We start from the raw sequence: 238196 nt of genomic DNA, 5'->3' as shown, positions 1-238196 counted from the left end.
ACTTTGACTTTTCAACTTGTCTGCGTATGTGCAGCATATCTAACACTCCAGGTGCTGAAGGACAGGTACCTCTGCCCTTTACAGAGTTGCAGTCCAGCAGTGACATGGTGTGTCCATGCAGGAAGGTGACTGAGAGGCCAGGTAAGTGCAGCAAAGCATTTTTATTTTATTTGTTGTCACTGAGAGGCCTCACAGACTTTCAGAACATTTTTAATGAAGTCCTTCAAAAGAATGGCAGATAGTTCTAAGTTTTCTTATACCAACTATACTGAGCACAGTGGATTTTTCTTGTTTATGTTTTCTACAATGAAGGTATCTAAATGAAATTGATAAATGGGCTTCATTGTCGTCTAAATATGAGACATTTGATATTTTCACAACATTTGACATACTTGTCCAATATCTCCTTGAAACATAATCCATTTACTTTTCATGAACTCACACTCTTTTGGCCTTTCTCCTAGTTTTTATTGTTACATAACAAATTACCCCCCAAGACATATCATCCTAAAATAACAAATATTACTTCTCAGTTGCTGTGGGCCAGGTATCTGGGTGTGGCCTACCTGGGTAAGCTCTGGTTTAGGGTTTCTGCTAGCACTGCAGTCATCAGAAAGCTTGACTGAAGCCAGAGGATCCACTTCCAGGATCATCCATGTTACTGTGGGCAGGAGAACTCAGTTCCTCAGCATGTGAGCATCTCCGTAGGACTCGCTGTGTTGCATCCTCATGACAGGGCGGCTGGCTTCCCCCTCAGAGCAGGCGATTCAAGAAAGCAAAGTGGAAGCTGCAGTGTCTTTCATGACTCGTCCTCAGACGTCACACAGCGCACTCCACACTATGTACGCTTTATACAAGTCAGTCATTTTCCACGTGGTATTCAGTACGAATAACGCAGGAGGAGTGTTGGGGGTCCCATCTTGGAGGCTGACCTCCACCATCTGACTCATCCTTCCTCTTCCATGAAAGGTAGCCTATATTTACAGCTACATAATTTTCTCAGCCTGCTTCCCCTTGGTAGAATTTGAGGGGGTCCAAGCGAAGAACTGGCTCCTTGAAAAAGACCCTGATGCTGGGAAAGATTGAAGGCAGGAGGAGAAGGGGACAATAGAGGATATGATTGGATGGCATCACCAACTCAATGGACCTGAGTTTGAGCAAGCTCCAGGAGTTGATGACAGACAGGAAACCTGGCGTGCTGCAGTCCATGGGGTCTCAAAGAGTCGGATACAACTGAGTGACTGAACTGAACTGAAAGGCCCCTTTCCCTTTTGTAGTGTATCCCTTTCAGTCCTGATTATTGTGAACACTTTATGTCTCCTAGGAATCTCACTGCAGTCACTCTATTAAGCAAAGGCCCCACCCACATATTTCTCTGAGATATATTCTATACTATGGGTTTCTGCTGAGACTGTTGGACAAATGCCCTCTAGCTTCTTAGAAACCTTACTGTTTGAACCAGAACTCTTTCTGTTTGAACCAGAGGCACCAGTTTAGATCTCTAAAGATTCAGGTCTCAGAAGATTGTAGCCACCAGCGTGGTTGTGCGCTGTCGTTTCCACAATCTATGGGCTGCCCTGACTAGCCGCCTCCACATGGGAGGAGCCCCTAGGATATGAAAACCAAGAGGTGGGGTCACTGGAGGCCAAGCTGGAGCCTGCTCCCACACTTCTGCGTCTCACCAGTTTTTCATGATCAGTTTCTTCTGTGCTCAGCACTAGGCCCTTGTCTAATACCACAGTTTCTCCTGAAGTGATCTCATCCAAGCTCCTGGCTTTAATTTCCATCTCTATTCCAAATACATTGATACAATACTAAATTTATAGTTCTAGCCCCACCCATCCAACCACCTCTGCACCTCCAGCTGGATATTTCACAAGCACTTTTCAGTCAACATATCTAACATGAAATTCACAATCCCTCCAAATTCTTACAGGGTTCCTCTCTTTAATAGATGTCACCAATGTTGAATTTCTTATGCCAGAAATCTGGGATAATCTTTGCTCCCAGCTGCCCTTAAGCTGACACATCTGATCCACCTTTAGCCCTTGAGTTTTACCTTCTGCCCATTCCTAGGGTACAGTTGTCACTGCTCTCCCCTTGGCTCCAATAAAAGCCTCTTTTCTCTTCCATCTGTGTCCTCTTCTGTGTCCCTTTAACCCATTCTCCACGTGCTAAGCAGAGTGGTCTTATAAAGGTGTAAATCTGTGTCACTTCCCCTACTCCAAGCTCTCTGGGTTTAGGTTGAGAATCCTTAATACAACCCAAGAGACTTTGCCTAATCTGATTCCACCTGCCTCTCCCTGGGTCATCTCACACCATACTGCCTTCTCTGCCCAGCTATACCAGCTTCTTGCAGGGTCCTGAGTTCCGAGCTTCTCACACCCCCTCCCCGACTTACTGACCTGTGTGTTTATTTCATACCTCAGCTTGATTTTCTTCCAGAGGCCTTCCATGATCCTAACAAGTTAGGGTTGGCCCTCCAGCCACAAGCCCTCATAGCACCTGCTTCTCTTGTGTAGACTTTCTCATAGCTGTCATAGTTTGAGTCATCATGTGTCGAATGCCTGTAAGTTCCATGAGGGCAGAACTTTTCCTTGCTTACTCTTGTACCCCTAACACCTAGCATAATATGGGAATTCAATAATAAGTATTTGTTATAAAAATACTTATTGAATTAATGCCGTTTTTCCTTCCAAGGGTGAATACCCATTTCTTCGCATACATCACTTACTGTTTGTAATCTCTTGAAAACTGGGAAAATATCCAACCTACAAGAACTGTGTGTCAATTAAGAGTAGATGAAGTCTAGTAAATCAATAAGCTCATTCTCCATATAAATTGGTGGCACTCTGTCCACATCAGAGCCGAAAAACCAACCACTTAAAAGAACTCAATCTATTATCTGAAAGGCAGCTCTTTTCCTTTCCAAGGTCAGGAGATACTGCAGTTAAGGAATTCCATTATTATAGGGTTCCCAACTTCCCTCCCCTTCCCTCAACAGGGTGGAGCTTCCAAACCTGCATAGAGCTATGAAATGATGCTCAGCCTTGTTCATGGCTGGGGGACGGCAGAGGGGAATCTCCTAGACACCTGAGCATAGACCCAGCACTGCCACCCAAAACACTGCCTCCAAGGAATGGGTGAGCAGTTATCCATAAGCCTGCTGAAGGGTCACACCATGGGAAAAAGAGCCCTGTCATGGAACCCAAAGGACATGCTAAAGCTGCCAGAGTCTGCAGGAACTTCCGGAAGAGGGGCCCAGCAGGCCTGTTCAAATCCTGGATTTGCTTAGTGCTGCTCCAGTCATAGGTGGCAGGGGATGCCACATTAAGAACTGTAGCAGTTACAGAAGGGCCAATTAACTAATTTGGGCACCAAATTCCCTAGGTTATCATATTTCTCAAACTATAGAGTTGGCATAGGGATTCTTTTCAAGAGAAGGTTTTATTGTCCTAAATCACGTAATATGCTGATTGTAAGAAGTCCAGTATCGCTGTGTCATAGATTTAATTTGTTTGCTCACAACGTTGGGGCATCTTCGACCATGTATTCTTCCAAATCCCTACCAGTTCACTGAGCCTTACAGACAGGTTAGAAGAAATAGCCTACAGAATTCTACTCCTGGCCCCCAACACAGCCATGCAGCCTATAGTTAAGAACGCCCCCTGTTAGCTGGCATGGGAAGCCGACACCAGCAGTTCTTATTGAAATAGTCACTGTTGGCTACCATCATCTCTTGCTGTGGAAGGTGACACCCGCCCCCTCCCATTTCGAAACAAGAAATCCAATCCCAGGCCTTCCTTAGGACTAACCTCCACAAGCAAGACCTGGCCAATCAAAAAACTGCCCTCCTTCTGACTGCGGTCATTGGGCCAGAGTAGGCCAATCAGTGTCCTCAACTTTCCCCGTGAACGTTCCGCTTTTGCGGAGGTTGCTTCTTTGCAAGGCGGTTGAGGGATTGTTGCTGGGCTTTGGGGCTGCCATGAATTGGCATACCACAGAGGCGAGACGGAATTCTGACAATGTTTGAGCTCCTGGTTCCAGCTGTGAGTTGAGCATGATAGGGCCATGAAATGCAGAGAGAGGAGGAGGTCCTCAAAGCCGGGCCCGTGTCTTTGCCTCCCGCCCAAGGCTCACCTCTTCCTGAACCGTGCTGTCATGTGAGTCCCAGTATATTTTGTTTTCTGCTTAGTCTTTTGAGTTGGGTTTTTTCTCCGTGAATTGGAAAAGGTCTTGGTTTATAATCACTCCCCGATCCTGGGCACAGATGAACATCCTCTGTAGTTTCCAAAGGCACTCACTCTCCATTCTCCTGTGCGCCCCCTTCCTTACAAAGAGGGCCTTTTTTTTTTTTTTTTAAGCACCCCCACCCCCCACCCCCAGGGAACTGAACATTTGCTGGAGTTCTTCCATAACGGACTAATTTCCTTTTCTAGAATAGCGTGTGTTTGGACTGGGCACATATTTAAACAGTGTTGTTCAAACTCTTTCTCCAGTGGACCACCTTGAATGTTGAACGTGGTCCCCTGGAGAAGGAAATGGCAAACCGCTTCAGTATTCTTGCCTTGAGAATCCCATGAACAGTATGAAAAGGCAAAAAGTATGACACTGAAATATGAACTCCCCATGTTGGTAGGTGCCCAACATGGTACTAGAGAAGAGTGGAGAAATAACTCCAGAAAGATTGAAGAGAGAGAGTCAAAGTGAAAACAACACCCAGTTGTGGATGTGATTGGTGATGGAAGTAAAGTCTGATACTGTAAAGAGCAATATTGCGTAGGAACTTGGAATGTTAGGTCCTTGAATCAAGGTAAATTAGAAGTGGTCAACAGGAGATGGCAAGAGTGAACATTGATATTTTAGGAATCAGTGAACTAAAATGGACTGGAATGCTGCTGCTAAGTTGCTTCAGTCGAGTCTGACTCCGTGCAACCCCATAGACGGCAGCCCACCAGGCTCCTCTGTCCCTGGGATTCTCCAGGCAAGAATACTGGACTGGGTTGCCATTTCCTTCTCCAGGACTGGAATAGTCAAATAATTCATATGACCGTTATATCTACTACTGTGGGCAAGAAACCTTTAGAACAAATGAGTAGCCCTCATAGTCAACAAAAGAGTCCAAAATGCAGTACTTGGATGCAATCTCAAAAACGACAGAATGATCTCTGTTCGTTTTCAAGGCAAACGATTCAATATCATGGTAATCCAAGTCTATGCCCCAACCAGTAATGCTGAAGAAGCTGAAGTTGAATGGTTCTATGAAGACCTACAAGATCTAGAACTAACACCCAAAAAAAGATGTCCTTTTCATCATAGGGGACTGGAATGCAAAAGGAGGAAGTCAAGAGATACCTGGAGTAACAGGCAAATTTGGCCCTGGAGTACAAAACAAAGCAGGTCAACAGCTTTGCCAAAAGAATGCACTGGTCATAGCAAACACCCTCTTCTGACAACACAAGAGAATACTCTATTACATGGACATCACCAGATGGTCAACATCGAAATCAGATTGATTATATTCTTTGCAGCCAAAGATGGAGAAGCTCTATACAGTCAGCAAAAACAAGACCAGGAGCTGACTGTGGCTCAGGTGATGAACTCCTTATTGCCAAATTCAGACTTAAATTGAAGAAAGCAGGGAAAACCACTAGACCATTCAGGTATGACATAAATCAAATCCCTTACAATTATACAGTGAAAGTGACAAATAGATTCAAGGGATTAGATCTGATAGAGTGCCTGAAGAACTATGGACGGAGGTTCGTGACATTGTACGGGAGGCAGTGATCAAGACCATCCCCAAGAAAAAGAAATGCAAAAAGGCAAAATGGCTGTCTGAGGAGGCCTTACAAATAGCTGAGAAAAGAAGAGAAGCAACAGGCAAAGGAGAAAAGGAAAGATATACTCATTTGAATGCAGAGTTCCAAAGAATAGCAAGGAGAGATAAGAAAGCCTTCCTCAGTGATCAGTGCAAAGAAATAGAGGAAAACAGTAGAATGGGAAAGACTAGAGATCTCTTTAAGAAAATTAGAGATACCAAGGGGACATTTCATGCAAAGATGGGCACAATAAAGGACAGATAAAGATGGGCACAATAAATGGTATGGACCTAACAGAAGCAGAAGATAATAATAAGAGGTGGCAAGAATACACAGAAGAACTATACAAAAATGATCTTCATGACCCAGATAACCACAATGGTGTGATCACTCACCTGGAGTCAGACATCCTGGAATGCGAAGTCAAGTGGGCCTTAGAAAGCATCACTACCAGCAAAGCTAGTGGAGGTGATGGAACGCCAGTTGAGCTATTTCAAATCCTAAAGGACGATGCTGTTAAAGTGTTGCACTCAATATGCCAGCAAATTTGGAAAACTCAGCAGTGGCCACAGGACTGGAAAAGGTCAGATTTCATTCCAATCCTAAAGAAAGGCAATGCCAAAAAATGTTCAAACTACTGCATAATTGCAGTCCTCTGCACTCATCCCTAAAAAAGTAATGCTTAAAATTCTCCAAGTCAGGCTTCAACAGTACGTGAACCGTGAACTTCCAGATGTTCAAGCTGGATTTAGAAAAGGCAGAGGAGCCAGAGATCAAATTGCCAACATCCGTTGGATCATAGAAAAAGCACGAGAGTTCCAGAAAACTATCTATTTCTGCTTTATTGACTATACCAAAGCCTTTGACAGGAGGGGAAATGGGGCTCACAGAAGAACCTTAAACCAAGGTGACCTCCTGCCTCCTTTTTCAACCATAGGCCCCATGGTCTGTTGACTCACAAGCACACCACTTCCCAGTGCTGACTCCTCCAGGCCACCTGGAACTCTCTTCCTTTGGCCCAAGGGCTTCTTCTGCGATATGTCTCTTGGGACTGGTTACCTGATCTTTTGGGCACAAAGTAGCTGTTTGCTGTTGAAAATCTAACCAGAAATGGAGTCAACCAGACCACAGCACCCCTAAATTCTGCAGATTCATACAATGTTACCCAACTCCACACACAGGGAAGATACTTCTGTTACTGAACTCAAGTGCAACCATGACCAAGGCAAAATCTAGCTCACCCCAAGAAATCACATAAAACAGAGTGACCTGGGCAAGTGTCTTGCAGCCAACAAGGGGTTGATTTGCAGTAATTTTCAATGTTTATTTTTAACAGATCTGGTTGAAGCATGCAAGTAATTAAAACATTCTTCATTACTAATATGTGGTATTTTAATCCTGGCAAATATTCTAGATATATTTTTCTCCAGTCCTCCAGGGGAGCCATATTACAGATCTAAAAGTAAAATACTTTCTTACCAATACATATTTTTAGTTTGTGTTATGAGAATTGAGTTGCCATGTGCTGTTCACCATCTCTAGGATCTGGTGTCCTGAATAGCTAATAGGGCTCTGAAATGCTGCCCAGTTTTGAAGAAGAATTACTTGTGTTGCTGGGGCAATTGCAACACCCACACTTAAGTTGTCATCATGCAACTTCTTCAGGGTTTTTTGCTTCTAGGTATGTTTATCACTGGGATAATGATGGATGTAATCCATCACCCTCGTTAACTAAGTTATTCAAAGAAGGTCATTCTCACCAGTTAATTGCTACTATTTGTTGAACATTTACTGTGTGTAAGTCTCTCTATATTTTCTAAACTCATGTAATTCTCTCAGTGCTTTAAAAAGTGGGGACTTTTATATCCCCAGTGTACATGTGAGGAATTGGTGGTGTTGGGAGGTAAAGCATCTGGCCCAGGTCACCCAAGTCACTTGACCAGGAAGTGGCAAAGCTTGGATTTGAGACTCGTTCACTTGAATCCAGATACCAAACTCTTAAAAATCACAGTTGATTTACAATGTGTTAATTTCTGCTGTACAGCAAAGTGATTCAGTTATATATATATATTCATATTCTTTTCCATTGTAGTTTATCACAGGCTGTTGAATATAGTGCTGTGTCCTCTAAGAGTAAGACCTTGTTTATCCATTCTATAGATAATAGTTGACATTTGCTAATCCCAACCTCACAGGCCATCCCTTCTCCACCCTTTTTCTCCTTGTCAACCACAAGTTTGTTCTCTATGTCTGCGAGTCAGTTTCACAGATAAGTTCATTGTCATATTTTAAATTGCATAAATATTTGATATTATTTGCCTTGCTCTTTCTGACTTCACTCAGTATGGTAATCTCTAGTTGGATCCATGTTGCTGCACATGGTGTGATTTGGGGTTTTTTCATGATTGAGTGGTATTCCATTGTGTATATATGTGTACTACATCTTCTTTATCCATTCTTCTGTTGATGGACAAGTTGCTTCCATGTCTTGGCTGTTGTGACTAGTGCTGCTGTGAACATAGGGGTGCATGTGTCTTTTTTAATTATAGTTTTGTCTGGATATATGCCCAGGAGTGGGATTGCTGGGTCATATGATAATTCTATTTTTAGTTTTTTGAGGAGCCTCCATACTGTTTTCCATAGTGGCTGCACCAATTTACATTCCCACCAACAGTGTAGGAGGGTTCTGTTTTCTCCACACCCTCTCCAGCATTTGTTATTTGTAAGCTTTTTAATGATGGCCATTCTGACTGGTGTGAGGTGGCACCTCACTGTAGTTTTGATTTGTGTTTCTCTAATGATTAGCAATGTTAAGCATTTTTTCATGTGCCTGTTGACCATCTGTATGTCTTCTTGGGAGAAATGTCTATTTAGTTGTTCCGCCTATTCTTCAGATGGGTTGCTTGGCTTTTTGTTGTTGTTGCTGCTGTGGAGTTATATGAGCTGTTCGTGTATTTTGGAAATTAAGTGCTTGTTGGTCCTATTGTTTGTGGATATTTTCTCCCATTCTGTAAATTGTGCTTTTATTTCTTTGCTGTGTCAAAGTTTATAAATTTCATTAGGTCCCATTTGTTTGGTTTTGCTTTTATTTCTATTGTCTTGGGAGACTGACCTAAGAAAATCTTGATACAATTTATGTAAGAGAATATTTTGCCTATATTCTCTTCTAGGATATTTTATGGTGTCATGTCTTATGTTTAAGCCTTTAAACCATTTACAGTTTGTTTTTGTCAGACACCAAACTCTTGATGACCATGTCTGAGGTGGCTGTATCATTTTAACATTACACTATACAAGGCCAAACATCGCCTAAACTCCTTTTGCAATTAAAATAAATGGTTGTATTTATTTGCAGCAAAAAAAAGTTACTGTGCATAGTGACTTTTGCTGCACAAACCCTTAATAAGTCATAAGCAAAGCATTATTTTACAGATGAATGTGCTATGTGGTGGGGCTGGGGTGTGTGTGTGTGTGTGGGTGGGGGGGTGTGTGTGTGTGGGCAGGTTAATCTATTGAATCTCATTTATTTAGTAAAGAGTATGGCATGTTAGAGCCCTAATAATCCACAAGGCATCCTCCAAGAATAAATGACTTGCTCTTGCATCTAATTACCAGCATTGGTCACACTGTACATAACCTAATCTCCTCTCCTCATTGGTATCTGAGAGCAGAGCCTATGTATTACTCGCTGTTGATTGATATCTTGGACACAGAGCACAGGCCTAATAAATATCTGTCAGAATAATGAAAACACAAAGTCCAAGTTTTAGACATGAGACAGGAGGGAAAGGGGCAGGACGCACATTCTAATCAATATTTTTTTTACTGAAGTACAGCTGATTTACAGTGTTGTTAATTTCTATTGTACAGTAAAGTGACTCAGTTATACACATATATATGTTCGTTTTAACATTCTTTTCCAGTATGGTTTATCCCAGGATATTGAATATACTTCCCTGTGCTGTATAATAGGACCTTGTTGTTTATCCATCCTATATGTAATAATTGGCATCTACTGACCCCAGACTCCCAGTCCATCCTTCTCGCACCCTGTCTTCCCTTTGACAGCTGCCAAGTCTGTTCTCTGTGTCCATGATTGTTCCATAGATATGTTCATTTGTGTCATAATTTAGATTCCACAAAGAAATGACACCATATGTTGTTTGTCTTTCCGACCTCACTTAGTATGATGACCTCTTGGTCCATCCGTGTTGCTGCAAAAGGCACTCTTTCATTCATTTTTATGGCTGACTAATATTCATCCCATTGTGTACTTCCCAGCTGGCTCAGTGGTAAAGAATCTGCCTGCCGATGCAGGAGATGTGGGTCTGATCTTTGGGTTGTTAAGATTCCCTGGAGTAGGAAATGGCAACCTACTCCAGTATTCTTGCCTAGAAAACTCCATGGACAGAAAAGCCTAGTGGGCTGCAGTCCATGGGGTCACAAAAGAGTTGGGCATGACTGAGCAACTGCGCGCGCATACGCACAATATTCTGTTGTCTGTATCTTCTTTATCCATTCATCTATCAGTGGACCTTTAGGTTTTTCCATGTCTTGGCTGTTGTGAATAGTGCTGCTGTGGACATAGGAGTGTGTGTATCTTTTTGAATTATAGTTTTGTCTGGATATATGCCCAGGAGTGGGATTGCTAGATGGTATGGTAATGTTATTTGTAGTTTTCTGAGGAACCTCCAGACTATTTTCCACAGTGGCTTCACCAACTTATATTTCCACCAACAGTATAGGGTTTTCTCCACACCCTCTCCAGCATTTGTTATTTGTAGATTTTTAATGATGGCCATTCTGACTGGTGTAAGGTGGTACCTTTTTGTGGTTTTGATTTGCATTTCTCTAATATCAATGTTGAGCATCTTTTCATGTGTCTCTTGGCCATCTGTATGTCTTCTTTGGAGAAATATTTCCTTAGTTCTTCTGCCCATTTTTTGATTGGGTTCTTTTTCTGTTGTTGAGTTGTATGAGCTGTTGGTATATTTTAAAATTAAGCCTTTGTCTCATTGTTTGGAAATATTTTCTCCCAGTCCATACATTATTTTGTTTATGGTTTCCTTTGCTATGCAAAAGCTTGTAAGGTTAATTAGGTCCATTTGTTTATTTTTATTGCTGTTGTTGTCTTGGGATACTGACAACCTAAGCAAACCTAAGCACAATTTATGTCAGAATATTTTGCCCATAATCTCTTCTAGAAGTTTTATGGATGGACACACATTATAGATGATGAAAAAGAGACACAGCTGTTGGCGTGCAGTGAAGATTGGCTGGAGAGGACTTCTGGCAGTTTGTGGTTAAGAATCTGCTCTTCTACTTTAGGGACACAGGTTCAATCCCTGGTCAGGGAACTGAGATCCCACATGTCTTGCAGTTCAGTAAAACAAATAAAAAACAGACAGGCTGAAACCAGGGCAGCTTTGAGAATACTCCGGTCATTGATCTTTAGCTAATTATGTTGTTTTTGTTCAGTCGCTCAGTCGTGTTCAATTCTTTGCGACCCCTTGGACTGCAGCATCCCAGGGTTCTCTGTCTATCACTATCTCCTGGAGTTTACTCAGACTCATGTCCATTGAGTCAGTGATGCCATTCAACCATCTCATCCTCTGTCGTCCCCTTCTCCTCCTGCCTTCAGTCTTTCCCAGCATCAGGGTCTTTTCCAATGAGTCGATTCTTTGCATCAGGTGGCCAAAGTATTGGAGCCTCAGCTTCAGTACTTCCAATGAATATTCAGGACTGATTTCCTTTAGGATTGACTGGTTTGACCTCCTTGCAGTCCAATGGACTCTCAAGAGTCTTCTCCAGCACCACAGTTCAAAACCATCAATTCTTTGGCACTCAGCTTTCTTTATGGTTCAAACTCTCACATCCATACATGACTACTGGAAAAAAACATAGCTTTGACTAGATGGACCTTTGTTGGCAAAGTAATGTCTCTGCTTTTTATTTGCTGTCTAGGTTGATCATAGCTTTTCTTCCAAGGAGCAAGCATTTTTTCATTTCATGGCTGCAGTCACCATCTGCAGTGATTTTGGAGCCCAAGAAAATAAAGTCTGTCACTGTTTCCATTGCTTCCCCATCTATTTGCCATGAAGTGATGGGACCAGATGCCATGATCTTAATTTTTTTAATGTTGAGTTTTAAGCCAGCTTTTTCACTCTCCTCTTTGCCCCTTCATCAAGAGGCTCTTTAGTTCCTCTTTACTTTCTGCCATAAGGGTGGTATCATCTGCATATCTGAGCCGATTATACTTTCAGTGTAATACTAAAATCCACTCCCCCTTACTCCGTGACAGTTCCAAGGCCAACCATAAAAGGCCAAAAAGTGGGCAGTGGCCCAATACCTGGGAAATCCCCACCCTTCCCTGAAATAGCACGAATATGCCTCCCACTCCTTAGCCTATTAAATTACTTAATGCATAAAAACTTACAACATCCACGCCCCAGCCTGCTCTCACTTTGAGACGTCTGCCTTCTGCAGATGGAACGTGTATCTCTCTAAGGAAACTTGCTTTCCCTTTACTGAGGCTCACTCTTGAATTCTTTCTTGCACAAAGTCAAGAACCGTCTCTTGGCAGTCTGACCTAAGGATTCCTGCAGGTCCCAGAATGTGACATTTTCCTCTGCTGCAACAGAGAACTTGAATATCTCTGCAACAGATATCTCTGCAAGAAAGGTGAACTTTCCCCAAAGCCCCTCAGGACAGAAGTTTCTCTATGCACTGGGGTGACTTTAGACCTTTGGCCCAAGTGGAAAAGAGTTCTTTGGTGACAGGTGGTCTTGGCCCCCTTCAGTGCGCAAGGGACTCACACACTTGTTAGCACTTCCTAAGGCAGGATCCATCTCTAGTTTGCAGCGTGACCTCCAGCAAATCTGTCCCTCACCTGTAAGATGGAGATAAAACGTTCCCTGCTCACCTCACAGGGCTTCCTGGGTGGTGCTAGTGGCAAAGAACCTGCTTGCCAGTGCAGGAGACATTAAGAGACACACTTTTGATCTCTCGGTTGGGAAGAGCCCCTGGAGGAGGGCGTGGCAACCCACTTCAGTTACTGTTTCCTGTAGAATCCCATGGACAGAGGAGCCTGGCGGACTATGGTCCATAGGGTCACAAAGGGTCGAACGTGGCTGAAGCGACTTAGCACAGCTATCTCACAGGGATCCTTCAGTGGATGAAATGTCATGGAGGCCCTTTTGTAACCTGTAAAGCACTATGCACATAGATCCTTAACTAATAGCGGTCCTTCTGGGAGAGGCAGAAGAGTTTGGAGAGGGAGCTGGTGGTATACAGGAGTAGATATGAGACATGACAGTTGAGTTTGCGTCATTCGAATAGAATGCTCAGTAAATGATTAGCGATGTGGGACTGGAGCTTCAGTGAGAAGAACTGTCTGATCAGGTGAGGATGGTAGTGGTGAAACTATCTCATTGATTCACTGCTACAAAATCGGTGCTCATTTGCTAACTATGGTTTTAAGTACCTCAGTTCACTGATGTTTTGCGTTCTGAACTGAAAATAAAGAGGGGATTTTTTAAAAGTTGCAGAGTAGATGGCACCATGCTAGAGAAAAAATGATAACCTAGGCCTCTCTGCTTTAAATTTCTACTTGTTTAAATGTTCACAGTGGTGTTGAAGATGCATGGCTCAGATTGGGGCTCGAACCCAGAGTATTCTAATGGCACTCCTTTCGGATGGTACTCGAACACAGCCACTCTTCAGCTGGGACTCGACCCCACAATCTCCCAACAGAAACTATATATCTGGTCACAGAATTTAATGAAGCTCAGGTTCTTTATCCCAGAGCACAGAAGGAATTCACCAAGAAGGAAGAGTAGTTTTATTAACAACAACAAAAACTATCCTAAGCAGTCCCTAGTAGTGTGTCTTGGTTTTAAAGGTGAAAAGGTCATTCTTAATTCTGTGTGCAGAATACTTCTTTTTAGTTTTAAAGGTAGCTGTCTGAATAATCCACCCATGGATTTTTCTTAGAAGTTAAAACTCTGCAGATCTGGCCAAAGAACCCTTTTACCAGTGTATCCCCAATTCTGTATATGTAAGTGTTGTATAGAAAATTGGCCAGTAGCTTATTTTCTCTCCATAATGTTGCCTTCTACTTCACATTTGTTCTGCTAGTTGTTTCTCACTAAATTGTGCATCGTGGTGATCTACTGATATTAGAATATATTCCTTTCGATGCACGATACTGGATGCTTGGGGCTGGTGCACTGGGATGACCCAGAGGGATGGTATGGGGAGGGAGGAGGGAGGAGGGTTCAGGATGGGGAACACTTGTATACCTGTGGCAGATTCATTTTGATATATGGCAAAACCAATACAATAAAGTTAAATAAAATTAAAAAAATAAAAAGAATATATTCCTTATTGGCTGACGGAGGAGGCATGCTGGTATATGAAATGGTGACTATATGTTCCAGTTTGTCCAGGACAGTTCTGATTTTATGCTTGTTGTCCTGTCTTAACTTTTAATTGTTCTCTTTTTTTTTCCACTCTCATATGTGTCCCATTTTGTATTTGAATTGTATAGTCACTCTATGTAAGATGCTTAAGTTATAATAGAAAGGATGACATATTTTCCCATAATAATTGTGTTGTAAGTTGTGAAGTGGTTTTGAGGGGAAAATATCATTTTGAATGTGTATCTAGTAGGACATCCTAAATTCTGAGTATGCAGCAATATTCTGCCAGCACTGAAATAATTTTATGAGTGCATGTTATTGGCCGTCATTTTATGTAATGAGCCCCAGAACACATTTACTGGTGGAAGAGAAGGTGATCCGACATCGGATGGTGTAAAAGCGGACGCCGGTACTCTGTTTCACTGAATGCTGCTAACTAAAAAAAGAAAAGTCACAATGTAAAATATATTTGAAGGAATTCCTCTACTGTGCATTCAAAATAAAGCAAACAAAAATTGGTCAAGCCATGTAGCAAGCCATAATACATTTGAATAAATTCCTATGCCAGTAGCCATTGTGCATATAGAAAAATTAATATCTCAGCCCAATATTGGTACAAATTATGCAGCATAATGATACATTTGAAAGAATTCCAATATCAACTTTGTCATTGCTGTAACATAAATTTTTGCACAATACTACAGTATTCAAGCAAAAGGAAAAGCATTTCAATTAACTCAAATGGAACTTGATATTTCAGTAAACATAGCAACCTGAGTCCAAAAGTATTTGTAAAATGCACTTTAAGTGTTTTACTCTTCATTTTCACAGAACGTTAAAAGCCATCTGGGCTGCCTGAGCGTAGGTAATTCTCTTTATAATTGACCATCACTGTGTTAGTAAGTTGAGTCAGTAATCGCCTCAGACAGTGCATTGTCATTCTCACTGTTACGGTAGTTAAGCCTAGTGATCCCATCGCTGCGTCAAATTTGCAAAAGCCCGGGCCAGCCTGATAGGAACGGGTGTTCAGGTGGGCTGCCTGCCTGGGGCTCCCCAGGTGTTCTGTGTGCACACCAGAACTTTCCCAACTCTGCTGCAGTCCGTCTGCTCTCCCACTTCCCTGCTCCTCTCCCGGGGTCGTCAGCGCGACTCACCCAGCCCTGAGGGTGGAGTCTGTGAGCTGGGTGGTCTAACTCCTGGAGTGCCTTTCTGCTTCCCACTCTGGGCACACGTGCTGAGCAGCAACGTGGCTTCAAAGGAGAAGACTCAGAGTGTGAGCTTGGTAGCCCTCAGCCTCGATCTCACCATGGTAATATGGGGCCACTAGATGCGTGACGCTTTGTGAGATGATGATATTATGGAACATGTCTTATTTATGACCACGGTAAGGTAGTTGCACCTAACTCTCTTTAACAGCTGCTTCGTGTTCCGCACTGTAAACCCACCCCTGTTAATTTAGCCATTTCCTTATGGATGCTTGGTCATGACTGTTTCTAATTTGCCACTTTATCAAACAGCGCAGCCATCAGTTCTCTTGTACACATCTCCTTGGATACACTAGCAAGTGGGTCTCTACAGTAGATCCCTAAAAGCAGGATTGGAACTTTAACAGTTCCAATTTTAATAGTTCCAACTTTAATAGTTCCAATGTCTGCTGTATCAGACATGCATTTAGCTTCTCATTTGTTAAAAATGAATTCAGAGCAGCTTAAAGTTACAGGGGTTTGTTTTTCTCACTTAACAGAGAGTCACATAACAGAGGTCTGGGATGGTAATGTCAGGGACTGGGCCCCTGGTAGAAGTTGTCCATAAAAATTATATGGAGTTGATGATACCTGGAGGGGATGCAGATCTTTGGCCACTATTTTTTCTTTGATTATAACTGGAGTGGTCCAACTTCTAGATTTTTGGACATGTAATCATTTTTATTTTAATATAATATTGCCTAGTTTGTCTAGGTTCCCAGATGTTTATATTAATAGACTTGAATGTCTTTTTTTAATCTCTACTTATGGATGCTTTTTTTCTTCTAGTACTGATAAAGTGCTTTCTTTCCTTTTTCCCTTTATATATTTTATTAGTCTTTTTTAGAGAACTGCTTTATCAATTTTATTTAAGTTGTCTTCATTCTGTATTTCTTCTATATTAATTTCATCTTTTACTTTTGAGGTTTTTTTCCCCTAGCTTCTAAGTTAAAAGTTTAACTCATTTATTTTTACTTTTTCTTCTTTTGGAATGAATGCACTTAAAGGTTTGATTTTTTTGAGCAGAAGTTTTTTCCTTTCCTGATAACATAAAAATATTTCAGAAATAGATTGTAAAGTTTTCATGTGTAAGGACTTCGGGGGGATATCTTTATTTTGTGACTTTGTGAAACAGTGAATCTGGACTTCCTACTTTTGCATTCCAGTCCCATATAATGAAAAGGACATCTTTTTGGGGTGTTAGTTCTAAAAGGTCTTGTAGGTCTTCATAGAACCATTCAACTTCAGCTTCTTCAGCATTACTGGTTGGGGCATAGACTTGGATTACTGTGATATTGAATAGTTTGCCTTGGAAACAAACAGAGATCATTCTGTCATTTTTGAGATTGCATCCAATTACTGCATTTCGGACTCTTTTGTTGACCATGATAGCTACTCCATTTCTTCTAAGGGATTCCTGCCCACAGTAGTAGATATAATGGTCATCTGAGTTAAATTCACCCATTCCAGTCCATTTTAGTTCACTGATTCCTAGAATGTTGACATTTACTCTTACCATCTCCTGTTTGACCACTTCCAATTTGCCTTGATGTCATGGACCTGACATTCCAGGTTCCTATGCAATATTGCTCTTTATAGCATCGGACCTTGCTTCTATCACCAGTCACATCCACAACTGGGTATTGTTTTTGTTTTGGCTCCATCCCTTCATTCTTTCTGGAGTTATTTCTCCACTGATCTCCAGTAGCATATTGGGCCCCTACTGACCGGGGGAGTTCCTCTTTCAGTATCCTCTCATTTTGCCTTTTCAGACTGTTCATGGGGTTCTCAAGGCAAGAATACTGAAGTGGTTTGACATTCCCTTCTCCAGTGGACCACGTTCTGTCAGACCTCTCCACCATGACCCGCCCATCTTGGGTGGCCCCACGGGCATGGCTTAGTTTCATTGAGTTAGACAAGGCTGTGGTCCTAGTGTGATTAGATTGACTAGTTTTCTGTGATTATCATTTCAGTATGTCTGCCCTCTGATGCCCTCTTGCAACACCTACCGTTTTACTTGGGTTTCTCTTACCTTGGACGTGGGGTATCTCTTCACGGCTGCTCCTGCAAAGCGCAGCTGCTGCTGCTTACCTTGGATGAGGGATATCTCCTCACCACCGTCCTTCCTGACCTTGAATGTGGAATAGCTCCTCTAGGCCTTCCTGTGCCCTCCTCCTTTTCATTATAGGGGACTGGAATGCAAAAGTAGGAAGTCAAGAAACACCTGGAGTAACAGGCAAATATGGCCTTGGAATACAGAATGAAGCAGGGCAAAGGCTAATAGAGTTTTGCCAAGAGAACTCACTGGTCATAGCAAACACCCTCTTCCAACAACACAAGAGAATACTCTACACATGGACATCACCAGATGGTCAACACCGAAATCAGATTGATTATATTCTTTGCAGCCAAAGATGGAGAAGCTCTATACAGTCAACAAAAACAAGACCAGGAGCTGACTGTGGCTCAGATCATGAACTCCTTATTGCCAAATTCAGACTTAAATTGAAGAAAGTAGGGAAAACCACTAGACCATTCAGGTATGACCTAAATCAAATCCCTTATGATTATACAGTGGAAGTGAGAAATAGATTTAAGGAACTAGATCTGATAGATAGAGTGCCTGATGAACTATGGACTGAGGTTCGTGACATTGTACAGGAGATAGGGATCAAGACCATCCCCATGGAAAAGAAATGCAAAAAAGCAAATTGGCTGTCTGAGGAGGCCTTACAGATAGCTGTGAAAAGAAGAGAAGCGAAAAGCAAAGAAGAAAAGAAAAGATATAAGCATCTGAATGCAAAGTTCCAAAGAATAGCAAGAAGAGATAAGAAAGCCTTCCTCAGCAATCAATGCAAAGAAATAGAGGAAAACAACAGAATGGGAAAGACTAGAGATCTGTTCAAGAAAATTAGAGATACCAAGGGAACATTTCATGCAAAGATGGGCTCGATAAAGGACAGAAATGGTATGGACCTAATAGAAGCAGAAGATATTAAGAAGAGGTGGCAGGAATACACAGAAGAACTGTACAAAAAAGATCTTCATGACCAAGATAATCACGATGGTGTGATCACTCACCTAGAGCCAGACATCCTGGAATGTGAAGTCAAATGGGCCTTAGAAGGCATCACTATGAACAAAGCTAGTGGAGGTGATGGAATTCCAGTTGAGCTATTTCAAATCCTGAAAGATGATGCTGTGAAAGTGCTGCACTCAATATGCCAGCAAATTTGGAAAACTCAGCAGTGGCCACAGGACTGGAAAAGGTCAGTTTTCATTCCAATCCCAAAGAAAGGCAATGCCAAAGAATGCTCAAACTACCACACAATTGCACTCATCTCACACGCTAGTAAAGTAATGCTCAAAATTCTCCAAGCCAGGCTTCAGCAATACGTGAACTGTGAACATCCAGATGTTCAAGCTGGTTTTAGAAAAGACAGAAGAACCAGAGATCAAATTGCCAACATCCACTGGATTATCAAAAAAGCAAGAGAGTTCCAGAAAAACATCTATTTCTGCTTTATTGACTATGCCAAAGCCTTTGACTGTGTGGATCACAATAAACTGTGGAAAATTCTGAAAGAGATGGGAATACCAGACCACCTGACCTGCCTCTTGAGAAACCTATATGCAGGTCAGGAAGCAACAGTTAGAACTGGACATGGAACAACAGACTGGTTCCAAATAGGAAAAGGAGTACGTCAAGGCTGTCTGTATATTGTCACCCTGCTTATTTAACTTATATGCAGAGTACCTCATGGGAAATGCTGGACTGGAAGAAACACAAACTGGAATCAAGATTGCCGGGAGAAATATCAATAAACTTAGATATGCAAATGAAACCACCCTTATAGCAGAAAGTGAAGAGGAACTAAAAAGCCTCTTGAGGAAAGTGAAAGAGGAGAGTGAAAAAGTTGGCTTAAAGCTCAACATTCAGAAAATGAAGATCATGGCATCTGGTCCCATCACTTCATGGGAAATAGATGGGGAAACAGTGTCAGACTTTATTTTTGGGGGCTCCAAAATCACTGCAGATGGTGATTGCAGCCATGAAATTAAAAGACGCTTACTCCTTGGAAGGAAATTTATGACCAACCTAGATAGCATATTGAAAAGCAGAGACATTACTTTGCCAACAAAGGTCCGTCTCGTCAAGGCTATGGTTTTTCCATTGGTCATGTATGGATGTGAGAGTGGACTGTGAAGAAAGCTGAGCACTGAAGAATTGATGCTTTTGAACTGTGGTGTTGGAGAAGACTCTTGAGAGTCCCTTGGACTGCAAGGAGATCCAACCAGTCCATTCTGAAGGAGATCAGCCCTGGGATTTCTTTGGAAGGACTGATGCTAAAGCTGAAACTCCAGTACTTTGGCCACCTCATGTGAAGAGTTGACTCATTGGCAAAGACTCTGATGCTGGGCGGGATTGGGGGCAGGAGGAGAAGGGGACGACAGAGGATGAGATGGCTGGATGGCATCACTGACTCGATGGACTTGAGTCTGAGTGAACTCCAGGAGTTGGTGATGGACAGGGAGGCCTGGCGTGCTGCGATTCATGAGGTTGAAAAGAGTTAGACACGACTGAGCGACTGAACTGAACTGAATTTGGACTTGTACTGAAGCAATTAAAATAGTTCATCCTTCCCTGACCCACCACCCACTATGGCTTGGTGTCCAGTCAAACATTTGTGAATATGCAATGCTTGGGTGAAGCAAGTATCCTCTGTGTCCAAAGTTCTAGTGTTTGTAGGAGCGTATCTGTGCACTTGATCAAACTTGTGACTTACACTATTCAGAGTCTCTGAGCTTTTTTCACTTCCTTTAATAAGAGATTTCTGAGAGAGGAGTCTGTCCCTCACTGTAATTAGAAATTTGTTTTCTTTCCCAGTCTACTTTATGTTCTTCAGAGCTATGCCATGAGAAGCACAAAAGTGTGTCTCGGTAGCACTTTGGGGCAATGTTCTTGTTAGCAATATAAAATGTTGCCCTTAGTGGCACCTACCTTGCATTATAATTTGTCTGATTTAACAGTCCTGCGCCAGCTTAATTTTTATTCATATTTGCCAGGTACATCTTTGTATATAGCTTTTATCTTCTTTCCTTCCTTTTATTTTTTTAAGTTAAATTTTAAAATAGGAAACATGAAAAAGTAATGTAATGGCATCTTCTCACTACCCAGAATTATTAACTGCTAATAATAACTATTTCTTTTAGTGTCAGTCTCCCTCTGGCGCTCTCATTCACTATGATTCCCGGCCCCACCCAAACCTTTCTTTCTGCTGCCTTTATTTTCCATGGTTATATATTGTTCAGTTTGGGTGGTCCGCTATGGACCAGAAAGATTGAACATGCCTGGATCTGCTTTTGGTAGAGAAACCCTGCTTTTTTTTTTTTTTTTTTTTTTTTAAGTAATTTATTTAGTGTACTGTTTAGGTGCCAGTTCTTTTTTTTATTTAAGTATAATTGATTTCTAATATTGTGTTAATTTCTTGTATACAGCAAAGTGACTCAGTAATATATATACACATATATATACTCTTTTCCATTATGGTTTGTCATAGAATATTGAGTGTAGTTCGCTATGCTATACAGTAAGACACTGTTGTTTATCCACTCTATATATAGTTGTTCGCCTCTGCTGATCCCAAGCTACCATTCCTTCTTTCCCTACTCCACCTCTCCCTCGGCAACCTCATATTTGTTCTTTTTATCTGTGAGTGTGTCTTTGTTTCCTAGACATGTTGATTTACATTGTATTTTAGATTCCACTTATAAGTGGTATCGTGTGGTATTTGTCTTTGTCTGACTTAGTATGATAATCTCTAGGTCCGCCCATGTTACTGCAAATGACATCATTTCATTCTTTTTGATGGCTGAGTAGTATTTCATTGTACATATGCATCACATCCTCTTTATCCATTTATCTATTGATGGACATTTTGGTCATTTCCCAGTCATAGCTATTGTAAATAGTGCAGCTCTGAACATAGAGGTGCATGTATCTTGTTGAATTGTAGCTTTGTCTGGATAGATGCACAAGAATGGGATTTCTATATCAAATAGAAACTCTATTTTTAGTTTTGTGAGGAACCTCTGTACTGTTTTCAGTAGTGGCTGCACCGCTTACATTCGCACCAACAGTGTGGGAGGGTTCCCTTTTCTCCCTGCTCTCTAGCATTTATATGTTTGTACACTTGTTCGTAATGGACATCTTGACTGCTGTGAGGTGATGCTTCATTATAGTTTTGATTGGCATTACTCTGATAACTCGTGTTGTTGAACATCTTTCCACACGGTTTTTGGCCATCTGTATGTCTTCTTTGGAGAAATGTTCATTTAGGTCTTCTGCCCCTTTTTCGATTTTTTGAGTTGTTTTTGTGTTGTTGAGTTGTATGAGTTGGTTCTATAATTTGAAAATTAAGCCCTTGTGGATTGCATCATTTGCAAGTCTCTTCTCCCATTCTGTAGGTTTTTTGTTTTTGTTTTTTTAATTTTTTAATGGAAGAATAGCTGATTTACAATGCTGCGCCAGTCTTGGCTATACGGAAAAGTAACTCAGTTATATACATATAGACATTCTTTTTTAAACATCCTTTTCCATTATGGTTTACACAGGATATCAAATAGTTTCCCATGCTATACAGTAAGACTTTGTTGTTTATCCATCCTGTGTAGAATAATTTACATCTGCAGATCCCAAACTCCCAGGCCTTCCCTCCCCCTCCCTCCTCCCTCTTGGCACCACAATCTGTTCTTTATGTCTGTGAGTCTGTTTCTGCTTTGTAGATAGATTCATCTGTGCTATTAATATATTAGACTCCACATATAAGTGACTTTCCATTTCACGTAGGGAAATGTTGAAGATTCTTGTCACACAGATTCATGGAAACAGAAGTACTTAGGATAAAGCCATCTCCTTCAGAAGTACATGCTAAAATAAAGAGTCAGAAATCTGGAGTGTTCCTTCAATCTTGTTGAAAGCAAAGAATTGGGAACCACCAGCATTGTGGGAGGATTTGTATCCTGTTAAGAGGCTTTCACTTTCCAAACGCTGTATTTTGAAATAGTATCTTGAGTTCTGCTCTATGGTAAGACTGAACGTGGAGAAAAGACCTCTTTTCCTCAGGCTGGTGAATCTTTGGAAAGAGTGCAAATAGGAAGGTGAGGATATGAAAATTGATCCACTGAAACTATTTGAGTCTGTGACTCCTTCGAAAGCTCTGGTAGACTGCTTGGGGGTAAGGCTGGCCCAATTTAAAAACCACTGGCCTTGGTAGGATAAGTGTAGATTTTACTTGTATAATATAGCATATAAATTATTAGATTATGTTACTTTCTTAATAGAGTAGCGGGTCCTCAAATGTATTCCACAGTAACTAGTCCTGTAAGATACCTCTTGGGAAAAGGGTTCTGAGATCAAACTTGGGAAATGTGACATTCCACCCTCCTCTTCACTGTGTGCATTAGAATAGGCAGGTTTTACAGCAGAGGAATTCACATTCTGCAACCTAAATTTCCCATATTCACATCTAACCAGCCTCCTCCATTTAGTTTTCCACATAATAACTAATGTTCACCATTTCCCTTATTCAGTAGAATAAAGACAGTTGTGCACACAGGCAGTCGTGGCCATCTTTCACAGCGTTCCTGTCACTCTACTGCTTGATCTGAATTGGCTGTGCTCTTTATGTGCCTGTGAAAGCACAGTCTCAGCTACGTATTTATACTCAGGTTATGTGGTTTCCAGGCAGACTCGGGGAAGAGCAGCGATGTCCTCTGTGCCCGTCTCTTTCTCTCTGTGTGTTCTCATGGAGAGAATTCCACCACCACCCAGAACCCTAGGTAATTGTGGGGAGACTGTGGTGCCAAAACAGATACTCTCTAATGACGTGTTGAAGTCATGTGTTGAAGCACCTAGAAGGAGTAGCCAGCTTTAGGGCTGAGGGTGTTTCCTAGCACCGTTTGGAGTATAGTCCCCTCATTGCCTGCTCTGTCCTGCCAGGGGGTGGCCGAGTATGGATTCTACAACACTGCAGCTGAAAAAATGCTGAGCTTCTGCCTTCTGTGCAGCAAATTCTTAAATTTTTTTGGTACAGTAACTGAAAATGCATTTCAGGCAGAAAGGGGATCTTGGTCTGAACTGTATGACTTTAAAAGGGGGTGAGGTAGGAAGGCTTAGGTCTTTGTTCTACCCCTCACTAAAAACAGGTAATGACATCAGCACCTGAGCTCACAGAGGTAATGATGGATCCCAAAGGGACTTGCAGGCAGGGTTGCAATAATTAGGCTCCACTGGCTTCCTGCCCAACAGGTAACGAGGCACTGACTGTTGTCATTGTTGCTCAGTTGCCAAGTCCTGTCTTGACTCTGTGACCCATGGACTGCAGCACGCCAGGCTTCCCTGGAGTTTGCCCCAGTTCATGTCCACTGAATCGGTGATGCCATCTAACCATCTCATCCTCTGTCACCCTCTTCTGCTTCTGCCTTCAGTCTTTTCCAGCATCAGTCTTTTCCAGTGAGTTGGCTCTTCACATCAGGTGGCCAAAGTGTTGAAGCTTCAGCATCAGTCCTTCCAATGAATATTCAGGGTTGATTTCCTTTAGGATTGATTGGTTTGATCACCTTACTGTCCAAGGGACTCTTAAGCACCTTCTCCAGCAGCATAGTTCAAAAACATGAATTCTTCAGCACTCTCCCTTCCTTATGGTCCAACTCTCAAATATCTATGTATGACTCCTGGAAAGACCAGAGCTTTGACTACATGGAACTTTGTCAGCTACAGTGTCAGAATTCCCTCCCTGCAGCGCTCAGCTCAGTGCCTTTTCCACTTAACCTTTCTTGAAAGGTGCTTTGAATGTTTTTCCAGCAGGAATATTCATCCCTCAGTTGCTGACTGCCAAGTAAAATAGCAACTCCAACTCAAGGAATAACTAAGTAATAAAAGCCCCATCTTGGTCAGGCTGCTATTAATGTTAGGTGTACTCCTGGCTTAATGGGAGATAAAATGCATTTTTTTTTAGAAGTACATGGAGAGGTTCCATGAGACCAGGATGACAGCTTTATTCCCCTTAATTTTATAAAGGCATGGTCCCTCCCAACTTTAGTGCTTGGTGTGTGGAAGTATTTGATAAACTTGTGTGGAATGAAGGGAAGGGTCTTTCGATCACACAGAGTGTGGCTGGCTTCAATGGACTCTTCCGCTGATACAGGCACGCTAAGCTCAGGACCATAAGGGGAGTGGGTTTCTAGGACCCAGTTCCATCCAAGTAAAGCCCCTAGGCCGACTGTTAGTTTGTTCCTCCCAGCATTTTTTTTTTCCCCATAGGTAAACCTCTTTTCTCCTAAGTCAGTTCTCAGTTCGTTCTGTGTTGCGCCTCTACTGACCACCCCCGCCCCCAGCCCACTACTGTCCTCACCTTGAAAAAGCCTTCCTAAAGCATCACATGTACAAATCAGTAAATAGCATCCCAGGATGTAGACGAGTATCACCTTGTCCTCAGTGGCTCTGCCCCTTCGGGGGTGGCTGCACCTGAGATTTTCTGTTGTTCCCTAAAGCTTAGCTCACTGCTCCAGGAAACGGGGTCACCCAGGGAGCCCACCCTGTCTCACTCCATGTGAGCAGTGAGTGAGCCCGCGGCCCGTGGCTGTGCAGACCAGGGAGTGGACAGGCCGGGGGGTGGTGTAAGAAGCTGGCCAGTCCTTCACGGGGCTCTGCTCTTTGACAGGCTTGTAAGTCAGAAAGCCCCCAGCTTGCCACCCTTGACCCCACTCACCCAGCAAGTCCCTGTCCTAATGAACGGCCCACCCCACCCTTCATGTGTGGCTGCAGGCGGGTCCAGCTGCCAGAGGGATTTCAAGTGTTCTGAGCTGGGGCAGGACTGGGTCTCCTCTCCAGGCCTGGTGAAGTCCGAGGCCTTCAGTGTGAGATCATTTGCCTTTAGTTCAGATCCTTTTCAGAATCTAATGAGTTAGTTCCTTACAGACCCTGCTCATCTTCCGTAGAAGTCAGTTACCTGGGTCTTTAGAGGCCAGAGAAGGAATCCTGCTCACTCTACAGCTTGTGCACAGAAGGTCACTGATCGAGTTTCACTGCCTTTGTTCATGGGGGCTTGGAACGTGAGAGGCCTTCCTGGTGGCTCAGAGGTTAAAGCATCTGCCTGCAATGTGGGAGACCTGGGTTCGATTCCTGGGTCGGGAAGATATCCCCTGGAGAAGGAAATGGCAACCCACTCCAGTATTCTTGCCTGGAGAATCCCATGGACAGAGGAGCCTGGTGGGCTGCAGTCCACGGGGTCACAAGGAGTCGGACATGACTGAGCGACTTCACTTTCACTTTCACTTTAGAGACTGTAAGTTAAGAAAGTGTCCAAGATGAAAGTTAGCAGGAAATCATCCCAACTCATGCCACTTGGGTCTCCACATATGTCATCTCGGTGATAGGCTGGAGTGACGACCTCACATGTGAGCACGTTCCCAGGGTCAGAACAGAGCACACGCTCCTCCATGCAAACACACGCACACACGACACCCTTACACATGGACCCAGCTTCTATGAGTAAACTTGCTGTTGCTGACTCTCTCACCGTCATCCATTAGCCTAGGATTCGGGTCATGTGCTGAAGTCTCCCATTTATGTCCACATGTTTGTGGATACTCAGGGCTGGGTGTACAGGGCAGAGCTGAGGAGGTAGGTCCCTGACAGGGTGCATAACTTTCGTGATTCTGTTTCGTCACTGGTCGTTGTGCGGCAGTCATTGTTGATGTGCAGGTGTCGTCAAGATGACCTGAGAAGAACATGGGTAAGGAGTCTCCATGCTATGTCCTGGAGAAGTTGCTACTGGCATTTTCTTGGAGAATGTTCTTTGTGGAGCAGCCCTCTGGCATACCTGGCTATCCCTCCTTACATGTTGTCATGCTCAGTCATGCCTGACTCTTTGCAACCTCATGGACTGTTGCCCACCAAGATCCTTCTGTCTTTGGGTTTTGTCAGGCAAGAATACTGGAGTGGGTTGCCAATTCCTCCTCCAGGGGATCTTCCCAACCCAGGAATCCAACCTGTATTTCGTATGTCTCCTGCACTGCAGGTGGATGCTTTACCACTGAGCCATCATGGAAACCCCCGTACAAGTCTCTAGCACAATTCAAAGCATCCTACTCTGGAGAAGGGAGGTGGGGAGAGGGATTCCACTTCAGTTGAGGACCACTGGACAAGCCCAGGCTTGAGAGGGCGAGAAGGGCTCCTTAAACAGTAATGGTCATTGCTTATTTTCACTCTTTCCTGGGCGTGCTCAGGAGGACAGTTCAGCTCAGGGAAGGTGCAGATGCTTGAGCTCTTAGTATAAGTAATTGATGGAGCCAAGAGAAGAGGGGTCAGGGCTCAGGCTTTCTGAAGGGGGAGCCTTGCCCTCCGCCCTGGCCCAGGCCTGACCTCACAGTGGCTGCAGGCTGTGACCCACCTGCGGTTGCACTTCTCCTGGTACAGCTGCAGCTGGTTCTCGTTGACGTTGAATTCTCTGACCATGGCATCACGGGTGGCGCTGCGCAGGTTCTGGTGGGTGTCGTACAGAAAGAGCTGGTTGTTCAGTTCTTCTTGCCGCCTCCGAAGCTGGCGGCAGGAGGAATACAGCTCCTCTTCGCTCTCCTGGAGAACAGACAGGATGACAGCCATGGAGGGGTGTGCCGCCTGAAGGGGAGACTGCAGGGAGCACGGGGCAGACCTGATCATCTGTGGGGATCTTCCCAGAAGAGCCAGGATCTGTTTTAAGCAAAGATGAGCTCTCAATCATTTACTCCATGGGAAGCAGCAGTCTAGAAAGCTATGGCTGCCAGTTAAGGGGAGCTTTGTCGTGAAACACTGAAACAGCAGCTGCATTGCCAGGTGATCCTGTTTCTTAATCCAATCTGGTTTTCCATGGGTCTATGTCGCCTTCCGGTTCTCATCCAAATACAGAGGTCCTGTGCTCACAGTAGACACAGCAGTGAGGGAGAGGGCGGCCTGGATGGAAAGCAGACTGCTGGTGGCCTGGGGTGGAATGAGTGGAGACAGATGAGCAGGAGTGGCTCTTTGGGGTCATGGAAATGTTCCAGAATTGGTAATAGTGATGGTTACTCAACTCCAAAGGGGCTAAAAAACAGTGAATCATACAAGTGGGTGAAATGTATGGTATAAGAATCGTCTCAAATAAATCTGTTACCCACTTCCCCCCGCTCCTGCCAGAAGACCCAGGGAAACATGGGTTACACCCCTAGGGATGGGCATGTGACTCCAGCTGGTAATGCTGACTTCCTCCCCTGGCACCACCACCTCCAGGCACAAGACCCAGGTCAGGTTAGTGGGCGGTGTCCATGGGAGTTGTTTGGTGCTCTTGGTAAAGAGAAAGTTTCTTTTCTGGTGGATCGGTGGAGAGAGTGATGAGTGTCTTCAGTCGCTAGTGGTCCTTCTGCCATCGTGTGGAGAAAGAGGGAAACAGAGCCACTGGGAGAGCGCCTGGATCCAGCCGTGACCGAAACAAGCCCTGCCCTAAACCGGCCATTGTCTGAGCCGAAACAGCACCCCCGTTATGCTGAAAACCTTACAGGGTGAGGACTGTGGATTTTAGCACGGGAGGATGAGTGTGTGTTACCTCTGATGTTTGTAGAAGATCTCTATTGTGCAAAGGACGGCTCCTTGGGAGGTCAGTCTAGTGGCTGTTACCACTGATGCAGTGATTCCAGTGAGAGACCCCAGTGCTACAAAAACATCCATTGGTAATCACAAATGTGCTTCTTTGGTCCTTTATTTTTACAAAAACTGGGCTCAGACCATACCTTGGTCCAAATTTTTTTCCCAGCTTAATGACCTAACAAACCATTGTGGACATCCCCCATGACCACAGGTAGAACTTGACTTTGGAGCTGGGGAGAGCCATGGTGAATGTTATTCTGTTCCCTGGCCAAGGTGCAAAGGAGTAAAAATGATTGTCTTTGCACAAGGAGTGAAGGTAAATGGACAGTCCTTGCTAACTGATTCAATGTATTGAGTGAGGCATTGGGAAGAATCAGTGATAACTTTGCCTAAATGTTTATTCTTCCTCAAGACCAGTTTCCCTTCCTGTTAATGCTAAAGCAAAACAAGAGCCATGTTGAAATCTTAACTCTCAGCTACAAATGGTCTCCTTTTACCTTCTGTCCACCAGGTAGAAAACACCTTCTGTTGCTTTCATATACGTAATGACTGTGATCAGCTTAAGGTAAGAAATTCATCTTCTCTGCTAATGCTTCTATAATTGCCTTTATTTCTGAAACCCACAGCATTTATAACTGTTACATAATTTAGTACTTAGCAGTCCATATTATGTATGATTTAACAAACATCCAGGAAAGTACATAAAACATATATATAGTTTAGTGATTAACTATAAAGCAAACAGCTATGGGGCCACCAGCAAGTCAAGAAACAGAGCGTCATCTGGCTTTCTTTGGAGTCTGAGTTAATTACTAACATATTAGTTTGTTTTTCTATTCCAAGTAGATGGTTATTTCTATTTCATAATATCTTACTAATTATTCCCACCCTGCTTCTGTGTTACATTTCTTCTTCCTTACTGTGGTCATTCTTTTAGCAAAAAATGGCCATAGTAAGGTAGTGGTGGTGGTGGTCTAGTTGCTAAGTTGTGTCCAACTTGCAACCCCATGGACTGTAGCCCGCCAGGCTCCTCTGTCCATGGGATTCTCCAGGCAAGAATACTAGAGGGGGTTGCCATTTCCTTCTCCAGGGGATCTTCCCGACCCAGGAATTGAACCCAAGTCTTCTGCACTGCAGGCAAATTCTTTACCAACTGAGTTACAAAGGGAAGCCCATGTAGTAAGGAAGCTAGCACCTTAAATACCATATCTAGCTAAAGAGAAAAGAAGACGTCAGGGGAAATGCCACTCTGAGATGTTATTGGGAAGAGTACAGTAATCAAGGGTATTTTTTTTTAATTTAAGTATAGTTGATTAAGAGTATGGTTTTTAATGCAGTTTTAAGTCCATGCCTTCTCCACTGATAAGAGCTTCTGGAGATTTACACATCCCTCTCTTCCTGGTATAGAGATTTCCCTCACTCTTGATTGCTAACTATTAGGATGTTAATTATCTAGACCTACAGCTGTGTGTCTAAGGCATTTGAAGGCATCCCTTATTCTCAGGTGGCGCTAGTGGTAAAGAGCTCACCTGCCAGTGCGGAAGATGCAAGAGACGAGGGTTCGATCCCTGGGCTGAGAAGATCCCCTGGAGGAGGACCTGGTAACCCACTCCATGGACAGAGCAGCCTGGTGGGTCGCAAAGGGTCAGACACAAGTGACTTATTCCTTAGGCTGCTACTGCTGTACCTGGAGGCTCTGCTGCTGTGTGTCAGGCCTCTGTAGGTAATCTGTCTTTTCTTCTTTTGTGATTTTTCTTTTTATCCTGCTATTCCTCCACTTCAGTAGAATATGCCTGTATGTGGGTCTCTATACTGCTCTGCTTAGAGCTGGGGAATGTTTGTGTCTTCAGCACTTGAAAATCATCAACCATGAATATTCAAGATATTTTACTATGGAGCTTCTCATTTTACCTTTTTTTTTTTTTTTTACCTTTTTCATATTTTTACCATGTCTTGACGTATTGGAGCAAATTGTTCAGTACAATCTTCACAGTTACTATTAATTCTTTCCCTAACCATACCTATTCTGGAATATGTTCTTGGTTAAATTTAAGAAAGAGTTGTTCTTTTGTGTGTAACCCTTGGGTTCCCTTTGAAATTTTTTTTAAATTTCAAAGTTATTTTCAGATTCACTGGAGTGCACTTTCTTGCTTTTTTGCTTGTTAGCTGTATTAGCATTATATTCCTTGAGGTTTAAATATTCATGTGCAAGCTCATTTAGAATGGGAAGTTGCTTTCCTCCCTCTGTTTATACATTGGCATCTGGTTTTCTTTTTTTACTTTTTATTTTGTATCGTGATATATCCAATTAACAAACAATATTGTGATAGTTTCAGCTGAACAGTGAAGGGACTCAGCCATACGTATATTTCTGTTTTGTAAGTTCCTTTGTATCATTTCTTTTTAGATCCCACATATAAGGGATGCCATACAATATTTCTCCTTCTCTGGCTTCACTTGGAGAGAGAGAGAGAGCGTGGCACTCTCTAGGTCTGTCCATGTTGCTGCAAATGGCATTACTTCAGTCTTTTTATGGCTGAGTAGTATCCCACTGTGTGCATGTGCCACATCTTCTTTATCCATTCCTCTGTTGATGGACTTTTAGGTTGCTTCCACATCTTGGCCATTGTAAACAGTGCTGCAGAGAACACGGGTGCGTGTATCCTTTCAGATCATGCTTTTCTCCAGATATATATGCAGGAGTGGGATTGTAGGGTCATGTGGTAGTTCTATTTTTAGTTTTTTAAGGAATCTCCATAATATTATCCATGGTAGCAGTCCCAATTTACATTCCCACCAACAGTGTAGGAGGGGTCCCTTCTCTCCACACCCTCTCCAGCATTTATTGTTCGTGGATTTTTTGATGATAGCCATTCTGGTGGGTGTGAGGTGATACCGTATTGTAGTTTTGATTTGCATTTCTCTAATAATTAGCGATGTTGAACATCTTTTCGTGTGTCTATTGGCCATCATTATGTCTGCTTTATAGAAATGTCCATTTAGGTCTTCTGCCCATTTTTTGAGCATGTTGTTTGTTTTGATGCTGTTAAGCATCATGAGCTGTTTGTAAATTTTGGAGACTAATCCCTTATTGGTCACATCATTTGTAAATACTTTTTCCCAATCCATAAGGTTGTCTTTTTGTTTATTGTTTCCTTTGCTCTGGCATCAGGTTGTCTGAATGCTCTAAATGGGGGACTCAAGGGCGGGGCCAGCACTGGTTCCATGTTGCACTGGGGCCTAGGTTCTCTGGATGCCAGTAACCCTGTCTGAGTCTCAGCCGCAGGGCTGTGTCCACTTTTACCCCATCGCCTCAAGCAAACAGCTGACCCCTGGCCTGAGTCCTGGCACCTGCCCGGTCTCTTTTCATAAGGGGTGTTTCAGAAGAGTGATGCCCACTAGCCCCAGGCCACCTATCTGTGTACAGGTCCATGTGCATTAGCACACAAAAATGAAATACAGAAATCACCTACATAAACACAAGCAATTATAAAAAGAACAGGAGGCTAAGGAAAGACAGAGTTACTGGAGATAAACACAGAAATGGCTGAATTGATACACCCAAATAATCGAGTAAATGCAAGAGCTAGGTTGTTTTCTGGGAAAAACAGAGTCATGCAATAAATAATCCATTGTCTAAACTAATCGAGGAAAGTATGAAAGGTCAGTTAGCCAAGTAAAACATAATAGGTATAGAACTACAGGTAAGAAGATGCAGAAAGAACCTATGGAATAGAAAACCAAGTGACAATGAAAAGAATAAATATGTGTATATTTGTTGTAAGGATCATATCTCCAGTATATATTAAGGTAGGTATGTATGTATTTGCTATTATAGAAAAGTAGCCCATAAGAGAAAAAAATTTATCCTGGAAGAAAATGAGAAAATTCTTATATTAGGCCCAGAAAGCTTCACAAATGGTGTTTTAACATATGTTGAATGTTGGTAGAAGTTGCCTCCAGTTCTATTCAGAATGTGCCATTGTCCTGGAAGGGAAGGCTTCCGAGTAATTTTTATAAAGCCAACACAACAAAACCTGACCCAAAACATCAGTGAATACCAGTGAGAGAGTCCTAAAGAAAACGTTAACACGCACAGTACAGAAACAGGTTAAACAATACAAGCCGACTGTATTTCACCAAGAGATTCTATTTTCCTTCTCTTAACATGACTGTGTCACACCTCTGCTCTCCCTAACCCTCCCCAAGGTCAGCCGAGGCCTTGCTTTGTCTCTTGTGTAGAAGAAACTACACAGGAAATCTTCTCATCTTGGCCCCTTAGCAGCGCCCACGGCTTCCCTCCTGCACTCACCCTTTCCCTGCTTCCCTTCTCCACTGCGTCGTCTCCATCAGCAGCACAAGCACATCTTCAGAAGCCCTCCCTTCACCCACCAGCTCCCCACCCACCCCTCTCGTCACCTTCACAGCCAGTGTCCTTGGATAAAAGTCATCTGTCCCCATCAATGTATCATCTACTCACGCTTAGATTCTACATTTCCAGTTTTATTAATTACATATGCACAGGATTTAAAGAGCCAGAAGTACTGCTAGAATTGTTACCAAACATCCCCTGCTGTCTCCTGCCCCTTGATTCCCTGCCCCTTGATCCCTGCTCTCCAAGGTCAGCAGTTGTTTCTTTTGATCATTAACTCCACAGTTCTAACAAAAACAAAACCAACATGCTTATACTGAAAGTTGTTGGGTTTTCAGTTTTTAGGGATTATCTCAGAGAGAAAGCATTGGTTGTTTCCTTACATCCTCTTTTTTATCTTCCTCCATGGAGATAAATTCATTTTTGGTTATATCAAGGTATGTTTACATTATAATTATTATTCCCACTTGGAACCCTTGAAGCTTCTTTAACCTCTTGTATTAGATGGATGTGTGTGTGCACATATATAATTTTAAATCCTTGAATTCTTGGAAAACAGCTTTCATAATAAGCTTTCTCTGGCCTGTGACAGAATCTTCATGGAATTCTCTACCTGGGGCTTGTTTCTGCTTGTTTTCGCCCCTACCGGTGCTTTTTACCTTTTAACTTTTTTATGTTGACATTTTAAACTTACAGAAAAGTTGCCATGACAGTTCAGCAGTTTCCGTACCCTGCACCACCCGGGTCCCCAGGGTTACCATCCTGTACAAACAACTCAGTACAACGGTCAAAACTAAGAAACCAGCATTGGAGCACACTAGTTACTAAAGCACAGAGTCTCTGTGGTTTTCACCCGCTCTCCCACCCTGTCCTTTTTCTGGTCCACCATCCAGTCCAGGCCCCACAGCACACGCCGTTGCGGTGGCTCCCAGTCCTCCCGTCTCTGACTTTTCCTCAGGGCCCCATCCACCTTCCACTGTCCATGACCTTGACCCTTTGGAAGACTGCTGGTCACTCGCTTTGTAGAACATGCTACATTTCAAGGGTTTGTCTGGGTGTTTTCATGATGTGTTTGAGGTTCTGCAGCTTTGGCCCAAATGGCACAGAAGTGAGGTACCTTCTCAGGAGGTATGTGATGTCACACATTACTGGTGGGGACACTGATCATTTTGGGTTAAGATGGTGTCTGCTGGGTTCATCCACTGTACAGCCTCATTTTTTTTTTCTTTCCAATTGTATTTCTTAGAGGAAGGTATTTTGAGACTATGCAAATAGCCTGCTTCTCCTCAAACTTTGACTAATTTTAGCATTTATTGGTAGATCTTGACAGTCATATTACAATAGTGATTTTCTATTTCCTTCTCTCTTGCATTTTCTTCAGTGTTTATTCTTAAATTTACTTTTGGAAGTATAGTTGATTTAAAAATGTGTTAATGTCTGCTGTACAGGAAAGTGACTCAGTTACACACATATACACATTCTTTTAAATGTCCTTTTCCAGTATGGTTTTATCCCAGGGTATTGAATATAGTTCCCTGTGCTCTGCATTAGGACCTTGCGTATCCATCCTGTGAGCAATAATTTGTGTCTACTAACCCTAGACTCCTAGTCCCTCCTTCCCCCACCCCACTTGGCAACCACAAGTCTGTTTTCTTATCTCTGAGTCTGTTCTGTTTCATAGATGTATTCATTTGTGTCATATTTTAGATTCCACATATAAGTGATTTCATATGGTATTTGTCTTTCTCTTTCTGACTTACTTTACTTACTGTGTATCCAAGTTGCTGCAAATGGCATTGTTTCATTCTTTTTTATGGCTGAGTAATATTCCATTGTATGTATGTACCACATCTTATTTATCCATCATCTGTTGGTCAGTTATTTCCACAGCTTGGCTATTGTAAATAGTGCTATTATGAACATACGGGTCCTTTTATCTTCTCAAATGATATTTTTGTCTGGGTCAAATTTCAACTCTATTAAGTTTCCTGGGGAACCTCCGTGCTGTGCAAAGTTTGTAAGTTTGATTTAGTTCATAGGTCCCATTTATTTATTTTTATTTTTGTTTTTATTTCTATTGCCTTGGAAGAATGACCTAAGGAAGCATTAGTGCAATTTATTTCAGAGAATGTTTTGCCTATGATCTCTTCCAGAAGTTTTATGGTATCATATCTTATGTTTAAATCTTTAAGCCATTTTGAGGTTATTTTTGTGCATGGTGAGAGAGTATGTTTCAACTTCATCAATTTGCATGCAACTGTCCAGCCTTCCCAGCACCACTTCCTGAAGTGACTGTCTTTTTCTCATTTCATATTTTTTCCTCCTTTGTGGAAGATTAGTTGACCATAGGTGTGTGGGTTCATTTCTGGGCTCTCTGTGCTGTTCTGTTGATCTATGTGTCTGGTTTTCTTCCAGCATCACACTGTTTTGATTACGATAGCTTTGTAGTATTGTCTGAAGCCTGGGAGGTTTATACGCCCTGCTTTTTTGTTCTTCCTCAGGATTATTTGGCAATTCTGGGTCTATTATGGTTCCATATAAATACTAGGATTATATATTCTCATTCTGTGAAAAGTGTCATGGGTTATTTGGCAAAGGTCGCATTAAATCTGTAGACTGATTTGGATAGTAGTGGTATTTTGAAAATATTAATCCTTCCAACCCAAGATCATGGAATATCTTTCCCTTTCTTTGAATTCTCTTTAATTTCCTTTACTAATGATTTCTCAGCACATAAGGCTTTCACCTCTTTGAGGTTTATTCATAGGCGGTTTTTTATGTGATTTTAAAAGGGATTGTTTATGTTTCTGTTATTTTGTTTTTAGTGTAAGGAAATTCAGCTCCTTTCTGTATCCTGCTACCTTGCTGAATTCGTGTATCAGTTCTAGTAGTTTTGTATGGAGTCTTTAGGGTTTTATAGAGAGAGTATTGTGTTCTCAGTGCATAATGCCAGTTTTAGCTCTTCCTTACCAATTTGCATTCTTTTTATTTCTTTCTCTTATGTGATTGTTGTGGATAGGGCTTCCAGTATTTGTTGAAGAGAAGTGGTAAGAGTGGGCATCATTGTCTTGGTCCAGATTTTAGCTCTTCATAAATAGCTTTTCTTATGTTGAGAGATGTTTTCTACATGCACTTTTGTAAGGGTTTTTATCATGAATGGATATTGAGTTTTATCAATGCTTTTTCTACATCTGTGGGATAATCATGTGGCTTTTGTCCTTTTGTTGATGTGGTGTATCACATTTATTGATTTGCGTTATACTGAAACATCCTTGTGACCCTGGGATGAATCCAGCTTGGTCTCGGTGTAGACCTTTTAATGTGTTTCTGGATTTGGTTTGCTGATGTTTGGTTGAGAGTTTGGGGGTCTCTATTCATCAAAGATATTGGCCTGTAATTTTCTTTTTTGGTAGCATTTTTATCTTTGGTTCTGGTATTAGGGTGATGGTGGCTTCATAGACTGTCTTTGGGAGTGTTCCTTCCTCTTCAGTCTTTAGGAAGAGTCTGAGAAGGATCGATACATAGGTTCATTATAAGCAGGCCTGCTTTTACATTTGTACCGGGCAGAGCAGCACTTCCAGTGTTTAAAACAGACAGGAAAAACACAAGGGAGTTAACACTGCCTTTCCCTGTCTCGGTCACTGCCTCCCCACTGACTCAATCTTCGTTTGACTTTCAGATGTTCCTTTCAGTCCATTTTTATACTTCTAGCTATCTATCCATATGTCTGTTATAAGCAACATACAATATTGTTTCGTTTGCAGCTTTTAAGATGTATATGAATGGCATCTCTAATGTGCACTTTCCTGCATCTCACTTTTCTCGTACTATAGTGTTTAGATGTGTCCATGTTGTGTATATGTGCTGAGCTCCATCAGTGTTTAGACGTGTCCATGTTGTGTATATGTGCTGAGCTCCATCAGTGTTTAGATGTGTCCATGTTGTGTATATGTGCTGAGCTCCATCAGTGTTTAGATGTGTCCATGTTGTGTATATGTGCTGAGCTCCATCAGTGTTTAGATTTGTCCATGTTGTGTATATGTGCTGAGCTCCATTCCATGTCATTTTTTATACTAATCCACGTCTCAAGCGGGGCTTCCCAGGTGGTGCACTCGTGGTAAAGGACCCACCTGCCAATGCAGGACATGAGGGTTTGATCCCTGGGTCAGGAAGATCCCTGGAGGGGGACATGGCAATCCACTCCAGTATTCTTGCCTAGAGAATCCCCATGGACAGAGGAGTCTGGGCTGGGGGGGGGGGGGGGGGGGGGGGGCCACAGAGTCTGTGTCACTATAGGGTCACACAGAGTTGGACGTGACTGAAGCAACTTAGCATGCATGCACACGTCTCTCAAATGTCCTGCATTTTCCTTTATGTATTCCTACTAATCTGTGGTGTTCCTTTTCTTCCCCTTTGCTATATTTGTGTTTTCAGCTCCCTTCACTCAAATTATACTTTGAGTGAGACCCATCCATGTTGTTACAGCTTGGTCAGTTGTAGCTGCTGTGTGTGCTCCATTGTGTAAAGACAGACAGTTAACACTTGTGCAGCATGTAGACAGCAAGACTCTCTTTCTGGTTTTGCCTAGTGTGAAACAGTACTGCACACTGTCTTGTACACATCCTAGGGGACTATCTCTAGGATCTGCCCTGGATTCAGCACTCTCAGGACGCTTAAGTCTCACAGTCCGCCCTCCGCACTCATGGCTTCACCACCTGCTGATCAGCCAGTGTGGACTGCAAACGTGGTACACGATCTGAGGTTGGTTAAATCCACAAATGCGGAACTCACGGATTACGGAGGGCCAACTGTACGCAGGAGTAGAATGCTTGCTCATAGGCTACGCACGTGGTAAACATCAGCAGAGTCAAATGTCTTTACAATGTAATTTGCTACCAAATTACACAATCACCAGTTGCTCTGTGTTCTTGCTAACAATGGATAATACTGTTAGGTTTTTCAGTTTTTGTCACTTCAGTAAAAGTTTTTGTGGTATCTTCTTGTCATCTTAATTTGCATTTTCTCTTACAAATAATGGATAGCATTTTTTCATTTGCCTACCTGTCATTTGGATGTGCTCTTGGGAGGTGCTTATTCATGGAATATGCCTCTTCCACTCATGGATTACCGTAGTGTCTAGGAGGGATGGAATCACATTTTCACCAAGATTCTTTGTCAGATAGGTTGTCACAAATATCTTCTCCCACCCTGTCCTGCCTTCCTATTCTCCTCACTGTATCTTTTGAGGAGCAGCAGTCGAGAGCTCTAGTGGAGTCTAGTTTAGCTGCCTCCCTTATCAGGTAGTGCCTTTGGTGTTCTGTTGAAACAACTTTTCCCTACTCTGAGGTTGTGAATTCCTTCTGGAACTGTTACTGTTTTATCTTTTACATTTTGATGTATAATCTAACTGGATTTAATTTTTATGTGTGGTATAAGGGTGAGGTCAGATTTCATGTCCATTGATGATGCTAAAGTAAATTCACCTGACTTAAAAAATTGGTAAAATCGGTCAGTGCTCACAGCCAGTGACCAACTGAGTCGGCACTGGACACAGTTTGCATTTACAGGGACAAGAATCATCTGAATTGCTCCTAGCAGAAAGTGCAGAATCAGAGGTTCTGGTACCCCAAACTTGTATTGTTGTTTAAATTCTACTTCTAACCAGTTATAACATTTTATTTGTTTCATTGTGAATTAAGGGGTTAAATAAATTTTTGGATATGTGTTCACTTTTATGTCTTTATGAGAGTTATGATTTTATTCATTTAAAAGAATGGTACTTTAGCAGTTGTAATTCCTTCTTTGCTTTTTACTTCTCTGTGATTATCTGCTAATGCAGGGGTCTGTCACGGACTGCTCAGGTTTGGGACCAGCGTGACTAGTCCAGGCATCTGCGTATGAGGATGGGGGTGGGGCAGCTCCAGGACATGTGGTGTGGCTCCTGCGCAGGACTTGATGACGGAAAATACAGTGACTGGCAGCTCTAGTGCCCTGTTACTTAGTTGAGAAATACAGGTATTTTTTTAATAGCATTGCCTGTCTAGCTCAAAATATTTTTCCAGTGACTGATGCATTGCTAGTGGTCACATGTTAATTTTAGAAACTTGGGCTTCTACATAGAGTGAATTTTTGCTAAGAGTAAGACCAGTAACCCAGAGAATAGAGTAAATGATAGAAAAACACATAATTTGAAAAGAATTGTACCTGTACCTATCTTGTGACAGAAGTAGTTCTTGTTTTCATATGAGGATGAAAAATTGAATGGTATTTAAAAAGAACAACAAAACAAATTCCTGGACAAATTGCTATATCCAATGAGACCAAATTTTATTAATATTTTTTAAAAATGTGATACAGCCATTTAATTTTCACGTTAACAACTGCCAGCATTTGTATGTACACACAAGCATACACTATTTATATAAAAAAATAAGCTTTAATAATAAACAAGCCTTTACAAATGCAGCTTTCTAAAGCCTATTGAGAAATAAGTATGGACATTTCTGAGATAGGATCACTGTGGAATCCGGCTCTTCAGGAAGAAAATATTTTGAGAATAAAAAGCCTGACACAAATCACTAACTAGTTTTCAAACTCCAGTTTAGTAATTCTGTGTACTTCTTAGTCTAATTATTACCTTTCTGTTGGCTTTTAGGGTTGTCTCCAAACTGTTAGATGTCCCCTAAGGTGAATGTTTATATCTATTCCTTCTGAAAATTAGAAGAACTGGAGCCCCTTTTCAGTTCAGTTCAGTCGTTCAGTCGTGTCCGACTCTTTGTGACCCCATGAACCGCAGCACGCCAGGCCTCCCTGTCCATCACCAACTCCCGGAGTTCACTCAGACTCACGTCCATCAAGGCAGTGATGCCATCCAGCCATCTCATCCTCTGTCGTCCCCTTCTCCTCCTGCCCCCAATCCCTCCCAGCATCAGAGTCTTTTCCAATGAGTGAACTCTTCGCAAGAGGTGGCCAAAGTACTGGAGTTTTAGCTTTAGCATCATTCCCTCCAAAGAAATCCCAGGGCTGATTTCCTTGAGAATGGACTGATTGGATCTCCTTGCAGTCCAAGGGACTCGCAAGAGTCTTCTCCAACACCACAGTTCAAAAGCATCAATTCGGCGCTCAGCTTTCCTCACAGTCCAACTCTCACATCCATACATGACCACTGGAAAAACCACAGCCTTGACTAGACAGACCTTTGTTGGCAAAGTAATGTCTCTGCTTTTGAATATGCTATCTAGGTTGGTCATAACTTTCCTTCCAAGGAGTAAGCGTCTTTTAATTTCATGGCTGCAGTCACCATCTGCAGTGATTTTGCAACCCCAAAAAATAAAGTCTGACACTGTTTCCACTGTTTCCCATCTATTTCCCATGAAGTAATGGGACCAGATGCCATGATCTTCGTTTTCTGAATGTTGAGCCAACTTTTTCACTCTCCTCTTTCACTTTCCTCAAGAGGCTTTTGAGTTCCTCTTCACTTTCTGCCATAAGGGTGGTGTCATCTGCATATCTGAGGTTATTGATATTTCTCTCAGCAATCTTGATTCCATCTTGTGCTTCTTCCAGCCCAGCATTTCTCATGATGTACTCTGCATGTAAGTTAAATAAGCAGGGTGACAATATACAGCCTTGATGTACTCCTTTTCCTATTTGGAACCAGTCTGTTGTTCCATGTCCAGTTCTAACTGTTGCTTCCTGACCTGCATATAGGTTTATCAAGAGGCAGGTCAGGTGGTCTGGTATTACCATCTCTTTCAGAATTTTCCAGTTTATTGTGATCCACACAGTCAAAGGCTTTGGCATAGTCAATAAAGCAGAAATAGATGTTTTTCTGGAACTCTCTTGCTTTTTTGATGATCCAGTGGACATTGGCAATTTGATCTCTGGTTCCTCTGACTTTTCTAAAACCAGCTTGAACATCTGGAAGTTCACGGTTCACGTATTGCTGAAGCCTGGCTTGGAGAATTTTGAGCATTACTTTACTAGCGTTTGAGATGAGTGCAATTGTGCGGTAGTTTGAGCATTCTTTGGCATTGTCTTTCTTTGGGATTGGAATGAAAACTGACCTTTTCCAGTCCTGTGGCCACCGCTGAGTTTTCCAAATTTGCTAAAAGGAGCCCCTTTTAGCCATCCTTATTTCCAAACACAACTATCCTTAGAGATCCTCAGTTAGCCGACTTAAAATTTTATGCCCAGAGACCTCATAAGTGAAGTCTAAAAGTTTTCATCTGAAATAGTTGCAAAGGATCTAAGTACTGGCATGCATAGATACTGCATCTTTGGGTAAAATGGCTACATCTCCCTTTAAATTTAGCCAAGAAGTTCTAAATACAGTTGGTGCTAGACACTATCATCCTTTCAAAAAAGTACACAAAGAATACAAATTTTAATGGTAGGAAATGCCACACTTTTCTTTTTTACTCCCTGAATTTGTATTTTGATTCTATTTCTCCCTCAAAATTTTAGCCTAATTATTCTTGGCTTACATATTGTTTAGTTGACTGTCTGTAACAAAATTCCATACCATCCTACCATCATAATAAGGCTCTACATATTTTAAATTTCTTAAGGACTGAGTTTGTTTAATAGATAGAGGACAATTTTAATAAACTACTAAACACGTAAAATTTCATTAACAGTGTATCACTTAATGAGTTGAAGTCTTCTCCTCCCAATTATTTCATCTCTGTATGTTACTATTATTTTTGTTAGAATGGCCACAGTACAGCATCAGTTCTTTTCTCCCTTTTCAATTTTATGTATGGAAATGCTGATGACCCTACTTCAGACAGACAGATGGAAAGAGAAGGAGTTAGTGATAGCAGGGTAAAGCCATCTCCTTCGGAATTACATGCTAAAATAAATACTCAGAAATTTTGATGTTCCTTCAATTTTGTTGTAAGCAAGGAATTAGGGACCAACCAGCATTGCAGGAGGATCTGTATCCTGTTACTATGCTTTCATTTCCAAACACTGTGTTTGGAAATTGTATCTTGAGTCCTGCTCTACAGTAAGATGCATATGGGAAATGATCTGCTTTCATCTGTAATGGGAAAAAAGGGCATTTTCTCTGGCTGGTGACTCTTTGAAGAGTGCAATAGAAAGGTAAGGATCTAAAAATGTATCCCCTGAAACTGTTTGAGTCTCTGACTCATTGGAAAATGCTGGTAGATGTAAGGCTGCTGTTGTTGAGTTGCTAAGTTGTGACCAGTTCTTTGCGACCCCCAAGGACTGCAGCACGCCAGGCTTCCCTGTCTTTCACTGTCTCACAGAGTTTGCTTAAGTCCATTGATTCAGTGATGCCATCCAACCATCTCATCCTCTGTCACCCCTCTACTCCTGCCCTCAATCTTTCCCAGCATCAGAGTCTTTTCCAATGAGTTGGTCTTCGAATCCAGTGGCCAAAGTATAGGAGCTTCAGCACCAGTCCTTCCAAAGAATATTCAGGGTTGATTTCCTTTTGGGTTGACTGGTTTGATCTTGCAGTCCAAGGGACTCTCAGGAGTTTTCTCTAGCACCACAGTTTGAAAGCATCAGTTCTTCAGCCCTCAGCCTTCTTAATGATCCAACTCTCACATCCATATATGACTACTGGAAAAACCATAGCTGTGACTATATGGACCTTTGTTGGCAAAGTGATATCTGCTTTTTAATATGCTGTCTAGGTTGTCACAACTTTGCTTCCAAGGAGCAAGCATCTTTTAATTTCATGGCTGCAGTCGCAATCTGCAGTGATTTTGGAGCCCCAAAAAATAAAATCTGTCACTGTTTCCACTTTGCCCCCATCTGTTTGCCAGAAGTGATGGGACCAAATGCCATGATCTTAGTTTTCTGAATGTTGAGTTTTAAGTTAGTTTTTTTTTTTTTTTCACTCTCCTCTTTCACCCTCATCAAGAGGCTCTTTAGTTCCTCTTCACTTTCTGCCATAAGAGTGGTATCATCTGCATACCTGAGGTTGTTGATATTTCTCCAGGCAGTCTTGATTCCAGCTTGTGTTTCACTTAGTCTGACATTTTGCGTGAGGTACTCTGCATATAAGTTAAATAAGCAGGCTGACCATCTACAGCCTGGCTGTACTCCTTTCCTAATTTTGAACCAGTCTGTTGTTTGTGTCTGGTTCTAACTGCTGCTTTTTGACCTACATACAGGTTTCTCAGGAGACAGGTGAGGTGGTCTGGTATTCCCATCTCTTTAAGAATTTTCCAGTTGTGATCCACACAGTCAAAGACTTTAGCATAGTCAATGAAGCAGAAGTAGATGTTCTTCTGGAATTCCCTTGGTTTTTCTGTGATCTAACAGATGCTGGCAATTCGATCTCTGGTTCCTCTGCCTTTTCTAAATCCAGCTTGTACATCTAGATATCCCAGTTTAAAAACTACTGGCTTCAGTGACTTAAGTTTAGATTTAACTATGCTTTCATAAAGCATAGAATTTATTAGATTATGTCACCTTCTTAATAGAGCCTCTTGTCCTTAAATGTACTCTGTTGTAACTAGTCCTGTAATTTGTTTCTTGGCAAATGGGTTCTGAGATCTGTCTGTGTCTTTTGGTTGGTGCATTTAATCCATTAACGTTTAAGATAATTATGGATATCAATAGACTGGGCAGATGAAAACGTGTGCAAGTACGCACTTCGACTTAGCACGTCACTCTATTTAACCCCCAAATTAAATGTAATTATTTTTTAGGTTAGTCATGTTTGGATTATGGCTTGCAATTGTAATTATCTTTTTTTTTTTTTTTTTAGTCTGGCTATTGATTGTGAAAACAGACATCTTTTACGATTGTAATTATGTAACTATTATTTGGAGAAGGCAATGGCACCCCACTGCAGTACTCTTGCCTGGAGAATCCCATGGATGGAGGAGCCTGGTAGGCGGCAGTCCATGGGGTCACACAGAGTCGGACACGACTGAGCGACTTCACTTTCACTTTTCACTTTCATGCATTGGAGAAGGAAATGGCAACCCACTCCAGTGTTCTTGCCTGGAGAATCCCAGGGACGGGGAAACCTGGTGGGCTGCTGTCTATGGGGTCGCACAGAGTCGGACATGACTCAAGTGACTTAGCAGCAGCAGCAACTATTATTTAATACCATTGCATCATGATTTTGAGCAGAACCTTACTAGCATGGGAAATGAGCAAAATTGTCCAGTAGTTTAAACATTCTTTGGCACTTCCTTTCTTTTAGATCGGAATGAAAACTGACTTTTTCCAATCCTATAGCCACTGCTGAGTTTTCCAAATTTGTTGACATACTGAGTGCAGCACTTTAACAGCATCATCTTTTAGGATTTGAAATAGCTCAGCTGGAATTCCATCACCTCCGCTAGCTTTGTTCATAGTGATGCTTCCTAAGGCCCACTCGACTTCACACTCCAGGATGTCCGGCTCTCAGTGAGTGACCATACCATTGTGATCATTTGGGTCATTAAAACCTTTTTGTACAATTCTGTGTATTCTTGCCACCTCATTTTAATCTCTTCTGCCTCTATTAGGTCCTTACTGTTTCTGTCCTTTATTGTGCCCATTCTTGCATGAAATTTTCCCTTGATATCTCCAATTTTCTTGAGGAGATCTCTTGTCTTTCCCATTCTATTGTTTTCCTCTGTTTCTTTGCATTGCTCATTGAATAAGGCTTTCTTATTGCTTCTTGATATTCTCTAGAATTCTGCATTCAGTTGGGTTTATCTTTTCCTTCCTCCTCTACTTTTCACTTCTTTTCTTTCCTCAGCTTTGCAAAGCTTCCTCAGACAACCACTTTGCCTTCTTGCATTTCTTTTTCGGGGGATGGTTTTGGTCAGTGCCTCCTATACAGTGTTACAAATCTCCACCCACTCTATCACACCTAAGCCCTTGAATCTATTCATCACCTCCATTGTATAATCATAAGGGATTTGATTTAGGTTATATCTGAATGGCCTAGTGGTTTTTCCTTGCTTTCTTCAATTTAAGCCTGAATCTTGCAGTAAGGAGCTGATGATCTGAGCCACAGTCAGCTCCAGGTCTTGTTTTTGCTGACTGTATAGAACTTCTCATACTGTTCATACTGTTCATGGGGTTTTCAAGGCAAAGGCAACAATACTGAAGTGGTTTGCCATTCCCTTCTCCAGTGGGCCACATTTTGTCAGAACTCTCCACCATGACCCATCCACCTTGGGTGGCCCGACACGGCATGGCTCACAGATTCATTGCATTAGACAAGGCTGTGGTTCATGGGATCAGTTTGGTTAGTTTTCTGTGGTTGTAGTTTTAAGTCTGTCTTCCCTCTCGTGGAGAAGGATAAGAGCCTTATGGAAGCTTCCTGATGGGAGAGACTGACTGAGGGGGAAACTGGGTCTTGTTCTGATGGGATGGGGCCATGCTCAGTTCAGTGCAGTTCAGTCTCTCAGTCGTGTCCGACTCTTTGCGACCCCATGAATCGCAGCACGCCAGGCCTCCCTGTCCATCACCAACTCCCAGAGTTCACTCAAACTCATGTCCATCGAGTCGGTGATGCCATCCAGCCATCTCATCCTCTGTCGTCCCTTTCTCTTCCTGCCCCCAATCCCTCCCAGCATCAGAGTCTTTTCCAATGAGTGAACTCTTCGCAAGAGGTGGCCAAAGTACTGGAGTTTCAGCTTTAGCATCATTCCCTCCAAAGAAATCCCAGGGCTGATCTCCTTCAGAATGGACTGGTTGGATCTCCTTGCAGTCCAAGGGATTCTCAAGAGTCTTCTCCAACACCACAGTTCAAAAGCATCAATTCTTCGGTGCTCAGCCTTCTTCACAGTCCAACTCTCACATCCATACATGACCACAGGAAAAACCATAGCCTTGACTAGACGGACCTTTGTTGGCAAAGTAATGTCTCTGCTTTTGAATATACTAACTAGGTTGGTCATAACTTTCCTTCCAAGGAGTAAGCGACTTTTAATTTCATGGCTGCAACCACCATCTGCAGTGATTTTGGAGCCCCCCAAAATAAAGTCTGACACTGTTTCCACTGTTTCCCCATCTATTTCCCATAAAGTGATGGGACCAGATGCCATGATCTTCGTTTTCTGAATGTTGAGCTTTAAGCCAACTTTTTCACTCTCCTCTTTCACTTTCATCAAGAGGCTTTATAGTTCCTCTTCACTTTCTGCCATAAGGGTGGTGTTATCTGTGTATCTGAGGTTATTGATATTTCTCCCAGCAATCTTAATTCCAGCTTGTGCTTCTTCCAGCCCAGGGTTTCTCATGATGTACTCTGCATGTAAGTTAAATAAGCAGGGTGACAATATACAGCCTTGACATACTCCTTTTCCTATTTGGAACCAGTCTCAGTAAATATTTAATCCAATTTTCTGTTGATGAGTGGGGCTGTGTTCCCTCCCTGCTATTTACCTGGGGCTAACTGGTGGCTCAGAAGGTAAAGCATCTGCCTGCAATACGGGAGATCCGGGTTCGATCCCTTGGTCGGGAAGATCCCCTGGAGAAGGAAATGGCAACCCACTCCAGTATTCTTGCCTGGAAAATCCCATGGATGGAGCCTGGTAGGCTACAGTCCATGGGGTCGCAAAGAGTCGGACACAACTGAGCCACTTCACTTCACTTCAAACTATGGTGGAGGTAATGAAGATAATGGCGACCTCCCTCAAAAGATCCCAGGCATGCACTGCTACACTCAGTGCCCCCAACCCTGCAGCAGGCCACCACCGACCCACGCCTCCACCGGAGACACCTGGACACCCACAGGCAGGTCTGAGACAGTCTCTTGTGGGGTCACTGCTCCTTTCTCCCGGGTCCTGGTGCACAGGGTTCTGTTTGCGCCCTCCAAGAGTCTATTTCCTAGTCCTGCGTAAATTCTGGCAGTTCTGTGGTGGGTTAATGGCAACCTCCTCCAAGAGGGCTTATGCCATACCCAAGACTGCTGCACCCAGAGCCCCTGCCCCGCAGCAGTCCACTACCGACTTGTACCTCCTCAGGAGACACCCAAACACAGTCTGTCTCAGTCTCTGTGGGGTCCCTGGGTCCTGCACACAGGTTTGTTTGAGCCCTCTGAGCACCTCTGGCAGAAATGGGGTTTGATTCTAAATGCAAATTTGCCTCTCCTACCGTCTTTCTGGGGCTTCTCCTTTGTTCTTGGACGTGGGGTATCACCTCACGGCCTCGCCAGTGCCACACAGCCACTGCTCGCCGCTCCAGCACGTGCAAGTTGGACCATAAAGAAAGCTGAGCACCTAAGAATTGATGCTTTTGTACTGTGGTGTTGTAAATACTCTTGAGAGCTCCTTGGACTGCAAGGAGATCAAAGCAGTCCATCCAAAAGGAAATCAGTCCTGAATATTCATTGGAAGGACTGATGCTGAAGCTGAAACTCCAATACTTTGGCTACCTGATGCAAAGAACTGACTCATCTGAAAAGACTGTGCTGCTGGGAAAGATTGAAGGTGAGAGGAGAAGGGGACGACAGAGGATGAGATGGTTGGATGGCATCACTGACTAAATGGACATGAGTTTGAGTAAACTTCAGGAGTTGGTGATGGACAGGGAGGCCTGGCATGCTGCAGTCCATGGGGTCACAAAGAGTCGGACACAACTGAGCAACTGAACTGATAAAGCTTCTCCATCTTGAGCTACAAAGACTAATAATCAACCTGATTTTGGTATTGACCATCTGGTGATGTCCGTGTATAGAGTCATCTCTTGTGTTGTGGGAAGAGAGTATTTGCTATAACCAGTGCATTCTCTTGGCAAAACTCCGTTAGCCTTTGCCCTGATTCATTTTTTTAAATTTAAATTTATTTATTTTAATTAGAGGCTAATTACTTTACCATATTGTATTGGTTTTGCCATACATCAACATGAATCCGCCATGGGTGTACACGTGTTCCCAATCCTGAACCCCCTTCCCACCTCCCTCCCCATACCATCCCTCTGGGTCATCCCAGTGCACCAGATCCGAGCATCCTGTATCCTGCATCGAACCTGGACTGGCGATTCGTTTCATCTTAGAGGAGAACATAGGAAAGACACTCTCCGACATAAATCACAGCAGGATCCTCTATGACCCACCTCCCAGAATATTGGAAATAAAAGCAAAAATAAACAAATGGGATCTAATTAAAATTAAAAGCTTCTGCACAACAAAAGAAACTACAAGCAAGGTGAAAAGACAGCCTTCAGAATGGGAGAAAATAACAGCAAATGAAGCAACTGACAAACAACTAATCTCAAAAATATACAAGCAACTCCTGCAGCTCAATTCCAGAAAAATAAACGACCTGATTCATTTTTTAGTCCAAGGCCAAACTTGCCTGTTACTGCAGGTATCTCTTGACGTCCTACTTTTTGAATTCCAATCCACTATAATGAAAAGGACATCATTTTTGGTGTTAGTTCTAGATGATCTTGTAGGTCCTTGAAGATCTTGTGGTTCTATGAAGAACTAGTCAATTTCAACTTCTTTAGCATTACTGGTTGGGGCATAGACTTGGATTACTGTGATGTTGAATGGCTTGCCTTGGAAACGAACCAATATAATTCTGTCATTTTTGAGATTGCACTCAAGTACTGCATTTTGGACTCTTGTGGACTATTTCTTCTCAGGGATTCTTGCCCATGGTAATAGATATAATGGTTGTCTGAATTAAATTTGCCCGTTCCAGTCCATTGTAGCTCACTGATTCCTAAGTCGATTTTGACTCTTGCCATCTCCTGCTTGACCACTTCCAGTTTACATTGATTCACGGACCTGACATTCCAGGTGTCTGTGCAGTATTGTCTTATTTTTCTTAATACATATATTTTCCTGAAGGAGAGTTGACTTACAGTGCTTCAGGTGCACAGCAAAGTGACTCAGGTATCCACACACACATGCATTAGTTTCAGACTGTTTCCCACTATAGGCTATTACCAAATATTGACTGCAGTTCCTGGTGCTATACAGTAAACCTTTGTTGCTTATCTGTTTTTTTTAGTTAGAAATCTAGCATTCTATTCATGCTAAGTCAAACAAGTGTAATCAAAATGTCATAAAATTTCTAGTTAGGCAAAAATCCATAAGTTTTCTAAAATATATGTATATATTATACATATCACTTTTCACTTTCATGCATTGGAGAAGGAAATGGCAACCCACTCCAGTGTTCTTGCCTGGAGAATCCCAGGGACGGGGGAGCCTGGTGGGCTGCCGTCTATGGGGTCGCACAGAGTCGGACACGACTGAAGCGACTTAGCAGCAGCAGCAGCAGATGTATACAAAAGTTTTTCTACTATGCTTGATAAAGGCTTGAGAAGGAACATCAAAAAAAAGAGATGGAGAAATTGGAGAACATAAGCTAAATGAAATGGGAGCACTGAATATGAAATAGAAAAAGTGAAAATAACCAGATAAAAGTAAAAGATACTCATATAGTCCAGTTGTTTTTAAACATGGCTGCTCATGAGAAACACATTTGGAGCTCTGGAGAAAAAAAAGCATTTGCTATTTTTCAAAAAATTCCAAGATAATTCTGATATGATCTGGATTTTAAAGTGATGACAGGATTTTCTATTAAATGTTAGTTTTGTTGATAATTCTATTTTTTTGTTGTTGGCAATCATGATACAATGCTATTAAGTGAATAATAGTTACATAATCACAATGGTAAAAGATGTTTACCAGTTTTCACAATTGATAGCCAGACAAAAAATAAATGATAATTACAATTGCAAGCCATCACGGGAACATGATTAACCTAACAATATAAAATGCTGCTGCTGCTGCTGCTAAGTCGCTTCAGTCGTGTCCAACTCTGCGTGACCCCATAGACGGCAGCCTACCAGGCTCCGCCATCCCTGAGATTCTCCAGGCAAGAACGCTGGAGCGGGTTGCCATTTCCTTCTCCAATGCATGAAAGTGAAAAGTGAAAGTGAAGTCGCTCGGTCGCGACCCCATGGGCTGCAGTATAAAATAATTACATACAATTTGGGGGGGAATCAAGCAGAGTAAAATGATAAGTGAAAGTACATATGTGCGTATGTTTTCATCCGCCCAGCCAGTCAAGGTCTTTTGGTTGGTGCATTTAACCTATTTACATTTAAGGTAATCATCAATACATATAATCCTATTAGGGCTTCCCTCATAGCTCAGTTGGTAGAGAATCTGCCTGCAATGCAGGAGACCTGGGTTTGATCCCTGAGTTGGGAAGATCCCCTGGAAAAGGGAAAGACTACCCACTCCAGTATTCTGGCCTAGAGAATTCCATGGACTGTATAGTCGATGGGGTTGCAAAGAGGTGGACATGACTGAGTGACTTTCACTTTCACTTTCATGATCCTATTACCATTTACTTAGTTGTTTTGGGTTTGTTTTCTGTAGGGCTTTTGCTTCGCTTGTGTTTCCTGCCTAGAGAAGTTCCCTTAGCATTTGTTGTAAAGCTGGTTTGGTGGTGCTGAATTCTCTTAGCTTTTGCTTGTCTGAAAAGCTTTTGATTTCTCCATCAAATCTGAATGAGAGTCTTGCTGAGTAAAGAAGTCTTGGTTGTAGGTGCTTCTCTTTCATGACTTTAAATATATGGTGCCATTCCCTTCTGGTTCATAGAGTTTCTGTTAAGAAGTCAGCTGATAACCTGATGAGACTTCCCTTGTATGTTGTTTGTTGTTTTTCCCTTGTTGCTTTTAATATTTTATCTGTCTTTAATTTTTGTCAGTTTGATTACTATGTGTCTCAGTGTATTCCTCCTTGGGTTTACCCTGCCTGGGACTCCATGTGCCTCCGGGACTTGGTTGACTATAGTCCTTTCACATGTTGGGGAAGTTTTCAGCTATTATCTCTTCAAATACTTTATCAGGTCCTTTCTCTCTCTTCTACTTTGGGACCCGTATATCACGAATGCTGGTGTGTTTAATGTTGTCCTAGAGGTCTCTTAATCTGTCTTCATTTCTTTTCATTTTTTTTTAATTAATTTTATTTTATTTTTAAACTTTACATAATTGTATTAGTTTTGCCAAATATCAAAATGAATCCACCAAAGGTATACATGTGTTCCCCATCCTGAACCCTCCTCCCTCCTCCCTCCCCATACCATCCCTCTGGGTCGTCCCAGTGCACTAGGACTATATTCTATATTCTGTTCTTTGGTAGGGATTTCTGCCATCCTGTCCTTCAGGTTATGTATCAGTTCTTCTGCCTCAGTTATCCTACTGATTCCTTCTAGGGTATTATTTATCTCTGTTTGTTTGTTCTTTAGTTCTTCTAAGTCTTTGGTAAACATTTCTTGCATCTTCTCCATTGTTTTCCCAAGATCCTAGGTCATATTTACTACCATTATTTTGAATTCTTTTTCTGGAAGGTTGCCTTTCTCCACTTCTTTTAGTTGATTTTCTGGGGTTTTATCTTGTCCCTTCATCTGAGACATAACTCTCTGCTTTTTCATGCTGATTCAGTCCAGTCCAGTTGCTCAGTCGTGTCCGACTCTTTGCAACCCCATGGACTGCAGCACGCCAGGCTTCCCTGTCCATCACCAACTCCCAGAGCTTACTTATGTCCATTGAGCCGGTGGTGCCATCCAACCATCTCATCCTCTGTCATCACCTACTCCTCCTGCCTTCAATCTTTCCCAGCATCAGGGTCTTTTCAAATGAGTCAGTTCTTTGCATCAGGTGGCCAAAATATTGGAGCTTCAGCTTTAGCATCAGTCCTTCCAATGAATATTCAGGACTGATTTCCTTTAGGATTGACTGGTTGGATCTCCTTGCAGTCCAAGGGACTCTGAAGGGTCTTCTCCATCACCACAGTTCAAAAGCATCAATTCTTTGGCACTCAGCTTTCTTTATAGTCCAACTCTCACATCCATACATGACCACTGGAAAAACCATAGCTTTGACTAGATGGACCTTTGTCAGCAAAGTAATGTCTCTGCTTTTTAATATGCTGTCTAGGTTTGTCATAGCTTTCCTTCCATGGAGTAAGCGTGTTTTAATTTCATGGCTGCAGTCACTGTCCACAGTGATTTTGGAGCCCCAAAAAATAAAATCTGTCACTATTTCCATTGTTTCCCAATCTATTTGCCATGAAGTGATGGCAAATACTGCCATCATGCTGATTAACTTTCTGTAATGTGATTTTTGTTCTAGCTGCTGTGGGATTGTGATTCTTCTTGCTTATTCTGTCTGCCCTCAGATGGAGGAGGCTAAGAGGCTTGTGTAAGCTTCCTAATGGGAGGGACTGGAGGTGGGAAAAACTGGGTCATGCTCTAGTGGGCAGGGCCTTGCTCAGTAAAGCTTTAATCCAGTTATATACTGATAGGTGGGGTTCCCTCCCTGTTGTTTGGCCTGAGGTGACCCAGCCCTGGGGTCTGCTGGGTCTATTGTAGGGATAATGGCACCTCCAAGGGGAACCTTCCAGGACTGCTGCTGCCAGCGCCCCTGTCCCTGTGGTGAACCCCTGCTGACCCACGCCTCCACAGGAGGCCCTCCTACACTGGCATGTGGTTTGGGGTCGGTCTCCTGTGGGGTCACTGCTCCTTTCCTCTGGGTCTCGGTGCATGCAACATTTTGTTTGTGGCCTCCAAGACTGGAGTCTCTCTTTCCCCCAGTCCTGTGGAAGTCCTGCAGTCACATCCCACTGGACTTCATGGTCTGATTCCCTGGGGATTCCTAGTCCCTTTGTCGAATCCCCAGGCTGGGGAGCCTGACATGGGGCTCAGGACCTTCACAACAGTGGGAGAACTTCTTTGGTATTACTGTCCTTCAGTCTGTGGGTCACCCCCCCCCCCAGCGGGATGTGATCGGGATTTGATCTTATTGTGATTGTGCCCCTGCTACTGTCTCGATGCAGCTTCTTCTTTGTCTTCGGAGGTGGGTATCTGTTTTTGGTGGGTTCCAGCATTCTCCTTTCAATGGTTGTTCAATAGCTAGTTGCGATTTTGGTGCTTTCCACAATTGTTCTTTATAGCATTGGACATTATTTTCACCACCACACGTATCCACAACTGGACATTGTTTTCGCTTTGGCCCAGTGGCTTCATTCTTTCTGGAGCTATTAGTAATTGCCCACTGCTTTCCCGGTGGCTGAGACAGTAAAAAAAAAAAAAAAAAAATGCAACTGCAATGCAGGAGACCTGGATTCCATCCCTGGGTTGGGAAGATCCCCTGGAGCAGGGAATGGCTACCCACTCCAGTATTCTTGCCTGGAGAACTCCATGGACAGAGGAGCCTGGTGGGCTATCTATGGGGTCACAAGGAGCTGGGCACGACTGAGTGATGACCACTTTGACTTTCATACTTCCCCGGTAGCACCCTGGACACCTTCCAACCTGGGGGACACATCTTTCAGAGTCGTATCTTTTTGCCTTTTTATACTGTTCATAGGGTTATTGTGTCACGAATACTGGAGTGGTTTGCTGTTCCCTCCTCCAGTGGACCACCTTTTGTCAGAACTCTTCACTGTGACCCATCCATCTTGGCTGACCCTGCATGGCATGGCTCATAGCTTCACTGGGGTTACACAAGCCCCTTCACCGTGACAAGACTATGATCCAGGAAGGGACTTGGGATAGAGTTTGGTGTGTGGAAGTACTTGATAAACTTGTGTGGAATGGAAGGAGGGGGGTCTTCTGATCACACAGAGCTTGGCTGGCTTCAATGGACTCTTCTAATGATACAGGCACTTTAAGCCCAAGATAATAAGGGGAGGGCAGAATGCGTTCCTAGGACCCAGTTCCATCCAAGTAAAGCCACCAGGCTGACTGCCAGTTGGTTCCTCCCCAGGGCAGTCAATTTTTTCCCATAGTTAAACCTCTTCTCTCCTACATCAGTTCTCAATTCATTCTGACTATGTTGTGCCTCTGCTGACCACCCCCAACCTCACATTTTCGCTTTGAAAGAGCCTTACTAAAGCATCACACTGTAAATCACATCATCAGTCAGTAAATAGCATCCCAGGATGTAGACGAGTATCATCTTGTCCTCGGTGGCTCTGCCTCTTCGGGAGTGGCTGCACCTGAGATTTTCTGTCATTCCCTAAAGCTTAGCTCACTGCTCCAGGAAACTGGGACATCCAGGGAGCTCACCCTGTCTCACCCCGTGTGAGCAGTGAGTGAGCCCGCGGCCCCATGGCTGTGCAGACCAGGGAGTGGACAGGCCAGGGTGGGTAAGAAGCTAGCCAAGCCTTCACAGGGCTCTGCTCTCTGAGAGGCTTGTAAGTCAGAGAGCCCCCAGATTGCCACCCTTGACCCCACTCACCCAGCGAGTCCCTGTCCTAATGGACAGCCCCGCCCCACCCCTCATGTGCAGCTGCAGGCGGGTCCAGCTGCCAGAGGGAGTTCAGGTGCTCTGAGCTGGGGCAGGACTGGGTCTCCTCTCCAGGCCTGGTGAAGTCCGAGGCCTTCAGTGTGAGATCATTTACCTTTTAGTTCAGATCCTTTTCAGAATCTAATGAGTTAGTTCCTGACAGACCCAGCTCATCTTCTGTAGAAGTCAGTTACCTGGGTCTTTAGAGGCCAGAGAAGGAATCCTGCTCACTCTACAGCTCATGCACAGAAGGTCACTGATCGAGTTTCACTGCATTTATTCAGGGAGGTTTGGAACGTGAGAGGCCTTGTGTGAGCACATTTTGGGATCCTCTTTAGAGACTGTAAGTTAAGAAAGTGTCCAAGATGAAAAGGTTACCCCAATTCATGCTACTTGGGTCTCCACATATGTCATCTCGGTGACAGGCTGGAGGAGTGACGACCTCACATGTGAGCACGTTCCCAGGGTCTGAACAGAGCACACGCTCCTCCATGCAAGCTCACACGCATACACGACATGCTTACACATGGACCCAGCTTCTATGAGTAAACTTGCTGTTGCTGACTCTCTTCTCTTAACCTGAAATAAGACAGATTTCACTGTCATCCATTAGCCTAGGATTTGGGCCACAAGCTGAATCCCACATTTCCCTGTGCTCACAGTTGCAGAATATTCAGGGCTGGAGGGTACAGGACAGAGTCAGAGAAGTGGGTCCCTGGCAAGATGGGTAACTTCTGCAAATCTGTCTCCTCACTGTTCATGTCCTGGGGTCACTGCTACTGTGCAGGTGTCGCCAAGATGAAACGGGAATAACGTGGGGAAGGCATCTCCACGCCATCTCCCAGGGAGATCACTACTGACATTTTCTTGCAGATAGTTTTGGTGGAGCAGGACTCTGGCATACCTGGCCGTCTGTCCTTATGTGTCGGTAGCACAACTCAGAGCACCCCTTGTTGGAGGTGGGGAGATTCTGGTCAATAGGACCCCTGGACTAGTCCGTGCTTGGGAGGGTGAGAAGGGCTCCTTAAAGAGTAATGGTGATTGCTTATTTTCACTCTTAACATGGACGTGTCCTTCTCGTGAGGACAGTTCAGCCCAGGGAAGGTGCAGACTCCTCAGCCTGTGTGGGTGCTCAGTTGCTTCAGTGGTGTCTGACTCTTTGTGACCCTGTGGACTGTAGCCCATCAGGCTTCTCTGTCCTTGGGATTCTTGAGGCAAGAAGTGGGTTGCTGGGTCCTCCTCCAGGGGATCTTCCCAACCCAGGGGTCAAACCTGCATCTCATGTCTCCAGCACTGGCAGGCAGGTTCTTTACCACTAGTACCACCTAAGCTCTTACTGTAAATAATTGATGGAGCCAAGAGAAGAGGGGTCAGGGCTCAGGCTTTCTGAAGGGGGAGCCTTGCCCTCCGCCCTGGCCCAGGCCTGACCTCACAGTGGCTGCAGGCTGTGACCCACCTGCGGTTGCACTTCTCCTGGTACAGCTGCAGCTGGTTCTCATTGACGTTGAATTCTTTCACCAGGGCATTGCGGTTGGCGCTGCGCAGGTTCTGGTGGGTGTCGTACAGAAAGAGCTGGTTGTTCAGTTCTTCTTGCCGCCTCCGCAGCTGGTGGCAGGAGGAATACAGCTCCTCTTTGCTCTCCTGGAGAACAGACGGGACAACAGCCATGGGGGATGTGCCGCCTGGAGGGGAGACTGCAGGGAGCACGGGACAGACCCGATCGTCTTCGGGGATCTTCCCAGAAGAGCCAGGATCTGTTTTAAGCAAAGATGAGCTCTCAATCATTTACTCCATGGACAGCAGCAGTCTAGAAAGCTATGGCTGCCAGTTAAGGGGAGCTTTATTGTGAAACACTGAAACAGCAGCTGCATTGCCAGGTGATCCTGTTTCTTAATCCAATCTGGTTTTCCATGGGTCTATGTCGCCTTCTGGTTCTCATCCAAATACAGAGGTCCTGTGCTCACAGTAGACACAGCAGTGAGGGAGAGGGCGGCCTGGATGGAAAGCAGACTGCTGGTGGCCTGGGGTGGAATGAGTGGAGACAGATGAGCAGGAGTGGCTCTTTGGGGTGATGGAAATGTTCCAGAATTGGTAATAGTGATGGTTACTCAACTCCAAAGGGGCTAAAAAACAGTGAATCATACAAGTGGGTGAAATGTATGGTATAAGAATCGTCTCAAATAAATCTGTTACCCACTTCCCCCCGCTCCTGCCAGAAGACCCAGGGAAACATGGGTTACACCCCTAGGGATGGGCATGTGACTCCAGCTGGTAATGCTGACTTCCTCCCCTGGCACCACCACCTCCAGGCACAAGACCCAGGTCAGGTTAGTGGGCGGTGTCCATGGGAGTTGTTTGGTGCTCTTGGTAAAGAGAAAGTTTCTTTTCTGGTGGATCGGTGGAGAGAGTGATGAGTGTCTTCAGTCGCTAATGGTCCTTCTGCCATCGTGTGGAGAAAGAGGGAAACAGAGCCACTGGGAGAGCGCCTGGATCCAGCCGTGACCGAAACAAGCCCTGCCCTATACTGTGCCGTTATCTGAGCCAAAACAGCACCCCCGTTATGCTGAAAACCTTACAGGGTGAGGACTGTGGATTTTAGCACGGGAGGATGAGCGTGTGTTACCTCTGATGTTTGTAGAAGATCTCTATTGTGCAAAGGACGGCTCCTCGGGAGGTCAGTCTAGTGGCTGTTACCACTGATGCAGTGATTCCAGTGAGAGACTCCAGTGCTACAAAAACATCCATTGGTAATCACAAATGTGCTTCTTTGGTTCTTTATTTTTAACAAAAACTGGGCTCAGACTACTTTGGTCTGAAATTTTTTTCCCCAGCTTAACAACCTTATGCCCTGGGATAATGGGTTGAATGAACTCTGACTTTTGAGGGGGGGAAAGCTCTGGTAAAGGTTATTCTGACCACTGGCCAAGGTGCAGAGAAGTAAAACAATGACTATCTTTGCACAAGGAGTAGAGGTAAATGGACAGTCCTTGGTAACTGATTCCGTGTACTGAGTGAGTCACGGAGAAGAGTCAGTGGTTACCTGCCTTAAATGTTTGTTTTTCCGCAAGGAGACCAGCTTCCTTTTCTGTTAAGACTAAAGCAAACAAAACAAAAGTACGTAAAAGTCTTAACACTGTACCATGAATCACCTCTTTTCATCTTCTCTCCACCTGAAAGAAAACAACTTCTGTGGCTTTCACATGTATAATGACTGTTTGTGATCTGGTTGGGGTAAAAAATTCACTGTTTCCACTAATGCTTCGATATAATTGGAGGCCTGTCCTCCTGTCCTGAATCCCAAATCATTTATAGCTGTTATATAGTTCAGTCTGTAGTACTGCATATCTATATAGAAGAAACATTCAGATAAGTACATAAACATATATATAGTTTAGTGAATAACTATAAAGCAAGCAGCCATGGAATCATCAGCAAGTCTAGAAATAAAGCATTGTTCATGCTGCGTACCCCTCCCAATCAAGACTCCCTCTTCCCTTTTAGAATTTTGTGATAACTATTTCCTGGCTTTCTTTTGAGTCTGAATTGTTACCAAAAATTTTAGTTTTCTTTTCTATTCCAAGTCCATGATTATTTCTGTTTTGTTTATATATATATATATATATATATATATAACTAATTTTTCTTACCATTGCTTTTGTATTGCATTCTTTCTTGCTTACTATGATCATTCTTTAAATCTGTCTTTGGATGTTTGAAAATACTTCCATTCTTCCCTCTGCCTTAAAAAGCAGCTATTAGGATATAAAATACCTAGACCTACAGCTGTGTGTGCAAGGCATTTTGAAGGTATCCCTTACTCTTGAGGCTGCTCTCGCTGTACATAGAAGCACTTCTGTGGAGTGTCAGTCGCCTGTAGATAATCTGTCTTCTCTTCTTTTACAGTTTTCTCTTTATCCTGATATTCTCCCACTTCAGTAGAATATGCATGTATGTGGGTCTCTACACTGCTGTGTTTATAGTTGGAGGATGCTTGTCTCTGCAGTGCTAGAAAATTCTCAGCCATGATTTCTTGTTGTTCAGTAAGTCGTATATGACTCTTTGCAACCCCATGGACGGCAGCACACCAGACTTCCCTATCCTTCACTATCTCTCTGAGTTTGCTCAAACTCATGTCCATTGAGTTGATGATGCCATCCAACCATCTCGTCCTCTTTCACCCTCTTCTCCTCCTCCCTCAATCTTTCCCAACATCAGGGTCTTTTTCAGTGAGTTGGTTCTTTATATCAGGTGACCAAAGTATTGGAGCTCTAACTTCAGCATCAGTCCTTCCAATGAATACTGAGGGTTGATTTCCTTTAGGATTGACAGGTTTGATCTCCTTGCAGTCCAAGGGACTCTCAAGAGTCTTCTGCAACACCACAGTTCAAAAGCATCAATCCTTTGGCGTTCAGCCTTCTTTATGGTCCAACTTTCACATCTATACATGACTACTGGAAAAACTATAGCTTTGACTGTATGGACCTTTGTCAGCAAAGTGATGTCTGATTTTTAATATTCTGTCTATGTTTGTTGTAGCTTTTCTTCCAAGGAGCAAGCGTGTTTTAATTTCATGGCTGCAGTTACCGTCTGCAGTGATTTTGGAGCCCAAGAAAATAAAGTCTATCACTGTTTCCATTTTTTTCCCATCTGTTTGCCGTGAAGTGATGGAACCAGATGCCATGATCTTAGTTTTTTGAATGCTGAGTTTCAAGCCAGCTTTTTCACTCTTCTCTTTCACCTTCATCAAGAGGCTGTTTAATTCCTCTTTGCTTTCTGCCATTAGGGTGGTGTCATCTGCATATCTGAGGTTGCTGATATTTCTCCCACCAATCTTGATTCCAGCTTGTGCTTCTTCCAGCCTGGCATTTTGCATGATGTACTCTGCATATAAGTAAATCAGAAGGGTAACAATATACAAACTTGACATATTCCTTTCCCAATTTTGAACTAGTCTGTTGTTTCATGCCCGGTTCTAACTGTTTCTTTTTGACCTGCTTCTCATAAGGCAGGTCAGGTGGTCTGGTATTCCCATCTCTTTAAGAATTTTCCAGTTGTTGTGATCCACACAGTCAAAGACTTTAGCATAGTCAATTAAGCAGAAGTAGATGTTTTTCTGAAATTCCCTTGCTTTTTCTATGAACCAGCAGATGTTGCAATTTGATCTCTGGTTCCTCTGCCTGTTCTAAATCCAGCTTGTATATCTGGAAGTTCTCAGTTCATGTACTGTTGAAGCCTAGCTTGAAGGATTTTGAGCATTACCTTGGTACCATGTGAAATACACACAATTGTGCGGTAGTTTGAACATTCTTTGGCATTGCCTTTCTTTGGGATTGGAATGAAAACTGACCTTTTTCAGTCCTGTGGCCACTGCTTTTTCCAACTTTGCTAGCATCTGAGTGCATCTGAGTGCATCACTTTAATAGCCTCATCTTTTAGGATTTGAAATAGCACAACTGGAATTCCATCACCTCCCCTAGCTTTGTTCGTACTGATGCTTCCTAAGGCCCACTTACTTTGCCTTCCAGGATGTCTGGCTCTAGGTGAGTGATCACGTTGTGGTTATCTGGGTCATGAAGACCTTTTCTGTGCAATTCTTCTGTGTACTCTTGCCACCTCCTCTTAGTATCTTCTGCTTCTGTAGGTCCATGCTGTTTCTGTCCTTTATTATGCCCAGCTTTGCATGGAATGTTCCCTTGGTATCTCTCATTTTCTTGAAGAGTTCTTTCCCATTCTATTGTTTTCCTCTATTTCTTTGCATTGTTCACTTAAGGCTTCTTATCTCTCCTTACATTGGAACATTATCTCCCTTATTTCTCCTTTCTTATCTCTCTTACATTGGAACTTCTCATTTTACTTTTACTTTTTTTTTTTTTACCATTTTAATATTTATTTTATCTTGCTATATTAAAGCAAATTCTCCAAACACAGTCTTCACATACGTTAATCCTTTCCTTAACTGTACCCATTCTGGAACTTCCCACTTACTAAGGTCTAAAAAAATTGTTTCAAGACTTTTCAACTCAGAGTTCCAGAGATTTCTCTCCTGGTCCTTTCATTCCTGCATCTTGATTGGGTTTAAGGAAGGTTGATCTTTTTAAAATGTGTGTATCCAATAGGACTCTCTTTTTTAAAACTTTTTTGTAATTTCAGTGTTATTTCATATGCACTGGAGTCAGTTCTCTTGTTCTTCTGCTTGCTAGATAGATTAGCATTATATTCCTTGAGGGTTAAAATTTCTGTGTGCAGCTCATCTGGAATGGAAGTGCCTTTCCACCTCTGTGTGTACAGCAGCATCTGGTTGTCTGGAAGCTCTCAATGGGGGACTCCCAAGGGCGAGGCCAGCAGTGTTACCGTGATGGACTGGGGCACTAAGTTCTCTGGATGCTACTAATCCTGTGTCCCGGCCACACAGCTGTGTCCACTTTCTCCCATCCTGTCAAGAAGCAACTGACCACTGGCCTGAATCCTAGGTACCTGCCAGGTGTCTTTTCTTGACGGGTGTTTCAGAAGAGTGACGCCCACGAGCCCAGGCAGCCTAGCTGTGTACAGTTCCATGTGCGTTAGCACACAAAAGTGAAATAACAGAAATCACCTAACCAAACACAAGCAATTATAAAAAGAACGGGAGGCTAAGGAAAGACTGAGTCACTGGAGATAAGTGATAAACACAGAAATGGCCGAATTGGTCAACCCAAATATCAAATAAATGCAAGAGTAGGTTGTTTTGTGGGAAAAGCACAAACACAGAATCAGGGAAGTAGATAATCCATTATCTAAACTAAACCAGGAAAGTGTGGAAGGTAAACTTGACAAATAAAACCTAACAGGTATAAACTAAAGATAAGGAGATGTGGCAGGAGTGTATGAAGTAGAAGACTGAGTGATGATGGAAAGAGTAAGTACCTGCGTGTAATTATTTTAAGGCTCTTATGTCATCAATATATATTTTAGATATGCACATACATAATAGCTATTATAGAAAAGTAGCCCATAAGAGATAATAAATTGTTTTATCCTAGAAGAAAATGAGAAAATGCTTAGGCCCCAGAAGCTTCACAAACGGTGTCTTTGTTGTGTGTTGTAGGTAAGTAGCAGTTGCCTCCAGTTCTATTCAGAATGTGCCATCGCCCTGGGAAAGAAGGCTTCCGAGTAATTTTTATAAAACCAGCACAAAACCTGACCCCCCAAATAAATCAAAGAATACCAGTGAGAAAGTCCTAAAAACACAATAACACATACGTTATAGAAACACGTGAAACTATGCAATCCTACTGTATTTCACTAAGAAATTCTTTTCTCCTTCTCTTAAGATGATTGTGTCACACCTCCACCCTCCCTGTGTGTGCACGCTAAGTCGCTCAGGCGTGTCCGACTCTGTGTGACCCCATGGACTGTGGCCCGCCAGGCTCCTCTGCCCACAGGAGTGTCCAGGCAGCAACACTGGAGTGGGTTGCCATGTCCTCCTCCAGGGGATCGTCCCCGCTCAGGGACCAAGCCCGCGTCTCTTAGGTCTCCTGGGCTGGCAGGCGGGTTCTTCACCACTAGCACCACCTGGGAAGCCCTAACCCTCCCCAGGGTCAGCCGATGGCCTTGCTTTGTCTCTTGTGTAGAAGAAATTACACGGGAAATCTGCCCATCTCGGCCCCTTATCAGCGCCCACGGCTTCCCTCCTGCACTCACCCTTTCTCTGCTTCCCTTCTCCACTACATCGTCTCCATCAGCAGCACAAGCACATCTTCAGAAGCGCTCCCTTCACCCACCCCAGCTCCTGACCCACCCCTCTCGTCACCTTCACAGCCAGTGTCCTCGAATAAGTCATATGTTCCTCATCAGTGTATCACGTACTCACGTTCTGCATTTTCAGTTTTTATCAATTGTATATACACAGAGTTTAAAGAGCTACTAAATACTCCTTGGAAGAAAAGTTATGACCAACCTAGATAGCATATTCAAAAGCAGAGACATTACTTTGCCAACAAAGGTCCGTCTAGTCAAGGCTATGGTTTTTCCTGTGGTCGTGTATGGATGTCAGAGTTGGACTGTGAAGAAGGCTGAGCGCTGAAGAATTGATGCTTTTGAACTGTGGTGTTGGAGAAGACTCTTGAGAGTCCCTTGGACTGCAAGGAGATCCAACCAGTCCATTCTGAAGATCAGCCCTGGGATTTCTTTGGAAGGAATGATGCTAAAGCTGAAACTCCAGTACTTTGGCCACCTCATGTGAAGAGTTGACTCATTGGAAAAGACTCTGATGCTGGGAGGGGTTGGGGGCAGGAGGAGAAGGGGACGACAGAGGATGAGATGGCTGGATGGCATCACTGACTCGATGGACGTGAGTCTGAGTGAACTCCGGGAGTTGGTGATGGACAGGGAGGCCTGGTGTGCCTCGATTCATGGGGTTGCAAAGAGTCAGACACGACTGAGTGACTGAACTGAACTGAACTGAAGAGCTACTAGCATTATTACCAAAAAAAAACCCGGCTGTCTCCTGGGCACCACGCCCTGCCCCTTGACCCCTGCTCCCCAAGGTCAGCAGTTGTTCCTTTTGATTATTAACTCCCACAGTTCTAACACAAAAGAAAAACCTGCATTTATACTATAAGTTCTTGGTTTTTTCGATGTTAGCAATTATCTTCAAAGAGGAAGATTTGACTATTTTCCCCACATACTCTCTTACCTTACTCCATGGAGGTAAATCCATTTAGGTTATATCAATTCATGTTTACATTGTGATTTTATTATTATTACCAACTTTGAACTTGTGAATCTTCTTTGACCCCTTGTTTTAGATTGAAATACAAAACAATCCCTGTGTTCTTAGAAAACACCTGTGGTGAGATGTTCGCTCTGGCCTGTGACAAAATCTTCGTGGAATTCGCCATCTTTGGTTTTTCTCTCTTTGTTCTCTAGCACCAATGCTTTTCCCTTTTCATTTTTTATGTTGACATTTTAAGCTTACAGAAAAGTTGCAGTAAGAGTTCGGCAAGTTCCATACCCTGGACCACCCAGAGTCCCCAGGGTTACCATCCTGCCCAACCACAGTCCAGCTGTCAAAGCTAAGATGGGGCATTGAAGCCATGCGAGTAACGTGCAGATTTTATTTGGTTTTCACTGGCTTGTCCACCGTGTCCTCCTCGTCCAAGACCCAGTCCAGGATCCCACACAACATGCAGCTGCTATGGCTTCCAGTTTCCTCCAATCCGTGGCTTTGCTTCAGTGCCACTGCCACCGCTCCCCACCCCCCACCCCCCCGCCACCCCGCCGTGTATGACCTGAACACTTTTGAAGACTGCTGGTCATTTGCTTTGTAGAACATCTTGCATTTCAAGGGTTTGTCTGATGATTTGTTTGAAGTTGGTGGCTCCTACAGTAAAGAATCCACCTGCAATGCAGGAGACCTGGGTTCGATCCCCTGGAGAAGGGAGTGGCTATCCACTCCTGTATTCTTGCCTGGAGAATCCCATGGACAGAGGAGCCTGGCAGGCAACAGTCCATGGGGTCACAAAGAGTCAGACGTGACTGAGCGACTAACACTTTCACGGAAACGAGGTACCTTCTCAGGTACGTGATGTCACGGTGGTGACACTGATCATTTTTGGTGTGATGATATCTGCTAGGTTCATCCACTGTAAAGCTCTTGATTTTCTTTGTACAATTATATTTCCTAGAAGAAGGTATTTTGAGACTGCAAATAGCCTGCCCTCCTCAAACTTTAACTAATTTTAGCATCATGTGTAGACCCTGACAGTGGGTGGTAATCTGTTTCCCTCACACCTGTGTTTATGCTTTCCAAGGTTTATTTTTTATTGTAGTTTATTCTTATGCAAGTGTAGTTGATTTATAATGTATCAATTTCTGCTATCCAGTAAAGTGGCTCAAATATACACACACATGTATATTCTTTTCAGCACGGTTTTATCCCACGATATTGAACATAGTCCCCTGTACTACACAGTAGGATCTGGTTGTCTGGCCATCCCATATGTAATAATGTGCATCTACTAACCCCTAATGTCAACACCATCCCTCCTCACCCTCCCTCCTGCTTGGCAACCACAAGTCTTTCTGTTTCATAGCTGTGTTCATTTGTATTGTTTTTGATTCCACATGTAAGTGATGTCATATGGTATCTGTCTTTCTCTTCAACTTATTTCACTTAGTATAATAATTTATAGTTGCATCCATGTTGCTATAAATGGCATTATTTATCATTTTAATGGATAAGTAATATTCCACTGTATACATGAACCAGTGAAGTTGCTCAGTCGTGTCCAACTTTTTGCGATCCCATGGACTGTAGCCTACCAGGCTCCTCCATCCATGGAATTTTCCAGGCAAGAGTACTGGAGTGGATTGCCATTTCCTTCTCCAGGGGATCTTCCTGACCCGGGAATTGAACCCAGGTTTCCCACATTGCAGCAGATGCTTTACTGTCTGAGCCACCAGGGAAGCCCTTGTGTACATGTACCACATCTAATTTATCCATCTTCTGTTGATGGACATTTAGGTTTTTCCAAGAGTCATGTCTGACTCTTTGCAACCCCATGGACTGCAACATGCCAGGCTTCCCTGTCCTTCACTATAACCCAGAGTTGGTTCAAACTCCTTGTCTATTGAGTCAGTGATTCCATCCAACCATCTCATCCTCTTTCAACTCCTCCTCCTCCTGTCATCAGTCTTTCCCAGCATCCAGGTCTTTTCCAATGAGCCAGCGCCAAAGTATTGGCACTTCAGCATCAGTCCTTCCAATGAATATTTAGGGTTGATTTCCTTTAGGACTGACTGGTTTGATCTCCTTGCTGTCCAAGGGACTCTCAAGAGTCTTCTCCAACACCAGAGTTTGAAAGCATCAACTTTGTGTCACTCAGCCTTTTTTATGGTCCAACTCTAACATCCATACATGACTACTGGAAAAGGCTCAGAGGTTAAAGCATCTGCCTGCAATGCAGGAGACCTGGGTTTGATCCCTGGGTCAGGAAGATCCCCTGGAGAAGGAAATGGCAGCCCACTCCAGTATTCTTGCCCGGAGAATCCCATGGACGGAGGAGCCTGGTGGGCTGCAGTCCACAGGATCGCAAACAGCTGGACACGACTTCACTTTCACTTCCACTTTTGACTGTATAGACCTTTGTCGGCAAAGTGATGTCTCTGCTTTTTAACATACTGTCTAGGTTTGTCATGACTTTTCTTCCAAGGATCAAGTGTCTTTTAATTTCATGGCTGCAGTCACTGTCCATAGTGATTTTGGAGCCCAAGAAAATGAAGTCTGTCACTATTTTCACTTTTTCTCCTTTTATTTGCCATGAAGTGATGGGACCAGATGCCATGATCTTAGTTTTCTGAATGCTGAGTTTTAAGCTAGCTTTTTCATGCTCTTCTTTCACCTTCATCGAGATGCTCTTTAGTTCCTCTTTGCTTTCTGCCATTAGGGTGATGTTTTCTGCATATCTGAGGTTATTGATATTTGTCCTGGAAATCTTGATTCCAGCTTGTGCTTCATCCAGCTCAGTATTTCCCATGATGTACTCCGCATATAAGTTAAATAAGCAAGGTGACAATATACAGCCTTGATGTGCTCCTTTCCCGATTTGTAACCGGTCCGTTGTTCCGTGTCGGGTTCTGACCGTTGCCTCTTGTCCTACGTGCAGGTCTCTCAGGAGGCAGGTCAGGTGGTCTGGTGTTCCCATTTCCAAGGCTGGGCTGTTGTAAATAGTGCTGCTGTGAACACAGGGCCACATGTATCTTTTCAATTTATAGTTTCGCCTGGGTATATGCCCAGGAGTAGGACTGCTGGATCAAATGGCAACTCTATTATAGTTTTTTGAGAAACGTCCATACTGCTGTCCATAATAGCAGCACCAGTTTACATTCCCAACAACGTTGTAAGAGGTTTCCCTTTACTCTACACCCTCTCCAGTGTTTTTTGTGGAATATGAAACAATGGCCTTACTGACTGCTGTGAGGTGTTGCCTCAGAGTCGCTTTGATTTGCATTTCTCTAAATAACTAGTGGTGTTGGGCATCTTTTTGTGTGCCTGTTGGCCGCCTATATATCTTCTTTGGAGAAATGTCTATTTAAGTCTTCAGCCTGTTTTTCTACTGAGTTGTTTATTTTTGTGTTGTTGTGTGAGCTGTTTGTGTATTGTGGAGATTAAGCCCTTGTGGGTCGCATCATTTTCAAATATTTCCTCCTGTTCCATAGACTGTCTTCTCGCTTTGTTTGTATTTTTCTTTTGCTGTGAAAAAGCTTGCAAATTTGATTAGGTCCCATTTGTTTATTTTTATTTCTATTGCCTTGGGAGACTGACCTAAGAAAACACTGGTATGATTTATATGACATAATGTTTTGCCTGTGATCTCTTCTAGGAGTTTGATGGTGTCCTATCATAGGTTTCTAAGTCTCTAAGCCATTTTGAGTTGATTTTTGTGCAATGTGAAAGGTTGTGTTCCAACTTCACCAATTTACATGTCCAGCTTTCCCAGCACCACTTCCTGAACTGACTTTTTCTCATTTTAAACTCTGCCTCCTTTGTGGAAGATGGATTGACTGTAGGTGTGTGGGTTTTCCTGAGCTTTCTGTTCTCTTCCGTTGATTCATTTGTCTGCTTTTCTGTCGTAGTGCACTGCTCTGATTACTGTGGGTTTGGAGTATCGTCTGAAGTCCGGTAGGGTTATCCCTCCCGCTTTGTTGTTCTTCCTCAGGATTACTCGGGCCATTCCGGGGCTGTGACGGTCCATATAAACAGAAGGCGTATTTGTTCTAGTTCTGTGAAAAAAGTCATGGGTAATTTGACGGGGATAGTATTAAATCTATAGATTGATGTGGGTATATTGTCATTTAAAAAATATTGTTACAATCCAAGAGCATGGGCTCTTTCCATTTTGGGAACCCTTTAATATCCTTCATTAACGTTTTGTGCTTCTCAGCATATTCGTCTTTCACCTCCTTGGTGAGATTTACTCCTAAGTTTGTGTTTTGTTTTGATGAGATTTTAAAAAGGATTGTTTGTTTACCTTCCCTTTATGATATTTCGTTTTTAGTATAAAGAAATGCAATTATTTTCTGTATGTTATTCTTATATTCTACTACCTTGCTGAATTCATTCATCAGTTCTAGTATTTTTTTTGTATGGGACCTTCAGCATTTTCTATCTACATGATGTTGTCTGCATATTATGACGATTTTACTCTTTTCCTACCAATTTGAATAACTTTTACTTCTTTTTTTTCTCTGATTACTGTGGGTAGGACTTCCAGTAGTGTGTTGACGAGAAGTGGTGAGAGTGGGCATCCATGTCTTGGACCAGATTTTAGCCAGAAGGCTTTCAGCTTCTCAAGGTTGAGTCTATTGCATATGGTTTTGTCATAAATAGCTTTTCTTGTGTCGAGATATGTTCCCTCTGTACCCACTATGGTAAGGGTTTTATTGTGAATGGATGAATTTTATCAAGTGCTTTTTCTGCATCTATGGAGAGAATCACGGGCTTTGGTTGATGTAGTTTATTACATTGGTTTACATATGTTGAACCGTCCTTGTGACCCTGGGATGAATCCAAATTGGTCATAGTGTATGACTTTTTTTGGCAGGAAAGTAGGGTTTATACAGGTGGGCATGAGTAAGGAGGGGACAGGCCCAAGGCTCTCATGAGTGAGTGCAGGGCCCACCATTTGTTCTGAGGGCATGATGAGGGATGGATTTGACCTCACTGCCGTCTGGGATGAGCCGCTTTTCTGCACAATGTTTTCAAATTCATCCACATTAAACTTAGTAAATCCCCAGTTCTTGGAGATGTGGCTCTTCTGGAGACCAGGGAACTTGAACTTGGCCCCCCGTGGAGGGCCTTAATCACAGGTACCTTGTTGCAGATGGTAGCTTGGTGCAGATGGACATGATGAACTGGGCAATGTGGACCCTGGCCAGTGTGCCCTGGGGCTTTCCAAAGGCACTGTGCACACCTGTCTGGAGTCTAGCCTGGGGACAGCATGCCAGTCATGCATGTCCACTGGAAAGGGCTGTCTCCAGGCCCCTTAGGGCAACTGGAGCAGGCCATCAGGCTGCATACCCTTCTGAGGCTGCCGTGTGTAGCCATCGCACACTGGGCCCCATGGAGAAAAGAGTACAGTCGGCTACACTGGCTGCCGTGGCTTATGGCCTTTGCTGTGTATGGTTGGCTTCAGTTTGCTAATACTTGGTTGAGATTGGTTGGATCTGTAGTCAACAAAATGACTATCCTGTAGTTTTCTCTTTTGGTGGAGTCTTTGGTTTTGGTATCAGGGCCATAGTGGCTTCATAGAATGTCTTTGGGAGTGTTCCTTCCTCTTCAGTCTTTAGGAGGAGTTGGAGAAGGATCGGTATAAGTTCTCTGTAGGCAGGCCTGCTTTTACATTTGTACCGGCCAGACCAACACTTCCAGTGTTTAAAAAAGAAACACACAACAGAGTTAGCACTGCCTTTCCCTGTCTTGGTCGCTGCCTCCCCATCGACTCAGTCTTTGTCTCGACTTTCAGATGTCCCTTTCAGTCGTTTTATACTTCCGCCTCTCTGTATGTCTGTTCCACGCAACGTGTAATATTGTTTGCGTTTTTTTAAATGTGTACAAATGGTGTCACTGAGTGCACTTTTCTGCATTTCACTTTTCTCACACTTTTCTCACACTTTTCTCACAGTGTGAGAAAGCATTTGAATGTATCCATGTTGTATGTATGTGCTGAGCTCCATTCTGCGTCACCTTCTTATACTAATCCATCTCTCAAATATCCTACATTTTCCTGTATATCCGCCTAGTAATTTGTGGTTTTCCTTTTTTTTTTTTTTTTTTCTTTGCTGTTTGTGTTGTTAGCTCCCTTCACTCAAATTATACTTGTGCGATCCATCCATGTTGCTTATAGCTCAGTCATTTGAGGTTGCTGTGTGTGCTCCATTGTGTAGACACAAGGTTAACACATACAGGAGAGGGACAGCAGGACCCTTCAGGTTTTGCCTGGTGTGAAACGGCACTACAGACAGTCTTGTACATGTCCTTAGGGGACACAGGGATGCGCTTCTAGCAGGCACACTGGTGTCTCGCAGTATCCGTAGGGGACTGTCTCCAGGATCTGCCCTGGATTCAGCACTCTCAGGACACTTAAGCCTCATAGTCCGCCCTCCGCACTCATGGATTCACCACCTGCTGATTCAGTGTGGACTGCAAACGTGGTACACGATCTGAGATTGGTTGAATCCACAAATGCGGAACTCACGGATTACGGAGGGCCAACTGTATGCAGGAGTAGAATGCTTGCTCATAGGCTGTGCACGCGGTAAACATCAGTAGAGAGTCAGATGTCTTTACAATGTAATTTGCTACCAAATTACACAATTACCAGTTGCTCTGCATTCTTTCTAAGAACTGATAGTACTGTTAAGATTTTCCAATTTTTGCCACTCCAGTGTGTTAGTGGTATCTTCTTGTGGTCTTAATTTGCATTTTCTCTTACAAATAATGAGTAAGCATCTTTTCATTTGCCTATCACCCATTTGGATGTACTTTTATGAGGTGGTTATTCATGAAATACCTTTTACCCTAAAGGATGATCTTACTGACTTGGAGGGGTGGAGTCACATTTTCAATGAGACTTTTTGTCAGATAAGTTTATTAGAAATTCTTCTTCCACCCTGTGGCTTGCTTTTTTATTATCCTCACTGTATCTTTTGAGGAGCAGCAGTCATGAAGGCTAGCAGAGTCTAGTTTCGCTGCCTTCGTTGCCAGGTGAAGCCTTTGGTATTTTGTTGAAACTTTTCCCTACTGTAAGGCTGTGATACTGTTTGATCTTTTACCTCTTGATCTGTAATCTAACTTTGGTTGATATTTGTGTGTGGTATAAGGTCAGGGTCAGATTTCATGCCTGTTAGTGATGTTAAAATAAATTTGCTCAACAGATTAAAAAAAAAAAAGAAAAAAAACTAGGAAAACTGGTCAGTACTCAGAAGCCTTTGGTATTTTGTTGAAACTTTTCCCTACTGTAAGGCTGTGATACTGTTTGATCTTTTACCTCTTGATCTGTAATCTAACTTTGGTTGATATTTGTGTGTGGTATAAGGTCAGGGTCAGATTTCATGCCTGTTAGTGATGTTAAAATAAATTTGCTCAACAGATTTAAAAAAAAAAAAAACTAGGAAAACTGGTGAGTACTCAGAGCCAGTGACCATCCTGTCTTCACTGGACACAATCTGGGTTTCTAGGGATAAGAATCATCTGAACTTCTCACAATGAAAGGTGCAGAATCAGATAATCAGGACCACCAGGTAGCCTAACTGCATGTTCTTCTTTGACTTGTCCTTTGAAACAGTTATGACAGTTTAATCATTCCACGGTTAATGAAGGGGTTAAATAAAATTAGACAGGTGTTCACTTAGCATCTTTATGAGAGTTATGATGTTATCCACTTTTAAAAAGTGACCTTTCAGCAGTTTTAATTCATCCTTTGTTCTTTTCTACTCTCCGCGTCTCTTCTACTGCAGGGCTTTGTCACAGACTCAGGTTTTGGGCCAGGGTGACTAGTCCAGTCATCAGAGGCTGAGGATCGGGGTGGGGCAGAGTGGCCTCCTGTGCACAGGACTTGATGACAAGAAAACACAATGACAGTTCTGGCGCGCCCTCGTGCTTAGTGGAGAAACAACAGGTGTTTTTACTAACATCATTGCATGACTAGCACAAAAAATTCTTCCAAAGACCAACAAACTGCAGAGTTGTCATGTATTAACTTTAGAAACTTGGGTTTCTACATGGAGTGAGGTTTTGCTTAAAGAAAGACTAGTAACCGAGGGGAAAAAGGAAGGACAGAAAAGCATTATTATTTTTTTTTTATGGTAACTGTGTCATCGCTGGCAGGCCTATATCCTAGTTTATAGAAGAACAAAAAATGAATAGTTTTTAACAACAAAAAATGATTCCAGACAGACTGCTAGTAATCTATTGAATGAGATAAAGTTTTATTTTTTTAAACTGTGATACAGCCATTTAATTCTCACATTAACAACAGCCAACATTTATGTGATACATTCACATGATTCTCTGTCTACACACAAGCACACACTATTTATATAAAAAATAAATTAAGCTTTAATAATAAACACACGTTTACAAGTGCAGCTTTTTAAAGCCTATTGAGAAATAAGTATGGACATTTCTGAGACAGGATCACCATGGAACTGGTTCTTCAGGAAGAAAATATTTTGAGAATGAAAAGCCTAACACAAAATCAGTGAGTAGTTTTCAAATGCCAGTTTTATAATTCTGCGTATTTCTTAATCTAATGATCAGCTTTCTGTTGGTAAGAATATAGCTTTGAGGGTTGTCTCCAAAAAGCTGGATATCGCCTATTTGGAAAGTTCACCTACACTTCTAGAAATTAAAAGAACTAGAGCCCCCTTTGTCCATCCTTCTTAAGTCCAAATAAAACTCACCCTTGGTGGCCCTGGATCAGTCTCCTTAAAATGTTATGCTCAGAGACCTCCTGACTTTGGAAAACTCGTGGGTCCCCTTACACATTTCTACACTGATGTCTAATGCTTTCATCCTGAATAGTTGCAAAGGTGTGTGCGGTACATGGTAGATACCGCATCTTCCGGTAAAATATTTCCATTTCCCTTTAAATTTAGCCAAAGGTTCTAAATACACTTGGTGATAGACACTACCATCCTTTCAAAAAATTCTACAAACAAGGGAATTTTTAATGGTAGGAAGTGCCACATTTTTTTTTTTTTTACTCATTGAATTTGTATCTTTATTCTACTTTATAAAATTGTAGCTTAATTCTTCTTGGCTTATATATTGTTTAGTTACATATCTGTAACAAAATTACACATCCTACCTACACTAATCATTTAAAAAGGCTCCACATATTTTAAATTTCTTCTGAACTCAGCTTGTTTAATAAACAGAGCACACATTTAATAAAGAACAAAACACAGTAAAATTCCACTGGCAACGTAATGCGTCAAAGAAGGCGTCTACTTTGGTCCTTTGCTCTCTATTACCTTTGGCAGAACGGCAGCGATACAGTGTCGATTCTGTTCTCCATTTTCAGTTTTACAAATGGAAATGCGAATGATCCTTTTTTCACACAGACAAATGAGAACAGAAGGAGTTAGTGGTAGCAGGGTAATCTCAGGATACTCAGAAATCTGGGTATTCCTTCAGTTTTGTTGAAAGCAAGGAACTGGAAACCACCAGCACTGGAGGAGGACCCGTATCCTGTTAAGAGGCTTGCACTTTCCAGACACTATACTCAACTGTATCTTGAGTCCTGCTCTAGAGTAAGACTGAATGTGGGGAGAAGACCTACTTCCTTCTGTAAGGGGAGAAAAGGGCATTTTCCCACACTGATGAATCTTTGGGTAGAGTGCAACAGGAAGTTGAGGATCTGAAAATTGATCCGCTGAAACAATGAGTCTGTGGCTCCTTGGAAAGCTCTGGTAGACTGCTAGGGGTAAGGCTGGCCCAGTTTAAAAACCACTGGCCTTGGCTTAAGTTCAGCTCTAACTACATCGTAAAGCATATAAAGTATTAGATCATGTCACTGTCTTTAATAAAGAAGCAGGTCCTCAAATGTGTTCCTATGTAACTAGTCCTGTAAGATGTTTCTTGGCAAAAGGGTTCTCAGATCAAACTTAGGAAATGTGATATTCTAACCCCTCTTCAGTGTGCATGTTAGAATAGCCAAGTTTACAGCAGAGAAATTAACTTTGTCCAACCTAAATTTCCCAAACTCCAATGATCTAACCAGCTTCATCTATTTCGTTTTCCATGTAGTAACTAATGTTCACCATTTCCCTTATTCAGTAGAATAAAGACAGTTGTGCACACAGGCAGTCGTGGCCATCTTTCACAGCGTTCCTGTCACTCTCCTGCTGGATCTGAATCGGCTGTGCTCTTTACCTGGCTGTGAGAGCACAGTCTCAGCTAGGTATTTATACTCAGGTTACGTGGCTTCCAGGCAGACTCAGGGAAGAGCAGCGATGTCATCTGTGCCCCTCTTTCTCTGTGCATCCTCATGGAGAGACTCCTAACACCAACACGACCAGACTCATGTGTTACCCTATCATGGGGAGAACGGTGGTACCAAGGCAAATACCCAGTGATGCTGAATCGACATCACTGTAGCACCTGAGAGGAGGAGCCAATCTTTCGGGGCGAGGGTTCTTCTCAGCACCGTGGAGAATGTCAGCACCCCCCTCAGCTGCTCTGCTCCACTGCACTCTGCGAGGATGTGGCTGGGTGTGGATTCTACAACACAGCAGCTGAACAGATGCTGAGCCTTCTGTCTTCTATGCTGCTACTTCATCATTCCTTTGACAAAGTAGCAGATAAATGCATTTTAAGCAGAAAGGGGACCCAGATCTTAGCTTTTGAGCTTTTAAATGGAGTAAAGTGGGAAAGTGTTATGTCCTTTACACACCCCAGGCGGCAAATAGGTAATGCCATCGACACCTGAGCTTGTAGGGAAAATGACGGAGCCAAAAGCAGCTTGAGCTGAGGCTCCACCGGCTGCCTGGCCAACAGCTAACAGGACACTGTGCACTGTGGCTGCCCTGCAGCACCCAGCTCAGTGCCTGTTTCATCTGAGCGTTCTTGAAAGGTGCTTTAAACATTTTTACCACCAGGAATACTCGTCCCTCGGTTGCCAATGCCAAATAAACTAGCAGCTTCGACTCGGGAATAACTAAGAGCCCCACCTTGGTCAGTCTGCTCTCGGGTGTGTTCTCCTGGCCTCATGGGAGGAAAATGCATTCCTTTAGAAGCACATGGTGAGGTGCCATGAGGCCAGGATAATGGCTGTTTTTTCCTTAACATTTTAAACACATGGTCTCCCCTGATTTTACTGCTTGCTGTGTGGAAGTCCTCAGTAAATTTGTGTGGAATGGAGGAGGGGGTCTTCTGATCGCACAGAGCAGGGCTGGCTTTAATGGACTCTTCCGCTGATACAGACACGCTAAGCTCAGGACCATAAGGGGAGTGGGTTTCTAGGACCCAGTTCCATCCAAGTAAAGCCCCTAGGCCGACTGTTAGTTTGTTCCTCCCAGCATTTTTTTTTCCCCATAGGTAAACCTCTTTTCTCCTAAGTCAGTTCTCAGTTCACTCTGTGTTGTGCCTCTGCTGACCACCCCCGCCCCCCACCTTCTGCGCTTTGAAAAAGCCTTCCTAAAGCATCACATGTACAAATCAGTAAATAGCATCCCAGGATGTAGACGAGTATCGCCTTGTCCTCGGTGGCTCTGCCCCTTCGGGGGTGGCTGCACCTGAGATTTTCTGTCATTCCCTAAAGCTTAGCTCACTGCTTCAGGAAACGGGGTCACCCAGGGAGCCCACCCTGTCTCACCCCGTGTGAGCAGTGAGTAAGCCCGCGGCCCTGCGGCTGTGCAGACCAGGGAGTGGACAGGCCGCGGGGGTAAGAAGCTGGCCAGTCCTTCACGGGGCTCTGGTCTCTGACAGGCTTGTAAGTCAGAAAGCCCCCAGCTTGCCACCCTTGACCCCACTCACCCAGCAAGTCCCTGTCCTAATGAATGGCCCACCCCACCCTTCATGTGCGGCTGCAGGCGGGTCCAGCCACCAGAAGGAGTTCAAGTGCTCTGAGCTGGGGCAGGACTGGGTCTCCTCTCCAGGCCTGGTGAAGTCCGAGGCCTTCAGTGTGAGATCATTTGCCTTTTAGTTCAGATCCTTTTCAGAATCTAATGAGTTAGTTCCTTACAGACCCAGCTCATCTTCTGTAGAAGTCAGTTACCTGGGTCTTTAGAGGCCAGAGAAGGAATCCTGCTCACTCTACAGCTCGTGCACAGAAGGTCACTGATCGAGTTTCACTACATTTATTCAGGGAGGTTTGGAACGTGAGAGGCCTCGTGTGAGCACATTTTGGGATCCTCTTTAGAGACTGTAAGTTAAGAAAGTGTCCAAGATGAAAAGGTTACCCCAACTCATGCTACTTGGGTCTCCACATATGTCATCTCGGTGACAGGCTGGAGGAGTGACGACCTCACACGTGAGCATGTTCCCAGGGTCTGAACAGAGCACACGCTCCTCCATGCAAGCTCACACGCATACACGACATGCTTACACATGGACCCAGCTTCTATGAGTAAAACTTGCTGTTGCTGACTCTCTTCTCTCTTAACCTGAAATAAAACAGATTTCACTGTCATCCATTAGTCTAGGACTCAAGGATACATGGCAGACTTGGGGAAATGGACCCCAGGCAAGAAACCTCTACAAATCTGTATCCTCACTGGTCTTTGTCCTGGGGTCACTGCTGCTGTGCAGGTGTCGTCAAGATGAAATGAGAATAACATGGAGAAGGCATCTCCATGCTGTGTCCACGGAGATCACTACTGACATTTTCTTGGAGATAGTTTTGGTGGAGCAAGACTCTGGCATACCTGGCCGTCTGTCCTTAAGTGTCTGCAGCACAACTCAGAGCCCCCCTTGTTGGAAGTTGGGGGGATTCTGCTTTAATTTAGGACCCTGGACAAGCCCAGGCTTGGGAGGACAAGAAGGGCTCCTTAAATGGTAGTGGTCATTGCTTATTTTCACTCTTTCCTGGGCGTGCTCAGGAGGACAGTTCAGCTCAGGGAAGGTGCAGATGCTTGAGCTCTTAGTATAAGTAACTCATGGAGCCAAGAGAAGAGGGGTCAGGGCTCAGGCTTTCTGAAGGGGGAGGCTTGCCCTCAGCCCTGGCCCAGGCCTGACCTCACAGTGGCTGCAGGCTGTGACCCACCTGCGGTTGCACTTCTCCTGGTACAGCTGCAGCTGGTTCTCGTTGACGTTGAATTCTCTGACCAGGGCATCGCGGGTGGCGCTGCGCAGGTTCTGGTGGGTGTCGTACAGAAAGAGCTGGTTGTTCAGTTCTTCTTGCCGCCTCCGCAGCTGGCGGCAGGAGGAATACAGCTCCTCTTCGCTCTCCTGGAGAACAGAGGGGACGACAGCCATGGGGAGACGTGCCGCCTGGAGGGGAGACTGCAGGGAGCACGGGGCAGACCCGATCGTCTGCGGGGTTCCCAGAAGAGCCAGGGCCTATCTTATTCAAAGCAAAAAATGGTGCTTTTAAAAGATCTCTAAGGGATGGCTACTCAGGAGGTCAGTCTAGTGCTGTTATACCGATGCAGTGGACCGAGTGAGAGACTCCAGTGCCTCCAAAGCGTGCGTGGATATACACAGGTGGGCTTCTGCTGACGCTGATTTCTACAAGTGGACTCTGACCATACACTGGTCTGAAATATTTTTCCCAGGTTAACGACCTAACAGACTGCTGTGGGCACCCCCCCGAGCAAACAGGCAGAACTCTAACTTTGGAGGTGGGGAGAGCGAGGGTGAAAGTTATCCTGACCACTGGCAGAGGTGCCGTGGAATGAAATGGCGATTGTCTTTGCACAAGGGGTGAAGATAAAGGGACAGTCCTTACTAACGGACGCAGCCAGTGAGTGAGGCACTGAGAAGGGCCAGTGCCGACTGTGCTTAAGTGTCTACTCTTCCTCAAAGACACCAGTTTTCCTTCCTGCTAATACTAAAGCGAAACAAAGCAAGAGCCATGTTGACGTCACAACACTCAGCTACAAATGGTCCCGTCACCTTCTCTCCACCTGACAGAAAACAACTTCTTTAGACTTCATATATGTAACGACTGTTTGTGATCTGTTTGTCTGAAATTCATCTTTCCTGCTAATGCTTATATAATTGGAGGCCTTCATCTCTGTTTCTGAATCCCAAAGGATTTATAGATGTTATATAATTTAGTCATTAGTAGTCCATATACATGTGATATAACAAACATCCAGGAAAGTAAATAAAGCATATATACAGTTTAGTGAGTAACTATAAAGCAAACAGCGGTGGAGCCACCAGCAAGTCAAAAAGTAGAGCGTTATCCACTCTGTGAACCCCTCCCAATCAGGACTCCCTCCTTCCCTCTTAAAATTTTGTATCAATTCTTTCCTGGCTTTCTTTGGAGTCTTGAGTTATTTCCAAAAAACTTAGTTTTTATATTCTAAAGTGAAAGTGAAGTCGCTCAGTCGTGTCTGACTCTTTGCGACCCCATGGACGGTAGCCCACCAGGCTCCTCTGTCCATGGGATTTTCCAGTCAAGAGTACTGGAGTGGGTTTTCTCCAGCGGATCTTCCCGACCCAGGGATGGAACCCAGGTCCCCCGCATTGCAGACACACGCTTTACCACCTGAGCCACCAGGCCAGTCCATTGTATTCTAAGGCGATGGTTATTCTGTTTTGCCGTACGTGTATCTTTGTCACCACTGTGTTTGCACTGCATTCCTTCTTCCTTACTATGGTCATTCTTTTAGCAAAGTTTATTAGTAGTAAATCAAGTCTTTTTTATCTGAAAATACCTTCATTTTCCCCCCACTCTTGAATGGTAGCTGCTGGATGTAGAATCCCCGACCCACAGCTGTGTCTACGGCCTTGCGAAGGCGCCCCCTCAGCGCTCAGGCCGCTGCCGCTGCACATGGAGACATGCTGCTCCATGCCAGTCCTCTGCAGGGATCTGTCTTTCCTCCTTTCCACACTGCTGTGTTTATATTGGAGGATGTTTTTCTCTTCAGTGCTAGAAAATTCTCCTCCCTGAATATTTCAAGTATTTTATGTTGGAGCCTCTCATTTTACCCTATTTTTTCCCCTTTTAATATATTTTTCTTGTTTTGCTGTATTAAAGCAAATTCCCCAAACACAATCTTTACATTTATTGTTTCCCTTAAAGGTACCCATTCTGGAATTTCCCACTTACTAAGCTTTAAAGATTCCCCCAACCCAGGATTTTTCAATTTGTATGTTCCAGGATTTCTTTTTTCCCCCAAACTTTAACCTTTTTATTTTGTATTGGGGTATAGCTGATTAACAATGTTGTGGTCGATTCAGGTGAACAGCGAAGGGACTCGGCCGTACATATATTAATACATGCATCCGTTCTCCCCCAAACCCCGCTCCCGTCCAGGCTGCCACACAACATTGAGCAGAGTTCCCTGTGCTGTATATACAACAGGCTCCAGAGATTTCTTAACTGGTCATTTCATTCCTACATGTTTTTGATTAAGTTTTTTAAATGTATGTATCCACTGGGTTCTCTTTTTAAGAAGTATTTGTTTTCAGTTATTTTCAGAGTCACTGGAGTCAGTTCCCTAGCTTCTGTGCTTGCTGGCTGTGTCAGCGTTATTTTCCTTGAGTGCTAAGACATTCCCCTGCAGGTTCGCCTGGAATGGCAAGCTCCTCCCTCCCTCAGGCTGCACACTGCCCTCTGCCCTCTGCCCTCTGCCCAGCCCGGAAAGCTTCTGTGTCTTAACGTGTGTTGTATGTAGGCAGCAGTTCCCTCCAGGTCTATTCAGAAGGTGCCATCGCCCTCAGAAAAAAGGCTTCCGAGGAATTTTTATGAAGCCAGCACAAGAAAACCTGACCCAAAACATCAGTGAGTACCAGTGAGAGAGCCCTAAAGAGAACGGTAACACGCACAGCACAGACGCTCGTTAGACAATCAAGCCTACTGTGTTTCATTATGAAATTCCTTCCTCCTTCTCTTAAGCAAGCAGACACGCCCTTTCTCTGCTTCCCTTCTCCACTGCGTCGTCTCCATCAGCAGCACAAGCACATCTTCAGAAGCTCTTGGTTCACCCACCAGCTCCCCACCCACCCCTCTCGTCACCTTCACAGCCAGTGTCCTCGAATAAGTCATATGTTCCTCATCAGTGTATCATGTACATCATGCATATCATGTTCTGCATTTTCAGTTTTTATTAATTATATATACACAAAGTTTAAAGAGCCACTAAGAGCTACTAGGATTATTACAAAAAAAAAACAAACCCAGCTGACTCCTGGGCCCCCCCGCCTGCCCCCTGATCCCTGCTCCCCAAGGTGAGCAGTTGTTTTTTGGTGATTAACCCCACAGTTCTAACAGAAACAAAAACAACGCACTTACACCGCAAGTTCTTGGTTCTCCAGGTTTTAGGGATTATCTTGGGAGAGGACGATTTAGCTATTTTCTGCACACATTCTCTTATCTTCCCCCATGGAGATAAATCCATTTAGGTTATACAAATTTATGTTTACATTGCAGTTTTATTATTATTCCCACTTTGAACCCTTCCATCTTCTTTTACCCCTTGTTTTAGATAGATTGTGTGTGTGTGTGAATTTAGAGTTTAAAAATCCTTGAAATCTTGGAGAACTCATGTTACTAATAAGCTTTCTCTGGCCTGTGACAGAATCTTCATGGAATTCTCTACCTGGGGGTTGTTTCTGCTTGTTTTCGCCCCTACCGGTGCTTTTACCTTTTAACTTTTTTCTGTTGACATGTAAACTTACAGAAAAGTTGCCATGACAGTTCAGCAGTTTCCGTACCCTGCACCACCCGGGTCCCCAGGGTTACCATCCTCTACAAACAACCTCAGTACAACGGTCAAAACTAAGAAACCAGCATTGGAGCACACTAGTTACTAAAGCAGAGAGTCTCTGTGGTTTTCACCCGCTCTCCCACCCTGTCCTTTTTCTGGTCCACCATCCAGTCCAGGCCCCACAGCACACGCCGTTGCGGTGGCTCCCAGTCCTCCCGTCTCTGACTTTTCCTCAGGGCCCCATCCACCTTCCACTGTCCATGACCTTGACCCTTTGGAAGACTGCTGGTCACTTGCTTTGTAGAACATGCTGCATTTCAAGGGTTTGTCTGGGTTTTTCTCGTGATTTGAGGTTCTGCAGCTTTGGCCCAAATGGCGCAGAAGTGAGGTGCCTTCTTGGGAGGTATGTGATGTCACATATTACTGGTGGTGACACTGATCATTTTTGGTTAACATGGTACCTGCTGGGTTTATCCACTGTACAGCCTGTTTTTTTTCCAATTAAATTTCTTAGTTCGAGGCACTTTATGTAAATAACCTGTTCCTCTCAAAGTTGAACTTTAGCATCCGTTGATAGATCTGGACAGTTGTGGTTCCATGGTGATTTTCTATTTCCCTCATCTTGCATGAATTTTTTTTCAGTGTTTATTTTTTTTTATTCTTAATGGAAGTATAGTTGATTTACAATGTTCATTTCTTCTGTATAGGAAGAGACTCACTTATATATGCATTCTTTTCCGTATTCTTTTCCAGTATGGTTTATCCCAGGATATTGAATTTAGTTCCCTTTGCTGTACAGTAGGACCTTGCTGTTTATCCATCCTGCATGAAATAATTTGCATCTACTACCCCAGACTCCGTCTGTCCCTCCTTTGCACCTTGGCAACCACGAGTCTGTTCTTCTTCTGTTTCTTAGGATCACTTGTGCCGTATTTTAGATTCCACATGTAAGTGATATCGTGTGGTGTTTGTCTCTTTCTGATTGACTTCACTCAGTATGCTAATCTCCACATCTATCCATGTTGCTACAAATGGCATTATTTCATTTATTTTTATGGCTGAGTCATTGGAAGAACTGATGCTGAAGCTGAAACTCCAATACTTTGGCCACCTGATGCAAAAAACTGACTCGCTGGAAAAGACCCTGAGGCTGGGAAAGATTGAAGGCGGGAGGAGAAGGGGACAAGAGGATGAGATGGTTGGATGGCATCACAGACTCAATGGACCTGAGTTTGAGCAAGCACTGGGAGTTGGTGATGGACAGGGAGGCCTGGCGTGCTGCAGTCCATGGGTCACAAAGAGTCAGATACGACTGAGCAACTGGACTGAACTGAATATTCTGCTGCGTGTGCGTGTGTGTGTACTACATCTTCTTTATCCATCTGTCCATGGACATTTCATTCGCTTCCATGTCTTAACTATTGTAAATAGTGCTGCTATATGGTAAGGGTGAATGCATCTTTTTGAATTAGAGTTTTGTCTGGATACATGGCTAGGAGTGGGATTGCAGGATCACATGGTAACTATTTTTAAAGTTCTTGAGGAAGCTCCGTACTGTTCTCTATAGTTGCTGCACCAGTTTACACTCCCACCAGCGATATAGGAGGTTTCCTTTCCTTCACATCGTCTCCAGCATTTACTATTTGTAGACTTTCTGATGGAGAAGGCAATGGCACCCCACTCCTGTACTCTTGCCTGGAAAATCCCATGGACGGAGGAGCCTGGAAGGCTGCAGTTCATGGGGTCGCTAAGAGTCGGACATGACTGAGGGACTTTACTTTCACTTTTCACTTTTATGCCTTGGAGAAGGAAATGGCAACCCACTCCAGTGTTCTTGCCTGGAGAATCCCAGGGACGGGGGAACCTGGTGGGCTGCCGTCTATGGGGTCGCACAGAGTCGGACACGACTGAAGCGACTTAGCAGCAGCAGCCTTTCTGATGCTGGCCATTCTGACTGGTGTGATTTGCATCTTTGTGGTTTTGATTTGCATTTCTCTAGTGACATTGAGCATCTTTTCATGTGTCTTGGTCATCTGTATGTCTTCCCTGGAGAAATGTCTATTTAGATCTTCTGCCCATTTTTTGGTTGGGTGCTTGCTTTTATTTTTAGCTGCATGTCTCTCATTATTAAACATTCACATGTCCATGGTTATAATCCAGTATCATTATTTTGCTACTCAAATTGTTCCAGTTTTGGCCTTTGAGAGATTTAGACGTGTCTAAATCCTTTCTTGATCTCTTCTTAACTCACTGAAATTTCAGTATAATCCAGGCTCATATTCTATCTGTCCCAGCTTTCAGAGTAACCATTTGTCTTCAGAGCTCTGATTTCTTTTACTGGAGAATGACATTTAGAAAGGAAGATGTGGGTGCTTGGATGTGCTCGTTGCTACTGGGGTGTCAGTTGTTCTAGAGCTGGGGTATGTATGCACATACATATAGTTACTAATGCAAACATGTTCATTTCTCTTACCTGTGTATGTATTTTGAGTTTATACTGAAACTGGTGATTTCCATCAAACAAACATTAATTTTGGAAGGCTTGGTATATATTTCTGCTTATCAGGTTGGCTTATGTCTTCCAGTAAGATTTCATGCTTTTCCCCCATAGGCCCTATACTTTTCTTATTTAAATTCCTTCTGCCATGTGACAGTCTTTGTCAGTATCATGAGTGATGTTTCCCAGCTGTCCCTACCTCCCATCCCATTTTTCCAACTGTTATTTCTAGAATACAGTGACTTAATAAATTGGGGTCCTTTTTTAAAACTATATAGCCATAGTTTGTGAGCAGAAAATTTTATCTCTTTATCACACTTTATATTGTTTCTTTTAATTGGTCACATTTGTTGTATCTAAATATTATTTTGCTCTCTCTGTTGCTATCTGTGTTAGTGATAAACCATCCTTGCATTATCATCTTTGCATTCTTGTAATATATTGTTCTTCCAGTAAATAGCTGGAAACTACTAATTTTTTTAGAATTTTAGTCTGTATTCATACCTGGCATTGATCTATGGGTGGAGGAGGCGGTGTACTATTTCCAGTTTTGATACGAAAGTTCTACAACTTCAAGACAAGCTAACGGCAGCACTTCTGGTTTTCTGTTGCCTTCAGCAGATTAAAATTAGAATTGTCTTATTTAAACCCAGACTGAATACAGCTCTAACACCATCCACTACCTGATAGGTGCTTTATTACCCTTCAGGCGTTTTCTATAGGACTTTGTAGCCGAGGTTTCTACTGCTTCTTGACACAATTTTAGCCCATTCTTCAAGGCAGTCACCCATTTGCCCTAGGTTTTCAAACTTATTTATCTCACTCTTTGGGGCTCAGTCTCCTTTTCGATATTTACTCTTGTATGTTTTTGCCCTTACCTTGTTCCTTTTTATTAAGCAGGCAAAGGGTTTATTTAATCAATCTTTTCAATGAATCGGCATTTGTTTCATTCAGTTGACTTATCCTTACTCTTTTTTTATTTTAAATATTCAGTCTCTATGCAGTTTCAAGGCAAGGACTTTCCTAAACATCCTTACGGCATAAAATGTTTCACTACTTTTGGGTAATCTACTTGATTTACTTCATCTCAGAATTCCTTATTTTCAAATAGGGAATATTTTGACCCTCTTATTTCCATCTTATTACCTTTCCAACTTTATCAGGTTATAATTTATTCAGGTTTTGTGGCCAAGAACTCAGTCAAGTTTGAGAAACAGAAGAAAACACTGTACATTACCCACATGTAGAACCTACGTGTGTATCTCTTTAATCCAGCTTGTTAGTCATTAGTTTGATCATCTGTCCTTGGTGGTTTCTTTTATATACTAGACATCCAAATTCTGAAAGATGTTTTGAGTCAGGTGAACTTTTTATTGTATGAGCTTTCATTTTCTATGTTTAACACAGTAATGATGGTTTCTAATTAAACATCTATGACTTTTGCATCCTTTTTGTAAACATTCTGTCCTTATATATTGTCCCTCTTAATGCTTTTTAGCACTTTCTCCCTTAAATTCTACTTTGGCATTAAGTTTTTCCTCACAGTTTTTCCCAATAACTCTTCATTCCTGTTTGTTTGTTTGTTTGTTTTGGGGGGGACCTTTTTTCAGACTTACTTTTAAACATCACACTGCTCCATTTCTTTGCTTCTTCTCTAATAGAATCCAGGCCATTCACCTAATCAAAGATGTTATATCCATTCCATTTTAATTGTTATATTTTTCTTTAATTTCTATCATCGTTTTGCATAATTTTTACTCTCTTGGTCAAGTTTCTATTTTTTTTTTTCTCTCCTCTGCTTTTCAATTCTTATAATGGTTGCTTTCGGTTTCTTAACATTTCCTTTGTACATCACAATATCAGAATTAACTGTCCCCGGCAGGATGCTTTCTCTGCCTACTGACCTCACAGGCATAAATGTTAAAACCTTTTAGGATGCCTGTATTTTAATCCCTGGGTGTTGCTGGTACATTTGATTATTCTCGGTTCTAGACCATCAGGAAATCAGGCTCTCCCCCGAGCGGGACACACACTGTGTCTGAAGCCTCGCACGTCCACAGAGCCGTCTCTATTGCCCTGATGTGTCCAGAGTGTAGCACCCCTGCTCACCGTCCAGGAGTGTGCACCCGTTAGCACTTCTCCACGTGGTACGTGTGAATCCACACATCTGCTCCAGCTGAGCCTCAGCGGGAAGCACAGATCCTGGTCTTTCCAACAAGGCCACCCCACCCCTGTATCTTTGCTCCACGCAGTCCACCCAGGGATCCGTCCTGAAAGGTCCCGGGGTGGCCAGTTTTCTCAAGCACACCCTCCAGCTACGGTCATCTTGCCCATCGATGAGGACAGGGTGACTGTTCAAGGTTCCATGCTGTCTCATGCCCGTGCTTCCGAATCTCACACGTTTAGCTCACCTGAGTGAAAGAGGCCCTTTTCAATTAACAGCAGGATTGGAGATCATACAACTGAAAAGAAACTATTCCAGAGAACAAGTTGACATGGATCCAAAAATATATGGTCTTTTCCCCGCCCCGCCTCTTTGAGCTGTTATTCCATTACAAAGAGCTACCCTCAGGAAATAATTTTTAATCAATGATATATGAAGATCTTCATTATTTATAAAGTAAAAAAGAAAAGAACAGAACAATGTACCTGTCCATCAGTGGGAGAAAGGCTAAGTGAATTAAGGACTTCTACCCAATGAAGTAGGGGTTTAATGGCTTTGACAATCATAGTAACATGGAAAATTTATTAGCATCATTTGTGAAGTGGAAGAAGGGCACATATTCATACATATTATATGAATCCAACTATGAAAATATCATGTGCAAAAAAATGGCCAGGCAAAGGAAGGACACCAGAATGCCAACAGTAGTGATGTGCAGGTGGCTTGCGGCTTTCCCAACGTCCCCCTTTCTTCCTTTCCCTACTTGTCAAATTAAACATCAGAGGTAATAAAATGGTGTCAGAAATACTTTTTGTAAACCATGCATACAGCTAACAGAGTAACAGAATTGATAAGTGATTGTGACATTTAAATGGCTTCTTCAGAAAGGGCTCAATGTGCTTACTGACAGTTTTTGGGGGCTTTAAACTCTTTACCTCAGCCAATGTTTCATGAGTAAACTCCATCTCAGCTCTGCTGGATCAGTCATTTGCTCAGACAAAGCTTTTTTATCCTTGGGCACCCAGAACGCCCAGGTCTCCCAAACACACCCCTCGTCAGTGTGGGCAGAGACACCCAGTGGTGCCCATGAGTGCCTTACAACCAGGTGACACATGGAGTTAAAAGCTCGGGAACCCGCAGCAGTGATGAAACCCGCACCTTCTCAGACAGCTTTTCCCTGGGAACCCCACACAACGCCCCTTCTCCCCTCTGCTCCCCTCTCAGGGACCTCCACAACAGAAGCTTCCCTCACCAAGGGTCAAACCTGAATACACACATTTTCTTTTAAATATACTAATTTGACCTGCTGCCAGCGATCCCTAGCCTTTAAATTCTTTACAGTGCTTCCAGATTGTTTATGACAGCTTTGCAGAGCAGGGTGCACACAAATGCTCAACAAGGACCACCAGGAAAGGAAGGACTTGAAAACTGTCCTGTCCAAGCATTTCTATCACTTAGAATCATGAAAGGTGGTTTTTTTTTTGATCCATAGTTTAAGGCTCAAGTGAAAACTATAATTTTCATATAAACAGTACATTTACTTTGACAGAGTCTAAAACACTAACACTTAAAATTTGTTTCAAAACGGAAAACCTTCCATTATCCATCACTTTATCCTTTTCAGACAATTTCATCACCAGGAGCTTATTGTATACCAATGAACTGTCACTGAGGTTCTCTGGCCCCTCCCTACTGTGCTTTGTATTTGTCATCCTCTTCCGTCTTGATACTTCTTTTCTTTTTTTTTTAAATTTTATTTTATTTTTAAACTTTACATAATTTCATTAGTTTTGCCAAACATCAAAATGAATCCGCCACAGGTATACATATGTTCCCCATCCTGAACCCTCCTCCCTCCTCCCTCCCCATACCATCCCTCTGGGTCGTCCCAGTGCACTAGCCCCAAGCATCCAGTATCGTGTATCGAACCTGGACTGGCAACTCATTTCTTACATGATATTTTACATGTTTCAATGTCATTCTCCCAAATCTTCCCACCCTCTCCCTCTCCCACAGAGTCCATAAGACTGTTCTATACATCAGTGTCTCTTTTGCTGTCTCTTACACTGGATTATTGTTACCATCTTTCTAAATTCCATATATATGCGTTAGTATACTGTATTGGTGTTTTTCCTTCTGGCTTACTTCACTCTGTATGATAGGCTCCAGTTTCATCCACCTCATTAGAACTGATTCAAATGTATTCTTTTTAATGGCTGAGTAATACTCCATTGTGTATATGTACCACTGCTTTCTTATCCATTCACCTGCTGATGGACATCTAGGTTGCTTCCATGTGCTGGCTATTATAAACAGTGCTGCGATGAACACTGGGGTACACGTGTCTCTTTCCCTTCTGGTTTCCTCAGTGTGTATGCCCAGCAGTGGGATTGCTGGATCATAAGCCAGTTCTATTTCCAGTTTTTTAAGGAATCTCCACACTGTTCTCCATAGTGGCTGTACTAGTTTGCATTCCCACCAACAGTGTAAGAGGGTTCCCTTTTCTCCACACCCTCTCCAGCATTTATTATTTGTAGACTTTAAACGTAAGACCAGAAACTATAAAACTCCTAGAGGAGAACATAGGCAAAACACTCTCTGACATACATCACAGCAGGATCCTCTATGACCCACCTCCCAGAATATTGGAAATAAAAGCAAAAATAAACAAATGGGACCTAATTAACCTTAAAAGCTTCTGCACATCAAAGAAAACTATTAGCAAGGTGAAAAGACAGCCTTCAGAATGGGAGAAAATAATAGCAAATGAAGCAACTGACAAACAACTCATCTCAAAAATATACAAGCAACTCCTACAGCTCAACTCCAGAAAAATAAACGACCCAATCAAAAAATGGGCCAAAGAACTAAATAGACATTTCTCCAAAGAAGACATACAGATGGCTAACAAACACATGAAAAGATGCTCAACATCACTCATTGTCAGAGAAATGCAAATCAAAACCACTATGAGGTACCATTTCACACCAGTCAGAATGGCTGCGATCCAAACGTCTTGATACTTCTAAAATGCTTTGGAGTGGAAAACTCTCAAGGTTGTAAAAACGGAACGGAAGGCAAACAGGTATGCAGACAGCCTGGCTTTCTCTCTGAGGTTTCGCCGTGTGGGCGGCGGCTCTGGCTGTTCACAGGCACCCCACCCCTGCCATCCCCTCCCCACTGGACGTGCTCAGCTCCACAGGCACACCTGGGAGACCGCCGCAATAAAGCGAGTCACACACACTTTCCGGTTTCCCAGTACATACAAGAGTCACCTTCCCACCGTACTATATAGCCCATGAATTACGTCTTTAAAAAATATATACTTACCTTCATTGAAAAGACTACACTGCTAAAAAAAAAAAAAATGCTAACCATCATCTGAGCAAGGCACAGTATCAGTGGTTAACAGCCAAGGTCACTCACCACTGTAACAAGTACAACAGTAAAGGGGACTGTGAAGTAAGAGAATCATCAAAGCGTGACCCAGACACGGAGAGAGCAAACACCGCTGGAAAAATGGTGCCAACAGACCTGTCACAACCCTGCAATTTGTTTAAAAAAAACCAAAAGTGTGATAAAACGAGGCAGAAGCACTAACCAGGTTACCGGAGAACTGGGGTGGCCGCAGACTCACCTGGCCCATCCTGAGTTTTGTGGGAAGGGAATGGAAGGGTCCTGTGAGACTGTAGTGGCCACACGTGGGCCCTTGTGGGTTTCATTTTATAGGAGCGGCCGTCGGGAAAATTCCGAGGCTCCAGAATCACCATGCGTGTGTGTATGTGCTCAGTCACTCAGGCGTGTCCGACTCTTTGTGATCCCATGGACTGTAGCCCACCAGGCTCCTCTCACCATGAGATTCTCCAGGCCAGATTACTGGAGTGGGGTGCCATGCCCTCCTCCAGGGGATCGTCCCAACGCAAGGATCGAACCCACATCTCCTGCACTGCAGGCGTGTTCTTTACCACTGAGCTACCAGGGAAGCCCCCAGAATGACAACACACACCATCAAACCCAAAACCTGAACTACCCACTGCTCGGTGTTACGTTCTTAACCTTTTGTCCGACCAACCTTATCTCATCCTCTTTCATAGTTCAAATAGGCCAAGCCCTTTCCACCAAACCAACCCAAACCGGTTCATCAGCATAGAGACTGTATCTTCAAGGCCTCGACAAACCAAAAGAACCAAGAAGGCAGGCTCCACCAACCTCCCTATGGGAGGTTGACGCCTGTGAATTTCCTTCCGCAGGACAAGCCATAAAAAGATTCCATGGGACACTTGCAGAACTCTGGAAGGAAGTACCAGAGTACCAGGTGGAGGAAAGCACGTGGAAGGGCAAGTTTACCCAGAAGAGCATCGTCTTGTCCAGCTCTAGCTGAAATGAAAGCATGGAACTTCCAAAGAGCTTTCCTCTTTCCAACAACACAACCCTATTCACAGACCCGTCCAGCATCCTGCAAGAAGACAGGCTACTGGAAGGAAAACCGGAGGACCTCGGAGGAAATCTGTAGCTAAAAGGATCCCTCCTTTTACGGTGTGGCGCGTTTGGCTAGATGATTCTCAAATGTGTTCCAAGTCCTTCAGCCACACTCAGTGGTCGTCTCCACCTCCGCCCCCCCCCCCCCCCCCCCCCCCCCCCCCGCCGCAGACGTGGCTCTGCGAGCACCCACTGGTGTTTCTCCACTCACCAGGACTGGCCGCATCTCACAGAAAACCAGGAGGGACGCCAGCTCAATGTCTTCACTGTAGCCGTTCTTCAGAGGAACAGATCTAAATCCTGCAGGTCGGAAAAACAAACCAGTTCACGTCAGATCTCTGCTTTTCTTGCAGTACCCAGGGATCACGTGCCCAGTGCATGGACCAGAGAGGTCAGGGCCCCGTGCTGGGGGCTGACTTCCTTTCTGGAGCCCAGAGGTTCCCCCCTCCACCCCCCACCTGATGGTTGGGGAGTGGGGCTGCGAACACAGCCCTGACTGCCAGGTCCAGCTGGAGAAATGAAGTTAAAAATGCCTGCCCTCTAGAAATGCAGGTGACTTGGAAGAATTAAAGCCCACAGAGCACTGCACACTGAATTTAGACCCTCTACAGCTGTGGTTTCAGTCCCTTAAATATTCCTGAGCCCAAAAGACGCAAAGGAGTGATGAATCCCCACGTCCATCTTCTTCACTCAGCCCTGTACAAAGCTTGGGACGAGCAAGTGTTTTTAAAGATTTCCAGTGGGAAGAAATCTTTCCGTCCCTTGGCAGTTTTCCCTGTTGATCATCCTCCCCTAAAAGCCATTCCCTATTTGTAGTAAGGACCTGTGTCTGCCAGTCATTTAAATGTTTCTTTTTATTGAGGGAGAGGGTTAAGATGGGGCTGTATTTCCCCCACCCCTCCCCAGTGAGTAATGTTTAAGGCAACGCATCTTAAAGGTTGGTTGTTTGGCTTGTTTTGATAGAGTAGTAGAACCGAATAGACAGCAGAAATTAACATCTCATACCACCCACTCATACCTCGTATTACAGAAGGAACCATTGTTAACGGCTTTCCAAAATCATCTATGCAGTGTGTTTCCCTTAAAATCACAGAGAATAGTACCCCAACCAGCCATTCTGAATCTTACAGGTTCCCCTGAACACTCTATCTTAGGGATTCACTACGTAGCCCTAGTTTGACTTGAAAGCTTTTTCTTAAATGGAAACGTAGTTGACGTACAATGTAATATTAGTTTCCAGCGTACTGCACAGTGATTTGACATCTGCATGTGCTATGAAATTATCCCAGTAACTCCAGTAACCGTCTTCCCGAAGTAAGTACAGTATTACCACACTCCTTATGCTGTTACACAGGACATCCCTGTGGCTTATTAGTAAGTACAGATTTGTGCCTTGAGAGCTTTATATTTGCCTTCTATCTACTGATTTTCTGGGACAAGCGATGCATAAAGTGCCTTCTGCCAGTCAGGTTTTGGCTTGTTTGATGATTATCCTTCTATCGCTTAGAGAACCTTTTAGTCTGTTAGCTGATTTATCATCTTTAAATAATATCTACTGACTCTCTCTGTGCCACTTATGTTGAGGACACTGGCATGCTATAGCATCTCTCCCTTTCCCTTCTCCAATTGGGTAAACTGTATTATTATTTCTACATTGACATAGTATGTAATATTAGCATTCCATTTTGTAACCATGATCCTCCCACAAAGAGAGGCTTAGTTTTCCTTAGTTCCCTTAGTTTTTGGCAAAAGCCAAAAAAATACAGTAAGGAACGCCTGAACACCCACGACCTGAATCTCACATTAACCTTCCACTTAGGCTTATCCACCCACTAATCTAGCGGGTGATACTCACTTCCTGTTTCAAAGAAAGATGAAGGCATCTATACACTTCTTCTCTGTCAGCATGAATCTCATGAACAAGAACTCCGTATTTGTTCAGTGTCCTTTTTGTGACGTAAAACTTACACACAATGATTTTTTCTCAATGTCCAACGCTCACCACCTCCTTACTGATCTGACCTTTTTCCATTAGGTATTCTGGCTGGCTAAAACTGTCTTTTGAGATTTTCAGTACGAGCTCATGGAGACATATAATCCCTGGACTGTGCCTGTTTGAACATATCCATCCTTTGATTTTACACTTGAGTGGGCACAAAACTCTCAGGTCACACTCTTCTCGTTGCAGGACTCTGGGGGACCCTGCTCTCCTTGAATTCTGCTGTAGAGAAGTTTCCTGAGCTGTTTTCCCCTTGTTGGGAATTATGCTAAGATGTGAATCACCTCTGGATCTTGTTAAGATGCAGATGCTGACTCCAGAGGCCTGGGACGGGGCCAAGGTTCCACACCTCTACGGAGCTGGTCTCTGTGGAAGCTGTCGGTGTAGTGTTGATCGACTGCCAGGACGCACTGCGGCGCCGAGTACCCTGCCCATGCACCCAGAGCGGCCCCGCCCAGTGCCCAGCGCGGCCTCCCCGTTCGGGGCAGTGAGCTCCGCCCCTCCCGAGGGACGACTCCAGCTCCACAGACATCCTGCCACCGCCCAAGTCGCGTTGCTACCTGCAGCCCTTCACGTGGACGGGACTGAAAGGTGCTGGCCAGGTTCACTAGAAACTGATGCCACTTTTCTTCTGATTGACACAAGCAAGACCCGAGAGGAAAGGGAAACGGAGACACCGCTTGAGGCAGCATCAGTGTTTGGCTGGTCAGGAGTCGCAGCGGCCCCGAGGGTGGCCGGCAGAGTAAGAAGAACATGAGGTTTGAAGTCAAGGGGGGTCTGAATCCCAGGCTCTGGCCGGACAGGTGTGTGACCCTGAGCTAGTTAATTAACATCTCTTGGCCCCAGAGTGCTTATATTTAAAAAGCGGAGATGATAAAACTCCGTTCACAGGACTGCTGCGAGGATTAAGAGAGAAGAGTTTTGAGGCGCTGAGCACAATAAATGCTGTTTTCCCTCTTTGCTGAGCTCCAGCTGGCTTAAAGGCTTAAGTGCATCCCTGCTAACAACAGGCAGGGTTTATTTTCGAGTTCAGAAGGCCCCGAAGCCTTATGCACAAAGGCATTGTTATTCTGTGGCATGCCCTCCATGAATATGGATGTCCCAGGCAGGACGGGGAGAGAAGGTCTTCCTGGGAGCATCTCACAGCCAGTCACATTCTGTATCATCCTTGAGATGTTATTTGTGTTCTAAATGCCCCCAAGCTCAGTCACAGCGTTTTGGAGAGGAGTCCACACAGTTAAGGCGGCGGCTCTCTCTGAGTCCTGGAGGGGCTCCAGGGCTCCGTCAGGACCCCGTCTGGAGGGGACACGGCAGAGCCCCTGCACTGTGCGGGATGCGTCCGGCGGGTGCCGTGTCCAGAAGGGGAGGGCACAGCTACCACAAAGAAATCCGACACCACCTTATGCAAAGAAGTGACTCATTTGAAAAGACCCTGATGCTGGGAAAGATTGATGGCAGGAGGAGAAGGGGACGAGAGAGGATGGGATGGTTGGATGGCATCATCGACTCAATGGACATGAGTTTGAGTAAACTCCGGGAGTTGGTGATGGACAGGGAGGCCTGGCATGCTGCAGTCCCTGGGGTTGCAAAGAGTCAAACATGACCAAGCGACTGAACTGGAACTGGAATCCCCTACAATGTGGATTTTGTGTATGTGTGGCAGCTCTGCACTACATGTGTGATCTTAGTTCCCTGAACAGGGATCAAACCCATGCCCCCCTGCAGTGGAAGCATGGAATCCTCGCCACTGGACCACCAGGGAATGCCCCTTACAATGTTCTTGTCTATTTACCCTAATACTCTTATAATTTTTAATTTACAAACATTGTTGCCACATTATTTATTGCAAAAATATACATTATTGTTTATGGGGGAAAAAAAAAATCCGTTGTAAGCCTGACTGACTTGGCTGATGTGAAGGAGGTGAATTGCAGATTGAAGAAGGCCTGTGGCTAACTAGCTGAGTTTAATGTCATTTGCTGGGAAGTAGTGGTAAGTTAACCCAGAGGACTGGCAAACATCAGGCCTCTCAGACTTACGAACGAGTATGCACTGCTTTTCCCAGATTAGGGGAACGGTGTGGCATTTCTAGCCAGGCCAATGTGTCTCCAGGGGGGGCGTGTCCTCAGAGGGGCAGCCGAGGCCTCGCTCGGTCTTCTCCAAGTGCCAGCTGAGCAGCTGGCTCCACGTGCAGCTTCCTGGGCCCCGCCCCGGAGGGGCTGAGGGAGGACACCGTGGCACAGGCCCAGGAACCTGCATTTCCCCCCACCCCACACACTCACCTAGTTGTAGAAATGATCAAAGGCAGATACAGAGAAAGGTGCAGAAATTTAGGGAGTATCTGATATGTTTCCAAGTTGAAAAGAATTAAAAAAAAAAGACCCAAGGTTTTCAAGCAACATCAAGAGAAAAGACTATCTGTGTATACAAATTACTAAAAGGAGAGTGGTCTTTTTCTCTCGAAAAAATGATCCTTGAAAAACAGGGACCAGTGACCTCATAAAGAATCCAGAAGGATCTGTGGCTGTTTTTCTCAGAAATACAGGGCCCTTTTCCAGGCACGCAGGGGGTTGTGTTTTCCTCAGCATGGGAGACAATCAGAAGTGAATCAGCCCACCTCAGAGAAGAGGAAGGTGAGGCTCTGACAGCCCAGATGACTTGCCCAGGACGAGGAGGGGAGAAGGGACCTAAGACCGTGGCTCTGGGCCTCGTCCTCCCCTCCAAGCACCTAACCAGCCCCTGAGCCTGCCTGAGGAGAGGCCAACAGAGTGTAAGCTTCCAAAACGAAGTCCAATCACAGTGCCGAGTGGACCGCCAGCTAGTAATCCAACGTTGGATGCAGGAGTCCCCTGGAGCCCCCAGCCCCCAAGCTGCCTCCCTCCCCTGTCTCTGTCCTGCTCACAGGACTCCCACGAGGACCCACTGCTCAGCCTACCCACGATTGAATACAAACCAAGACAAAGGCACCATTCTTTCCAAAAGCCGGCAACGCAAACCAAAAGACGATGCCAAGAAAAACTGAACGCTGTAATTAAAACGGGCCTTACCTGACTTGATTCCTTTAATGGGGTACGTGGCATGGGCCAGAAAGTTGGGATCGCTGAACATATCTTCCTCATAAACCACAAAGCGCAGAAACGCAAGGTTGGGGTCATAAATCTCAAACGTCACCTTCTCCTGCGTTGGGGTCCAAACAGGGCTGAGGCCATTGTCATCTGGAAGAAGATCCAGGCTCTTTCAGGGGCCCCATTTGTCCTGCTCCCTCTCAGTTCACCATCTCTACACCCGTCAGCTTTGGATCTCCTTAGCAGCCGTGTAAATACACATCTAGGCCAGGATCTGATCCTTTTTTTTTTTTCGTGGCATCACAGACCTGACCCTCAGTAAGCAGAGGAGATGGGACCACCTCTCCTCAGAGTCTCCCATCTCAACTCCCTGGGACGTGGGAGGGATGGGAGGTGGACCACAGAACAGCAGATTTGTAAGGAAGAAAAGACGCGCTGGGGGCCACATCGCTCGTCTGATAGGGGAGGTGGGCCAGGCTCTGAACAGGTGGTGGGTTCTGGAGTCACTGGGGAGAGTCACTCAGGGAGCAGAGAAAAGAGGCAACCTTCACCGGCCAGTCTGTGAGCTGTTTATCCGGCTGCATTTTGCCAGGCGCCCGTGATCCCAAGCCTAGAAAGGCCCCAGTTCAGTTCTTCCCAGGCTTCAAATGGCAGAACAAGCCATTTCTCTGGGCCTCCCCACCCGCTGTGGGGTCAGATCACCCAAGTTTGGCTGCAGCCTTGGGGGCGGGTCAGCCGCATCCTCTCTGAGCCCTGGACTTAGGTGGGGGCTGATACATAGAGGGGACACCCCGGAGTGACGGGCATAGGGCGCTGCAGCCTCACCCAGGCCTCCTGAGGTGGGTGACGGGCTGAGAAACACCACAGTGGGTCCAGCTCTCAGGTCCCATGGCCCTCCGTTGCCCCTCCGAGCTGCCCACAGAGGGCAAGGGGGACGAAGGGAAAGACCTGGCCACCAGCGCGTTAGTGAAGCCCCGCTGACCAGCATCTCCAGCGTGCGGCTCCACTCGCCTGAAGTCTCAGTGAGGAGAGGACCCAGGCAACTTACTCACAACCGTCGTCTTAAACTTGTTGCTGTCGTACTCCGCTCCGCATATCTCCACCTCCACGAAGGGGCACGCGATGCTGCGGCCGGGCTTGGGGAGGTGACGGGCCCCCAGCACCTAGGGCCCCAAGAGGCAAGTGTCAGAATTCCGCCCACCCGCACTCCCTGGGCAGAGCTGGAGAGTGCTACATGGGTGGGCTCTCGTGTCCTCATCACTGGTGATGTGCTACACCCTCTGGGAGCGCACACCCCCACCGCTTCCCTGTTGTGGATGCGGGAAATAGTTTCCAAACAGGAGAAAACAGACTCTTAACAGAGACAACGCAATGTCTAAAAGTTGTGTCAGTTTTAAAATGCTTCCACCCCTCAAAGTGGCCATTGCAGGGATAAGCCCTCTCCTCAGTAAAGAGCAGAGCCGTGTGACCAGATGCTGACCCTGCTAACCCAGCAAGAGGTGGATCTGTAACTCGCCGAACCAACAACAAGGGGAGGTGACCACGATGGACCTGGGGAGACGCCCTCCTGCCTCTACGCCCCTGCAACGACCCTGGCGGGCACCACAGTAAAGACCCTCAGCTGCGTCTGGGGGCTGACGGTTTACACAAGGAGCCCAGGCAGAGGGTGGGGCCTTACCTTGACCGTCAGGGTCATCTGGATCTTCCTCTGGGACTCGGGTGGCATGGGGTCGTACTTCTCCGCCCTCATGCTCTCAGGCTGCAGGACGTAGCCCGTCCGCCCGTTGAGGGAGAACAGGGCATGGTTCATCTGCATGTACTTATCTGGGGAGGAGAGAGCTGCTGCTGAGAGCGGGGCAAGAAGGGGGCCGAGGGGCTGGGTAGGGGAGGACTTAGACCTTCTTCCAGAAGTAACGTGAGGCGCACCGACAGATGAATGGATAAGGAAGATGTGACACACTCATACAACGGAATACCACTCAGCCATAAGTCAGGAACAAAACTGGGTCATCTGTTGCGAGGCGGATGGACCCAGAGTCTGTCATCCAGAGTGAAGTAAGTCCAAAAGAGAAAAACGGGCATCACATATATGCATGTGGAATCTAGAAAAATGGCACTGAGGGCCCTAGGCCAGGAACAGAGACACAGATGCAGGGAAGGGACACGTGGACACTGGGAGGCCAGGGCTGATGCCCGCTCCCTGCCATCTATCAGACAGACAGCTAGTGGGAAGCTGCCGGGTAGCCCGGGGAGCTCTGCGCGGCGCTCTGCGCTGACCGGGAGGGCTGGGATGGGAGGCCCAAGAGGGAGGGAGGGATGTGCACGGAGCTAACTCACCTGACCGTACAGCAGAAACTAACACAACATTGCAAAGCAACTATACCCCAGTGGAAGATAAAAATAATGTGAGCTGGCTGTGAAAATAGGTATCTGACTTAAAACTATGGGTTTAAAAATTCATTAGAAACTCATGTTATTGGAAGAAAATTGGATTAAAAAAAAAAAAATTCACACTGGGGACAACTTTCCGAGTATGATACAAAGTCCAGAATGTACTCAAAGCTAAACATTTTTACACAGGACAAAATTTCCATAGAATCTGACATGCTTTAGAAAAATCTGTTTCACTCCACTGACAGGTAACTTTAACCTGTTAAGAAATCTGATACCTGTTTGCTGAGAATACCTACACCCCCTTAGAAAAATAAGAAGCACAAATATAGCCTGCAGAAAAGAAAATGCCTATGTTTCTTAAGGATATGAAAACCTGGTTCACTTCTCTGTTACTCAGAGAAGTTACCAATAAGGAAAGCTCCGACTACAGTGTGACACCAGTTTTCACTATCAAAGACTGAGGCACTTGCTGAAACTAAGTTGGTGAAGTGAAGCCAGAAAGAGTTTCACCCGTTTGCATTCCCGCCCAGTCTCCATGGAGTGCGGTCTGGCGGAGTATCTTGGCCCAGACACTCCTGGATACAGGGGTGCAGTGGTTTCGCTCGGGGCCAAGCTGGTCAAAGCTGTTGGATCCGCCCTGCACCACAGGTGCTCCCACGTGTGAAGGGAGGTTCACACAAGGTTACGGGGAGCAGCGCCGTCTGCAACAGCAATGAAGGGAGTCACCTCGGGCCACCGCAGCAGGGCGCCAGTTGAGGACATGATGGCTCCACTCAGTGGAGTGTGACGCAGGCACAAAGACGATATAAAGGAGGCAGCACCGATGAGCAGGCCTCCAAAGAGGCTGAAAGAACCACCACGGCGCCTCTGCGCCGTGCTGCCCTTTGCACGAAGAAGGTGGGCATGCTGGCTTTTTCCAGCAGAGGATTATCTCCAGAAGAGAGCCCCAGCAGAAAGCCGCCAGAGAGGGATGGCCCCAAACAGGAGGGGGCCGACATAGCCACTGGACACCTGGATGCAGCTGTGCCTGAAGCTCCACTCCTAGACTTTTAAATTACGGGAGCAAACGCATTTCCTTTTCTCCCTGAAACCAGACTGACCATGTCTGTCACTTACCATCGAGAAGCCTGCCAAACGCAAAGGTCTGGGTGCCCAGTGGTCCCTCCACCGCACCATTCAAGGGATGGGACCTCATGCTAGCATGCTGGCTGAACTCTGACGGCTCCTAAGAAAAACTACGTGCTCCAGCCACCGCATTGCACCAGTGGCCCCAGAAGAATGTGCCTGGAATGATGCCCCAGCATAGGTTTACTGGCCACAGTCGGCCCCCTTTACCTGGAGTCTGGAAATTGAGTGCCACCATCTGGGAGCCGCACAGCCAGAGGCGGAAGGGGTCATAGTTGGACGAGTCCACCCGCTGTCCTTTGGGGTACACGCGGGTCAGGCCCTTTTGATTGTATTTCAGGAGATCGCTGGGCTTCTGTCTGACGATACTGTCAGCCTTCGTCTCCACGAAGGAGCGGATTTCTCGGAAGTCAGGGTTTTCTGCACAAAGAAAGGGAGTCAACATTTATCCTGTGTCTTGCGAGTTTTTCTTAACGCCACCGGCAGGATGTGCAGGTCGTCAAAGGCAACCCGGAACCTCTCTTGGAGAAGTTCACGTGGCTGTGACGGTCCCGTCGTAACTGGTTCTGCAGCGGGCTCTGGCCCTCTGTGGAAGTCTCAGAGATGAAAAGGCAGCCCAGGGTTCCCATTGTCTCTTAGTCTAGGATTAATATAATCTGTTTTTTTTTGTTTAAAACTACCAGCAGCCTTGTGCAGGAAACCACCAAAGCGATACAGGATACAGTTATAGAAAGGTGTGGTGCAGGAAGGGGTCAGCAGGGAGGAGATCTGAGGAGTGGGAGACGCAGGCAGGGCCCTGGCTTCCTCAGCGAAGGTGTCGCAGGCGTGAGATGAGTGAACCCATGATGGAAGGAGAACCGCCCACCTGCAGGAAGCAGGGATAGAGAGAGGAGACGGGGTGCCTGTGGAGAGACAATGAATGGGAAGCAGCATAGAGGGAAACGCAAACAATTCTTGAACTGTTTGGATAAAGCTCTACTCTAGGTAGGACAGCTCCTAAACTCGCCAGGCCTGGCCGACTCTGGTTAAGAGCTCCAGCCTCTTGCCCTGGACATCAAGAGGTGCCCAGGGACCAGCCTCCCGATGACCATGAACACCAGGGCTTAGGACTGCCTCTCTCTCTGCCCTGGAATTACAAGCAACCACAGGAGCCACTTGAAAGGGAAAAGAAAATGTGACTAGGACCATTATTAGCGCAAAGAACCTGCTGCTTTGGAGAATGTGGTCAAAGATCCACTTTTGAATTCTCCTGCAGCAGGCCTCCAAAGATACCCAGGTCCTGACCTCTGGAACCTGTGACTATGTTCTTTCAAAAGGACTTGGCAGATGGCGGGCTTGAAGTGGGGAGATCACCTGGCCCTAAATGAAACCACAGTCTTTGCACTTGCGAGGTTGAGGGAGATGGGACTACAGAGAAGAGAAGGCAACGTGACCACAGCGGTGGGGACTGGAGTGACATGGCCAAAAGCCAAGGAATGCCAGCGGCCACCAGAAGCTGCCAGAGGCCAGGACCAGATCCTCCTCTGGAGGGAGCGGGGGCCCTGCTGACACCTTAACTTCAGCTCAGTGATACTGACTTAGTCCACGACTATGAGTGAATAAACATATGTTGTTTCTGCCACCAAATGTGTAGTAATTGGTTACGTCAGCAGAAAAAAAAAAAAACAATCCACCCTTTAAGAGGGTTTTTCCTCCTAAAGCTACCAGGAGGGCCTGCTTCACCAGCGTCCTGGCCCCGAGGACACTCTGACGGGGAGGTTCCCACTTGGCACACGGAGGATGAGCAGGAACCACCATCACCATGCTGTGTGACAGTGCCAGGCTCGGAAAGGAACCCGTGTTCACCGAGGCGGGGAGGCGGGGTGACGGCAGACGGTACCGAGGTTGTCCTTGGTCTTGCTGGTTGGCTTGCAGTAGACGACCAGGTCCGAGAGCTCGATGGCGATGGACTGGTTCTTCTCCCAGTACTTCATGTTGTTCTCCTGTGTGGAGCCAACCGTCTTTAGTTTCAGCTCTCAAGCTGGCCCCTGGGAAACCCCATTCTTCCAGCTCACCTGGCGGGCGCCCTCCTCCTCTTGAGTCTCCCCCCACCCCGTCTTTCTGCTTGGCCCTCGCACATGTGCAAATCGCAGTGGTGGAGAGTTTCCCTCCCCCGACCCCTGCCCCGCTCCCTTGCTTCCTCTGCCTGTGGAAATTCTCCACCACGCCACCTGGACCCAGGAGCGCCGTGGAGCTCAGTCTCCGACCACGGCTCTCGAGAATACCAGGGACAAGGGCTCTTCTTTATCACCACCTCTCTCCTTAACCCTCTTGCTCTCACCCGCTGCCCTATCCAGCCCACTAAAATCACTCTGTCACAGCTCATCCAAAATTCTAGTTGTCCCAGTTCGGGATCTCTGTAGACCATGGCAGCTTTGTGCTCACTCGCTGTCCCCTGAACCATGCACAGCTCTGTGCAAAGGGCTCTGGGGACCAGACCACACGCCGTGGACTTGGGAGCCATTCGCCCCTGGAGGACCCTACAGTCAAGTCCATCCCCGTGTCACAGACAGGCCACTCACTCCACTCCAAACCAGGCCTCCCTCTCAAGCTCTGCCAACCTCGAACTCATCCCCCCAGGGGCCACGGTGGGGACGGACCCCCTGGGAGGATTATCACGTACAGGTGACAACACTCAGCACAGGGGCGGGGGGTTGGGGCTGCCTGGCTCCAGGCATCACACACTGAGTGCTTGACGGATACTATCTAAGCCCACCCACCCCCGGGAGGAAGACTGTATCTCTGTTCTCCAAAGAACCCGCAGCACACAGACAGGTGAGCGGCTGATCCAGGCCCCGCAGCAGGTCCCCGCCAAGACCAGAGGCCTGCGCGGTGGCCTCAGCCGTGTCACCGCCCTCGGCGCTTCTGCACCCTCGGCCACCGGGTGCCGGAGACCTCACTGCAGCGCCCCCAGGCTCACAGGCCAGGTCCCCCTGAACCACAGCGCTGCCCGTCCTGGCCCCTCGCCCTCCTCCCTCCTCGGCAGGCCCGTGGGTCCCTCTTCCTCTGGACCCCCCCGCCTCACTCCTCCAGGACGCCTTCCTGGAGACCTCCATCCGGGACGAGGAAAGAGACACTGCGTCCCCTACACCTTCCAGAATGCCCACGGCCTCCCCCAGCCTTGCACCGTCCCTCATCCGACTGTCCCACGCTGGTACCTTTCAGCACGAGTGTCCAGACGCGTGTCCCCCCACCCCACCTGAGACAGGTCCCTGGGAAGCAGGACCTCCCGCTGGTGGCGAGTGCTCAGGTGACAGGTGGTGACAGGGGTGTCACAGCGGTTACCCGGCGGGGACTGGACTCGGGGGCGGGTCTGAGAGCTGGCTGAGTTGCTGGCTTTGCCCAATGGGCCGGCCGTCGAGCCCCTCTGCCTCCGTCTCCTCATCTGCACGGTGGGCTAACCCGAGTCCGTCCTCTGCCTCATCTCCTCATCTGCACGGTGGGCTAACCCGAGTCCGTCCCTGCTGCAGCTACCGTGCTAATTCAAGGGGGCGGCCTCTCCCCTCGCTGGGCACGAGAGAAACGAGGGTGCCACGGATGCCCCAGAGACGCCTCTCCAGGTCAAGGACAAGTGCGCCCACTTTTTAAACAAGCGGGGGAGGACACCCCGACTTCTGTGAGAATGCCTTCGCCGAGGACTGCTGACAAACGTCCCAAGGCCCCAGCGAACCCTAGCAGTGACCAGCAAACGAGCCTGTCACCTGAGCTCGGGCAGCAACCCGCTCACTGGGGCAGATCGGAACATGAAATTTGCCAGAGTTCATCTAAGCACGCCAGCTTCCTCCAGCCGTTCCCACATGCCCTGAATCCCCTAGGCACCAAACAAGCTGCAGCAGTAAGGCTCCAAGGGCTGGCACGGAGCAGGGAAGGTGTCAGTCAGTCCGCGGCCAGTGCTTCGGGGAGACTGAAGCCTTGGCTAAGCTCAAACCCCCGGTGTGCTCTCCTGATCCCTGTGTCAACGTCTTCTTGGTGCACAGTCTTCACCACACGCTGTTTGGGGAGACGAAACCCTGGCAACGACACAGCTCGCTTCTAATGATGATACGACTGCTTTAAAGTCCGGGTGGGGTGAGGCAAGCCACACCTGTGTCATAGGGCGGGGACCTCTGGCCTCACAGAACACAAAGCAACCAAAGATTATAGAGCATCACTTTTTTCTCAGCTTCAGCAGAAAGCAGATCAGTTCAAGATGAAACACCAGCTGCTGCTTCAGAACTGTGCAGCAGCTCCTTTCCAGACCCGCAGAGCTTTGCCCAGAGGCTGTCCCAGAGTCTGGCATCACAGCACACTTCCTTGGTCAGGCTCTGGAAACTAGACAGACCTCAGTGACTGGTCTTTTGCCATCGACCAAAGGAAGCCAGAGAGGATGTAAAATTACCGGGCCCCGGGCAGGTTCTCAGGGCCTCGGCGAGGAGCTCCCAGGAGTGCACTGAGGGCACAGTGCACGTTGGTTTCCCGGTGGCACCAGCCACTCCCACAGCTGGTTGTGCCCAGCACAGAACCTTGGTCACTTCTGCTGCCTCCTGTGTTTTGGTTTTGTTTTTTGAACATTCATGATCATATGAGAAGGCTCCTCTGTCCATGAAATTCTGGACTTCTCCAGGAAAGAATACTGGAGTGGGATGTCATTTCCTTCTCCAGGGGCTCTTCCTGACCCAGGGATCGAACCCGGGTCTCCTGCATCCCAGGCAGACGCTTTACTGACTGAGCCACCAGTAGAGGACTTAGAGCTGTAAAAGCTAATTTAAAAGGAATGTAGATCAAAGGCAAGAACGGCAGGCTTGAAGAGCTAGGCTTAGTTTCAAAACCCTTCCTGTGGTGGGGAATGAGGGGGACAACCTTCCAGCGAAGTCATGTTTTCCTCCAGAAGAAACGGAGAGAGCCAGGGGCTTCCCAGGTGGTAAAGAACCTGCCTGCCAATTCAGGAGACCTAGGGGACACGGGTTCGAGCCCCTCGTTGGGAAGATCCTCTGGTGGAAGGCGTGGCAACCCACTCCAGAATTCTTAGGCCTGGAGAATCCCCGTGGACAGAGAAGCCTGGCGGGCTACAATCCGTGGGGTCGCAAAGAGTCGGACACGGCCGAAGCAACTTAGCACGCAGGAAGCACCCGGCCAGAGGGTGTCACGGCCACGCCCTCTGCCCTCCCAGCCCCACACGTGAGTGCCTGAGAATCAGTCTGCAGGGAACGGTGGCTAAACGCTCTCACTAGGCTGCTTCTCTGTTCTCAGCCAGAGGGGCCCAGAACGTCACACACTAGAACATGCTCAGGAGGACCACGGCTGGCAAGCGGCGCCATCCAGAGCACGATGACAACCACTCAACCTACACTGAAGAACACATCTGGAAGGAGACGGCGGAGACTCTCTCTCAGACGAACCCCGGACAGCGGGCCCCACCCGGAGCCTCGGAGGCGCTGCGCTGGAGGCGCAAGCACATGGATGAGACGGCCACACGGAGGCGGGGCAGCCTCGCTGGCCACAGGCTCGCGGGCCATCCCGAGTGACTGATGTGACGGCGTGACAAGCCTTGCAGAGAATAAGGACCGTACGTAAGGCCTCGTGATGAGGATCTGGGATGGGAGGAAGATGGGAGGCATGCCAGGGAAGGTGCCCGTCTGAACAGCCCTCGACACAAAGTCTTGAAAAGAAGAGGACTTTACTCCGGGGTGTTGAGAAGATGAGTCCCGGGGCCTCTGGTGACCAGAGACTGGCCAACTGTGAAGTCGCCCCCAGTGCGGGGAAGAAAAGGTCAGGCCAAGTACACTGGAGGAGGGAGACTCGTCGCCTGTAAGCAGAGGTCAGAGGGGTCCAGGAGAACCTGAGGAAGTTCCCGGGTCAGTCCTTTGGGTCAGGATCTGCCTGAGAAGCAGCCAGGCACATGGGGAACCTTCCTAAAGCTTCTTCCCGGCTCTGTGGCCACAAGAAAGACCAGACAGCACCACGCTCCATCACCCAAGAGACGGCAACACCTCCAGGCCCTCCAGGCACGACAAGTGTGGTGGTGAAATGCCACCGCGACTTCAGGCCCTGCTGAGTGTCAGGCGTGGCCTGTGGTATCCACCACTGCCCCACCTCGTCCTCACCGCACCCTGGGACTTAGGTACCCGGCTCCCCGTTTTACTGACGAGGAAACCGAGGCCCAGAGGAGTGTGGTTACCTGCCCAGGGTCCAGCCACGCCAGGAGGCACACTCCAGTCGGCCTAGTTCTAACCCTCCTGTTCCTACTAGAACCTCACCCTTCTCAGAAAACCGCCAGCGGTTAGGACTCCGCTTCCAGTGCGGGCCGTGTGGGCTCGACCCCCTGCCCAGGATCGAAGATCCTACCTGCTGCGGGGGCGGCCCCCAGAGTAAAAACTGAAACAAAATAAAGACCTTTCAGGATAAATCCCCAAAAGCTCATGCCCATCTGGAGTGGAGGTTCCCCCACAAGAACAGAAACTTCTGGAAGGAAGGGGCTGGGTCTTATGAATTCCAGTACACCCAGGGCCCTTTCCAGTCCAGGGAGATGAGCTCAGTGAATGCACGGGAAGGATCCAGGCTGCTTTATCCCAAGTATTTAGATGGTATTTAGAGTATTAGAGAATAGTATTTAGAGCAAGATAACATTTAAAAGAGGACGGCAAAGCTTTATTGTTAAGATACACGGGGCCGAACAGGCCTCAAACATCAAGGGTCACCACGCACACGCTGAACCTTCAAAGGTTTCACACAAGACGCAGCCCCCACAGGAAGACCCAGCGCCCCCTTTCTCTCCGCTCCTGCTGTCTGAGCTCCCTCCCTGCCCCACCCCCCAAATTCTCTGTGGCTGCGGCCTGGACCCACCCGCACCTCGGCAGAGGACTGGAAGCCGGAGGACACCAGGCTCAGTGGAGCCCAGGTGCCCAGGCTTACCTTGGCGTCCATCTTCCAGGTGATCTCCCGGATGCTCTGGAACCACTCAAACAGCTCCTCCACGCTGTCCGTGGCAAACTCTACCGGAGGGTCGCCCTGCTTCTTGGGCTCCAAGATAAAGACGAAAGGCTTCTGGTTCTTCCCATGTGGGGCTTTTACTTTGGGAAAAGGATAACAAAAGTCCTGATCAGCCTGACAGAAGGCCAAGATGACCAGACTTCTAGGTCCCAGGCCACTTCTCTTAGGACCCCAAGCCGACCATCACTGTGGATGTCGGCGCTGACTGGAAAATCTACCTTGGATCAGGTAGCGGTCTGGGTTTTAATGCGTGTCTTAAATGTGAATGTGACCTTATCTGGAAATGGGGGTCTGGGCAGATGTACAGAAGGATCTCAGGAGATCATCCCTGCCTTCCAGGTGGACCCTAAACCTGAGAACCAGTATCCTCATCACAGGAAGGAGAGGAAAAGGGAGCCCGAGACACCAGGGAGTCAGCTGGCCATCGAAGATAGAGACAGAGACTGGAGTGATGGGCATAGGGCACGCATGGCCGGCAGGCCCAAGAAGCTAGGCATGGAATCAGTTCTCTCTGAGGAGAAAGTATGTTCTAGACAGAGAAAATGATGGCTACAAAAGGAAAAATTATCCACCAAATAATCCCCTCAGCTAAGATCCCTGGGCTCATCTGCCAGGCGGTGCTCTAAGCAGATCACATCCCACTGTATCTTATTAATCCTCGTCGCCCTTTCTGGGGTGCTACTCCCGTTCTGCCCGTTTCACAGGAGAGAAAACAGAGACTGGTTGAGGCGGAGTAGCCCACGGAAGGTCACAGAGCTGGCAGCGGCCAAAGCTGAGGCTCAACTCAGACCTGAGTCCCCTCCCCACTCACCACCCTGAGCCACAGGCCTGTGCTCTGAAAATGCAGCGCAGGGTGATACAAAGGGCAAGGGAAGGGAGGACAGGATGCCCTAGATCCAGTGGAGATGCTCAATCCTGTCCAGCTCTTTGCAACCCCGTGGACTGTAGCCCGCCAGGCTCCTCCGTCCATGGGATTCTCCAGGCAAGAATAGTGGAGTGGGTTGCCATTTCCTTCTCCAGGGGATCTTCCCGACCTAGGGATCGAACCCAGGTCTCCTGCATTGCAGGCAGATTCTTTACCATCTGAGCCACCAGGGAAGTCCTGGATCCAGCCCATCCCATAATCGCAGTGGAACCTCGGGCAGCTCCCGTGGTCACTACAGGGCTTTGTTTTCTCATCCGTCAACTGGAATGAGAGTCGTCCTCCCACTTGCTGAGCTGATGGACTGATGGGCTGCGGTGGGGTGGGGGTCGAGGTGGGAGGGGCAGAGGACACAGAAGCCAGCTCTGGAAACCTGGGCAGCCCCCGAGAAGCGAGCTGCTCCGGCTTCCTGCCCGAGAGCCTCTCCTCACTGCCCCCAGCCCTTCCATCTTACAAGACCCAGAGAAGCAAGCTGCTCCCGCTTCCTGCCCGAGAGCCTCTCCTCACTGCCGCCAGCCCTTCCATCTTACAAGGGCCCAGGAAGCCCTGTGCAGATCACACCCCTGCCACCACGGCCTGCCCCAAGCTCCGAGGGGGAGGCCAGGCTTCCTGATGCCCAGCTGAGCTGAAGGCAGCTGCAGCCTCGGGGGAGTTATGACAGACGCAGGGTCTCGCAGGGCCTGAGAGGCAGAGCTGGGCTAAGAACCAACACCCCCAACTTCACACTCCACTGCACGGATGTCTCGGCTCCTCCCAGAAAAGCCCGGGGAACCCAGGCGGGCCCCTGAAATAAGGATGACGGTGTTGGGAGTAACAGCAGCCCATGCCCGTCCAGCACCTGTTATGTACGCAGCAGGCTGTTTTCTCACTGTAGAGATGTGAATAGTATAGCAGTTTATGAGACGTAAGATGAAGTCATTGACCAGCCTGGCCCAGTACTCAGCTTCAGTACTCAAGCTGAGGCTAGAAAGCCCCACCCCTGCCTGGGGCAGTCCAAAGGCCAGGCTCTGGGGGTGGGGGGTCGGGGGGTGGGGAGGTGGGGGGTTGGGGGGGTCGACTTGGGTGGGAATCCAGGCTGAGACCACGGGTGCACATACCAACATTATAGATGTTGAGATTCAGGATTCCTCTGCAAAGGGACCCTAAGGGATTGTCTTCAATAATCTGTGAAGAAACAGGACATAACTCACGTTCGTCTTAACGGGAATAATAAAAAGATAACCAGTTTCCAAAGCACACCGTTTAGCAGAGACAATGCCTGTGGAGCTGTTTAAAATGCATTTCCCTACATCCGTGGGGAGAGAACCAAATAATGAAGCCTGTTGCTGACAGGGACCCAGCGGCGAGTAGGTGCCGGCAGGTTCAGCGTTTCATTTCCCACCTGTAAAAACACGCTTTGTGCTGTCTAGAGCAGGTTTCAAGGCGTTTCTGCAGATCCGGTTTCAAAAAAACACCCTAGACCCTTTCTTGTGATGTTATTATGAAATGGGACTGGCCTCCTTTTCCAGCCCAGCTCCAGAACCTTCTGTGGCTCCCTGTGTCCTACGGAACCCACACCTAAGCTCTGCAGTCTGGCCTCCGGGCTTTCTGCTCCACCAGCCAGCTCTTCCTTCCACTGCACATCTGAACCATCCCAGAGGCCAGAGGAGATGGGAGTATCTTGGTCTCTGAAAAGTTGGTAGAACTGTGTATCTGCCCACTGCATGGACTCATCCCCACCCTCCACCAGGCTAATGCTGACCGTGGGTAAAGGGCAACATGGGGCAGACACAGCTGGGAGGGCCACGTCTCTGCCTCAGGCCGAGCACAGTGAACTGTGTTTCCACCACCACACTTTGGCTCAGGCTGTATCTCCCACCTGGAATTCCCTCCTGCCAGTCTCTCGCTGTTGGACTCTAACTTGACTTTTAACGCTCAAAGGCCCCTTCCTCCATGCAGCCTTTCCAGACTGTCCCAACTCTCTTAGAAGAAAGTCTATGATTTCAGCCTCAGAGCAGTGCTGTCACCTTGAAAGCAGCTGCTCTTCAAGCTTTCTGAGCAAGAGGCAGTGAGCAGAAACCAGGTTTGCAATGTCACCAGAAGAGCCTCCCCTCACCCCCCACGTGCGCCAGCTTGCTTACTCACACGGAGCACGTTCTGAACGTCTGGCTGGCCAAGCTAAATGTGTTTCATCTGCAAGCTGGTTTAAGCAAAGGACAAATTCCCCGTCTGGCCATTTTCACTCTGGAGGGAATCCTCCTGCATACGCAAAGCCTTCCGGCCCAGCACAACCTGATTTAAACCTGACTATCTGGTCACAGTGACTTTCACCCACAACTCGGGGACAGTCCTGATTTCCCCATCCCTCTGCTGTCCCTGGTCTGGAGCTCAGGGCAACATATGCAAAAACGTGTCCACGGAGCTGGCTCGGCAGAGCCCTCAGAACAGGATCGATGGGTCCCTCCCTGCAACGAACGATGGAGACTCACCTGCTTATCCACCTCCTCCCCTTCTGTTGGTGAAATGTCCTCGACGTAATTGGACGGGAAGTACTGCTGGATTCTGGTCCCATAGTCTCCTTTCCACCTATGGAAACACAGAAGGCACTGTCAGGGGGCCTCGGCCGAGCGCTGTTAACCCTCATCACTGCTCGCTAGCTCCCTGCTGCTAGGGCGGGGGGAGGGGCCAGTGACTGGGCCAGGAATTCCTGACCCCCCCGCAGGGTCCTCTGCTGTTTCCCCCCGCAGTGACTGCTGGGGCTCGCCCTCCCCTGGCCGTGACCCTCGTGTTTGGCAGAGCCCCTGAGTCCACAGTTTCAGTGCTTTAAGTGGACATCAGATACCACACAAGACAAAAGCTTGGCTCCAGCGGAGGCCCAGGCCCTTCAGGGAGGGCTGTGAATGTAGAGATGGGGGTGGGAGTAAGGGAGGGTCTGCCGTCAGACGGCCTGGACTCGAGTCCCAGCTCCTCCACCAACCGCAGGGGTGTCCTGAGCCTCAGACCCTCCATCTGGGTGTGGGGGCAGTCCCCATGTCCCCCTCTAAGGATATCACTGGGGCCATAGGAGTTAACATCGTCTTGCGTTTACACATAAAGCACTCCACAGTGTTAGTTCTTGTCATTCAGCTAAAACTGTGCCCCCACCCCTGACCTTCCCACCTTGGTAGCAACACTAATAACATGAGACATTATCAACTTTGTACATGTCTTGATTCAAACAAACTGGCCGCACCTCCAAGATACCCCCAAGTCTGATGCCTGGGCTGGATCCTTCTCTGAGCCCTCCCGTGGCCCACTTCCTGCAGCCAGGGGGCTCCTTCCAGAATGCTCTTCTGACCCCACCACACTGAGGCCTTCAAAATCAAGCCAAAACTGTGTAGCCTGGCCATCGTAATGCTCTAACCCAGGGACCTCAACTCCTGCCTCTCTCTGACTTGAACCTGATATTCATTCCAGACCGTCTGTGGCCCACTCCCCACATGGCCCCGCCATGCCTGTCTACCTTCTCTGCCGTACCCGATGCCCTCTATAGAACCACCTAACAGTGTAAGACTCAGCCGGGGTCTTCCTCTTCCAAGGAGCCTTCCCTGACTGCCACCAGGCTGAGAGCTCTTCCTCTCTGCTCCTCGGCATCTTTCCCCACAGCTGTCAAAGCAGTCCACACCTTACATTAACTTACAGTTACCTATCAGTTTCCCTTCTACATGTGACCTTCCTCAGTCTTAATCAAATCTACACTCGGGGTGCTTAACACATTACTGACTGGAAACATATTAACTCCACAGGCATTAGTTTCTGCAAAAAGTCCCTGGTCAATAATGTGTTAACAAATGTTTGCTGACCTGAATAAGCAGAGAGGACTGACTGTCCCACGGCCTGGTGGAAACAGAACTGCCAGCTGTGAGCCCCTGTCACATACTCTTTTCAACCTTCATTTCTCCAGCCGCATCTCCAGCAAAGTCTGGCTGTATGGGCAATTGTATGGACCATGTGCCCAGAACTGGGTAGTTGACACCTGCGGCCCAGGTGTAATTATTAACTATACCTTCCCTTCACTCTCAAATGCATCCCGGTTTAAACAAAAACGATGTGGTCCTCTAATCTGGAAGGATGCAAAAATGTGGTTCGAGTCAGGCATCCCACTAGGTGGCGACACTGAGACCAGGGGGAGGGTAAGCAAGGAGGGTGCCTCAGGAAGGCCTACGGTTTACCCCAGTCCCTCGCCAACAGCACTCACTCCAGTCTCTCAACCCATCTTGAGACAAAACCCTCTGCGGATCCAGGTAAGCAGTGGGTTTGTTAAGAGGGTGTTCTCCAAATTCAAAACAAAACAAAACAAAACTGGTAAACCTCTGGATCTAGCACATGAGTGAGTAGAGTGTGGCCCCTTGAGTCAGAAGGCCTAGCTTCAAATCTCAGGCTGCTATGTGACCCTGGACAAGTTACTGCCTCTCTGTGCCTCACTGTCCTCACCTGTGAAATGCAGGGGAGAAAAGAAGCAACCTTACAGGGTCACTGTGTGGATCACATGAATGCTTTCAAATGAAGTCCTTAAGACGGAGCTCGGCACTGCTCCCTGTGAGTCACTATTCAGATCTCTAAGTCAGGTCCGGCTGTCTTCCAAGAGGAAGAAGCACCAGTTTTGTGAGGTGCCTGAGTCTGCAAGGGCTCGTGGTCATCAATCCTTACTAACAATCCTTACTGCTCTAAGATAGGAACCATCCCATGAAACCACCTGCTGAGGGAACCTATGGGTGGGCAGAGAATTCTTCTCCCTGGGTGAAAAAAAAGGGGAAGAGATAACTCAGCTGTCACACATCCAGGTGCCTTTGGCCTGGGTGCACCTCTTTAATTAAATGCACCTCTTTAATCCACGTCCGGGCCACTGCACAGGGCATGGGGCTACGCAATAGCACAAGAATTTGAATTTAAAATGCACAGGCTTGCATAATGGGAAGAGCCTGTGGTTTTCAGTCGCTGAACTTTGGAAAGCCTCATTCACTGCATCTATTGCCCACGGGATTCTCCAGGCATGAATACTGGAGTGGGTTGCCATGCCCTCCTCCACGGTATCTTCCCGATCCAGGGATTGGACCCACCACATCTCATGACTGTGTTGGAGGCAGGTTCTTTACCACTAGTGCCACCTAGGAAGCCCACATAAAGCAGAGATAATCGCAGTCAAAACCCTGCAGGGCTGGGACAAGAATTTGCTTAGATAATGTATGAAAGCAATTAGCATAGTGCTTGCCACACAGTAAGACCTCAATAAATAGCAGCTGCTATTACAATTAAAATAATATTTAATATAATATATATTAATAAATGACATTATCATAATTGCTATTGCTCTTTACCCACTTTTGCAAGGAGAGCATGTATCGGTCACCTTCCCAGAGAAAGCATGACAGGTCAAAGCCAGGCCAGAACAGGAGATAAAGGGGTCAGGGTTCAGCCAGCGCTTGAGCCTCACCACTAGAAAGGGACAGGTCGAAGGGCCAAGCTCCCCTTAGCCTTACCAGCCCCCAGGCTCCTTGGAGACGTTGTGGATGAGGGCACCGCGGCAAAAGCTCAGCTCGTCACTCTGCTTGGCCCTGTAGTCATACAGAGCTTTCACGGTTCTCTGAGGCTTTCAGGGAAAACAAGAAGGTAAAGGGTCAGGCCAGGCAAAAGAAGAGGGAGGTGGCTGCACTTTCTGGCACATTTGGTTCGTCTCAAAAGAGAGGGCGGCTTATTGTCCAGGGTTATGGCGCCATCTGGTGGCGAAGGGCTTGCATTGCCAGGGAGCCACAAGGGGAACTGGCCTAAATCAGAGCCTAGGTTTTTCCAGTAGTCACGTACAGATATCAGAGCTGGACCACCGAGAAGGCTGAGCACTGAAGAACTGATGCTTTCAAACTGTGATGCTGAAGACTCTTGAGAGTCCCTTAGACAGCAAGGACATCAAATCAGTCCATCCTAAAGGAAATCAACCCTGAATATTCACTGGAAGGACTGATGCTGAAGCTGAAGCTCCAACACGTTGGCCACCTGATGCAAAGAGCAGACTCTGTTGGAAAAGACCCTGATGCTGGGAAAGACCGAAGGCGGGAGGAGAAGGGGATGACAGGATGAGATGGTTGGATGGCATCACCGACTCAATGGACATGAGTTTGAGCAAACTCCGGGAAATGGTGAGGACAGGGAAGCCTGGGGTGCTGCAGTCCATGGGGTCGCAAAGAGTCGGACACGACTGAGCGACTGAACAACGAAGGGCGCCTCAGAGTGAGTCGGTATTTCCACGGGAAGGACACGCCTTTCAGCGAAACCACGCCCACCATCTCCGAAGTCCTCACAACTCGCTCAGCAGTTCAAGCTCAACACCGTTTCTGGCGGCCCCCGAGCCTCACCAGCATTTTCACTGGTGATGCCCTGACACGCCCTGGGATGCTGGCATTCTCCAAGTGCCCGAGGTGCTCTTCCATGAAATCATTAAGTGCGGCCTCTGCAGTGGCAGAAACAAGACAGAACTGAGGGCGGAACTCCTCCTCCGTGATTTGCTGCTGGGCGAGCACAAGTCCACCGCAAGATGAACACCCACACAGCAAGCAAACGCTGAACAGGAAAACCTCCAAGACTGCCAGCCTGCTTAGATCAGCAGCTTCCCCTCCTCCGACACAAGGAAATGGGAACGGGGCTTTTCACAAGGAATCCATAAAACTGCTCCTCAGGAGCACGGGGCTCTGGAGTCAGACACGTGGCTCAAGTCCTCAGTTTGCCCCTTCTGTACAAGAGCTATATAATCTTGAGGCTCTCTCAGCCTGTTTCCCCATCTGTGAAACAGGAATTAAAACACCACATACTTCACAGGCTCATTGAGACTATTGAGTGAGATAACACACGCAAGGATAAAAACGACGACAGCGAGCATTTCTTAAGTTCTTCCTACAGTCAGAGCCCTGTTTTAGGCCTTTTACCTACAGTATCTCCTCTAATCCTCATAATCCTAACAGGCAGGGAGTAGAGATGGTACCCCATTTTACAGATGAGGAAATAGAGGTCCAGAGAGATGAAGCATCCTTGGCCAAAGTCAACCAGCTGGCAAGTGGCTGAGCAGAGGAAGACTCCATTAATATGAGTTACCACCATAGTCTGTGATGCTTCCAGTGTGGGTTCTGTGAGCTTTGCCATGGGAACTCCAACCGGAGCTTTTGACCTGGACTCCTCAACCTGCAAACACAGCCAGCTCTCCTGCGCATCCTGCTTCAAGGGCAGACCGGACACAGAGACCAGAGTTGTCTCCTTCCCCATGAAACTCTACAGGTCACTGCCAGACTCCAAGGCCATGAGGAAGGTACAGCCAGTGGCAGAGAGGGTGGCACATAGTGCCGTCTACGAAGAGGAAGTCTCCAGCCTGACGGATGGCAGGAGAGGTCCTCATGCCACGCCCCTCATGGACTAGAGAAATGAGCCACCCATCGCATGAGCACACAGGCGTGTGGCACTGCAGAGTGGCCACAAGTGCGTGTCTGGGAGCAGCCAAATCCTCGCTCCACACTTACATCATCATTAAACTACTATGCACAGTTGTCTCATCTGTACAATGGGCACAAAAATGGTGCTTAATGCCTGGGGCTGTTAGAGGACTCTTGAGCCGTCAGGCACTTAGCTCAATGCTCGCTATGCGGTCATCAATATGTGTTACCTGTTATTACTGACCTCGTCACTCCAGTCCTAAGCACTCACCCAAAGGACATAAAGTGAAAGATACAAAACCTCACAGGTGAAGAAATTCATTTTAGCGTTAACGAGAAGAGCACCACCTAAAGAAAACCCAAATGGCCATTGATGGAGACACAGCTAAAGGGCCCAGTCACCTAGAATATTCTACAGCATAAAAAATATTCTCTAAGTTACAATTCCAGTCCAGGTTCAGTTCAGTTGCTCAGTCATGTCAGACTCTGCAACCCCATGGACTGCAACACGCTGCTAGGCTTCCCTGTCCAGGTACCCAGTCCAGGTACTGCATCGAAACTGCATGGCCTACCAGGTTCAACAAAAAATGGTCATGAAGTAGATCAGCAGTGAAGAAACTCACTCATGGCCGAGTGGCAGGTGAACAAAGACTAGAAATGGCAGGTGCTGGGGTGGGGACCGTAAAACACATCTCCCCGCGGACAAGGACCAGAGGGGATGGAACGCCACAGCTGCAGATGGCTACTGCGTCAGGATGCTGAGCCCAGGGCGGATTGTTTTCCCTGCTTTTAATGTGTTTCCCTTTTCAGTGTTACATCATTCTTCAATCACAAGAATAATAATTGTATTTTGAGGTACTCGCCATGGTCTGGCAGCTTGCACTCAAACTCCTCATACGATCGTGTTTTACTTGGCTCACTGACTATAGGGAGACTTCCTCCAGATACCTTGGCATAGTGACCAGGGTTTAACAATGGGGAGATTTCACATCAAACATCCAGATTACTGGCTTGTCTTGAGAAATGAGAAGACCCCGCCTGGGCTCTGAAATGGCAGCTGCTGACAGGGGTGGCCACTCTCGAGATGAGGCGTGTCCTCAGTTTACCATGATCTCCACCATCCCCGGACATCTGCCTGACGTGAGGCCGTGTCACTCTCATAACCAAAGCATCTGTCAGTTCTAATAAATGTTTTTTTTCCCCCTATTTGGCTAAGTCCCCTAATGCACTTCACACCCAGTTCCATGCACCCACAATTTTTCAAGACTTCAGTGCTTGCTGAAAGGGATTTCCACTGGCCAAGGATTATAAGTTTAAAAGAAAATCTCTGGATTTTTACAGAGCACACCAGCAGGGTGTCCCTTCCAAACTGAGAACTGTACACTAATCCCAGACGAGACGGCCCAGCCAAATGGAAAACTCGCCAGCACTGCTCCTCTGCAGGCTCCAGCTAAATTTAAGATGAAACCGGGAGCTTCAGGCTCACAGTCAAATCCAGCCCTACCTGCATGAAATGACTCAGCAGCCAGGGTGGGAATACGAGATAGCGTGCCCACGGCAGAGGGGTCGCTGAACCAAATGGAATTTATAAACACCACAGGCTCAGTCAGTGAGCAAGGAACATTTGAAAGACTTTTAATTAGAAGCTGTTGGACCCAAAGGTGGTTCATCAAACTTCAGAATTTTAGCAAGGCTCAGTCACATCTGGATGGAATTCTATTAACCTCTTCCCTGAAACTAGATGTCACATTGTCAGTCGTCATTTCTTCTCCCCTCCAAGAATTCTTTGGCCGAGTTTCCAAAACATTCCCTTGCCCTCTTTTAACTGGGGGTAGACCCTATGTCGATCTGTTTGTTTTTGTTTAATCGCTAAGTCGTGTCCAGCTCTTCTGCGACCCCATGGACTGTAGCCCAACCGGTTCCTCTGTCTATGGTATTGTCCAGGCAAGAATACTGGAGTGGGTTGCCATTTCCTTCTCCAGGGGATCTTCCTGACCCAGGGATTGAACCCGCATCTCCTGCATTGGCAGCCAATTTCTTTACCACTGAACTACCGGCAAGACCCGTGTCAGTCTAGTGACTAAGTAACAGTGTGAATCGGAAGTGTGTGCTGTACCATTGAAGGATTGATTTCACTGGGATCCACATACATCCTGCTGACATCGTAGAGGGAGTTTATATCTCTTTCCTGTAAAAGAAGAGAGAAAAATAAATGGAGTCATTCGAGCTCCCGGGACAGCCCTCACTTAGAATGAGGATTCTAGGCATCCTCATGGTTTCCTGCCCTCTAGCAGAAGAGCTGAAGCCTCAGTTTACTCACCTTATAGGTCGAGCCAGTAAGAAGCTATTAAGAAGTTCCCCAAAACTTGGAAATCTTACCCCAGGATCAGAGAGGCCCCAGCGCGGGCCTACCCCATGCCAGGCGCCATCCTCCTTTGTCAAAACACAAGCCCTGAGAGGCACCGGTGTCCTGGAGCAAGCTCACCACCCTTCCTGACCCACATTCAATGCCGGCAGCTTGAAACTGGCCACCGCGGGAGTACTCAGAGCACAGAGAGTGGCAAATGCCACAAAGCAGGGCGGTAGAGCTTCACCAGCGCACACTGGAGACCCCTCCTGCCCTTCCCAGGCCCCCACTGGGCTGCAGCCCCAGCCCACAGTGCAGTCCTGCACCCACCTGCCCCCACTGCCCCCCGGCTGCCTTCCCACACTCTGCAGGAGGCCCGCTCCCAGCTCTCTGGCCCCCATCTAATGCAGTGCCCACCCCACAGCGCCCCATCCTGTTCTAGCCTGCCCAGGGGCATCGTATTTACGTGGCTATGTGTCACCCACTCCCCCTTCTAGAACCTGAATGTGCCTAGGGCTGACGGTGCTCCACTGTGCTCTCCCACACGCGGTCCCTGACAGTGCATGATCTCCTTTCAATAACGTACTGAATCTACCTGATAGGAACTGGGACATGGTAATCAGATTGGCTCCCTTCACCGCTCAGAACCCCACAGCAGGGACTTCCCTGGTGGTCCAGATACCACTTCCACCGCAGGGGCTGCAGGTCTGATCCCTGGTCAGGGAACTAAGATCCTGCGTGCTGCATGGCATGGCCCCCCAAAAAATAGAAGAACCCTCCAATGGCTCCGAATAAAAGCCGCTGTGTGTGGCCCCACGCCATGCAGTTCCATCCTTATTTAGTTCTGCCCCAACCCTGGAGCACTCAGGTCCAGCCATACCAGCGTCTCCTCTTTGCCTCCATGCACGCTCTCACCTCAGGACCTTTGCACTGACTGCTCTTCCTTCCTCCTCACAGCTGCAGGCTGTCTCCTCCACTTCCCGTAGTGTCTGCCCACGTCTCCTAGTCAGCAAGCCCCTGCCGAGCACCCCTGAGAACTGCAGCCCCTTTCCCATCGTCTACCCACTTATCCGGCCGGCTCAGCGTGCTGTCCTCTGTAGCACCTATCCTCCTATCGGCTGGCACGTGCTCCGATGGTTCTTCACTTCCTGAGTCGCCTGTCTCACCTACACTGGCTGTAAGAGCACCGGGGCAGAGTCTGGGTCCTCTCTGCAGTTTTGGACCCAGAGCGTGTGGGCCGCACGTACGTGCTCCATAAAGGTCTGCTCCATGAACCAACGGGTGAATGTAACCTCCGACGGGCTATCCCGCCGCGCCCGGGTGGGCCCGCCACCCACCGTGTTGTAGCGCTCCAGGAGCTCGGGGGTCACGGGGTAGCGCAGCTTCATCTTCCGGTAGAGCGCGTGCTTCTCGTAGTAACTGACCAGCTCCACGAGGCTCTCGAAGTAGGCGGAGGTGCCCAGCACGAAGTGCCGGCCGTCTCGGTTGATGCGACAGTGCTTCACCTTGCCCCTGGCCCTGGGGGGAGAGCACGCGGGGCTGACATCCCGCAGCCGGGTGACAGCCACACAAGCCCACAAACAGCCAGTCACGCATCCCAGGGCACCAGACAGACAGACGTGCTGGGACTTCCCCGGTGCCCCAGTGGACAGGCTCCACACTTCCAACGCAAGGGGCACAGGTTTGATCCCTGGTCAGGCAACCAAGATCCCACATGCCATGCAGTGAGGTCAAAAGAGTATTTGAAGGGACTTCCCTGGACTTCAGTGGCTAAGACTCTGCACTCCCAATGCAGATACCCTGAGTTCAATCCCTGGTCAGGGAACTAGATCCCACATACTGCAACTAAGACTTGGCAAAGCTAAATAAATGAATAAATACTTTTTAAAGTATTTGAAAAAAAATTAATTAAAAAATAAATAAATAAAAATAAATAGGTAAGGCCCTGAAGGCAGCCCAGTGTCTGGAACATCACCTGGGAACTCAGTCTTTGGCACCCAGGACTCCACTACCATCACCAAGAACAGGCAGGGGAGCCTGCAGATGGGGAGATGGAGGGGCAGTTTGATGAATGGGGTCTGACCCTCCCTCATACTGCTTTCGGTGGAAACTGGAGGACTCAGGTGTCTTGGGGTAGACTTAACACAGAGAACCACGGCCCTGAGACGGCTGGTCCACACGGCCTGCCCACTGACAGTCAGCGGCAACGGCGGATGGGAGGAGACCGGAGCTGCATCACCACCCATCTGGGTTGCCAGCGCTGCTGGGGTGCAAACTCCAGCTCCACCACTAACAGGCTGCATGTTTTCAGCAGGTTGTTCCATCGCCCTGTGCCTCAGTTTCCTCCTCCAGAAAGTAGGGGTATGGGTCACGCTCACCCCATAGAGTTTGGGGAAGATTAAATGAACTCATGTAAAGCACATTACTCTCGGGAATGCAGAGCAGTGCCCGGCATGCTGAAAGCACACATCAGCGTCTGCTCTTGCTCTCACTGTTACTATTACCGTCCCCATCACAGCTGACACTCTGGACAGAGGACACCAGGCTCAGCGCCCACCTGCAGTTCCCGCTTTCTCCTCCCACATGCCCTGCCCAGGTGCCCCTGCAGAGTGAGAAGTGGCTGTAGCCCAGATACTTACCTGAAGGTGATGGCGTAGGAGTCGGTACCTTCCCGCTTCCGGATCAGGAAGGCCCCGTCCCGGGGGATCCGCATCAGCATGTCCTCCGCTTCTCCGCGGCTCAGCCCATCGTAGTACCACCTGCAGCACAGGCCCGGGGAAATGGCCAGGGGAGAGGCTGCTAAGACCAGCAGTGGAGGAGGACATGGTGGGTCCCCGGGAGGCCTGAAATACGACCCTGGAGCCCACCACGGAAATTACACAGCAGGCCTCCCTACCCGAAATCCCCTCTAGAGATGGCGACTTTGAAAACAATCACCCAGACACAGCTTGGGTGAAGCATTTGTGTAGGGAGTCTGCTTGGAGCACAAGAGAATAAATCAACTTAAATCTTTTACCCCCTCCCAGACCACTGACCTAAGCATCAGAGCATGACACAGCCACTGCAGTGCCTCAGAAAATCAGAGGCAGAAAACACACAGAGCGGGGTTTTAGAGGGGCTGGGAGTTAATTTTAAAAATGCAAAACAGCACATTTTAAGGCCATCCACTTGAATATAAACAAGAAAAGTAAAAATCCCCAAGTTGTCACAGCTATATGGCTTCCTCAGAAAGGTGCACTTGAGCAGGCTTCTACTTAAAAATTACTCTTTTCTTTTCAGAACTAGTTAACCTTTTACAAGGCCTAACCGATATTCTCTTTACAATTTTTTTTTTTTTTGCTTTCAGACTAACAGGAATGAGCTCTGACGAGTAGAACGGTAACACCAGGTCAGAATTAGTCTCTGAAAAATCAAAGCCCAAGACCTCGGGACTCTGAAGACAAAGCAGAAGAAAGGATGGGAGGGGCGGAGGGAGAGGTGGGAGGAACGGGCAGCAGGTTTCTGGACAGCGGCCATCCTGGGGAACTCAGCGAGACCCTGGTGGGCCCAGGTGAGGAGCCTCGTGCGAACGCAGGGCCCAGCCCACCCGCAAGGCTGGCATTTCCGACTCGCGCCCCCAGAGCACGGGCACACGTACGGCTTGGACTCGTGCGGGTTGGGGTTGGGCACGGGGTCGGTCAGCCGGAGCTCGAACTCGGCGCAGCGCAGGTGTGTCTCTCGGTAGTGCTGGATGAGGGCGTAGATGCTGGTGAACATGAGGTTGTCGGTCAGGTAGTACTTCATGGTCCCGCCCTCCATGGTGGAGCGGATCCGGCAGTGCTGCACGCGGCCCGACCGCCTGTGGGGAGAGGGACCCTGTCAAAGCCAGCCCAGCGGGCTCCTCCTGCACCCGGGGCAGCAGAGGACGCAGGGGCCAGAGCTGCCGCCGCGGCCCCCAGGGTGGACACCCTGTGTGGCCACACAGGCCTCCCTCTGCTCTTTGAACCCACCAGGGCTTCCACACAAGCTACTCCTTGAGCCTGGATTCCAGAACATTCCACCTACTTCCTCTGCCTGCTGTCCCCTTCACCTACATCACTGCTCCTCTGGAGCCAGACAGCCCGGGTTCCAATCCTGACTCTGCCACTGATGAGCTAAGCGACCCTGAACAAGTGACTTGTCCCCTCTGAGCCTCCCTAGTGGTCCAACAAGCATAATGGCAGTATCTACCTCACAGAGACGTCCTGAGGATGAAACAAGACCTCACACACACAGAGAACGTGCCTGGAGTGCTCCCGGTACATGGTAAGCATCTTGCCGGTGTTAGCTCTCACTGTTATTTGTATGCTGTTAATATTAGAACTTTTATCCTTCGGGTCTCAATTTAAATACCACTTCTTTCAGTGGTATTTAAAATCCACTGAATAAATCCCAAAATGCAGCTCTGCGGGGGGTATATCCCGAGCCACAAAGAGAGGAGAGGCTTCTGAAAACCAGGAAGTCTTCCCTGATTCCTCCCAACATCACACCAGATCCCGCTCTCACTGAAGTTCATAACGTCCTGCATTTTTTTCATTGCACTTGTCACAACTAGAATTATGTATTATTTGCGTGATTCCTTTTTCACTGTCCATCTCCATTCTCAGACCCTAATTTCCAAGAGGACAGGGACCGTGTCTGGCTGGTCACTGCTAAGTCACTGTGCCTAGCACTGAACAAGTACCCCCAAAATAAGTATCTTTTAATGAATTAACGTAGATGAGCTCACTACAGCCTCACCACAGTTCTGTAAGGTTACTTTACAATATTTGATATTGCACTGATGTTGATGACTACATTTCGGGGGCCTCACTCAACCCAAGTCTTGCCCCCCAAAACTCACTAAATGAAGTCTGGGTTTCTAGCCCACGCATGCTTGCTAAGCCACTTCAGTCGTGTCCGACTCTTTGTGACCCTATGCAGCCCGCCAGGTTCCTCTGTCCATGGAATTTCCCAGGCAAGAGTACTGGAGTGGGTAGCCATTCCCTTCTCCAGGGGATCTTCCTGACCCAGGGATCAAACCCGTGTCTTCTGTGGTTCCTGCACTGCAGGCAGATTCTTTACCATTGAGCCACCAGGGAAGCCTCAGTTTCTAGCTCAGCTCCACCCAAATCCAGCCTAAGCTGGTACCACTTGCCACATGGCCCCTCGATCCCACCAGCTGTGGGGAGAAGGTGGGCATGGCCCAGACAGAGAGGCATTACCAGAAGGACAAGGTGTAGTCGTTGGGGAAGGTCTCACTCTCCCGCACCAAGAAGGTCCCATCCTTGCCCCCTGTCTCGGCGCAGTATTCCTGTAGCAGCTTCTCGGCACTTGTCCTCTTCTCCACCTTCTTGTGGAACCACTTCTCCCCAAAATGCAGCTCTGTTGGGGGTATATCCTGGGCCACAAAGAGAGGAGAGGCTTCTGAAAACCAGGACCAGCATCACCAGACTGGTCCATCTGTGCACGCTGCTTCAGGGGACTGGGTAACACGCCAAGGATGGCCTCAGCTTGCCTTCACCCCAAGAGGTCTGGGAAGCCAGCCTCTACTGCCCTGCCCCCGCCAGCCACCTACTCCTGACAGCCCCATTTGAGGTGGCCTCCTGAGTCACGGCCCAGTACAGCCTCAACTCTATCGTACAGGAAGTCTGAAAGCTACAATACCCTGGGGGCTGCACTCAAGGAACAGCACTAAGGACGGTCAGCAGCCCAGGGACAGAGGGCAGGAAAGCCAGGAACTAAGTCAGTAAGTGGGGCTGAACAGAGCATCAAATGTTCTCATCCTCCCCAGGTAGCACAGGCCAATCAAGCCTTTCAGAGAGCAGGAAAGACTCTTACGCCTCATTGGCTAAGCACATGGGCCAGCCAACCAATCAGAGAAGAGCCAGGCAAGCCTTGGTACCCAAAGAGGCAGCTCCATGGATGGGCTGAGCATATCCAGGCCTGAACCGGATGAGAGGAGCAGTATAGGAGGTCTCCACCTACCAGGGGCAGCTCCTCTTCCACAGTCTGTTCAATGTCATCGCTGAAGGACAGCTTGGCATCAGCAACAGCACAGTAGTGCCGAGTCCATTTCTACAAAGTAAGATCAGCATTAGGTCTCCCCTCAAAATCTCTGCTCCATCAACTCTGAGGCCCAAGACTCCTGCCTGGCGTCACCCCAGGGACTTGTCTTTCCCACTTTTGTAGCCATTTATGGTGGTTTCACTGAACTAGAGCCCCTGTGAGATGTTTCCTTTAAAACACCTATTATCCTGGGGTTCTTTTAGCATTTTGAGGACTTCTTTATTCAGTATGTCTACAAGTAGACGACGCAGTATCATAGTCACTTAATTTGAAGCCTTTTATGAATGATGGGATTGTTTTCTCTGTGCGTGTCTTCATGACTGTCTTTTTCTATCTCATCTACCTTTTAAAATTTTCATGATTTCTCAGCCAGTCTGTCTAGAGACCCTTTCTTCAACATTTAAATATGACTTAATTCTTCATTTAACCATTTTTAAGGTTTATTTCTAGGCTATAAGAACAGATATGTAAAAAATACTCAAATATTTGCAGAAAAACAAATACTACATATATATATGAAATCTATAATAATCACTTTGCTACACACCTGAACCTAATACAACACTGAATATCGATTACATACTTCAATCAACCATTTGATCAATACCTACTCAAATGGACTGCCGTGTTAGGTTAAGGGATACGAGAAGTGGCATTAGCATTCAAAACGCCTCATTTTTATCAAAAAACAATGTTCCTTTGGGAATTCCCAGGCAGTCCAGTGGTTAGAACTCTGTGCTTCCACGCAGGGGACCTGGGTTCAACCCCTGGTGGGGGAACTGAGATTCTGCAAGCCGTGTGGCACAGCCAGTAATAATAATAATACTGTTCCCAGTGGAACTGTCTCAGGTTGGAGGATCCTAAGGAGGCAGGACAACTAACTGCAGTAGTGCATCCCTTGGACCAGAAAAAGGATCAGTGGACAGACTGGAATAAGGCCCGCAAGTCAGTCCGTAGTAATGTAGCTAGAGTCCCACTTCCTGGTTATGACAATTACGCTCTGGTTAGACAGGATGTTGTTATTTGGGGAAACTGGGTGAAGGATGTATGAGGAGTGTGTGTGTGTGTGTGTGTGTGTGTGTGTGTGTGTGTGTGTGTGTGTGTGTACTGGGTGAAGGATGTATGAGGAGTGTGTGTGTGTGTGTGTGTGTGTGTGTGTGTGTGTGTGTGTGCTGGGTGAAGGATGTATGAGGAGTGTGTGTGTGTGTATGTGTGTGTGTGTGCTGGGTGAAGGATGTATGAGGAGTGTGTGTGTGTGTGTGTGTGTGTGTGTGTGTGCTGGGTGAAGGATGTATGAGGAGTGTGTGTGTGTGTGTGTGTGTGTGTACTGGGTGAAGGATGTATGAGGAGTGTGTGTGTGTGTGTGTGTGTGTGTGTGTGTGTGTGTGTGTGTGTGTACTGGGTGAAGGATGTATGAGGAGTGTGTGTGTGTGTGTGTGTGTGTTCTGGGTGAAGGATGTATGAGGAGTGTGTGTGTGTGTATGTGTGTGTGTGTGTACTGAGTGAAGGATATATGAGGAGTGTGTGTGTATGTGTGTGTTCTGGGTGAAAGATGTATGAGGTGTGTGTGTGTGTGTGTGTGTGTGTGTGCGTGTGTGCGTGTTGGGGAAAGGGGTGTCAGTGTGTGTGTGTGTGTGTGTGTGTGTGTGTGTGTGTACATTTCTGCCTGAGAATCTATAGTATGTTACACTGAATATAAAATTATTTCAAAATAAAACATTCATAAGGCCAAAGAAAACACTGTTTCCTAAAACTGGCCAGTTCACGTAGAGCGAGCTGAGAGTGAGACAGGACTGGCCTCGCGCGGCCGGCGGCGGGCGCTGCGCTCGAGGCCCTGAGCGGGGGCGCGAGAGGCCGCACCTGGTCGATGGGGTCCCACATGTGCAGTTCGCCCTGCTGCTTGTGCTCGTCCTTCTTGTCCTCCATGTTGACGTCCACGTCACCGCGGGGGCCCAGCTTCTTATGCTGAGGGAAGAACACACAGAGCCCGTCTCCCTGAGCCCCAAAGTTAGGATGGTGGGGCCGGCACACCTCCACCCCGTCAGCGCAGCACCCACTGCACCGACCCGCCTCAGGGCCTTTGCACGCCGGTTCTCTGCCCGGCTTCTCTCTCACCGCCTTCAGCTCTGCGCTCGGCGTCACCGCCCCAGAGGTGCTTCCCTTGTCTACGTGACATGAAATTGCCCACATGCCCCTTTCCCACCCCTGTCACCTCAAGCCCCTGGATATAATCAACCCTCATACTCCTCAGCGAACCTTCATACCCTCCAGCCCTGTGTGTAGCTACGCATCTAACTGTCCTCTGTCTCCCCTGCTAGAATATAGGCCCCACGAGGGCAGGGACTTTGTTTTGTTCCCTGTTAAATTTCCTTAGCTAGTTTAGCAGATAGTGACGCGCCCACATTCTCCAGCACACAGAGGGAAAGGCAAGGCCACAGTGCATCCGTGGGCACAGGCTATGCAGGGCAGGGGCGGGCACACTGGGGAGGTAGGCTGAGAAGACCTGGGTGCAAACAGCCCTGCCGCTGCTTTATCAGCTGTGTGACCCAGGGCAGGTGGCCACGCTGCTCTGAAACCTTCGTGTCCATCGGCAAGACTAAGAGGGCAATCACGAAGACCTGGGTGAGTGCTGACCACCCACATCACACGCACACGCCTTGGGAAGCGGCGGCCTGGTGGAGGGGACTCTGGATGGGGAGTCAGACCCGGGCCCATCGCCTTCCTCACTGGGTGGCCTTGGCCGCATGACAATCTGTCTCAGTAAGTTCCCCTGTAAAATGGGGGTGACAGAGCCCTGCCGGGTCCCGTAAGGCAGTGGCCAAGCGAGACACATGCCGTGGCAGGGCGTAAACGCCCCACTTTAACAGCCCTGAGTGACGTCTTTGGCAGGAACCGTGCAACCTCCGCCGAGTCAACCTCTGCACCTGAGGCCCCCCCTGCTGAGGGGGCTGGGGGCCCAGATGACCCGTCCTGTGGGGCTGTCATGAAACTGAGTACCATCTATGAGTGTGAACCAGCCCAGTGTGCAGCACTCACTGACTGGGTCACAGACGCTATTTCCACCCCCTTTCCCTGAAATTGAGAGCGGTGAGCCACAAGGTATTGCGGGTGAGCCCACGACTCCTCCTTAAAGGGCTGTGTGCTACTTCCCACCGTGAAAAGAGAGCCCAGAAACCCCTGGAGACACGCGGAGAGCTGTCCTAATGGACACAGAGGGAAGTCACGGAGAGAGGCATCGAGGCCCCCCGAAGAATCACCGACCAAACCTGAGAAGCCATGGACGCTCCCTGGCCAAGCCCCCTCTGCCTCTCGTTCTACTGGAATGTTAGAAGCTTCCCTGGACGTCTCAGGGAAATCTACCCCAAAATCTCAGCCAATTCCTCCAAAGATGCTACTGCTCTGACCCGAGGGCACACCAGGGTCCTCCCCTCTGGATGGGCCTCAGCTGAAGCCCCCTCACTGCTCGGTTCTCCTCCGCTTAGAGGCTGGTCTCCCCACCAGACTGTGACCTCCTGACATGTAGGGAATGTCCCCAGTGCATTTTCGTGGCCCAGTGACAATCCAGGGAACACACCGCGTGCACCATTCACCCCGAACCTGAAGGGCCTTCCCCCTTCTCTGCCTGGCAAACCCCTGTCCGTCCTTCCCACGGACCTGCTGGCTGTCACTGAAATCCAGGTCGCTTCTTCCACTGATGCTTTCCTGCTGGTATCAGTGCCCCTGCAGGCAGGGTGGGCACGTGACCAAGTTCTCAGGCCAGGCCAGGAGAGGCCAGGCCTGTCCCACTGACATCCCACCTGCCTACCAGGCATCCCTCGCCGTGGACCCCTCGCGTTCCCCTTTCTGTGAGCCGGATCTCCATGTGCCTGCGACCCAGCATCGACCACTCAAGGACGGTGCCCTAAGGCAGGCTTGGCCAGTTCTGTGCTATGAACCTCACCTCTGAAGTCTGGGGAAGAGTACAGATCCTTTCCTCAGAACACTCATAATGCGTAAAATTATAAGAGAAAGCGTGATACTGAAACACAACTCTTAAGACAGTAAGTAAAAATCCTTGTAACATACTAATAGACGTGCCTCTTTATTAACACCTCATATAATATCTAGAGGCAGATCTAATAACCATCATAATTTCAACGTCGTGATGAGCACACATTACTTTGAGATGTTTGCAACAACTGCAAATGTGATGTGAAAATATCCATGATTTCTGCTGGTGACAAAGCCCCACGTGGCTCGTTGCCAACATTGATGATGGGAGGAAAGGCTAAGTTTTGCTTACATGTTAACAGAGAGGCAACATTTCTGCCCCAAGTTCACATGCCACCATGCCGTCCCCCCAAATTCTACCTGTGGACTCTTGGGGGCTCTGCAGGCCCTCACCTGAAAACCTCTTCCCTGGGAGAGCACAGAACAAGGGGAGAGGGTCCTGGGTCCCTGGACAACCTCGTGGAGCAGAGTCCACTCTCCTGCACACAGGGCTTGAACTGCCATGCTTTAAGCCACTGTCCATCTGGTCTCTTGACCCAAATGTCACCCCCTCCATGGTGCTCATGGCTGTCACTCATCCCCCTCCCACAGCACCCAGCTTGCCACCCCCAGTGCACACAGTCCTTTGGGGGCAGCTGTCCACCTCCAGTCCACCTCCCGAGCTATCCTGGGAGCTCCCAAGGGCAAGGATGGAGCCTGGGTCTCACTGGAACAGCCCCAGCACATCGCGAGGGCCTGACAGAGAGGAACGTGGTGAAGAGCTGCCAAGAAACGAGTGAGTGACACTGAGTGAACGCGTCCGGGGCTCTGCTGTGGGGCAGGGTAGTTCCACGCACTCCATACACACTCTCGCATTTGTACTCACGGCACACTGACAGTGTGAGTTCTATCATGAGGCCCCAGACAGCGAGGACACACAGGCGCTGGGAGGTTAAGCGACCTTGCCCGGGTCGGCTGCGGAGTCAGCGAGAATGGCGAGCCCGGGACCCCAGCCCCCTGTGCGCGTGACGTCCCGAGCCGCTACCTTGATGATGATCTTCCCGCGCAGCTGGCTGGGCGACGGCAGCTGGTCGGCACTGGCCTCCTTGGGTTTGGTCAGCAGCAGGTCTCCAAACACTTCCTTGAACACCCTGGCCATGTGGCGCTGCTGCTCCACACAGCAGTGCTCCTCGATGGACAGGATCACGGGGAAGCTGCGGGCGGGCAGGCGGCAGGGGTCAGCAAGGCGGCAGGGTGTCAGTGTGTGTGTGTGTGCTGGGGAAAGGGGTGTCGGTGTCAGTGTGTGTGTGTGTGTGTGTGTGTTAGGGAAAGGGGTGTCAGTGTGTGTATGTGTGTGTGTGTGTGTGTGTGCTGGGGAAAGGGGTGTCAGTGTGTGTGTGTGTGTGTGTGTGTGTTAGGGAAAGGGGTGTCAGTGTGTGTGTGTGTGTGTGTGTGTGTGTGCTGGGGAAAGGGGTGTCAGTGTGTGTGTGTGTGTGTGTGTGCTGGGGAAAGGGGTGTCAGTGTGTGTGTGTGTGTGTGTGCTGGGGAAAGGGGTGTCAGTGTGTGTGTGTGTGTGTGTGTGCTGGGGAAAGGGGTGTCAGTGTGTGTGTGTGTGTGTGTCTGTGTGTGTGTGTGTGTGTGTGTGTGTGTGTGCTGGGGAAAGGGGTGTCAGTGTGTGTCTGTGTGTGTGTGTGTGTGCTGGGGAAAGGGGTGTCAGTGTGTGTGTGTGTGTTAGGGAAAGGGGCGTCAGTGTGTGTATGTGTGTGTGTGTGTGCTGGGGAAAGGGGTGTCAGTGTGTGTCTGTGTGTGTGTGTGCTGGGGAAAGGGGTGTCAGTGTGTGTCTGTGTGTGTGTGTGTGTGTGCTGGGGAAAGGGGTGTCAGTGTGTGTGTGTGTGTTAGGGAAAGGGGCGTCAGTGTGTGTATGTGTGTGTGTGTGTGGTGGGGGAAAGGGGCGTAAGTGTGTGTGTGTGTGTGTGTGCTGAGGAAAGGGGTGTCAGTGTGTGTGTGTGTGTTAGGGAAAGGGGCGTCAGTGTGTGTATGTGTGTGTGTGTGTGTGTGGTGGGGGAAAGGGGCGTAAGTGTGTGTGTGTGTGTGTGTGTGTGTGTGCTGAGGAAAGGGGTGTCAGTGTGTGTGTGTGTGTTAGGGAAAGGGGCGTCAGTGTGTGTATGTGTGTGTGTGTGTGTGTGTGGTGGGGGAAAGGGGCGTAAGTGTGTGTGTGTGTGTGTGTGTGTGTGTGCTGAGGAAAGGGGTGTCAGTGTGTGTGTGTGTGTTAGGGAAAGGGGCGTCAGTGTGTGTATGTGTGTGTGTGTGTGGTGGAGGAAAGGGGCGTAAGAGTGTGTGTGTGTGTGTGTGTGTGTGCTGAGGAAAGGGGTGTCAGTGTGTGTGTGTGTGTTAGGGAAAGGGGCGTCAGTGTGTGTATGTGTGTGTGTGTGTGTGTGGTGGGGGAAAGGGGCGTAAGTGTGTGTGTGTGTGTGTGTGTGTGTGTGCTGAGGAAAGGGGTGTCAGTGTGTGTCTGTGTGCCTATGTGTGTGTTGGGGGAAAGGGGCATCAGTGTGTGTGTGGGCGCACCAGGGAAAGGGGTGTCAGTGTGCGCGCGTGTGTGTGTGTGTGTGTGTGTTGGGGGAAACGGGTGTCAGTGTGTGTCTGTGTGTGTTTGCGTGTCTGTGTGTGTGCATGTGTGTGTGTTTTGGGGGAAAGGGGTGTCAGTGTGTGTCTCTGTGTGTGTGTGTATCTGTGTGTGTGTGTGTGCTGGGGAAAGGGGTGTCAGTGTGTGTCTGTGCGTGTCTGTGCGTTGGGGAAAGGGGCGTCAGCGTGTATGTGTGGAGAGTATGGGGTGGGGGTGTGTCTGTGTCTGCTGGAGGGGTGTCTGTGGTGGGGTACTACTCAGGGTGTGTCTGTGTGTGTGTCTATGTGTGCTGCGGGTGTCTTATGTGGGGGGGTGTATCTGTGAGAATCTATGTGTACTGTGTGTATAAGTGTGTGCACTGGGGGGAAGGGAGTGTCTGTGTGTATCTGTTGGGAGACAGTGTCTGTTCCTGTGTGTGTCTCTGTGGGGTGCATCTGGGGTGGTGGTGAATGTGTGTGTCTGTGTGTGTATGTGTGTGTATGTCTGGTGTGGTGGGGAGTATGCATGCGTGTATGTGTGTCTGTGGTGGGGTATGCCTGGTGTGGTGGGGAGTGTGTGGGTGTGTGTGTCTGGGGGGTGGGGAGTATGCATGTGTGTATGTATGCAGTGGGGTGTGTCTGGGGTGGTGGGGAGAGTGTGTGTGTGTGTGTGTGTGTGTGTGTGTGTGTGTCTATATGGGGTGTGTCAGGGGGTGGAGAGTGTGTCTGTGTGTCTATGTGGGGTGTCTGGGGGTGGGGAGTATGTGTATATGTGTGTGTCTATGTGGGGCGTGTCTGGGAGGTGGGGACTGTATGTGTGTGCATATGAGTGTGTGTGTGTGTGAGTGTGTGTGTGTGTGTCTATGTGGGGTGTGCAGGGGGGTGGGGAGTATGTCTGTGTGTCTGTCCACCCAACCCCAGTGGCCTCCCTTTGAAGGTGAACCACCAGGAAATCAGCTGCCGACCTGGAGGTGACAAAGGCGTGGTCTTTGATGGCCTGCACAACGTCGTCGAACTTGATCTTGGTGGTCCGCGTCCAGCCGTGGTAGATGATGGGCTTGCCATCGGGCCCGTCCCAGCAGTCCACTGCAGGCAGAACCGGGAGTCCTGAGCTCCCGCCCATCCCCCTCAACCCCCAGTCCACAGCCGTGCCAGCCGTGCCAGCCATGCCCTGGCCCCCGCCCCAGTGCTGGCTCCATCACCTGGACACCGGGGCCAGACCTGGCCAGATCAGGGCCACCAGCCTGAGGACGCGCCTCACCTGCACACACATGTCACCTGCGTCATTACAGGAAGACTGTGTGGCCTAATTAAAGGTCCCTTTGTAATGCCACACATCCGTCCAAAAGACGTTCGTTCAAATTTTTTTAACAGATTCATCGTGCGTTTTATCTTCTGATTTGACTTGTCTAAACACTGCCTTGCTTTCTCTGCTAGAGGGAACATTACAGGGCAGTGAGAGATTTATTTTTCAAGATTCATGGTGAAATGTTCAGACAGAACTAGGTTACGTAGAAGGTGAACAGCCTCTATATTTTTAACCCACAGAGGAGACAGGAGCTGACAGTTTCAAACTAAATTTTTTTCACATTTGCTTTTTCCCTAACAGGGAAAAAGGCATAAATTAGGCAGCACTCTGTAGGAGGAACTGCCATTAAGGTTTGATACCGTGATGAATGTTTCTGATTAAAATGGAGCCGACATCGGTGCTCTGGGCCTTTCCTCAGCCTGGCACAGCCATGAGCCTCTGGTACTGAGTCAGGCTGGGGGGTCAGGAGGAAGCACCCGCTCCCAGCCACGTCCGGGAGCCTGGAGTCGCCTATGTGGGGCAGCTGCGGGCACCCAGGCACAGGCGCTCAGGGACCCCTGCTGAACCGCGCAGGGCGCCCACCTGTCTCTAACAACAGCCCCGAGGGACGGCAGGACAGGAAGGCCATCTTTGCGACGGGCCTCCCAGCCCCTCTGCTGTATCTGGACACCTTCCAGACAAGAAGACCACTGCCCAAGCTGCTGTGGCTCCGACCTGGCCAGGCCCAACGTCCCTCCTTGTCGTGGGGGACCCCATCTTCGGGGGAAAGCCCCCAGGCTGCTGGGGGCCGCCTCACTCACCCCAGATGCTGAGGGTACCTGGCTCCGCCCCCAGGCTGCCCCGCCCACCCCCACCATCAGGCCCCCACGTGAAGCGTCCGGCGGGCGGGTACTCACGCTCGATGCAGCGGCAGCCCATCCGCAGGCAGCGGATGTAGGCCTCCGTGGACGACTCGCTCCGCAGCTGGTCCCCCGTGAGGTACCTGCAGGAGAAGGGGCCCTGTAAGGGCAGGCCTGCACCTCGGGGCGCCCCTGGGGAACTTCTCAGCCTGACCCCCCAATGCCCTGAGTTCTTCCTGTCTATAAAGATCCCCCCTCACCACATCCCCCAGTTAGGATTTGGGCCAGACACAGGCAATCCTGTGGCTGACACAGTCAGGAGCCTCAGACTCAGGCTATGGTCGTGGGAGGTGAAGGGAACCATGCTGGAAACCCAAGGGTGGGGTGGAGAACATGTGTCCTTACGAGGAAAACGTGGTCGAAGGGAGTCAGGAGCGAGACTGACGGACAATGATAAACCCACGACCCCTGACGGCTGCCCCCAGGCTACACAAGGCAGAGGCGGGCCACCATTCACATCAGGGCCCCAGGCCGGGCTCAGGATAAATGGAACTTGCTACCCCGTGAACTGTGTCCACGAAAACTGATGCAGAAAGACCAATTTTTATCATTCTCCTCCTTACCACCCATGTCCCCCGCTTTAAGAGTCTGTGTTGCTCAGCTATCTTCTGGGTTTGGCAGGATTTGCCATTCTAAAACACATACTCAAGTCAAAGATAGGGACAAGAACTATGAAGTCCCTTTGCCCCTGAATAGGAAGGTGTCTTCCAAAATGCCTGGAGACAAACCTAAGGGCCTTCTCTCCAACTCCTGTCTGGACCGACACTCGGGAAAGTACCAGTCAACAGCCCAGGACCGAAGGCCTCCACCCTCTCACCTTGTACAGCAGACAGAGGATGAGAGCCTGAGTGGCACATCTGTTTCTCCCTTCCTGTCTGCCCTTTTTTTTTCAATCAGGGCAAGCTCCCAAAGATACACATTTGAGTGTGCTGTTCTCCAGCCTAAAAGCCATCAGTGGGGACTCCCACTGCCCTCCCTGCTGCTTCAAAGATTCCACTCAAGCTGACTCTTCCTGGCCTCGTCTCCTGCCACTCTCCCTCCAGGGTCTGTGCTCTAGTCTTACTAGACTCCGCTCAGTTCCTCCTACCCCCGGACATTTGCATGTGCTGTTCCTGTGTCTGAAGCCCTCTTCCTCCTCGCCTCGCCACCTGTTCTTCTCTCACCAACTCCCGCTCATTGCTAAGACTCAAAGGAGGCCCTTTCCCCCTCCAAACACAGAGGACAGGGGCTGATCCTGCCCCCAGCCCAATTGTTTCCTATTTTTTGGCCCCGCTGTGCAGCATGTGGGATCTTAGTTTCTCAACCAAGGATTGAACCCGTGCCCCATGCAGTGGACATGCAAGCCCAGGGCCTGGCGCAAGGTCAATCTCAGTAAATGTCAGTTCAGTGACTAATTCAACTGCCTTCCTAAGAGCTGGACCATAAAGAAGGCTGAGCACCAAAGAACTGATGCTTTCGAACTCTGGTGTTGCAGAAGACTCTTGAGAGTCTGATGGACAGCAAGAAGAACAAAGCAGTCCATCCTAAAGGAAATCAACCCTGAATATTCACTGGAAGGACTGATGCTGAAGGGGAAGCTCCAATACTTTGGCCACCTGACACAAAGAGCTGAGTCACTGGAAAAGACCCTGAGGCTGGGAAAGATTGAAGGCAGGAGGAGAAGGGGATGAGATGGTCGGATGGCATCACCGACTCAATGGACATGAGTCTGAGCAAAGTCAGGGAGATAGTGAAGGACAGGGGAGCCTAGCATGCTGCAGTCCTTGGGGTCATAGAGAGTCGGAAAGGACTTAGAGACCCAACAGCAACAACTACGAATGAGATGCCCAAACTGAAACTGGCTTTGTCGACTTGCTCCTTAGGGCCACAGGAAAAGGATTACTATGGCAATACCAACTAGGAGAGACAGAGGCATCTCCCCTCCCCTCCAGAAGCTTCCATATATCCCAGTCTGAGCAGCGAGGGCCTGCACTCTGCCCACTGCCCACACACTCTGCCAGAGCAGCGCCCCAGAGCGCCCTCCGTACCACCGTTCTCCTGCCCGACGTGCCGCAGGCTGGCGGGGAGACTCACGTGTTGTGAGACGAGGAGATCCAGTAATGAGACAAGGGGTTGTTCATGTCCTGCATGTCCACCACGTCGTACTTCTCGTCCCAGATGCTGTTCTCCCGGGAAAACAGGTACGTGAGGAACTAGGAGAGTCACAAACACAGGGAGGGATCAGCACACGGGTGGCGATGGGTTCTTACGGGCCTGTGTCAACTCGGGGAGACGGTACGTGAAGATTCAACACACGGCCCCCTGGCCTCAGTTACCCAAGTTGCTAAAGCAGAAAACTCGGATTGCAACAGGCTGTATGAACACACGCTTTGCTGACCTATACAGTTAATTTCCTTTGCAATATGTATCCTTAAGTACTGGAGGCTACAAGAGTACGTGCTGCCCATATACAAGTGTTTAGGGACAATAATACCATGAGCATTTGTGAACGCACCATCCGAGGTGAGGGACAGAACACTGCCAGTGTCATGATACCTAAAAGGCAGGAAATTTCATATGCCAGTTCCCGACCCCTTAAAAAAGAAAACAGAAGCCTGAGTGACACTCTACTTCCTGGGAACAACCCTGCATGGGACGAGGGGCGCTTCCCAGCTCCCCTCAGCCCCTGCTGCCTCACGCTGGGCCAAGTGCACCCATTTCCACATCTTGCAAGAGCCGCGTAAGCCTCAGAATTCTAGTGCTGTGCTTGTAACGGTTTAAGGTTCACTAGCAGCACCTCCCTCTAGCGGCAAAAGAGAAGATTTCACCTACGTGATCTAACAGAGGAGGAGGAGAAAAATCAAAGGCTATGATGGTTTGGGACCTGGGGGAACAAACAGCTCTTGACTGAGAGAGTCAGTCTAGGGACATCTAGCAGCAAAGCCCTCCAAGGGAAGAGGCCTAGAAAATACACTTCGGAGGACAGCAATATCAATCCAAAAGCCATGCGCACAGGACAGGGAGCTCACTCACCTCATCCACAAACAGGAAGGGTTCAGCAGTTTCCCTCATGGTGTCGTCAATAAACTTCGTCATCCGCTCACGGACTTTGTTCAGATCCTGAGCCCAAAGCTCCTTAGAATGATAAAAAGAACATGAAATCATCAGAAAGAGGACTTTGCAAAATTCTTTACCTCCCAGGACCCAGTTTTAGTCAAAGACTGAAACATGGATGCATTCTGGACACACATACCATCAAGGCCTCACCCTACGCACAGCACATTTTCCCTAAAGGACCACAGAGTAAACATTGTAGGCTTTTGGCCACAACAACTCAATTCTTCTATAATAGTGCAGAAAGAACTACAGACAACAGGCACACAAATGGCCATGGTTGTGTTTATAAATAAAACTTTATTTGTAAAAAACAAGCTGTGGGCCAGATGCGGTCTGTGGTAATAGTCTGCCAACTCCTGCTCTAAGCCAGTTCCTTACACTTGCTAGCATGAAGAGGAGGGGAGCACAGTTATGTCAGACAACTACGGTCACTCCCCCGGCTGATGGTGGGCAAGTCACAGACCCTCTCTGAGCTCCTGGTCTGTTACCTGGGAATAATGATACCTAAGCACACAGACTGTGAAGGACTGGATGAAATAAAAGTTCTGTGCTTAAAACAGCACCTGGTACACAGAAGGCACTCCAATCACAGCAACATGACTGGTCGACTGTCACCCTCCTGTGACATCTCATCCTGTCCAGACAACTCTGCAGGTCACATACTGTCACTGTCGTTTTAGAGACAAGGACACAGAAGCTCAGAACATCACACGACCCCAACTTCACACAGCTAGTAATCTGGAGAGCTAGGCTTCCAAATAACTAAACTTTGGAAAACCAACACAGAATCAGTCAAGATCAGCAAAGTATTGCTACTCAGACACCAATAAGGTCTGAAAGATACATGACCAGTTCAAAGACAGCTTCTGCACAGTCTCAGAAATTCAGAAGCCCTTTAGAAAAAAGTACATACAATGTAAAAGAACTTCACTGTTTTCTCTTCAAACCCTAAATCCCCAAATATTCCTAGACAAAAGGATAAAGCATGACCCAGATATTCAATTTGGGCTCATGTTTTCTGGATTCCTAGTACTCTAAAACCTCTATCTGTAGGAACAATAAAACCAGGTGTGCTGGCGGCGACGCGTGGTTGGATGGGAAGGTCAGAACAGGAAGTCTGAAAGAGGTAAAGCGCACGGGCAGACACAAACGAGGTAGGTGCAAGGCGACAACAAGCCTCACTGCTGATTCTTGCGAATCGCCTTGGATGAAGGACACCCAACAGCCCGGAGCCAGGGGGACAGCTGGTTCATTTGTGTACAGGGTGTTACAACCTTTGAATACCAGAACAGGAAACTCAAATTGTAGGATACTTAATGCAAACACCTTGCCAGGCCTAGATGTCCTGCAAAGGCCAGGAGCTTCCTGCTTCCTTCTCCTGTAGAGCTTTTGCATAAAAAATCATGGGTACTGAGCCGACATAACCTGGAACTGAAATAGCTGTGAATAAGAAATCATCTGCCTAAAGGAGTTTAAAACCTGAATATCCTAGGGGGTTAGTAAATGTTTCTACTTGGTGGGACTTCCCTGGTGGTCCAGTGGTTAAAACTCTACCATTCTAATGCAGGGGGCACAGGTTTGATCCCCAGTCAGGGTACTAAGATCCCACATGCCACATGGCCAGAAAAGGAAAAAAACGTGTCTCTGTGGCATGGGGTATTGTGCTGGGCAACTGCAATAATGGCAATGATGAGACTGTGAGGAGAGAAGCAACTGCGGTGAGGTGGTCTGCGCTGGGCAGGGGCGGCATGCCAGGCTCTGCCCTCAACCTTGAGCCTCAACCTTGTGGCTCATTTTGAACTCACATAAGCCCGGGAGATACGTATAACATTATTCTCCGGTTAAATAAATAAGAAAGCTGAGGCTTCATGTCATTAAATAAGCTGACCCAACAGTGAGTCCTAGACCAACCCACACACATCAGGTTCGGGTCAGTTCATGTCACCTGTCCCTCCCAGGGCTGGACTGCAGCCCACCTGACCAGCCCCCAGATGGAAATTCAGATGGGTTCTCTGAAATCCTCACATCTATTAAAATGCCGCCATCACACCAACTTGTTAGAAAAGATGAAGACGGTGGATTTCCCCGTGAAAACTGTGCCAGGAACAGAAGTACCAGGCACAAAAACTGGAAGAGGCTTCCCTGTCCTTCATGTAATGAATGAGTGTAAATGTAAAATCATAAAGTATGATCCCTCAAAATACTGCCACAACTTAAAGAAGATAGGGGAGGATTTCACAAATGCTGTCCCTGTACCGAACCTCACTTGGGAACCGGAAGGAGAGAATGATCCTATGAGTACGAAACAGTGATAACTCTCTGCCTTTCACAGCCCTGCCAAGAAGACAATACAAGTGCAGAAGAATGAGGGTTCCGCTGTGTCTCTAACCATGAGATCAGAACCAAGCAGTGTAACGGAGAGTCCGCATTTAATACAACGATTTGCACAAAACACACCTCATAATCCCATTCCTCCTAAATCACCCTCTACAACTGATGATGATTGTCAGAAATTTTAAAATGTATTTTTTCAGACTTCTGGTTTAGAAACTACCAAAAACAGAAATAGCATATTTGATGATGATATTGATTCTGAAGATGAATTAAGACTAATGATTGCAAGACAGGAAAACAGAGAAAATGACATGGTCCTCCAATGAATTTGAAAATGATCCCTTTGAAGTTGTAAGGGATGATTTTAAATCTGATTTTCACAAATTTCACATTTCAACAGGTTTAGGCCTCAGAAACAATGTCTCTTGCCTCAACAGTGAAAATAACATTATGGAAAATGGTTGTGACTCTGATTCAGGAGATACAGATGAAATCACTGCAATGAAAAAAGTTCTGGTAAGATCAAAAACAGTGTGGATTTTTCACAGATAGAAAAGTCTATGAACAAGAACACTCATTTGAAAAACAGAAAAAAAGGAGGATCTTTCTGATGACTGTATTAAAGTACAAAAAAGAAAAAACAAAGCCGAGATAGCCCTGAGTCACAGAGTTAAGGCTCTTAGTTGTAAATCTCTGATTGAGACCAGTAGCAGTGAAGACGCTGATTCCGTATCAGAATCAACTGAGTCTGAAGGCCGTAAGGAGTATAACACCTTGATGGAAAACTGTCTCCGTGTGGATCTGACTTCGGCTGATTTGGAACAGTCGGCTGGTGGTAACCAGGAGGCTCCAAAAGAAAAGACTGAGAGCAGTGGCCAGGAAACCACTGCCAAGCGTGACGGGGCCTCCAAGAGCCAAAGGACTCCAGGTGACCTCCGCAGAGGCCAGCAGGGTAGTCATCCCAAGGAGACTGTGGCTTCTCTTTTAGAAGGAAAAGAGAACCCATGTGGAAAACAGAACCCAAAGGAAAATACCTTAAAGTCAAAATTTCAGGCTTTCAAAGGAGTGGGCTGTCTCTATGGAAAGGAATCAATGAAAAAAAAAAAATCCTTGCAAGAGAGTGTCGCCTCTAACAATATTAATAAAGATCAAATTTCCTTGAAACTTGAGGAACCCAGGAACATGTCCATGGAAAAATGGTCCCTGTGTGCTAATGGCCCATCAAGTGAACAGACTCCTTTCCAACATGCAAAGGAGGCAAATGACTCAAACCAAATTCAGCCTCAAAAGAGACAGGCTTCTTTTGAGAGTCAGGGTCACAAAGCAGGTGTCCCCTAACAGTTCAGAAAAGAGAAGCAGGAATCCTATTTCTAGTCTGTTGCCACTAAAAGATAAGAAGTCTTGGTGCTAAGACTAGCAGCAGAGGCCTTGATGAAGACTCTTGCCACAGGACTGGAAAGTCAGGAGAGGGCTCTGATCGGAGGCCTGATCTATGCAGCTCCAAGGCCCCTGAGAAACCACCAGAGGTTTTCGCAAGGAGAGACTCCCAGGGGAGCAACACTGACTTCCCACTTTCTGTTAAGAGTTCATCAGGTGTCAGTGCTAAGGATAAGCATGCTGAAGATAATCAGAAAGGTCTGGCAGCCTTAGAGGCAAGGCGGAAAGCCAAAGAACTTCAAAAGAAGTCGGTTCACAATGCTCTGGCAAATTTGGACGGTCATCCAGAGGACAAGCCGACGCACATCATCTTTGGTTCCAGTAGTGAAAGTGAAAGAGGAGACAGTCACTCAGGAGCAAAGCCACCCAGGAGAGGAACTGGCAAAAGGGGTAGAGCCTCTGGGGAGCTCTTTGACAGCAGTGATGACGAGGAATCTTGTTCTGAAGATGACAATAACAGGTTCAGAATTAAACCTCAATTTGAGGGCACAGCTGGACAGAAGCTCATGAATTTGCAGTCTCACTTTGGCACTGACTCCCGATTTCTAGAAAGTGATAATGAAGAGGAACAGAAAGAAATAAATGAAAAGAAAACTGCTGAGAAGGAAGAGCTTGCTGCAGAAAAGCTGAAAGCCCTGAATATTGTGCAGAGCATTTGCAGATCAGCTTAAGCAATTCTACAAAGAATCAGTAGCTGCAAAGAAATTTAAGGACATCATACATTATGATTCAGTGAGGCATGACCATGCCACTTATGAAAGAAGGCAAGATGATAAACCCAAAGAAAGTAAAGCAAAACAAAAGAAGAAAAGGGAGGAAGCTGAGAAACTACCTGAAGTGTCTAAAGAAACGTATTATAACCTTCAGTTCAGTTGCTCAGTCGTGTCCGACTCTTTGCAACCCCATGGACTGCAGCACCCCAGGCCTCCCTGTCCATCACCAACTCCCGGAGCCTGCTTAAACTCATGTCCATCATGTCGGTGATACAATCCAACCATCTCATCCTCTGTCGCCCCCTTCTCCTCCTGCCTTCAATCTTTCCCAGCATCAGGGTCTTTTCAAATGAGTCAGTTCTTCGTCTCAGGTGGCCGAAGTATCGGAGTTTCAGCTTCAGCATCAGTCCTTCCAGTGAATAGTCAGGACTGACTTCCTTTAGGATGGACTGATTGGATCTCTTTGCAATCCAAAGGACTCTCAAGAGTCTTCTCCAACACCACAGTTCAAAAGCATCAATTCTTTGGCGCTCAGCTTTCTTTATAGTCCAACTCTCACATCCATACATGACTAATGGAAAAACCACAGCTTTGATTAGATGGACCTTTGTTGGTAAAGTAATGTCTCTGCTTTTTAATATGTTGTCTAGGTTGGTCATAGCTTTTCTTCCAAGGAGCAAGCATCTTTTAATTTCATGGCTGCAGTCACCATCTGCAGTGATTTTGGAACCCCAAAAATAAAGTCAGTCACTGTTTCCATTGTTTCCCCATCTATTTGCCATAAGTGATAGGATTATAACATTGCTACGGATTTAAAACAAATATTCCAGACTGTAAAAGATACCAGTGTAAAGGAAGACAACACACCTTGGAATGTGGACCCTGATGGAGAGAAAGCTGAGGTGGTCCAGGACCCTACAGCTCTGATGATTTGGGGTGAACAAACCGGTGGGTTCACATTTTCCTTTTTTGAGTCTGACGCCAAAGATGAAGAGGAAGAGACCTATAGAGTTGAAGCAGTAAAACCTGGGAAGATGGCCTGGCAGGGAGACCCTAGTTTCCAAGACAGCAGGTTCAGAAGAGGAAGATGTTACTGAAGAGACAGATGACAAAAAGCACAGCCCTGAAGAAGTATCATTACCTGAGAAAGAGACTACTAGATTTTTCTTTTTCTCTAAGAATGATGAGAGACTTCAGGGTTCTGACTAATTCTGGAGTGGGAAGTAGTATTAGCAGGAATTCTTGGGAGATCAGAACAAACAACTTGCATAATGGACTGTCGGAAGAAATGTGAAAACGCCAAAAGGAGAGTGAAACCAAAATAATAAATGTCGTCATTAGTTTCGATAACGAATGTAAACAAGTCTCACCGTGGAAACTGGAGTGATCTAGAAAATGATTTTAACTGGCAAAGAATTCAGAGCGAAGGAATATTCAAAATCTTATCTGGTGGATATCATTCTGATTGCTTTCTTTTTCTGTAGATTTCCTATCTGTTAACTAATTACTTCAAACAACCTGAACCTTTGTTTTAATGAAGCATAAGATAGTCCCTCAAAATACTTTTGTATATAATCTCTTTGCCCTCCTTCTTCAATAACGAATGGGCATTTCCTGACATGAGGTTTACATAAAGCTTTTTAAAATATATGCATCATAGCATTTATATTTTCCAAGTTATATTTCATGTAAATTATACTTGAAATATTTCTGATTGTATTAAATACACCTTACCTCCAAAAAAAAAATGCTGCTGTCGTTTCTTTAGGATAAGTTCCTAGGAGAGCAATTATTAAAGTACAGAAGGCTGTTTTCAAAGTTTTCATATTAACTGCATTTTGCCCCAAGTGTTTTCTAAAAAATTTGTTGTTAACTCACACACCAAGTGCTGCAGCGATTATTTCACATATGAGCCTCCAGGCCCTGGGTCACCGGTTCAGCGTCCCACAGAGCGCCGGGGGCTGAGACATTCAGAGTCCACCAGACTGACGGCCCGGGCCCCACCCCTGGCCTCACCCCTCGTTCCCGCCACGCACACTCACATGGGTGCATGCAGGCTGCCTGCGTCCTAGCTCCCAGATGTGGGATCCTAACTCCCTGCACTTTGCTGCTGGCCCGTGACCCTGACCTCTGAGGGCAGCCCAGTGACAGGGCCAGTGTGGGGAAAGCATGGGACTGTCCCAGGAATATCATTACCCTGCACGAGGCGGTGGATCCAGGATACACGGTGAGTTGTCCAGGAGTTTAACCACTTAACTCCAACATCTCCCTACAAATTCAGGGAGTAATTCAGTGCAAGGAAGAGCACGGAGAAAAGCAGGCAGCATGGGTGCCTCTCTCTCTGCTTCAATCTCTGGGCAGCTCAGCACTTTACATGTAATTGGGTCCAAGAGACTTCATCTATCCCCTCATTTCACCTGCCCTCGGTCATAGTCCCAGGTGGGTAAGACTTCTCTTGGTCACTCCCATGCACCCCAGCATCCTGATCACCATTCATCATGAACCACTGCTGCTACCCGCTCTGCCTGGACCTTCCTGTGGCCGGCCTCACCCAAGTGTCTCTGTTCATCATTCTCCCTAAAACCAATGACATCTGAACACCGGATGGGTGGGGACACTAAGAAGTTAGTGCTGGTTGCGAAAGGTGTTAACAGGAGTATTATTGTCCTGTTTTGTTTAAAAAAAAAAAAAAACTCCATTTCACGAGAGAGACATACTGGAGTATTTACAAATGGAATGATACAGAGTCTGGGGTTTCCATTAGAATTTGCCAGCAAAGAAATGAAGGAGGAGGGAAGGGAAGGGAGACACATGGGTGTGGGGATGGAAGAGGGATGAAATCAAGGTGGCAAAACGTTCATAATCCTGTAATCTGAGTGATGGGTCCACGGGAGTTTATGATTCCAGCCTGTCTACTTTTGCGTATGTTTGAGATGCTTTACAATACAAAGTATTTTTTAAAGCAAATGAGCTGAATATCCTTATGAATCTAAGGCTGCCCTTAAGAAGTCTATTAAAAAAAAAAAAAAAAGGGGGGACGTCCCTGGCAGTCCAGTGGTTAGGACTTTACCTTCTGACACACAGGGTGAGGGTCCAATCCCTGGTCAGGGAGTTAAGATCCCACGTGCCTCAGGGCCCAAAAATACAAAATTCAAACCAGTTGCAGTATTGTAAAAATTCAATAAAGGCTTTTAAAATCTTTAAAAACAACTGAAGAGAATAAAAGTACGTGAAACTCCAGTGATTAGAAATAACATTTTTGAATAGACAACGTGACTATGTATGTACACACACACCCACACATACAAAGATCAACACCATCTTCTCTGAACCCCATAATTCTGAGAGGTAGGGCTCTCATCCCATTCAAAGAGGAGGAAAGCGGGGCACAGACAGGTCGAACCACCTGCCCAAGGTCACACAGCCCGTGACAGGACAGCAGGCTTCTCTCACTCTAGCTGGCGTCTCCGCTGAGGCACTCCTGACACGCAGGGCTGGGGAACTCCTTGCTGCAGGAATGGGGCGGACGTGGGGTGTGGTCGCCTCACAACAGCCCTGGGCTCCCCACACTAGATGCCAGGAGCCCTGACTTGAGTGTGCAGCGCCTGCCCGGACGGCCCCATAAAAAACCACTGCCCGACATGAACTCCTACTCAGACTCCAGCTCGGGGCCCACATGCAAACACCCTAACAGACGTCCACGGGTCACCTGTTTGAGGACAGCATTCTGCCTTATCCCTCAGAGGACCCCCAGGCTCGTCCACCTGAGTCCCATCCTCCCGGAGCCAGGGATGGCTTCCCGTGGAAGGGCCCCCCGAGACAAGCCGGAGTTGGGGAGCAGAAGCCAGCAGGTGAGGGCCCCGCCCGCCCCGCAGTATCCCCATCAACCCCTCCTCCATCTGCGCCCGGGGAAGGGGCTGCTGCAAGGCCAGCCTCATTCCAGAGCCTCAGCCCCCAGGCGCCGCTGGGCAGGGAGACGATTCCTGTTTCCTGATGGCAGGTGCCAACAAGGCAACAAACTGCGGGCACAGCACCCCCCGCCCACCCAGCGCCCCCGCCCTGCTATCCCCTCACCTGCTGTTCATGCAAGAGAAACCGCTGAAAGTCGTGCAGGTGGACAGCAGAGGCGTCTGGCCGGTCGGTGTTGCTGCCCTCGGGGAAAGAGATGGTGTTTAGAGGGGGCAGTCAGCAGTCAGGAGGTGGTCCCCGCCAGCAGACACCCGGGCACCTGGGCACCCAGCTGAGCCCCCCACCGGTGCCCCATGGGGTCAGGTGTGGGCTGGCCGACAGGAAGACAAAGTCACCCAGATGACACCCCTGACCCAGGAGGATGCAAAGAGGGGCCCTGACACCACAACCCAGGAGAATCAGGCGCTGGAATCCACACCCAGCTGCCCCTAGCTGGTCCCACAGGGGCAGGGAGGACGGGCAGGACAGCAGAGGCCAGGGTGGGGCTGGCCGTGGAGTGCATTTAGCGGGTGGCAACGCTGGAGAAGTGACCCCAGAGCCTGCTCTGAGGCAGGAGAGGGGCCTGGATGAAGCCCCGACTCTGGGCGGGCAGGGAGAACCTGCTGGAATATGCAAGACCAGGGCCAGGGAGTGAGTGGAGGGCCTCTGCTGGGAGAATCTTCCGCCTGAGACAGGGAATCCTTCAGCCTGAGAAAAGGGAGATTCCTCCTTGGCCAGCAGGCTGCTGGCCTCCTGGAAAGGGTGCTCAACTGGACCAAGAACCTCGCTGGTCCAAGCAACCGTGAGGGCTACAAGAGGTACGTCCTGTAAAACAGGGCTCTCCGGGGAAACGCATACTTTTCCCTGAGCATCTGCAGTGTGGGTGGGAGGGTGTTTTTCTTAAATACAGGAGATAAAACATGCTTTAAGTTTTCTCCCTTTACTAAACACTCAGGGTCCAAAAGTCTGCTGTCTCTGAGTGTATTTCCAACCTTCTTTCTTAACAGCCTCATGGTCCAACACTGATCTTTTCAGTAAAACACTGCAAACAAACCAGATCCATTTAGATGGATGAATACTTTGGAGTTTTCAGGGTTTCTGGTTTAGAACTCAACAGAGGAACAATTGCCAGGGCATCTTCATCAATGAGGGCTGGTTCTGAAAAGCAGGCCCAGGTCAGCAGGCCACAAATCACATTCTAGGTGCTGTTACGCCACAGGAAACCTTTCTCCCAGGGAGACAGGCTTGGGAGACACAGCTCACTACAGACCTCCCACCTGGGGAATCAGGAAGTTCAGTAAAGGGCCTCACAAGTCCTGCAGCACTTACGTTTCAGCCATCATACCATCACCACTATTTATGAGCCTTGCCACGCACCACATAAAACACTTTATGTGCTTCGACTCATTTTAATTCGGTTCAACCTGCTTAACCAGGACGTCCTGAAGCAAGCAGGCTTCTCGACAGGACCTTCTGGGCCATCCTCCCAACACTGCACAAGCCCTGCTGCTGTGCACATTTATTCGTGGCATTGGATTGACTGGAGTCCGTGACTCAATGGACGCGAGTTCGAGCACATTTATTCGTGGCATTGGATTGACTGGAGTCCGTGACTCAATGGACGTGAGTTCGAGCACATTTATTCGTGGCATTGGATTGACTGGAGTCCGTGACTCAATGGACGTGAGTTCGAGCAAGCTCTGGGAGCTGGTGATGGACAGGGAAGCCTGGCGTGCTGCAGTCCACAGGGTCGCAAAGAGTCAGACTCAACTGAGCAACTGAACTGAACTGAGTGTCAGGATAGTCAGTTCCCCAACAAGGGGACCCTGTCTCTGTGGACACCAGTGCCTGCCAGAGAGGTGACCTCCTGAAGGTCAGGGGGCCGGGCTGGGAGGACCCACAAGGGCGCCATGCCTGGCACAGCCGCCCAGAACTACAACCCAGCAAAGGTGCCTCACCCCAAGAGGAACACGGAAGAATCCTTTTTGAATTCGTCAAGGATCTGAAACAGAAAATAGAACACACACACAAAACAAGAAAATTAGACACATCAAGACAACAAAAATAAACAGAGTTTTTGTTAAATTACCATGGTCGTTTATGTGCCTTGTAAATATTCAAATATTTACATCTTGACACAAAAGGTGGAAGTCTTCCTCGCCTCTTTCACAGCCTGATTCCTGAGAAGCAATCACTCATAATAATTTGGCAGTTCTCCACCTTGAGTTCATTTTACGGATATTCCATTAGTTATATCTTATCAAATTATATCTTATCATCTTATGTTACATCTATGTCTTCCAACTTTTTTGCTGTTGTTTCACGCTTTAGCTATTATTTAGCAACTTCAAATCACCCTGCCTCACTACTTTGAAAACCCACACTGCATTCCATGTCTGTCCTTCAACTTTTTGCTCATCGATCCAGCGTTACACAGAATGTTCCCATGTATCTGTCTTCGCCCACTTGTGCCAGCGTTTCCGCGGGGTGGATTCCTGGGTGGGAAAGCACCTGGACACAGGGTGTGCACATCACTGTTCACAGATTCACCAGAGTCCTCTCTAAACAGGTGTCCTGACTGGCACGCCCAGCAGAAAATACACACCCCTTTCTGCACCCTCACAGCTACATTTCCAATCCTTAATATTTCAATGGGCTCATTGCTCATCCTTGAATTCAAGAGAAAGAAAAATATCGGGAGCTCTAGTCCAAGGCTTCATGGCCTGCTTGTACTGCAGCTGTGATGAGGGGCAGCGAGGAGCTCTAGTCCAAGGCTTCATGGCCTGCTTGTACTGCAGCTGTGATGAGGGGCAGCGAGCCCCTCCACCAAGGAGGAGCGGGGACACCCCCGCCCCCAGCCGCCACTGCACCAGCTCCCTGGCCAGGCATCTTACACACACATGGGCATGGATGCACAAACACCCACATGCCACATACATGCATGCACACCCACACTGCGTCCATTTCCAGTTAGGCAGCATGACTGGAACAGTCTCTAACGCCACTGTGATTGGATCAGCACTGGAGTAATTCAGGACACAGATGCAGCTCCCGGCAGGTTATAAATGCTAACAATTTAAAACGACTCCTGCCCTCGATGCCCTCGTCGTCTTGCCAAACAGCCTGTGCTCCAGGATGACATGTGGAAAATCAGTGTTCTAGAAAAGGTAGCCACTGGCCCCTGGGAAGCCTCAGGAGGTCTGCAGAAGTCTGTGAGTGTACTTTTTTTTTTTTCCTTTTCCTGGAAAGATGGTCCGTAGCTTTAATTAGCATCTCAAAGAGGTAGGTCACCAAAAAAGGTTAGGAGTCACTCTTTTAGAAAGACTTAGAAGGACTTCCTTTCACGTACATGTCATTTACCGCAGCGGTCCCCAAACTTTTTGGCACCAGGGAGCGGTTTTGTGAAAGACGATTCTTCCGAGGACTGGGGAGGGGAGCCGGTTCCGGGATGATTCAAGCACATCACACTCATTGTGCACTCTACTTCTATTACTACTGTACCAGCTCCACCTCAGATCATCAGGCATCAGACCCCGGAGGCTGGGGAATCCCTGATTTAGAGCATGGCTATTTTTTTTTCTTTAAGGAGGAAGGATTTTAGGGAGGGCATGCTGTTTGCCATCTGGACTCATTCGGCCCTTACATCGTTGGGTCAACTGGGGCGTAAGGCCAGATCCTCTCAAACCCAAACCCCGAGACTGGATTCCCCACATCTGGAGGAAGGCCACCTGTGACTCCCCTCCGAGTGTTTCACTCCACGTGGTCCTTACTTAAAGCCAGCCCCTTCCTCGCCACGCAGTGAAGTGGAGAAAAAGCTCCACTCCATTCCAGCCACACGGGGAGCCAGGATGAAGGACGGGGGCCTCTACTTCAGAGGTGACTCCAGAGCCAGCAAAGACCGGGAGACACACCCCAGCTTCCCGGTCCCTCTGCCTGCTTTCTGTCTCGTCACCCCACTTTCTGAACCCCAGAAGCCTGTGCGCAGAGGCAGAACATTTTTGTAGGAACCAGCCCCTTGGGATACAGAGAAAGGACCAGACTGAAAGCAAAGGGGTTTGTTACGCTATTATCTCTGCCTGTCTATGTTTGAAATTTCCCTTAACACAAAAGTTTAAAAACCTAAAAAGTATCAATGGGAGGGGCTTCCCAGCGGCCCAAATGGCAAAGAATCTGGCTTCAATAACCCAAATTCCATCTCTAGGTTGAATCGGGAAGATCCCCTGGAGGAGGGAATGGCAACCCACTCCAGTATTCTTGCCTGGAGAATTCCATGGACAGAGGAGCCTGGGGTCACAAAGAGTTGGACACGACTGAACAACTAACACACACACCCCCCCAACGGGGACCACTGACGGTCCAGTGGCCAGGACTCACTGCAGGGCCCACGTTCCATCCCTGGTCAGGGAGCTAGATCCTGCACGTCGCAACTAAGACCCAGCAGAGCTACATAAACAGTAAGGTTTTTTTTCCTCTCTTTTTTTAATTTTATTTTATTTTTAAACTTTACAATATTGTATTAGTTTTGCCAAACATCAAAATGAATCCGCCACATGTATACCCGTGCTCCCCATCCTGAACCCTCCTCCCTCCTCCCTCCCCATACCCTCCCTCTGGTCGTCCCAGTGCACCAGCCCCAAGCATCCAGTATCGTGCATCGAACCTGGACTGGCAACTCGTTTCATACATGATATTATACATGTTTCAATGCCATTATCCCAAATCTCCCCACCCTCTCCCTCTCTCAGAGTCCATAAGACTGATCTATACATCAGTGTCTCTTTTGCTGTCTCGTACACAGGGTTATTGTTACCATCTTTCTAAATTCCATATATATGTGTTAGTATACTGTATTGGTGTTTTTCTTTCTGGCTTACTTCACTCTGTATAATAGGTTCCAGTTTCATCCACCTCATTAGAACTGATTCAAATGTATTCTTTTTAATGGCTGAGTAATACTCCATTGTGTATATGTACCACAGCTTTCTTATCCATTCATCTGCTGATGGTCAACCACTTGTAAAACAATGAAAATAGAACACTTTCTAACACCATACACAAAAATAAACTCAAAATGGATTAAAGATCTCAACGTAAGACCAGAAACTATAAAACTCCTAGAGGAGAACATAGGCAAAACACTCTCCGACATACATCACAGCAGGATCCTCTATGACCCACCTCCCAGAATATTGGAAAGAAAAGCAAAAATAAACAAACGGGACCTAATTAAACTTAAAAGCTTCTGCACAACAAAGGAAACTATTAGCAAGGTGAAAAGGCAGCCTTCAGAATGGGAGAAAATAATAGCAAATAAAGCAACTGACAAACAACTAATCTCAAAAATATACAAGCAACTCCTACAGCTCAACTCCAGAAAAATAAATGACCCAATCAAAAAATGGGCCAAAGAACTAAATAGACATTTCTCCAAAGAAGACATACAGATGGCTAACAAACGCATGAAAAGATGCTCAACATCACTCATTATCAGAGAAATGCAAATCAAAACCACTATGAGGTACCATTTCACACCAGTCAGAATGGCTGCGATCCAAAAGTCTACAAGCAATAAATGCCGGAGAGGGTGTGGAGAAAAGGGAACCCTCTTACACTGTTGGTGGGAATGCAAACTAGTACAGTCACTATGGAGAACAGTGTGGAGATTCCTTAAAAAACTGGAAATAGAACTGCCTTATGATCCAGCAATCCCACTGCTGGGCATACACACTGAGGAAACCAGAAGGGAAAGAGACACGTGTACCCCAATGTTCATCGCAGCACTGTTTATAATAGCCAGGACATGGAAGCAACAGTAAGTATTTTTAAAATAATAAAAAATAAAAAGAAGTATCAGTGGGTGGGCAGTGAAGCTGAGCAAAGGAGAACTGAAGCTCTAGCTCTGCAGTAGCCACCTGACCTCCAGCAAGTGACCTCGCTGAGTGTCAGCATCTTCGGTCCATAAAATGAGGATTGTAAGAGTTCCTATCCTTCAGGGTCTTGAGGAGAATTAAATCCATGTAAGACATATAGCACAGTGCCCGACATAGAGTTTACACTTAGCAAATGTTAGTTGTGATCTTTTATTCGTAACACCGTTATTACAACCTAGTCTGAGATATATCCCTCTCCCAAGGGAGGACATACATGAAATTTTAAGTTCTTATCCTCCTGCTGCTGCCAAACTTTTGGAAGCTTCGAGGCTTGAGTGCAGCAATGTAAGGAGGTAGTTAGACAGGAGGAGGAACTGGCAACTTCAAGTTGGAAACCTATAGCTACTGATAAGCAAGACTCCACTCCCTGGACTTAAGTCTGGGAATCACCAACCATCATGAACCGCTCTGTCACCCCAAGGACCCCAAGAAAACCAGCTGAACCCCTAAGAGCACCAAGGTAACACTTTTCTCTGCCCTGAGCTTCCAGCGAGGCACTCGGGAAGTAAATGATATGCTGACAGCTGGAAAGTGAAACTGAAATTCTTTGCAACCCCTTCTACTATCCAGTCCACGGGATTCTCCAGGCCAGAATACTGGAGTGGGCAGCCTTTCCCTTCCCCGGGGGATCATCCCAACCCAGGGATGGAACCCAGGTCTCCCACATTGCAGGCGGATTCTTTACCAGCCGAGCCGCAAGGGAAGCCTGCTGACAGTTGGGGGAGAGGCATTTACATACACAAGAGCAGCGAGGCTTCTCAAGTGGACCAGTAACTATCTATAGAGCCTGGGGCTTTGTTAATCAAATTCCAAGTCACTGAATTAAAACATGCAGTGGCCAGACAGGACAGTTGTAGCTGCCAATGAAAGAGAGAAGAGGCTGTTGACCCCAAAAGTCTTAGGGACCAGGGAGGTGACCCTGGCCCCTAAATTAGTAAAGAGAGCTGCTGCATGGGGGTGGGAGGCAGGGCTAGGACAAACCAGAAAGTATTCTTCCTTCCACTCACAGGTTGCCAAATATAGCCAGAACGTGATATTTTTTTCCCAAGAGAAGCAAAAAATCTGGATATTAATGAGAAATCTTCCAAGTTTTAAATACAGGCAATTCATTTAAAAAAACATTTAGTTTATGGCCATACCACCGTGAACACGCCTGATTGCATCTGATCTCAGAAGCTAAGCAGAGTCGGACCTGGTTAGTACTGGGATGGAAAAAACATTTAAACCACTAGGCTAAGTACCAACCGAATGCCAGCTGAACGTGGTATTCTGGCCACCAGGGGTAACCTCTGATAGGTACAGACATTTCCCAAAAAATACTGGCCATCTAGGACTCATGGACTATGCAGAAATTTGACTTAAATTTCTCTCCCTTCTCCCTCTCAAACATACAAACATTCGCTTTAAAAAGAACCACAGTGAAAAGTTCTCTTACGTGGAATTTGATCACGGTGGAGACTATCAGTGGGTGGCCTGTACTGGCAGGTACGACAGCTTTTATGCAAAAACGTATTCCTAAGCGTTGCCTGCCTTCCATCTGATGAGACAGCAGCTTGAAATGTCACGGCAAATGATAAGTACTGTTTTTTTGCAACTGCTTATCTTGAGTGAATCAACTTTTTCTCAGTCCTGGTCAACTGCCTAAGACAGCAATTGTCATTATTCTGGACTTCGTTTATATACTATTATCACAACATTTTCATTGCTCTCAAGAACTGATTATAAATGAAAATTGCAGATTTAAATCTAAAAAGTGTTTTGATCAGCTTTTAGGCAGCAGAATTGTCTTAATTAAGGTTTCATATAAAAAAGAAGAGGGGGTTGGATAGTTTAAAAAGTTGTATAACTGATGACCTAATTTAATACTTTCATTTTATAGAGGAGGTTGAGTGACGGAGCAAGACGGCTTCCCCCCAAACCACCTGGGGGCTGGAATTTAACTCTTTCAACTCCCAAAGTCCACCATTTCTTTCTACTCTACTTGGCAAACCAAGCACTAACTACTACATGGGTAAAAAAGTGAACACACTGCAACTCAGTCTTTTACTCTATACAGTCATGTATTTTCCCCCAATCTGGGCAGACAAGAAATGCTTCTTCCATTTCTCTGCCTCAGATACGTCGAGGTCCCACAGCCAGTGGTCGCCTATCAAGAGGTGTGGCCCTGCGGCCATCTTCCCCAGAGCCCGGTGGTGTGAGACTCATCACCCCCACTGCACGGATAGGAAGACTGAGGCCGGAGGGGTCAGTGGCTGGCCCGAGATCACACAGAGTCCTACCCATTCTCTGCTCCGGACCCACCTCGGCCGCCTGCAGAACCCTGTCCCAACAGCAGCGGCCACCCGCAGGCACAGCGCTCCGTGCACTGCACCAGCACCTCCCTTTTTATGTCTTATGCTTAATGGGACTTTTTTTTTCATTGCAAAAGTAGCGTGCTTCTTGGAACAAGCTGAAGAAAACTGAGGGATGCAAAGAAAAATTTAATTATCTTGCCGGTACATTTTCCCAAATCCCTCCAGGACATGCAGAAAATCAACATTAAGTGTGAGGTGTGTGTACTCTTCTCCTTGTTCATAAAAGCACATGCAAACGTATACAGGAGGATTACTGTTTGTTACCCAAAAGTCAGACCTGGCTCCTCATTTCTGCTGCTGGTTTTCCTCACAAAATACCATCAACAGCCCTCCAGAAGGACAGAAACCCAATGAACTCAGGCTTCTTAATCAGCTGCAGCGTCCCATCGTATGGCTGGACCATAACTGACCCGGCTGTTACTCTCCTGAGGGGCATTCGGATGGCTCCCAGGTATTTGGCCAGCATGAGTAATGCTGCAATGAGCGGCCTGGTGATACATCCCTAGGCCTCAGTGCTCTCATTTCTCTCAAACAGAGCCCCCAGATGCCACTGTCAGGTCAAAATGCAGGCACATCCTTATTTTAAAATAGCACATTATTGTAATTAAAAACATTCTCATTATGGGAACAACACTGTAAAAAGAACAACACACACACACATAATCCCTCTACCCAGAGGTAGTTAACTATTAATATTTTGGTAAATTTCCTTCCAGAACAAGTTGACACAGTAGAGTTAGCTGAACCTTTTTACTTTAATAGTCTCAGACTGAATTCCAATCAGACTGACAGGCACTCACATTCCCACCAAGAAGGTAGGAGATGGTCATTTCCCCACCCTGTCCCCTCAACTTCTATCCTATTCAAGACCTTTGCCCATCTAACAGATGAAAACAGGGCGTCACTGTCATTCCCACTGTATATTTCCTGGACTAGAAGGGAGACTGAACGCTTCTCATGGGTCTCTTGGGAACGGGACAGACTTCGAAACCCAGGGGAAACAGAAGCATCAGCTGATCGTTTGCTTAGGAATCGTCTTACCCGTAAAGATGGCCGACAGGCACAGGAAAAGATGCTCCACATCGCTAATCATCAGGGAAATGTCAATCAAAAGCAGAGTGAGGTATCACCTCAGACTTGTCAGAATGGCCATCATCAAAGAGAACACGAATGACAAGTGCTGGCAAGGATGTGGGGAAAAGGAAACCCTCAGATGCTGTTGGTGGGAATATAAACCGACCCAGGAAAACAGTATGGAGGTTTCTCAAAAAAACTAACCACAGAGTTACCACATGACCCAGCATATCCACTCCTGGGCATATATATCCAAAAGGAGCAACAGCACTAATTAAAAGAGATACATGAGCCCAGTGTTCACAGCAGCATTATTAATAACTGGCAAGATACAGAAGCAACCTAAATGTCCGTCAACTGATGGATGGATAAAGATGTGATACACACACACACACACACAATGGAATACTACTCAGCCATAAAAAGAATGAAATATTGCATTATTTCTTTGAAATACTGCCATATCCAACATGGATGAACTTAGAGAGTATCACGCTAAGTAAGATAAGTCAGAGAAAGACAAACACCGTATGATATCATTCACACGTGGAACCTAAATAACCATAAATGGAGTATAACCTTTAAAAAGTGCATACCTGTAATTTATATAACATTATACATCAACTATACTTCAATTTAAAAAAATAAGGTCAAACAAGACTATCAAAACCTTCAAAAAATGAATGGGGAAAAGGAGAATCATCTTACCGATTTTTGCTGTTCAAACATAAGTTTTTTATAGAAGAGATGGAACTGTTCAAAGCTGAGTTCATCTTTGTGTGCGCCTATTTCCTGTAAATATAAAAAAAAAAAGTGACCACACAATTTTTGGTGTCCACCACAAGAATGCCTCCTCCCTGTTCACAGAAATAGCCAGCTCTGCTACAACACTGGCTAAACGCAAACTTGGATTCCTCTTAACCCAACCTCTCTGCTTGGAGAACATACCCACCAGGGACCCCAGGTAAGATCCTTCAACTCCCCAAAAGGGAAGGGTCTCAGCCAGAATTCCAACAGGCATAATGCAGAACCCCTCCTTTTGGGGCAGGACACACTTTCAAATCTAGACATACTTATAGGGTATGTACACACAGGTCATTTTTAAAAAGCACAGCTTCCCAGGTGGCTCAGATGGTAAAGAATCTGCCTGCAATGCAAGAGACCCAGGTTTGATCCCTAGGTAGGAAAGATCCCCTGGAGAAGGGAACAGCAACCCACTCCAGCATTCTTGCCTGGAGAATTCCACAGACAGAGGGGTATGGCAGACTACAGTCCATGGGGTCGCAAAGAGTCAGACATGACCGAGTGACTTTCACTGTACTTTAAGAAAATGTACCGAGCCTTTAGAGTTAATAGAGCTCAATTCCAGTCAAGGCTTGTCTCCTGAATTGCTTCATGGCTTCCCCAGTAGCTCAGTTGGTAAAGAATCCGCCTGCAATGCAGGACACCCCGGTTCAATTCCTGGGTCGGGAAGATCTGCTAGAGAAGGAATAGGCTACTTATTCTAGTATTCTTGGGCTTCCATTGTAGCTCAGCTAGTAAAGAATCCACCAGCAATGTAGGAGACATGGGTTCGATCCTGGGTTGGGAAGATTACCCGGAGAAGGGAAAGGCTACCCACACCAGTATTCTGGCCTGGAGAATTCCATGGACTATATAGTCCATGGGGTCACAAAGAGTTGGACACGACTGAGCAGCTTTCGCTTCACTTTGTCCCAATTCACTTAGCTCTCTCAGAACTTCAGTTTCTTCCTCTGTAAAATGGGAGAACCGCCACTACCCTACTAGGACTTCCCTGAAACCATACCAGGTAACATTCACGTAGAACCTGCTTGGTAAAGGCATGATAAGGGACAAAATCCCAATTACGGGGTGGCCAGTGGTAAATGCTTCTCCCATCTCTCCTCTCTCAATCCCCACCCTTCTCTGGTTTTGCCTTCTTGGACTAGTTGAAATGATGGGGGTAGGCCAAAAGATGGCCAGATATGCCATAAAATGGGTTAACTCTTCTGGGAATTCATGGGTACAAAATGAATGAGCTTTCCTAAGCTGAGGAATCCTGTGACATGGCCCCGAGAGCCTCCAACTGGGACTGCTGGGATGGACTCCTGTTGGGGTCCTTGACAAGAGTCCGGACCTCTGTGAAGGCCAGAAAGGATGCCCAGGGGTCATCTCCATCCTACACCCTTCAGAAGAGCCCCACCCGACCTACGCTATCTGCTCACTCATGGAACAACCTGCCCCAGATCTACCAACAGCCCTAGGTACACAGGAACAGAAATGAAATGATGGCGGAAGGAGGGATGGAAGGAAGGATGGGTGGGTGGAGGGTGGGCTGGAGGGGCGAAGGGCAGAGAAGAGCCAACTCCGACAGCTCCACTGTCAGGGCCTGCACACAAAATGCCACCTCCCTGGCAACCTACATAAGGAATCGTTCATAATATTTTCCAAATGAAACACATGTGTTCATATTATTAAAAGAAAAACAGGCTGTGGGTTGGTGAGGGAAAAGGAAAGTTAGACTGATGGAAAAATTCCGAGCCAAGCAGCTCGGTAAACATGGTCTTCCTGGATGACATCCTCTGTCGGGATGGAGAACGTGGGCCTAAGATCTTCACATGATCCCTCGGTCCGGACTAAGACGGATGAGTCTGGAGGCGGAGGGCTTTCCTGAGCACACCATGCAACAGTGCTTGAAGGCGTGCGGTGGCTTCATGGGGAGGCAAGCATAACCCCAGGTTCACAAAATCGCCAGGCTGAGCCATGAAACTTACCAGGAACTTATCTTTGAGGAACTTGGCACTGCTCACTTTGAAGTTGACCAGGGGCAAGATGGTCTTCAACTCCCGGAGGCTGATGCTGCAAAAGAGAGGGACCCCCAGCTCCATCAGCCTCGAGGGGTTTCAACAGTGGAAGGTCTGGCTACTCTCACCATCTCCCACCTCAACGAGAAGACCTGCCACCAGATCTGAGCAACTGGGGACAGAGAGCCTGAGGTCAAGGTGGGGGTGACACCCCGTGTGCAAGGATGGTCCCCATCGTCAGGGGATTGGCCTTGGATGTGGGTCATGTAGGAGATGCACAGAGTGGGCAGAAACATTGCAGATGACCTTGGTAGACAGGAAATGTCACCGGGGTTCAAACCAAGAGGAGGTCACTGAAGCCCAGAGATGAGGAAGGGAAAGAGGCAACCTTATCTGAACACCTACTATGTGCCAGGCTGCCCTGGGTACCTCCAAGGAATGATGTCACCTTGCCCCTCAGTACACTCAACCCTCAGGATTCAGAACAGGCAATGAGGGTGGGGGCCTGGACACTCAAGATCAGAGCTGCTCTAAAGACCTTAGAAGGCAGATATCGTTATCACCAATATCACAAGTCCATCCTAAAGGAAATCAACCCTGAATATTCACTGGAAGGACTGATGCTGAAGCTCCAATACTTTGGCCACCTGATGCAAAGAGCTGACTCACTGGAAAAGACCTTCATGCTGGGAAAGATTGAAGGCAAGACAAGGAAGGGGACAACAGAGGATGAGATGGTTGGATGGCATCACTGACTCGATGGACATGAGTTTGAACAAACTCCGGAAGATAGTGAAGGACCGGGAAGCCTGGCGTGCTGCCGTCTGTGGGGTAGCAAAGAGTTGGACATGACTTAGGAGACTGAACAAGAACAACCATTATTATTCTGCATTCCAGGTGAAGAAACTGGGGATCAGAGAGGTTTGGTGCTGGCATGTGGGAGATAAGACTGCAGAGGAGCTGGCCTCTGGGTCTGCCTGTAAGCGCTGCATTTAACTGTCTCCCAGGGAATGGCAGGAACAGAGACTGGGGAGGAGGTGGTCGAGGGCATGCGTTCCAGACTCTTGTGGCTGCAGAGCCGAGTGCCCAGCAGAGCAAGCAAGGGTGGTCCTGGGGAGACTCTGGCTGTGGCCAAAGAAAACTGTGCAGCGTTCTCAGAGACGTCAGACCAGACAGGGGCTGTGCACGGCCAGGAAGGAAGTCTGCCCAGGCTGTGGGCAGACAGCGGCCCCGCTACCCCCACCCCGTCTACTCGCACAGAAGGAAGCGGCACGTCCCAGCCAGCAGCCACCCCGGGAGACGGCCAAGCGGCCTCCTGGCCCCACCCCCAGCATCCTTGCCTCTCATCTAATGGCCTCCCTGACGCCAGAGACCATCATGTGCCCGGTGCGCCCCTATGCCGCCTGCTCCCGGAGCTGGCACCCAGGGCTTCCCCCAAGAGATGGCGAGAGCCACACAAAGTCCCCAGTGGGCCAGGCGGGGCTAGCCGGGCAGAGAAGTGAGCAGACTAGCTGAGACCCCTTTCCCACCTTGCCCTGGGGTGTCCACGAAGAGCCTGCTGGAGTGGGGTGAAGGGAGAGGAGTTGGAGGGGCTGCTGGTGCTGCAAAATGAGGCAGGGTGAGGGTTTAGCCAAGACGGTGACCCCGGGGGCTCATCCAGGACCAGGGAAGAGGACAGAGTCCCCTACAGAACCCAGAACTTCCAGGCAGAAACAGGGCCAAGAGATCCTCCCATAACAGGGAACAGAGAGACTGGGGAGCCGGGAGTCAGGGCAGCTGCTGGGGGGCAAGGGAAGCAAACACAGCCTCCAGGGGCATGAGAATCTGAGCACTGGGACATCTGATCCCGCCTGCTCCAATGGGCCCCCTCAGAGCAGAACAGGTGAGCCTCCAGGGAAAGGTGGGGCCTGAAGAGCTCCTCGGGGCTCCCGTGCAGGGACCTCTCCCTCCCTCCCTGTCCTGGGCGTGTGGTCAGGCCCCACCTGACCCCCAGCCAGGACTGGCACTCGGATTCCCAGCCACTGGAGGGCAGGAAGCTAGCAGCTCCCAACTTCACCCCTCTCCCCGTCCGGGACTTGTCTTCAAAGAAAGGGAGGGCTTCGGCCACCGTCACGTCCTGCCCTCTGGCCTCCATCTGGGGCAGTTCTGCAGGGCCATCCTGGAGCTCCACTGGGGGCCAACTGAGGCTGTGGTTGTGATGGCATACAAGCCCAACAATTCCCTGGCCTTCACTTCCATGGGTGCGGGTCCCCTACACATTCCATAAGCTTCCTGCACACAAACCCACATCTCACGTTGTTTCCTGAAGGCTCAGCCTGTGAAGCGGGCTAGGAACTGGGGCGATTCCTTTGGGGAGAGATGGCAAAAAACGATTCCTCGCCCTAGAGTCAATAAACAATCAGGGCCCCTCCCACTGTCAGGCTGGCCTGGTCCCAGATCCCACCACACTGTACCCCGGGGGTTGATGGCCCCAGAAAACTTCCCTGCCACCCTGAGGCTGATTACCAACAGGCCCACCATCCCTGGCTTATTGTAACAATGGTGGCTCAACCAGTAAAGAACCTGCCTGCCACGCAGGAGACCCGGTCTGGATCCCTGTCAGAAAGATCCCTGGAGAAGGAAATGGCAACCCACTCCAGAATTCTTGCCTGGAGAATCCCATGGACAGAGGAGCCTGGCAGGCGACAGTCCATGGGACCGCAAGAGTGGGACACGACTGAGCGAATAAACCACCTCCACACCCACCATCGCAAGCCAGGCACTGGCCAAGCACTTTTCACGTACTAACCCACTGAATCCTCACAACAACCCCAAGAGGTAGAAACTAGGATCTCTTTCACAAATTAGGAGACTGAGGCACAGGGAAATTGAGCAATTTACCCAAACTCATCAACCAGTAAGTGTGAAGAGCTGAGATTCAAACCTTAGTGCTGCCCAACAGAATGTTCTCAGTGTTGCAAATGTTCTAGATCGGAGCTGTCCAAGGCAAGTAGGGTGACCGAGGAATTGGATTTTTTAAATTTTATTTAATTGTAATCAATTTAGATTTAAATAGTGACATGTGGACAGTGCAGCTCTAGAAGCCTGCTCCTCTAAGTAGGGTCCCTGGACCGGCAGTATCAAAGTCAGCTGGGAATCTGCTGGAAATGAAAATCTGTGATCCCCACCCAGACAGAGAAAAGCAGAGTTTCTGTGGGGCAGGCACAGCCCCCTCCAGGCTGTCCGTAGTGCTGGAGCCAGGACTGCTGATCACAGGGAACCTATTTGCCTTCCTATTGAAGACAGAACCGGACTACACACCTGTGAGCCTGCCCCTTCCGCATCCCGAAGGCCCGGGTGAGCAAGAACAGGAAGTGCACTTATGCAAAGTCAGGGTTACAGGCCAAGGGGCAAGGGCAAGGTGGGAAAGAAACATCCACAACCCTCAGGGCTGCTGGCCCCACCGCAGGACCCTCCAATGAGCCCCACCCTGAGGAGGAATGCAATTCCAGCGGCCGTCCCAGAAGGTCCAGGGGCTCTCAAGGGGTATTTTGACAGGAGAAGTTTTCACCTAAAGCAATGACCTTAGAAACCTAATTCCCAGATAAGAGGCAACTAAACTCCACGGATTCAAAAAGAGGGAGTTTCTAGAAATCTGGCCAGGATGAATGTTAAAACATTTCTGCCTTTGACCCAATCTCCCCAGGCCTGGAGATGTCATAAGGAAAGCTTCCAAAGGGGGAATGATCTAGTTGTCTGATGTTACACGAAGGAATGAAAAGGGAGGGCCTTTCGTTTCATCTGACCAACCAGCCAGACCCCTGACCTCAAGGAGCCCCTTCAACGTGAACAGCAGCAATGAGGACAAAATTCTCAGAAAGCAGACGGGACCGCAGAGCCTGGCACTCAGGCCAGAATCCCACAGTGACCCCAGAAGTGCTGCTCTTGAGGGGCACTTCCTACCGCCTTGTACATCCACTGTGAAACACGAGACACAAACCAAGTGACAAACGAAAGCCAACTTTTCAAGCAAGATATCAAATCCCATTGGTTGAATTATAATGTAGGCATTGATACTGGTCTGAAAAGAGTTACAAGGAAATGTAAACATGTTTATAATTTAAGGGGAGGTGAAAAAAGTTTGACCCCCCTTTCACATGGGCTGGACTTAGTGACTGATTCCCAGAAAACAGAGTGGGGGTGAGTGGGGGGCAGGAAGGGGGTGGAGGTCATTGCAAAGGAGAGGTCTGGAAGACACCACTCTGGCCAGATGGTCAAGATTTCCATCACCTTCAACAGACCACGTGAGAGCAGACACCCCTTGACTGAGGTGAAGAGAAAGACCTTCACCTCCAGGACGCTCACCTCCATGAGCGCTTCCCAAACACAACCTCAGGTTCCCCTGAACTCCAGTCTACCCATGACGAAAATGCCAGATCGCCACAGATGGAAGGGCATGCTACCGAGTGCCCGAGACCTCCTCCTCCAGACTGTCAAGGTCGGGACTTCTCCAGTGGTCCTGGGGCTAAGACGCCACACTCGCAATGCAGGGGGCCTGGGCTGGATCCCGGTTGGGGAACTAGATCCCACATGCTGCAACTAAGAGATCACATGCTGCAACTAGAAGAAAAGAAAAGATTCTGCACACAGCAACGAAGACCATGTTAGGTGCAGATCGTGGAACATCACTCAGCCTTAAAAAGGAAGGCAGTTCTGACACCCGCTATAGTTAACATACCTGATCCACGAAGACATCACACTAAGTAAAATAAGCCGGTCACAAACACAGCATCCTTCACTCAGAGGTGGTACCCGTAGGAGGCAGATTCACAGAGACAGAAGGAAGAACAGAGGTTGCCAAGCGGCTGCAGGGGGGGAATGGGGGAATGGTTTGATGGGTAGAGAGTTTCAGTATTGCAAGATGAGAAGAGCTCTGGAGACAGACGTTTTTGGCAGCATGGCAACGTGAATGCACAGAAATGTACCCTGAAATCGTGAGTTTTATGTTACATAGTTCATCACAATGAATGAGTAATTTTCAGTCATAGGAAGTCACGGCAGGAAGAGATTTCTGCCTTTTACCAGCTTAGTGATCAATAAGCCACAGCTCACTGGCTGGGTTGCTCTGTTCAAATGACAACCTCTCGTGGCCTCAGCATCCTCATTAAATGGCCCAGGGGATGCCTAGCTGCTCAGTCTGCCAGCATTCGTTCCATAACCTCTCCCCAACTTACTAAGTCCAGAGGGTTCTCAGAACAGCGGCTGCCGCAAAGCCGCTTCTCAGCAAACGCCAGCTGCTGCCATCTGGCCCCTCGAAAGGTTGAAAACACACGTTCAGGCCAAGGAAAACCTGGGAGCGGGCACTGCCGAGCCGGCCCTCCCCGCCCAGAGGACGCTTTGCCCCGCTGCTGTGCCTTTGTTTTCCTCCAGGAAACGCGATTAACGTGGGCGACAGGAAAGGAGGGGGAACTGGCAAGAGTCAAGAGCCCTTTCACGGGCACCTTGGTCAAAGCCCCTTTGGAAAAGCTCCCTCAGGGCCGCACAGAGCCACGTGAAAGGTGGGATTTTCCACGTGTCGACAGAGCAGCAGGACTCAGCCCACAGGGAGGGAGGGAGGGATGTCGGGGTGGGGCAAGGACAGGGAACAGGGAACAAGGCATCATGGCCAGAGACAGACTCGCTCCCTGCCGAAGGTTCTGAAAAGCACTTCTCAATGAACGACTTTTAAGAATCGTTCCGAGCAGAGAAAGCCGGGCTTCCATTTCTTGACAACACAAGACGGAGAGCAGACTCTGGAACCAGACCGATGATGCCATAAACCCCACCTCGTGGAGACAGGGCCCTGGTGGGCTCCCTCCGTCCGCTCTGTGCCAACCTCAGCTCTGAATCACCGGGCAGCCAGAGAAGGGAAATGGTCATGGGAGGCTCCACCCTGAGGCTGAAGGAGCCCAGTGTGTACAAAGGCCCCCTCGTTTGATCTGCCTCTGAAACACCAGGCCCAAGCCCAGGGTGTGGGACCACAGAGGATGCTGGCAGGAGAGGAGGAGGAAGAGGAGGAGGAGGGAGGGAGGGAAAGGCAGATGGAAAGACACAGAGATGCTGGCTGACCTAACAGCAGCAGTTAACTCTCCACCTCTTCCTGGTTACACCATTTGCAAATCACTCCTCGGGGCATGTGTACAAGAGACCACTTGAAATTGACAAGTGATGGGTGACACTGGCCTAACACCAAAATGCCTTAAAGATGGAAAGCCTTTCAGCAACAAGCTGGGTAGGGACTTCCTTGGTGGTCCAGGGGTTAACACCCTGCACTTTCAATGTTGGGGGTGTGGGTTCAATCACTGGTGGGGAATTAGCTCCCATGTGCTGTGCAATACAAGGGGAGCATTGCAAGGGTTCCTTGTTGCCTCGTGTATGAAGCTGACATCTCTTAATGGAGAATGGAAGGAAGGAAAGACATTTAAAAATGCTGAAAGAGGTCTGATGTGAGGCTAAAACGATACAGTGATTGTCAAGTGCTGAGGACGGTGCCTGCCATGCTAGGTGCTCCATAAATGGGTTTTATCATTACGTTATTAACAGGAACTGGATCATAACCTAAAAAAAAAAATTGATGAGAGGATGTTCAACCTCTCCCTTAAATAAAGAAATGCAAATTTAAGCCAAAAACCCACTGCTGCTTCTCACCCATCAGGTTAATGAAGGTCGAAGTCTGGTGAGACACGGTGAAGAAGATGCTCTGAACTTCTACCACCTCTCTCAGACTGTCAGACCCAGTGACGCCTGGCTTCTGGAATTCCTCTTGTGGGAACTTATCCTGTTCGTGTCTGTGTCCCACACATTTACAAAAAAGGAGGCCCAGGGACTTCTCTGGTGGTCCAGTAGCTAAGACTGCACAGTCCCAATGAAGGGGGCGCAGGTTCGATTCCTGGTCAGGGAACTAGATCCCACGTGCTGCAGCTAAGAGCCTGCATGCCACAGCTAAAGACCCCGCCTGCGCCACGAAGATGGGAGATCCTGCAGACCTCACCTGAGACCCGGCCCCGCCAAAGAAACAAATAATAATAATAATTAACAATAACATTTTTTAAAAGGGAGACCTAAAGGTTTTCATAGCTTTATAATAAAGAAACAACCTGATGTTCATCGAGAAGGAACTGGTTTCCCATCAATATGGCAATTACATCACGTCTATCCAAGGAGCAATCACATTTGTTCCAAAAGTGTGTGGCATAGAGCCTTGTATGTGCCGAGAAGGAACCGCTCCAAGACGTGCTGTTAAGCGAACCAGTCAGGGACACTGAATTACAGGCTGTCACATCACCTGCCTCGTGTTCACCCAGCTCTTGGAAGCATCGCCCCCGAACTGGGTTTACTTCCTGATGGTCAATCTCCACCACAAAGGACGGGCGGGCACCATGGGGATCCTGTTTCTCCCCAGGACACAGAAGAACCTCAAACGCGAAGGCCTAAGTGACGTGGTCCGAGTGCTCTACATAGCAGAAAAGTCCTCCCCGCAGATGGGGTGGCACTGTCCCCTGCAATGAGACCCCACATGGGTGGAGATTTTTATCACCACAACCCACACCACTGAGCACTGCGTCCGCCGCCTTGTTAAGTCAAATCTGATTTCACGAGGACCTTTCCACAGCACAGAACTCACTCCGACCCCCCTGGCATATTTCAAGAAAGAATGAGATGATCCAAAATGATCGGGAGGAAACCACAAAAATGCGAGTGAATCTTACCTGTTTCTCCTGGTTTGATCCACAGAATAAATCTGCTTTCTCAGCCAGCTGGGAAGAGAAACGAGACAGAGAGAGAGAGAGTTACAAAATCAGAAAGCTAGACTCACAAGTCCAAGGAATTTCTGTAGGATGGGACACAGAGCCTGGAAATGAAAAGGAAGGTCTTCCCACTTTCTAACACCAGCAACCTGGGAAGCAGCAGCTTCTCTGTGTGGGTGAAATGTCGCCCGGCCGAGCCAAGCAGCCCCGTGGACTCACAGAGGCTGGATTCTTTAAATCCCTCTGGTGCTCTCTGTTAACCTCCCAAAAAGCTGGTAAGACAAACGGTCGAGATCAGAGGGCTCCAGTTCGCTGGATGGACAGCAGTTCACACACGAGTCCCACCCCACACCAATGACACTGATAGACAGTCCTGAGAAGGCCCTCGTCAAGCGAGGAGGAAAATTCCAGACCTCGAACCCAAGGTCCTCCCATCAGTCAGCTTAATCTCCTCTTAAATCCTCTGAGAATTAAGCCTCAGGCCCTCCCCTTAGACCCGACACCAGGACAAGTTTCTGTCTCAATCCCAGTGCACTTCTCACCCAGGAAGAACAAGGCCCAAGGAGATGGGAGGCTCTTCTGGGAGACGTTGGAGTGTCCACAGCCACTACTGGACACCTACTGCATACAGGGCACTCCAGGAGCCTCCAAGATGAAATGTCTCCTTTTCCTTTCTTTCGCCATACCGGCTAGAGGGAGCAGAACAGTCGCCCGAGTGAGCGAATACGGAGAGAAACAGGCAAAACCATTACCTCTCGATGATGGTGGGGGTGGACGCGCTCATCACTTCCTGGTGTAAGATCTTCAGGCCAGACAGCCACTTAGCGGCATCCTCCTTCGAGTCGGCTGGAGACAGGAGGGGCCAGAAATGCTGTGTCACTCCCTGGGAAGATCTCTGCTTGGAGTCTCCCTCCCCACACAGACCACGGGGATGGGAGGAACCTGTGTTGGTTCCTGGGACCTGCTTTTTGCCCACGGTGAGCCTCCTACAGCAGGAGTGACAAGCCGGTAGAGCTTTAGCTTTCGTCCTATACTAACGAACAAGAGGCAGAACTCAGGACAACTTGGACCACAATCCTGAGAGCCCTCGGCACCTCCCTTGTTTCCCGTCAAGGCCAGAGAGAGGGCCACCAAGTAGGCGAGGCTGCTGCCTGTAAGGGAAGCAGCAATGAGTGGTGGGTAAGAGCTTGGCATCAACCCCAAGGCCCACTGTAGTGTTTCAGGGCTGTGTGATGTTCAGCTGGTTACTCAACCTCCCTGTGCCTCATTTCCTCATCATAAAATGCAGCTGGCAATGCAAACGCCTGGTCCCGCTATTAAACATCTTTTCACACCGCCAGGGGCCTTGTTAGCCTGGAGAGAGCATGCTGAGGTCTCTGCTCTCATTCTTCCCGGCAGATGAAGAGAAAGGTATGGCTAGGAAGGCTGAAGGAAAGAAGCCGGGATCCACCCATCAAGCTGGCGTCCTGGGCTCCACATCTTGCTTGGGCTTTCACGGCCTCCCTACCAAGAAGAGCATCCAGGCCTCAGCCTGCAGCCGGGCGAAGTGGACAAAGCTCTGAAGGTTCAGGGTCATGGACGCCTCTCTCCTGCCGTCTCTGCCTCCTGCCACACCCCTCCATCAGACATTCACCCATCACCTCCCACATCTGGCTTACTATTTCCCTCCTCCAAGCCTGGCACATGCAATGCTCTCTCCCTGGACCATCCTCTCTCTTTCCTCACAACTCCTACTGATGCCTCAAAACCCAGTTTAAAAAGTCACCTCCCCAGCAAAGCCTTCCAGGGAGTTACGTACCATGTATTCCTCCAGCACGCTGTATTACGTTTGGACTTCGGCTCCTATCAGAGAGAACTCTAAGTTCCTGTCCACATGTCTGTCTCCCCAAGTAGACTGTGAGCTCCTTAAAGGTGACAACTGGGTCTTATGTCTCATTACAGCCCCACGGACATCTAGCACAACCCAGAACAGAGCATATGCTCAACAGATGCCCGATGAAAGCATGAATGAGCAATTAAACCAATGAGAGTCATCGGGCCTGAAATTAAAAGTCCCTAATGCTACTCAGCTTCCACAGTTTCCACTCACTTTGGTTTACTTTTAATGCTATTTATTTTCTCCCTTGTCTACCATGATTTTATATCAAGTTCTAAGTCAAGAAATTCTGGGGTTAGACCTGAAGGTAGCTATAAGCTTCTGCCCCTGAGCCAAGCGCCTGAGCTTTTTCAGTTCTTCTCCCGGCCAAAGGCCCCTTTGACTTTCTGGCGGATTCACGAGGAGGACCAGACATCGCACCTCCAGACCGTGTCTATGTGTGTGCACTGCGTGTGTGCATGTATGCATGTATGAGACAGAAGGTTTCAGGATCGTTCCTTCAGATCAGCTAAGCCGAGTAAATCATGCAGGCCACGCTCGGCTGGACAAAAAAATGTAACCTGCCTTCAGTTCTCAGCACAGCATGAGCCAAACGGGCCCTTAACGTAATCCTTTCAACCTCTCCACGAGGTCAGCACAAGGATGAACTGGGTCCTGTTTTACAGCTGAGCAAACTGTAGCTCAGAGAGGTGGAGTAGCTTACTCAAAGCCACACAGCTAGAAAGAGGCAGGGTCAGGGATTCGAAATCGGGATGCCCCAAACACGCATTAGCAGGGGGGCAGGGGTGGGCATCCCGCTGGAGCGCTCTCTTGGAAGCTTGGAAGGAAGCCGAGGCGCGGGGCGGGGACGCGCGCGGCGGGCGCCCACCTGCCAGGCTGAGCGTGCTGAGGATAAACTGGGAGCCGTACAGGACGGTGAAGCAGCATTCTTCCTTCTGGCGGACCGCTTTCGCGCGCTCGAAATCCTTGGAGCTCTTCCCCGGCCGGATCTCCTTTATCTCCATGATGTCCACTGAAGGAAAAGCAACAGCAGCCGGTCAGAAGCTGGACGTCACCCCATCTGAGGCTGCCGCCACGTGCCTGCACCCCAGAGACACCCCGCCCGGCTCTTCACTGTCCAGAGTGAAGACAAGCTCGACCAGCCCCGAGGCCCTGCCCGTTCACAGCTTTATGTGCAAATAATGAAATGCGTGTGGTTCTCAGGCACTCGGTGCTGGGAGAGCTGTCGTGCAGCAATGCTGAGAGTCGCTCAGTCGCGTCTGACTCTTGGCAACCCTATGGACTGTAGTGTAGCCCGCCAGGCTCCTCTGTCCATGGGATTCTTCAGGCAAGAATACTTGAGTGGGTTGCCATTCCCTTCTCCAGGGGATCTCCCTGACCCAGGGATTGAACCCAGGTCTCCCACACTGCAGGCAGATTCTTTACTGTCTGAGTCACTGGGGAAGCCCTAGATGACAGAAAAAGAGGAAATTCATCCTCCCTAGAACCCCAGCCACAGGACTCCGACCTTCTCCTGGGCAAAGGTCAGGACGGCCCCTGACTCAAAGGTGAGCCCCTCCCCTCACAGGATGGCTGTTTGTTGCATGAGGGACCCTGCTCCTATCTCCGGAGGTCCAGTGAACTAAGGAGTGTCACAAAGAGACAAGTCCATCGATCCCTTCCTCCTTTTCTTCTGTCAGAAAAGTACCTTTTCCTGGGATGGACCCACTTCACACGCCTGAGATGAAGATGGTCCACCCCCCTCCCACCACAACAGGCCAAAGGAGGGGCCCAGGGGCCCAGAAATGACCAAGGCATCCCACCTCGTGGTCAGGATTCAGGGAGGAGCACACGGCCTAAGCTGGGCCCGTCAGCATCCTCCCAGGGCTTGCTTGGCCAAAGCCATTCATCACATTTCTCCTGCTGCTGCTGCAGGCTGAGGAAACATGAGTCGAGGGGTAGCAGGGTCCGTGCTGCTGGGCACACGGAAGGCAAAATGACTCAGCCCTGATGCACTATCAGACTCCTGGGTCCGTTTGGGCTTGAAGCCTCTTCTGCATTGGAATACGCTATCTATGTGACCTAATCAATTCTTTTTAGCTTTGGTTAGTGGGAAATTTCTGTCACATGCAACCATAAGAATCCTGGGACATACACCTCCGTTATTGCACTGAACAGAGAAACAGCAAAGAGAGGTATTCCTAGAAATGAGAGGGTAGGAAGGAGACCTCAGCTTTGACCTGGAGTCCAAGAAGCAAACAGACCCAAGTGAACCAGGGCATTTTAGAGTCAGAGTTGAAGTAGCAGTAAAGGTTCAAAGCTGTTCACACATAACAGTGAAATGAGACATGTGTGTGCTCAGTCATGTTCAACTCTTTGTGACCCCGTGGACTACAGCCCACCAGGCTCCTCTGTCCATGGGATTCTCCACTCAAGAATACTAAAGTGGGTTGCCATTTCCTCCTCCAGGGGATCGTCCCGACTCAGGGATCAAACCTGAATCTCTTGCATCTCCTGCATTGGTAGGTGGATTTTCTACAGAATCTCTGCAGTATCTCTACAGTATCTCTGCAGAAGAGGCGAGATACTTAAATTAGGGGAGGAAGGGGTGGAATGAACTAAAGGCTTTCCACTGTCTTACCATGGATCTAGCCAGACTGAAAACAGTTTGGAGGACAAGAGTCATGAAGTAAAGTGAAAAAACTTTAAATAAACAGCATTTATTCTGCACTCTGTGTGTGGTGGTGGTGGTTACACAAGTCTATACATGTGATAAAATTCCTTAAAACTCTTCAAACAAACCAAAACTGAGTCCACATAAAAAAATGATGAAAACTCATTATGGCCTGACCACTCAGCCATAAAACAGAACAAAATTATACCATTTGCAGCAACTTGGATGCAACTAGAGATTAGCATAGTAAGTGGAATAAATCAGAAAGAGAGAGAGAAATACTACATGGCATCACTCACATGGGCTTTCTCGGTAACTCAGTGGTAGAGCGTCCACCAGCTACGCAGGAGACACTGCACAGTTTGATCCCCGGGCTGGGAAGATCCCCTGGAGGAGGAAATGGCAACCCACTCCAGGATTCTTGCCTGGGAAATCCCATGGACAGAAGAGCCTGGCGGACTACAGTCCAGGAGGGCTGCAAAGAGTCAGACACGACTGAGCGACGGAGCACGCGCACATCACATACATGTGAAATCTAAAATACGACACAAAGGAACCTCTCTATGAAACAGAATCAGAATCAGGGACACGAGAGAACAGACTGCGTTGCCAAAGGAGCGGGGTGTGAGAGAGAGCTGCACTGGGAGCCTGGGGTTAGCAGATGCAAACTGGTAACACAGAATGAATGACTACAAGGTCCTGCTGTAGAGCGCAGGGAACTACATCCAGTATCCTGTGATAAGTCACAGTGAAAAAGAATGTATATACATGTATAAACGAGTCACTCTGCTGTACAGCAGTAACTGACATAACAGTGTAACTCAATTATACTTCAATAAAAGATAAAAAAGTAACTAATTATGGTTTTTATTTTATTTTATTTTTTAACTTTACAATATTGTATTGGTTTTGCCATATATCAAAATGAATCTGCCATGTGTTCCCCATCCTGAACCCTCCTCCCTCCTCCCTCCCCATACCATCCCTCTGGGTCGTCCCAGTGCACCAGCCCCAAGCATCCAGTATCGTACATCGAACCTGGACCGGCGACTCGTTTCATATATGATATTATACGTATTTCAATGCCATTCTCCCAAATCATCACACCCTCTCCCTCTCCCACAGAGTCCAAAAGACTGTTCTATACATCGGTGTCTCTTTTGCTGTTTCGTATACAGGGTTATTGTTACCATCTTTCTAAATTCCATATATATGCGTTAGTATACTGTATTGGTGTTTTTCTTTCTGGCTTACTTCACTCTGTATAATAGGCTCCAGTTTCATCCACCTCATTAGAACTGATTCAAATGTATTCTTTTTAATGGCTGAGTAATACTCCATTGTTAATTATGATTTAAGAACATTTTACCAGCTCAGTTTCCTGGGTTTGATAACTATGGTTATGAAAAATGTTTTCATGGGGGGAAATTAGGTGAATGGCACACAGAAACTTTGTGTTATTTGAATCTACAATTTTTTTCAAGCCAAAAAAAAGTTTTTGAGACACTTAGCAATTATGAATGGCCCTAGTATTGGGGGGGTCTCTAAACCTTGCAGGGTAGAGAGGTGGGAGGTATAATCCCACCCTTCATCCAACCCTGAAACCAGGGAATCTTATCTTTTCTTCTTATCCTCATTCCTCAAAAGCCAACAACAAAACACAGAGACTTTGTGTGCGCTCAGACCCACCACCTTCTGAGAGGTCAGATCAGCAGGGCTGATCTACCTGCTTTAGCGGTTATCTGGGAACATCTAAGGTATTAAGGTGTGTTCTCAGAAATCAGTTACTCACCCACCCAGCCAGTCAAGAGTCTAGCGACTTTAAGCAAATACTCTTTTTTTCCCCCCATAGTTAGTCTAGCAATGATTATCTAACCATTCTCTTTCCCCATAAAATATTGCTAAGAGGGAATTTCTGAACTGGCCTACTGTGAGCTTTTTTCCTTACAGCAAAATTATAATAAACATACGATTGTTAAAAGGGGAAGGGGACAGGGACTTCCCTGGCAGTCCAGTGGTTAAGAATCGGCCTTCCAATGCAGAGGGCACTGGTTCGATCCCAGGTCAGGGAACTAAGATCCCACATGCCACATGGTGTGCCCGAATAAATATTTTTAAAAAAAAAGAGGAAGGAGAGAGTGATGGGGACAATGGGACAGACCTCAAGATGGGACAGAGTGAGAGACCGAGGGAGACAGACACGCACAGATATGAACACACACAAACAGGGTCAACCAGGGTCAGGAACAACTACACATAGAGAGGAGACAAGCTACCCAGACGGGGAGGGCGAGACGACCACGCAACACGCAAAGAGAGAAAGAGGGGCCTCCCCAGTGGGCCGGCGGTTAAGAATCCGCCCTCCAATGCAGCGGGCACTGGTTTAATCTGTGGTCCGGGAACCAAGATCCCACACATCACAGAGCAACTAAGCCCATGCCCTCCGGGGTCCACGCACCAAAATTACTGAGTTCACAGGGCTGCAACACAGAGCCCATGCGCCACAACTAAGACCCAGACAAATAAATTTTTTTTTAAAAGATAGAGAAAACAGGAAATGGGAAGAGAATGAAATACAACAGCTACTCTGATGACATAAACAGCCTCAATGACCCCTGCACCACCGCCCCTCACTTCACTGCAAGGGAGTACCCTTTGGAGGCCAGCCCTGTCCCAGGAGAGGGCTGCAGGTGTCTGCCCTCATCAGCAGGACTGGACACCTCCATGACGTCATCCTGATCGCTCCCCTCTTTGCCCAGATAAGTACTGGCCTATTCATCATACCTCTGGTAAGACCATGCTTTCTCCTTTGGAGCCTCCCGTCCATTATCAAAGGTCAGCTGACTATTTGTGTGGGTCTCTTTCTGGTCTCTCTTCTGTTCCATGGGTCTGTTATTTCCCTGATTGCCCTGATAACTGTGACTTTACTGTACGTCTCAGTGTGAGGCTGCAGCCCCGTCTGACTTTGCCCTATGCCACTGCACTGGCTGTCAGGTGTCCCGCCTCTCCATATGAACTGTAGGGTCAGGCTGTCACTGTCTACAGAAGAGCCTGCTAGGATATTGATGGAGACTGTGTTGACGACCCTCGGTTGCAGAGAACTGACATATCGAGTCTTTCTATCCATGAACATGGGGTATTGATTCATCACACTTTGTCAGCCAGACAATCCCCTGAATGTACACAGTCCTGGCCCCCAACGGTCTTACAGACACACTGAGTTCAACCGTGAGAATACAAATCCAAGCAATGATAATCACATACAGCTCTCCCAGAGCACACACTATAATGCCAGGCACACTGCCAGTGCTTTGCACGAGTCATCTGTTGGTTCCCCGGAAAGCTCCTCACCAGCACCATCTGCAATCACAGGTTCATCTGTTTACTGCCCATCCGCTCTCCCCTCCAAGCCCCAGCAGGACAAGGGTCGTGTCCGTCCTGTGCACGGCCGCCTGCGTCAGAGCCTGGCTTGGAGCACAGACTCAGACTGCGGCACAAGAAATGAGAAGGTCTCCCAGGTGGCTTGGCTTGGCTTCCCCCAGAAGCAGATTCTGAGACCGCGATTTGAGCATATGCAGTTGCCCCGGGAGCAGATGCTAGGGAACACCGGCAGAGGCACGGGGAAGCAAGACAGTTGCTATGTTACCAAGCTGGTACCCCAGGGGCAGTGGGAGCTGACCCCACGGGGATTAAGAGCCCCCTTAGAGGCTGCCCCATGGAGGAGGGAGGGAGCTGGGGTATCTATCCCCCAACTTCCACCTGCTATAGGTCGACGACTGCTTCTGGAGGCCTTAACCCCCCCAGGCCTTGAGCAGAGGGCTGCAGTGTTCAGAGCAAAGTGCCTTCAATGTGCATCAGTGACCACTCTAGCATAAGGGTCAGCCCACAGCATCCTCTGCTGAGTCAGCTTATCAATCCGGTGGTTTCTGCGCTGTGTGTGCTCAGCTGCTAAATCGTGTCCTCACAACCCCACGGACTGTAGCCCACCAGGCTCCCCTGTCCATGGAATTCTCCAGGCAAGAATACTGGAGCGAGTTGCCATTTCCTTCTCCAGGGGATCTTCCCGACCCAGGGGTTGACCCTGACTCTTCTAAGTCCCCTGTGCTGGCAAGCAGATTCTTTACCACTGAGCCTCCTGGGAAGCCGGTAGTTTCTGTGCTACCCTCATGGAACTCGGGGATCAGATGCATCAAAGTTGCAGTGTCTCCAGTTCAAGCAGAACAGTGGGGGATGTGGACAGGCCCCAATTATTGACAAGAACAGCATCTCTGGGCTCCCCGAGTAGAGCTGCTGCGTGGAGACAGGATGAGATGTTACCACTTCTATACATTTTGCAGCCCTGAAGGTATCCTGAACTACAGAAATCAGTGCACTCTCTCTCTCACTCACTCTCTTAAAATAACAGCTTTTTTAAGATACAGTCCAAGACTTCCCTGGTGCTAGAGCAGTTAAGAATCCCGCCAACGCAGGGCACAGGAGTTCGATCCCTGGTCTGGGAAGAACCCCCAGGCCGCAGGGCAACTAGAACCACGCACCACAACTACTGCATCCGTGTGCTGCAGCTGCCAGACCGCACACTGGAGCCTGCGCACAACCAGGGAAGCCAGCAGTGAGGAGCCCCCGCACCACAGGAAGAGGCACCACTGGAGAGAGCCCGCACGCGGCAAGGAGACCCAGCACAAAAGAGCAGTTCACATGCCATAGTTCACGTGCCATCCACTGAGAGCAAACAATTCATGGCTTCTAGTAGATTCACAGACGCGTGCAGCCACCGGAGTCAACGTTAGAATGTTTTCATCTCCACGGAAAGAAGCCCATGCCCTTCAGGCTCCACGTCCCCACCAGCCCATCCCCACCAGCCCCTAGAAACCACTCATCCACTTTTAGTCTACACACAGTTGCCGTTCTGGACGTTACATAGAAACGGAACCAGAGGACACACAGTCTTCTTTCCGGGTCTGGCTTTTCCATTCACTTCTGTCCGTGGTTCCTCCATGTTGCAGCACGTGTCATTCTTATGAATGAATAACATCCCATCATACGAATCTTTTCTAACCATTTGTCCACTGATGGGCATTTGGGTTCTTCCACCTTTGGCTTGTAAATACTACAGTTCTGAACATGCGCGTGCAGGCTTCTGTTTGAACGCCTATTTTCAGTGATCTTGGGTGTCTGGTAGCAGCGGAAACTGGTCCCCTATCGTTTACACCCTCAGGGCCGCAAGTGTAATGGTGACGTGCCCCCTTCACACGACAAGGCTGACCAGCCACCAATGCGGGGCAGCAGTGGCTCACACGTAGGTGGACAGTCACCTGTCTGTGTGGGCCGGTGGCTGGGCCTCCATGAGCCACCACCAAGTCCTTCAAAACAGGCACGACCACCTTCCAGGCATTCTGGGCGAGCAGGGGCCACCTCCAGAGACACAGGGGTACCCACCGTCTGGCCACCCCTTGAATACCTGGAGCCCCAGGAAGGAAATCCCTGACCAGTGCAAGTGGCTTTCTATTGGTGATCTGCAGAGTCTGATTCTTAAAGAGAAAGAAATATGAGACCACCTGACCTGCCTCCTGAGAAATCTGTATGCAGGTCAGGAAGCAACAGTTAGAACTGGACATGAAACAACAGACTGGTTCCAAATAGGAAAAGGAATATGTCAAGGCTGTGTATTGTCACCCTGCTTATTTAACTTATATGCAGAGTACATCATGAGAAACGCTGGGCTGGACGAAGCACAAGCTGAAATCAAGACTGCTGGGAGAAATATCAATTACCTCAGATATGCAGATGACACCACCCTTATGGCAGAAAGTGAAGAAGAATTAAAGAGCCTCTTGATGAAAGTGAAAGAGGAGAGTGAAAATGTTGGCTTAAAACTCAACATTCAGAAAACTAAAATCATGGCATCTGGTCCCATCATTTCATGGCAAATAGATGGGGAAACAGTGGGAAACAGTGTCAGACTTTATTTTTGGGGGCTCCAAAATCACTGCAGATGGTGACTGCAGCCATGAAATTAAAAGACAAAAACTTATGACCAACCTAGACAGCATATTAACAAGCAAAGACATTACTTTGCCAACAAAGGTCTGTCTAGTCAAGGCTATGGTTTTTCCAGTAGTCATGTATGGATGTGAGAGTTGGACTGTGAAGAAAGCTGAAGGCTGAAGAATTGATGCTTTTGAACTGTGGTGTTGGAGAAGACTCTTGAGAGTCCCTTGGACTGCAAGGAGATGCAACCAGTCCATCCTAAAGGAACTCAGTCCTGAATATTCATTGGAAGGACTGATGTTGAAGCTGAAACTCCAATACTTTGGCCACCTGATGTGAAGAACTGACTCATTGGAAAAGAGCCTGATGCTGGGAAAGACTGAAGGCGGGAGGAGAATGGGATGACAGAGGATGAGATGGTTGGATGGAATCACCGACTCAACAGACATGAGTTTGAGTAAACTCCGTGAGCCGGTGATAGACAGGGAGGCCCGGCGTGCTGAAGTCCACAGGGTCACAGAGTCAGACACGACTGAGAGACTGAACTGAACTGAACCGAAGAGGCTGCAGGAGCCCTTTGGGCATTTTTGTTGACATGCCCAGCACTTGATCTTACATCACACGGGGCAGCGGGGCACCTTCCTTATTGAAGGGTGGTCCCACTGACTCAGGGGTGTGAGTCAGCAAGGTGGGTAATGCTGGCTGCACTCAGCCAGGTTAACCCCAAAGTGCCTTTCCGACCTGCACTGGGAATAAAACCCCAGTGCTAGGGATGCAAATCCACATGTCCCCGAGGGTCTCCCAGGTGTGGGAGACTTGTGTGTGGATCCACACGTATGTACACACATGTGCATGCACATACTGTATACAGGTTCCTACTGCTATTCAAACGCTCACATGTGAGTATCTACTGTACGACGCAGATGCTGGGAAAGACTGAGGGTGAGAGAAGAAGGGGGCGACAGACAATGAGATGGATGGATGGCATCACTGACTCAATGGGCATGACTTGGAGCAAACTGCAGGAGGTGGTGGAAGACAGGAAAGCCTGGCATGCTGCAGTCCATGGGGTTGCGAAGAGTCGGAAATGACTTAGCGACTGAACAACAACATACAGGCTTTCACCTGAAACACACCACCTGGACCGCGCACGCCTGCCAGAGGGGCTCACGGGCAGGCACCTGTGAGAGTGTCCTGCGCGTCCGTCTGCCTTGCAGAGGAGCACAGCCAGCGCTCCTGGTGGCGGAAATCGTCATGCAGCAAACCAGCGCCCTGCCACCCCAGTCCACCTCAGGGTTTACTTCTGGCAAGCCAACTCCCAACCAGAGTCCAATTTAGATACTCTCTTTGGTATTTTTAACAGGCGATTTCACCGTCGCTTCTATTGAGTTACAAAGTAGTTACACGACAGAAACAAAAAATCAAAATTCAGAACCAGCACTGTACAGCATCATATACAGGAGTAACAAGGTCATCAGAGCATCAAATCATTCCGTGTTCGCTGCTGTCGATGCTCTATATTCTTGCAGAAATATTTGACGGGCTGGTTTTTAGGTGCTTACGGGTATTAAGCAATACTGCGGAAATGGTTGGGTTTTTTTCAAGCTGTTGGTGATGCGCCCCCACTCGTATTCACGTAACAGGACGTAACACCCTATCCCAAGAAAGACTCTCTCCTTTGCGTCTTCAGGGATGCACTAGGCTCGGCGAAGGAGAGGTGCTTTTATTTGTATGTGTGCGAGTGTGTGTAAAGTGTGAGAAGAGGTTTAAAAAAAAAGAGAGAGGTTCCCACCAATTTGCTGACAGCAGGGGTGACTCACAGGAAGGGTGATGGGCAACCAGTGGCCGGGGGACCTTGACCTGCGTGGGCGGGAGTTTTGGCCAAGGGCTCAGGCAGAGCACAGACTCGACTACCGAGTGGGCTCCGGGGGCCGGGGGTGCTCATGTGGTCGGGCTCTGCAGCCGCGCTTCCTGCTTGAAGAAGCGAGATGACACAGCCACAGAGGCGAGGTCTCTGCACAGCCCCCTTCCCGGCATCACACCGGGTCTTCCCCAAGTCTGGCCACCACTACCCACCCATCACCTGCACTTGGGGTTTTTGTGCCCTGTGTCTGCTGTCCCCATGACCCTGCTTTTTGACTCCTGTTTCCTTCCTCCTCTCACTCTTGACTCTGGGCTGCTCTTAGGCTGCCTCCCGTGCCTGGAACCTCCTCCTTCCCTCACCTGGCCTTCTCCCATCTCCTCACCCGACCTCAGATGGCACCACCCGCCAACGAGGTTAACAGAACACCTTCAAGGAAGCTCCAGGTGTAACAGAGGGGAAAAGAGACAGACCAGGCTCAGGCACCTCCCTGCACATGCCCACTGTCCCCCTTTCCATCTTTCAGTCATTCAACCAACTGGGTGGGGAGTGAGCAGCCCGCTGAGTGCCAGGGAAGAAACCGACAGGCACAGTCCCTGTCCTCAGAAACTCTGAGGCTGGAAAGAGGGACAGACCCTGAGCAGATTGGCACATGAGTGCGTAAACCTCCCACTCAGCTAAACACCGCAAAGGAGCAAGATCAAGTCTACACGGGGGCTTCGGCCCAGCAAGGGGAAGAAAGGCTACTCGAGGCTGTGAGCATCCCGGCTGAGTTCTGAAGGCTGGAGTTATCCTGTGAGGGGGTTGAGGGGAAGCCCTGGAAGGAGTCTGGACTGCAGAGACCCCGGTTCCAAGCCCAGCTCTACTCCCCAGCGACACCTGCGAGCCTGGGCGAGTCACCTCCCTTCTCCCTTCAGCTGCACGCACGGTGCTAACAGCAGCACCTTTCCTGAGCTGCTCTGCAAATGAGACGAAATGGCAGTCAGCACACATCGTGGTGGCCCCCAGAGGTCTCAGAGCCAGGGTTAGCTGAGCTGCTGGGATGAACGTTCTTTCACGGCATCTCTCACCAACACCGTTGCCACCGCTGGTGGTTTCGCTTTGTCTCAGTATTGCTCTGTCTCAGTGAAGGACCCTGCTTTAAAAAGCCAAAGGGCACGGGGTTACTTTGATAAATAACCGAGATGCACCACGGAACACGCAGTTACAGGACATGCACGTGGGGCGCAGGAAGAGTCCAACTCCACAAAAATCGAGGCGACATGGCTTCAGCTTCCACGCTGTGACCCCCAGCTATGCGCCTGGGGAGGAGTTCCTTTATTCTGACTTGGCCTCTACCTTCTCATGGGTGCAGTGGGGAAATAACATCCATCCCATAGGTAGATATACCTGAAAGAACTTGGTAAAATGTCAAAAAGATGAGTTTTTGATATTAAAAATTATTTTGGGATCTTCCCTGGTACAGTCCAATGGCTAAGACTCTGCGCTCCCAACATCGGGGGGCCCAGGTTCAATCCCTGGCCAGGGAACTAGAGTCCGCATGCCACAACTAAGACCCACCACAGCCAAATAAATAAATATTCAAAAAATTATTTTAAAGGCTAGAGATGGGGAGTGAGGGGGGCTGCTCTCCTCTTCCTTGTTGAAGAAAGCAGCATGCAATGGATGAGATGGCGCTGACACCCAGCTGAGGACATTCGCCTCCTGCTTCCACAGAGACTTTTCCAGAAAAACAACGCTCAAACATCAGGCTGTTCACGGAAGGCTCTGCATCCATGCAGGAATGTTTGAAGGGCCGATTTATGGGTGTTTAAGAGTGTGAAGTGATCCTGGAGAAACTGACCGGCCTTCTCTTACCCTCGGGGACTCCCTCTCCCCTAGAGACGAGGGAACGCTCTCTGGCAGGAGAATCTGGGAGAAGGAACCCGGCTTGCCCAACTCAGGCTGCTTATCCAGCTCTGGTCCAACCCACCCCCTAGGAACCATATGCCCGGCCCCACTCCCTGTGGCTCGGAGTGGGCATCCAACAGAGCCCAGGGTGAGCGGGTCAGGGGTCAGAGAGCAGTGCTAAACCAGGTTCTCGGGGCAGCTCAAACACAGAGCAAATCTTCCCATAGCCCGTTATGAGTGACCTGGGTGTCAGTTCTTAATCGTGTCCGAACTCAGGAGGAGATGACAGAAAGAGAAGCCTTATGAGCTGGCCACCAAAACATCAAACACCAAGCATCAAATACAGCTCTCTCAGTATTCACTGTTTCAGTGTCACTTGAATTTGACGTCTCCTCTCTCCTGCTGAAAACGAAACGAGAATGATCCCACATGTCTGATGTGGGGGATGACTTTAACAGTATCTACGTTCTTTTTATGTCTTAACTGTGGTGTGTATTTTTCCAATTCATATTGAAACACATCTAGCAGCCTCTAAACTGTGAGCTCAAAGTTCCTTCTACACAAATTTAAGTTTGAAAAAGTTGATTTTAAAATATGTATTAGGTATAGAAAACAGGTGGTATGAAGATACGACAAAAATCATTAAGGCATTAAAAGGAAGCTCACTCCTTTATGTGTGCGTGGCCTAATCAAATTTTAATTTTCTTTGCTTTAAACCCAGTACTGGGGCTTCCCTGGTGGTCCAGTGGTTAAATTTTTGCCTTCCAATGCAGGGAGTGGGGATTCGATCCCTGGCCAGGAAACTAAGATCCCATATGGCCAAAAAAGCCACATCAAACAACAGAAGCAATATTGTAACAAACTCAATGAGGACTTTAAAAGTGGTCCACATCAAAAAGAATCTTAAATAAACCCAGCACTGTGAATCAAAATTGCATAGAAGGCCTTGATTGTACCAAGACTATCTACAGATCTTTCCCCTCATTGCACTGACCAACTTGGGGTCTGGAGTTTTTTGGAACCATATGTGCTTCTGACACTATTTCTCAAATGCCATCTGATAAGTCTGCCGTATGGCATGGTGCTGGTACCGTTTGTCTAATATTTATCTTTAAATCAACTTGCCTTTTCATCTGAGTATTCTGAGTTTCCGGAGAAGGCGATGGCACTCCACTCCAGTACTCTTGCCTGGAAAATCCCATGGATGGAGGAGCCTGGTGGGCTGCAGTTCCACAGGGTCGTGTAGAGTCAGACACGACTGAGCAACTTCACTTTCACTTTTCACTTTCGTGCATTGGAGAAGGAAATGGCAACCCACTCCAGTGTTCTTGCCTGGAGAATCCCAGGGACGGTGGGGCCTGGTGGGCTACCGTCTATGGGGTCGCACAGAGACGGACACGACTGAAGCGACTTAGCAGCAGCAGCAGCATTCTGAGTTTATGTTTTAGGTAAAAAGAAAACCAGTCCCATCCAATGTATATCATGGTGGTGGTAGTCGCTAAGTCGTGTCCAACTCTTTTTCGACCCCATGGACCTCCAGGCTCCTCTGTCCATGGGATTTCCCAATCAAGAATACTGGAGTGGGCTGCCAATTCCTCCTCCACGGGATCTTCCCAACCCAGGGATTAAATCCAAGTCTCCTGTACTGGCAGGCGGGTTCTTTACCACCGAGCCACCTGGGTGGTATATCATCGGAACTGTAAAATAATGCAGCCAGTAGAAACGGGACAATATTATTAACATTCTGCCTATAAATAGTTGATGCCAAAGCAAACCCTTGGGTGCTTCTGAGTTATAAGAGGAGAGAGCAGTTATTAGACAGCGTGAGGCCAAGTTCACCGTAGTCAGACTCACAGAAGGACACAGAAGCAGAGCAGTGGTTACCTCATGGGGACAGTGACCACAGAGCTAGACATGTGTAAATTTGAGCTCATGCTCACCTCACTTGCATTTTTTCCCATAGCTAAGTTATACCTTATTGAAGAAAACTTAGGCCTTTCAAAATGAAACGTGTCAAAATTTTAGAAATGGAGGTAGGTGTGGTTATTAAGAGGCATGCTGATGGCAATGAACTTCGATGTCTTGTCTGTGGTAGGGGATGCAGAAGTCTATCCATGGGATAAAACTGTACAGAGTTAACACATAAATGCATACAGAGTATAAGGAAGACCGGGGACTTCTCTGTGGCTAAGTCTCTGTGGTCCTGTGGCTAAGACTCTGTGCTCCCGATGCAGGGAGCCCAGCTTTGATCCCTGGTCCGAGAACTAGATCCCACATGCCGCAACTAAGACCAGCACAGCCAAATAAATAAATATTAAAAATAAAAGGGAAACTGGGGACATCGGCGTGAGACCGGCCGAGAACTGATCAGGGCCAGCGTGCTGGCTGTGACGTCACATTACAACTTTGCAGGGTGTTATTAGTCCTGGGGGAAACTGAGTACAGTCCACACACAGATGATCCTCTGAAGACCTCAATAAAAGCTTCAGTTAAAAATACAGAGTATTAAAAAAGAAACAAACCAACCGTGCTAGTACCACACAGATGTTCTCCTTGACGTGCTCAGAAAGACCAGAAAAGAACTTTGGAGGGAAGGGTGTTTCCAGCACCGGCTCCCGCCCCCAGGGCCTGAGTCAGTCTCCCGGGGGGCGCTGCGGACAGCACCCCTCACCCCTCCCTGCGGACTGCTCCTCTCTCCACCAGGATCCATACTATTTCTAGCCAGACCACAAATAGAGGCACATGGGGCTGCCTGATAGCCAGTCACAGACCCAGAGGAAGTGGGCTGCAGGGCCCGCGACGGGGCCCAGCCTGGGGGCCTCCCGTTCTGCAAAGGCCAGGGACGGCTGCCAAGAACATAACTTCAGTGAACGTCCGCAAGGAGCCCGAGCACTCAGCACCTGCGGAAGGACAGCGTGAACTCCCGTGACAACAGCCTCTCGTCCCATCACCCCTCCCCGACCTCAGTCCAACCAGTGTGCGCGCACACTCAGTTGCTCCGTCGTGTCCGACCCTTTGCGACCCCATGGGCTGTAGCCCTTCAGGCTCCTCTGTCCATGGGCTCGGGCAGGCAGCTCACCCTTTGTGTCAGACGGTTCTTTTCTTATCATTTTTTTTAACAGGAAAAGAAAGGTTCTGAGAATACACAACTATCTCAAATTTGACCACTTTGTGTAGAGAAAATTCTCGAGGTGGATTGATGTTGAATCCTCCAGTGGAAAATGCTGGCCCTCAGCTTTCTACCAGGGACCTCTTGGCTTCAGTGGAAATCCAACAGGCACAAAAGGACAAGAAAGCCACATTCACAGAAACACCAAGTACGGCCGGCCAGGCACCACACCAGAGATTCTGACACATGCGTGTGAGCAAAGATTGTCATCTGTGTTCCAAAGATGGGGAAACTAAGAGATTCATGACTTTCTAAGGCCACCACCAGGCTTCCCAGGTAGCCCAGTGGTAAAGAACCCACTTGCCAAGCAGGAGACACAGGTTTGATGCCTGGGTTGGGAAGATCCCCCGGAGGAGGGCATGGCAACCCACTCCAGTATTCTTGCCTAGAGAACCCCAAGGACAGAGGAGCCTGGTGGGCTACAGTCCATGGGTTCACAAAGAGTCAGACATGGCTTAGTGACCAAACGGCAGCAAACGAGGTCACCACCACCCTGGTGCAGCCAGGACTTGAACCCTGGCAGTCTGCCTCCCAGCAGGCGGTCTTAACCACTCCTCAGGGAAGGCCAGCTCCTCTCCTGGGAAGACCCCCGGCCTGCTCAGATCTCCCCCAGCCCAGCTGTGTCCCTCGGGGTCCTTCGTCTCAGGAACACCCTTGCTCGGATCCCAGCTCCGAAACCCCTACACATAGGCAGCAGCAACTCTGACAGGCCATCGTCCACCAGCCACGGATGACACTCGGCATCCGCCACCTCAGAGGGGCCTCCTGCAGCCCTAAGGGGTGAGTGGCCACTGTTATCAGCACCCCGTTTTGCAGAGGAGGACACAGACCGGCAGGCTGGGCGACCCAGTCCAAGCCCCGCCAGTGCAGCTCCAGCACTACCCAGGCAGGCTCCCAGTTCCACCAGCAGAAGAAGGGAGCCCTGCCAAGGTCAAGACCCAGGGTCAAAACACCCGAGCTGGACAGTTAACAGACAGGACCCTTCTTAGGAAATCTTTATTAGGGCCAGAGCTGAGCTCACCGGCTCCCTAACCCTCCCAACCCCAGGAACAAACCCCCATCTTCCAGACTCAACTTGGGAAGGTGAGGTCATCCCCTCACGGCCACCTGGCCGGCCGGACCGTGACGTCAAAGGCAGCAGGGTATGACAGGGAGTGACCCCCCACGTATGAAATGGGGGTGTTGCACAGAGAAAGCCCGCCGCCCAGGGGAGCCTGCCTCTCTCCTCTCCCCACTTCTGTTTTGGGGGGTGGGCTGCTCCCATGATGGTCTCTAGGAAAACCTTTAGGGTGAACAGGACAGATACTGACTCAAGGGGGCTCTTTGAAGGCAAGTCTTGGCGGGCTTTGGAGAGAGATGCCAGAAGCACTCAGGGCTCCTGATGCCAAGCTCAGCCCCTGGAGGAGATGGCAAAGACCCCTTTTCACCCTGCTGTTGATCAGGACAGGCCAGGGGTCGCCAGCAGAACACTCTCCCAGTCTCCAGCAGGGCCTGGGCCATGTTGGCAACAAAAAGGGCTCAGATGCCAAGGGACCCGACTGACAGAGCCACAGTCAAGGGGAAGGGCCCCAAGGGACGTGGGCAGCCTGCAAGGGAAAGCCCGGCTCTTCCCAGAGCCGACCCAGGGCCCCAGGGGGTGAACACAGCCGGGGAGCAGGAAACGGCATTCATCTGGCTGGGCCCCGAGTAGACGGCCCCCTCCTCCGGGAGGCCTTCCCTTCCTCTTCTCAACTTCCCCTTTCCTGGTCCTCACTACACTTTCGGTAATGACTCGCTGCTCTGCTTTACTGCTACGGCCTTGACCCGGGCCCTGGCCCCGGGACAGCGGGGCCCCCTGGGAGCCTCCAGAGAGTTACTGGCAGGGATGCCGGACCTCCAGGCGTGGGGCTGTGGGGGTGCTCGCTAGGCACCCGTGGGCTCCCCTGCCAGTCCCAACGCGGGAAGCCCAGTTCTGCCTCCCTATTCAGCTTTGCAGGCATGAGGTCTGACCCTCACAACGCCCTCCATTGAATCGATGTCAGACTGCCCCGTGAAGTCTGACTAAACTGGCCAGGTCTGCTCAAAGAGGAAAAGAAAATCGTGTGTCAGGAAATATTCCTTTACCCCCTGGTTGCTCCACCTGAGGATTATTCCTAAAAAGCAGCTATCGCGTGGAACGCAGGCCGGGAGAGGGGTGCCCACTGTCTGTTAGCACCCCAGGAATGATGCTAAGAGCCCCCCAGGAGGAACAGGGTGTCAGGCACTGCGTGCATCTCCTCCTCTAAGGAGCCATCAGACCACCACCATATTATCGTGACTACTCCCGTTTAACGGAGGGGAAGACTGAGGCTGAAAGACAAGAAAGCCCGCAGTCTGTTAACTATCTCAAGGCTCCCAGGCCCCATGGTGGGACATGACCCGCCCCAGCAAGACAGCTGCCTACAGATGTGGGTCCCTTCTGCAGGGGCGGAGAAGGGGCCTGCGGCCCCTGCTTTGCCTTTGCAAATGAGTTTTCACTGTGGTTAGCGAGCCAGCCCTTCATTTCCCCACTAGGCTCAGAGTTTTGCAAACCAAGGCTGGGGGGGGAGGTGGCAGTTCCTGTTACAACGAGCTAGAAGGTGAGAGTCTTCCTTCCCCTTCGGAGAGGGCAGGATGGGGGCAAGAGGGTCCCCCCAGCACTCCAGGCCAGGCAGGTTCACCTGCGTCCTCCTGGCACAAGGATCCCATGTCCAGCCCGGGGCTATGAGCACTTGTCTGACTTCACACCCCAGAACGGAAACCCACAGCCTGCCTCCTCTTTGCAGCATCTGCCAAGGAGTCGGCCTGGGCTCCCAGCTGGAGCTTGGGTCAGCGGATGGCCAAGTCCCTGCCCCACAGTCACGCCACCCACACCCCCACTGGCTCCCAACCCCCCCCCCAGAGAAGAGACACCATTAAGTTGGGTCGGGCTCATGGAGGGGATGTGGGGATTGAAGGAGAAGACAGCTCATGACACAGAGCTGCATCTGACCCAGTGTTAAATGCCTGCTGCTGTCATCTCAGGTCACCCCAGCAAGGGGAACACCCGTCAGCAGAGGTGCCGAGGGTCTAGGGCCCGGCACAGGGTGGGGGCTGGAGATCCAAACAGACCAAATCCCTGCCCTCAAGGAAGGACATTCTAAGGAGGCTGACAGATAAATCCGCATACATTATATCTGCCATCCAGGATGGCATCAACAGATCAATGGACATGAGTCTGACCAAACTCCAGGAGATAATGGAGGACAGGGAAGCCTGGAGTGCTACAGTCCATGGGGTTTCAAAGAGTAGGACACGACTGAATGACTGAACAACAACATTATGCCTGCTAGTGAGAAGGGCTACAAGAATTAAACCAAAGCAGAGTGAGGCCCAGGGCTTCTCAGATGGCGCGGTGGTAAAGAACCCACCTGCCAATGCAGAAGACGCAAGAGACATGGGTTTGATCCCTGGGTCGGGAAGATCCTCTGGAGGAGGGCACGGCAACTGGCTCCACCCAGTACTCTTGCCTGGAGAATCCCATGGACAGAGGAGCCTGGTGGGCTGCAGTCCATGGGGTCGCAGTCAGTCAGACAAGACTGAGCACACAAGCTCAGAGTGAGGCCTGGTGGGTGATGGGCAGCAGAGAAGCTTGAAGGAGATGCCCTCTAAGCTGTGGCCCGAAGAAAGCGAGGGCAGATCCGTGCGGACGTCCAGATTAAACAGCAGGGGGAAGGATGGGGGGATGGGATCGTTAGGGAGTTTTGGGGATGGATATATTTTAAATAGGACATTTTAAATGGGAAGCCAACAAGGTCCCACTGTAGAGCACAGGGAACTCTGCTCAGTGCTATGTGGCAGCCCGTGTGGGAGGGGAGTCTCGGGGAGAATGGATACATGTACACGTATGGCTGAGTCCCTTTGCTGTCCACCTGAAGCTATCACAACATTGCTAATTGGCTATACCCCAATATAAAACAGAAGTTTAAATTAAAAAAAAAAAAAAAAGAGCAAACAGAAGCACAAAGGAGCCAAGAGGGAGCTGGGTGCGTTTTGTCCTGCACGCCACCAAGCTCTTGACGTGAGGAGCAGGAGGGTGCTGAGGACACATGGCCTGTGCCCCCGGAGCCTGATGGCCCCCAGTGCCTGCCCACCTCACCTCCCCCGCCTGGACAGTCCGATCACACCAGCCCTGCCTCAGTACAGTCGGTCAGCCCACCTTCCCGGAGCACACACCTGCATGGTCTTCACACCTGCCTGGAGCCCCATCCCAACACCTTTCTCAGCCCTCTCCACTGTCCATCCAGCTCTTCTAGGGTCCTCTGGGGTCAGCTGTGACCCACACTGGTGGTCTTGCCATGATTTATGGACGTCTACTAAAAAGCTGTCTCCCTCATTTCTGCATCCACAGCTTTCAGTGCCTGGCACCAAAGAGGGAACTCAACCAAGAGGCAACTCAACCAAGAGGCAGAACAAGGACCCTGGAGAGTGACCTGGCAATCAGCGATCACACTAGAAACACAGGCTCCCTCCCACCTGGCGATTCCACCTCCCTGGGTCCATCCACCCACACAAAACCCTACCTGTGCTGAGGGCAGTGTGGCTCACAACTGCAGAAGGGAAAGAGAATCAGTGTGCGTGTTCAACACTGGAAATATGAGCAAACGGGCTCTCATCATCAATGGATCCCTCTCCATCAATTAAAAAACAGACCTATACACAGCAATGTGGATAAATCAAAACAACTCAATGCAACAGGCTGCTCTGGATGGATCCTGGAACAGAATAAGAACATCTGTGGAAAAGCTGGTAAGATCCAAATAAAGTCTGAAGTTAACAGTCATTCACTGATGTTAATTTCTTGGTTTGGGCAAATTCATCACACAACAGAAGGTGGGAGCCTGGGAGAAAGGCACATGTGAACTCTGGATCTTTGCAACTCCTCTTAAATCAAAAAATATTCCACGACTTCCCTGGTGGTCCAGTGGTTAGGGGTCCTGTCAATGCAAAGCACATGGGTTCCGTCCCTGCTCCAGGAAGATCCAACATTCCACGGGGCAACTGAGCCTGTGCGCCCAACTACAGAGCCTGAGCTCCACAACGAGAGAAGCCCCTGCAGTGAGAAGCCCGAGCCGCACCAGAGAGCAGCCCCCACTCACTGCAGCTGCAAGAGAGCCCACAAGCAGCAACGAAGACCCACACAGCCATAAATGAATTAAAAACACATCCTCAAAAAAGTCATTCCAAAAGCTTAGTTTCAAGAAATGCTGAGCAGGGAAAAGGCTGCAAAAGTTTGAAATTTCATACAAATGGTAATGACTCCTTTAAAAGACACAAGTCAATTGTCACGGGTGCCTGTGATTCCAGTTACCCCAGGGTATAGAAAGTTAAAGACATAAAAGGGTACACACCATCATAAATGGTTATTTCTGGGAGAACTGAACTGATTTTATAGCCCTTTAACATTTAATAAAAAAGCATCTCCATGCTCCCAAAGCAGGGGGCCAGGACTCGATCCCTGGTCAGGAACCAGATCCCACATACTGCAACTAGAGATGCTGCATGCCACCACTAAGACCCAAGGCAGTTGAATAAATAAACAAATATTAAAAAAAAAAAAAAACCTCAAACATGTATTTATTAAAATAATTAAACCAAAGCTCATGAATGAATGGGAAGCACAGAAGCAGGAAAAAGGGCAGAGCTAAGCCACGTGCCTCAGCATCACTAAAACCCAGATTCTGTGACGATCTGAGTCTAGATACCGTTAAGAGATTCAATGTTCATACCAGAGAATTCCCTCTAAAACCAGGCTACAGCTGGTGAGAAAATATGACACGATCTATGAAAATGCTCAATGTGCACGCCCAGGAATTCCACCTCCAAGAACCCATCCTGCAGAAAGAGTAGCACAGATGCATGAAGATGCTGGTATGGGGGTTTCTCTTCTGGACGGCGCCCTCCTGTCCACCAGCCGGGCACGTGAGTTAAAGAAACGACAGCGCAGCCACTGTCTGGAATACCAGGCAGCCGTGAAAGGAGAATGGAACAGACCCGCGTGGACTGACGCGAAAGCTGCCCAGAGCACGGTTAAGGGAAACAGCGAGCCGCAGAGAACAGGCATCATGTGGTCCTACTTCTGCTTAGAAAACTGTACATAAACCTATGTCCAGTGGTGGAAAATCCACCTTGAAATGCAGGGGACGTGGGTTCAATCCCTGGCTGGGGAATTAAGATCCCACATCCCATGGAGCTGCACTGCTGAGCCCATGTATTCCGGAGCCGCTCGCCACAACTAGAGTCCACGCCCCGCTGTGGAAGATCCTGCATGACACAGCTAAGACCTGACAAAGCCAGATAAATCATTTAAAACTCCTACATACATAAGTGTGTATATGGACACATACACACATAGGAAAGACATAAAAAATTACACTAAATGGTTAATACTGGTTATCTCCAAGATGCGGGAGAAGGACAGCACATTTTTTTCCTCCCTTGCATTGTTTGAGCTTGGCTGTAAGCAGGTAAGGCTTTTGTACTAATACGGCCCCTTTATCTCAACATTTCCAGTGGCTAGCGGAAAAAACAAAAACCTGACCACATAGTAAAGGTGGAGGAATAGGTGCTTACCTGTGGTTCCGCCACACTGTGGGCTATTATGCAGCCAGTAAAAAGGGCATATTAGCCTGCCTGTATCAACTGAATTGGAGATTTCCTGATCTATTATTCAGTGACAAAAGCAAAAATAACTAAATAAATTTAAAACCCCACTCTGTACATAGATGGTCAAACTATACAGAAAAGTGAAGAGCTAGTTGGCAAGGGAGGAGGGGTGATTGGAACAATATACAGGAAACTTCTCGGAAGCACAATGTTCTTGGTCTCAATTTGACTGATGGTGACATGGTAGTTTGTCTTGTAATCATTCATTATACTAAATGATTAATCTGTGTTATTTCCAATTGGAGAAGGAAATGGCAACCCACTCCACTATTCTTGCCTGGAAAATCCCATGGACAGAGAAGCCTGGCGGGCTACAGTCCGTGGGACCGCAAAGAGTCAGACATGACTGAGAAACGAAGCAACAACAACAATTTCAAATATAAAAAATAAAAAAAGCTTACAGGACCCCCCCTGGCAGTACAGTGGATAAGAATCTGTCTGCCAATGCAAAGGATACGGGTTCGACCCCTGGTCTGGGAAGATTCCACACGCTGCCCATTCCAACTAAGCCCATTCACCACAAGTACGGAGCCTGTGCTCCTCAACAAGAGATGCCACTGCAAGGAGAAGTCTGTGCACCACGATGAAGAGTAGCTGCCACTCGCTGCAACCAGTAAAGGCCACTCTCAGCAACAAAGACCCAGCGCAGCCAAAAAGAAAAAAAATTTTTTTAAGCTTAAAAACACATAGATGATGCAGAAGAGTCTCTATAATGGCCACAAGCCCATAGCTCACTGACCTCACTTCCAGCCACTCCGGTCCTCATCAACACCCTGCCCTCTTTGCCCTTTTTTTATTTAAACACATCCAATTCATACTAAAAACCTGGCCATGGGACCTTGGCACCTGCCAGGATTCAGAATCCCTTCCCTTGCAGCGATGACTCTTCCCTTTAGACCACACTGCCAAGGGCATCTCCAGACCCGGAGCCAAGTCTGAACAAGAGCAACACACACGACATGAAGCCCACACAGAGGGTCTCGGGCGACTTGCAATGTCTCCCTGAAAAGAGGTCTCTAGTGAGGAACCAAAAGGGCTCTGGGCCATTGTGGGCTCCTTGGTTTAAAAATCTTAATCCAAAACTTGGAAAAGAAAAGGAATGCAAATGGATGGGAAAGAAATCCACTTTTATTGACACCTTCTATGTAACTCACCTTTCATGCTCTAAAAAGCATGCAAGTTGAGCTGTCACAGCAGCTCTGGAAGGCTGGTGTTGTACAGGCCAGCTGAGTCTCAGAGATCTGTAACTTGCTTAAGGTCACACCAGCATGTCTTCCCAGGCTCCTCTGTGGACCCCAAGAACACACTGATCAAAACTGTGGCTGAAATAAAGGAGGAGGCACCACCTGCCGTGCAACAGTAAAAACTGCAAAAAAGCTGGCTTAAAACTCAACATTCAAAAAACTAAGATCGTGACATCCAGTCCCATCACTTGGCAGCAAATAGATTGGGAAACAGTGGAAAGTTACAGCCTTTATTCTCTTGGGCTCCAAAATCACTGCAGATGGTGACTGCAGCCATGAAATTAAAAGACACTTGCTCCTTGGAAGAAAAGCTATGACCAACCTAGACAGCATATTAAAAAGCAGAGACATTACTTTACCAACAAAGGTCCGTCTAGTCAAAGCTACGGTTTTTCCAGTGGTCATGTATGGATGTGAGAGTTGGACAATAATGAAAGCTTAGCACCAAAGAATTGATGCTTTTGAACTGTGGTGTTGGAAAAGACTCTTGAGAGTCCCTCGGACTGCAAGGAGATCAAACCAGTCCATCCTGAAGGAAATCGGTCCTGAATATTCATTGGAAGGACTGATGCTGAAGCTGAAACTCCAATACTTTGGCCACCTGATGCGAAGAGTCGACTCATTTGAAAAGGCCCTAATGCTGGGAAAGATCGAAGACGGGAGGAGAAGGGGACAACAGAGGATGAGATGGTTGGATGGCATCACCGACTCGATGGATATGAGTCTGAGCAAGCTCTGGGAGTTGGTGATGGACAGGGAAGCCTGGCGTGCTGCAGTCCATGGGGTCGCAAAGAGTCAGACACGACTGAGCAACTGGACTGAACTGAACTGACCCTCAGCAGTCTAAAACAGAGTTTATATTCATTGGCTGGGGGCTGCATCTGGCTGCAGACATGTTTAGGTAGGTCAAGATCATGCTGCTTGTTTATTTTTTTAAATGAGTCGGCACTTTTTAAAACTGAGCTGACCTCGCAGTAACGACCAGCGTTTTCAGCCGCAGGCCTATCAACCCTGAGCCTGCAGCACTGGGTGTGACCTGCCCACCTCGCAGCCCCTGCACCACGGTTCCCACCCGCTCTCACATCTCTGCAGCCCAGGCGTCCTATCACTCACCCCCTAGACCCTGTCCCGTTCTTTCATGTAGGTCACCTGCCCGGCCTCCTACAAGCAGATGAGTTTCTGGTTCCCCCATCTGGAACAGAGGAGGTGGAATTTTAAAAGAATAAATGCAAAGTTCTATTTGGGGGTCTGAAAACTTAATTGACACAGAAGTACAGAAGTAGCCAGAGTTCCCAAACAACACAGACCCTTTCTAACTGCAGTAGACATGAATTCACCAGGCTCCTTCCCACACTTCTCATCTATGAGGTCCCAGAAAACGTCCAGTGAGTCTGATTTCAGCACAAGGTCACAGGGAAATGCATCTGGAGACCTCACGAACACGGTGACAGAGAGTCTGTCGATTATGAGGCTATTCCTCAGGGCAGCGGTCCCCACTGCAACGGGAAGCCCACGCACTGCAACAAGAGAGCAGCCCCTGCTCCCCGCAACTAGAGAAAACGTGCACAGCAACGACGGGAGTGCCGTTCCTCCCCCACCAAGATAGCAACTAAATTAACAAGAGGTTGGGGACTGCTGTCTTCCGGGACTGAGGAGGTGGCATCTAGAGAGGAGTTCAGGGCCAAGTTCCCTGGTGTCAGTTAACTGATCCACAGGAAGCAGGAGCCTGGTTTTGCTCCTCTCCAGTAGTAAGATCCAGACTTCCAAGTGGTTACTGGAAGAAACCTTCAAAAAACCCAAGAGGTTCTGAAAGTGGTCCCAGGCCGCACTGAGACATACTGGAAGAGATCACAGCAGAGTTTCACCAGCTAAGTGGCTTCAGGAAGGTCATGCTACTCTGTGAGACTCAGTTTCCCCACCTGTGAAATGGGGAGGCTTTATAAAGGCACGATGAGGGCCGATGCAGGCACCGAGGACAGAGGTCGTAAGACCCCTCAGAAGACAGTTGGAAAGTGGCTACTGCTGCGAGGATTTTCAGTGCTTCTCCACCATTTATAGAGGGGGTCATTCTGAGTGCTTTCTGTATTTTAACACATTTAATTCCAAGACATCAGGACCGCTTTTATTACCGTTTTAATAATCCCAGTGAGGAGACTGGGGCACTCGAAATGAAGTGATTTGACCTCAAAAGCAGACTGCGGGCTTCCCAGGTGGCGAGGTGGTAAAGAATCCACAGGAGACGTGGGTTTGATCCCTGGGTCGGGAAGATCCCCTGGAGGAGGGCATGGCAACCCACTCCAGTATTCTTGCCAGAAGAATCCCATGGACAGAGAAGCCTGGAGGGCTACAGTCCACGGGGGTCACAAAGAGTCGGACACGACCGAGCAAGTGACTACAAGCATACTAAGTGCAGAGCTGGGGTCTCAACCCAGGAAGTCCATCTTTGGGGTCCACCCTTCTGGCCACGACCCTTGGGGCCTCCTGCTACCCGATGAGGGAGGCAGGCCGTACGGGAGGTTTTTCTCCATTGCCTCCATCTCTGAGCCTGGATCCCAGTGCTGTGCAGCTGGTGGGAGGGGAGAGGATCTCCAGATGGGGGCAAACCCACAGCCCTCAGGGGCGGGTTTGGTGTTGGAAGTGAAGGTGAGAGCAGAATCAGGGGGACTCCAGTTGTCTGGAGTGGGCTGCTGGGTGGGTGTGGTGAACCTCTCACCAAGGTGGGGGAACAAGGAGTAGGCTTTAAAGAAGGAGGCCTCAGGACTCCGCCTTGGGATAGGAATCCACCTACCAATGCAGGGGATGTGGGTTCGATCCCTGGTCCGGGAAGATGCCACACGCCACAGAGCAGCTAAGCCCTTGTGCCACGGCTACTGAGCCTGTGCTCCAGAGCCTGAGAGTCACCATTACTGAGCCCACGTGCCGCAACCACTGAAGCCCGTGTGCCTAGAGCGGGTGCTCTGCAGCAACCAAAGTCACTGCGATGAGAAGTTCACCCACCGCGACAAAGTGTAGCCCCCACTCACCAACTGGAGAAAGCCCATGTGCAGCAACAAAGACCCAGTGTAGCCAAAAAGAAATAAATAAAAGAAGGCAGCCTCAAGTTGGTTTTTCTTTTTTTCTGGTGGCAAATTCCATCTTGAACAGTTTCAGTTTAAAAGACTTAACTAGATGTCCAAGTAGCGATAACCAAGAGATGACGGGACATTTCTAGAATTCCTACTCCGAGTTCAGGGATTCTCCCGATGACTCTCACCAGAACTCTCCCATGCCCCCGCCCCCGGGGGTGGTTCCATGTCTTCCCCGACAATTCCAGGGCACCCTGCACACAGGCGTTATCAACTGTTGCCTGTCTCCCCCGCTGACTGTGAACCCCTGAGAGACAGGATCCTGCTGTATTCAACCTGCTCACCTCGATGCCCAGCAGAGTGTCTCAAACATGATTGATAAATCTCTACCAAGTGGACCAGTCTGAAAAAGCTTGAAAGGTGATGCATATTTGGGAGTGTATTCACTTCCTGTTGGAGAAGGCAATGGCACCCCACTCTAGTTCTCTTGCCTGGAAAATCCCATTGATGGAGGACCTTGGTAGGCTGCAGTCCATGGGGTCACTAAGAGTCGGACACGACTGAGTGATTTCACTTTAACTTTTCTCTTTCGTGCATTAGAGAAGGAAATAGCAACCCACTCCAGTGTTCTTGCCTGGAGAATCCCAGGGACGGGGGATATTGGTGGGCTGCCGTCTATGGGGTCGCACAGAGACGAACACGACTGAAGCGACTTAGCAGCAGCAGCAGCAGTCACTTCCTGTTACTGCTCTAACAAGTGACCACAAACTTAGAGGCCTAAAACAATGCACATGTATGATCTCACGCTTCTACAGACCAGAATTCCAAAGCAGGTGTGGCCAGGGCTGCCCCTCCTGGAGGCTCTGGGCAGAATGCTCACCCTTTTCAGCTTCCAGGGCTGCCTCATCCCTTGGCTCTGCACCCTTCCTCCATCTTAGAGGCCAGAATCTCTCAGCTTCTCCCTGACTCTGAACCTTCTACCTCCCTTTTCCACCTTTTACAGATCCTGGTGATGGTACGGGCCCACGGGGACTGTCCAGCATCATCTCCCATCTCAAGCGCCTTAACTTAATCACACCTGCAAAGTCCCTTTTGCCACATCAGTCACGTATCCATAGGTTCCGGGGATTAGAACCTGGACATCACTGGGGACCACTGTTCTGCCCACTCAGGGGTGGGGGCGAGGGCAGGGTACCCTGGAAAGGACCAAAAGGTCACAAGATGACCATCCCACAACCAGTGAGATGACCCAGCCATGGAGCGTGCCTCATTTCTCAGCCTTGGGGCTGCTCCTTCACTAGAACAGTGATAATTACATTGGAATGCCCACCACGGCCTAGCACCTCACACAAGCAGGCCATCAGGAAAAGTGCCAAGACCGCTCAAGACTGACCCGAACAGGGTCCCTGCAGAGAGCTGCGGCCAGCTCTGCAGCCCCACTCCTGCGCCTCCACAGAGGCTGGCGGTGGCCTTGACACTCACACCTCCAGGGGCCGGGTGGTCCCACATCACAATAAAACAATCATTTAAAAGACTACACACAGACCCACACTGGGCAGAGAGAGGCGCTCGCGTCAGAGGATACCGGAGTGTGCCCTCCCACCCCACCTGGACCCCGGCGCGCCGGCGGGCGGAGGCAGCACACAGGAAGCCTGGCCCCCGACGCCGCTTGGCTCGTTTCTCTTCCTGGTGGAGAGAGGAAGCCTGTCTGCAGCAGCTCCCCCAGCTCGGGGTGGGGGGGCTTGCGGCCACCTGACCACAGAGGCCAAGACCGGGCCCCGGAGAGGCCGGAGCATCTCAAGTCCCACAGGCCCGACCAAAGCAGTCCATCCCAGTCAGAAAGGGAGATGCTTACACATGGGCACGGGGCCACCACCTCGGAGGCCGCCTTCCTACAGAACCATCACAGCACGAACCCGGCGGGCTGTGCAAGTCTCCCACAGCTGCTGTAACAAATGGCCGCAGATGGAGCGGCTTGCAGTGACACACATTGACTCTCTTTCTGTCCCGAGGTCAGGATCAGCCTCACTGGGCTAAGGTGGGCTACCCAAGTATAGGCAGCGCTGGTCTCTTCTGGGGGCCTTCGGGGAGAATCCATCTACACACACTGTTCTCAGCATCCAGGGGCCTGGCCGTCTGCACTCCTTGGCTCATGGCCCCTTCCTCCAGGACATCTCTGCAACCTCTGCTCCTCCCACATCTCTATGAACTCTGACCTCTCACTTAGAAGGACCCTTGTGATGACACTGGACCCCCATCCCCACCGCGCCGTAGACAGATCATCTAGAATGACATTCCCACGGCAAGATTCTTAACTCAAGCCCATCAGCAAAGTCACTGCTACCACAGAAAGGAACACGTCCACATGTTCTGGGACATCTGGGCCACTGTTCAAGCCCCGCCTTTCAACTCTCCCTATCAGTGACCTGCAGAGGAGGAAGGTATTACTTCAAAGGCACCCTTGCAAATACTTTCCTAGGAAAGCCAAAGCTTACACCTCCCCCTCATACCTACCACATTTACAGACACCAAGGCACAGGTACTGGGACACTTTTTTTATTGTTTATCCAAAAAAAAAAGGATACTTTTTATTTGCAGCAGCCCACCACGTGTCAAACGCAGGGCAAGGTGCTCTGCTTACACACTTGAGAGTCTGGTCTCATCGTTGCCAGTGAGCACAGAGGAAAAGTGAGGCTCAGAGAGGTTAAGGAACTTGCCCAAGAACCCACAGCTTGCGAATGGTGCATCTGGGATTCCAATTCAGGCCTCTTACTCTTGGCTTCTCAGAAAAAACTTGGCTCTTCTTGAGATTTTTTTTTTTTTTCTTTTGGTCCCAAAAAGTTGTTCACAGTAAAAACCTTTCCTTTCGGGTAGGAAATTATGCAAAGCATTCACCACTGCCTCCACTGGCTTAGAGACTGAGCAGAGAAAGATCTATTTTAGGGCTTTGCGCTCCAGTGATCTGCTTTCTTGGCCTAAAGCTCACTACCACCCGCTGCTTATACGTTTTGTTTTTTTTTCTACAGAGGCCACTTCCTGAGGCCCAAATGAGGCAAGCTGGTGGGTCGGCTCAGCAAGGCCAGAGCCAGGCTCAGGGCAGGACGCAGGGCAAGAAGCACGGCCAGTGCTGAGCAGATCAGAGCCCCCAGGACCCACCTCCAAACAAAACCGGCCTGTGTTCAAAGTGGCAGCATCTGCCTGTTAACCTGTCGCCAAGATGCATGCTGATTTTATTTAATCTTTCGTATTATTCAAAAGAGCCTCAGACTGAAAACGCCCCCAGTGTCTACCACTCAGTTTTCGGGGTAGTCTGTTACAAGCAACAGGTAACTGAAACCATCATTACTCTCAGGAACAACCCCCGTCATTTAGCGCTTGCCATGGGCCAGGCGGTCTTCTCATCACCCACAGGAATCATTAAATCCTCACAGCAGAGTGAACCTATTTCCCCCCATTTTACGGAAGGGGAAACAGAGGTGCCCAAGGTCATCCATCGAAGGGAGGGTGGAATACCATTCATCAGTAGAAAAAGACAGGCTACTAGGACCTGCGACAACAATGCATGAACAGCATGCTGGGTGGAAGACGCCGACCACCGAAGAGCACATCCCTAGGATTCCATTTATGTGACATTCTCACACACACAAAGCACGCTATGGAAGGACGGCAGACAAGGAGCTCCCTGGGGCGGGGGTACTGGCGGCACAGGAACGAGGGGGAGCTCTCTGGGGTGATCTGGGGTGGTGATTACACGTGGACACGTGTGTCAAAAGTGCACCAAACCATATACTTAAAATCGGAGTACTGCATTGCATGTAAATTACCCCTCAATAAAGTTCATTTTTTAAATACCAGGCACAACTATCTCCCAAGAGATCATAACCCTTAGAGATGAAACATCGTATCTTCACAGAAAAGCAACCAAATACCAGCTTGGTTCCTGAGCGGACGCCTAGATCATAGGCAATGGGAGATATTCTTCTTTTATCTGTGTTTTTCTGTATCTGCCAAAGGTTCTACAATGAAAATTTCTTCACTTGTAATGGAAAATAAATCTACCCTCAGTGTAGTTTTTTAAACTCAAGCGGGAGGTCATCCAGCCTTCCTGAGATGACTTGGATGACCACCTTCCCCAAGGAAGTGTGGAGAGGAGTCAGGGGTGTCCCAGCTTCAGTCTGGAGCTTCCTGGACGTCTTGGGCCTGATCCGTAATTTCTGTGAGCCTGGCTCTACAAGGGGACTCATGTGAGACCCTCCTGAGAATTGTGCCCAACCCTCTGCTCTGAAAGGGCCACAGATCACCCTCCATGCGTCCCCAGAAGCAGCCGTGCACCCAGAGAGGCCTTTGCGCTTCACACGGAAGCCCTGCCGTCCCCCACTAAACCCCAGGGGCAGGCCAACCAGGAACTGGATCCCGCCTCTGCCATCCGCTGGCTGTGTGGCCTCCAACAAGTCACTGGACCTGAGCCTCAGTATCCTCATCCGCAAATCAGAGGAGTTATTCCTGCTTATGAAAGGGCTGGAAAAATAAAATGAAACAGTGATGGTACGGGGTATACCCTAAATTCCCACTAAAAAGCTGTGCTTGTTTTCACTTTTATTTTTAATTTATTTATTTGGCTGTGCTGGGTCTTACTTGCAGCATGCAGGATCTGTAGTTGCAGCACGTGAACTCTTAACTGTAGCATGTTGGATCTAGTACCCCAGCCAGGGATCGAACCTGGGCCCCCTGCATCAGAAGCTCGGAGTCTTAGCCACTGGACCACCATCAGGCAAGTCCCTGTTTTCACTTTTGATTCAAAGATTCCCCCACCAGAAAAAATTCAATGAGTCCCCATTAGTTTATGGAAAGGGAAGCAAATCTCCCCCATTCACGCTTCAGCTAAACACCAACTCCATCCTCCTCCCTTATGCCAGGGTTGATGAGGTAGGCAGCCCTCAGTTTCCATGGAAACTCATGACAAGGGGCACCCTCATGGTGAAGCCACTTCCTCCTGCCTGTGAGTGCCAACCAGGCTGATGGAGGCTGGGTCCGGATGGGTGGCTCTGGCCTGGCTCTCATCCAGACCACACAGAGGCCTGCAGATACAGTGCCCTTGCTGGACGGATGGTTCCTGAAGCTCGGGCCTCCAGAGCTTCATTTCACTGCAGCGGAAGGGTATCCCCAGGCTGGGCAGGGAAAGGATGGCCTTCACCCACTCAGACGATGTCTACGGTGCAGCTGGCGTACGTTAGTCATTGTGGCGCACACTGCAGCAGTGACCAGAACAAGCACACCCCCTCCCTGCCATGGGCTAACGCAAATGGAGGGGGCAGAGAAATAAGGAGTAACTATTAACAATGTCAGAGAAGGCAATGGCACCCCACTCCAGTACTCTTGCCTGGGAAATCCCATGGACATGACTGAGCGACTTCACTTTCCCTTTTCACTTTCATGCATTGGAGAAGGCAATGGCAACCCACTCTGGTGTTCTTGCCTGGAGAATCCCAGGGACGGGGGAGCCTGGTGGACTGCCGTCTATGGGGTCGCACAGAGTCAGACACGACTGAAGTGACTTAGCATAGCATCAACAATGTTGACAGAGCTCCCCAGCAGGAGGCCACGGTGCAATCAGAAAGGACAACGTCGAGCTGGGCCCACAGAGGAACGAGAGACCAGACAGGGAGGCAGGAGGCGAGGAGTCAAATGAACTCAGGTCCTCTGAGTCAGAAAGGCCCTCACCAATGAGGAAACCAAGGCACTGCAGGTGGAAGTGGTCAGAACAACTCGAAGAGCTTCAGACACCAGCTCACTGAATCCTCACCACCGCCCGACCAAGGGCGGCAATCGTCACTTGACAGGTCGAGGGCTCGGGCTCGAGGAGAGGAAGTGCCTGGGCGCGGTCACGTGGCGGGAAGGGGCAGCGGGGGGGGGATGACCCCCAGCACTCCGCGTCTCGCCCCTCCCTCCCAGAGCCTGACTTCTCCTTTCAGGCTGGCTCTCAACCCCGAAGGCTCACTGACTCTCTTTCCTTCCCTCCCCTCAGAGTAAGGGATACCAGACTCAACGCTCCCCAAGAGCAGGGAGCTTGGCCCAAGCCTGAGCTGTCAGAAGTACTCAAGAAGCGCGTCACGGGAAAGAAGTACCCCCTACACTCTGAAATGGTGCATTCATGTCTAGAGTGTCCCAGAAGAGCAGGTGCAGCTTGAGAACCTCACTGTGAGCAGCTGTATGAACCGAAGCTGTGGTCATGCGACATGCAACCGGTGATGCCCCCGGACAAGGGGGCAGACAGTGACCCTCAAGGTGGCGATCGTGGCTGGAGAGGACTCCACGAAGCACGGCCCACCTCACAGCTCCTCCTGCCAAGGAGCGCACCCCTCTCCTTGAATCTGGGCCTCGTGACCTGATCAACAGGACAAGACAGAAGTGACACTGTGCAAGGTCCAGGGTCGAGACCTTAAGAAACCTTGCCGCTTCTGCCTCTCAAAACACTTCTCTGAGACCGCCACGTGAGGATCGGGGCTGGGCCTGCTGGAGGATGAGGCCACACGGAGAGCAGAGGCCAGGAGCCAGGACCACCTGCCAGCCACGTGAGCGAGGCCCCAACAACCAGCAGAGGAGGAGCCTCAGAACCAGCAAAAGGACAAGTCGTCGCAGGTTTAAGCCACTGGGCTTTGGGGCTGTTTGTTACAGACCACAGCTAACTGAAACCATTGTGACCACTATCAACAAAAACCACGGACCATGCAGGAGTTACTACATGCCAGGCAGTCTTCTAATCACTCGTACATTAACTCATTTAATCAGCGCAACATTCTGATAAGGTGGGTAATGTTTTCCCCTGCTACACATAAACGGGAAGCTAGGGAGTCAAGAGGTGAAGTGACTTACCCCAGGTCACCCACGGTAACCACCTGAACTCAGCTCCTCTGATTCAAGCTCAGGATCTTAATCCCCTACAACTAGTAACAGCTTACATTTCTTCAGCCTTCTCTGGGTGCCAGCAATTCAACAAAATGCTTTGTGTGAATTAACTCACTAAAAATTCATCATGATCGGCAAGGCAGTTCTGATTATCCTCGCTTTACAGATGAGGGAAAAGCCCAGAGAGGTGAAGCTACGTGCCCCAGGTCACCCAGCTGAAGAGAGAGCACGCCAGGATCTGGACAGACTGCGTGCTTCCAGGGTCCTGGTTCTTAACCACTCCCGGCAATGGTAACTGAAAAGCCACACCACCATCTGTCTTTTGATCAACACCACCCACTTCTTTGTCAAATATGCTGAGGGCATGCTCCATGTACCACTCTGTGACACAGCTCACGCCCAAGCTTCAGAAACAGGCCGGAACACATTCTTGGTCTTTGGGCATCACACACACACACACACTCACAGTCACACATTCTCTCTCAGGTTTCCCAGGAGAAACACTAAGACTCCTTTCTAGCATAACAATAAAAATATTGATACCTATAAAAGCCTTCTGTGCTTACTCAAGGGGTAGATGCTTAGGTCGTAATTCATTCTATCTTTGCAGCTGCCAAGGATATGTACGCTAATACTCCCATTTTACTTATGGGTTGGCTGAGACCTCAATGTCCTCAGAGAGGGGTCTTCATTGGCCACCCCCACCGTGGGCGGCCTCACAGCTCTAATGAATGAGCTGCCTTCATTAGAAAGGATGGGTCTTGGTCTTCAGTTCATCACCCATCTCTTCCCACCAGCCTACAAGAGTCACGAAAAGGACCTTGTCCCTGCCATTTGCCAATTCACCCAGCGTCCAGTACATCGAGTGCACCTCCCAGGCTCTAAGCAGGCAGCTGAGCAACGGATACAGAAGCGAAGAACCCGACTTGGAGGAGACGCAGAGCCCAGCTGAGAGAAGCAGCACACGGCCCGGGCGTCCGGGTCCCGCCCTACACGTCCACAACTCTCGGTTCTCCGTTCTGGAGCCCCGTCATCTTGGGAGTGAGTAGCCGTCTCTAACAGGGACAAGGTCCCCTTCTCAGACCTGTCAGGTGGCCCTTTCATAGCCCCAAACTGCGTTTTGCCCAGCAACTCGGGAGACAGGGATCCCCCCGAGGAGGCAGGATCCCCCCAAGGAGACGGGATCCTCAGGGGCTCAGACCCAGAGCTGCTGGAAGGGGACCTGTGTTGCAGGTGGCTCCGGAGCACCCTTCGCCTTTGGAAGAGCCAGGAGAACCCCCGAGCAACAGGGTGAGTAGGCAGACCCCACGCAGGGGTTAGCAGAAGGCCAAGTAGCCCCCGACTGTGGCAATTCTAAAGAAACAAATAAGGCAGGCTTGGGGGGTGGCCTCACAGTCCGCAGGCTTCCTCCCAGAGGGACAGGTCACCCTGGGGCTGCACCTTCTGATTCTGGGATTCCCAGGACCCAGCCGAGCACTAGCAGCTCGCTGTCCTGAGTGCCCCCGCCCCCCAGCTCAGGCCGAGACCCCTTGGGGAGCTCTGGGAGGCTTGCCAGCTAACCTGGGCAGCCCCCCAAGGGAGAGCCCCCTAGCTGAAGAGCCCCTCGCCTCTCCCCTCAGAAAGCCTCCCTTCACTCACTCTCAGCAACCGGCCAGTGCCCGTCCTCAGCACTCCTTTGATAACTGGGAGGGAGAAGAACTTAAAAGTTAACCTCAGCAACAAATCACCCGGAAGGCCATCAGTTGGACTGGCACGACTTCTGAAGCAAGCAGTCCCGGCCACAGCAGAGGTAAGTGCATGCTGGCAGGACCCTCGGGACGAGCGTTCACGGAGCACCTGCTCTGAGCCTAGCCCTTCGGCTGCACACCTAGCACGCATGAGCACACGTGCCAACCCCTGTGCGGTGGGCACCACGAGAATCCCCACGGAACACAGACAAAGAGTCTGAGTTCAAAGAGGGTAAGTCTACGGCCCATGGCCACACCGCAAGGCAGCACGGGGCCCTGACAGGAGCCGGGGCCTCTGCTCTCCAGCCTCCCTGCGCCTCATCTCCCACTGGGCGTCCTTCAGCCGGACCCCCACTCTACCCCACCTCGCCAACCTCCCCAGGCAGGTCCTCCACTCCCGAGTGCACTGACCTACAATATACCCTTGCCCCCTTTCCACCTCACAGGCAGATCCCTGCCTAAGACTTTATACCCGCCCAGGGGAGCAGCGCCATCAACAGTGGGCAGAAAACAAACAGCAAAGAGCCAGCCCACCCTCCCTCCCTGGGGAGGAGGCCCTCTAAGGTAAGGTAAGGTAAGTCACTTCAGTCGTGTCCAACTCTGTGCGACCCCATAGACGGCAGCCCACCAGGCTCCCCCATCCCTGGGATTCTCCAGACAAGAACACTGGAGTGGGTTGCCATTTGCTTCTCCAATGCATGAAAGTGAAGTCGCTCAGTCGTGTCCGACTCTTCGCGACCCCATGGACTGCAGTCCACCAGGCTCCTCCGTCCATGGGATTTTCTAGGCAAGAGTACTGGAGTGGGGTGCCAAAATACCCCCTTATCAGAGATGCCCCCGGGACACCCGGGTGCATCCAGGGTCAAGGCCCAGAAAAGCAGAGAGACTCCCTGGCCACTATGGTGGTTCTCTCTGGAGGTTAAAGACGGCCACAAATTTATGGCCCATGAGGGGGTAGGGTCTACTTCCTTCCCCTTGACTCTGGCTGACCCTGTGACTTGCTTTGACCAGGAGAACGCAGCAGAAGTGACACTGGGCCAACCTTTGACCCTAACCCTGAAGGTGACCCCCAGTTCCCTCTCCTCCTTGCCCCTGTCCACAGGAGCCAGTCCAATGGAAGAAGTTCAACTAGTGCGAGACCACCACGCTCTTAGGAAGCCCAAGCTAGCCATGTGGAAGGAGACAGGCAGACAGACAGACGGACTGCAGGGAGGAGTGTGGAGAACACACACCAGCAGAGAGCCCCCTGGGAGCTTCCCGCATCCCGGTGAGTCCAGTCAACCCCCAGGAGCAGAACCACATCCAGCTGAGTCCTGCCCAAAGTCCTGACCCACAGAATTCAGGCCCTGAGTTCGGATAAGGCTTGTTACACAGCGATAGAGAAATGAAACAGGATTCCCAAACCAGTCTCCAGGCTGGGGGAGTGGGGAGGAGGGGGCAGAGGCCACATCACCTTCTCAGGAGACTGACACCAAGGAAGACTGGCCCCTGTGTGAGTCCTGGACCCTGGGTAAGCCAAGCCATGCCCTACTGATGACACGAACAAAAGCACCCAATTAACCCCGAGCAAAAGGCTCCAGGAAGCGACCTCTGGTCTGCACACCAACCCACGAGGCAGGTACCACGGCTGTGCCCATTTCACAGATGCAGACCCTGAGTTGGGAACTCACACAGACAGAGCGGCAGAGCGGGGACCCAAGCCCAGGCTTGAGTACTCCAGTACTGCTCTTACATGTGATGTCATGCGACCTCCTGCAGCCCAACAACCAGCCCAGTGGCACCCCTGTGTGATGTGTGATGTGTGTGAGTGTGATGTGCACTCTCACAACCCTCTGGGACACAGGGCAGACTTGGGCTGGAGCCACGGGCACAGCCACTGGGACCAGACAGGCCACAGTGGGCTCAGTTCAGCTGCTGTCTCCTGGGCCCCGAACAGATATAAAACCTCCTGGGATCCCTCCAAGACAGTGTCAGAACTTACCTCCATTTTCATTACAAACGTGTTCACGTGTATGTTCCACCAACGTTTGCCCATCCTCCAAAACAATAATGCCCATGTCATTAAAGACCGTGTCTATTTCAATCAGAAGCCAGTCTCCCCATCCTTGGTAGATGATCAGTACATGTGCGCTGGGCTGAGTCACTCAGTTGTGTCCGACTCTTTGTGACCCAATGGACTGTGGCTCACCAGGCTCCTCTGTCCATGGGATTCTCCAGGCAAGAGTACTGGAGTGGGCTGCCATGCTCTTCTCCAGGGGATATTCCCCACCCAGGGATCGAACCTGCAACTCCTATGTCTCCTGCATTACAGGCAGATTCTTTACCTGCTGAGCCATTGGGGAAGCCCAACGATCAGTAAGTAGTTATTAAATGAATGCATGATAAGAGGAAGGAATTCAGCAATGATGAATAAAAGAGGTGACCAGTTGGCTGGTGGCCTCTCTCCCTGACCAGCCTTCAAAAGCCATGGCCCAGATGTGTCCTTGAGACCAAAAAGCTTTCACAACCTTGCAGTAGAAAAGGCTAATTCTAAAGAAGCAGACCTTCTTCCCTCTCAGACCTGAGAGACCTCAGATCTCCTGCGGCTGAGGGAGGAGCAGGCAGAAGGTTCTAGAAAGCAGGATGGGGGGCTGAGTTTCACATTGAGACTCCCAGTAGGTGGCTTTCGTGGCAGGAGACATGCTCTCAAGCCCAGGGAAGCGGCCAGGCACAGGCTCCCACCCGTCATCCTCTGGCCTCTGGTGACCCTCTTCTAGAGTTAATGTCAGGTGGGGAGCCCAAGACAAAAGCAGAACCAGTCTTACTCCTGTGTTGACATATAGGGGCAAGTCTCGGCTTCCACAACCATCACATTCTGTAAAGTCAATGTCAACACTGAATTGGCAAATAATGAACCATCACCCCGGGGGGGAACACAAGGTAGGTTCCTGCAAGCCTCCGGTCACAACATTTTCCTCAATCAATCAACACAAAACCTTGGTCTTTGGGGGAGGGAAGTGAATTGGGAGACTGGGATTGATGTACATACACTACTGATGTGCGCGTGTGCTGAGCTGCTTCAGTCATGTCCGAGTCTTTGTGATGCTGTGGACTGTAGCCCGCCAGGCTCCTGTGTCCATGGGGAGTCTCCAGGCAAGAACACTGGAATGGGTTGCCAGGCCCTCCTCCACGGGATCTTCCCAACTCAGAGACTGAACCCATGTCTCTTAAGTCTCCTGTGTTGGCAGGCCAGTTCTTTACCACTAGCACCACCTAGGAAGCCCTATACACTGTGGATTTGCTGTTGCTGTTCAGTCACTCAGTCACGTCCAATCTTGTGTGATCCTGCGGACTACAGCACACCAGGCTTCCCTGTCCTTCACCGTCTCCCAAAGTTTGTCCAAGTTCATGTCCATTGAGTCAGTGATACCACTCAACCGTCTCATCCTCTGTCATCCCCTTCTCCTCCTGCCCTCGATCTTTCCCAGCATCAGGGTCTTTTCTAACGAGTCAACTCTTCATATCAGGTATACTGGAGTTTCACCTTCAGCATCAGTCCTTCAATGAGTATTCAGGGTTGATGTCCCTTAAGATTGACTGGTTTGATCTCCCTGCAGTCCAAGGGACTCTCAAGAGTCTTCTCCAACACCACATTTTGAAGGCGTCAATTCTTCCACACTCTGCCTTCTTTACAGTCCAGCTCTCCCAAACATACATGATCAATGGGAAGACCATAGCCTTGACTAGATGGACTTTTGTCAGCAAAGTAACATCTCTGCTTTTCAACACGCTATCTAGGTTTGTTACAGCTTTTCTTCCAAGGAGCAAGCATCCTTTAATTTCATGGCTGCAGTCACCATCCACAATGATTTCGGGGCCCAAGGAAATAAAGTCTCCCACTGTTTCCACTGTTCCCCAACTATTTGCCATGAAGTGATGGAACTAGATGCCAAGATCTTCGTTTTCTGAATGCTGAGTTTTAAGCCAGCTTTTTCACTCTCCTCTTTCACCCTCATCAAAAGGCTCTTTAGTCTCTCTTCGCTTTCTGCCACAAGGATGGTATCATCCGCATACCCCTAGGGGTAGCTGGCAGCCAAATGGCAGGCAGAGGGGCTCGAGCAGACCATTCAGAATGGAGGAGGCACCTCCAGGGTTCTGTGAAGAGATTCACTATGTATCTCTTCTCCACTAGGGAAGGGCCCCACTTGGCTCCCTGGGGCCAAGGCATTAAGTCTTGACGTGAGAGTAAATCTGTGCTGACTTTGAACATTTACTACGAAAGCTAAGATGAGCCACCCCCATGAAAAACCGGTCCTTTGTCCCCCCAAAGCAGAAGTAATGGTTAAAATGTATGGCTCGAGACTAAAGGCAGGAATAGCACCCTGATGTCCAGTGTTCATCCACACGTGCTCCACGCTAGCCTTTTCAGAGTCTTCTTGTCCACCTGACCTGTAGTAATAAGCACCCAGATGGCAATGCCAGACCCTAGGCAAGTGAAAGTAAGACTGGATGCTGCCGTGGAAGGCAAGCATTTGATGGGAAAGCACTGCATCAGCTCAAAAGTACACCGTACAATCAGCTCCATTTAAAATAGAACAATGAGCCATCAGAGAAATGCAAATCAGAACCACAAGGACAGAGGACTTTACCTCCACCGAGAACAGAAGGCTAACATCAAGAAGACAGACAGCAGGGACTTTCCTGGCCGTCCAGTGGCTAAGAGCTCCTGACGCAGGGGACCCAAGTTCAATCTCTGGTCAGGGAACTAGATCCCACATGCCACAACTAGGTGATCGGCATGCTGCAACTTAGACCCGGTGCAGCCAAGTACTGGAAGTGTCAGTCCCGCCTGACTCTTCGACCCCGTGGACTGCAGCCTGCCAGGCCCCTCTGCCCATGGGGTTCTCCAGGCAAGAATACTGCAGTGGGTAGCCGTTTCTTCTCCAGGGGATCTTCCCGACCTAGGGACTGAACCTGGGTATCCCACACTGCAGGCATAGTCTTTCCCGTCTGAGCCACCAGGGAAGCCCAAATAAAGAAATATTAAAAAAAAAAAAAAAAAAAAAAAGGAGACAGTAACAAGTGGTGGTGAGGTTGTGGAGAAATTGGAACCCTCATACACTGCTGGCAGGTATATAAAATGGTACAGCCACTTTAGAAAACAGCCTGGCAACTCCTCAAATGACTCAACAGCTACGTGTGACCTGGCAAATCCACTCTTAGGGATACATCCAAGAGAATGAAAACATATTCACACAAAAACTTGTACACAAATATTCACAGCAGCACTATCCATGGTAGCCAAAAAGTGGAAAAAACTCCAATGTCCACGAAGCAATGAACAAAGTACAGTCTACCCTTACAGGGGAGTATCACTCGGCCATAAAAAGGACGCGTGCCACATGTGCAGCTGGCGCATGCCACGGCGTGGATGAACCCCGACAACGCTGCATTAAATGAAAGTAATCAGGGGCAAAAGGGTAACATGGCTCATTTCTGTGGTTGTTTTCTAGTTGCTAAGTTGTGTCGACTCTTTTGCCCCCGTGGACTGTAGCCCACCAGGGTATGGAATTACCCAGGCAAGAGTACTGTAGCTCTATTTTAAAAAATGTCCAAACTAGACAAGGCTGTAGAAGAGAAAGTAGTTCCTCCCAAAAAAAAGGACTTCCCTGATGGTCCAGGGGCTCAGACCCCACATTCCAAATGCAGGGGCTCGGGTTCAATCCCTGGTCGGGGAACTACATTCCACATGCTGCAGAGAAGAAGCTCACAGGCCACAATTAAGAACCCCCCATGCCTAAACTAAAGACTGAAGATCCTGGTGCAGCCAAATAACTAAACAAATACAAAATGTTTCAGTGGTAGCTCATAGTGGAAATATTCACTCAAGGGCACACATTTAGCGAGCGCCTCCTGACGAACTGGTGGTACAAGCTAGAGTTACAGAGACCAACAAGACACACCCCACCCCAAGGAACCAGGGTCCAGTCTTTTCATTCCAGACTCAACTCTGGTCAGCAACTCTGCACAGCCATACATTTTTGGAACCAACTTCAAAAGGGGAGGTCATCCGACGCCTTACTCTCGAGACAGGAAAATGACACCCAGCTCGCGTCCCAGAATACAGCCCACCCTGCTAGTAGAGCGAGTGAGCTGAGCAGTGAGAGTAACTGGAACTAAATCCCTGCTGTCAACCTTGGAAAGTTCCTCAGCTTCCCTCAACACCACATTCTCTCTTACTAACTTCACGGGGCTATCGTGAGGGCCCGTCAGCAGCTCTGGCCCACAGGACGGGCTCCTAAGTTTTCTACCACCATCTGAAGTGGTCATGATGACGTCAGGACGAGACCCACGGCCTTCAGCCAACAGGGAATCAAGCTGCTGGTGTCAGGTCCTGGGAAAGAACAAATGCAAACCAGGAGCAGAAGGATGGGCACCCAACACTCAGGATAACACTTCATCATCCTGTGAATTTCACAAAAGACGTGAGAGCCCACGATGTCCACCACCTGGCAAGGGAGTTGGGTGGACATACAAGTCGGTGCAGCTTTCCTGGGGACAACTGAACTCTGTGCCCAGAGACTGTGACGTGGCCTGTCCTTCCTCCCAGAGATTCTTCTAGAAATGTATCCTAGGGAAACTACCAGGGATCTGCTTAACAGTTAGGTATGAAAATGTCCCTAGGATTACTGTTTGACGTGGCAAAATAATAAAGTACGAGATGTCCAAAAGTAGAAGATTGATTTTAATTTGATTTTAAAAATTAAAAAACATTAAGAAATCAGGTAGAAAACCATAGCTATTCAAAACAAAAGAGGGGATTCCCTGGTGGTCCAGTGGTCAGGACTCCGAGCTTCCACAGAAGGGGACACAGGTTCGATGCCTGATTGGGAAACGAAGATCCCATAAACCAACAGTGACAAAAAATAAATGAAACCAGACGGAAGGCATATACTTGGGATGGAAAGACTTCTGCGATTGGAAACAACCTAAATATCCGTAAACGAAAGGACTGGGGAATGTATCAAGATGCGCTCACAGAAGGAAACAGCCCAGGGCAGGTCAGATAAAGCTACTGACACAATGAGCTGTATCAACTGCAGACTACAATGTTTTAAATAAGGGTAAAACATATCCACAAGAACTACAATTATCAAAGCATGCTACTGGTTTCTCCAGGGAAGAAGGGGTATACTTGAGGACTTAAATGTAAAACCTTATTTCTTAAAGACAAAAGAAAAAGACCCAAACCAAATACTAAGATGCGTCTAGCTTGGTGAGAAGGGCATATTCATTTCCTACTGCTGCTGTGACAATTTACCACAAACTCAGTGCTGCCAATTATTGCCGGAGTTCTGGAGGTCAGAAGTCAAAACCTGGTCTCACTGGACTAAAATCAAGGCGTCGGCAAGGCTCCCTTCCCTCTGGGGGCTCCAGGGGAGAATTCGCCTCCCCGCCTTTTCCAGTTTCTGGGAGCCACCTGCATGCTTGGCTCGTGGACCCCTTCCACCTTGCAAGCACTGATGTCATCACTCTGACCTCCGCTTCCGTCATCCCATCTCCTCTGACTCTGCCCCTCTTCCCTCCCTTTCACTCTTAAGGACCCATGGGATGACATCAGGCCCCCCAGACAATCCAGAATAATCTCAAGATCCTCAACTTTATCACACCTGCCAAGAGCCTTTGGCCACACAGGATAACAGAGTCGCAGGTTCTGAGGCTTAGAATATCTGGGGGCGGGGAGTATTCTGCTGTCACAAAGTACATAGAAATAACAACAGTATAGTAGCAGCAGCTAGCTGTTACTGAGTGATCTGGGCTATCTGTGAGGTCCTATCCCAAGAGTGCTACATAGCTAGTTCTCCTAACCCCCATGAGAATGTGGTGAGGGGGGCATTACTATGGCCCCATTCCATAGATGGGAAAATGAGAGGCTAAAAAATTTGTCCATGGTCACAAGACTCTACGTGGCAGAGCCAAGATCTGAACCCTGGCAGTCAGACCCTAGAGGACATGCTCTTAAGTACAAAGGCGTCTCTATGCCAATCACAACATTCTAAATAACTCAAAAAGAGAAGGTGGTCACAAAACAGCACAAAATAAAAAGGCAAGTAACTAAAGAGTATTATGAGACGGTTACATTTTGTGGAAATGTATCTTATGTCTTGCAAGAAAAAAAAATCTTGATGGGTTATACCAAGTGTGAATTGCTCTGGGGGCAGGTGGGTAACCCTCACTGCAGAGTTTAAAATCTTTCCACTGATGGACACATGTTGCTGCTTCAAGGAGACCCACTTAATTGGGGGAAATAAAACCAGGTCAGACAGAAAAGCCTGGCTCAGGGCTCTCTTCAGCAGGAAACTGGTGTAGCTTTTACCATCAGCCACCCCAGCTCAGGCCTCCCCAGGGACACTGGTCCCGCCCCAGCCAGGTACCTGCTAACCCCCAGCAGACGCTGGCCAGGCGTGGTGGGCAGGTGTCAGCGGCTGATAAACTCTGATCAGAGAAGCTGAAGCAGGAAGATGCCAGCGGGCCCCCCAGTCCTGAGGCTGGCCTGTCCCCATGCTCTTGGCCCTGCTGTGCTGACTTCGCTAGTTTCCACTCTATGGATCAACAAGCTCCCATACTTTTCTTTCCTAGAAAACAGTCCTTCACACACAGACGATTCACCCCCCAACATTCACTCCCACCATGGCCACCAGCACACCATGCAAGATGAAGGCATCTTCCCGCTTCTTCCCACTGTGCGGGGAGCATGGCAGAGGGCCCCCTGCTCTCAGCTGGCATCCACACTGACTCTGTTTGCAAAACGACATCACCGCTGCCCTGCAGACGCTCTTCCTCCAAGGCCAGGCCTCCCCAGGCTTGCAGAAGGACAAAGGCAAGGACCGGGGCTGCCCACTGACACTCGGGCTCAAACCGAGGACCTTAACCTCGTAGGGACCCTACCCATGTGCACCAGAAGAGACCAGCCTCTGCACAGGGGGAGACGCCACAGCCTCCCCCCGCACCCCCAGTCAGACACAAATGCGCACAGATGAGCTATGTCAGGCACACGCCATGAACGTCAGATGCACTTACAAACATAATCCCCACTACCATCCTGCAAGGCAGCCCGGCCACCACCCACCTCCCCGAAGAGAAAACTGAGGCCAGCACCATCACGTGTGGTTAAAGCAGGGGTCATTACAGGAAAACACAGGCAGTACCCTCTTTGACACGCATCACAGCAAGATCCTCTGTGACCCCTCTCCTAGAGTAATGGAAATATAAACAAAAATAAATAAAGGGGACTTCATTAAACTTAAAAGCTTTTGCACAGCAAAGGAAACAATGAACATGATTAAAAGACAGCCCTCAGAATGGGAGAAAACAATTGCAAATGAAATAGCTGACAAAGGATTGATCTCCAGAAGACATAAGCGGCTCATATAGCTCAATGTCAGGAAAACAAACAGCCCAATCAAAAAGTGGGCACAAGATCTAAACAGACATTTCCCCAAAGAAGACATACAGATGGCTAAGACGCACAAGAAAAGATGCTCAACATCACTCATTATTAGAGAAATGCAAATCAAAACTACAATGAGGTATAACTTCACACCAGTCAGAAAGGCCATCATCAAAAAGTCTACAACAAGAAATACTGGAAAGGGTGTGGAGAAAAGGGAGCCCTCTTGCACTGTCGGTGGGAATGTAAATTGATACAGCCACTATAAAAAACAGTAAGATTCTGTCAGAGATTCTATAGAGATGTCCTTAAGAAACTAGGAATAGAACTACCACGTGATCCAACAATCCCACTACTGGGCGGTACCCGGAGGAAACCAGAACTGAAAGAGACACGTGTGCCCCAGTGCTCACTGCAGCACTGTTTACAGTAGCCAGGACATGGAAGCAACATATGTCCATCAACAGATGAATGGATAAAGAAGCTGTGGTACACACATACAACGGAATATTCCTCAGCCACAAAAAAGAACACATTTGAGTCAGTCCTAATGAGGTGGATGCACCTAGAGCCCATTATACAGAGTGAAGTGAGTCAGAAAGAGAAAATCAAATATCATATATTTGGAATACACATAATTGGAACCTAGAAAGACGGTACTGATGAGCCTATCTGCAGGGCAGGAATGGAGACACAATGGAAGATCCCCTGGAGGAGGGCATGGCAACCCACTCCAGTATTCTTGCCCAGAGAATTCCATGGACAGAGGAGCCTGGCAGACTAAGGTCCATGGGGTCACCAAGAGCTGGACCCGACTGAAGTGACAGCACATGGCTCAGTGGAGATGCAGACATAAAAGAACAGACTTGCAGACAGTGCGGGAAGGAGGCGGGGCGGCGAACTGAGAGAGCAGCCTGAAAACACACAAATTACCACGTGTGAAAGAGCCAGCCGGTGGGAAGACGCCGTATGACTCAGGGAGCTCCAATCAAATGCTCTGTGACACCCCAGAGGGGTGAGGAGGGGTGGGAGGTGGGAGGGAGGTTCAAAAGGGACACACGAATACCTATGGCTGATTCATGTTGATGTATGGCAGAAACCAACATAATACTGTAAAGCAATTATTCTCCAATTAAAAAGTAAAAACAAAAAGAAATATACAAGCAAGAAAGAGAAGTCACAGAGCTGCCCTCCCTTAAGCGCAGACGCTGCTGTCTCTAGGGAGAGGAGGGTACAGAGGCTGAGAGGGGGGTTCAGTTCAGTTCAGTCGCTCAGTCGTGTCTGACTCTTTGAGACCCCATGAATCGCAGCACGCCAGGCCTCCCTGTCCATCACCAACTCCTGAGTTCACTCAGACTCACGTCCATCGAGTCAGTGATGCCATCCAGCCATCTCACCCTCTGTCGTCCCCTTCTCCTCCTGCCCCCAATCCCTCCCAGCATCAGAGTCTTTTCCAATGAGTCAACTCTTCGCATGAGGTGGCCAAAGTACTGGAGCTTCAGCGTTAGCATCATTCCTTCCAAAGAAATCCCAGGGCTGATCTCCGGTAGCCAGGGCCTTTTCCTGGCTCACCAGCTGACCGATCTCTGGGAAGCACCAATGACAGGTCAGGTGTGGCCCAGGAGTGGGACTCCTCCTGGTGGGCAGAATCAATGGGTCCCTGCCTCTGGGAGCTCACTGCCTGGGATGACAGCCACCGGGGGCCTGGCTCCAGGGCCAGGCATTGCGGGGGGGCAAGGACAGTCGATACCAAGATTTCTGGCTTCAACTCCAACGTGCACAGTGCTTAGGTCTCTCCCAAGATGAAAAAAAGACATGTTACTTCATCAGCCCAACATGCAAAAATGTTCACTTACAGCTAAGCTAGACCGAGGTGTGGCAGCAGGAGGGTCTTTCCTGAAGGATTCAGCAGAGGATGGCTTCTAACAGCTCCCTCTCCTAGTCTGACATGCATAAGAGATCCGGGATCTGCCTTCCCAGGGCTTGGCCCTGCCCTCAGCCGCTCCCGGGGCGGCCTCGGGCTTCTCAGAGCAGATATGTCCACAGCCCAGCTGCCCCCTCCTCCTGTCCTCTCCTCTCCAACAGCCAGATGGACTTCTGGCGGGGACACTGAGATCCCCAACAACCCAGAGGGAAAGAGAATCCCGGCCACACTCCCAGGGTGTGTGTGGGAGAACTGGATGGACCACAACTAACCAGACATGTGCAGCGTCCTCTGGGGTGGGGCTGGGGGCTGGTGACTTGCAGGACAGACTTCAAGGGACATGCCCCCAAGAGATGAGGAAGATGCGTGAGCCACTGACAACAAGAGCAAAGCACACGGGGCACTCCCCTTTCCGACCTTTCTAAGTGCTTCACCTTCAGGAGCTCATCTGATCCTCCTGAAGACCGTCGAAGCTGGGCGCTCTCGTTCTCCCCATTTTACAGGTGAGGAAGCTGAGGCACAGAGTGGGAAGTCTCCGGCCCAAGCCACAGGGTCAGGATTCAAGCCCAAGGAGGCGCTCCAGTCCCCGCAGTTAACCAGGATACAATGCTGCCTCTCACACCCTCACAGCCGGGAAATAAGATGACACTTGGAATAGAAAGTGAGGGCTCTTAAATTCCAACAAAGTCCAGCTTGTCCATGGTTTCTGCGGCCACGTGGACACATCAATTGCCAAGCTTACCACTCTTCCCGTCCCTTGGGCCCCTTAAAGGGCAGCGTGTTGGCGTGCTACAGCTGCTGCAGCAAAATGGCCCCAACCAAAAACGTACTGTCTTCCACAACAGGAACGGACTGTCTCACAGCTCGGATCAAGGAGTTAGCAGGGGTGGCTCCTTCTGTGGCTGTGACAGGGAAACAACTCCCCAGTTTCCTTCTGGCTTCTGGTGATGCCAGCAATCCTCAATGGACTCATTTCCATTGAGTCCATGATGCCATCCAACCATCTCATCCTCTCTTGTTCACTTCTGCCCTCAGTCTTTCCCAGCATCAGGGTCTTTTCCAATGAGTCAGCTCTTCACATCAGGTGGCCAAAGTATTAGAGCTTCAGCATCAGTCCTTCCAATGAACATTCAGGGTTGACTTCCTTTAGGATTTACTGGATTGATCTCCTTGCAGCAAGGGACTCTCAAGTATTCTCCAACACCACAGTTCAAAAGCACCAATTCTTCAGCTCTCAGCCTTCTTTATGGTCCAATTCTCACAATCACTGGAGAAGGAAATGGCAACCCACTCCAGTATTCTTGCCTGAAAAACCCCATGGACAGAGGAGCCTGGTAGGCTACAGTCCATGGGGTCACAAAGAGTCGGACACAACTGAGTGACTTCACTCCCTCACTCACTCTCACATTCATACATGGCCACTGGAAAAACCGTAGCTTTGACTGTACGGACCTTTGTTGGCAAAGTGATATCTCTCAGCTTTTTAATACGCTGTCTAGGTTTGTCATAGCTTTTCTTCCAAGGAGCAAGTGTCTTTTAATTTCATGGCTGCAGCCATCATCCGCAGTGATTTTAGAGCCTAAGAAAATAAAGTCTTTCACTATTTCCACTGTTTCCCCTTCTGTTTGCCATCAAGTGATGGAACTGGATGCCATGATCTTAATTTTTTTTTTTAATATTGTGTGTACATCCTCTTAAATTATTTACTTATGCCTGTGCTAGGTCTTCCGGAGAAGGCAATGGCACCCCACTCCAGTACTCTTGCCTGGAAAATCCCATGGACGGAGGAGCCTGGTGGGCTGCAGTCCATGGGGTCTCGAAGAGTCGGACACGACTGAGCGACTTCACTTTCACTTTTCACTTTCGTGCACTGGAGAAGGAAATGGCAACCCACTCCGGTGTTCTTGCCTGGAGAATCCCAGGGACGGGGGAGCCTGGTGGGCTGCCGTCTATGGGGTCGCACAGAGTCGGACACGCCTGAAGCGACTTAGCAGTAGTAGTAGTAGTAGTGCTAGGTCTTCATTGCTACATGATGTCTTTCTCTAGTTTTGGGGAGTGGGGGCTACTCTTTGATGTGATGAGTGGGCTTCTCACTGTGGAGGCTTCTCTTGACAAGACGCACAGGCTCCAGAGCTTCAGGAGTTACGGCTCGTGGGCTCCAGAGGGCGGGCTCGGTCGTTGTGGTGCACGGGCTCAGTAGCCCCACAGCGTGTGGCTTTTCCTAGACCAGGCATCAGACCCCTGTCCCCTGGACTGGCAGGCGGACCCTCAACCACTGGAGCAACAGGGGAGTCCTGTCCTCTTTGTACAAGGACACCAGTCGCATGGGATTAGCGGCCCACTCTGTGCCAGTAGACCTCATCTTGGTTAATCACCTCTGCACTGACCAGATCTCCAAATAAGGCCACATTCAGAGGGCCTGGGGGTTAGGGCCTCACCACCTGAATTTGGAAGGGAGACACAGTCCACCCATAACAGGGACCCACCTCCACCCAGAAGCACTGAAGAAGCCAGACTGTGTTCTCCAGCAGGAGACCCACCTAATCCAGCCTCCACATCGAAGCTGATTGGAGAGGACACTGTTCTCAGAGGCAGCCAAGCCTCATGCGCTGGCTCAGAAGACCCAGCCTTTGGAGGCCTCGCTCGGGCATCCATCACTGGGAGGCTGGGAAACCTAAGCCTTTGCTGATGGGGCGACAGAGTCAAGGTGGAGGGCTTTGCTGGGGACGGTCTAACTGCGGCTCCAAGGAAACCTAAGAGGGCTAACGAGGCCCGTCTGTACAGGTAGACGTCATGACCACAGCGGTTTCCACCACAACGGGATGGGAGAGACCTCAATGCCACCACCTCCCGTTCCCAGGAGGCTCAGTGCAAAGGCTCTGCACTCCCCTTGAATTCCTGCAGGAGTCCCTAAATTCCTACAATCATTCTACTCTTGAGCCATCTGTGGGGCTACAGCCACGTCTGCATCCTCCAAAATGAGGGGCCGTGAAGAGCCTGGGTGACGCCCACCACGCCCATGTCCATCCTGCCTGGCACACAACAGACCACATTTCCCAGCCTCCTCTGCAGCCAGTCCTGTGCTAAGTTCTGGTCAACGGAAGGCGGGAGGGAAGAGGCACACTGTTTCCAGGCCTGACCCCCTAGAATGTCCTAAGCCATCCTCCACTCTTCCTCTTACCCCACATGCTGGCCGCACAGAGAGGGTCCTGCAGTGGCCTCAGACGCCTTAGGGGATGGTGGTGTCACAAGACCCCCAATCCCACTAGATCACGACTTGAGTGAAACATTTATATCAGGAAGGCATTTGTCTATACAAGCAGCTCATGCAACTCAATACCAGAAAAACAAACAACCCAATCACAAAGTGGGCAGAAGACCTAAAGAGTCATTTCCCCAAAGAAGACACACAGACGGCTAAGACACACATGAAAAGATGCACAACATCGCTCATTATCAGAGAAATGCAAATCAAAGCTACAGCGAGGTACCACTTCACACCAGTCAGAATGGCCATCATCAAAACGTCTACAAACAATAACGCTGGAGAGGGTGTGGAGAACAGGGAATGCTCTCCCACTGTTGGTGGGAATGCAAGTTGATACAGCCACTATGGATAACAGTATGGAGATTACTTTAAAAAACAAGGAATAAAGCTACCATCAGATCAGATCAGATCAGATCTGTCGCTCAGTCGTGTCCGACTCTGTGACCCATGAATTGCAGCACGCCAGGCCTCCCTGTCCATCACCAACTCCTGGAGTTCACCCAGACTCATGTCCATCGAGTCAGTGATGCCATCCAGCCATCTCATCCTCTGTCGTCTCCTTCTCCTCCTGCCCCCAATCCCTCCCAGCATCAGAGTCTTTTCCAATGAGTCAACTCTTCTCATGAGGTGGCCAAAGTACTGGAGTTTCAGCTTTACCTTCATTCCTTCCAAAGAAATCCCAGGGCTGATCTCCTTCAGAATGGACTGGTTGGATCTCCTTGCAGTCCAAGGGACTCTCAAGAGTCTTCTCCAACACCACAGTTCAAAAGCATCAATTCTTCAGCGCTCAGCCTTCTTCACAGTCCAACTCTCACATCCATACATGACCACAGGAAAAACCATAGCTTTGACTAGACGAACCTTTGTTGGCAAAGTAGTGTCTCTGCTTTTGAATATGCTATCTAGGTTGGTCATAACTTTCCTTCCAAGGAGCAAGCGTCTTTTAATTTCATGGCTGCAGTCACCATCTGCAGTGAGTTTGGAGCCCAGAAAAATAAAGTCTGACACTGTTTCCACTGTTTCCCCATCTATTTCCCATGAAGTGATGGGACTGGATGCCATGATCTTCGTTTTCTGAATGTTGAGCTTTAAGCCAACTTTTGCACTCTCCACTTTCACTTTCATCAAGAGGCTTTTGAGTTCCTCTTCACTTTCTGCCATAAGGGTGGTGTCATCTCCATATCTGACGTTATTGATATTTCTCCCGGCAATCTTGATTCCAGCTTGTGTTTCTTCCAGCCCAGCGTTTCTCATGATGTACTCTGCATATAAGTTAAATAAACAGGGTGACAACATACAGCCTTGACGAACTCCTTTTCCTATTTGGAACCAGTCTGTTGTTCCATGTCCAGTTCTAACTGTTGCTTCCTGACCTGCATATAGGTTTCTCAAGAGGCAGATGAGGTGGTCTGGTATTCCCATCTCTTTCAGAATTTTCCACAGTTTATTGTGATCCACACAGTCAAAGCCTTTGGCATAGTCAATAAAACAGAAATAGATGCTTTTCTGGAACTCTCTTGCTTTTTTCATGATCCAGCGGATGTTGGCAATTTGATCTCTGGTTCCTCTGCCTTTTCTAAAACCAGGTTGAACATCAGGAAGTTCACGGTTCACGTATTGCTGAAGCCTGGCTTGGAGAATTTTGAGCATTACTTTACTAGCGTGTGAGATGAGTGCAATTGTGTGGTACTTTGAGCATTCTTTGGCATTGCCTTTCTTTGGGATTGGAATGAAAACTGATCTTTTCCAGTCCTGTGGCCACTGCTGAGTTTTCCAAATTTGCTGGCATATTGAATGCAGCACTTTCACAGCATCATCTTTCAGGATCTGAAATAGCTCAACTGGAATTCCATCACCTCCACTAGCTTTGTTCATAGTGATGCTTTCTAAGGACCACTTGACTTCACATTCCAGGATGTCTGGCTCTAGGTCAGTGATCACACCATCGTGATTATCTGGGTCATGAAGATCTTTTTGTACAGTTCTGTGTATTCTTGCCATCTCTTCTTAATATCTTCTGCTTCTGTTAGGTCCATACCATTTCTGTCCTTTATCGAGCCCATCTTTGCATGAAATGTTCCTTTGGTATCTCTGATTTTCTTGAAGAGATCTCTAGTCTTTCCCATTCTGTTGTTTTCCTCTATTTCTTTGCATTGATCACTGAAGAAGGCTTTCTTATCTCTTCTTGCTATTCTTTGGAATTCTGCATTCAGATGCTTATATCTTTCCTTTTCTCCTTTGCTTTTCACTTCTCTTCTTTTCACAGCTATTTGTAAGGCCTTCCCAGACAGCCATTTTGCTTTTTTGCATTTTTTTCCCAGGGGGATGGTCTTGATCCCTGTCTCCTGAACAATATCATGAACCTCATTCCATAGTTCATCAGGCACTCTGTCCATCAGATCTAGACCCTTAAATCTATTTCTCACTTCCACTGTATAATCATGAGGGATTTGATTTAGGTCATACCTGAATGGGCAATCCCACTACTGGGCACATGCCCTGAGGAAACCATAACTGAAAAAGACACATGCACCCCAACGTCTGCTGCAGCACTATGTACAATAGCTGGGACATGGAAGCAACCCAGATGTCCATCAACAGTTGAGACGATAAAGAAATTATGTACATATACACAATGGAATGTTACTCAGCTAGAAAAACGAATGCACTTGAGTCAGTCCCAACGAGGTGGACAAACCTAGAGCCTATTATACAAAGTGCAGCAAGGCAGAAAGAGAAAGAGAAATGTCATGTAGTAACACACAAACGGAGTCTAGGGAGGTGGTACTGATGCACCTGTGTGCAGCCAGTGACAGAGACACAGATGCGGTGAACTGCCCTGTGGGCCGAGGGGAAGGACAGGCTGGGATGAGCGGAGAGCACGGCAGAGGCACACATGCACACCACAGGGCGTGAGACAGACAGACGGTGGGGATTTGCTGTGTGACTCGGGGAGCTGAAACCAGGGTTCTGTGACAACCGAGAGGGCGGGATGGGGCGGGAGGTCCAAGAGGCAGGGGACACATGTGGCTGATTCACGCTGATGTATGGCAGTACCCAACACAATATTGTAAAGCAATTATCCTGCAATTAAAAATAAATTTAAAAAGTAATTTTAAAGAAGACATTTGTCACTGCCATTCGTCTACCCAGACGAATATGGAAGCTTCAGTGCTGTGCCCTCAGCCAGGAATGCTCCCCCCAGGCCCCGGCCAGAGCTTCCCACGGCTCCCTTATCACTTTCAAGTCTCAGCTCAAACGTCACCTCCATGGACATGCTTCCCTGAGGCCTGACTCCTAACACTGGGCTCTTTGCTGGTTACTCTGTCATGCGCTCTGCTTCTTCCTTCCCTGGCATCCCACACAGTCCTGAATGCTTAGTCTGGCCTCTTCTGTCTTTCCTGCGACACCGTAAGCTCCTCTGGGGCCCCACCGTACCACTCACCCGGCGTCCCCAGTGACAAGGCTCATATGCGACACACCCCAATCCTCTGAGTGTTTGCTAAGTCAAAGAAGGGACCAGGGGACCCCACCGTCCCACTCACCCGGCGTCCCCAGTGACAAGGCTCATACGCAACACACCCCAACCCTCTGAGTGTTTGCTAAGTCAAAGACGGGACCAGGGGCCCCACCGTCCCACTCACCCGGCGTCCCCAGTGACAAGGCTCATATCCGACACACCCCAATCCTCTGAGTGTTTGCTAAGTCAAAGAAGGGACCGGGGGCCCCACCGTCCCACTCACCCGGCGTCCCCAGTGACAAGGCTCATACGCGACACACCCCAATCCTCTGAGTGTTTGCTAAGTCAAAGAAGGGACCAGGGGACCCCACCGTCCCACTCACCCGGCGTCCCCAGTGACAAGGCTCATACGCGACACACCCCAACCCTCTGAGTGTTTGCTAAGTCAAAGAAGGGACCAGGGGACCCCACCGTCCCACTCACCCGGCGTCCCCAGTGACAAGGCTCATATGCGACACATCCCAACCCTCTGAGTGTTTGCTAAGTCAAAGAAGGGACCAGGGGACCCCACCGTCCCACTCACCCGGCGTCCCCAGTGACAAGGCTCATACGCGACACACCCCAACCCTCTGAGTGTTTGCTAAGTCAAAGAAGGGACCAGGGGACCCCACCGTCCCACTCACCCGGCGTCCCCAGTGACAAGGCTCATATGCGACACACCCCAACCCTCTGAGTGTTTGCTAAGTCAAAGAAGGGACCAGGGGACCCCACCGTCCCACTCACCCGGCGTCCCCAGTGACAAGGCTCATATGCGACACACCCCAACCCTCTGAGTGTTTGCTAAGTCAAAGAAGGGACCAGGGACTTCCCTGGTGGTCCAGCGGTTAGGCTCTGAGCCGCCAATGCGAGGGGACGGGTGTGATTTCTGGTCAAGGATCTAAGATCCCATATGCCACACAGCATGGCCAAATACATTTTTAAAAAATAACAACAAAGGGATGAATTCTAAGGATGTCAAGTGATCATCACCCAGGACAGAAGACAATGCTTGAATGGTCACAGAAACCAATTCCTCAGCTGAATGGCAGACAGGTAGGTCTGTATCAGTGTCAGGGAAAAGAACACCAGTTCTGTTCCTCACACCAGCAGGCTCCACGTGGACAACTGGTACCTGGGAAGGGGAGCAGGACGACCCATGCGGATGCAGGAAAACAACGATTTCATTATGTGAACGGACACTCTCACAGTCCACCTCATCCTTCCCACAACGCCATTTCCCTTTATGTCTGATGCTGGCGAGAGCAGTGACTACTTGAGCACCTGTCTCCTCTGTGTGACTGAGAGCAGATTATAGGGATTATTTTATTTAATTCTTTAATTATTTCATTTAATCCTTTAATTCCCCTACACAAACACACACACACAAACACACATATACACTGGAATACTACTCAGTCATAAAAAAGAATGGAATAATGCCATTTGCAAATAGATGGTGAAACAATGGAAACAGTGAGAGACTTTATTTTCTTGGGCTCCAAAATCACTGCAGATGGTGACTGCAGCCATGAAATTAAAAGATGCTTGCTCCTTGGAAGAAAAGTTATGAGCAACCTGCTGCTGCTAAGTTGCTGCTAAGTCGCTTTAGTCGTGTCCGACTCTGTGCAACACCATAGATGGCAACCCACCAGGCTCCCCTGTCCCTGGGATTCTCCAGGCAAGAACACTGGAGTGGGTTGCCATTTCCTTCTCCAGTGCATGAAAGTGAAAAGTGAAAGTGAAGTCACTCAGTCATGTTCGACTCTTAGTGACCCCACGGACTGCAGCCCACCAGGCTCCTCCGTCCAAGGGATTTTCCAGGCAAGAGTACTGGAGTGGGGTGCCATTGCCTTCTCTGATGAGCAACCTAGACAGCATATTAAAAAGCAAAGACATTACTTTGCCAACAAAGGTCTGTCTAGTCAAAGCTATGGTTTTTCCATTAGTCATGTATGGATGTGAGAGTTGGACTATAAAGAAAGCTTAGTGCCAGAGAATTGATGCTTTGGAACTGAGGTGTTGGAGAAGACTCTTGAGAGCTCCTTGGACTCCAAGGAGATCCAACCAGTCCATCCTAAAGGAAATCAGTCCTGAATATTCATTGGAAGGACTGATGGTGAAGCTGAACTCCAATACTTTGGCTACCTGATGCGAAGAACTGACTCAAAGAAAAGACCCTGATGCTGGGAAAGATTGTAGGCAGGAGGAGAAGGGGATGACAGAGGATGAGATGGTTGGATGGTATCACCAACTCAATGGATGTGAGTTTGAGCATGCTCTGGGAGTTGGTGATGGACAGGGAAGCCTGGTGTGCTGCATGCAGTTCATGGGGTCCCAAAGAGTTGGACATGGCTGAGCAACTGGACTGAACTGAATGGCATTTGCAGCAACATGGATGGAGCTAGAGATGATCATACTAAGTGAAGTGAGACAGAGAAAGACAAGTATCATACGCTATCCTTTATCTGTGGAGTCAAAACAATGATACAAATGAACTTATTTATAAGCAGAGTCACTGACACCGAAGACAAGCTATGGCTATCAAAGGGCAAAAAGAGGGTAGGGATAAATTAGGAGGTTGAGATTAATACGACACTACATCAACAAGGACCTATAACCACTGCTTTGTAATACACTGGGAGTACTGGCTGAACCTTATTTCTGATGGGACACTTGACTGATGGAGCTCGGGGACCACTTTCAGACAATGGATTTTGTGGATGGAAAATGCCGGTGAAACAACACCTGCTCCAGTTTCAAAAACACATTGTTAAAATAAGAACTTTGCCAAATACTCTTTTTTTAAATGGATAAGTACCTCAAAGATGGATCTCAGAGGAAGGCTAGATAGAGGACGAGCCCATTTCAGTGCCCGCGTTGGGTCCACACTCGTCCCCACCGTGGGGGCTCCAGCAGGCACGTCTGGCTTCCAGCTAGCCAGGCACCTCTCAAGTGTCCTCCCCTTGGCATCTCAGCACCGGGCAGGGCACGTCCTCTGTGAGAAGAAGGAATCAGTGCCTTCCCTCTTGCTGTAACAAAGGCTGAGTGAGGCCATCCTCCTTCGGTCCACAGCAGGGTGCCCCACTACCCCATACAGAACTCAGACATCTCTGAGATCACACAGGAGGAGAAGGCAACGCAGAACAGAAGACACGAGACTCCAAAAGGCAGGTAGAACGAAAGCAAACTGGGGCGCTGCCCCTGCCTGGCCATGTGGCCTTGGGCATGTCACCGAGTCTCCCAGGACTCAGTTTCCTCATAAATAAAGTGGGTATGGTTCCTGCTCACAGGGTCACTGTGAGGATTTAAAGAGCAGTGACGCGTGATGTATCCACACAGAGACTAGGACACGGAGAGCACTCAGAGGCGGCCCTCATCACCAACAACATCATCACCATCGTCATCATGCACTTATTATTAGGCAGGCAAGCCAAGAGCCTAATACTAGGGAAGCAGAACAGCCCCTGTTTGTGAGCACCCCTCACTCACAGACAGCCACCACTTGCCGAAAATAAGCAGATAGAGAAAATGTGCACACGCAGAAGTGAAAGCCTGAGAACAGCGCCCATCCAGTCAGATGGACATGGTCCACGCCTCACAGCTGGCTCATCACACAACCAGCCCCGTCCACACCCCGCGGGCAGGCGGCACCACTGTGGCTCCCAGGATACGTCCCAGGCCACGCTCCCAAGCGGACAAGGTGCCAGCGGACCCCAAAGCTCACCTCAGGAAGGTGCTCTGGCGGACTCCCTTCTAGTTGGAGTCTGTTCCCCTAGCGCCCGGAGGGAAAGAAAAACCAGAGGCAGGACTTCCAGCACAAGCTCCCGCCCCACACCCAGAGATTGGCAGGAGGCCCACACAGGAGGGAACCCAGTGCACCATCCTGCCCAGCGGCCTCGGAAAGTCAACAGGAGAATGATGGCCAAGACGTGAGTGTCCGGCTGAAGTTCATCTTCTTTGTCAGAAGCCAGGCCTTGGGAGTCCTACTGTTTAAAATATGCACCTTTTATATACAGATAAAATATATAAATACATACAAAAACATACTTAAATAAAATCCACTTGCTTCTCACCCTTATCTCATTGACTGTCATCTCACTTGACCAACAGAGAAACTGAGGCACAGACAGGTCAAGCAAACCTGCCTCAGATCACACAGCTCCTAGGAGGTGGTGGAGCGGGGATCTGAACTATGAGCCTGGACCCAGAGTCCAGGTGTCCTCGTGGTCGTTTGGCACCAAGGTGGCTGCTGTCAACTTTCTCCCCACCTGGGCAGGTCTCATCTTCTCCAAGAGGAGATTCCCCATTCTTTGAACCTGAGCTGGCCCCGCGGACCTGAACAAGTGACTTTCTCAGGCTAGGTCACAAGAAGCCCTGTGACTCCTGGAACACACATCCCGGGGGGATACCAGGCACCGTGTAAGTAGCCCGATGACCCTGGGACTGCCACGCAGTAGGTGCTCAGCCAACATTTTCAGCTGAGCCTGGGCTACCGGCCATCATCACCACAGCACCAGACACAGGAGCAAAGATTCTGGAAACTTCCAGACCAGGGGACATGCCAGCCAAGTACCACCTCAGTCCAGGCCACAGAGAGAAGAACCACCCAGCTGTTGTTGCTGATGTTCAGTCACTAAGTCGTGTCTGACTCTTTTGCCACCCCATGGACTAAAGCTCACCAGGCTCCTCTATCTGTGGGATTTCACCTGTTTCCTCCAGGACAGGGACCCCATCCCTTCCTCCTCTCTCTTAGCAAAACTGGGGGGCCGGGTATGATGGCAAATATGGGCGTGGCACTGCACACGGAACAGCTCTGTCATGACACGGTCCAAGGGGGAATGTGTGACATTTTACGGTTCTAAGCAAAGCAAACACATGACTTCAGACCAAAGTTTTTTAATTTTTCAGGAAGAAATACACTTTTTCTTCTTCCTTTTTAACATTTTTTTTTTAATTTTACATGGCTGTGCCAGGGCTTAGTCGTGGCATGCGGGATATAGTTCCCTGACCAGGAATTGTGCTTCTCAGGTGGCTTAGTGGTAAAGAATTTGCCTGCCAACGCAGGAGACTCAGGAGATGTGGGTTTGATCCCTGGGTTGGGGAGATCCCCGAAGAAGGAAATGGCGATCCACTCGAGTATTCTTGCCTGGAAAATCCCAAGGACAGAGGAGCCTGGTGGGCTACAGTCCACAGGCTTGCAAAGGAGCTGGACACAGCTTAGCAACTAAACAACGACAACCCCCGCATTGAGGTGCAGAGTCTTAGCCACCGGACCACAAGGGGAGTCCCCAGGCCAGGGTTTCTATACTTATAATTCTATACTGGATAATTATTTGAGGTGGGGGCTGTCCTATGCATTGTAAGATGTTTAGTAGTACCCCTGGCCTCAACCTGCTAGATGCCAGAAGCAACCCCCTCCAAATAACCAGGACTAAAAGTATCTCCAGGCATTGCCGAATGCCCCCGCGTGGGTGGGACGGGATCACCCGGCTGAGAACCACTCCCTGCTGTGCACAGTGAGACCCGTGGGCGTCTGCCTTCACCCAGGCCCACACAGGAGGCTGTGACACCTGTCCAGAGGCCAGAGGCCACCTCCAATGACCCCAGAGCCACACACGGGTGCTGTCTTCTGCAGACCCCACAGTAACCTGCAGGCTCCTGCTGACTCAGACCCCTAAGGCAACACTATAGCTGGGGCCCCCAGGACACCACCTCTATATCAAGAGGCTGGAAATGAGGTGCTGAGTGGCCCCGTCCAGGGCTCAAAGGCCTGTTCTCTCTAGGTGGTCAGGAGAGCACCTTTTTAAAGCAATTTACCCCCAAATCGGCTTCTGTGTCACTTTACAAACACGACACAGCCATCTCACATAGGCTCGCCAGTGCAGTTCAAAAACACAAAGGTGTTCACACCACCCCTCGGCTGAAAACCCTTCAGTGGAGCCCTACTGCTCTCCGGAGAAAGTCCAAACACCTAAGCAAGACTCTGCTGCCCCGGACAGGCTGGCCGCCGCTCGTCACCCACAACAACGGCAAAAACAAAAGCAGCAGTTCGCACCGGTCCAGGGCTGCGCCCCGTGCTCAGCCTTCTGATCCAGCGACTCATCTGTTCATTCGCAGCGGTGACCCTGTGCGTGGACAGCAATATCGTCCCCATTCTGCAGACAGGAGAACCGGATCTCAGCAGGGGATGGAACGTGCCTACGCTCACGTGGCCTATCTCATCAAACCCTGCTGGGGTCAGGCTCCACGCTGTCTGTACCTAATCCAATAGTGCAGCTCTGTGAGGACTGGGGTCTAACTCAATGACTGCCGTTATCTCCAGCACCTAGAATAGTGCCTGGCAGAGCAGGCATTCAAATGTGGATAGATGCAAGGAGGGAGGGAAGCTACCGGTGAAGGAAAGAAGGAAGGCTGGAAGGAGGGGAGGGTGGAGGGGTGGGAGGACGGGCGGGTGGGAGGACGGGGAGTAGGAGGACGGGGAGTGGGAGGACGGGCGGGTGGGAGGACGGGCGGGTGGGAGGACGGCGAGTGAGTGGGAGGAGGGAGTTGCTAGAGCAGTACCTACCAAACTTGGCTAGCTATGAGGATCACCTGGGAAGCTCATTAAAATACTGAATCCCAACCACCCTGGTGAATGACAGTCATCCTTGGCCACCCCAAGGAGGAGGAGGAACTGCTCCTAGGGGTAACCAGGGAGAACCATAGGGTGTGGATTTCAGGAAGCAAAACCCTGTCTCACAACCATCAGGACCGTCAGGAGAAAGCTCCAGAGGCCTGCACACCTTCAAATGCCCCTCACCAGGTGCTTCTGGCGCTCGGCCAGCTGGCCGACACGGGCCGGCCATCCGCTCTCAGTGCGGGGGGGCACCTGTGTTTACCGTTGGGCCTGTCCTGCCCCTGCAGGCCCCCGCCCCCGCCCCAGCTGCCACAGGTCTCTGAGCCACCTGGGAGGTCTGAGGCCAATGTAAACAAAATCAGGGGGAAGGCCGGGCACTGTCAAAGCAGGCCCTCTGGCTCAGTGCTGTTGAAGGTCATCTTGGCTCCAGAGTCAGGAGAAACCTTTTGGGAAGCTATTTAGTCTCGCTCATGATAAAAGAAACCAAAGAGCCATGTCACACTATCAGAGTCCACCTGTGAACCGCCAAGTTCAGAACCCCATGGCAGTGTGGGAGGAGATGTGGAGAACTACAGGGGCCCCCACCACCTCAGGAGCTTCTACGGGATGTGATCCAACCGTCCTTTAAAGTTAAAAATAACTCGTGCCCTCTAACTCAGAAATTACACATGGAGGATGCTATCCTTCAGATAAACGCAACCTGCGTGCATGAAAGAATAATGCAAAGGTGACCCCCACACACAGCTGGTGGAAATGTAAAATAGTGCGGCCACTTGGGAAGCAGTCTGGGGGGTTCCTAAAATGATCAAACAAAGTTCCTGCATTGGCTGAGGGGCAGCCCTACCCCTGGGCACACACCCAGGAGAAACGAAAACACACAGCCGCACAAAAATTCATTCACGAAAGCTCACAGCGGCAGGATTCATACCCGCCAAAAAGAGCAAACAACCCAAATTTCCATCAGCAGATGAACGGGTCAACAAACTGTGGAATATTTGTAGAACGGAATATTACCCGGCCACGTAAAGGAATGAAGTCCTGAGACACACACAACACGGATGGATCGTGAAAACGTGGGAAACGCTCTGTTAAGTGAAAGAAGCCAGTCGCAGAAGGCCACACACTGTGTGATTCCTTCCATAGGAAGTGTCCAGAACAGGGCAATGGAAAGGAGATGAGAGGCTGCTTAGGGCAGGAGAGGTGGAGGAGGGCCAGATGGATGGCTGCAGGATACAGGGCTTCATTTAGGGGTGATGAAACGTTCTAAAAACTGTGGTGGCTGCACATACCTGGGAGTATACCAATCTGTGAATGGATGAATTATAAGGTATGTGAATTGTATCTCCATAAATCTGCTAGCAAAAGAAGAGAAGGATCCATGTACAGCTAATAGCAAAAGACTGGAAAAACCCAAAGCGTCCATCTCTAGGGGTTAAACTGTCACACTGTAGCCAGAATGCTATGTGGCGATGAAAGGAAAAGGCAGATCAATATGCTGATAAGAAACCACCTCAATGGTTAACTACCAGGGGGCTTCCCCTGGCAGCTCAGTGGTAAAGAATCTGCCTGCCGGTGCAGGAGAAACAGATTTAATCTCTGATCCAGGAAGATCCCACGTGCCTCAGAGCAACTAAGCCCGTGCACCATACCTATACAGCCTCTGCTCTAGAGCCGGGGGGCCACAGCTACTGAAGCCCGCGCCCCAGAGCCTGAGATCCACAGCAAGAGAAACCACTGCAAGGAGAAGCCTGCACACCACAGTAGAGAGTGGCCCCAGCTCGCCACAGCCAAAGAAAGGTCCAGGCAGCAACGAAGACCCAGCACAGCCAAAAATAAAGAAGTAAGTAAAAAATGTTTTAAAGAAAACTATTAAATTTAAAAAAGAAATCGAAGTGCAGAAGTATGTGCAGTAGGTACTTATTTGTGTAAAAAAACAACACACACACATCACGCAAGCACAGAATACATCTAGAAGACCACAGAACCTGGGCAGGAGCTGGCCTCTGGAGCCTGGGGTGGGACTGGGGAAGACAGACATTCATTTATGAATTGTCTGATTTTCCCCCAAGTGTATGCTTTAATTTCTCAATTTAAAAGAAGTCAATAAAAACTCATTTAAGCAAGTCTCTGCAACTGTACATTGCTTAAGTCTCTGGACTCTGAGTGAAAAAGGGGGCTTAGGAACTTGAGGATCTGAACCCACTGCCCAACGTAAGGGGGGAGGAAAAAAGAAGCCGCCTCCACTCGGAGCAGAGCTTCACTGGAGGGCTCCACACACTCAGCGATGTGCTCTGTCCACATGGAGTAAAGCACAGGCCTCTAGCTCTGCTGTCTGCACTAAAACACACATCTGGCTACCAAGCGATGACTCCACAAGCTCTGGCCAGTGAGCCTTCAAGAGGGCACACGGCTTGACCATCAACGCAGACCGAACAGTCCCCGATGCCGTGAGATGGTGCGCTCAGCCCCCAGCAGCCCAGGAGAGCTGTCTAGAGGTCATTTCCAAGCTGGCCCACGCACGCTTCCGCTCCTTCACCAGGGCTTTCCTGGCCGACATCCCCCACCTGCCCCAAACCCCATCAGAGACCCAGACAAAGCGACGCCACTTTTCCTTTTCAGAAGAAGGTGTCGAACCAACGACGGCTGCAGGGCCCACTGCCCGGGCGGGGAGGCGAGAGGTACTCACGGAAGCCCTCGATCTTGTCGGCCGTCTTGCTCCAGGCCACCTGCCGCGTCTCCATGATCACCTGGACGGTCCTCCGCTCCGGGGTGGACTTGCGGAAGCTGAACACGGTCATGACGGTGCCCAGCTCCAGGGCCCGCTTGATCTGACTCTTCTCATACTCCGGGAGGGTGTCCACGTTGGCCATGGTGCTCGCCGTCGTCTGCTGCCCAGTGGGGGAGGCGAGGAGGAAGCGGGTGAACAAGGAGGCTGGAGGGAGGAAGCAAGGGGGAACTGGTTTCAGTTAACTGAGCGGGCTTCGGTTAACAGGAGGAAGCTTCAGAAGCCAAAACCTGTCTCATGCCCATCAGGATGAGCTTGGGGAGAAGGCGCTGGTGGCAGGGGGGCTCACCAGCCGCTCAGACGTTTAAATGGAAGCAAGGTGTGGGTGGAGCCCTTGATCTCTGTGACCCAACCGTTATCCCGGCTTTGAATAACCAAATCACCCCAACCTGGCCGCCACCTCTCCCTCCCCACGCAGCTTTATGCTGTAGAATATTTGAATAGCCAAAGAAGCCCAGGCTGGCTCCTGTCCCCAACCCCGACACCCACCCAGAGACTTCGAACCACCCCTTTACTTCCCGAGTGGAGCTGGGAATAGAGAAAAACCTTCCAAATGGGTCCGTGGAGACCTCTGCATGGAAATGGAGCAGAAAGGGCAGAAAACAGCAGGGCCCGGCAGCCCCGCGTGTAGGCTCCCGCTGACCGTGTGGCCCTGGGCAGGCCGCGTGACCCCTGGGAGCCCGACTCTGACCGGGACAGTCAGGAAGCCACCAGCGCAGCACCTGGTGTGCGGCTCGGCTTCCGGGGGTGTCCCTGGTGACCCCTCATCCTCCTGAACAGTCACAGCTTCCCAGATCTCAGAGCCTCCCTTGTCTGGCTCCTCTTACGCCCACATCTAGCCCACCAGCAAACCCAGAAAGCAGTGGGTCTCCCTGCTTCCCTGCTCCCTCCAGGGGTCTTATACACGTGGGTCACTCTGGCCGCCTGCTCCCACCCCAGACCCTGGAGTGAACTCTGAGACCAGGAATCAAAAGGATGCTTTAAGAAGAAGAGTGAAAGGGGCCGTAGGCACACCTGCGGCTGATTCATGTTGATGTGTGGCCGAAACCAACACGGTATTATACAGCAATTATCCTCCGATTAAAAATTAATGAATTAAAAAAAAACAAAACAAGAGTGGGACTTCCCTGGTGGTGCAGTGGATAAGATTCCACCTGCCAACGGGGAGGACACAGGTCAGGCTTAGCTCCTGTTACTGTCCACCGTTTCCTGTATCTTTTCTCCCCCTTTCCCACTCAGTCTTCATATATATATATATATATATATATATATTGGAGTATCGTTGTTTTACAATGTTGTGTAAGCTTCTGCTGTACAACAAAGTGAATCAGCTATGCGTGTACCACACACTGGAGAAGGAGGTGGCAAACCACTCCGGTATTCTTGCCTGGGAAATCCCATGGACAGAGGAGCCTGGCAGGCTGCAGTCCATGGGGTCGCACAGTCAGACACGACTGAGAAGGCACACGTGTGCATATTCCATGTATCCGTTCCCTTTAGGACCTCCCTCCCACCCCCTAGCCCACCCCACCCCTGGAGGTCAGCACGAGCTCAGCTCCCTGTGCCCCGCAGCAGTGCCCCACGAGCTCTTCATTCCACGCGTGGTAGGGAGTGTACGTGTCAGCATCGCTTTCTCAGGGCGTCCCACCCTGCCCTTCCTCCCCCGTGCCCACAGCCATTCTCTACACCTGCATCTCTATCCCTGTATCTTTCTTATCTCGTCCCCACCTCCAAACCCCTTTAGGCTCCCACAGTTCTTACTTCGCAGAGAAGCTGGGTGTTCAGCCAGGGCTGCCTGGGCCTCCCCACAGCCTCTGTGCCAAGCTGCTCCAAATCAGGGCCTCAGCTGTTCCAGCTGTATAATGGGAATAACACCACCCTCGAGGGGCTCTGGATGGACTAGACCCCACAATGTTTGTACAGCCCCCAGTCAATCCTATAGGAAATCAACCCTGAATATTCACTGGGAGGACTGATGCCGAAGCTCCCAATACTCTGACCACCTGATGCACAGAGCCAAGTCACTGGAAAAGACCCTGATGCTGGGAAAGATTGAGGACAGAAGGAGAAGGGGATGACAGAGGATAAGAACTTGGACGGCATTACCAACTCAATGGACACGAGTTTGAGCCAACTCCGGGAGATGGTGAAGGACAGGGATGCCTGGCGTGCTGCAGTCCACAGAGTCACAGAGAGTTGGACACGACCGAGCGACTGAACAACAACACAAACAGCATCTAGCAGGGCCTCCGATGATATTAATCGGCCAGCTGATCAAAGCATTAACCAAGGGTCACCTCCACGACAGGCATGGACAGCGGACTCGCACGCAAACGAGGGGTGAGGCCCGGGCCCGGGCCCTGTCCTTTGCCCCCTTTACCCTCCACCCACAGCCGGGGCACCTCCCAGGTGTGCTGACAGCCCAGCAATAAAGTCACGAATTACACCTGCTCTCCACCCATCAGGAAACGCCAGCTCCATGATTCTGCAGAAGCAGAGACGTGGGGGTCTCAAGGGAGCAGCAGGACGGGGTCCCCAGCTGAGTCTAAGGTGAGGCTGGGAACTTAACAGTGCTCAGAGGAAGCTTCTAGGGGAAGACAGATCTGAATCCAATCTTTAAAAGAGATGAAGCGGAAGGGGACGGTGCTCTAGTCGAAGGAACTGGCTAAAACAAAAGCCCAGGGGCCAAGGATGTGCAGGAACCCTGCCTGATCCGAGCCTCCCGCCTCACCACCCCCTATTCCAGGTCAGGGGATGAGCAAGGGGCCTGAGGCCGGTCTCCGCCCTGGAAAACCTGCTGTTCATTGGCCCTCCCGGGTGCCTGCACCTGCCGTATCAGATTCATCTCATTTATCTCAGAAATACTGGCGCTGCAAACTCAAGGCCTGAGAGGTGAAATCACGTGATCAAGGTCATGGAGACATGTGGCAACATCAGGATGGGAACCCCATGGCCCTGCTCCTTCAGCAACCCCCTTCTAGAATTCACAATCTGGTCAGATAGTAACTAACTGCTCAGAGATATCAAAGGACTCGTCCAAGGTCACACAGCTGCAAAGTGTCAGAAGCAGGACAATGCTCTCGAGTTCCCCACTCCCAGGTGCAGCAGGGCGCAAATAGGAAACATACCACCTCTCACAACACCGCCACGTAAGCCAGCCGACCTGGAAGCACGACCCTCGGTCCTTTCTGACTCTGGGAGGGCCCTGCACTAACCTTCCCAGGATTCTGGTCACTCCCCATTCAGAAGCCAGTGGACTGGCTCAACCATAAACATCAAGTCTCTCATGTCCTTCTCTAAGAACCAGGAAAGCATCCTTACGGCCACAAGATCCCTGGAGTCAACCACTAAAGTCCACCAGCTCCCAACTCGGGCTTTCAGGGTTCAACGCTTCAGCAACTAAGACAAGGTCTCCAAGGCCTTGACCCCGGAGGAGGGCACTAGCCATCACCGGCAACTTCTATTTTGCTTCTGCTTTCAAAAAAAAAAAAAATGAAATAGGCTTGAAATCCCTTTCTTGTTCCTGTTTCTCATCCTCCCTGGGTAATTTTATAAAATGACTTACGGTGTTAAACACAAATGAGGCCGAGATTTAATAAGATCCTACTTTTCATGTTCTCCTCTTTGAAATAAACTTCTGGGAAAGACAAATTATCATATGACATCGTTTTTATGTGGAATAAGGGACAAATGAAGTCATCTACAAAGCAAATAAAGAGTCACAGATGTAGAAAACTTATGGTTCCTGGGCGAAAGGGGAGCATAGATTGAGACTGGTATTGACACATGCCCACTACTATACATAGAGGAGGTAACTAATAAGGACCTACCGGATAGCTCAGGGAACTCTACTGAACACTCTGTAATGACCTCTATGGGAAAGAATCTAAAAAAGAGTAAATATATGTATATATATATGGGCTTCCTCAGTGGCTCAACTGTAAAGAATCAGCCTGCAAGGCAGGAGACATGGCTTTGATCCCTGGGTCGGGGAGATCCCCTGGAGGAGGACATGGCAACCCACTCCAGTGTTCTTGCCATGGAAAATCCCGTGAACAGAGGAGACTGGCAGGCTACAGTCCATAGGATGGCAGAGTCGAGACAACGGAAGCGACTGAGCACACATAACACATGTGTATATATATAACTGATCCATTTTGCTGTACAGCAGAAACTAACACATTTTAAGTCAACTATATTACAATAAAGATTAAAAAAAAAATAATGCAAGGACCCAGAACCAGGAAACAGGAGAGTTTTCTTCTCTTTAAGGCTCTCTGCACACGTCAGAGCAGGGCAGGATTTCATACAAAATCCCACAAGTCAATTCTCTTGGACACCTGGCACAGTCGCATCCCTGAGAGAGGACAGCCCCTCTGAGGGCAGGAGGGGTGTTACCACTGCATGTCACACCCACCTGCAGAAACAGGGTTACTCATATTCTCACTGGAGGAACTCAGCAGGGTCAGCCATGGCACGTACGGGTGTGCCTTAGTTGCACTTTTTTTGGGGGGGGCAACCTGCGAGCATCTATTAAAACGTAAAACATGCATCTGCTTTGATCCAGCATTGTGCAGAAAAATGCACAAAATTATCTGTAAGAGGAAAGAACAGGAAACAATTCAGCTGCTCATGAATGGGTTGGGGGGGTGCGGTATCCCTTACATGACGGGACACACATGTTAAAGAATTGTTGTTTAGCTGCTCAGTCACATCCGACTCTTACGACCCCACAAGCTGTAGCCCACCAGGCTCCCCTGTCCATGGGATTTCACAGACAGTAATACTAGAGTGGGTTGCCATTTCCATCTCCTGAGGATCCTCTTGATCCAGGGATCAAACTCATGTCTCCTGAATTGGCAGGCAGATTCTTTACCACTGAGCCACCCGGGAAGTGAAGTGAAGTGAAGTGAAATCGCTCAGTCGTGTCCCACTCTTTGCGACCATGACTGTAGCCTATCGGGCTCCTCCGTCCATGGGATTTTCCAGGCAAGAATACTGGAGTGGGTTGCCATTTCCTTCTCCACCAGGGAAGCCCACATTAAAGAATGTTCAGTAGCTACTGAAAAGGAGGAGGAAGATTTACAAGTACTGTGATCTGGAAAGATTTGTGAGGCAGATGAAAAACAGTTATAAACTAATAAATATTATTACATGTTTAAAAAGGCTGTCTTTTGCCATATGTGAAATAGATCATCAGTCCAGGTTCAATGCATGAGACAGGGCGCTCAGGGCCAATGCACTGGGATGACCTTGAGGGATGGGATGGGGAGGGAGGTGGGAGGGGGGTTCAGGATGGGGGACACATATACAACTGTGGCGGATTCATGTCAATGTATGGCAAAAACCACTACAATATTGTAATTAGCCTTCAATTAAAATAAATTAATTGTTTAATGATTTTTTTTTAAAGGCTGTCTGCTTATAAACCTAGGAGGAATGGTTATTTTTGGAGAGTGGGAGAAGGTAAAGGGTCTGACCATCAGCTTACGACTGATTTAAGTGCTAACATAATGGATGAGCTTTTCTGCTTTGAGTTTTTAGTGTTTTCTAAGTGAAGACACAGTTTCAAAAGTTTTCTCATTTTCAATTTTCCACCAATTCCACTCAGCCCAAGGGCCATTTATGGGGGTCCTGGCTTTGCCTCCTCCAAAGGAGTTTCACAAGCTTGGGGGGAAGGGGGTGAGCATCATTAGGCAATTTGAGCATCAGGGAACCCTGCAGTGGTGCACACTCGGCATTCGTCTCTAATAAAAAGAACTGCCTGGGATGGCCAGGGACTCAAGACTGCCTGCAAGCCTGTAGCTGCGGATGTTGGCCAGGGCCCCCACGCAGGGCCCTTAACCAGAGGGTCAAGAAGTGGCAGATGAGCCCCAACTCTGCATATAGCCCCGGGATGCAGGCCTGGGTGGCCCAAGTATCCAGGGGAAGAAAGTGGGGCTCAGAGAGTCTTCGACGTGCCCAAGGTTACACAGCTGGAACCGAAATTCTAATTACGTTGACTGACAAGGCCACCTGTTTCCCGTGCGAGTCACCCCCACCCGCCCAGCCCACACTTTCTTACTCTAGTTCAAGATCAGGGTGCTAGAAGAGCCATCCCAGGCCCCCTCTGGAATCCAGCTGCCAACACCCCCTCCCCATGAGTGCACACCCCGCTCGTCTTTCCCTCGAATTCTTCTGCTGTGGGGGTAACCACCTCTCCACGATTCCACAACATAACCAGGAAAACGCACAGTCGCACAAACATACTTATGCACACCACTGTGGGGCAGGACAGGGAACCCTGGATCCCCCGAAAACTCTCCAATCTCTCAGAGCAAGGGGCTGCGCCTTCCTTGGTATCGCTCGCCACCCACCCAGCCGCAACCACCTGTGTAGTGCGAGGAAGTGCCAGGGGCCGGCCGGCGCCTGGAGTCCACAAGCCGTGGGCACAGAGGTGGCCAGGAAACACGCCCGACTCCACGCGGGACCCCCAGGGCCACCGGAGCCTAGAACTCAGGCGCTGGCGCGAACCCCCGACCGCAAGCCGCGCCGCTTCCTCCGGTTCCCATTCAAAGCCGGGCTGCCCCGGGGCATCAACCGACGGAGTGGCGCCGGTCAGGGGTGAGGAAGTGGCCGTCCCCGCCCGGACGCTGGGCACAGCGAGCGGGGGGCCGGGCGGCGTGCCCCACCCCTGCCCGCGCCAGCTGAGTCCCACGCAGGACCCCCGCCCTGGACGCGGCTTTCCGGGAGCGCGTCCCCCGGGCGCACGTCCCCCGGGCGCCCCCGCCCGACCCGGCCACTCACCTGGCCGCGCCTCCGCCGCGGGTCCGGGCTCCGGGTCCCGCGCGCAGCCGCCCGCTGTCCAGGCTCCGGGCACTCCCTGCCGCGCACGCCCTCCGACGCGGGCGCTGCTACTTCTCCTTCGGCCGCGGCCGCGCGCCACGTGACTCCTCCGGGGCCGCCCCCTGCGCCCCGGCCCGCCCCACCCCCGGCCCCGAGGCGGGCCCAGCGCCGCCCACTGCTCAGAGCACCCAGGGCGCCGCGTGCTCCCTCCCCGAGGGCGGGCCAGCCTCGGGACCGCGCCTCCGCGGGCGGAGGAAGAAACTGAGGCAGCGGGAGGGGAATCCACCTGCCTGCCCCAGGTCTCTTGCAAGGTGGAGCGAGAACGTCCAGAGGGACCAGCATTTATGGAGCGCTTACTGCACACGTGTGCTTACTGCACACATGCATTCAATACGCTGCCCTGTAATCCCCGTGAATTGGCAGTTGATGGTCCTACTGTGAGATCGTCACTGAGTCTGCGCAGGTGTCTGACCGCCTCTTACTACATGGTGCAAACCACAAATACCCTAAGCTCAGCTTCCTCATCTGTCAGACAGGATCAAAGTCCCAAAAGTTTGTTCTAGGGAACGTGGAATACCAAGAGAGCTGACCTCTCGTTTTCCCAAGGAGAGATTCTTTTATGGCTCACTCTATAAACTTCTGAGCATATAGATGACACCGTCAAGTGCCTAGTGATGGGATTTAGTTGGTTTATTGAGCTACACCAAGCCTATTTCAAGTCGCATATTGTATGATGTAACATATTCTTTGAGAAATATCGCTCTTTTCCTCTTTCCTGTTTCACGGAGCTGTTTCATTCAGACCTTTCATATGCATCTTGGACGTGTCCGTTGTGACGAGAGCCAGCCTTTTTATCACCTATAGAGCTGTCAGGACACGTCAGGTTCTACTCCTGAGCCACTTGACTTACAGCATTTTTTAAAAATCTATGAATGTTGCTCTGGCATATTTTCAGTATGATATCTAAAGCCACAGGGCTCGTGTGCTGACTTTAGGCAAGCTGGACTCATTTGTCACTGCTCCTAGCCCAGGGGTGTACACTTGCTCTTTCCTATAGATCACTTATTGCACGGCTTTTTAAAGAAATCCTTGAAACCACTTGAAACCATGGGACCACCTCCCCAGGAATGATAAATCTGGGTTAAATTTCTTTGCTTTTTTTTTTTAAGAACTTCAGTTTATATTTCCATCAATCCTTTTTATCGTTTCTATTTTGGTACCTGTTACCTCATGTACATGATACAGTGGTACAACCGCGTACGTGTAGAATTTATTATTACAAAGTCCATGTGTGTAGTGGACCATGTTAAATTTCTTGCTGATCAGATGAAACTAAAGGCAATTGGCTTTGGAAACCACTGTGGGAAGCCCTGGCTCCTCTTCTCGGTCCAGACAGGTGCTGATTGGAGATCTCCCTGGTCCCCGGGAATCAAGCAAGAAAGAAGAACACGGAGCACCTACTTCAGCTTACTTTTCTTGTGAGCCTACAGCATTTTTGGAGTTAAAATGTCTGTTGTGTTTGAGATAGCAGTTTGATTTTTTTCATATTTTTAATTGCTTTTCCTCTTTTTCACGGTTTTCACTTTTTCAGGTGCACAGCTAAAGGAATCCAATGCGATGAATGGGAGTGTTTGGGGCTCCACGTCGCCTCTTTTTCTGCAACTCGTTTGTTCAGAATAAAGTCACTGAGATAGTAGCCCTGGTTCTGGGAAGGCTCAAATACAAAATGACATTTCTTCTCCAAGGCATAAGGGGTGGGGGGAGAAGCCACCCTGTATATTCAGATATACATGTGGTGGAAAGTCCCCATCACAAGTTAGCTATTCTAGGGCTCAAGGGCATTAAATGGGGGCGTGGGGGGCGATGGAAGCAGAGTTTGAACCCGAGTCTGTCTGGTGCTGGAGCCCGTGGGCGCACAGGCCTGTGACCCATCCCCGGCATTACTAGGAGGAATGCAGGCGGGGAGAAGTGCGCGTGTAACCACTCCGCTTAGATTCACAAATGGGTCAGGAAGTGACCTCAAAGGGTGGAGGGAACTTTCTTTTCCTTTTCATATAAAAAGAAAGAAGGCGGAGGGAGGGAATAATCTGAAAGAAAACTGTGTTTTAATCAGCATTGTCTGGACTTGCTATTCTGTCCCCCACCAGTCCTCAAGGATGATCGTGTTTTTCTTCATAACCCTTTTCCATGTGCTAGCAGCCATGGTGTATGGGACCATTAGCACCCCCAACCCTGTGCCTCAGTTTCCCTCTCTGCAAAAATGGGTATAATAACTGTACCTACCTCCCAGGGGTGATTAGAAGGATCAAATGAGACAACAAAGCGATAAAACAGCCAAAACAGTTCAGCCATCAGGATTGACTATTTTCAGTATTGTTATTGGAAGGAAGAAGAAAAAGGCCCATGCTGCAGTGAGAAAGTGTGGATTTGGAGGACATGGAGATCTGGGTTCAAATTCCAAGGCCACTTCCTTAGCTGTGTGACCTTAAGCTGGTCAGTTACCCTCTCTGAACCTTCAATTTCCCCATCATTCAACCTACTTTTGGGATACTGAGAACAGGCAACCTGTAGGGATGGAAAGTAGATTAGTAGTTGCCTGGGACTGAGGGGAACATGGGGGGTCTTGGAAGGGGTATAGGGTTTCTCTGTGGAGGGATGAAAATATTCTAAAATAGATTGTGACAATGGCTGAACAGCTCTGTGAAGATACTAAAGGCCACTGAACTGTAGGCTTTAGATGGGTGAACCGTATGTGATATGAATTATGTCTTAATAAAGCTATTGAAAAAGAAAATAACCTACCTTAGAAGGCTGTTTAAAGAATGAATGGCTAACACAGCTTAGCACAACACAGCCTTCAATAAAGTAGCAGTTGCTCACATAATAATCATGATTAGAGAGTAGGTCTTCTGAACCTGGCCCTCCTCGCCCTGCCAGTGGCCACAGTGGCCAGGCCAAGGCCCACTGCCCTGCCCCAGAGCCTTGCCAGCCTCCTCCCTCCACCCCCACAGCCAAAAACAGCCGAAAACCCCTGAGAGGCTTTGAGTTTGGCTTCGTTTCCTGATATTGTTCAAAGAAGTGCATGTCCCCTGGGGACAAGCCGAGTCTCAGCTGCTGGGTGGCAGGACTCTGAGAGGAAGTACCACCCAGAACTGGCTTCCAGACCTGGTCAGGGTCAGGCCCGACATAGAAGCTTCTGCGTGAGAGTGGTCAGACCCCCACACCCCATTTTTTCCCAGCTTTATTGAGGTATAATTAGTATACAAAAAAAAAAAAAAAAAACCTGCACACAATCAAAGTGCACAATCTGATGAATTTGGACTTCTGCATACACCCATGAAACTGTCAGCGCATTCAAGGCAATAAATACCCATCACCTTCAAAATTTTCTTATGGATTTATTATTGCTGTCATGTTTTGGCCATTTTTAAAGCTGGTTCTTTGGGTTTTGTTTGCTTGTTTTTTGCTATTGAGTTGTAGGAGTCTCCTATTCAAATCGAGGGCTGCTTGGAAAAACCTCTGTTACTGTAGTTTTAATTTGGGCTTCTCAAAAAATAGGCAGGAGACCTAAATAGACATTTCTCCAAAGAAGACATACAGATGGCCAACAGGCACATGAAAATATGCTCAACACCTTTTTAACAGAGAAATGCAAATCAAAACTACAATGAGGTACCACCTCACACCAGTCAGAATGGCCATTATTTAAAAGTCAACAAATAACAAATGCTGGAGAGGGCATGGAGAGATGGGAACCCTCCTACGCTGTTGGTGGGAATGTAAGTTGGCACAGCCACTGTGGAAAACAGTATGGAGGTTCCTCAAAAAACTAAAAATAGAATTATCATATGATCTAGCAATCCCACTCCTGAGCATATATCCAGACAAAACTAATCCAAAAAGATACATGCACCCCTATGTTCATAGCAGCGCTAGTCACAATAACCAAGATATGGAAACAACCGTCGACAGACGGATGCATGGATAAAGAAGACGTGGTCCATATATACAATGGAACATTACTCAGCCATAAAAAAGAAGGAAATAATGCCATTGTCAGCAACATGGTTGGGCCTAGAGATTATCATACGAAGTGAAGGTAAGTCAGACAGACAAAGACAAATAGCATATGATATTGCTGACACTGTGCAATCTAAAATATGGTACAAACAGGGGACTTCCTCGGTGGCCCAGTGGCTAAGTCTCCACACTCCCAACGCAGGGGGCTCAGGTCCAATCCCTGGTCAGGGAACTAGACCCCACATGCCCAACTAAGAGATACTGCATGCTGCAGTAAGCCCCATAACAGCCAAATACATAAAATACATGTCAAAAATAATAATAAAAAATAACACATGACACCAATTAACTTATTTGAGAAACACTCATGGACACAGAGAACAGACTTGTGGTTGCCTAGGAGGAGCCGGGGGTAGGGATGGAGCGAGAGCTGGGGTTAGGAGATGCCCACTATTATCTATAGGATGGATAAGCAACAAGGGCCCACTGTATGGCACAGGGAACTATATTCAACACCCTGCGATGGGCCAAATGGTGAAGAACGTGAAACAGAATGTGTGTGTGTGTGTGTATTTATGTATGTACATGTATATATATTTATGTGTATATGTAGGTATAACTAAGTGAATTTGCTGTGCAGCAGAAATTAATGCAACATTGTAAATCAACTATCCTTGAGTAAAATAAATTATCAAAAACTATAAATAAGATTAACGAGGCTGTTTGGGCAAAGCTGATCAATGCCCCTGGAACAGCGGTTCTTGCCGTGTTGTTCTCAATTTCAGTTTGGTGATTAACGTGAGGTGGTCACCCACTGAAAATGTATGGGCCTTATGCTTACAACCTGTGCAATCTTATGTTAGATCTCAATTTAAAAATTAGCATTTTAAAAGGCTGTTCAATTTGTTAACAGGCTGTTTCTATGCTTCTGCCTTCTGTGTTTTCAACATAAGCTTCACCGAGCACATCTTAGCTATACTAGAAAAACAAAAGTGTTCCACAATCAAGGCCGTTACAGTCACAGGTCCAGCAGAGGTCAGTCTGGAAGGCGGGTGATGAGCGTGAACTGAGGGGAGCCCCAGGGATGTGGCCACGTCCCGTTTTGGCGGGGTGCTGGCGTCACGGATGAGTTCTATGTGTGAGAATTCACTGAACTGTACACTTGTCTTCAGTGCACTTTCTTCATTATGCTGCGCATCAATAAAAACATTAAAATATAAGGCCTTTAGCTAAAGGGAGAAGGAAGCATTTAAAATCTTTGCAGTTGACCAAAATCGGTAACATTTATTGAATACCTACCTAGAACCAGGACCCTTCACACAGTAAATGCATTAAGCCCTCACAGCAAACTAGGAAGCTCAGTGATTTTCACATCTATTTTACTAATGAGGAAACTGAGGCTCAGAGGCGACAGATGATTCACAGAGGTGACCCAGAAGCTAGCGGCAGAGCTGGACACTGAAACCAAGTGCTTGCGTCAAGATCTGGGGTTCTTTCTGCCCCCACCAAGGACTCCTGCTTCTCCTGGGGGCTCGCGGGGAGGTCTAAGACACACCCAGGGATGCCGCGAGGGTAGGGCCTGGGGAATCTGCATTTTAGCCACTCCAGTCCATGACTCCTCTGCACCCTCTAGTGTGTACATCAGTGCATTCTGCTGAAACAACAAGGAAGAAACACATCGTGGAGCCAGTGACGGGAGTGCAAAACGGTGCAGCCTCTTCAGAAGACAGCCAGGTAGTTTATTCTAACAAGTGAAATACATACTTACTATATGACACAGCAATCCCATATCTAGGTATTTACCCAAGGGAAATGAAAACATACAATCATGCAAAGATCTGTACCCTAATGTTTATAGCAGCTTGGGCCATGCTGGTGACTCAGACGG

At 48.4% G+C, this 238196-nt stretch overlaps 1 protein-coding gene, 1 non-coding gene and 1 pseudogene across 2 annotated transcripts; 1 reads left to right on the top strand and 2 right to left on the bottom strand.

Annotated features, from left to right (window-relative positions):
* Nucleotides 1-67769: 67769 nt before the first annotated feature.
* Nucleotides 67770-67900, bottom strand: LOC139177445 (small nucleolar RNA SNORA70). The gene has a single exon (XR_011561884.1). It is a non-coding gene; the product is annotated as a small nucleolar RNA SNORA70 (small nucleolar RNA).
* A 6687-nt stretch (nt 67901-74587) lies between these two features.
* PLCG2 (phospholipase C gamma 2) lies at nt 74588-232372 on the bottom strand. Its single transcript, XM_019979736.2, has 33 exons — nt 232250-232372; nt 225365-225610; nt 163605-163748; nt 161613-161706; nt 160822-160869; nt 153065-153149; nt 150999-151082; nt 142891-142934; nt 141059-141131; nt 132417-132518; nt 131478-131596; nt 129402-129487; nt 128162-128282; nt 125638-125806; nt 122484-122588; nt 120543-120632; nt 119780-119955; nt 118195-118395; nt 117197-117316; nt 115895-116075; nt 114327-114398; nt 110276-110385; nt 107246-107342; nt 105875-105941; nt 103778-103935; nt 98727-98829; nt 97058-97267; nt 95007-95152; nt 94377-94491; nt 93311-93478; nt 88476-88564; nt 75509-75693; nt 74588-74909 (listed from the first exon to the last, which is right to left on the bottom strand). The coding sequence occupies exons 2-33, from the start codon at nt 225546-225548 to the stop codon at nt 74867-74869; spliced, it is 3789 nt and encodes a 1262-aa protein (XP_019835295.2). The 5' UTR covers nt 225549-225610; nt 232250-232372; the 3' UTR covers nt 74588-74866.
* Nucleotides 134117-138309, top strand: LOC109572708 (nucleolar protein 8 pseudogene; annotated as a pseudogene).
* Nucleotides 232373-238196: the final 5824 nt, after the last annotated feature.

The sequence above is a fragment of the Bos indicus genome, chromosome 18 (genome assembly GCF_029378745.1).
Source record: "Bos indicus isolate NIAB-ARS_2022 breed Sahiwal x Tharparkar chromosome 18, NIAB-ARS_B.indTharparkar_mat_pri_1.0, whole genome shotgun sequence".
Lineage (NCBI taxonomy): Eukaryota > Metazoa > Chordata > Mammalia > Artiodactyla > Bovidae > Bos > Bos indicus.
The sequence above is the reverse complement of the archived record's forward strand: the minus strand, read 5'-3'. Positions and strand labels throughout refer to the sequence as shown.

Coding starts and splice junctions, on each gene's coding strand:
- PLCG2 (XM_019979736.2), bottom strand. CDS start 225,548: ATGGCCAACGTGGACACCCTCCCGGAGTATGAGAAGAGTCAGATCAAG. Junction 160,870..161,612: donor ACCCCCACCATCATCGAGAG/GTAATGGTTTTG, acceptor TTCTCTTCCCAG/CTGGCTGAGAAAGCAGATTT. Junction 114,399..115,894: donor TCCTGGAGCGCTACAACACG/GTGGGTGGCGGG, acceptor CTTCTTTTACAG/GAAAGAGATATAAACTCCCT.